The sequence below is a fragment of the Schistocerca americana genome, chromosome 4 (genome assembly GCF_021461395.2).
Source record: "Schistocerca americana isolate TAMUIC-IGC-003095 chromosome 4, iqSchAmer2.1, whole genome shotgun sequence".
Classification (NCBI taxonomy): domain Eukaryota; kingdom Metazoa; phylum Arthropoda; class Insecta; order Orthoptera; family Acrididae; genus Schistocerca; species Schistocerca americana.
In genome coordinates, this window is record NC_060122.1 from 816587802 (window position 1) to 816860653 (window position 272852).

Sequence of the window (272852 nt, forward strand, 5' to 3'; positions counted from 1 at the left end):
GACAGTTTAAAATTATTTTCACATGTCCAATTTTTTATGTCGACTGGCATAACTTAGGGTTGAACAAATGTTTTGAGAGCCACATTTTTTAGTTGTTTGTATCAGGTGTAGACGAAAGTAGGAAACGTCCGAAAGCTACACTCAGTTTGGCTAGTCTCATGGCTACACTAACAGCCTAGGACGAAATGGAGACCGCCTTCGTCTGCCCAGTTTGAAAACGCGCAGAAATGCCAGCTGAAACGCAGGAAGTCTGAACTTTTATCACAGCAGGTTCCGCTGTGTTGCAACACCAAGGAGATCGGGAAGGTGCCAACACGTGTAACACATATTTACGGCACCAAAGTTTACGCTTTCTTCTAGGCTAGAGCAGGAAATGATGATGTCTCTGTTCGCCTGATGATTTTTTTGACCACACAGGAAGTGTCTACAGTACAGCGTGGTCTCATCCTTCACAGTCTACTATAATCTCTGCCATGTAAAACTGAAGGTAATCTGGCCAAGCCGTGTGGTCTGTCCACGGACAAAATGTAAACTAGTTTGAAGCCATTTTGCCTAGTTTTCGACCGTGACACTCTCAAGAAATATGTAATTTTTTTTTTTTAATTTGCCGCTACCAGTCACAAATTTGTGAACTATTGTATTATTTATTTAGCGACATGTTTCGATGGTTAAACCTCATATTCAGGCTAAATGGCAGTACAAAAACAACTTTACAATAAGGTCATACTGATATTACATAGTCTTTTCCACAGGATGACCACAGCATTTACGAAAAGACTATGTAATATCAGTATGACCTTATTGTAAAGTTGTTTTTGTAATGCCATTTAGCCTGAAGATGAGGTTTAACCATCGAAACATGTCGCTAAATAAATAAGTAATACAATAGTTCACAAATTTGTGACTGGTAGCGGTAAATTAAAAAAAAAACTTTACATATAAAATGTAAACTGCTGTTGCGAGTTATCGTACAATACTGACACGTGTATGTTGGAATGTCGAGAGATGAGGGGATGTATAGGGTACCTTGTGGCGTATTCCACGCAGCAGTCTGCTAGATTGGTCGATTTCTGCAGCTCGACGAGAGCTGTATTAGAAAGCGGCAGTCGAAAGATTACGGAGTATTTCAGCTATGGTTTTCCTGCCTTGACTAAAAATCGCCCACCGCACCATGGAAACGGCACAGTGGCCTGCGCGCAGCGTGACCAACCAAGCAGACCTCACTTCACCTCCCAAATATCTGCACCTGGCAGCATTTCTGCCCATGATATAATATTCATGACACACTACCTAGAACGTCCCAGAAAGAAGCCACAACTGGCTATGTACCGGCATTTATCTGATCTTGCAACTGAGGCGCAAGAAATAGTTGGGGGGACGACATTTGCTCCCTTCTCCGACAGAAACAAAAAACTTCATCGATTTACCAACAAACTTACTTAACTATATGAAAAATATGCTCACCTAAAGACCGGAAAAGTAAAATGGAAACCTGCACCTTGGCTAACTGATGAACTAAAAAAGCTCATCAATCTCAGAAACGGCTGTACATAGGGGGAGCACAAACTACGCCAATAACTGAAAATCACATTGCGGCAGCGGAAGAGTGACCGTCAAGCTGTGAGAAATTCTGAATTCAGGCATGCTCGTGCATGAATTGACAACAGGTATAGACCAGCTGTCCTGCGGAAAACCTGAGTGTTCTAGGTATAGGCAAAGTAAAGGCTGCGCCTGACCCCACTGCCCCAGTCGATGAACTGAACCGGTACTTTACATTACCTACAACCACAGTTGAACCGCAAACGAACCACAGACGCGTTGAGTACTTCATGAAGATAAACGACAGTAGCCACAAAAAAATCTATCCGAAACCCGAAACATGTTACTTGCGACACCATCAAAAAAGCCACAATACATACCAGAACAACAACTACTGGACACGAGGGCACCACAGTCCAAATGACGGACATTATTATTGACTCACTACTGCCCACTGTAACATATTTTCAAACACTCCTCAAGCACAACTGTTTTCCCTGAGGCCTGGAAACGTGGGCTAGCTAAGCAACCATCTAGAAAGAACGTTGGTACAGCATCCTTTGATTATCAACTTATCTGCATTCTTTCTGCACTGTCCAAGGCCGTAGAACACACAGTGCACAACGACCTAACAAATTACTTAACTACAAACAACCTACCAGACCAAATTGTTTTTGAACGTCGGATTTTATTATTTTTGCATTATCACCTAAGCTACGGTATTGTTAATATCAGGATCCACGCCATTCGAGATGACAGAACTATGAGGTAATGGTCTTCCAAGTTACGCACTGATCGTTAATACTAGTTTAAATATAGGTGGTAATCTTGGTCACAAAAATATAAAAATGACAGTAATGAAAATGAATAAAAATGATTCTAGTACGGAAAGAAGAGACATATATATAAGGGAACTCCGGAAGGCACTGTTCAGTGTGTCCCAATTTAAATAAGCTATCAACACCATTCCGCCCTCCCCCTTTCCCAATTACATTCGCTGACAAAATCTACTGAACAGTTCTTAATCCAACGACAAACGAAGAGCTAAGAAGAAAGCAGAAGGCAGGGAAAACAAAGTCTATACAATGCTTGGTTCAAAAATGGTTCAAATGGCTCTGAGCACTATGCGACTTAACTGCTGAGGTCATCAGTCCCCTAGAACTTAGAACTACTTAAACCTAACTAACCTAAGGACATCACACACATCCATGCCCGAGGCAGGATTCGAACCTGCGACCGTAGCGGTCGCTCGGCTCCAGACTGTAGCGCCTAGAACCGCACGGCCACTCCGGCCGGCACAACGGTTGGTAAAATAAATGAACTGTAATGATTAAAATTGCAAGATCACTGGTTAATGTAAGCGCGAGAAAAGTTATTGCAAGTACTAAACGCTAGTACATTGGCAATGGACGTAACCGCTAGGTTGTGGAATGAAAGCATGCAGAACGTGAATGTGTTGCGTTGTACAGGTGCCGGATGTCAGTTTGTGGGACGGAGTTCCACGCCTGTTGCACTTGGTCAGCCAACACACGGACAGTTAATGCTGTTTATGGATGACGCTGGAGCTGTCACCCGATGATGTGCCATATGTGCCCGACTGGAGACAGATACGGTTATCGAGTAGGCCACGGCAGCATGTAGACGCTATGTAGAGCACGTTAGATTACAACAGCGGTATGTGGGGGAGAGTTATGCTGTTGGGAAACACCCCTCTGAATGCTGTTCACAACAAGCAGAGGCACCAGACTGGCGTACAAATTTGCAGTCGGGGTGCATGGGATGACAAGGAAAGTGCTCCTGCTGCCACACGAAATTGCACCCCAGGTCACAGCTCCAGGTGTAGGTTCAGTGTGTCTGGCACGCAGACAGGTTGGGTGGAGGGCCTCAAATGGCCTCTTCCTAACCAACACACGGCCGTCACTGGCACCGAGACAGAACCAGCGTTCACCAGAAAAACAACAGACCTCCACCCTTCCCTCCGATGAGCTCTCGGTTGACACCACCGACGTTGCAAATGGGGGTGGTGTGAGGTCAGTGGAATGGCGTCTGGCTCGGAGCTGTCCTTGAAGTAATCTATTTGTAACAGATCGTTGTGGGACTGTGGTGCCAACTGCTGCTCAAATTGCTGCTACAGATGCCGAACGTTTGCACCAGAGCAATCGCCTAACACGATGGTCTTCTCTCTCGGTAGAGGCATGTGGCCATCCGAAACCCGGTCTTCTTGCGACCGTACATTCTCGTGACCACCGCTGCCAGCAATCATTACAGTGTCCACATCTCTGCCAAGTCTTTCTGCAGTATCGCAGCAGGAACATCCAGCTTCTCGCAGCCCTGTTACACGACCTCATTCAAACTCAGCGGGGCGTTGATAATGGCATCTTTGTCGCCTTGAAGGCACTCTTGACTAACATCAACTCACCGCGCTCAGTTTCGAAGGTAACTAACGCTCATGACCGTTACTGTGTTTATTTAAAGCAAACCCGATTTGCATCCTCATAGTGGCGCAAAAGATGTTCCGTTTTTTTTTCTTTTTTTTTTACGCCAGCGTATTTCTACTAGGAACAAAATCAGAGCACTGAAGTTCGTCGTAGGGGAACCGTTGTAAGGTGTTAAAAACTACTTCGTAAGATCCATCTTTTTGATTTACAGCTCCTTGTATTGGCCGTGTTTGCAGTTAAAAATTTTTGGATGTGAGGGCCGCCAGTTATGCAAAACACTGTTTTTCTCAGTACCCAAACATGTTCCGGCACCACTGTGCCATCATCGGTGGGTTTTCGTTTTTACTTATTCTGCAATGTGAACATTTTTGTTAAATGATTATAAAATTGTGTGCATTTTTAGTTCAAACAACAGATCATTTCTTTTTTAAATACCTTTACATTTGTTGTGCATGACTTTTCTGGATCACTTTTGTGTTAATTACTACCGGTAGCTTGTCATCTGCAACCAAACGATGTTGACGAGAAAGTTTTTTGCCGGGAGTTAACCTATCTTCTAGAATGTAATTCAGTTTTTCGCGATGTTTTCGCGGCTATTTTCGTATTTACTTACGTTTTCGTGTGGCAAGCAGTTCTGTTCTCCACATCATGCTGAGATGTTGTGATGCATACGTAACTACAGCAAGTATTTTCCACAGATAACGTAGTAAAACAATTTTTCACTACACCAGGACACAGTGTAAGGCATACAAAGGACGGGAAATATCGCCTTTGCAGAAGGCGGTATTTTGAAAAACCCGAATCTAATTCGCAAATACAGCAAAGTGGCATCAGAGGTTTGCAGGCGCGGCAGGATGATTTCGGGGACCACATTCGCGGCCTCCGTCCGCCGGAGCTCTCCGGAGTGAGTGTCGCGCGCGGCGTTTCGCAAGGGGCGCGGCGAAGCTGCAGGTGGCGGCGGGCGTGGTGCGCCGAATACAAAGCAGCGAGCCGCCGAGAGCCGGGCGGGCTCTATAGGCAGGCAGGCCTTCTTCCTCACGGGCTCCACTCTGCGGCCGGCGGCTCACGCTCTGGCTGACTCACGCACGCCACAGACGCGACGCGAGCGCCGATCAGACCCGAGAGAGAGCCGCGCCGACAGCCCGCTGATAACGTCGACAGTAGTACCGCGATTTGCGCGAGCTGTGTTCAGATGCCAATAGACCACCTTCGAATGAATAGTTAAAGGGAAACAGAAAACTCTGGTTTCACCAACTGCGACATGGTTGCGTATACAAACAGTGATCCAATACTGTCAAATGTTTCTTAATCCAGTCTTTGATCACAATATGAATTATTTAGACGATGACCGGTTTCAGTCCGTAATGACCATCCTCAGATCTATAATATACAAATATATACACCTAGCGAGCAGTGTGTCTTTCAATATAATACAGCAATACGTATCACAATATACTATCATACAACCAGGGAAATTTACAGAAAATACGGTAAAACGTACCTTTTTTCACCATGTCCTAAAGTGATAATAGCATCGTCAAAACATATAAATATAATCATCGCAGCATCGTCACAGAGATCTAAAATAAGGTGCAGAATAGGCCACATCGTCCACACACTCATTATTGCAACTGGCTACTGAAGTACAGCAGCTACCAGAAATCTGTTTGCCTACATCCTCCCTAGATGTCGCTACTGTCTGCTTAGATGTAGTCATCATTTACGCAAAAAACATGATCTGATAAAAAACGAATTATGTAAAATACATATAGCAGACTTTTAAAATTGATAACAATTGTGATACATTAAAAGACGAATACAGTTACCCACATAAAATTATTAAAAGGAAATACATGAATAGAATAGGACCGATTGTTTTTATGGTGAATTTACGTTCAACAATTAAGACACGTAGTCTATAGCCTGTAGCAACCTATAAATTGTCTATGAAAGATAAAACTTCTATATGACAGCTGAAAAAAGGACAGATCAATGATCAGCGCCCTCTGTTGGGTCGGCCGCCAGGATGTTATTTACGCGCGCACCGATCGTAAGAACTTAACCACTAGATGGCTTTACATACAACGTGATATGTCTCCCACAGAAAACTTTTAAACAATATATTAACAGTCAACAAATAAAATTATATAGTCTGGTTATACATTCAATGAATAGGTAGGACATAATCAGTTACAGGATTAGTGCGATTAATGTATGGAAGTAAGGCAAATGCCTAATGTTCTCGACATAAATCGTCAAGTAAGGCTAGCTATAAATATGGTTATCGTAATACGTCATCAAACAAAGCAAAGTAGGCGCTGGGCACCAAATCGCTTTGTCCATTGAGCACCCTAGTGGTCTCATGCTTTTTCGCTTTGTAAATCTCCAACTCCAAGATCTTTGGTACCTACTGTACTTCAGTAGCCAGTTGCAATAATGACTGTGTGGACGATGCGGCCTATTCTACACCTTATTTTAGATCTATATGACGATGCTATGCTGATTATATTTATATGTTTTGACGATGCTATTATCACTTTAGGACATGGTGAAAAAAAGGTACGTTTTACCGTATTTTCTGTACATTTCCCTGGTTGTATGATAGTATATTGTGATACGTATTGCTGCATTATGTTGAAAGACTGCTCACTAGGTGTATATATTTGTATATTATAGATCTGAGGATGGTCATTACGAACTGAAACCGGTCATCGTCTAAAGAATTCATATTGTGATCAAAGACTGGAATAAACAACATCAGAAAACTCTGGGACAAATCGCCATTTTCCTTTTTCTCTGTCCGGTTCTTCAACATTACAATTTCTTTTGTATTAACAATGCTTAATATCACTCCTACTTTGTTTCCGCAGTGTCGACATCAGTAAAAAGCATAACTGCATCCGCCGTACCTGCCAGAACACGTCATCATTTCCGCAGTGTCGACATCAGTAAAAAGCATAACTGCATCCGCCGTACCTGCCAGAACATGTCATCAGTTTTCTTTTCTCTCTACTGGCACTTGGGGCGGCAACCGGGCCTCACTCTTGGGTCCTACAAACTGTCATTACAGTTTGTAACTTGTTATCGGCGCTTCCATGCGAGGACGAAGACCGTTTCCTTCTGTTTATCTGGCCAGCACACCTTGATGTCGTACGACTGGCAGGAAAAAAAGCTCTGCGATCCACCGAGGATGGATCAATTTCAACACCATCGTTTTCTTCTCCATTTACACCAGCATCTAGAAAACTTTGAACGTTGGTAAAAGACTCACTGTTTTTAAAGAAACGGCATTAAAAGCTGCATTTAATCTTCCAGTCTCCGTTTCTTTACCTACTTTGCAGCCCGGCCAGAAGTGGTTCTCCGTGTAGTACGAGCTCTAATATAATACGATCTCAGTAGAGCCCATTTGGTTCAGCGTTCATCACTTACAAGTAACCAAAGTTACAGCTGAGTGTGAAAAATGTTGTCACTGTTACCTTCAGCAAGTACAATAAAACTTAACACGAAGAGGGAAACAAAACGTATACTTACTGCATTTGTTAAACTTCTTACCGATGTCCCTCCACGTATTTTCTTTGACAAGAGTATTGTCGTAATTATGCGACAAATCGCAGAGTTCTTGACGCTGAAGAACAAGAATTACAAGCTCCGCGTCCGTGTTTACGAAAAACAGGCAGAGTCTAGTGACGTCAGACAGGACACGTGCGTACCAGGGAAATTCGTAGCAGTTCGGGCAAAGCCGGAAAGAGCCGAACACCGAGCGACCGCCAACAGGCGACGTACCGGCGCCTTGATGTACTTTCCACAGGGAAGTACTGTGTTTGCGCTGTGTAGCGGTCGTGGACTCGCTAGCCAGACAGCCAGCCTACAGCCCTACAGGCGCAACGCACGGACACAGCAGCGACGCTGGACACGTGAAAACGAGGTGTGTGACGCCTGTGCAAAGGGAACCGGACGCGTACAGTCGCGATCCGCTGCGTCATGACACAGTCGCAGCACAGTCAGAACACGGACTCCCATCATGTGGAAACCGGCCCCTATGACTCAGTTACGCGGCGCAGACGCTTTCAGTGTGCTCCAACAGGTCTGAATCACGAGCAAAGGACTGGCAGACTAACCGCACTTCTCTGTGAACAACAGGGAGTTGCGAGAGAAGAGCTCCGCATTTTTCAACATCCTACACGACATTCTGAACATGACAGAGCCACCACCTGCTGTGTTTCGCGATTTCCATATTAAGAACCTACCAACCGATGCAGCAGCTGAAATATTACACCCGTGTCAGACCAATCCAGGCAACCACCTTAGCCGCTTATCGCACTTATTTTTTATTTTATATTTATTTTACACGTCTAGTTCCGTAGGAATAAATTGAGGAGAAAATCTGGAAGGTCATGGAACGTGAAATTACAACACAAAATAGTAACAGATAAAACAAAATGTTTATGAACAAAAAAAAAGGCAAGCCATAAGTTTAAGTAAACGCAATCAACAATGTAACATAGGAATCAGCTTACTTTTCTCCAAAGAACTTCTCGAAAGAATAGAAGAGTGACCCATGAGGCAACTCTTCAATTTCGATTTGAAAGCGCGTGGTTTACAGCTAAGATTTTTGAATTCTTGTGGTAGCTTATTGAAAATGGATGCAGCAGAATACTGCACACCTTTCTGCACAGGAGTCAAGGAAGTACGATCCAAATGCAGATTGGATTTCTGCTAGTACGAGAGTTGAACTTTAATAGTGGCAAGTACTTACTTACAGCTCGTAGAAAATAGATACGTGTTTCAATGTTTTACTGACCTTCAAAATTGTCACCAGCATTGCGCATAACCAGTTGCCTGCGATGTGGAAGTCGTAGGACACTCTTAGCAGTGCCAGTTGTGGTGACAGTTCGACCGGCGCGATCTATTGCCCGACGAATTTGTAGCAGTTCTGAAGCGAATGCTGCAAAGTGTTTCCTTCAGTTTAGAAATCGAGTTGAACTCACAAGAGCTTAAGTCAGGGGAGTGCAGTAGGTGGTATAGCACTTAGCAGGTCAATCAGTCAAACAAATCAGTAACAACTTGCACTGTACGTGCTTGAGCATTGTCCTGCATAATGATGGTCAGGTCCTAGCATAACGTGTCGTCACTTTTGTGTCTAAGCTGGTCGTAGGTTGTGTTCCTTCCCTTTTGTGCGCCTTGACTCTCATAACTGCCATCTGCTTTCTGTACAAATTGTAAATAGCCTTTCGCTCCCTGTATTTTACACCTCCCACCTTCAGAATTTGAAAGAGAGTATTCCAGACAACATTGTCAAAAGCTTTCTCTAAGTCTACAAATGCTAGAAATGTAGGTTTGCCTTTCCTTAATCTTTCTTCTAAGATAAGTCGTAGGGTCAGTATTGCCTCACGTGTTCCAACATTTCTACGGAATCCAAACTAATCTTCCCCGAGGTCGGCTTCTACCAGTTTTTCCATTCGTCTGAAAAGAAGTCGCATTAGTATTTTGCAGCCGTAACTTATTAAAATGATAGTTCGGTAATTTTCACATCTGTCAACACCTACTTCCTTTGGGATTGGAATTACTATATTCTTCTTGACGTCTGAGGCTATTTCGCCTGTCTCATATCTTGCTCGCCAGATGGTAGAGTTTTGTCAGGGCTGGTTCTCCCAAGGCTGTCAGTAGTTCTAATGGAATGTTGACTGCTACCGGGGCCGGTATATATTGAGATAGGACAAGTTATTCTTAGCCAAGTAAGAGCAATTAAATATGTTAGAAGTACAACGCAATGAAGAAATTAGGTGCCATCAGGAGGTGAAAACGCGCATTCCTGTTCGGAAGGATGCATTCATTAGGAAAAGGGTATTATTATGCGGCAAACTACATAAAGCTCTGAGGAAAAGACATGGCAAGATTTTTGTCTGGAATGCGGGACTCTATCGGGCAGAAACAATGGACAATGAGACGAAAGCTGAGAAAAGGCTAGAGGCATTTGAGATGTGGATGTGGAGGAAAATAGAGAGGATAAGCTGGATGCAAAGAGTAAAGAAAGGGTATTGGAAGGGATTGGTGAGAGGGGAGGATTGCTGCACGTTGTAAGAGAAAGGAAGAACAGGATGGGACACGAGATTGCTTGCTAACAGACACTGTGGAAGGTCTAGCTCGTAGGAGGAGACACAAGATGATAGACGACGTAAATAGAGGCGGAAGTTATGCAGACCTGAAGAGAATGGCGAAAGACAGGACACGCAGAGTTAGCACGTGGAAACCTACCTATAGTAGAGATGAGGCATATTTAACCTAAGTATTAAAATAACGCTCTTACTGAGTCGTATGTATTAAGCAAATAACGCATTCCGCGCTGGGTCATATTAAAATTTTAGCAGGGTAGGATGCAACAACAATTAAGCGAGTTTACCTGATTCATCTTTATTTTGGACAGCAAGGAGAGGTGTTTTTATTACGATGATGTTTCTTTTGCTGTTAAAATTTCAGTAATTTTAAACAGGTCAACACCATTCGTGTGGTGGGCAGCCTCAGAGTCGCGGCGCAGATTGCTCTGTTGTGGTCACGTTGTCACTCGCGCGCCTGCACCGGATGCCCCACTGCGGTCTGCGGCGGATCCCTGCGGCAGCTTCCATTCACCGGTGGCTCCATTCGCATGCGGGCAGGCCGCGGCAGGCTGCGGCTCGCGGCGGGGACGTATCCGTTCCTCCGGTAGCGGCCGTGACAGGGGCAGACTTTCGACAGCAGAGCAGTCTGTCCCCCTGCGCGAGCTGCGCCGACGCTCCACAAAGCGGACGCCGCGACGCGTTTACAGCTACACACCTACATAACCCGCAGAACACCAAAGTCCATGGCACGGGCTACTTAGCACTGTACATTTGTTAGTCTCTCTCCCCATTTCCGTAGCGTTTCGAGACCGATAAGAAAGAATGCTTGGATACCTAAATGCACGCTGTCCCTACAGCAGCAGCACCTACGTGCTGAAGAATAACTCGTATTCTTCACTTGATTCTTAATACACCAAACCGAGTAGGCTTTCGTGATGTGATTGGCATCTATATTCGAGCACCTGCAAATTCGTATTTTTCAGTATTTCCGTTACGTTCCCCTTCAAGTCGTACAAGCCTGTGTACATTCGCGCTGCCCTCTCTTAATATTAATTCGCTATGGGTCTAACACACTTCAGCAATATTCTAGGTTGGGTCGCAAGGGAATTTGATAAGCACTGTGCTCTGTAAATTGACTGCATTTTCCCAGTTTCTCCCCAATGAACCTAAGTCTGCAACATGCTTTACCAACGATTGGCCCTGTGTGACATTTTCATTTCATATCCCAGTAAACTGTTACATTTGTATAAGTTGACTAATTCCAACTGTGATCCATCGATAGTCTTTCTAGTCACGGGTTACTTGGTTTCTTTCATTTTGTGAAGATTACAATTATAGATTTCTGAACATTTAAAGCATGACATTAGCTTTCCACCACTTTGAGACCTTATGCTCTGACTAGATATACACGCAGTTTCTTGAGATAGTACTCCATTATAATTACACGCATAAGCTAAAGAAAGTCACAGGCTACTGATCAAGTTTTTCTCTGCGTGGCTGATTAATGGTGTTCTTCCGGAAGCACACCACTAGTCAGAGGTTATTTTATGAAGATGGTGCCACAAAGCTCGCAAATATTTGAACAACGTCATGAAATTTTGCCAAGAGCTACTGATAAAATTTCTTTATGCTACAATTATTTTCGGTCAACAGACCACCAGGTTCATTTTATTATTTGGCGCCGTCGATTTTATTACCTAGTATCATGAAAAAATGTTTAGGAACCTGGTGGCGGTCTGTGTACCGGAAGTGGTTGTTCACTCATGAAACGTTATCAGCAGCTCTTGGCGGTAAATCACGAGTCCTTCATTCAGACGTTGCTATTAATACTGTATCTCATGTCATTAACATACAACAGGAAGAGCAAGAGTCCACACACGTCCCTGGAGCATGCTTAAATTTACTTCTACGTCTGTCAATTACTAACATGCTGCGTTCTCCCTGTCAATAACTCCTCAGTCCGATCAAATTTTTTGTTTAATATCTGGAATAATCGTAATTTTTTGTCAATAAACAAGTCACGTGCATTCTTGGCAACAGCCCTGTAGCCCCAGATTATGCCAATTTCATGAACTACAGGAAACCAAAGTGTATTAGCTTACATTCAGTTTTGTGTGTAATTCTGTGGGGGTCGTCAAAAATGAATATAAGAGAGAAAACTAATCCATTGAGACCATTTTTTTCTGTAAGAGACGAAGCTAGCAGGTGCACAATGCGATAGTAGTGATCAACCATTATGGTTCAAAACATGTGTAACATCTGTTGTGAAAGGTGTTGCCACAACAGAACTTTTATTATTTTTTATGCGTACACGTATCTTTGAGCCTCATTTAGCTTTCTCATGCACTTATTCTCTCACTTCGTATTTTACAAGCTTCGGCGTGTTTCACAGTCTACGTGAAACTTCTCAATTAGTAGGATTCTGGAACCTATTATTTGCTTGGAACCGGGACGTTGTCAGTTAATACTAGTATTTAATACTTCAGACCATCCCTAAAGAATCGTTGACTTTGTATGCTAAGGATTACGCTTCGTTGACTTGTACTATTTGAGGTATTGGAGGAGAGAAGACACTTAACACAAAGCTAAGTTACGCTACAAAAAAGGTAAATTTGTCAACATACACTAGGCTGGTTGGAACACAACAGTGTAGTACTAGGCACGGCCTCACCGGCGGTGGAACGCCTTTGCCTTCCTCTGGCCTTTAAACTGACTCGCCCAGGCGGTTGTCTAGAAGGACGAACAGCTTAACGTGGACTCCGAACCACCGTGCAACTCGGCATTGTTGACATTGCTGTAGGTGTGGCAGGGGAATGTTATGGGACGATTGCTTTTCACAATATATACATAAATGACCAAGTAGATAGTGTCGGAAGTTCCATGCGGCTTTTCGCGGATGATGCTGTAATATACAGACAAGTTGCAGCATTAGAAAATTGCAGCGAAATTCAGGAAGATCTGCAGCGGATAGGCACTTCGTGCAGGGAGTGGCAACTGACCCTTAACATAGAGACAGTGTAATGTATTGCGAATACATAGAAAGAAGGATCCTTTATTGTATGATTATATGATAGCGGAACAAACACTGGCAGCAGTTTATTCTGTAAAATATCTGGGAGTATGCGTGCGGAACGATTTGAAGTGGACTGATCGTATAAAATTAATTGTTGGTAAGGCGGGTGCCAGGTTGACATTCATTGGGAGATTCATTAGAAAATGTAGTCCATCAACGAAGGAGGTGACTTACAAAACACTCGTTCGACCTATACTTGAGTATTGCTCATCAGTGTGGGATCCGTACCAGGTCGGGTTGACAGAGGAGATAGAATAGATCCAAAGAAGAGCGGCGCGTTTCGTCACAGGGTTATTTGGTAAGCGTGATAGCGTTACGGAGATGTTTAGCAAACTCAAGTGGCAGACTCTGCAAGAGAGGCGCTCTGCATCGCGGTGTAGCTTGCTGTCCAGGTTTCGAGAGGGTGCGTTTCTGGACGAGGTATCGAATATATTGCTTCCCCTAGTTATACCTCCCGAGGAGATCACGAATGTAAAATTAGAGAGATTCGGGTGCGCACGGAGGCTTTCCGGCAGTCGTTCTTTCCACGAACCATACGCGACTGGAACAGGAAAGGGAGGTAATGACAGTGGCACGTAAAGTGCTCTCCGCCACACACCGTTGGGTGGCTTGCAGAGTATAAATGTAGATGTAGATGAAAGAAATAATAAGGGGCAGATAAAAATACTTGAGTTAACCCGAGACCTCTGATGACTCACTTATCATTCCTTTACCTCTGGCAACGTTTGAGAATGTGAGAAATACCGAATTGCACTGTGCTTCTGTGTCCACTTTAAATTGTAGTTCCCCTGAAACTGGCTGTGTCAAGTCTGTTCAAAGGTTGTAGGAAGGCCAAAGCATAACACCTCCAGTAGCAACTCGTCCCGTAAAGCAGTGGGTGATGTGTACAAACTTTTGGATTGACGATAGCTTTACCTGAAGCTCAGGTGCCACGTGCAAAATCCAATGACGGGGGACATTTCTCTGATCTAGTGACGTAAGGCAGATTGTGGTGAAGAGCTACTAATTCACTCGTCAGTTCTGTACGGCCCTCGGCAGGGACACGCTGGGGCATCGGTATCACTGCTCCGTGAGCCTCCGGCCGGAGCCAATGTGGGAAGTGCCTGGTGACGGGTTACGGCCAGTTGGCGGCAGAGCGCAGCAGCAGCCACACAAAGAGCGCCAGCTGGGCTGCCCTTGGCTCGGCTCGGCCCGCGACCCTGGCCGCCGCCACTTTCACTCGCTCCTCCAACCAGTTCGCGAGCGCGCCCAACCTGTCGCCGCCTTCAGAGCGCTTGCTGCCGCGGTGCACATCGCAGCCCATCTGGTTCCACAGTGGAGGGCGATCGATCTCCGGCAATTCCTCCGGTTCGCGGCACAAGTAGCGCGTCACGCATCTACAGCTACTCTGCAATTCACACTTAAGTGCCTGGCAGAGGATTCATCGAACCATTGTCATACTACTTCCCTACCATTTCACTCTCGGATGGCGCGTGGGAAAAAAGAACACCTAAATCTTTTTGTTCGAGCTCTGCATCTACGTGATTACTCTGCTATTCACAATAAAGTGCCTGGCAGAGAGTTCAATGAACCACCTTCAAGCTGTCTCTGCCATTCCACTCTCAAATGGCACGCGGGAAAAGCGAGCACATAATTTTTTTCCGTGCGAGCCCTGATTTCTCTCATTTTATCGTTATGTGGGTGCCAACACAATGTTTTCACAATCGGAGGAGAGAATTCGCGATTCAAACTTAATGAGACGATCCCGTCGCAACGAAAAACGCCCTTGTTTTAGCGATTGCCGCTCCAATTCACGTATCATGTCTGTGACACTATCTCCCCTATTTCGCGATCATACAAAACGAGCTGCCCTTCTTTGTACGCCGGCCGAAGTGGCCGTGCGGTTAAAGGCGCTGCAGTCTGGAACCGCAAGACCGCTACGGTCGCAGGTTCGAATCCTTCCTCGGGCATGGATGTTTGTGATGTTCTTAGGTTAGTTAGGTTTAACTAGTTCTAAGTTTTAGGGGACTAATAACCTCAGCAGTTGAGTCCCATAGTGCTCAGAGCCATTTGAACCTTCTTTGTACTTTTTCGATGTCATCCGTCAGTCCCACCTGATGCGGATCAGGAGAACGTACCTCGTAACCCATGCATTCTTAATCCTGGTCTCAAGCGGAAGGAGAGTGTCACCATTAATCTGTTAAGAGCACGCCAACGTCGCAACAGACGGAACTAACCACCTGTTCAAGTCCTCTCCGAATTCCGATTTCTGTTATACACTACCGTTTTTGGAAACTGCAACACCAAGAAGGAAACGCCTGAATTCAATTAATCTAATACCAAAGGTCAGGTACATGACAAGTAACAAATGATTACCTTTTCAAAACTGTACATGTCCTTTAAGCACTACTATTCAGCATGTCGCGTGGCCACCATGCGCTGCAATTAGAGCTGCTATACGCCGTGGCATTGAATCAGTTTGGTTCTGAATACATTCCTGAGGGATTTCCCTCCACGCTGTTTGTATCCGAGCCCACAAATTCGTGACACCAGTTACTGGAGGACCGCGACGCACTAGGCGCCGACCAACCATATCCCAGACATGTTCAATGGGCGACATGTCTGGGTACCGGTCGACCTTCGAAGACGGCCTGTACATTCCTCGCAATATGTGGCCGGGCACTGTCCTGTTGAAATGTGGCCTGTGGAGATGCCTGAAGCAGGGGGAGTACCTCAGGCTCCACAACCCTCGTTAGGTACCTGTTGCTGTCCAAAGTGACCACAATACGTACGAGGAGAGACTGGTTGTTGTAACCAATGGCGCCCCAAACCATCACACCTCGTTGTCCGCTATGCCGCTCCACAATGCAGCCCTCCAGGTTGCGCTCACCACGGTACCGCCGGACACGTATGCCGCCATCACTGTAGAGCGTGTTGAAGCGGGACTCATCCGAAAAGATTACATGTTGCCACTCAGCACCTCAGCGACGGTGTTCACGTGCCCATTGCAGTCGAAGGAGCTTGTGGTTTCTAGACAACGGAAGCCGACGTAATGGCCTGAGTGCAACCAGTCCAACCTGCAGCAGAGGGCGACGAACCGTCGATGCAGACGAGTTCACAGCTGTTGTGTTCCAGCGACGAGCCAACACTGTGGATGACGCTGTACGGTCCGTAATGGCCATGCAGACAAGATGACGGTCATCCCGTGCTGTGGTCATGTGTTCCGTGGTCCAGTTCCCGCTCGTCAGCGCGTACGGCCTTCCTCTATCCACTGCTTCCACACACGCATCACTGTCGTAGCAGCATGCCCTGTGCGAGCCGAAATGTCACGTATGACAACCCCGTTTCCCGGAGACCGATCATTCTGCCCTCTTGGAACTCCCTCACACGCCGATATGGCTCCCTTTGACGTCGACGAGGCATACTGGCAGTCATTGTATTGTTTCCACCGTGTGTGACAGCTCTGCAGCGAGTACACTAAGCGCTACACCTACCCTGTCGGACCGACACGAGAGGGCTCTGCAAGACGTATCACGTATTGCTTACACACCCGTCGCCACTTCCACCAAGTGTGGCGCTATTCGGATAATTCCTTTTCGGCGTTGCACTTATCACAAACGGCAGTGTACAACTGAAGAAGATATTGTGCATTTTTTGGTCGAGCGTGCAAAATATAACGACGGGCGAAAACACAACACGAAGAACCAAAACTGAAGACGAGTTTTGACTCTGATAAGTTCTAAGTTCTTGGACTGATCAAGTCTGTAAATGTATTTCGAAGGGATCCCTAAAGGAATCTTTTACTTGTTACCTGCTTGGTTCTTCTATTTAATTAGTTAATGATAAAAGTTTGAGTGGTCAGCGTTGAATGTCCTACATTCATGATACAATTTACAGATATTAATTTTAAAATTTCAATATGTTTGTATCTCATATATGAAAAAATATCAATTTTATCGAGTCCCCACATTTTGTCATTTTTCTATTTAGTTGTATGGCACATGGTCGGAAGCTATTTACAATAAAATTAATACTATGACAGTTCCTTACTAGCCGACAGAGAAACTTGAACAACAATACCTGCGTGACAGACGAACTATAAAGATACAGCAGTCATTCGTGGTTATCCGTGTCGCTTTGGAAAAGATTCCAGCTTAACGTCATGCTGACGACGACGTCACTTGGGATGGATCACAAGCACAGTTTAGGAAAGAACAGCGAAGGAATTTGGTCGTGTGCTCTTCGAAGGAACAATTCGGTATTTGTCTGAAGCAATGTAGGGAAAACCACGGGAGCACCTAAATCTAGTGCAGGATAATCACTATGCCAACTCGAATGGGGAACACTATCACGCCACCAGGGCCCTTACATGTTCATCCCCCGAAAGTGAGACGTCACGCACTTGTCCGGCAGCGACTCTCGTACAGCGGGTTCGTGCTGATTCATCTCACGTCATCTGCCTGCCTGCCTTGCGCGCACGGCTTTGTTCGCCTACTAAGCGCAGCTCCCGATGACGAATAGAGTTGGTTTCTTACAGCACAAGATACACAAGTGGAAAGTAACTTATGAGCCCTTCTTTATTAGTAAGACGCTGTCCCACGTCTTTTTATTACACTGAATATTTTACGTATCTCCACTGCAGGATGTGATTTTAGTGTATTTTACTTCTGATGAAGGTATATTTAGATATACCGAAACCGTGGTCAATAAATCTTTATCCTGCAACTGTTTGGCTGTTATTTACCGTGAAGCTTTGTCACTACCCTATTTCCGTGCCAATGATATACTGCTTTGATTTCTGTAATCTGTTATCTCGGACTTTATGCACCCGGCAGTAGCCAGTAATACACCAATCACCGTAACAGATATTCCACTGAAAAACATTGCAACCAACTCTTATCTTTAGGTTCGCCAATCCACTGGGTTGCTTTAGCAGCTATCACACAGGTTATTTCAAAAGTGCTATTGATGGTTTATTTACTGTCCACATTTTTTATATCAGACTAATCAGCTTTGTTGCTACAGCCTTTCCCAAGAATTTCTGAATATCCATCAACAGACTCTACCGACGAAACGGCGCTGATATTTGAACGTAACTCGTGTAGGTGTTAAACGACACTCAGATGCCGCCATATCTAGAACCAATAAACCATCTTGAGCACTAACATCTCTTATCAGTCCACACTGTCCAGTCAAATTAATGTGACCACCACCTATGTTCGACATCAGTGTGAAATAAACACTCGGCAAGTGGCAGCACTAGCAGTGGAGGGTATATGAAGTTTGTCAGAGGGACGAGGATAAACAGTGCATTCAGTGAAACTTCCGGGCAGATTAACACTGTTTGCCGGACCGAAAATCGAACTCGGGACCTTTGCCTTTCGTGGGCTAGTGCCCTACCAACTGAGCTACCTAAGCACGACTGACGCTCCCTCCTCACAGCTTTACTTCTGCCAGTACCTCGTCTCCTACCTTCCAAACTTTACAGAAGCTCTCCTGCGAACCTTGCAGAACTAGCACTCCTGAAAGAAAGGATATTGCGGAGACATGGCTTAGCCACAGCCTGGTGGATATTTCCAGGATGAGATTTTCACTCTGCAGCAAGGTCCCGAGTTAGAGTCTCGGTCCGGCACACAGTTTTAATCTGACAGGAAGTTTCAAATCAGCGCACACTCCGCTGCAGGGTGAAAATCTCATTCTAGTACATTCGTTGTCGAAACGCGCAAACGGAGCGACTTGTCTGACGTCCAAAGAACATTTGCTTTCGGGCCAACAGTGGGAGCTTTCCGAAAGAGTTAACATTGTAAACTGTTCCGGTACCGAGCACCGCTGAAGCACACCGAGCACCGCTGAAGCACACCGAGCACCGCTGAAGCACACCGAGCACCGCTGAAGCACACCGAGCACCGCTGAAGCACACCGAGCACCGCTGAAGCACACCGAGCACCGCTGAAGCACACCGAGCACCGCTGAAGCACACCGAGCACCGCTGAAGCACACCGAGCATGGTAAAATGGCGCTAGTGAAAACTGGCGTCGAGGCAGCTCTAGTCCACCACAGGTCATAGAACCACGAGGCCACCGTTGTCTCCTCAACGAAGGTTCAGCGAACGTCGCTGCATTTGGGACTTCACGGCAGGCGCCTGGTTCACGCAACCGCGCTGACTGCCGTTTATCGGCGACGAAGGTTGGGATCTGCAAGCGACTACCGCAACTGGACGTCCTCTGGGTGGCGGCAGGTGGCCTTTTCAGATGAATCACGTTTTGCGCTCCACCGGACAGATCGCCGTGTGTGTGTAGGGCTCTGCAACAATAGTGGGAAGGTTCCAGACCGGAGGAGGGACCGTTACGATCTGGGGGTCCGTTTTCGTGGTATTTCCTGGATGATCTAGTCATTCTGGAAGGCACAATGGATAAACAAAACTATGTTTCTATCCTCGAGAACAACGTCCGTTCCTATGCGCGGTCTGTTATTCCTCGGCACGAAGGCAACTACCGGCCGTCTGTAAGTGGTTGACGTGAACAGAGGCGGTGGGCTCAGTCGCGTGACTGTGCCGTGTAGACAGTTACAGATCAGGGGAACCACGTGGAGGCTGGTGCGACCCTCTTTGGCTCAGACAGTTAAGCTTTATAAAAGCCCACCAGAGCTGTACATTAAGCCGTCGGCACACGGACCGTGCTGTCGAACATTAACGTTGAGCGTGCCGAGTTCAACGTGCTGCTGAACGCTCAGGAACGATGCGGCTTGTGCATACGGTACGTGGGCCCCAACGTGGTATACACGATCGCAACGCACTCCAGCGGCAGTTGAGGGATGTTTCTAGTTCGTAAATCAGACTGTTTACTCAACGGGCGCGCGTAAAATTCCCACGTTAGCTCTATTAAAACGCAAATTTCCTTCATCGTCCACGAAAAGGAAAGTATCACGTCTAATCAATAAGCAGTAACCCCCCAAAAAAGTTGAACTTCTATTTACATAACATCAAATATTATAGTATATGCTTATATTAAACTAATAATAAAGTATCAGAACCTAATAAAAACGCCAATGTTACGAAAAAAAATTTGAAAGTGTTAACGACGCGAACTACTGCCCCCATCAAAATCTCGTTACTGGACAGAGACGCTACTCACTACGCTTCCCCCCCCCCCCCCCCCCCCAGGAAGTTTCAAATAAAATATAAAATGTAAGTTGAATAACAGGGAAACAATAGATTCCTACTTCACGTAATTAGTTATGAAGAACAACATAGCTCGCGAGATATTCACTTCTAAACGCATACTACGTCTCCACTGCAGAAGCCACGGAAAGCTCACAAGTGCACAAGTCGGCACTACGAAATATTCTCCCACGACCAAGCGCAAACTGCTCAACACTCTCCAAGTGTTTCCTGCGACCGTCCGTCCCGCCATCCTGTCCAGCAGTCCCCAGTGTCCTGTGCGACCGTCCGACGCGCCGTCTTGTTCCGTACTGTCCCTCCATTGACTTCGGTAGTCGCCTATCGTAGTAACGAGCGCTGTGACTGGCTAGAGCGCTCCCGCCTAGTCTCCAAGCCAACGCACACTCACAAACATTTTGAAACATATACGAAATACTGGATTTACATTTAAATAACTTGAAATTAAATAAATATTCCTGCAGCTGGACCATACACACGCTCCAACACACATTACTAAATACACAAACAAATCAAATATACATATATCAAAGGAGTAGAAACAAAAGTAGGCCAGTAGCCTAATGTCTCTGCGCTTTCTAAAACGCAGTAAATATTTGACCAATTTCTTCGTGAGTAGTATATACCGGATATAAACAAAGACATAGAGCAATAAATATATTTATAACCATGCTGGTACCGCTTTTTCGTGTAACTGTGGAGTAGTTATGGCCTGACGCGATCAATAGTATTCTGCCACTTTGACCTCCAAAAACTCACGTACTATTCAAGTCACATGCCTGTAATTCATACCAATTGAGGTTCAAATGGCTCTGAGCACTATGGGACTCAACTGCTGAGGTCATTAGTCCCCTAGAACTTACAACTAGTTAAACCTAACTAACCCAAGGAAATCACAAACATCCATGCCCGAGGCAGGATTCGAACCTGCGACCGTAGCGGTCCTGCGGTTCCAGACTGCAGCGCCTTTAACCGCACGGCCACTTCGGCCGGCTACCAATTGAGGTTTACACTAATAGTTTTCTAAAGACATGTCGATCGACAAAATCGGATGAACCGTTTAGATTTTGGAAATTCGTCGCTAGGTGTTACTTGCATAATTTACACTCAGATACTAAACTTTAAAGTAATAAAGATATTGAAAATCTGATTACACCATCAAAATCGTCATGCAAATAATGGTAATCTACATTTTTTTTTTGAGGTATCATGATTCCTCCGGCTGTTATTAACTTCTACATGACTGTGAAATTAATGATATTTCCGGCCGCGGTGGCCGAGCGGTTCCAGGCGCATCAGTCTGGGACCGCGCGACCGCTACGGTCGCAGGTTCGAACCCTGCCTCGTGATGACTGGGTGTTGTGTGATGTCCTTAGGTTCGTTAGGTTTAAGTAGTTCTAAGTTCTAGGGGACTGACGACCTCAGATGTTAAGTCCCATAGTGCTCAGAACCATCTGAACCATTTGCCTGACATTACGGTTTCACGAAGTCCGCCATCTTTGGCACTCCCGGCATACAAGTCTCCTTCATCGACACAAAGCACAGTCCTCGACACAGCGTCAACACGGAATTGACAGCCACGCGGTCGGCCTGGGCCACGCCCCTCTTGCTACGGCTAATGCTCGGCACCACGCGGTTGCGACGAGCCCCGGCTCGCGGCCGCGCCAACTCCAAACCTGGAATATTTCCAGGGCGCCGCAGCCCGCCCCTCACCTCACAACCCCCACTCGCGCCGAAGCCCCGGCGGCGCGCCCCGACACGCTTCCACGCGCCAGCACTGCCGTCACCTCGTCATTCCTAAGAATTCCCTCGGCGGCAGCTTTTGTACGGTGATTCTGCGTGTCACCACCTATGTCCTTTCTCCATTGTCAACAACCTGAGCGCAAAACAGCAGTAGAAGCCCTTATACACAATAATCAATTGCGAAGAATCATTTTGAGGTCGAAGACCTCGTGTCCATGTTTGCTTACAAACAGAATTGTTTTCGAGGAGGTGAGTCTTGAACAAAACACCATTTCATCTTTTATTTCTCAGACATGTTTCGCTGCAGTTTCAGCATCATCACTGGGCTTTTATCATCTCTCTTTTAAACAGAAAAAAATGCTCTTTACTACTTGTAAACATACAAATTTGACATTTTAAGACAGTATTTACAAATCTGAAGATGGTTTTCTACATATACCTTGTTACTGAATGCTGGTGTTTTCCTGGATTTTTATGGTCTTTTTTTTACATTTGTTTTCTTTCACCGTTTGTCATCTGCAACCACATAGAATTCAATGTCGAACAGTTATTTACTTCGAAATTTTTACGGCTGAGAATGTTATGGTTTGCTAACATGAACTAATTGTATGTGAAAGGAGTGTGTGTGTGTGTGTGTGTGTGTGTGTGTGTGTGTGTGTGTGTGTGTGTGTGTGTGGAGGGGAGGGGGAGAGTTTTCGTTCAAATGCGGTTTTTTGCATGGGGACACACAACAAACAGCTCGTCACCAACTTACAAATACACACACACACACACACACACACACACACACACACACACACACAAAGAAAAAAAAATACAAACACACACACAAGCGCGCACACACAGAGGCACATATGAACAACAAACACCAGTAACAACGAGCACAGACACACTGAATAAACACGAACAACAAACAACCACAACAAGCAAATGGTACACACAACAAAGCAACATACTAAATAGGCAATGGCAACAAACAAATAGCCTAGACGACAGACCACTCAGTACAAAGAAAGATAAGGGCAACCAATACAAGCACGGACTAACACAACACATTTGGTAGCCAACTAACAAACCGCCAACGTCCTTGCCGCAGACGTAGCACCGGTTCCCGTCAGATCACCCAAGTCGAGCACTGTCGTGCTGGGTTAGCACTTGGATGGGTGACCACCAGGTCTGCCGAGCGCTGTTGGCAGAGGGTGTGCACTCAGAAATTGCGAGGCAAACTGAGGAGCTACTTGATTGAGAAGTAGCGGCTTCGGTCTCGCAAACTGACATACGGCCGGGAGAGTGATGTGCTGACCACATGCCCCTTCACATCCGCATCCAGTGACGCCTGTGGGTTGAGGATAACACGGCGGCCGGTAGGTACCGTTGGGCCTTCATGGTCTGTTCGGACGGAGTTTAAGTTTCTAACTGACATGCGAGGACTGCAAATCAATTTATACAGGGCAGACGAAAAGAAACCTTAATACCAGATACACAGAACGTAGAAGAGCGTTAGAAAGTAACACCCCTCATTCCACCATTGCTGAACACCTTATGTACATGAAACGCAGCCCAGCAAACGTCAACACTGACTTGAAAATTCTCAAATGCAGCAACAGCCCCCACAAAAACAAATAACTGAAGAAACTATCAAGCACAAAAAGCTATAGCTGAAGGAAAAACAAATAATAAATGAATACACAGTTCTCTGTCCTCACACACACACACACACACACACACACACACACACACACACACACACAGAGAGAGAGAGAGAGAGAGAGAGAGAGAGAGAGAGAGAGAGAGAGAGAGAGAGAGAGGGGAGGAGGGGGGCGGGCGGGAGAAAACTGAAAAAAAAAAAAAAAAATTTCCAGGAAGAGCCCAGTACGTGGCAACAAGGTATAACAGTTTTTCAGATTTATAAATACTGGTGTGGTCTAGGGGTAGCGTCTTTGATTCATAATCAAAAAGTCTTCGCTCCCGGGTTCGATCCCAGCCACTGCCTAAATTTTGATAAATAATCAGCATTGGCGGCCGAAGACTTCCGGCATAAGAAGTCAGTCTCATTCTGCCAACGGCCTTGTCAAAGAGGGCGGAGGAGCGGATAGAGGTTCAGGGCACTCTCTTGTCCTAGGGGTGGGAAATTGTCCCTAAAGGCGGAAGAATCAGCAATGATCAACGACATGAGGATGCAGAAGGCAATGGAAACCAGTGCATTAAAGACACGTAACGTGTATCCACAGGACATGTGGCCTGTATTTGAAGAAGTGTCATGATGATCTCTCCATTGGTAAAAGATTCCGGAATAGACCACCATTCGGATGTCCGGGAGGGGACTGCCAAGGGGGAGGTTACCATGAGAAAAAGATTGAATAATCAACGAAAGGATAACGTTCTACAAGTCGGGGCGTGGAATGTAGGGAAGCTTGAACGTGGTAGGGAAACTAGAAAATCTGAAAAGGGAAATGCAAAGGCTCAATCTAGACACAGTAGGGGTCAGTGAAGTGAAGTGGAAGGAAGACAAGGATTTCTGGTCAGATGAGTATCGGGTAATATCAACAGCAGCAGAAAATGGTATAACAGGTGTAGGATTCGTTATGAATAGGAAGGTAGGGCAGAGGGTGTGTTACTGTGAACAGTTCAGTGACTGGGTTGTCCTAATCAGAATCGACACAGCAGACCAACACCGACAACGATAGTTCAGGTATACATGCCGACGTCGCAAGCTGAAGATGAACAGATAGAGAAAGTGTATGAGGATATTGAAAGGGTAATGCAGTATGTAAAGGGGGACGAAAATCTAATAGTCATGGGCGACTGGAATGCAGTTGTAGGGGAAGGAGTAGAAGAAAAGATTACAGGAGAATATGCGCTTGGGACGAGGAATGAAAGAGGAGAAAGACTAATTGAGTTCTGTAAAAAGTTTCAGCTAGTAACAGCGAATACCCTGTTCAAGAATCACAAGAGGAGGAGGTATACTTGGAAAAGGCCGGGAGATACGGGAAGATTTCAATTAGAGTACATCATGGTCAGACAGAGATTCCGAAATCAGATACTGGATTGTAAGGCGTACCCAGGAGCAGATATAGACTCAGATCACAATATAGTAGTGATGAAGAGTAGGCTGAAGTTCAAGACATTAGTCAGGAAGAATCAATACGCAAAGAAGTGGGATACGGAGGTACAAAGGAATGACGAGATACGTTTGAAGTTCTCTTACGCTATAGATACAGCAATATGGAATAGCGCAGTAGACAGTACAGTTGAAGAGGAATAGACATCTCTAAAAAGGGCCATCACAGAAGTTGGAAAGGAAAACATAGGTACAAAGAAGGTAGCTGCGAAGAAACCATGGGTAGCAGAAGAAATACTTCAGTTGATTGATGAAAGGAGGAAGTACAAACATGTTCCGGGAAAATCAGGAATACAGAAATACAAGTCGCTGAGGAATGAAATAAATAGGAAGTGCAGGGTAGCTAAGACGAAATGGCTGCAGGAAAAATGTGAAGACATCGAAAAAGATATGATTGTCGGAAGGACAGACTCAGCATACAGGAAAGTCAAAACAACCTTTGGTGACATTAAAAGCAACGGTGGTAACATTAAGAGTACAACGGGAATTCCACTGTTAAATGCAGAGGAGAGAGCAGATAGGTGGAAAGAATACCTTGAAAGCCTCTATGAGGGTGAAGATTTGTCTGATGTGATAGAAGAAGAAACAGGAGTCGATTTAGAAGAGATAGAGGATCCAGTATTAGAATCGGAATTTAAAAGAGCTTTGGAGGACTTACGGTCAAATAAGGCAGAAGGGATAGATAACATTCCATCAGAATTTCTAAAATCATTGGGGGAAGTGGCAACAAAACGACTATTCGCGTTGGTGTGTAGAATATATGAGTCTGGCGACATACCATCTGACTTTCGGAAAAGCATCATCCACACAATTCCGAAGACGGCAAGAGCTGACAAGTGCGAGAATTATCGCACAATCAGCTTAACAGCTCATGCATCGAAGCTGCTTACAAGAATAATATACAGAAGAATGGAAAAGAAAATTGAGAATGCGCTAGGTGACGATCAGTTTGGCTTTAGGAAAAGTAAAGGGACGAGAGAGGCAATTCTGACGTTACGGCTAATAATGGAAGCAGGGCTAAAGAAAAATAAAGACACTTTCATAGGATTTGTCGACCTGGAAAAAGCGTTCGACAATATAAAATGGTGCAAGCTGTTCAAGATTCTGAAAAAAGTAGGGGTAAGCTATAGGGAGAGACGGGTCATATACAATATGTACAACAACCAAGAGGGAATAATAAGAGTAGACGATCAGGAACGAAGTGCTCGTATTAAGAAGGGTGTAAGACAAGGCTGTAGCCTTTCGCCCCTACTTTTCGATTTGTACATCGAGGAAGCAATGATGGAAATAAAAGAAAGGTTCAGGAGTGGAATTAAAATACAAGGTGAAAGAATATCAATGATACGATTCACTGATGACATTGCTATCCTGAGTGAAAGTGAAGAAGAATTAAATGATCTGCTGAACGGAATGAACAGTCTAATGAGTACACAGTATGGTTTGAGAGTAAATCGGAGAAAGACGAAAGTAATGAGAAGTAGTAGAAATGAGAACAGCAAGAAACTTAACACCAGTATTGATAGTCACGAAGTCAATGAAGTTAAGGAATTCTGCTACCTAGGCAGGAAAAAAACCAATGACGGACGGAGCAAGGAGGACATCAAAAGCAGACTCGCTATGGCAAAAAAGGCATTTCTGGCCAAGAGAAGTCTACTAATATCAAATACCGGCCTTAATTTGAGGAAGAAATTTCTGAGAATGTACGTCTGGAGTACAGCATTGTATGGTAGTGAAACATGGACTGTGGGAAAACCGGAACAGAAGAGAATCGAAGCATTTGAGATGTGGTGCTATAGACGAATGTTGAAAATTAGGTGGACTAATAAGGTAAGGAATGAGGAGGTTCTACGCAGAATCGGAGAGGAAAGGAATATGTGGAAAACACTGATAAGGAAAAGGGACAGGATGATAGGACACCTGCTAAGACATGAGGGAATGACTTCCATGGTACTAGAGGGAGCTGTATAGGGCAAAAACTGCAGAGGGCAAAAACTGTAGAGGAAGACAGAGATTGGAATACGTCAAGCAAATAATTGAGGACGTAGGTTGCAAGTGCTAATCTGAGATGAAGCGGTTAGCACAGGAAAGGAATTCGTGGCGGGCCGCATCAAAACAGTCAGTAGACTGATGACAAAAAAAAAAATACTGTCTTTAAATGTCAAATTTATATGTTTGCAAGTAGTGAGAGCATTTTTCCTGTTCGACAGGTTCAAATGGCTCTGAGCACTATGGGACTTAACATCTATGGTCATCAGTCCCTTAGAACTTAGAACTACTTAAACCTAACTAACCTAAGGACATCACACAACACCCAGCCATCACGAGGCAGAGAAAATCCCTGACCCCGCCGGGAATCGAACCCGGGCGTGGGAAGCGAGCCTGTTCGACAGGAAGATAATAAAAGCCCACTGATGATGCTGGAACTTCAGTGACACATTTCTGGGAAATAAAAGAAAAGATAAAATTGTGTTTCGCTCAGCTACAGGCGGACCAGTTCCAGAAACAAATCTAATTGTGAACGACTTCATTCCGAGGTTACGCGAGTTAGCAGTGAAGATGTACCTAGAGAAAAACAGGCGTTCGCACTAACCGACCACCCTGTTCACGTAAGAAAAACCCGCAATTTATTAAGAATAATTCCTTATAGACGGCTTAATGTATTTACGTGTATTACAACGTTCTGATCAATATCATCAGCTCAAAACTTAGAACACCTAAAAAAACCTTCTATGGCAGTTGTACCTGTACCTCAGCGGCACAACAGCAGCTTGTCAGCTGACGCCTCATGTTAATGCCGATCATGATTTTAAAAAATGCTATAAACAGCCTGTATTATATGTAATATACAAATAGAAATAAGATATCAGATCACCTGAAGTTTGTTCTTGTAGTAATTAATTTATTTTATTTTGTGCTCTCATGTTATCGCCAGTCTGATTAAAATGTTTGCCCTTATATCGACTTTAACACGTATAAAGAAGAACAAATTACATCTCTGAGCAAAGTAGGCCTATGCCATATCTCTCTGTGAAGATCTTTGTTACAAGCAGCAGTTGTAAAGCGCATGCTGGATGCTGGAAAAGTCTCGCTGTCAGAGTGTAAATTAATATAGTTTGTGTGGAAGTGTGTGTAGTGATGTAACAACTGGACATCAAAACGGAGGCAGACAGATGGACACTAACCGAAAAAATCCACCTATACTGTCGCAGGAAGTAAAAACTAAATTTACATCCAAATCGTCAGATAAGCTATTATCATGGCGATACATTAAAATGTATTCCATCTTTTTGTCACAGAGCCAGCACCATGCATTATGCTAGCAATAATGATGTAACTTCCTGAAACCATCTGAAGATCTGCCTGAAAAGGTTCGAAAACCGGTTCATGGAATAAAACATAATTATTCAAAAAAGGGACTGGTTGCAGTTTTGTATAACTTATTTACATTCAATATACAGTCACGGTTCTAAAATATCTAAATGGACAAGCATAATTTTTTCGGAAGATTTCACCTTAAGAAAGTAAATCCACTTGTCTTCTACGGAATGTTTAGACTTCCATTCTTCCGGGTCACACTTAGTTTCTTCAGTTACATATATTCCTGAAAACAATTGTCGCATGATACTTTCACACCATTTTTAGTCAGGTATATAATACTGTTTTCAATCATCATCCAATCTGGGGTTTCAGAAAGGGTCATCCAATCAAATACTTGATATTTATTAAAAAAATCGCCCATTTCTCTACATGATCAAATGCTATGGTATAGAAAACCATGGGTCAACGGAAGCGTCCGATTCCACCCGTCGGCTTTGACCCGTGACGTAAGGCTGTTGTGGTGTGTGACGTCCCGACGGCGCGGATTTTAGTTTGTGAGACTGGTGAGTTTGTAGGTGTCGTTTTGATGTGATCGGTGGTGCTCTCTGGTAGTGCGTTTGTGTGTTGTGTGTTCTCTTCCTCAAATTTCGAAATCAGGTTAGGGTTAGGGTTCTCATTCTTTAATTTGCTCAAATTCATCTTGGTTTGCATGCCAATAAAACTGGCAGTCTTCCTTTCAGTCAGGCATCAGTTATCGAGACTTTATTCTTCTCCATGCTTTTTATATTTTTTTTCAAACAGAGTCAAGTTTCACTGCAGAAACAAGACACAAATTTCACTGATCTGAGTACAGAAAAACTCTGAAATTATTTTAGGTGGCCTGTCTTCGGCGTCAAAATTTGCTTTAATCAAATCCAAAGCTTAAGTACGCTCGGAACTGCGGGAATTAAAGGCAGCCATCTTGTTTTTGAGTGAGGTAGAAGAGTCTTGATGACTGACATCAACGTAGGACTACAACTCTCTCAGCTTCTTTGTTCTTACTGTGTATATCGAAAAATAAATATTTTCATGACGATTATTTCAATGTCGACAGTTAAGACTTCGGCAGCACTTGATCTGGTATTGTGGAGAATATGAGCAGGGCATCCAATTCACTCTGCATTTTTTCGTAGTTCTTTAATTTGGTGAAACGCATCCCGTTAGTCGCGTCGATGAAACCTCCTAAGTTGGTATTGGTACCGACTCCACAAAAAGCGATTAATTTATCGAATGGAATTGCCTATGCCGTAAAATGAAACATCTTGCAATTGTTTTAGGCATTCGTTCATGTTACATGGTGCGAGAATATTTTTAACAATCGCTGTGTCTTTGGTCCTGACTAGACATTGCTTTGTGGTGACTTTGGGGTCAGGATACATTGCGGCATTCAGTTTCACGGTACAGTCAGGACAACTGAAGGACTGATAATGCCTGATAACTTTATAAGCTGCTGTTAGTTCTGCAGCAGCGACGACCAATTCTTCCTGGGTATCGTCTTTAATTATTAATGTAAAAGTAGACTTAGATGTCGATGCTACCGCGAATCTATTCCGTATGATTCTTTGTAGAAATCTGATGCCTCACATCTGCCTTACCGCCGTGAGTTACTAAACAGCTAAAAATCTCTCACAACGCTTCCCAACCTACTAAGGAGACTGCCTACACTACGCTTGTCCGTCCTCTTTTAGAATACTGCTGCGCGGTGTGCGATCCTTACCAGATAGGATTGACGGAGTAATCGAAAAACAGCACGTTTTGTATTACCGCGAAATATGGGAGAGAGTGTCACAGAAATGATACAGGATTTGGGCTGGAAATCGTTAAAAGAAAGGCGTTTTTCGTTGCGACGGAATCTTCTCACGAAATTCCAATCACCAGCTTTCTCCTCCAAATGCGAAAATATTTAGTTGACACCGACCTACATAAGGGAGGAACGACCACGACGATAAAATATGGGAAATCAGAGCTCGTACGGAAAGATATAGGTGTTCATTCTTTCCGCGCGCTATACGAGACTGGAATAGAGAATTGTGAAGGTGGTTCGATGAACCCTCTGCCACGCACTTAAAAGTGATTTGCAGAGTATCCATGTAGATGTAGAATCCGTACGTCCTTTCTTGACAGAACACCACTCTTTTGTGTTATCATCCGAAAAGTGACACTTCCTCTGTCCATCCTTAGGCGTTTTCGCAAGATATAAGGGGCGTTCAAAAAGAAACGAGCCGGAATCTGGAATGCGCAAACCGCTGACAGGAGGGTATGTCGTGGCGTGTGTAAAGAGCTGTGGTTCCGACCAGAGCGTGGAAGTTCACAGCCCTTCGCTAGAGGGCACGCGTGCACGTCACGCGACTACTCAGAACTAGCAGCAATTATCGAAGGCTGCCAGTGGCATTGCAAACAGTGACACGGAGGCGTCAAAAGAAGAGCAAAGAGGTGGTGTTCGTTTTCTGACAGCGGAAGGAGTACGAGGAACGGACATTCATCGACGAATGTCACAAGTATACGGCGTACACTGCATGTCCCTTGCAAGGGTCAAGGAGTGGCATAAGCGCTTCAGGGAAGGACGGGTGTCGTTAGCAGATGATGCACGGTCTGGAGCACCACACTGCATTACCGATGACATCGGCCAGCTGGTGGATTCACTCATTACCTAGGACCACCGAGTGACGGTGAAAGCCACAGACGCCGAGGTCGAATTGATCGTCGGAAGTGTTCACACCATCATGAAGGAACGACTGCACATGCGCAAAATGGGTGCCCAATGGGTGCCCCACAGCCTTCATCCACACCAGGAAGCATGTCGAATGGCCCACTGCCTTGCTCATCTGTAGCGCTATGCTCGGGAAGGGAATGCGTTACTGGCACGAATGGTGTCATCGCGTCATCGCTTCGAACAAGAATCAAAACGACATAGTCTCCACTGGAAGCACAAGGCAAAAAAAAAAAAAGCCAAGGCCATCCACACGAGTGCAAGAAAGGTTTTGCTGAAGTGCTTCTTTGACCAAGATGGCCCCCTTCTGAATCACTTCCTGCAACACAAGACAACAGTGAACGCCCAGCGTTACTCGCAAACTTTGACCACCCTTCGCAAAGCGATCAAATCAAAACGACCAGGCAATCGCGCCCATGGGGTCGTTCTGCTCCACGACAATGCAAAGCCTCATACGGCCAACACAGTTGCGGCACTTCTTCGGAAATTCAAATGGGGAGTTCTCTGCCACCCTCCATACAGTCCGGACCTCTTTCCCTGTGATTACGCTATTTTTGGTCCCCTAAAAAGACTCTGAGGGGCAAATGATTCACCTCGGATGACGACGTCCAGCTTACGTGCGGAACTGGTTAACATCGCAGCCCTGGGAATTTTATGAGACAGCCATTCACCACTTCATGTCACAGTGGGACAAGTGTCTCAACAGCCAGGGTCAATACTTCTAACATACAGGTACTGGTTTCTGTAATTATGCCTCCCGCTCGTTTCTTTTTGAACGCCTCTTATAAAGATAAGTTTATTAGACGGTAAACAGTCGACAGTAACACTATAGTCATGTAAGTACACTTTACTATACACTTCACGCTCTATATACCTGAAATGTATCTCCAGACATCACTAACTTGGACTCGTTTCTATTATGTTCAGAAAGAATCGTTTTCTCAGACCGCTATTGAAATGGGAACTGTGCTTCTTTCGCGAGGGCGCTGCTTAAATAGTTCCAGCCCCATACTGCTGGTGGAAATCTGAACTTGTTGACATAAATAAAACAAACTGAGGCTGCATTTACATGTTGCGCTAACAGATGGCGTTACTTCAGTACCTGAGCCAAGCTCGTAACAGTATTTTGCAAAATCGGGACAAAATTGGATCTTGTCGGGATATCAGGACAAGAAAGTCCACAATGGTGATAGGGAGGGGGGGGGGGGGGGGACCAAACTGTTAGGTCATCGGTCCCTCACTCTGATTAAAATAATTCCATAGGTATGGAAGTAAAACAAACGAGACACACAAAACAAAGCTGGAAGAATGGAAAACCAAAAGAACGACAATAGGGCAACAAACACTAAAACAGACAAAAGTGGACAAGAAACCCAAAGAGAGACGCAAGACACACGTAGAAGGGATAAAAACAAACTTGGCTGGCCGACCACGAGAATAAAAAGGATAAGCCAGCCACTCTGCGACACATTAAAACATCCAGCCTAAAAGCACTAGGGTGGAGAACACAAATGGGCAAAGGACATGCGCTAAGACTTCGATCGAATGATAACACCCACCATCACGTATAAAACGTAAGACTAAATTAGCCGACGAGGCGTTGTCAGTTAAAATTAATGGTAACGAGTCCAGTAACTGAAGAGTCCATCGCAGGACTGCCAAAGGAGGACAGCTCAACAACATTTGTGCCACTGTCAGCCGGTGGCCGCACCAACACTATGGTGGGTTATCATGGCACAGGAGGTAGCCGTGCGTCATCCGAGCATGGCCAATGAGGAGCCGAGAACCACGGAGTCCCTGCCAGAGGCCCCGTCACGGCACGAACGGATATACTGAAGTACACGAGACATGGCCTGCAGCTCTGCAGTGAATACACTGCAGCCATTGGGCAAGGAATGTTATTCAATATGGCCTCTGTGGACAAAGGCGAAGCCAACATTACCATCAGCCATCGAGCCGTTAGTGTAAACCACTTCAGAGCTCCGGAACACTGTAAGAATGGAGAGGAAGTAACAGTGGAGAGCTGCCGGGTTAACAGAGTTCTTAGGGCCATGCGAAAGGTCCAGGTGAAGCTTTGGCCTACAGCTACACCATGAAAGTGTACGTGAATGGACCTCGACGAGAGGTGATGAAGAGAATGACTCCAGTTCAGACAGAAGCGATCGCACGCGAACCGCAGTCGTTAGCCCCGACGTGGACCACCTAGGCAGGAGGTAAACTGCCACTCTACAACACCGCTACTGGAGGAGTAGTACGAAATGCAGAAGTTCTGCATGCAGAGAAGGACCAGGCCCCACTCATACAATTTGGCAAGGATATGATGTCGCCAGGTAGTAAGCTTTGAGTAAGTCAAAAAAGATGGCAGCAAGGTGGTGTTGGTGAGGATGATGGGCCAATAGCTATCCACATCGAGCGGTTTTTTTCTGGGTTTGAACACTGGTATGATGGTGCTCTCCCTCCATTGCAATGGAAAGACGCTATCGCACGAGATCTGGTTGAAGATGATGAGGAGATGTAGCTTGTAGTCAGATGAGAGATGTTTAAGCATCTGAATGTGGATCTGATCTGGCCCAGGAGCTGTGTCGGGACAATGCGGAAGGACACTGAGGACCTCTCACTCTGTAAATAGGGAGTTATAGGGTTCACTGTGGCGTTTAGTGAACGAGAGGACTTGTCCTGCGATCTGTCATTTGAGAGTGCGAAAGGCTGGGCGGAATTCTTCAAAACAGAGGCTCGAGCATATTGTTCAGCAAAGAGCTCGGCAATCGCATTGGCGTCAGTAGGTAACACGCCATCGATGGTAACGCCAGGGACACCTGTTGGGGTCTGGTACCCAAAAACACGTCTGATCTTCATCCAAACTTAGAAAGGTGGCCTATGGCACTCAATGGTCGAGACATACCTCTCCCAACACTCCTGTTTCTGTCTTTTAATAAGCTGGCGAACGCGGGCACGGAGCTGTTTAAAGGCTATTACATGCTCTAGGGAAAGGGTGCCCCTTATGTCGCTGTACAGCCCGCCGACGCTCTTTTAATTGCCTCAGCGACTTCCAGCGACCACCAAGGTACTGACTTTCGCCAGGGGCACCCGAAAGAACGAGGGATCGCGTTTTCCGCCGCAGAAACAATCGTTGTAATGACCTGTTCAACCACAACATCGATGGCACCATGTGAGGGATATTCAGCGGTGACAGCAGAGGTGTAGGTTTCCCAGTCAGCCTTGTTGAAAGCCCATCTGGGTAGGCATCCATGGGCTTGACGCCGAGGCAGTGACAGGAAGATGGGGTAGTGGTCACAACCACAAAAGTCGTCACGTGCTCTCCAATGGATAGATGGGAGAAGACCCAGACTGCAAGTCGAGTGATCAACTGCCGAATATATGCCATGTGCCCCACTGAAAAGTGTGGGGGCACCTGTATTTAAGAGGCTCAGATCGAGTTGTGACAGTAGAGTTTCGACATCTCTGTTTCGGGCAGTAAGCACAGTGCCAGGCCACAAGGGGTTATGGGCGTTAAAATCTCCCGAAAGTAGGAAAGGTTTAGGGAGTTGATCAATCAGTGCAGACAATACGTTCAGGGGTATTGCACGATCTGCAGGGAGATATACGTTGCAGACCGTTATTTCCTGTGTTGCCCATATCCTGACAGCTACAGCTTCAAGGTTAACTTGAAGGGGGCACGTGTTCACTAGATACCTAGTTCAGGACAGACGCAAACTCCACATGACACTATTATAGTCACTACAGTTCCTGTAATATCCCTTAGATGCACAGATGGCAGGGGTCCGCATTGCCGGGAACCAGGTTTCCTGGAGGGCAATGTAGAAAGCAGGTCTAAAGCTTGACAGTTGCTGTAGCTCCGCCAGGCGGTGGAAAAAACTGCCGCAATTCCACTGGAGAATGATGTGATCATGAGGCTGCGTCACCTGCTGCTACCGACTTATTGCCTGAGCAGTCTTGTCTTGTGTCTTAGGGTCCGGCGAGATCTAGGTCCTCAGTGGACGCCAGAATCGCCACCTCATCCTCAGACGCAGATTGTAGGTAGCGGTGGTGTGGGTGCCACCACAATTCCCTTGGTTTTGGGGGTCTTTCTCTCGCTGCTCCTTGGGTTTCTCTGGCTGCGTGGGCTTCACTGATTCAGTCTCCAGGACTGAGGATGAGTGTGAAGCCCTACGACCAGCTGCTTTTGGGCACTTTAGCCGCTGGTGGGTGTCATCTTGCCCACTAGTAGAAACCTGGGAAGGGTGTGACCTAATGGACCCCTTCCTAGCGAGGGAAACTGAAGAAGACTTACACTGAGATGTGGGAACTGTTATCCCCGGTGGTTTGGGGGTGCTGCCCCTGAAGTAGGTGGTGCGGAGCAATTGGGTGGGGGGTGGGGGTGGGGGGGGGAATGCCACATAACATCAACGGGGCCGGTGTAGTCTTACTGTTCTGAGAGACGACCAGAATTGGTGCAACGGATGTGGCTGGAAGAGTAGTTACAGCGGCAGCGTAAGTTGTTATGTGCATGGGATGGAGCCTTTCAAATTTCCTCTTAGCCTCGGTGTAGATCACTCGGACCACAGTCTTGTATTCCATTATTTCCCTTTCCTTCTGTAGAATCCTACAGTCCGGTGAGCAAGGGGAATGGGGGCCTCCACAGTTGACACTGATGGGAGGTGGGCACATGGAGTATTGGGATGTAATGGACGTCCACAATCTCGACATGTGACGCTGAAAGTACAATGGGAAGACATATGCCTGAACTTCCAGCACTTAAAGCACCACATCGGGGGAGGGATATATGGCTTGCCATCACAGCAGTAGACCATCACCTTGACCTCACCCTCGAAGGCCAAGATGAAAACACCAGTGGCAACCTGATTATCCCTCGGATCCCGATGGGAACGCTGGATGAAATGGACATCTTGTTTCTCTAAGTTGGCATGCAGCTTGTCAACGGATTGTAAAAGAAGGTCCCTGTGGAAAATAATACCCTGGACTGTATTTAAGCTCTTATGGGGTGTGATGGTGACAAACATCCCCCAGCTTGTCACAAGCGAGTAGTGCCTGTGACTGGGCAGAGGATGCTGTTGTTATCAAGATTGACCCTGACCACATTTTGGACTAGCCCTCCACCTCCCCAAACTTATCCTCTAAATGCTCCACAAAAAACTGAGGCTTCACTGACAGGAAAGATTCCCCATCAACTCTCGAACATACGAGGTACTGGGGTGAACAAGCTTTGCTGCCATCCTTAGCTGCCGTTCCTCCCATGGTGTGGCCAGAGGGGGGGGGGGGGGGGGGACGATTTGAGATCGTATTTCTTAGCACTGAAGTTAGACCTTGATCGCTTAGAGACTGCTAGTGTTTGACCACCAGCAAGAGATGATGCACTACATTTCATGGCGTGTCATGCCACCCACTCTGACCAGGGGCCCTCCCTACAGGCGCCACCCAGCCGCAGCAAAGGCTATCTGGCAGGATGGCCATTACCGGGAGTCCCGATGGCCCAGGGTGATGGCCATCTTCTCTTTGGCACATGTGGGAAGTTAACGGCACAGGCATCAGCAGAGCGATCCCTGTGTGGTCAGGGGGCTACAACCAACAGGGTACATGGCAGCCCCACCACAACGGGCTGGCTACCGTGCTGGATATCGGGTGTAAACGAGCTAAGAAGTCCATTATCGTCGTCAGCGTAGAAAGCGATACTGCACAGTGGATGAAGGAAAACGCACCCAGGAGGGTGACCTCGCCCAGTAGCTGAAGAATGAATGGAAGTGCAGATCCACATTGACGATGCGAGAGGTCTCAGTGCATGATGGACATGACGCACCATGTAAGGAACCGTTCCCCAACTGGCTCACTCTTTGGAAAAATTTAGAAGAATGGAGGTCAACCCCTACAGGGGACCATCACATAAAGGCCGAAATGTGTGAGACTCCTAGTCGCCTCTTATGACAGGCAGGAATACCTCAGGCCTATTCCAACCCCTGGACCCGCAGAGGGACAAAGGCGACGGTCCCGATGTATCGGGATGGATGGCAACCGTACCCCCAATGGAAAATAAGCATTAATGGTTTGTTCTTGCCACACCTTCTTGGAAGTACTAACTAACCTAAAAACATACTACTCCTAATAGCTATAATTATTAGTTTGCAAATGAAATAAATACTAATGTAATATTCTGAAGTACACCAGCCACCAATAAAAATATCTGCACTTATATCCCTAACACACTGCGTAATGGTAAGATAGAGTTCGAAACCAGATTTTAAATTGTAAACCATTCATAGGAGCATACGTGGACTTTGACCGTAATTTATTGGCTGTGGATTCTTCATTTGTGTGTCCTCATAGTGTCCTTAGCTGCTTTCCAATTATTAAAAGTACTTGAAATTCGTCTTTGCATCTATTAAAAATGCGTTTTATCTTACTATACGTGTTTTTTTATTAATTTAAAGCATGGTCAGTGGTAGCGTTTTCGTCTGAACAGTTCAAATACTTTTGACGGAGTTCATGGGCAATATGAGCTTGGGGGCGGGGGAGATACAGGGCGAATACACGAAAATTGTTGAAAGTGTCTTACGAATATTGTTGAAAGTGGCCTCCATTATGCGAATGACATAACTGAATGCGGCGTTGGATATTTTTCAACATATCTTGCAACGTTGGTTGCAAATTTGTAGTAACACATCGTTCAATTTCTTTCTGCAGTTCGATACAAGCGTGAGGATGAGTCTTGTAAGCAGCGAAGTTAAGGCATCCCAACAAGAAAAGGAGACGGGGGTCACTGAATTCTTGGAAATTATTTATCCATGCGAACACAGATGTAAGAAAGTCATGGCGGGTTATGTGAGGCGTGGTACACACCTGCAGGATCTCCGTCAACTCTAACTGGTGATCAGGAATAGGTGTTTGTAAGTAGTTGAAACGCTTGTACGAGGCAGTCACTGCTCACTGTGCCTTGAAAGAACTATAGGGTGACTCGCCTACGTGGTACTGCACACCGAACATCGGTTAGTTCTGCGTGCAGAAGCGGATGTAGTGATGGGAATTTTTCGTAGCCCAACAAAACGTGAGAATTCTATGCACTCACATACCCAGCAAGGTGGAACCACGCATCGTCGCACCGTTTCTCCCGTCTGGCGTTACGGTGGACAAGCCATGCTGGCAGAAAGCTACACTACCGGCCATTACAATTGCTACACCACGAAGATGACGTGCTACAGGTGCGAAATTTAACCGACAGGAAGACGGTGCTGTGATATTTACATGACTAGCTTTTCAGAGCACTCACAGAAGGTTGGCGCCGGTGGAGACACCTACAACGTGCTGACATGAGGAAAGTTTCCAACCGATTTCTCGTACACAAACAGCAGTTCACCGGCGTTGCCTGGTGAAACGTTGTTGTGATGCCTCGTGTAAGGAGGAGAAATGCACACCACCACGTTTCCGACTTTGATAAAGGTTGGATTGTAGCCTATCGCGATTGCGGTTTATCGTATCGCGACATTGCTGCTCGCGTTGGTCGAAATCCAATGACTGTTAGCAGAATATGGAATCGGTGGGTTCAGGAGGGTAATACGGAACGCCGTGCTGGATCGCAATGGCGTCGTATCACTAGCAGTCGAGATGACAGCCATCTTATCCGCATGGCTTTAATGGATCGTGCAGCCACGTCTCGATCCCTGAGTCAACAAATGGGGACGTTTTCAAGACAACAACGATCTGTACGAACAGTTCGACGACGTTTGCAGCAGCATGGACTATCAGCTCGGAGACCGTGGCTGCGGTTACCCTTGACGCTGCATCACAGACAGGAGCGCCTGCTATGGTGTACTCGACGACGAACCCGGGTGCACGAATGGCAAAACGACATTTTTTCGGATGACTCCAGGTTGTGTTTACAGCATCATGATGGTCGCATCCGTGTTTGGCGACATCGCGGTGAACGCACGATGGAAGCGTGTATTCGTCATCACCATACTGGCGTATCACCGGGCGTGATGGTATGGGGTGCCATTGGTTACACGTATCGGTCACCTCTTGTTTGCACTGACGGCACTTTGAACAGTGGACGTTACATTTCAGATGTGTTACGGCCCGTGGCTCTACCCTTCATTCGATCCCTGCGAAACCGTACATTTCAGCAGGATAACGCACGACCGCATGTTGCAGTCCTGTACGGGTCTTTCTGGATAAAGAAAATGTTCGACTGCTGCCCTGGCCAGCAGATTCTCCAGATCTCTCACCAATTGAAAACGTCTGGTCAATGGTGGCCGAGCAACTGGCTCGTCACAATACGCCAGTCACTACTCTTGATGAACTGTGGTATCGTGTTGAAGCTGCATGGGCAGCTGTACCTGTACACGCCATCCAAGCTCTGTTTGACTCAATGCCCAGGCCTATCAAGGCCGTTATTACGGCCAGAGGTGGTTGTTCTGGGTACTGATTTCTCCGGATCTATGCACCAAAATTGCGTGAAAATGTAATCACATGTGAGTTCTAGTATAATATATTTGTCCAATGAATACTCGTTTATCATCTGCAGTTCTTCTTGGTGTAGCAATTTTAATGGCCAGTAGCGTATATGGTTTCACTGTCTTCGGGCGACAGCACGAATTCTGTACGGGTTCTTCTGTAAACATTTGCGCGGATCAGACTGGGCACTACCTGACAGGCTACGAGGTCTCCGCGGGATGTTTGGTAAGGGTAACTCGGGTGTTATTTATCAGCTGAGCGCCGTACTCTGCTGCACAGGTCAGAACGGCTCCAGCGCTGCGTCAGCGCGGCACAGAGAGGCCGGCCCATTTCGCGGCGCGGAAGGATCCAACGGAGGCGGGCAGCACCAGCCGGCCGAGCCGGTCTGTCAGCCGGCAAATGTCACAGGCGTGGGCGGCGGTCACGTGAGGCGGGCACGCGACCGCCGCCACCACAACAGGTGAAGGGGCAGCGGAGCGTTACCAGCACTCGCTCCGTTTCATCGCCGTCAACAGAGTTCTTAAACAAGGTAAAAAGACGAGGGCTAATAGAAATCCTTCGGTAACAGAAGAAATATTGAATTTAATTGATGAAAGGAGAAAATATAAGAATGCAGTAAGTGAAGCAGGCAAAAAGGAATACAAACGTCTCAAAAATGAGATCGACAGGAAGTGCAAAATGGCTAAGCAGGGATGGCTAGAGGACAAATGTAAGGATGTAGAGGCCTATCTCACTAGGGGTAAGATAGATACCGCCTACAGGAAAATTAAAGAGACCTTTGGAGATAAGAGAACCACTTGTATGAATATCAAGAGCTCAGATGGAAACCCAGTTCTAAGCAAAGAAGGGAAAGCAGAAAGGTGGAAGGAGTATATAGAGGGTCTATACAAGGGCGACGTACTTGAGGACAATATTCTGGAAATGGAAGAGGATTTAGATGAAGATGAAATGGGAGATAAGATACTGCGTGAAGAGTTTGACAGAGCACTGAAAGACCTGAGTCGAAACAAGGCCCTGGGAGTAGACAACATTCCATTAGAACTACTGATGGCCTTGGGAGAGCCAGTCATGACAAAACTCTACCATCTGGTGAGCAAGATGTATGAGACAGGCGAAATACCCTCAGACTTCAAGAAGAATATAATAATTCCAATCCCAAAGAAAGCAGGTGTTGACAGATGTGAAAATTACCGAACTATCAGTTTAATAAGTCACAGCTGCAAAATACTAACGCGAATTCTTTACAAACGAATGGAAAAACTGGTAGAAGCGGACCTCGGGGAAGATCAGTTTGGATTCCGTACAAATGTTGGAACTCGTGAGGCAATACTAACCTTACGACTTATCTTAGAAGAAAGATTAAGAAAAGACAAACCTACGTTTCTAGCATTTGTAGACTTGGAGAAAGCTTTTGACAACGTTGACTGGAATACTCTTTTTCAAATTCTGAAGGTGGCAGGGGTAAAATACAGGGAGCGAAAGGCTATTTACAATTTGTACAGAAACCAGATGGGAGTTATTAGAGTCGAGGGGCATGAAAGGGAAGCAGTGGTTGGGAAGGGAGTGAGACAGGGTTGTAGCCTATCCCTGATGTTATTCAATCTGTATATTGAGCAAGCAGTAAAGGAAACAAAAGAAAAATTCGGAGTAGGTATTAAAATTAATGGAGAAGAAGTAAAAACTTTGAGGTTCGCCGATGACATTGTAATTCTGTCAGAGACAGCAAAGGACTTGGAAGAGCAGTTGAACGGAATGGACAGTGTCTTGAAAGAAGGATATAAGATGAACATCAACAAAAGCAAAACGAGGATAATGGAATGTAGTCAAATTAAATCGGGTGATGCTGAGGGGATTAGATTAGGAAATGAGACACTTAAAGTAGTAAAGGAGTTTCGCTATTTAGGGAGCAAAATAACTGAGGATGGTCGAAGTAGAGAGGATATAAAATGTAGACTGGCAATGGCAAGGAAATCGTTTCTGAAGAAGAGAAATTTGTTAACATCGAGTATAGATTTAAGTGTCAGGAAGTCGTTTCTGAAAGTATTTGTATGGAGTGTAGCCATGTATGGAAGTGAAACATGGACGATAACCAGTTTGGACAAGAAGAGAATAGAAGCTTTCGAAATGTGGTGCTACAGAAGAATGCTGAAGATAAGGTGGGTAGATCACGTAACTAATGAGGAGGTATTGAATAGGATTGGGGAGAAGAGAAGTTTGTGGCACAACTTGATTAGAAGAAGGGATCGGTTGGTAGGACATGTTTTGAGGCATCAAGGGATCACAAATTTAGCATTGGAGGGCAGCGTGGAGGGTAAAAATCGTAGAGGGAGACCAAGAGATCAATACACTAAGCAGATTCAGAAGGATGTAGGTTGCAGTAGGTACTGTGAGATGAAGAAGCTTGCACAGGATAGAGTAGCATGGAGAGCTGCATCAAACCAGTCTCAGGACTGAAGACAACAACAACAATAAGAAATCATTTTGTAATCTTAACTCGCGACGTTTCGTCAACCCAAAATCTGACAGAACTTTTGAACGAAATTGCAAATAAATAAATAAATATCTTTTGAAAAGACAGACTACATGACCTGCAACAAACAAGCATCAGAATTCATGGTGACGATAGATGACTGAATCAAGACTTTCCACGGGTTAAACATCTCGGAGAAACCATTTAGGAAAACTGAATGTCAACAAAAGCAAACGAAATTAAATCTCAGAAGATGGAAACTGCATGCCGATTTACCAAAAACATCCACAACAGGAAGTGTACTTCCATGCACGCAGACCCGAGACATTACAACAGAGCTTCAAACCGGAATGCGTCTATGCGCCAGAAACAATTATTTTGAACGCAAAAGAAAAGCTTCTGAGAAAAAGGAACGCAAAATCTTAAAAAAAATTATAGGCCCTGAAAGTCGTCTCAGTGGCAAACAAGAAATTAAACAATACACATACGTCCATGGTGAGAGAAAACACAGGTTACGATTATATATAAACATTAAAAGAATTAAGCCAGACATGCTCACAAAAAATAGTCGAATTCTTCGACAAGAGGAGTAAAGCCAAAACGGACACGATGGAATTGATTGGCGAGATCAAAACTGACCTAAAATTGGCCGTAACTACATCAACCGATGTCCAAAACCGTAAAAAATCTTCGTGTCCAAAATTAGCAAATGGTATTTTGAACAAGAGGAAAAACCGTAGAAGAAGACTGCAACAACATGGTCAGAAGAGAGAAAGGAAGCGCACAGGGAGGGAATGAAATAGGGGTAGAAAGGAAAGCAAATTCTCACGTCTAAGAGCTCTGCCTAGGCCTAGTCCTAATGGGCTTTTCCGCAAATAATAATAACAAGATCGATGCCAACAGAAAAACCGCGGCGCTGTTTAAACGAATCGACAGTTCTCACACATCTGATGACTAAGAATCAAAGATGTCCAATGGTTATCGGTATTTACAAAATATCGATGTTGGAAATATTAACAACCGTATTTCAGTATCGATACTGAAACCTTAGAACCATCGATATTAAAGACAAAATATCGACCTACGAGGTTGGCCAGAGATGGAAGGCACTTAGTTACTACAGTCAATTTTTTTCGCCATTTAAACAAATCTCATTGTGAACATGTCTCGTAACGACAACATTGCAACCCAATTGCTACTTGTCACAAGAGCCCGTGGGGTGATGGAGGAGGAACACTGGCTTCTATTGTAGTAGCTAAATGTGAACTAACGCCTTTCATTGTTCATCCACTTCATGCTTTCGCGGTGACAGTGTGGCAACAAGTTGATATGTTAGGGACACACAGACAAACAAAATTTAATTTATAGACCGATCATTATAAAATATAACTTATTTTGTGTTCTGCCTTACGGCAGGTCTTGTCATGGGGAAAGCCTCGTCAGAGAGGTCCACCGCATGAGCGTCTAGGGAAGTGATTCCAGTGGTGGTTTACCGTTGCCTTCCACTGATGATGATGACGAAATGATGATTAGGATAACACAACACCCAGTCCCTGAGCGGAGAAAAATCTCCGACCCAGCCGGGAATCGAACCCGGGCCCCTTGCGTGACAGACCGCCGCGCTGACCACTCAACTATTGAGGCGGACAAAATACAACAAAAGACTAATTTGCAAACTCGAACAGAAACGGCTCCAATATCGACGCTCAGTTATTATCTGAAAAACGGCATTTTATACCTTAAATAAGAACCATTACAAACATGGAATCACATCAGTACTATCCAAAGCTACAAAAAGCTGAACTGAAGTATTTCAGCTGTACAGTCACATGGCCAGCTGCTGAAACATTGTTCCTAAAAAGCAGCATGTGCAACTACGAAACAGATTAAGCGGATACTTCTCTCTGAAACGTTTTCGCAGTCTGTAGACAAAAAGTTGTGTGATACGTAATATAAACTGTTGCTGTATCTATGGATTAATAAATGTGATGATATACGTATTTGTATGAGGCATTCTATACATCCATCATATAACATCGATTTTTTGGGGTAGATTATCGTCAGCCACCAGTGCTTAGACGTCGATAATGAAATCTAAACCAGCAGCCACATAAGATTTGTCAACATCGCTGGTAAGTGTCCCTGTTTTCGACCTACTACGTAACGTGTAACGTCTCGTCGATGGTAGATGAGAACATTTTGTTACGAATGCGCAAACTTCCACAACTTAACTTGAATCTCGCCAGCTTGCCGCCACCGCTGTGCTGCCATACGGTCACTAAATACACCGGTCGGCAAAACTCGAGGACCAATGTAACTTACGCACGATGTGTAACTGACTACCTGGTAACAATTCGATGAAACTTCTGCCATACATAGACAAAACTGCTACAGTACAGTACAGAAAGGTAACTGAAAGAAATAGCTACGCAATGAGACTAACAGGAATAAAAGCACTCAGTCTTCAGGCCACGAGTGGCCTACCGGGACCATCCGACCGCCGTGTCATCCTCGTGGAGGATGCGGATAGGAGGGGCGTGGGGTCAGCACTCCGCTGTCCCGGTCGTTATGATGGTATTCTTGACCAAAGCCGCTACTAATCGGTCGAGTAGCTCCTCCATTGGCATCACGAGGCTGAGTGCACCCCGAAAAATGGCAACAGCGCATGGCGGCCTGGATGGTCACCCATCCGAGGGCCGACCACGCCCGACAGCGCTTAATTTCGGTGATCTCACCGGAACCGGTGTAGCCACTGCGGCACGGCCGTTGCCAGGAGACTAACAGGAATAACATTTTTATTTAAAAACAGTAAGTAAAGCTGTGAGGACGGGGCGTGAGTCGTGCTTGGATAGCTCAGTTGGTAGAGCACTTGCCCGCGAAAGGGAAAGGTCCCGAGTTCGAGTCTCGGTCGGGCACACAGTTTTAATCTGCCAGGAAGTTTCATATCAGCGCACACTCCGCTGCAGAGTGAAAATCTCATTCTGGAAATATCCCCCAGGCTGTGGCTAAGCCATGTCTCCGCAATACCCTTCCTTTCAGAAGAGCTAGTTCTGCAAGTTTCGCGGGAGAGCTTCTGCAAAGTTTGGAAGGTAGGAGACGGGGCACTGGCAGAAATAAAGCTGTGAGGACGGGGCGTGAGTCGTGCTTGAGTAGCTCAGATGGTAGAGCACTTGCCTGCGAAAGGCAAAGGTCCCGAGTTCGAGTCTCGGTCGGGCACACAGTTTTAATCTGCCAGGAAGTTTCATATCAGCGCACACTCCGCTGCAGAGTGAAAATCTCATTCTGGAAACATCCCCCAGGCTGTGGCTAAGCCATGTCTCCGCAATATCCTTTCTTTCAGGAGTGCTAGTTCTGCAAGGTTCGCAGGAGAGCTTCTGTAAAGTTTGGAAGGTAGGAGACGAGGTACTGGCAGAAATAAAGCTGTGAGGACGGGGCGTGAGTCGTGCTTGAGTAGCTCAGATGGTAGAGCACTTACCCGCGAAAGGCAAAGGTCCCGAGTTCGAGTCTCGGCCCGGCACACAGTTTTAATCTGCCAGGAAGTTTCAATAAGGACACTGATGTCGCAGCGATTTTTGATGGTCCCTTGGATATTACAAACGGTGGGACATGATCTGCAATGTCCTGCCATGCTAGCCACAAAGCTGGTAACGAGTTCCTGCGGTAAGGCGTTCCATTCCTCCACCAGCGCGGTCTTTGGTACTCGTCGATATGCTGCATTACGTCCCTCCAACGATCTCACACGTGGTCGATGGGGAAGTGGAGAGAACGGGCAAGCCGGTCCATTCGCCAGAGGTCTAAGAGCGCCTCTACCCGAGCAGTTCGATGCGGTCGCGCACTGTCATCCATGAAAGGATGTCAGGTAGGGGTGCACCCCTGAAAAGACGCTCATGGAGAAGTAGTAAAGTCTCACAATAACAGTGATCAGCGAGTGTAACGTGTTTAAAGACCAGAGGGTCAGTACGCCCACGTAACATTATGCCTCCCCACACCATAACTATCATGTTCAACAATGTTCCTGGGGGTGCGTTATGTGCTGCCAACCCTCGCCGTATGAGTGTACGTCCAGAATCACTATTCAGACTGAGTCTCCACTTCCTGGTTATCCAGTCGCTATGCTCTTGGCACTATCACGAACGCTGCCGCCGATGTCTGTGTGTCAGTGGAATACAACGTACCGAAATCGTCGGGCAGAGAGACCACCCGCATGCAGTCGTCGTACCAATGCGGAGCGTAAGATTGCGTGCCTTCTGGTTGCAACTGGACCCGCTGTCCAAATAGGTCCCTTCTAGCCTGTTGCATAATGCAGCTGTAGTTGACCGTGGTCGACGACTTCCTCTTCTCCTGTCAGCAGTGCCTGTGATTCGGAACGCTCCTCGCGCACGTGAAACAATGCTGCGAGCAATATCAAACTCCAGGACTACACTCGTCACGCTCAGTCCTCCTTCCACTCTCCAGATGATTCTTCCCCGTGTGAAGTCACTCAGATCTTGTCTACGGGCCACGCTATAACGAAGACCACCACCACTTTGCAGTGCACCGTCACTGCTCCCCGACCCACAGACACTGTCTTTTCCTTTTCCTTCAACTGCCTCGTTTTGCGGGGCCAGCCCCATATGCCGCTATAGAAGCAACACAATTCCACACAGTCATTCATTTCCACCGAGTAGTTAACATATCTGAAGGTCGCAAGGACGCCACTGTAAATTATATCTCTGGATTTTGTACAGTTTTCTCTACTAGCATTGCTTTCTGTACTTCATCTATCTTGTCTTTAAGTTTTGACGAGTAGACAAATTCCCTCTGCATAAAATTATGCTGTCTGAGGTTGCGGCCAGCTCGTGACATTTGAAGCTCCTCATCAGAGTCAAAGCGGTAGTAGCCAGTATAGTTTATCCTGTGCAAGACGATGTTGTCAGACAGCTGAGATAGACGAAACGCCAGCTTTCACGATCTTCTCGTCGCTGACTAGAGACGGGCGGTCGTTTCCGTCATTCCAGTGACCGTTCGGTCTTCGCACTCTTCAGTGACGCCACTGTCGCACGACACCTTCAGCGCTCTCATGCGGTCCGTAAAGGGCACAAATTTCGCGACGAATGTCGGTAGCTTTAAGACTTTTTTACGCCTATAAACGGTATTGCAGATTCGATTTCACATTCGGCATCATTTTAAATTGTAACGCTCGTTTAGGAACAGCTACTGTACGGGAAGGTTTCAGGTCGTGTAATGGTAAGACAGATTTCGAAACCGGATTTTAAACTGCAAAAGATTTGTGGATCTACATTTGCACTCCTCACGCAATCTGATGGTGCGTGGCGCAGGGTACTTCTGGTACCACCACCTTCCCTCTCCCCCTCTTCTCTGTTCCATTCGCGAGTGGTGCGTCAGAGGAATGATGGTCGGTAAAAATTCGTAATGAGCTCTGATTTCCCTCACTGGTACATATATGACATGAGAGGTTGTAACGTTTGTGATGTCGACCTATGACCAATGCAATGATGGAACATGAAGCCTTTCTATCTGTAATGTTAAATTATTTGATATTACAATATGTGACATGCAATATCACACATCTGCCTGAAAACGACTTACAGTCGAAATTTGCTAATTGCACGTTTTAAATAAACATCGTTTGCACCACAGCCTACTGCGAACCATGTTTTCTTTTACTAAAAACTAATTAGGTTCAAAGAGAGTCTTATTGCGAGCCAGATTAAGTTACATCGAACAAATCTGCACTATTCCTTGCAGCTTATTTTTTCTGCCACTCAATCATCATCCTAAACGACCATCATTTCTTGCTATCCTGCGTCAGACTACATTTCTGTGCATGCGATAAATCGCCATCCCTCCCTCTCACTTACAGGAACTATTCAGAAAAAATATGTCCCTCGAATATTTTAGCACTGTTTTTGCGCCTTACACTGGCTTAATATATAAACTTTTTGCAGTCGTTTATTTCGGATAACTCCATTTCTCTTAAGTTTGTCCAGTTTTCTCTTAGTTCTCTACAACGGAAGACAGTCTTTACGGAGACCTGCGGATTCTGTAGCGTCGTTGGATGACGTTTCCGCACACGGCTTTCTATTCTCAGTGTTTTCCTCTAGAAACCCTCCATGTTTGTCGCAATATTTCTGGGTCACACTTTAGATCAAGGAATACGTGTCCTCCATTGTGACGACTCATTAGAGTTATGGCCAAAGCTGCAACAAAATGTAATTTTTGCATAAAAGGAGGTAGCCGAATACCGCTAGTGGAATAAATTTTCGCCTCTATCTTGCAGCAGGAAAGGAAACTTGTGTTTGTCGTCAATCTGTAGGGCAGTGGCGTTAATGTCGATTGTTGTGAGGCGGAATCGGGTTTTATACGCCTACTCTCCTGTGACTTCATTCCATATTCCAGTTTAAAAAAAAAAATTGTCGTCTGCTTTCACTAGACATAGAACTGACGAGTTTTCTTTACGAGCAAACAACTTCCTCTGGAGGACACAGAAAAAGTTCCAAATCACGAACACCGAAGGTCAGCTTGCTTTATTCGTCCAAGAATCACTGGAGGCTTTACATCGGTGTCAAAAGTTGAAACAGCGGTCAGTTACTTTCGGAATACCCGGTCGGCTATTGGAGGCAGACTGAGGATTTAGCGACCAACAGAAGCATAAGCGTAATTATGTATGAACTCATTCGCTCAATGGCTAAATAACATACCCGGGAGCTTTAACGCAAGTGTTGCCAGATTTTTTAACCTTCAAGAGACAAATGTTCAGCTGGGCAACATAAAAAGGCGTTTCATTCTTTTACTCGTGAAAAATGAAAAGTACATTTTTTCTGTGATTTATTGGTCTTCACTATATTTTAATGACGAATTTGTAAGGCTTAAAATGCTTTCGTTTGATTTTACATATCAAAACAATCAATGCATCATTTCCTTCAATTTCTCAATCGTACCCTTTTTTGTCATCAAAAGACTCTTAATTATTTAAAAGTCTTCGTATAAGGAGTCCATCTTCAGTTGCTCAATCCTTGCGTTAGTGCTTAATTCACCCATTATTTCTCTTGTATTACTTTTATTCTTTGCTCAATCGTTTTGCGAATCCCGTGCATTTCAGCAACTGATAGAGAATGTGATCCAATCTTCTTCCTTTTCGTTTCTACCTATAACATACCGTTAGGCAGAAACGACAAAGACGCCAAAGTTTTTTCTCTCCTCCTCCTCCTTCTTATTCTTCTTCTTCTTCTTCTTAACGACATGTGATTACCTTTCTTGACAGACGAGAACATTCATCGTGGAATTCCAGAAAAAATGGGATTTTCGTGCAGGCCAAATTGTTAATATCATTTTGACAGCGGGACCAAGAGATAAAAATCTCGTGGCATCTTCTTTTATTATTTCTTCCCATTGCATCTCATTCGTTCCAAACTGGAGTTGCAAGTCCGCTCTTAAGTTTCGCAGATCTACTGAAAAGACTCCATATTTTTGGTATCAAGCTTTCTACATCCTCTTCCAGTGTATCATTACTGTATTTTGCAGCACTGTTGAGAATATGGACGCGGCAATCGGCCTTTGACAATATATCTTTTTCAGCCAAAGGAAGTGTATAAATGGAATGGTTTCGGCTGAAATTTACATTTGTGTTGTCGGCGGCGAATGCCGAAACTTTACAGGACAATCTGTTCTTCTTCAATGTATCTTCGAAACTTGATAAGCACATTCATCGATACATTCTGCATATTCCAGTAGACGGTTTACAACCCCAGTATCATTATCAAACAATAATAAGCAAATTGGGGAAACATTTTTCTATTTTTTTATTAGTGGCGTCTGTCGCTACAGAAAAGTATAGAGTTTTTTGGATGGTCTTTAAAATATTCTTCGACCATTACTTCGTATACAATAGCTTCCGCTTTTTTCTTGCGCACCTAACATTTTGAGCGATTTCTGAATCACTGCAGATATATGGTAATAATTCGTGTGAACAAACTATACTGTTGTAGCTACGAGAATGCTTTACCGTGTGATAAGACGAGAGTTGTCCAGCAGTAATCTTGCATGACTCCGAGGCATATGGTTCAGGCTTCGAGAAATATTTGGATAGGGTACTTGACGCTCAGTCTTTAACAAGTCACGTGAGATTTAGTAAAGGTGCGTTGCTTTACATCAGCAACGTCCCATAAGCTCAAGAGAAATATTTATTGCATAACCATTTTTCTAGTTCGGATTGTATTTAGTAAGCCTTTTGGCTTTCTTAGAAGGTATTCCACCACTTCTAGACGAAGTATCTATGTCACTGTCACTTACAACACTAATTTTGTCTAAACGTTTAGAAATAATTCACAAGCGTAACACGTATTACACTCAACAGTTTTGCAAAACAATGAACAAAGTTTTAAACTAGAATGACAATCAAGAATGGAATTAAAAAATCGTTCCATTACTGTTAATACGCCTTGACATAGCTTTTAAACGAGTCAGCAAACGAACGAAAACGCTAAACACAAAATCGTAGAAAGAAAGCTAATTGCATAATAAACAACGAGAAGATGGTAAAACAGACGGCCACGCGCGAGGGCGGGAATCGGAAATTACGGCCGCGCGACGGCACTCTCATAGTGTACACTTCTGAAATTGTCCCATGAACTGTATTCCAGGGTCGCATGACCCTCAGTTATTTGCTGGAGAAATTGCCTGAATATAGGACATTGTGTAATGAAATTGGACTCTCATATACTGAACGCGTTTTATTTCACCTCTGTCGTGTACTGCCTCATCAGTATTAATACCGCCAAAATTCGAGACTACGTAAAAACTTAAATGGAAGCTTTCCAGTGAGGCATCTTTTAAGATCTACATCCACATGGATACTCTGCAATTCACTTTTAAGTGCCTAGCAGAGGGTTCACCCAATCACCTTCACAATATCTCTCTATTGTGCCAATCACGTACAGCGCGCGGAAAAAACGAACACCTATATCTTCCCATGAGAACTCTGATTGCCCTTATTTTATTATGATGATAGTTTCTCCGTATGTACGTCGGTGTCAACAAAATATTTTCGCATTCGAAGGAGAAAATTGGTGATTGAAATTTCGTGAGAAGATTCTGCCGTAACGAAAAACGCCTTTGTTTTAACGATGTCCACCCCAAATCCTGTGTCACTGCAGTGACACACTTTCCTCCATTTCACAATTATACAAAACGTGCTGCCCTCCTTTGAACTTTCTCGATGTACTCCGTCAATCCTATCTGGTAAGGATCCCACACCGTGTAGCAACACTCCAAAAGAGGACGGACAAGCGCAGTGTCTATTAGCTCTGTTACCTTTTCTAAGTGTCCTTCCAATAAAATGCAGTCTTTGATTAACCTTCCCCAAATGGGTTCCTTTTAGCACTCATGTGGATGACCTCACTTGTCGTTATTTAAGGTCAGTTGCCAATTTTTGCACCATACAATCTTTTCGAAAAATCTTTTTGCAGTTTGTTTTGATCTTCTGACGACTTTATAAGTCGATAAACGACAGCATCATCTGCAAACAACCAAAGACGGCTGCTCAGACTGTGTCTTAAATCGTTTGTATATAAAGGAATAGGCCCTATAACACTACCTTGGGGAACGCCAGAAATCACATCCGTTTGTGCAATCCCCATGACGTTATTGTGAAAATTTACGAAACTAGTGCGACATAAAAACAACCGTAATAACGAAAATATTGCTAAAAGTCATAAGACGATGTGTTGTGATTATTGCAGTGAAATATTGTAAAATATAGAAAATGAACAATGAAAATTACTATTAATACGAAAACTATGTATTTCAAGGATAATCTGTGAACTAAGATAAAAACGAATAAACAGTCCTCTAACGAGGAAGAAAGAGAAAAAACTAACTATTCTTCGTTTTGTTCTTGATTGTAGAAGGACGCCGTTGACCATCCGTGATGAGAATGGTATGTGTTTGTTACTAATACTGTAAGAAAAAGCATTCTTATGATAATAATTAATTCTATAAATGTGTAAAATTGTGTTTTTCATTCAACAGTATACGGAAAGGGATCCCATAATTATTACTGAATAGTTTGCAGTTTCCATATACTGAGCTGATTTTGTTTCAAAGACGCTATTACGGGCGGGAACATACAACTGTATGTAGCCTATCCTTTCGCAAAAATTTCGGCTGAACTTGTCTCCGGCTTTGGCCAGTTCTCAGCGTATATAACGATTTGAGCATCAGTGCTTTCTATTAGCGCTTGGAGCTCTTGTACTTTCCCAACACAGCTACGACATTTTGCAACTGTTATACCGATGGTTCCTGTATCTACGTTGTTCTTGTGTTCGGCCTGCACCCTTTGTGTTTTACCGAGACCCTCTGACCAAAAAAATTGCCCATTTCACGCCACATAGCACCTGCTACCCGTGTAGCCGCATCCTGCGTGTAGTGGGCTCCTGACCTATTTCAGCAGAACCCGAAACCCAACCAGCCTACCGTGCAAGTCGCAGAACCGTCTGAGCCTCTGATTTAGACCCTCCACTTGGCTCTGTACCAGAGGTCCGCAATCGGTCATGTCGACTATGATGCAAATGGTGAGCTCTGCTTTTGTCTCGCAAGCGAGACTGGTAGCCTTTACCACTTCCGTTAGCTGCTCGAAACCAGAGGGCATCTCTTCCGATCCAAAATGACAAAATCTTGGTACCGACATGAGCCACCACCTGCAGTTGGCTGCACCCTGTGTTCTTCATGGCATCCGGAAGGATCCATTCCACGTCTAGAATGACTCCACCCGGTATGCACACAGAGTGCACATTTGCTTTCTTCCCCTTCCTGGCAGACATGTGCTTAAGGGGCACCATAACGCGCCCAACATTGGAGTTCGCAACTACCAACAATCCCACCCTCTGCGATTGCCCGGATCTTGCAGGCTGAGAGGTTTCCTCTGAAACATGACAGGTTACTGCATCTGGCTGAGCGACAGTGTCAGCCGGACAGCACCTGGAATCTGTTTGTCAGACTAACTGGGGAGGCCTTCCCCGGGGAAGTCTTTCGCCTCCAACCACGCCACGAGGCGACCTCCCACTCGATCATGGGTGAGGGGTCGTCAACCTCAGTGTGAGCAGTAACCGTGACGGCCACCGGCGAGGAACGACTGGAGGACTTGGATGTGATGGACGTCCGTTGGATCCCCACGGCCGGCCCACAACAGTGATGCCCATCCAATGCAGCTTCCAGTTGTGTAACCGAAGCCATCACAACCTAGAGCTCGACTCGCATCCACACACAACAATCACAGTTCCTACCCGTGCTAGAGACCGTGGGAAACTTCACTACTCAGAAAAATGGACTATAGACACTTGCTGCGGAGCTATCCTGCAGACCCTGACAAAAACGCAAGAACTGTATCTAATAAATTAGATTAATACGCGAAGATTCAAAAACCGACTACCGAAGAACTCTGGTGAGACTAAATAATTCGCTCCTGATTTGGAACTTCTAATACGTCAGAAATTCGGTTTACTTTCCGACGCAAACGGAAACGCGGGAACTGTGTATTAGTTATTAAATTAACACTCAGAAACCCCCGAAACTAAACTGTCAAAGCACACAGATGAATTTATTCAATTTACTCCTGGTTCTAAAAACAATTTGCAGTTTAACCGTCAAACGGAGTTGTGTGATCCTTTTCCATACCAGTGAAACTGTATATCGCTGCATTTCCTCTTTTGGTCATTCTATGGTTGGCGATCCCACATACTTTGCCAATGTTGACAATTTAGTTGTTTTCCAACTGGATCTAGTTTTTTTTGGAAAGGCCATCTGTTTGTAAAATTTAAGATCTGGTTTCTAGTGGGAAATTAAGTCTTTTTAAAATATTATCTAGTTGAATTCTAGTGTTTTTAATATTACATTCTCCGAAAAGTTTATTTTGTTCATTCTAGTTCATTTCAGTATGCTCAACAGGTTACAGAAGAAATTACTTTCTTGCAACTGCTTATACTATAAAATCTGTTAAGAAATATAAAACGTTTGTTCGAAAGGCTGCTTTCTGGCTAGAGCGCATGCGCAGAGCGGAAGTCGCGTTCGAAGCGAGTCTGGTCCCTATCTGGCTACTTGAAGTGGGGCGCCAGCTGTTTGAAGAGCGACTAGCAAGTGGCAACAAGTAGGCAGATTTTACCTACGGAAAATTTTCTGGTGCTGTAAAGTTGCCCGTTTCGCGCATGCGCACAGTTAAGTGGCTTGTAGTGAGGGAACGTGGCCGCGTTTTTCGATTGTCTTTCAATAGCCGATCGCATTAGTTCAATGTTTGTGGATCTCCGATGATTGTAAGGTAAGCACTTTATTTGTTCTTATTTTTATGTATTCTTATAAAATCACCTATAGAAGTTCAGCTGTTCGCCGCTCGGTGACAGTCGATCAGTAAAATTCGTTCGAAGAGCCCAGACACCATGCACGGGCTCTTGACAACGTTGACGCATACGCGCAGTAGCGCCTGTTTGCTGGTTCTTCAAGTAGCTCCTTGGCAGCTCTTCGAACGAACCTAAGCTTAATTGCTACTGGTACTCAACAACGTAAATAACGAGTGCAAGAAGTACGGAACTCTCTTACTTTGTAAAATTATTTTAAATGTATGAAAAACTGAAATGGTAATTTAACTAACTACAATAATGCATGATACGGTATAATACACATTCCCATTGTCGAGGACCGTGCAGCTTAACGCAACGCAAACTGCTTGTTTTTATTCAGTTATTGCGGAGTTCGTGTCAGAGGTGCCTGTGCTTAGTGCTTGTTGTTCTCGTCATAGTGATTGATTAAAGTTCTGTTAAAATGGATAAAGTTTAAGGAAGAATGGTTAAAAAATCTGAAATTTGTCCACTGGTTATCATAAGCTGTAGGAGATAACACAAAGGCATTCTGTAAAGTGTGTCACTGTACTGTAAAAGCTCGGTTAGCGGGATGTAGAAAATCACGCAGAAAGAAAAAAAAAAAAAAAAAAAACACAAATCTGCAGTTTCTTCCTCTTCCTCCCAAAGACAGGCAAAAATTAATCTTAAAGCAGTTCAGGATTCCATACGACGTTACGAAGCTGAAGGGTCACTCGCTCTGTGTCCGCACATTGTGCTGTAATGTCGTGTGGTCACTTAGGAGAAATACGAGGTTTATCCGGAAAATACGTATAAAAGTTGAATCATATCTTTATTTTACAATTATTCAGGTATTACAATATGGTCTCCTTCAACGTACTCGCCCTGAGACGCGATACACTTCTGCCAACGCCGTTTCCACTGCTGAAAGTCTTCAGTTGTGATGTTGTTCAGTTGCTGTGTCGTTTTCGCTTTGATGGCTTCCATATCTCCCAAGTACCGCCCCCGAAGCACCATTTTGCATTTCGGCAACATGAAGAAGTCACACGGGGCTAAATCGGGTTAATAAGGCGGGTGGTCTGTCACGGTGATTGAGCTTCGGGCCAAAAACTCGCGTACAACGAGCGACGTGTGAGCGGGCGCATTGTCGTGATGAAGGATCCACTTGCCCCCTTTTGCCAACTCCGGTCGAACTCGGGCCACACGAGCTCTGAGACGTGACAGAACTTCAACGTAAAAATTTCCGTTCACTCTCTGGCTGGGAGGGACAAATTCCTTGTGAACAATGGCCCTAGAATCAAAGAAAACAATCAACATCGTCTTCACATTAGACCTTGATTTTTGCGACTTTTTTGTTCTCGGTTGTGCTGCTAGTTTCCATTCCTTGCTTTGGGATTTGAGCTCCACATCGAATTCGTAAAACCAGGACTCGTCTCCAGTGATGACTCGGTTGAGGAAGTCCCCTCGTTCCTCTGCTTCCAACCAATCCTCACAGCACTCAATTCTCTTTGCTTTCTGTTCTGGCGTCAAGAGCTTCGGTACGATTTTCGCACACAATTTCTTCATTTCAAGTTTTTATGTCAGGATTTCGTGAACGATTGTTTTGGGGATTGACAGCTCGTCAGCAATCATTCTGACTGTCAATCTAGGGTCTTTAAGAACACAAGCCCGAATTCGTTCAACATTTGCATCGGAACTCGATGTCGACGGGCGTCCTGGGCGAGGGTCATCGTTCACTTCTTCTCGGCCATCCCGGAACCTTTTTAACCACTTGTTCACGGTTGGTTCCTTCAGAGAATTGTCTCCGTAAACCTGTTTCAAACACTCAAAAATCTCACGGCCATTCTTGCCTAGCTTTGCAAGAAACTTGATGTTGACGCGCTGTTCCTCAATCAGAGAGAGCTCCATGCCGACGGCAGGTGAAAAAGGGTAACTGTCAACAAGCTGCCGCACACTCCCACCTTCACGCAGAGTGCTCTGACTCGAACTGAGCGTTGATGGGATTGATTACAGCAGTAGTCCCACCTGGCGGTGACTGCAACTTGTAACATAAAGACATTATTCAACTTTTATACGTATTTTCCGGACAAATCTCGTATGTAAAAACAGGTTCAAAGACAGTCTTATTGCGAGCCAGATTAAGTTACATCGTACAAAGTGTAGTGCTATTATCAACAATGCTCTTGGGCCCTATTTTGCGAACGATCTGAAAAGTGATGATGGTATGTGCAGTATTTTAGTTGGCGAATCAACTGATAGTTGTCATTGAACTTCTAGCAATTGCTGTAAGTTATCATAGTAAAACATCCCACAAGATTGTTTCGACACTTCTTACACTAGTCGAACGTGAATAATGCAGTGCTGAGTCTATTGTATCAGCTATTAAAGAGGCGTTGAAAGAATTTAATTTAGATTTAAATAAATTGCAGGGAATAGGAACAGATAATGATGGTCGGTATTAATAACGGAGTGTATGAAATACTTAAAAGGGAGAGTACGGATTTGGTATTTATAAGGTGTGTCTGTCATTCCATTCAGTTGGCAGCAACTGCAGAGTGTCTTCCAAGAAATTTGGACTTTTTGATTACGAAAACTTACAACTGGTTTTCTCGATCTCCTTCACGACAGCTCTTTTACCGCCAGATTTTCTCAGTCCTAAATGACGAGGAGGAGCCACTGAAAATATGTAGAATAATTGAGCAATGGCTCGAGTTAAAAACTAATTTTGAAATTTTTAGGCAAATCGAAAAATGCTACACAGTTGGACTGCTCTATTCGATGTTCAGTGACAAACTTAATTTACTATACTTGCTATTTTCGAAACCTATCCTCTCAAGTCTTCAGAGAGTCAATAAGGAATTCGAGTCAAATGGTGTAGACCCATGCAAGTTATTAGATGACCTGGTAATTCTTATTCCCACTCTTCTTAAGCAAGTAGTCATTCCCACCACCTGTCCAGTTCAGAGAAAATATCTTGACAATGATTTCGAAAAACACCTACATCCAAAGCCGTATCTTGGATACTTGTTTGAAAAAAATATCAGAAAATAGTAACAAAATAGCCGAAGGTGAAGAAAAATATAGAAAGATGTGTAAATTTTGTTTCTTAATTTGTCAAACAATTACAGCAAAGATTGCCTGATAATATTGAAGTACTGAGGAAAATATCTTTTCTTGCAGTTTCAAAGGCGGAAAGAACCCTTAATTCTCCTGTTAGAAAGCTCTCACTTGGATAATGATTCAATGACAATAACTGAATTACAGTGGCAAAAAATGACCGTCGTCCAATGGGATAACGTTAACAATTCTGTCGATTTCTGGTGTGAGGTTTACAGATACCATGACGCCAGCGGTGAAAATCCTTTTAAAGAACTTGCAGAATTTGCATTATCTAGGCTTGTGGCTCGTAATTCTCTGGTCCAACGGCGAGGTAAAAAAAATATTCAGCCAGTTAAATCTCGTCAAAAAGAAGATAAAGAATCGAATGGTACAGATATGGTAAACGCCATATTAGGAATTCGTGCAGGCCTTCGCAGAAAGAATTGGTGCTACCATAATTACATATTTCCTGCGTCAGTTCTCAGAACAAGTGGGACAACTGAAGCATATAAATCGGGACCAACTTCTACTGCAGCTTCTCTTTCCCATGGGGACGGTGGCGATAATGAAGACGACATTCTTATCCAGTTTTAGATAAGTTTAGTAAAAAATGTGTTATTTATGTAGCCTATCTCTCGAGTGAGTGGCGTTTCATTGTCATTTCTATATTTCTGAATAAAAATTTAGAATCTAGTTCTTTTAAAGCAGTTTTGGTCTTTTTTACTCTCAGTCTAGTTGGAAGAAGTTATATACTGTTGGCAACACTGTAACTTGCCACCAGCTGATAACTAACCGGGAGAGAAACTAGCAGCATTGTCAATACGTTTGCTTTCTCACAAGGGAACCCCCCCATCGCACCCCCCTCAGATTTAGTTATAAGTTGGCATAGTGGATAGGCCTTGAAAAACGGAACACAGATCAATCGAGAAAACAGGAAGAAGTTGTGGAACTATGAAAAAAATAAGCAAAACATACAAACTGAGTAGTCCATGCGCAACATAGCCAACATCAAGGAGGGTGTGAGCCAAGGAGTGCCGTGGTTAGCGTGAGCGGCTGCGGAACGAGAGGTCCTTGGTTCAAGTCCTCCCTCGAGTGAAAAGTTTACTTCTTTTATCTTCGCAAAGTAATGATCTGTCCGTTCGTTAACTGAAGTCTCTATTCACTGTAATAAGTTTAGTGTCTGTGTTTTGCGACCGCACAGCAAAACCGTGCGATTAGTAGACGAAAGGACGTGCCTCTCCAATGGGAACTGAAAACATTTGATAGCAAGGTCATAGGTCAACCGATTCCTCCACAGGAAAACACGTCTGATATATTCTATACGACACTGGTGACGGCATGTGCATCACATGATAGGAATATGTTGTTGACCCACCTAACTTGTACACTTGGCGAATGGGTAAAAAGATTCTTCTACCTTGCCCGATTTAGGTTTTCTTGTGGATGTGATAATCACTCTCAAAAAAGTGATGAGAACATAACGGACGGACAGATAATAATTGTCTGAAAATAAAAAATTAAACTTTTCACTCGAGGGAAGACTTGAACCAAGGACCTCTCGTTCCGCAGCCGCTCACGCTAACCACGGCGCTCCTTAGCTCACAGAGACTGATGTTTCCTATCCTGTCCATGGACTACTCAGTTTGTATATTTTGCTTATTTTTTCATAGTTCCACACAACTTCTTCCTGTTTTCTCGATTGATCTGTGTTCCATTTTTCAAGGCCTATCCACTGTGCCAACTTATAACTAAATCTGAGGGGGGTGCGATGGGGAGGTTCCCTTGTCAGTGTTTAGCTGTAAAGTTCGGGTGGTGTCGTCATTGATGCTACGACACCGTAAGTGTTCGTTTTCCATGTGGTCAAAATATACTTAACTAAAAAATTTATTTTAACTCTTATTTGATGTTTTCATTTCATTGTTACTATGGCCTCGTGCTCTCATTCGCCTGAATTCCAGCAATCTAAGATCGGTGAAGAAAGTTCAACACTGTGTGGCTTTTCAAATCACAGAACATTGATTTCTTATGTCCTTAAAAAAGGTAAACCTGTAACTTCGATCTTAAGTACACGTCATTCAAATAACAGAGGTTCGGAAAAAGGAACATCAGGATTAATTTACTATCACAATAACATGTAACTTGAGTAGACCATCTTGAGCAGAAGTGTGCTACCTAAAGCACAAGCACACGAACATGCGGACAGCCTCTTGCTATTTTTTTCCAATTCTGGTTTAAACGGGGTTAACTCAAGTACACACCTATTTTCCGAGTTGACTTCTTCGCAATACATACGCAGATATGAAATTTATGAATAAATAACTCTGATGAAAGCAAAATAAATTACTTTTATGGCTAAAACCAAGTAATACACTTTTGGACCCCAGAACACCATTTATGGTATAAAGATGTCACGGTTACGTGTGAGGGTTAAATTAGATAAGGCTGCTAATGTTCATTTAATAAAATACACATATTAGACGAATATTTTGATGTGTTCACACTCATTCATTCATTACTACCACGGAATCTGGATTATCATGATGTAGGCAACTCTTCTGTTAGGGACAGCTGTGTTCCAACAATGACCATACTTTCTTCATTGCTGTCAAATTCAGCAGATAGATCAGTTTCCACACTGCCCATAAATGTTGCAGGAGCATCAGCTTAAGAATGACTATCATCACGAAAGTCACTTTCACGATTCAGTTGTTCTAACACTGTTTCCCGTGTAACATCTTCTGATAGTGAAATGCCATTCCAACGTGCCATTTTCATTTACACTCGGCGACAGAATAGTTATTACGCTGTGTACTCCAGCGCACAGTGACCCTTTGTAAAATGCTTCTGTCAAATTAATCAGATAAAAATGTCTCACAAATTCGATCGCCCGTCCTTTTACTAGGTCTCACTCAATGCTGAATTTACATTGGTGGCAGCGGACTGTGTATGTGCAGTAACAAACTCCAGGGTCAGGATGACACCGATTTACACTTCTAGGGTTAAATCGAGTACAGGAAAGCACCTTCCTTCAGTGGTAGGATCATGGAAAGGTGAAATTAAGTTAAGATGGCAACTTCAAAATTTTTCGTACATGATCAGTTCCAGTGAGGTTCAAGAAAGTAGTTTTGCCTGATGGCACTCAAAATCTGTTCGATTAGACTATCGTTCCAGTCAGCATTACAGATTCAGTTGTTAAACCGTTGTGGAATCTCTATAAGAAAGGTATTAAGTATAACGAAAAAAGGTCTGAAACAGGTATCACTGATGAAGAGGACTGGAAAAAATTTAAGTTCATACTGAAATGTCCAAGCAGCCGTATTGTCCACCCACCATAAACAAAATAGGAACGATAATATTGGGACACTATATACGATCCATCACACGCAGATGTCAGATGCATATGTACATAAGGGCTCGTAGAGCTCTTACCCCCAATAAATCAATATTTTTCTTAGTTACGTATGTAAGAAAATGGGCCTTGACATTAAGGGAAAAAATTCAACTGCTATTAATTACGACACGCAAGAACGCAGCAGTATATATTTCTGCCATCAACATAAGTAAAGGCAGCGAAATATGAAATTTGTCCGCGCAATATTCAGTAACGCGCGCACCATCAGCTGGGTTACTTCAAGTATTCACAATGCTGCAACAGCCGACGGTGCAAAACAGCATTATAGATGCAGTTTTCACCAGAAGTCTTACGTTGTTGGTTATTTTAGACTGTTCTGAAATTTCGTTCTATGAGGGTAACAAAAGACTATTAAGAACGAATTAAATTGTTTTCTAATGGTAAAATTAAAGCAGAATAGACTGCGCGCACATTTCGACAGCAACAAAACTATTAGGTTGTAAGTTGCATATTTTTTGCACAAAAATCTCAATCTTTAGCTACCTCCGTGTTAGCAAAGCGGCAACGCGTTGTTTCATGTTGCACAGAAAGTGGTACTCTATGGCTGTACAGCAAATGAATCACTGAGCAGGGAGGGAAACCGCTGGATCAGAACGCCGTGGACGTGAACAATTGAAAGTAGTAGAGCGGGAACTCTTGATTTCCAAATACAATAGTGCATGGCAAAACCAAATTAGCTTAACCACAATATTCAGAGAACTGTTACGTATTGGTATTTGACAACGAGCGTAATTCTTCAAAGCTATTTTCTAATCAAATCACCTACACGGAATAACCTAATGCTATCAAGATGTGAGAACCAAATTGCTCGTGGCACTGGTTGGACTTATTAATTAATTCAGACCTTCATAAGTTGATACTTAGCTAGAGAAACGTGACAATGAACAAAATATGTGTGTAATTTTTACATGTTACTTCAGCTTTTTCGGCATTAAGTTATTTACTGAATGTTGACAAGCCGCTTCTACTGTCGGATGTTTTACATTTATATAAAAGGCCTAGTTTCTGTGAATTTAACACTGTCCTGTCTCAGTTTGAGCTATAGTTCATCATTTAGACATAGACCGTGAATTACGGTGAAGAGAATACATTACTCTTGTCGGTTTATATCAACAGTGGTTTCCAATAGCTCTCTCCGGTACCTTTCACAATGATTTTCTTGGGGTTGTTCCCGAGTACTATTGACAGGTAGCTGAGAACTGCAATAATTCTTAGTGTTTACATACTGGCAACCGGCGCGGTACGTTAAAACTGCTTTTTCGATAGCCACATTACTTTCACAACATTTTAATGACGTGTGATGAACACAGCTTCCACAATGTTTACGTTGCTTCAGCAAATACGTACTGATAACGGATTCAGACCCGGCGTTAGTTGTGTACATGAGCTGTCAGTTCCATTGTTTTGATCACATACAAGGTTAACAGAGCAGAAATGAAAGTGAAACATAGTACTCACGTCATCTTCCTTTGGGTGTACGTGACTGCACTGACGACGAATAAACATTCCATTGACAGAAAACATCCACACTAAAACGAACAGTGAGAATACTCTAAACACACATCCTCCACCTGCCATATTCACGAACCGACTGACGCTCTCTGCCTGAAACAACCGCATGAGGCCGCTAGCAGCTGCTCTCGCGCCGTTCTCTGCTAAAGATGGCAGCGTAATCGGCGCGGCAGCGCGGGAATTACAAACTTGTGGAACACCTGGTTACTCGTTGCGCAGGGTGCGGTGTACCGTCACCGTCTGTTCGTACGGTCGTTCATCTATCTATGATATATAATGCGGCATTAAATAAATGATTTGCAGATAATTGGGATGGTTATCCATAATTATGTACTATGTGGAAAAAGCGGGTCTAGTGTAGCAGGGGATACAACCCGTCGGCTTTGGACAATGACGTCACAAGTCGCCAGAGAGCAGTTTACCATTTTCGCTTTTGCTGTTATGTTTCAGTTTCGTTTTTTTACTGATTGCTTAATAAAGTGGATCTGTTTATTCTATCTCGTGAGATTATTTTTTTTTTAAAGCCAAAAAACACTTATCAGCTACTGAAGGGAGCTACAACACTAAGAAGAATCGCTTCTCGTTTGGCGACTTGTGACGTCATTGTCCAAAGCCGACGGGTTGTATCCCCTGCTACACTAGTCCCGAAAACGCAGCACGAATACCCAGTAAAAATCTGGACGATTTCAAAGTCATGCAAAGATTAGCAACTTGCTTCAAATATAAAATTGTGCGCCTAAAGAAATGCAGAAAGGTGGTGTGCCTGACTGCAATATCAACTGCATTTGAAATGTGCAACGCTGGACTCGAAATAAGTGTGAGGGAAGAACTGCAAAGTGACTTAAGTAAAGCTAGACAATATGCAGAAATGCTGAAAAGTTTGATCGACTATATGGACCTTCCCACAGATACGCAAACAGGCAAACGAGAGTGTGTATATACTAGGCCTAAGAAAATCTCTCGACCTGTCTTAAATACCAATGTTTTTCGTGTTCCACTAATGAATAAATACGATGTTCTAAGTGCAGACAGCTCAGAATCACGGACAAAAAATCTCAGTGTAACAGGTAACTGCTCGGAAAGATCTGTTGAACAAAAAAGTGCCAGCAGAAACACGTTACCATCAAATACTATTAAACGACAAAATCGTGTGAGAGCAACTTGTAATAAAACTGAACACGAGACAAAAAAGGAAACAGAGAAGAAGAAGGAAGAAATATACATATTATCGACGAGTCATGGCAAGGGACTGGCTACAATCATGTCTGATATGCAGTCCGAATATAAAGTGATTGGAATTTCGAAACCTGGTGCTCCTCTACGAGAAGTGCTGAAAAACTGTGAAAGTTCCGTGAAAAGCGACGTCAACTGTGTCATAATCGGAGGGGGAAACGATGTCTATAAAAATGAAAGCAGCCTTGCTGTAAGAACACTGAAAGAATCGCTAGGAAAAATTTCACAGGCGAAGGTATTTGTTGTAAACATTCCCTACAGACACGACTTAACGGAAGACTCGTGTGTAAACAAAGAAATCATCGCGACAAATCGGAAATTCAGGAAGATTTGTAGCGGTTTTGTGCACACAACTTTCATTGAAGCAACGAGTTCAGTAAGAGAGCATTTTACTAGACATGGACTGCACAGAAACAACCTAGGCAAGAAAGTGCTGGCGAAAGAAATTCTCCAGGTGATAAAGACAGCAGGAGTGGGTGCCTATGTAAAAATAGCACTACCTGCAACAGGTTTTTCTGCCAATGACAACAGAAAAGAAAAGTGCACCAACAGCATATGAGGAAGAAACATCTGCAGATACACCCTATGATGAAAAAATTACAACTGTGCAAACATGTAAAGCGTCACAGTCACCAGTGGCATTATCAGTAGCAGCAGTGGAAAAGGAAGTAACAGTAGCATCAACAGCAGAAGTTTCACCAGCAACAGTAACTATAGTGCCTCTAAAAGGAGAAATGAGAATTGCAGCAGGAGAAGCAGCATCAAGTGTTACGTGTAGACGGAAAACAGCACCTCCTGTCCATCTAAATGATTTTTTAGTGGAAGGCAGCAGGATGAAGCAGCCCAGGAGATAAGTAGTGTAACAAATTTCACAACACCTCACCAAAACGTTCAATCTAAAATAAACAACAATTATGATCTTAAAATTTGCTATCTGAATGTTCAAGGACTAATAGATAAAGAATTTATTGTAAGCAGTTTTGGACTAGATAACAAATTTGATATTTTCTGTCTGAGTGAACATTGGGTTACTGAGAGTGTACTTACAGTTGTCAAACTTGATAACTATAATGTAGCAAATAGTTACTGTAGAAAACTGCATATAAGAGGTGGTGTGGCAATATATATTAATCAGTCATTCAGCTGCTCCATTGTTAAGTTGGACCTAGATTATTTATGTGAGGAACAGAACTTTGAAGCCACTGGTATAGTTATGGACAGTCTTAAGTTAGTAATAGTATCCCTTTACAGGTCACCTAAGGGTATCATCAATGTATTTCTAGAAAAATTGGACATGCTGTTAGATGTACTAAGAGGGACCAGATGGTTGCATTATGACATAGTAATTGGTGGAGATCTGAATGCAGATTTTGATATAACAACACATAAACATACTGTGACTGAGTTGAAAAACCTTTTAAGACAGTGCAATTTGCACTCAATCAATAACAGGCCCATAAGAGATAAAGCATGTCTTGACAATATTTTTGTCAACTTTAAAACTACAGAAGAATCATGTGCTGTTACAGTGTTTCCATTTTCAGATCATGACTCTGTATCTTTAAACTATACAAGTAGGTTCTGTATTGATAATAGTAATATTCCTAAGCCTGTCCCAAAAGTTATAATCACCAGGCCTGTCACAGATGACAAAATTGTTCAGCTCTGTAAGTCCCTTGCTGAGAGAGACTGGTTCAACCAATGTCATGGTGACACAAGTTATAGTCTTAGTGCTGATTTGTCAGGGAAACTATTATTTGAGAGATTTTTTAAAACATTTCCGACACAATTTAATGACAATATCCCCATAAAGAAATGCAAATTAACTGACAAAGGCTTTACAAACAGGGCTACAAACAGACAAAATTCATGGTTCACTAAACAATTATCAAGTATGAAAAACCAAGTTACGGTGTTGCACAATATATGTAGCAATCAGAAAACAGAACATGCCAGATTAGCCTATAAAAAATGCAGGAATGAGTATAAAAAAGCCATCGTGGAAGCCAAAAAAGCACATAATTTCAATACCATTGATAAGTCTACAAATAAGTGCAAAGCTGCATGGAAATTAATAAATGGTGTTGCTAAAGATGTAAGAAGCAAAAAAATTAATATAAGTCCCCAAAAATTAAATGATTTCTTTATTAAATCTGTTGAAAATGTAGGAAATACTATAATCAAACCTGATATCAATTCATCAGAGTTACTTTCTAAAAATGTTTGCAGAACACCAACAGACACAGGTACGTTTATGTTCTCCGAGGTCTCACCTAGTCATGTCCTAAGCATTGTAAAACGGATGAAATCTTCAGACAGTGTAGATATATACGACATATCCTGTAATTTACTAAAGAAAGTAATAGACTATATTGTGTACCCCTTAACATTCTGTATAAATAAATGCATATCTGAAGGATATTTTCCCGAAGAACTCAAAGTGGCTAGGGTAATTCCAATATATAAAAAGGGAGATATGGACTCACCTTGCAGTTACAGACCAATCTCCATAGTCCCAGCTTTTTCTAAAATACTGGAATGTGTAATTTACCAACAGCTATCTGTCTATTTTGAAAAATTAGGAATAATTAGTGAATCTCAGTATGGTTTTAGGAAAAAGTTGTCTACTGTGGATGCTACAGACTTTGCAGTCAAATACTTACATCAAGTGTTTGAGGATAAGGGCTATGCTCAACTCACATTTTGTGATCTAAGCAAAGCTTTTGACTGTGTAAAGCATAAGCCACTCATAGAAAAACTGGAATTCTATGGCATTAGACATAACAGCCTTAAATTAATAAAATCATATCTTCAGAATCGTAAGCAAGTTGTTTGTGTAGGGAGAGAAATGTCGAGTATAGGGCAAGTCAAGGTAGGTGTTCCGCAGGGATCTGTGCTGGGCCCCTTTTTGTTCCTGATAATGATAAATGATCTGCCGTCATTTATCAAGTCCACCACTGTGTTGTATGCAGATGATACAACATTTCTTCAGGCTAGTGAAGATTTCAATAGCCTTAAAACTTGTGCAGCAAAGACAATTGACCAAGCATCCTACTGGTTCAAGGCAAATGGATTCCTGCTGAATGAAAACAAAACACAGCAGATGGTCTGTAGTCTTAGAGACAAGCTTCTGTCAGATGATCCAAGTTATGTCAAATTTTTGGGGGTATACATTGATGATAAATTGTCTTGGGGTCAACATGTACAATATATTAGTGGTAAATTGTCTAGAGTTATTTACCTGTTAAGGCGACTTATGGATTGTGTTCCTGAAAAATATGTTAGAACATCCTATTTTTCATTCTTTCAGAGTATAATAACATATGGAATTATTTTGTGGGGGAACTCTAGCTGTGTACATGACATATTAATACTGCAAAAAAAAGCTATTAGGATAATTACTGGTTCTGTATATAAGGCACACTGTAAACCATTGTTCTGTGAACAGAAAATCATGACTGTTCTAAACTTGTACATATACTATGTTCTAATTTATACGAAGAAGAAATTACCAGAAACAAAAACCAGAGAAAATGTACACAGCCACAATACAAGAAGGAATAGGTGCTTCTATATTCCTTACCACAGGTTGTCAAAGTCACTCAACAGCTACGAAATCATGGGGTACAAACTATTTAATAAACTTCCTCAATCTGTTCAAGAATTACCTGAACAATTATTCAAACAAACAATTCATGACTGGCTAGTCCTCCACCCATTCTATGACATAAGAGAATTTATCAACTGTAATATAATACTATAATGTTAACAAGAAACCTGTTGTTTCTTTCAAACTATTAATTGTATTTTAGTATGTATATGATGTTGTCTATTGCTGTAATGGCCGAATGACAATAAAATTATTATTATTATTATTATTAACGAGACCCAGCTGGAATCAGTCAACACATACAAATACCTGTGTTACAGTTTGTATGGAAACGAAATGGATTTCTCACGTAGGCTGAGTCTTAGGTAAGGCAGTGACAGACTTCATTTACTTGGCAGGTTACTGGGAAAATACAGTCTACTATGGAGACTGCTTACAAAATACTTCTGCATCCCATCTTGCTCAAATGTGTGGGGCCCATATCAAAGAAGAGTAACAGGGAGTGCTGTACATGTACATGTTCAAAGGACAGTATGATTGGCCATTGGTTTGTTTGACTCACGAGAGAGGGTACAGAAAGGGTGAAAAACACTAAATGGCAGACGTTTGAATATGACACATCTACTCTGTCTCAATTAAATTACAGCAGCCTATAATATTATGAGGAAGCTGTCCAGTGCCACTCAGATTAGATTAGATTAATACTAGTTCCAGGGATCATGAATACGATATTTCGTAATGATGTGGAACGAGTCAAATTTTCCAATAACATGACTTAATTAAGTTAATTTGACAACATAATTAAGTTAATATAACAACTTTTTTATTGTTTTTGTTTTTTTTTTTTAATTTTTTTGTTTGTTTTTTTCCTTAATTTATATCTAAAAATTCCTCTATGGAGTAGGAGTTGTCATTCAGAAATTCTTTTAATTTCTTCTTAACTACTTGTTGGTTGTCTGTCAGACTTTTGATACTATTTGGTAAGTGACCAAAGACTTTAGTTGCAGTATAATTCACCCCTTTCTGTGTCAAAGTTAGATTTAATCTTGAATAGTGAAGATCATCCTATCTCCTAGTATTGTAGTTATGCACACTGCTATTACTTTTGAATTGGGTTTGGTTGTTAATAACAAATTTCATAAGAGAGTATATATACTGAGAAGCTACTGTGAATATTCCTAGATCTTTAAATAAATGTCTGCAGGATGATCTTGGGTGGACTCCAGCTATTATTCTGATTACACACTTTTGTGCAATAAATACTTTATTCCTCAGTGATGAATTACCCCAAAATATGATGCCATGTGCAAGCAATGAGTGAAAATAGGCGTAATAAGCTAATTTACTAAGATGTTTATCACCAAAATTGCATAAGTAGCTGAACTCAAACGTTTCAGCAGATCATCAATGTGTTTCTTCCAATTTAATCTCTCATCAATGGACACACCTAAAAATTTTGAATATTCTACCTTAGCTACAAGCTTCTGATTAAGGTCTATATTTATTAATGGCGTCATACCATTTACTGTACGGAACTGTATGTACTGTGTCTCATCAAAATTAAGTGAGAGTCCGTTTACAAGGAACCACTTAGTAATTTTCTGAAAGACATTATTGACAATTTCATCAGTTAATTCTTGTTTGTCAGGTGTGATTACTATACTTGTATCATCAGCAAAGAGAACTAACTTTGCCTCTTCATGAATATAGAATGGCAAGTCATTAATATACACTCCTGGAAATTGAAATAAGAACACCGTGAATTCATTGTCCCAGGAAGGGGAAACTTTATTGACACATTCCTGGGGTCAGATACATCACATGATCACACTGACAGAACCACAGGCACATAGACACAGGCAACAGAGCATGCACAATGTCGGCGCTAGTACAGTGTATATCCACCTTTCGCAGCAATGCAGGCTGCTATTCTCCCATGGAGACGATCGTAGAGATGCTGGATGTAGTCCTGTGGAACGGCTTGCCATGCCATTTCCATCTGGCGCCTCAGTTGGACCAGCGTTCGTGCTGGATGTGCAGACCGCGTGAGACGACGCTTCATCCAGTCCCAAACATGCTCAATGGGGGACAGATCCGGAGATCTTGCTGGCCAGGGTAGTTGACTTACACCTTCTAGAGCACGTTGGGTGGCACGGGATACATGCGGACGTGCATTGTCCTGTTGGAACAGCAAGTTCCCTTGCCGGTCTAGGAATGGTAGAACGATGGGTTCGATGACGGTTTGGATGTACCGTGCACTATTCAGTGTCCCCTCGACGATCACCAGTGGTGTACGGCCAGTGTAGGAGATCGCTCCCCACACCATGATGCCGGGTGTTGGCCCTGTGTGCCTCGGTCGTATGCAGTCCTGATTGTGGCGCTCACCTGCACGGCGCCAAACAGGCATACGACCATCATTGGTACCAAGGCAGAAGCGACTCTCATCGCTGAAGACGACACGTCTCCATTCGTCCCTCCATTCACGCCTGTCGCGACACCACTGGAGGCGGGCTGCACGATGTTGGGGCGTGAGCGGAAGACGGCCTAACGGTGTGCGGGACCGTAGCCCAGCTTCATGGAGACGGTTGCGAATGGTCCTCGCCGATACCCCAGGAGCAACAGTGTCCCTAATTTGCTGGGAAGTGGCGGTGCGGTCCCCTATGGCACTGCGTAGGATCCTACGGTCTTGGCGTGCATCCGTGCGTCGCTGCGGTCCGGTCCCAGGTCGACGGGCACGTGCACCTTCCGCCGACCACTGGCAACAACATCGATGTACTGTGGAGACCTCACGCCCCACGTGTTGAGCAATTCGGCGGTACGTCCACCCGGCCTCCCGCATGCCCACTATACGCCCTCGCTCAAAGTCCGTCAACTGCACATACGGTTCACGTCCACGCTGTCGCGGCATGCTACCAGTGTTAAAGACTGCGATGGAGCTCCGTATGCCACGGCAAACTGGCTGACACTGACGGCGGCGGTGCACAAATGCTGCGCAGCTAGCGCCATTCGACGGCCAACACCGCGGTTCCTGGTGTGTCCGCTGTACCGTGCGTGTGATCATTGCTTGTACAGCCCTCTCGCAGTGTCCGGAGCAAGTATGGTGGGTCTGACACACCGGTGTCAATGTGTTCTTTTTTCCATTTCCAGGAGTGTATATTAAGAACAACAACGGACCCAAGACCGACCCTTGTGGAACCCCATTCTTGATAGTTCTCCAGTTTGAGGAATGTGCTGATCTTTGCATATTATGAGAACTGCTTATTTCAACTTTCTGCACTCTTCCAGTTAGGTACGAATTAAACTGTCCCTCTCATGCCGCAATACTTGAGCTTGTCTAGCAGAATTTCATGATTTACACAATCAAAAGCCTTTGAGAGATCACAAAAAATCCCAATGGGTGGTGTTCGGTTATTCAGATCATGCAGAATGCAGAAGAGAGTCATTAGAATAGTGAACTGAACTGAAGTAAAACAACAGAATCATGCAAATGTGCTTTCACAGCGTTTAATATACTCCTTCTAGTACAACGCAGGGGGGTACAGTTCACATAGGTTTCAAGCTTTTTAACAAACTCCTTGATGATATAAAAACACACTAGAGACATGAAGCTCTTTGAAAAATTCTGAGTCATATTTACAGTGCCACTGCTATTGCTCAGTGACTGAGTATAATGGATTTGTAAAGTACTGAATTGTAGGCCATTTGTTACCAATGTATCATGGGGGTAAAATTACAGTGCAGCTACCCAGAGAAGTCCAATGATATGGCAGTGAAATTTTGTAGATATGCTCATATGAAACCAAATTACACTGGAAAAAATTAGTTCCAATGTTAACCACCAGGCGAAAATTTGGCACTTTACAGCATATCTTTGACATATTCAGTACTCATATTCAACAGATAGTGTAATCAGCAGTTAACAATAAAAATCAACATTATGCCTTTATCACTTGTGTTACCTTTTCCGTACATATCCTGTCCCTAATCCATAACGTATGAAATCAGATCTCTATGCCTTTCCTGAATTCACAGTGCCAGATTTGTATATGGTGGCCAAAACTGGAACTAATTTTTTTTCCAGTGTAAATCAGTTCCTCATTAGTGCATTAGAATATCTACCAAGTTTCACTGCCATACAATAGCTACAGCCCGCATTGCAGCTCTAAGTAGCTGCACTTTAATTATAAGCACCCAGTACATTTCATTTAAATATGTGTGCTAAGTGCTAATATTGGATTTAGAATTGTACTAGATGTTTAATTCATGTAGAAATTTAAAGTATTACCTATGAAAAGTTGTGTACAATTTCAATGCATTAGACATGTCCAATGTCCATAGCACTCAGTGCTGTTACAGATAACTAGTAAAATAAATCAGTATCATGCAAAAACCTTCTTCAAAGTTTCAGGAACTACTATTAAGTGAAGAATTTAGAACTGTACTTGAGCCGCAATAACAAGATTAGACTAGTCACAGTATGCACAAAGGCATTTTAACATTCCACACGTAACTGGAACAGGAATAAATCCTAACATGTGGTACAATTTTAAGAACCCTCTGTCTTGCACTTCACAGAGGTCTGAAGAGTATGTGTGTTGACGTAGACTGTAAAAATAAATAAATAAATAAATATATAAGGAAACATATAGCAAGAAAGACTTGCAGTAGTATTTTGAAATTACATAATGGGACATTTTAAAAATGTTGCTATACTCACAGAAAAAAATCAAGAGGAGAGATGGAAATGGTCAAAAATTAAATCTGTATAAATCACATGCAAACAAATCACAATCTGACTAACAAATACTGTGCTTAGAACTGAGATTCATGCTTCCAAAACCAGAGACTTATTCTGAAAAACTGAAAAAGAAAAACTAAAATTATACTGACTACAATGACAAGATACTCACAAAATATTGGACAGATGGATGACAAGACTGACTTCTTTTTTTTTCAGTCATCAGATTCTGTGTATTCCATCACAAAGGACAATCTTATGGATGTGAAATGGTCAAGGTATACATTAACAAGACAATTGCATAATAGAAACTTCACCTGTATATTTATACTAACGACAAAATACCACAATACTGTTTAGTGCTATTCATGTTTATGCCAGCTAAATTTAATTCTGTAAATTAGAAAGAAAGCCAATATTTTGCAAGGGAAAAAAGCTGTCTCTTCAATTATAGCTGTTGTTTATCTCCTAATGACCACTTAATATTTACTTGATTACACTGACATCTATCAGAGATATTTACTCACATCTGGCAATACAGAGTTCTGCTTACAGTATATTAATATGTCATTCAGCTTAACAATGAACACTGCTACTTGCCACACAGTTAACAGAACTTTTCAATCTTTGAATAAAGATACACAGATAATTTGCAGAAAGAATGACTAATGAAGTAGGTTTTCAGTTTTCTTTTAAATTAGTAGTGACCCCACGCAGGCCTCGGTAACACACCATCCACCACCACTGCACTCCCGGTGACAAAAGCTTTCTGCTCTGCTCACATGGACCTCCATCTGCTGCTACTGCACCAATATGTGTTACCCGGCTGGTTTCCTAAGCTGCCTGCTTTGCAAAAAGATAACCCAAAGACTTGGTTCGTGTTAGTGGATCACCTACTGGATATCCACGGTATTTTGGACAATGACGCATGTTTTGTCTGCCTGGTTAGTCATCTCCGTGCTCATCTGGACCTCATCAGCGATCTGCTTCTCTCACCGCCTGTCTCGCACAAGTATTCAACGGCAAAATCACTGCTCATCGAGCATCTTTCTCGCCCCCCCCCGGCGGAGGCTACCCACCACATCATTCATGACGAGCACCTCAACAACCGCACACCTTCACAGCTATGGCGGCGCCTCCGGGTATTAATTGATGATCGAGCATTACCTGATATTGCACTTTGGACATTGTGGATGGTCAAAATGCCTTCAGATCCTCAACTTCACCTGCTGTCTTACATCGCCGACCCACTCGAGGTTTGCTTACACGTGGCTGATCGAGCTTACACTATCATTTGTCACCAACACTGTCTGTCACGGATGATGCCTCCATCACCATCAGTTGGCATGCCTGCACCTTTGGTTCCGCACCCTGTCGACAGAGGTCAGTGTGCTTGCCTCAGCATCTCAGCTGCCAGCCCGAGCTGCTACCAGCAACGACGCAGCCAGGTGCAGCCCCCTCCCTCTCCACACCGCCTCACCTCTCAGCCTACCCACTGTGCTGGTACCATGCTACTTACGGGGATGTCGCACCCACCTGTCGCGCGCCTTGCACTTACCCAAACAATTCCAGCAGGCACGTTTAGGCACCACATTTCTTCACGGTACCTTCCTTTGATGCAGCTCCACTCGCTTCAGCAGTGCGATGCCTCTACACCACTGACTTGTCTTCGGGCATTCGCTTTCTCATCGACACTGGCGCCGACGTCAGTGTTATTCCAGCCAAGCACGCAGGCAACATAATTTCACCTGTTAACCTCGCCTTGATCGCTGCAAATCATTCTCCTATTGCGGTCCTTGGCTCCATCAAGATGTTGCTTCGCCTATCACCAGTCCACACCTTCCCTCGATCTTTCCATGTCGCCGACATGGATGAACCTGTGATCGGGTTGGACTTTCTACACCATTAGGAACTTTCACCGGACCTGCAGGCCGCCACGTGTCTAGTTCTACTGTTCCGTGCTCAAACGAGTTCAGCATGACTTCACTCCCCACCTCCTTAGCTATGCTTTCCAAGTGTGCATCTCTGCTCGAGCGTATTACTGCACAGCTCTCTGATTTGTCTGACGTGCACACACATATCAACGAACTCCGCACCCAGGACAGTGCGTTATGTGCCTACATTGCCTCTGCCTGTGATGAACTGTCACATGCACAGTGTACGATGCGTCGCCTATCTTGAGGACTGCAACGAAGTGACCCATCACAAGCCTCTACTGCATGTTCTTTGCATTCTACCATCTGCTGCCATTTTTGCATCGCTGTGGACGAATCTCCAGGATGCACCTGTTTGCGCTACTTCTGATTCCTTGCACTGCGTGGCTGCTGCACCATGCCTTCCTTTGTCGACTACAGCCGACCCCTGCCTACGCTTGCCCCAATCCAGCAAGGTCAGTGAACTGACGTTGCTTCCGGACCCTCTCTCGAACCCTCTTGCTGGCCTCCCTTCGCGAGTGTCGGTCATCAGTAATGGCACTTGTCATAGGATTCGCACCACAGACAGCCCACATGTATGACATAAGGCCATGTGCCTTAACACTTCTAAACTTCTGCACGCAAAAGAAATTATTCAGGATTTGTTGACTTTGGGGATGCTCTGCCCTTCCAATAGCAACTGGTTTTCACCTATGCACCTTGTTCCTATAAAGGACGGCTCCTTACCCATGTGTGGAGACTACAGGTCTCTTAAGGCTCATACAGTTATTGATAACTACCCCATTCCTCATATTCAGAATTTCACGCAATTGCTACATGGTTCTAATTTTTTCTCTGTTTTACATTGTTTGAAGGTGTAGCATCAAATTCCTATGCATCCTCCGGATATTCCAAAGACAGCTGTCATCACACCCTTTGGCCTATTTGAATACTGTTTCATGCCCTACAGATAGCAAAATGCTGCGCAGACATGGCAGCAGTTCATTGATTCCATTTTGATATCTTTGCCATTTGCTTACACTTACTTAGATGATATACTGATCTTTTCCTCCTCTGCTGAGGATCATCAAGTTCACCTCAATGCAGTCCGCTCAGCATTCGCTGCCAAACTGCGTAGTGATCAACCATGATAAATCTCAACTCTGTTCCACATCTGTTACGTTCCTAGGCCATACTGTCTCTGCCAACGGCCTCCAACCGACGAGTTCTCATGTTGAAACCATACTGTATCTCCTTCTTCCTGAAGATTATGCTCAGCTCCATCGTTTTCTGGATGTGGCAAACTTTCACCGCCGCCATATTCCTCAGGCTGCCTCCGTCCAATTGGCCCTCACCGGTGCCCTCTCCAGCAAATGCAACACAGGGAAATGGAAGCTGGACTGGACCAAACCAATGCTCGGCGCATTTGGTAACCTTAAAACTGCCCTCGTCAAAGCCGTTACACTCGCCCACTCTTACCCTGAGGCCTGTGTTTCGATCACAACTGATTCCAATGACTCCTATATGGACGCTGTCTTACAACAGCACACCGCCAACTCAACTCAACTGCTCCACTTCTTTTCCAAGAAACTGACTAAGAGCCAGTGTAAGTGGTCGGCTTTCGATCGTGAGTTTCTCACTGTGTAGGAAGCGATTAAACACTTCTGTAGTGACCTCGAGGGGTGACCTTTCACGATCTGCTCAGATCACAAGCCTCTCGTGGACGCTATTCTTAATCCAGCTAAGGACCTACCGCCGAGGTGTTTCCATCATACGGATTACATCTGTCAGTACTCTTCTGACACATGCTATATCCATGGCACGGACAATGTTGTGGCAGACTACCTATCCCACATCTGTGTGCTAACCACACTGTTGAACTTGGAAGAGCTCGTCCGACTTCAGGCTGAAGACAGTGATGTAGACCAATTAATTTCAGACAATGAGTCATCGCTCTCTGCCTAACCCATCCTACACAGGTCGCTGACCCCGGTCCTTCGCGATATCTCTACGGGCACTCCCTGTCCCCTGGTCCCTACTGCTCTTCAACATGGGATCTTTACTGTTTTGCACGGCTTGGCCCATGTGGGAATGCGGGCCACAATGAGGTTGACCTGGTGTGAAGCACGACTGCTGCACTTGACCTGCGCACGTGTACCTCGCCAGCATAGCAAGGTCGGCAGGCACGCTCAACCTCCATCAGGCAACTTTGACATTCCAAGAGGATGCCTTTGGCATGTCCACATTGACATCGTTGGCCCCCTGCCCCCTTCCCAGGAGTACAGATACATCTTATCAATCGTCGACCGCGTAACCTACTGGGTCAAGGTGGTCCCTCTTGTTGACATCACGACCAAGACCATTGCGCATTCCTTCATATCTGCACGGGTCGCACGATTCGGTTGTCCTCTTTCCCTGACAACTAAGTCTGCGGTGTCGCTAAATTCCACACCGTGGCCTACCACCCACAGGTAAACGGCCTGGTCGAATGGTGGTACCGCACTCTCAGGTCTGCACTTACGTGCCTCGGCGGCTTACGGCCCGAGGCCCTCCCTCGGGTGCTGCTGGGCATCCGCTCGGCACGTAAACAAGACTTGAATGCATCGCTTGCTGAGATTCTATACGGTGAGCCCCTCCTCCTTCCAGTAGAGTTTGTGGAGGACTCACTGTCGGCCGATACTACGGACTTTCTGACTCTGGTTGAACGGGTTCGTGTGCACATCACATGCCTCTGCACCTCCATGCCTTGGCCTCATTCCACACCGTTGTGTTCATCCACAAGGACCTTACATCTTGTGAATTTACGATGCTGTGTAACGACTCCGTGCAAGCGGCCTCGCGACCACATTATACAGGGCCTCACCGAGTGTTATGTCGAGGTGTAAACACATTTGTAATTCGTCAACACGGACGACCACAGACCGTGTCTGTTAATCGCCTGAAACCGGTGTGGTCACTCTCCGACCTGCCTTCCGATGCTTCCGATCTGCCTTACATTGCTGCAGCCCCACCTCCCGATGCCGCCGACCTGTCCTCGACCGATGCCTCTCCGCATACAAAGCAGCTGGCTGCACAGGACTCTTGCAGCACAGTTTCTGATGTGCCTACTTCCCGCACCAGCCACCACCTACAACCGCCACACTTGCACGAGGGTTACGATTTTGAGTGATGAAGCTTCCCTCTGCTGTGCTCCGCACTGCTGGGGGGTAGGGGGGCTCCGTGGTGTCTCTGGCGTGGAGTGCCCTATCTTTGACCCTGACTTCTTTGAACTGCTTTGTTCTATGTCTATTTTGGCACGCAACTTGTGTATTGCTGTGCTTCGTTCTTCTTGTTTCATATGTAATAAATGCACTTACGATCTTGAAAGTGTGTTCTTACTGACCGGCATTACGTGATAACCACAACTCCATCAAACTGAACGCGCAATGACTTCCCTACCTAGAAATCCTAAATCCATTCACAGTCTCTCCTGATACACAAATATGATCGTACATTCTATAATAAGCATCTGTGAGGTATTGAGTCAAATGTTTTTTTGGGAGTCAGGAAATACTGCATCTATCTGTCTGCCTTGATATATGGCTTTCAGGATGTCATGTGAGAGAAATTCAAGGTGGGTTTTTCATGACTGATGTTGTCAGAATGAATGCTGATTGGCATGAAGGGCTTATTCTGTTCAAGTTACTTCATTACATTTGAGCTCAGAATATGTTCTAGCATTCTACAACTAATAAATGTTAAGGATATTGATTGGTAGTTTTGCAAGTCACTTTGGCTGTGTTCCTTGTAGATGGGTGTGACTTTTCTTCCAACCATTACAAATAGTTTTTTGTTCAAGAGATCTACATTATATTACTGTTAAAAAAGGGTCAAGCTCAGCTGCAAACTTATATAGAATCTGATAGAGATTGGGGTTCAATCAATCCATGAAGCTTTTTTCAATTTGAACGATTTCAGTTGTTTCTCAACACCACTGTCACTAACATCTATTTTGGTCATCTTTGTCTTGGAACAATAATTAACTTGGGGCAATACTCCTGAATTTTTCATTGTGAAGGAACACTCATATCTCCTTCTTGTTTTGATACCCTAATTTCAGTTCCTGTCTCATCCATGATTGTCAGAACATTAACTTTGGTGCCACTAACACAAACACAACAAAAATAATCAATTTTTGAAAATACAGTATAATTGCTCCCCCTCCCCCTCCCCTCTCCCATGTACCATGGACCTTGCCATTGGTGGTGAGGCTTGCATGCCTCAGTGATACTGAGAGCCGTAATGTACGTGCAACCACAGTAGAGGGGTATCTGTTGAGAGGCAGACAAATGTGTGGTTCCTGAAGAGGGGCAGAGCCTTTTCAGTAGCTGCAGGGGCAACAGTCTGGATGATTGACCTTGCTTTGTAACATCAACCAAAGCTGCCTTGCTGTGCTGGCACTGCTACAACTGAAAGCAAAAGAAACTACAGCCATAATTTTTCCAGAGGGCATGCAGCTCCACTGCATCCTCTTGGGTAAAATATTTCAGAGTAAAATAGTCCCCCATTCGGATCTCCAGGCGGGGACTAAGCAAGAAGATGTCATTATCAGGAGAACAAAGCGGGCATTCTATGGATCAGAGAGTGAAACTTTAGATCCCTTAATTGGACAGGTAGGTCAGAAAATTTAAAAAAAAATGGATAGGTTAAAAATTAGATATAGTGCAAATTAGTGAAGTTTGGAGGCATAGTGAACACATTATTGTAGTCAAGATGTACATGAAACCCGCACCCACCACAATACTGCAAGTTTATATGCCAAACTGCTCCATGAATGATGAATAGGTTGAAAAAATGTGTGATAAGATAAAAGAAATTATTCAGATATTTAAAGGAGATGAAAAATTAATAGTCATGTGGACTGTAAACCAATAGTAGGAAAAGGAAGAGAAGGAAAAATTGCAAATGAATATGGACTGGTGGAAAGGAATCAAAGAGGAAGCCACCTGGTAGAATTTTGCACAGAGCATAATTAAATAATCACTAACACTAGGTTTAAGAATCATGAAAGAAGGTTGTACATGTGGCAGAGACCTGTAGACACCAGAAAGTTTCAGATTGATTATATAACTGTAAGACAGATTTTGGAACCAGATTTTAAACTGTAAGAAATTCCTAGGGGCAGATGTGGATTCTGACCATAATTTACTGGTTATGAACTGTAGATTAAAACTGAAGAAATTGCAAAAAGTCAGGAAATTAGTGAATAGGACCTGGATAGGTTGAAAGAATCACAGGTCACTGAGTGTTCAAAGGGAGCATTAGGCAATGACTGAGTAGAACAGGAGAAAGGAATACGGTAGAAGATGAATGGGTTGCTTTGAGAGATGAAACAGTGAAAGCAGCAGAGGATCAGACAGGTAAAAAACAAAGGCCTGATAGAAAACCTTGGGTAACACAGGAGATATTGAATTTAATTGATGAACGGAGAAAAACATATAAATCCAGTAAATGAAGCAAGTAAAAAGGAATATAAATGCCTAAAAAATGAGACTGACAGGAAGTTCAAAATGGCTAAGCAGGAAAGGCTACATGTTAAATGTAAGGGTTTAGAAGCATCTATCACTACGGGAAAGGTAGATACCAACTACAGGAAAATTAAAGGGGCTTTTTGAAAAAAGAGGAGCAGTTGTATGAATATCAATAGCTCAAATGGAAAATCAGTCCTAAGCAAAGAATGGAAATCCGAAAAGTGGAAGGAATATACAGAGGCTCTATACAAGGGAGCTGAACCTGAGGGCAATATTACAGAAATGGAAGAGGACGTAGATGAAGATGAGATGGGAGATGTGATACTGTGAGAAGAATTTGACAGAATTCTGAAAGACGTAAGTCGAAACAAGGCACTTGGAGTAGATGATATTCACTCACCACACTAATATCCTCAGGAGAGCCAGCCAAGACAAAACTCTTCCATCTGCTGTGCAAGATGTATGAAACAGGCAAAATACCTCAGACTTCAAGAAGAATATAATAATTCCTATTCCAGAGAAAGCAGATGCTGACAGGTGTGAATATTACTGAACTATCAGTTTAATAAGCCATGCTTGTAAAATACTAACACGTATTCTTCACAGAAAAATTGAAAAAACTGGTAAAGCTGACCTCGGGAAAGATCAGTTTGGATTTCAGAGAAATGTAGTAACACTTGAGACAATACTGACCCTATGACTTATATTAGAAGATAGATTAACAAAAGGCACACCTATATTTATAGCTTTTGTAGATTTGCAGAAAGCTTTTGACAATGATGAATCGAATACACTCTTTGAAATTCTGCAGATAGCAGGGGTAAAACACAGGCAGCAGAAGGCTATACACAACTTGTACAGAAACCAGAGTTATAAAGAGTTGAGGGGTGTGAAAGGGAAGTGGTGATTGAGAAGGGAGTGAGATGGGATTGTAGCCTATCCCCGATGTTATTCAGTCTGTACACTGAGCAAGCCATAAAGGAAACCAACGAAAAAATTTGAGTTGGAACTGAAGCTGAGGGAGACGAAATAAAAACTGAATTTTGTCAGTGACATTGTAATTACGTCAGAGGCAGTAAAGGACTAGGAGGAGCTGCTGAATGGAATGGACAGCATCTTGAAAGGAGGATATAAGGTGAACATCAAAAAATGCAAAACAAGGATAAAGATGTACTCGAATTAAATAAGGTGACACTGAGGGAATCAGATTGGGAAATGAGACACTAACGTAGTAGATGAGTTTTGCTATTTGGGCAGAAAAATAACTGATGAAACTTCCTGGCAGATTAAAACTGTGAGCTGGAGCAAGAATCGAACTCGGGACCTTTGCCTTTCGCAGGCAAGTGCTCTACCATCTGAGCTACCCAAGCAGGACTCATGCCCCGTCCTCACAGCTTTACTTCTGCCAGTACCCCATCTCCTACATTCCAAACTTTACAGAAGCCCTCCTGCGAAACTTGCAGAACTAGCACTTCTGAAAGAAAGGATATTGCGGAGACATGGCTTAGCCACAGCCTGGGGGATGTTTCCAGAATGAGATTTTCACTCTGCAGCGGTTCGCAGGAGAGCTTCTGTTAAGTTTGGAAGGTAGGAGATGAGGTACTGGCGGAATTAAAGCTGAGGACGGGGCGTGAGTCGTGCTTGGGTAGCTCAGATGGTAGAGCACTTGCCTGCGAAAGGCAAAGGTCCCAAGTTATAGTCTTGGTCCGGCACACAGTTTTAATGTGCAAGGAAGTTTAATATCAGTGCACACTCTGCTGCAGAGTAAAAATCTCATTCTGAAAATAACTGATGATGGCCAAAGTAGAGAGGATATAAAATGTGGACTGGCAATTGCAAAGAAAGTGCTTCTGAAGAAGAGGAATTTGTTATCATAGAGTATATATTTACGTGTTAGGAATTCTTTTCTGAAAGTATCTGTATGGTGTATAATGAAGTATGGGAGGGAAATATGGACAATACAGTTTAGGCAAGAAGATAATAGAGACTTCTGAAATATGGTACTTCAGAAGAATGCTGAAGATTAGATGGGTACAGCACATAGCTAGTGAGGAGGTACTGAACAGAATTGGGATGAAAAAAATCTGTGACTCAATCTGACCAGGAGAAGGTATCACCAATTTAGTACAGGAGGGAAGTGTGGGGGATAAAAATCACAAAGGGTGACCAAGAGATGAATACAGTAAGCAATTTCAAAAGGTTGTAGGTTGCAAGAGATGAAAGGGCTTGCACAGGACAGAGCAGCATGGAGAGCTGCATCAAACCAGTCTTCAGACTGAAGATCACCACAAAGACGGCAACAATGAAATTGGATAGACAAAAAATCTACTCATCAAGTGGCGGTGGGAGAAAACATAGTAAATGTGCAAGCTTTCAGAGCCAGTGACTACTCCTTCTGGAAGAAGGGTTGAAGGGGAAGGGAGAGGCATGAAGGAAAAGCACTGGCAAGATTTAGGAAATTGTGAGAGTCAGAGTGAAGTTGCTCAGAACCATGGATCAGGAGAAATTTCCGAATTGGATGAGAAAGGAAGACTGCCTGTTGGGGACTGCACCAGATGAGAATGGAAAATCTGAGAACTTAAATGTGGAAAACAAGCAGAGATTAATGGCAAACCATCATGCAAAACTTCACAAGAACAGAAACCTAAGTGTGTTGTACTGGCAGAGGTGGAGCACAGGAAAAAATAGAAAGCTCAGAAAATAAAAGGTATAGGTGAATAAAAAGGAGTGAAGAAAGACATAGTTTCTGGGAAGAAATGCTGAGGCCACAGAAATTAGAGAAAATAATTAACACAAATTAATGCCAGGTAGTTGGAGAGAACCAAGGACATGTTGTAATGACAGTTGCTGCCAGTGGAGTTCGCAGAAACTGGTCTGAGGGCAAGAATCCAGGAGGCACATGTGGTGACAAAGGCACTGATGTCATGATCGTCACATTATAGAGCGTGCTCTGCAACAGGATATTGTGTGTTACCAGTATACATCCTCTGTCTAAGTCCAATGATCCTAACTGATGCATGATGATTGTCATACCAATGTCAAAGGCCAAATAGTGTTTACATAACAACTGGTAAATGGCATGTGAGATTCTATTATATTATATTAATTATTCATTCCACAGACCCACAAAAGAGGGGATCCTCCTGGGTGTGGAACATGTCAGATAAACACATTACAAAAACGTAGTTAGAAAAACTTGAGTTTTATTAATTTTAAAGATCCTCAGTCAATAAACAGTAACATTGTGTACATGAATTAAAATTACACTTCTAATATTTACAGGTTTAATACTTACATCTGCTTTCATTAAATCCATCATTCACACAGTAGATAGTTACTTCGCTGTTACAATCAAGTATTGTCAAAAATTAAAGTATAATAAATTTTCATTAAAATGGTCTACTGTACTTGTTGAGAAATTCATGGCTGGAATAGAAGGAGTTGGCCTCCAAAAATTCTTTTAAATTATGTTTAAATTGTGCCTTGCCTGAAACTAAACTCTGAATGGTTGCTGGTAACTTATTGAAAATATGCATAGCTGAATACTGGATTCCTTTCTGGGCAAGAGTAAGTGATTTTAAATCTTTATGTATATTGTTCTTATTCCTAGTATTGATATGTGTACTAAGCAGTTAGTTGGAAAAAGAGATGTATTATTTACAACAAACTTCATTAAGGAGTAAATATGCTGAGAAGCTGTGGTTAGTATGCTCAATCCTTTGAATAGGTTTCGACATGATGTTCTCGGATTTACACTACACATTACTCTTATTATGTGCCTCTGGATTCTAAAAAATTTTTCTCGGTTTGTGGAGTTACCCCAAAATATGATACCATAAGGCATAATGGAGTGAAAATAAGCAAAATATGCCAGTTTTTTAATATTTATATGTCCTATGTCTGACATCATTCGCATTACAAACATAGACTTGTTTAGGCACTTTAGCAGTTTGTTAGTATGTCGCTCCCAACTGAATTTATTATCAAGTTGTAATCCAAAGAATTTTATACTCACAACTTCTCCTATTTCCATGTCATCATACATTATGCACACACTAAAAGGAAATCTCTTGGAAGTTCTGAACTGTATATAGTGGGTTTTTTCAAAGTTTAATGACAGTGAATTGGCTATGAACCACTTATTAACGTCAGTAAAAATTTGATTAGCTGCCCTTTCTAAATTTATATTTGTTTTACTATTTATTTTAATGTTTGTATCATCTGCAAATAAGACAAACTTGGCATCTGATAATATAACAGATGACAGGTCATTAATATACACAAGAAAAGGTAGTGGACCTAGTATGGAACCTTGGGGAATGCCACATGTAATTTCTTTTCAGTCACATGATGTCTGATTACCTACTGCTGAAGTGTTACGTAATGACACCCTTTGTTTTCTATTATTAAGATATGACTGAAAACACTTTGCAGCACTACCAGTGATGCCATAACATTATAATTTACTTAAAAGAATGCTGTGATTCACACAGTCAAAAGCCTTTGACAGGTCACAGAATGTGTCAGTTGCCTCTAATTTTTTGTCTAATGAATTAAGGACATTTTCACTGTATGTGTAAATAGCCTACTCAATATCAGAACCCTTAAGAAATCTAAACTGTGACTTTGACAGTATGTCGTTTCACAAGTAGCTCTCACTTTGATAATACTAATACACACACACACACACACACACACACACACACACACACACACACCATGAAGGAATATTCCGAACCTGGTAGAAGTGATGTATGTGTACAAACAAACAAATGATTACAAATTCAGAAACATTGGATGATTTATTTGGCAGAAAGAGCTTCACAAATCGAGCAAGTTGCTAACACATTGGTCCGCCTCAGGCCCTTATGCAAGCAGTTGTTTAGCTCGGTATTGATTGATAAGAGTTGTTGGATGTCCTCCTAAGGAATACCATGTCAAATTCTGCCAAACTGCTGCGTTAGATCTTTAAACTCCTGAGCTGGTTGGAGGGCTGTGCTCATAATGCTCCTAACACTCTCAGTTGCAGAGAGATCCAGCAACCTTGCTGGTCAAGGTTTAGTTTGGCAAACACAAAGAAAAACTGTGGAAACAACCATGTGTGCGTGGGTGCTGAAATGTAGGCCCAGGATAGTTTGTCATGAAGGGCAACAAAACAGGGCATAGAATGTGGTCGATGCACATCTTTGCTGTAAGGGTACCACAGATGACAATCAGAGGGTCCTGCTATGAAAATAAATGGTGCCAGAGATCATCACTGCTGGTTGTGGGGCCATATGGTGAGTGACAGTCAGACTGAGGTCAGACCATTGTCTGGGGCATTTCCATACACATCTTAAGCCTCAAATCTCATAGAATTTAGTAGAATTATGTTCAGTGATGAGTCTCACTTCAAACTGTGCCCCGATGACCAATGATGATGTGTCTGGAGATGCTAGGGGCAGCGGTTGGATGCCAACCTGACTGTCGCTCACCATATGGCCAGACAACCAGGAATAATGGTCTGTTGTAACATTTATTTTCATAGCAGGACTCTTTTGACTGTCATCTGCAGCACCCTTACAACAAAGTGGGTTGTCGGCAGTATTCTATGCCCTGTTTCATTGCTCTTCATAGTAAGCCATCTTGGGCTTGTCTACTGCTTGTCTACGTGCCTCCAAACCCTAACTAGGCCAGCAAGGGCACCAGATCCCTTCACAACTGAGAATGTTTGGAGCATTATGAGTAGGGTCCTCCAACCATCGTGGGAATTTAACAATCTAACACACTAGTTGGACAGAATTTTGCATGGTATTCCTTAGGAAGAAACCCACTAACTCTATCAATACCAAGCCAAAAAGCCAAATAACTGTTTGCATTAGGGACAGAAGTGCACCAACTCTTCATTGACTTGCTCAATTTGTGAAGTACTTTCTCCCAAATAACAGCTCTTCCAATTTTTCTGAAACAGTAATCATTTTTTGTCTGTACATGTACATCATATCAGATGTGATTTCTGTCCGCTTCCCATAGTTCCTTCATGGGGCATAGTTTTTTTGTCTTAGAATGTATATGCACAGGTGGTTGTAGGAGTGTGCATAGAGCAAATCTTACCCCAGGGACGCTCACAGGGTAGGGAAACAGGAGCAGAAGGAGCATGGGGTCTTCTGATGAGGATATTGCACAGATTGGGGAGGGCGGGGTGCTGAGAAGCTATTCTATGCATGGTTGGCAAATTGTCGGACATAATGAACCTCATTTCCTGGCATGGTTTTACAAACATATGAATCAACTATTTCAACATGGCTATGAGTATTAATCAGCTAGAATGAAACTTTCCGCTTTGCATCAGAGCGTGAGTTGGTATGAAACTTCCTGGTAGATCAAAACTGTGTGCCGGACCGAGACTCGAACTCGGGACCTTTGCCTTTTGTGGACAAGTTGCCTTTTGTGGACAAGTGCTCTACCATCTGAGCTAGCCAAGCACAACTCACGACCCGTCCTCACAGGAGAGCTTCTGTGAAGTTTGGAAGGCAGGAGATGAGGTACTGGAGGAAGTGAGGACAGTCATGAATCGTACTTGGGTAGCTCAGATGGTTAAAGGCACAGGTTCCGAGGTTGAGTATCAGTCTGGCACACAGTTTTGACCTGCCAGGAAGTATTAATCAGCTACTTCAACATGGCTATGACTTCCACAAATCATACTCTGAAATCAGGTACACCCTATGCTCCTTCTGAACCCATTTCCCTATCCTGTGTCTCCTACTCTGTGACCGTCCCTGTTGTAACACTTGTCCTATGCACCCTCCTACCAACTCCTACAGCGACCCTGTAACTGGCAAAACATATTACTATCAAAGGGAAAACCACCTGTGAAACAACACAGGCTGTGTATCAGCTGTTATGTAAACACTATTCGGCCTTTTTACATCGGCATGACTATCATCGAGTCCTCAGTGAGGATGAATAGTTATAGGCAGAGGGTGTATACTGGCAACACACAATATCCTGTTGCAGAGCATGCTCTACAATATAACAGTTGTGACCAGGGTCCTGTTTCACCACACGTGCCATCTGAATTTTTCCCCCAGACATCAGTTTCTCAGAACTCCACAAGTGGGAACTGATGTTACAACACGTTCCCAGTTCTCGTCGCCCACCTGACCTTAATTTATGTTAATATCTTTTGCTTTCTGAACTGTCTGTTTTTACTCCGCCCTCCACCTCTACCAAATTTAACGCATTTAGCTTTCTGCTACACAATATTTTGTCAGTAATCTCTGTCTTGCTTATTACTCTATCTTCCACATTTAAGCTCTCAACTTGTCAAATCTCATCTTGTACAGTTCCCAAAAATTAGTCTGCATCTGCATCTCATTGTATCTGTAAGTCCCTGACCTGGGTTCAGAGCGACTTTTTCTAAACTCTTCCCATTTCCTAAACCTTGCTGTACTTTTCCTTCATTTCTCTTCCTTCCCCTTCGATCCTTTTGCCATCTTCAAAGAGTTCATGTCATTTGTTGTTATTAGATACAATTTATTCCCGTATTGATTGGGAGCCTGAGTTAACTGTTCTATGTAGTTTTCAGAGAAGCTGTTTAACGCCTTTTTGCAGGATCACTAGTCATGCCCTCCACTTACACTCTGGAGCACCAAAGAAACTGGTATTGGCATGTGTATTCAAATACAGAGATATGTAAACAGGAAGAATAAGGCACTGCAGTCGGCAAAGCCTATATAAGACAACAAGTGTCTGCCGCACTTGTTAGATCAGTTAATGTTGCAACAATTGCAGGCTATCAAGATTTAAGTGAATTTGAACATAGTGTTATGGTCTGTGCACAAGCAATGGGACACAGCATCTCCGAGGTAGTGATAAAATGGGGATTTTCCTGTACGATCATTTCACGGGTGTACCATGAATATCAGGAATCCAGTGAAACATCAAATTTCTGACATCGCTACGGGTGGAAAAAATCCTGCACAAATGGGACCAACGACAACTGAAGAGAATCCTTCAACGTGACAGAAGTGCAATCCTTCTGCAGATTGCTGCATATTTCAATGTGGACCATCAACAAGTGTCAGTGTGCAAACCATTCAACGAAACATCATCAATATGGGCTTTCGGAGCTGAAGGCCCACTTGTGTACCCTTGATGACTGCATGCTCGTGAGGGCTCTGCATGATATTAGGCAGGTGTACCAGTTTCTTCGGCTCTTCAGTGTAAAACTGTTATTATGTCAGTTGGTTGTTGGATGAATAGTTTCTGCTAGTGACACAATGTACTATTGAACTGAGGTTTTCTCTCAAACTTGCAGTTACATCTGTTGGTTGCTAGAAGGATTCAGCAAGTTTGTGCCCACCACTGTTACTGAGTATTGCCGAATAATCTTGCACGTAATTTCAATTTCAATTTTGGTGGATTTGAATTTCTTGTTGACTGTGACAAATATATCATCTCCATTTCCCTTTAGCCTATGTTTTCAATACACACTTAAAATTTCCCCAGAAAATCATCTGTGCTTTCAATTTTGGGTTTTAACCAGCTTTCTGTACCTATTATTATGTGAGCTCCACTGCTTTTTAAGAGCATTTTGGCATTTTGTTGCGAATGCTTTGGCAGTTAACCATTAGGAATTTAAAACTCCCACATGTATGGGATATTTCTTTGTATTTTACCCCTGCATTTTACAACATTTTTTTCCTTCCCGGCACACCAAAGTACATTTCCAACTTTCGTAAGAGCCCTACATGTGATTTTTTTCCTAGATGCAAAAAGCTAACATGTATAGTACATACATTTCTTATTATGGAATGATTACAAATTACAAATATATTATATAAGATTCTTGAATAGGAACATAAGCATAAGGCATGCCATTAATGAAACTTATTACTCTTAAGCAGGAACTTAAAAATTCAACATTAAAATATGCTGTGCCTTATCTTTCCAGTCTCCCACCACTTCCAAAAGTCCCACTGTCCAGCCACAGAGGAGCAATCCTCTTGTAACTCACAAAGGAACCTCCCCATCGCACCCCCCCCTCAGATTTAGTTATAAGTTGGCACAGTGGATAGACCTTGAAAAACTGAACACAGATCAATCAAGAAAACAGGAAGAAGTTGTGTGGAACTATGAAAAAAATAATCAAAATATACAAACTGCATAATCCATGCGCAAGATAGGCAACATCAAGGACAATGTGAGCTCAGGAGCACTATGGTCCCGTGGTTAGCGTGAGAAGCTGCGGATCGAGAGGTCCTTGGTTCAAGTCTTCCCTCGAATGAAAAGTTTACTTTCTTTATTTTCACAAAGTTATGATCTGTCCGTTCATTCATTGATGACTCTGTTCACTGTAATAAGTTTAGTATCTGTGTTTTGCAACCGCACCGCAAAACCGTGCGATTAGTAGACGAAAGGACATGCCTCTCCAATAGGAGCCGAAAACATTTGATCGCAAGGTCATAGGTCAACTGATTCCTCCACAGCAAAACACGTCTGATATATTCTATACGACACTGGTGACGACACGTGCATCACATGACAGGAATATGTTGTCGACCCACTTAACTTGTACACATGGTGAATGGGTAAAAAATTTCTTCTACCTTGCCCGATTTAGGTTTTCTTGTGGATGTGATAATCACTCCCAAAAAAGTGATGAAAACATAAGAGTTTGTCACATAAACTGAAAATAAAAAATTAAACTTTTCACTCGAGGGAAGACTTGAACCAAGGACCTCTCGATCCGCAGCTGCTCACACTAACCACGGGACCACGGCCCTCCTGAGCTCACATTACCCTAGATGTTGCCTATATTGCGCTAGGCTACTCAGTTTGTATATTTTGCTTATTTCTTTCATAGTTCCACACAACTTCTTCCTGTTTTCTTGATTGATCTGTGTTCAGTTTTTCAAGGCCTATCCACTGTGCCAACTTATAATTAATTCTGAGGGGGGTGCGATGGGGAGGTTCCCTTGTCAGTACCACCCAGGACTGAGAAACTTAATTACATTCTCCACCAGGGTTTTGACTATTTCTTGTTGTGCCCTGAAATGATAAATGTCCTGCCCACTATCCTTCCAATCCCTCCAACAGAGGTATTCCACCGTTCACTGCTCCTACACAATATACTCATCCATCCCTACACAACCCCTGCTCCCAATCCCCATCCCTGTAATAGATATAGATGCAAGACCTGTCCCATACATTGTCCCATGACCACCAACTCCAGTCCGGTCACAAACATCACCCATCCATCAAAGGCAGGGCTACCTGCGAAACCAGTCTTGTGATCTACAAGTTAAGCTGCAATCACTGTGTTGCATTCCATGTGGGCATGACAACCAACAAGCTGTCTATCCACATGAATGGTCACCAAGAAACTGTGGTCAAGAAACAAGTGGACCACCCAGTTGCTGAGCATGCTGCTACCAAACATGACTGCTTCACAGCCTGTGCCATACGATTCTTTCCCACCAACACCAGCTATTCTGAATTGCGCAGGTGGGAACTTTCCCTGCTACATGTCCTACGTTTCCATAACCCTCCTGGTCCCAACCTTCGATAGTCATTGTCCTCACCCATCCAGACTCCCTGTTCCCATTCCAGCACTATACAGCCCTCATTCCACCATCATACCCAGTCTTTTTACTTCTCTCCTTTTCCACTACCCCCTCCTCTCCCTCACCCCTGCCCATCGTCTAACCTCCCGAGTGTACTTAGCTGCCCTACCCACTCTCCACCTAGTCCCTGCATGCTCCCCAGCAGCACTGCACTGTCTGTCACCCCTACCCTACTATACCTCCCCCTCCCCACCTCAGCCTCCTTCTTACCTCCACCCAGTTGCCACTCCCATCATGCAATGGTGCTGGGCTTGCAGTGTGGCAAGAGTTCCCTGAAATTGCAGTCATATGTGTGTGAGTTGCATTTGTGTGTGTGTGTGTGTGTGTGTGTGTGTGTGTGTGTGTGTGTGTGTGTGGTCTGTTTTTGACGAAGGCCTTATGGGCTGAAAGCTTTATTTGTGATGGTCTTTTTGTTGTGCTATCTGCGATTCAGCATATTCGCTATATGGTGAGTGGTAACTTTCATTTTTATAATCTTGTTACAGTCCATGCTGGATTTTCCATTATTTGATTAAACATTAACATCTGAAATATAAGAAGACATAAAACTTAATAACTAGAGAGAGATTTGTTCCTTACAATTTTTGTAAAGTAGATCCTATACGTGGACGAAGTCTTGACACATGCACACTCATCTTGCTATCCACATCAAGCATGTGAGACCTGGAGTCACATTTTATATTCTTCGATGTAGAGAATCCAGATTCACAGAAGTAGGATGTTGAGAAGGGAAGTAAAAGAGATTTTGGTTTATTCGTGTTATCCAGATATTCACCATTGGGAGCATTTTCTTTAAATTTCAGTTTCAGGGCTATATTTAATGATATTTCAGTAAGTTACTCTTTTGTTTAATTCTGCTTTGGATATGTTTTCCTCCTCATGTGCTATCAACCACTCCAAGCCAGTAGTCAACATCGAGGGAAAGTATTTGGATATACCTTTCTGCAATTCAGATGGGTGCCCTTTTATGTGTTCCTTTATCTGATTTTTTTCCACCTGTATTCAGCTCAATTGAGGTGGTAGCTGTAGCCCTAATAGTGATTGGTTCTCTCCCATGGCTGAGACACAAATAGTGTTTTATTTTTTTTCCCCTTTCAAAAATGCCTTGCTTTTATCATTTAATGACATGATCTGTAGTGCTCTACTATGGATGGGACATGGAATGTACAATACTACCACCTCTTCTGAATAAGCACACACCTCATTATAACAAACATGGTACAACAGATATAACAGAGCTATATCTGCACTTACTGCAGTTATTAGCCAAACAGCGCCAGAGATTGCTCGTGTGTGGTCCGAGTCAAGACCGCCAGTGATGTTGTTTATTGTCACAGATCACAAAGTTCCAAAAGAGAAAGACTACCCCCCCCCCTCCCCCACTAGTTAAGAGAACTGTGAGGGGAGGTATGTATAGTGCAGAAGGCAGTGGGACACTGTGGTGGTGGAGAAGTCGTCAGGGTGCCGGGTGAGGCGCGTGTGTCATCTCGGCTGGAGTCAGCATGAGGATGTGGTGTACATCACATGGCATACAGGTGATAGTTGTAAAGATGTGCGAGTGCACGGCCAGGGTGGCTGAAGTGTGATTACGTGGTGTCGTAAGAGATAGGAGGGGTGGTGGAGAGGTCACTGGTGCTGGAAGGTGCCAGTGAGGGTTTGAAGAGGGCAGGTGGGGAGCCAAGATGGTGAGGAGACCATCGACAGGGAAGCAGGAGATTAGGCAGAAATAGCGACATTGTGTGTTATCTTAAAATTTCTCTCGAAGTGATGGGCAATAGAGCTGTCTGTGGTCAGAATGCTGTCCCTAAATGAGGAGGTTGTTGTCAGTCAAACAGACGTTAAAGTCTTCAGGAATAAAATCATGATCATCAAGGCGCAACTCGAAAGCTGGATGTGGGTCATGGGATGAAGTAATGGAGGGCGATTGGAAGGGGATCATCGTCTGGTAAAGGTTCTTGCAGAATACACGCTGGCTTAAGGCATTAGGCAGTCAGTTTCTTAAGTTTCCCATGTAACAGTATATCAAACTGTAAGGCTGGTTGGATGGTGTCATTGCGTGACATCACACTCACCACCTTTTAGAGCCTTGTGGAAGAATACCTTAGGCACAGAATGAGGAAAGAAGAGAAGGTACACGGGACTGAGGAAATCAGGAGGAGCAGAACGAAGTTAGTGGGCAAGGAGAGCACTCTGTTGTACAAAATTTCAATAAGAGAAGCTCCGAGATCATGTTTTTAGACTGTATGCACTCTCATGAGTACCCACAGGAGGGTCTCTGTCCAGCGTCCATAATAGCATATGAGAATCACCTTTAAGGTGTGATCCCACTGCCTGATGAACCTGTTGCTCTGTGAACAATATACTGCAGCTCTAAACCAGCAGGTGCTGCCCATGTTGCACAATTCGAGGAAAAGGGTCGATTCAAACTGCCGAACTTGGTCAGTAGTTATGGACATGAGACAAACGAAGTGTGAAATCCACGTCGATAAAGGCTTTGGTAGTGGAGTCAGCCATAACATCCTTAAGCGGTACCGCTCTTACCCATTGAGCAAAGCAGTCGATCACCAACAGGATGTATCAATGAGCGTCAGACATGGGTAGTGGGCCCCTGAGATCTATGTGAACATGTTGAAAACAGGGGTGGTTGAGCATGATGTGATACCTTGCTCTTTTGGCACAGAATGCACACACAAGTCAAAAGCTTACAATCCTATCTCACATTAGGCCCACACAAAGTGGTCCATCATCAGGCGGATATCCAGACATACACTGAGGTGTGAATGTAAGTGGTCAACGCTGACACTGCGAAATGTTTGAGGAACAAGGCACCAAGACTGTTTTTATAAGATGTCACAGAGGATCAAACAGATCACTCCAAGAATAGCCCAAAGTTTGATTTAGAGATTCGTGAAGGTGTTGCAAAGAAAAGCCTGTCACTACTGGCCCCAACTGTTGCACTTCTGTGAACTGGTCATAGTGGACTGACACAGCGTATATGCGTGACAGATCACCTGTCAAGATGTTTTCCACACTTTTCATATGACAAATGGTGGTGGTGAAGTGCGCTATGTACTCTAAGTACTGAATCTGTTGGGGGGGGGGGGGGGGGGGGTAGGGGTGCCCCTCAATGTCTTGCCACAAGTAACATGCTACTTTGTAACTGTGCAAAGGTGAGAGCTTGCATGAGAAAAAATGGAGTGGCTATTGAACATGCTTCATCTCTCATTGCAAGATAGTGCCAATAGCTGAGTCGCTCGCATCCACCGTTTCGATGAACTGTGTGTCAGGAAGGAGGTGCGCAAAAGTAATGGTTTGGACAAGACAGTCTTTAATATGTTCAAAAGTAGAGTGCAGTCCATGTGAATTTATGTCTGCTGGTAGTGTTTTTGCCGTTGAGGGCTTGAGTGAGTGCTGCCTGAAGAGAAGCTGTCTATGGAAGGTGCCCGGGTAAAAATTAACCATGCTTATAACCGGCATAGTTCATGGTAGTCCTGCAGTAGCGTCAGTTGTTGAAGATCTCTAAGTGCTGTGACATAGGGCGGATGCTGTAGGCATTTACTGTGTGGCCAAGGAAAACGACTTCCTTTTTTGGAGCCACTTTTGTTCGTGGATTACAAGTTCACTGTCAGAGAGCTCATTGAAAACTTGTTTGAGATGCACATTATGAGGGTCTTCATCTGCTGAGAATATAACAGTATTGTTGATATAAGTGCAACAGAATGGGAATCTGAATAGCACACCTTCGATAAGGCACTGCTAGGTTTGAGTGGTGTTCTTGAGTCCATATGGCATAAACAAGCCAGAAGGTGTACTAGTAGCCATTATGTGAATATTGTCTGGGCACATAGGGGTTTGCATGTATGCTTCCTAGCAATCAATAATACAGACGCATCTGCCAGATAATGAGTGAAGTCTCAGATGTTGGAATCTGGTGGATACAGTCAACGAAGATGGTCCAGATGGCAGCATGCCACGTGGAGTTCCTCCTCAACTTCGTGTTGCAGTTGGATATTTATCCTGTGTGAGTCAAAATACAGCTGCTGTAGTTTGTGAATGCGATCAATGATGAGAAGGTAGTACTGTAGGTAATGATGACCATTGAGCCATCAGGTAAGCAGTGGACACTATTGCGTAAAGTAGGCAACTCTGTTGTGCCAGGCTGCCAAAGGGACGTGGTCCCTGACACCTGTGACAGAGTGACCAGTAGCAGTGTGAGTCAAAATGCTGCCATGCAGATAGAGAACCAAGTGGAAGTACTGAAGGAAGTCTGTGCTGAGTACTGGCTCATTAATATCTGCAACAATGAATGTCCAGATGAAGAGAACCTCAAAATCCATGTCCAGTGCACGGGTCTGATATCTTCAGACTGAGTTTGCTGCACAAAGTGGGATGGCTGAGTATTAGGCATTGGGGTGGAGAAGAGGATGGTAAAGTACTGATTTCTGTGACAGAGTCGACAAGAAAGTGTTGGTTTCTGATGTGGCTGAGAATGAAAAGCCTGCCGTCACAATGAGAGAGAGGCAGGAGAAAGCTGACATCATTGTTCTGAGAGTCTAGGTGGGTTAAATATCCTGCAGGGTTCAGTGGGCGTCCTGGGAACCATGCATCAAGTTTGGGTAGTTGCACAGCGGACAACAGTTGTGAGCAGAACCACTGAATCATTTTTGGTACCAGCAAAAGCGGTTCTGCGCAGGCACTGATGTGGAATGTGGGTAGGTGGAGGGTTTGTTGCGACAGTGCATATGTTGATTCTCACGCCAATGGCAGTGACGTCACAGTCTGCAGAGGTTGGGTGAGATTTGCTTGGCTTGTAGTAGGTAAGACATTGGTTGTGCTCCTGGTACGGATGTAAGTAACATTCAATGCCACTGTTGTCTGCATTATTAATACAGCATCAATGTTGAATGATGGAAAGTATGGCAACCATGGCCGGTTGAATTAGTGGTGGAAGCTTGATGACCATAATGTCTATAATGTGCGGTCAGGATTGAGGCGTAAATCCGAGTGTGTAACCCACATCATAGTTGCAACTGAGTCCCGTCCTTGAAATATTCATCAGATAACATGGTATAATTGTTCTTCCGGGGCATGGAAAAGGTGGCAGAGGTGTGGTGTTATAGTAGGCTCTTATTTATTGGTTATGGGTGAGAGGATTACCATATCACTAATCGGTTCTATGTGTTCACCTATTCACCCTACTGACTAAGCAGAATTACTAATTGTGTGCTGTCACTACTGATGTCACTCAAAGCAATAGTGCTCTCCATGATGGTTGCTAAGAATAAATATTAGTATGTAACTGTTTATTTTTAGTTAGTTTGGGTGTAAAAGAAATAAAAATCATAAGAAAAATACATAATTATGTGCAGTTTTTTGGAACTTTATGGGAAATATTTTTCTTGATGGACTATAAAGGTAACACATATTATACAATGGAAACTCCAGACTGGAATATCAACCACGCAGGAAAAGATAGACTGGTACTTGCCATAAAGATGACATATTAAGTTGCAGACAGGCGCAATTAAAAGGCAGTCACACATAAACTTTTGGCCACAGCCTTCTTCAGAAAAAGAAAGAGAAACACACACCATTCATTCATGTAAGCAAGGACACCTCACACACACGTGACAGCCAACTCTGGCAACTCGGACCAGCATGCATTTTCACTGTAAGTAGCCATATATATTTTCCTATATTGTTAATTCAAATTATAGTCTGACTTATTATGCAGTTTCTTTTATTTATTGGTTTATTGCAACAAAATATTAAGAGTAATACAAAATTATGAAACACAAGTACCATATAAAATGATGTGCTAATTATCATATTCTGTGAAGCAATTTCTTCTGGTGGTGAAGCAGTGATGGGCATAGCCCATAGTACATATGTTACGCATACTATTTTCTTTATGGCATTTAGCACAATCTGCACATTTCTTCCACTATTTGCATCCTGTTCTGTGCTGGTAAATTGTGTTTTGTACCAGTATGCCCCCCCCCCCCCCTCCCCCAGTAGTGACTACAGTGAGCCTTGGCCACTGTCAAAATGCATAATTATTAGACCTTGTGCTTTGTGTTGACAATACTTAAGGCTGCTCAGAAGCAGTCTTTTCACGCATTGCGCTTCATGCAACTTCACGTACATATGAGGTTTTAGCGCTATGCTTTACAGTCAGCCTCATAGCATGCTTTGTGCTGATCCATGAGGTTGATGCCGCCCATATGTTTACTTTAGCACATGACAACTTCTGGACAAGTAGCATTTATTTTTTCACCAGTTCTTGCCTGCCTTCTGTTGACTGTGCCAGTCAGTACTGGAGAATTAAAACTAGTCAACTTATGAACCGATTCTGTGTCCATCCATTTTACAACTGATATGCCATTTGAATTTTCTGCATGAATGTTACTCCTTGCATATTTTTGTCCAGTGGCAAGGATTTGGGTGCATTTTTCCTATTAGTGCAAACAGTACTAATACCACAGGCTTTGGTATTTTGTTTTCGTAGTTTGTGTGTAAAGCTGGAGAACTGAAAAGGTTATCAAATATACACTTCGCACCCAAGGCTTTTCTGTCAGACTTAGTACAACAGACTCACCTAACCAAACTTCAGTGTTCATTCTCTTGCCAGTGTACAAATCAAACTAAAACAGGTGGCCTATGGAAGACTCAGTCCTGCACCACAGGTTTATTCTTGATGTACTGCTTCATATTATTGTGACCTTTGAACTTGATCATGTTTTCCTCTACGGACTGCATCTTTGAAAATAGAAATTGAAGTGTTGCATGAGTATTCTAATTTTATATGTTCTATCATTCACTTGTGTGACTACAGTACCACTATTAGCACAAAAATGTAAATTTTGATCTATTTGCTCAAGTCTTGTTCTTTGCATTACATTAACAGTGACAGGGACATCCATATCTTCATCAGTCAACCAGTAACTTCTAATTGTTAGAAAAACATGGTAACTCATTACAAGATTAATGCCCCATAATACCTTCACTTGCTTTGAGTCTGTTTTGTTCGGTGTATCTAATACTTTCTTTTACTACTATGCCAGTCACTATCTTATCTAGCTGTTTCACTCTCATAGAAATATGTATTGGTGTCAACATACCTTGTCAGTCAGAGGCAATTTACACAGCCAGATTCATACTCACTTTCATGAAATACAGAAAGTGCAGAAGAGTTCTTTTTGTATTGAAAATTAGGGACAACTTCAGAATTCTCACAGGAAATGGTACCTGGAGTAACACTTTTATGAGTTACCTGAACAGAATCTTCTATTTTAACTACAGCTGTCCCATTTTAAACATCTCCAACAATGAACTGCTGATCTTCTTCATCCAACTGAAGTGCATCTAGTCCATCACTATCGTCTGCCATGAGTAACTGCAGTATATCATCATGTTATATGTGGAATTCCCTGTGCCCTGTTCTAGCCATTTCTGTGAATAAAACAAAAAAATGTAAGTAAATACAATAATTATTAAGATCAAAAACAGAATATTAATAGTTTATGAAAATTTCACTTATGAACCAAAGGAAATTTTTATCTCACAGAATTATTTGTTATCATCAGGCATTTGTTTTTGTTTATTCAAATATACTTTATTATTGGATGAAAAATATACATATTGAGTAACAGAAAAGTGAGGAAACAGTCATATATTTTTACACAACACACTAAACTGAAATAACAACAGAGTATAGCCAGCATATGTTATATTGTTGGTGCCTACTTATTTGATAGGTTTTCTTTTTCCTGTTCATGTAATTGCACTTGGCATATGTTCTGTTTTGAGATTCTGTTTAAAAAATGTGGATAAGGTTATAATAAAATACGACAGTCATCCATTTTAAAATGGGGAAAAATATTTCCTTTGGTCATTATAATGGTTGGGGAGAGAGATAATGTGAATTGTTCGGAGCTGAAATAATTATGCTAATGCGTGTTTAGCCACACCAGAAACTGTATGCCCAGAAATGCACATTGGTATGGATGGGTGCAGGTTAAGGAACGTTGCTTGAAGATCAGTTCCTTTGAGTTCTGGTGTGTGGCTTGAAATTTACCTTGTCTCCCCAACTACATACAACAATGCCAGCATCGCTGGAGCAGCTTCTCTCTCTTTGTGTCCACTTCTTCTCCAAAAATGTCCATTTAAAAATGCAAGTCCTGGTTGCATTGGGAGGTGGAGGTTAGGATGTAGCTCGGTAGGATGATGACAACTTGTGGCTTCCGCATATTTTAACTTTTAATTAACACAATACTGGGGGAACGCAGTTAGATAGATCTTTATTGCTCCCAGCTCAAAATGCTGACAGATACCAAGATTTGTGAAGAAAAATAGGTACATAAAACAGTTGATAGTTTAACTTTCAATCTTCTGTCATCTTGGATATGATTATACCTCCCTACAACATCTTTTCTGCTCAGGGATGGCGCGAATATATATTTTATGTGCAGGCCATTTAAAGAACCTACGCAACTGACCTCCCCCCCCCCCCCCCCCCCCCCCACATACTGCAGTGATCCGTATCACTGTACATCAGTACATACGCTGGTGGCGCATTACGTTATCTGCATCTTTCTTGTACTTTAAACTCTTGGCCTGTCAGGGTACTGAGATCTTTATTCGTGGTCAAGTTTACCTTGTTTGCTCCTGAACATGTCATTACATAACATGTTTATCTAATTTTGTTTAATGTACACTTAAAAAAATATTGCTCCTACTATTTACAAAAATTTTTAAGGTTGTATCAACAGACACATTTGAATTGAGAGTCTGTAGTTTGATTGTCAGAATCTAACTGCTGCTATTGCGGTCTTGTCAGCACATGCACCTCATGACATATACTGTGTGTGCACTTGATTTTGTTAACATTGCATTTAAGTTGAGCTTCCATGAGTGTGCTACAATTTCCTTTATTTACTCAAAGTCAATAAAAGTGTTCATCCTAACGTGGTGTGCTGAGGCTTGTGTGTAGTGGAACCATTGATGCTGTGGTGAGGAGGTTCATGATTTATGGCCCAGGCATTTGTTCCTGTTGTAATCCACACGTTTCAGTGGTTGAACCAGGCTCAAGCTATCAACATCCCAATGACACTTGAATGGGTTCAAGGTAAGGCTCCAATGTCTTTATTTGTTTCCATATCCTATCTGTGGTAGAATGTCTTGTCAATAACAGAGTCCATCAAGGATCTATCTGTGGTAGAATGTCTTGCCAATAACAGAGTCCATCAAGGATATATATGTTCGTTATTGCCCAGCACTGGCACACTTTACTTTTTTTTCAACAGGAACAGAGAGAATTAAAAACATATTCAGCTTTACACTGCATCATACTTTTTACATTTCATCATTGTTACAATCACCTAAGTGTTTACATTTTAAAATGTATTGACACACAAGGTTTGCGTATTTCTTGCAACATACATACACCTTTTCATGTAGCATTTACATTTATTTACATAAATATTGTACGAAAATTTACATAAACTCTGCACAGAAATTATACATACTACTCAGTTAATATTAGTACATTTCTTGTGATTTTATGTCATGTAACGTCTTTCAGTTTTTATGTTGTCATTCTCATTACATTTTGCTCTTGGGTATTGCCCTTCTGAATGTTCATTCATGAAAAATCTGTATTCATAGTCTCATCTCACTTTAATACTACACAGGTTTTCATTTGGTAGCATGAGACCTAAGTTCAACCTTTTTATACATTTGGTGCACTGTAGCTTTTTACACACACATTTACACCATCACACTCACATATTTTTGTACATATAATTATTTATTTTCGGTGCGGCGCTTATGCTTTGGTACCAAATGCCTAACTATTGTCTTCCCTATACTACCCAGGACGTGACTCTGCATCATTCGCTGTAAGGACACTTAAAAACTAACTTAAAACTAAGTACGCAATTGCTCACTGGCTACTAATTCATCACACTTTCATTATTCATATTTTCAATTTCTATCAGTGTGTAGTTCAGAAAACATGTTCGTACTGTGGTTGTCATTTTGATTTGCCTTTTTGCACCTGGAAAGAAAGGTGGTGTCGTAGGCAGGGCACAATCCCATCTCTCGTAGTATGTTCAAGACTTAGTTTATATTCCTTCATTCCTCATGTAGATATTTCCTTTCATGTAGTGTGCAAATAGCCACTTGTGTAAATGTGAACAGTTTGTACATAGTATCATAGTGCGTAGCTAGTTTTCTGCAGATAGTGTTTACTTCATCCTCTGTGTATATATTCCTTAGCTTCGTTCTTCCTAATTTCTTAATCTTAGTTTAGTTCTGTAGTGCAGACATTTTATTTCCCTGGTAGTCAGCTCATATTAAAAAGTTTTGTCTAAGTGTAGATTGTCTGGCATTTCTTTGCTAAGCTACAATCATTGTCTGGCACAATTTGCGGCTTACACTGTGTTGGATGCAGTTCTGTCCCACTCCACTTCACCATTTACACATGCTGTGTCTCAATTGCATGCCTACTGTGTTTTTAAACAATAGTGTCAAATTAAATAATTTCTCACACTCAGTGAGGGTAATGTTTTCTGAGCTTTCTGGCTTGTAAGCATACTATGAAAATCTTACATAAATAAAACTTGCATCTTAATAAGGCAACACACATGAAATAGGCCAAATGAAATATTTCCTTACTACTAAACATCAATGGTAATAAGTCTATTCAAGTGGACAGTATGTCATCTCTTATATACATTGCTCCAAGCTGTCAGTATCAAATTCTGTTTAGTGCACAAATTCACATATATCTTTGTTCGGTAGAGCCATTTTCCCTTACCGCTATTTAAGTAGAGTTTTTGATATAACAAATGGCTCTATGTAGAGCAGTTGCCACTTGCGATTTAACTTACCATACTTTGTTGATTTTGGATGAGTCCTCTGGAGAACTTGTTGTCCTACATGGTACTCTGCAGTGCCTCTTAATTTCTTATCATGCAGTTGTTTTCTGTATTTTGCCGTTTCTTCATTGCTAACCAGTGCCCAATATATTTTCTTCTCATGCAATATTTCCTTCCAAGGGACCCTGGGTGGAGGTTCTTCCCGATTGTCTTTTGTCAAACAACAGTTCTGAAGGTGTAAAGCCAGTTAAGCTATGTGGGAGATTGTTAATAACTTGCTGAAATGGGGTAACATATCCCCATTCACCTTGTGTGTTTGTGAGGGGTCAGATAAATCTGTTAAAATCCTTAAATATCCTCTCTATGGGACTTGCTTCATTCATGAACTCTTTCCAATGCTTGCCTGTAAAATATGACATTTTGTCCATCATCAGTATTTCTGACTTGCCTATTCTGGGTAGATAATCCGTTGTAACCCTTCTGATGATGGTGCTCGCAGTCACTGACTGCACTGCATACAATTTGACATACTTGGAGAAAACATCATATAGAGCAACAACGTATCTTTCACCTCCTTTACCTTGTGGATATTGTCTAGCTGTGTCCAAGGAAACTATTTCCAAGGGTCTTTTACAAAATATAGGAGGTAGTTCAATTAATAGTTTTGACTTATTTGAATGCTTAGCCTTCTGACAGACAACACATTTCCGTATAACCTGCAGAACTTATATCTTAAATTTGGATAGTAACAATAAGTGCTTACCTTACTAAGGCATTTGGAGATGCTGTAGGCTCCCCAATATTGTGTGTGTGTGTAACAAAGTCATTAACGTGATCCTCTGGTAAACAAACACAGCACTGGCTCTGCTCTGGGTGAAACAATACACCTTGGTAAATAATGAAAAAATTTGTTCAACCCGTAATCTATGTTCTACAACTGTTTTAGCCTCACCTTTTGCCACATGGGATCCTTCTGTTGTAGCTGCTCCTCCTTGCTTTTTACACATCTTAACGTAGTATGGCTGTTGTGTTGTTATCTTTCATCTACAGAAGCCTGGTTTCTGAACTGTTCTCCACGAATTCCAAGAATTCATCTAGACCTTGTGGAACCCTCGGTAAGGCATTGGCAATTAAGTTTGATAAACGCAATTTCAAAATTAAACAATGGAAAATCCAGGATGGAATGTAACAATATTATGAAAAGGAAAGTTGCTACTCACCATATAGGGGAGATGCTCAGTCTCAGATAGGCACAACAAAAAGACTGTCACAAATAAATAAAGCTTTCGGCCAGTAAGGCCTTCATCGAAGCTTTTGGCCAGTAAGACCTTCATCAAAAATAAAAATACACACACACACACACACACACACACGACTGCAGTCTCTGGCAACTGAAGCCACTCTATGAGCAGCAGCACCAGTGCATGATGCGAGTGGCAACTGTGTGCGAGTAAGAAGGCTAGGGTGGAGAGGGGAGGGATAGTAGGGTAGGTGTGTGGGGGACAGTGAAGTGCTGCTGGAGAGCATGGGGACGAGGTGGAGAGATTGTAGAGTGTGGGTAGCCAGGAGGTTAGACGAAGGGCGGGGGAGAGGTGTGGGGGCAAGGTGGGGGGTGGGTGGAGGGGGTAGTGGAAAAGGAGGGAAGTAAAATGACTGGGTGCTATGGTGGAATGAGGGCTGTGTAGTGCTGGAATGGGAACAGGGAATAGGGAAGAGGCTGGATGGGTGAGGACAATGACTAATGAAGGTTGAGGTCAGGAGGTTTCCTGGAACATAGCATATATTGCAGTGAAATTTCCCACCTGTGCAATGCAGAAAAGCTGGTGTTGGTGGGACGGATCCATATGGCACAGGCTGTAAAGCAGTCATTGAAATGAAGGAAGTCGTCTTGGGCAGCGTGCTCAGCTACAGGCTTGTCCACTTGTTTCTTGGCCACAGTTTGTCAGTGGACATCCATCCAGACAGAAAGCTCGTTGATTGTCATGCCCATATAAAGTGCAGCAGAGTGGTTGCAGACCATCAGTACATTTCAAGAGGGACCACACTGAGGCCTTCACAGACTAATTATCCTCCCAACTTTGTACAAAAACAAAGCTCCCATGCCTTATCTTTTCAGTCTCCCACTACCTCCCAAAGTCTCACCGTCTGGCCACAGAGGAGCAATCAGTACCACCCAGCACTGGAGCAACTGAATTAAATTCTCTTCCAGGGTTTCGACTACCTCTCGCCACACCCTGAAATAAGAAATGTCCTGCCCACTATCCTTCCCACCCCTCCCACAGTGGTATTCCACCGTCCAACAAACCTACACAATATACTCGTCCATTCCAACACAACCCCTGCTCCCAAACTCCTTACCTCAAGGCTCATATTCCTGTAATAGGCATAGATACAAGACCTGTCCCATACATCCTCCCACCACCACCTGCTCCAGTCTGGTCGCAACATCACTTATCCCATCAAAGGGGGGGGGGGGGGGGCTACCTGTGAAACCAGTCATGTGATCTACAAGCCAAGCTACAACCATTCTGCTGTATTCTATGTGGGCATGACAACCAACAAGCTGTCTGTCTGCATGAATCTCCACTGTCAAACTGTGGCCAAGAAACGAGGGGACTACCTTGTTGCTGAGCATGCTGCCCAACATGGCATCCTTCATTTCAATGACTGCTTCACAGCCTGTGCCATATGGATCCTTCCCACCAATACCAGCTTTTCTGCATTGCACAGGTGGGAACTTTCCCCACAATATATCCTACATTCTTGTCCTCATCCATCCAGTCCCTTCTGTTCCCATTCCATCACCACACAGCCCTCATTCCACCCAGTCTTTTCACTTTCTCCTTTTACGCTACCCCCCTGCCCCCCACCTCTCCCCTGCCCACCCTCTAACCTCCAGACTGCACATAGCTACCATACCCTCATGCCACCTTGTCCCCCAGCAGCACTTTACTGTCCCCCATCCCTACTCTACTATTCCTTCCCCTCCCTGCCCCAGCCCCCTCCTTATCCCCACCCAGTTGCCTCCCATCATGCACTGGTGCTGCTACTTGCAGTGTGGCTTCAGTTGCCAGAGACTGCAGTCGTGTGTGTGAGTTGCACATGTGCATGCTTGTGTGTGTCTGTCTCTATTTTTGACGAAGGCCTTGCTGGCCAAAAGCTTATTTGTGACAGTCTTTATGTTTTCCCTATCTGCAACTCAGCATCTTCACTATATGGTGAGTAACAACTTTCTATTTCATAATATCGTTGCAATTTCAAAATTAAATTCCTGTAAATACAAACTACACCTAGTAATCCTTCCGTGTGAGTTTACAAATTAGAAGGAAGGAAAAAGACATGGTTGCAATACATCTTGGTGTGGTTTCCCCACAGGCAATATTCGAACTTTTTGAACACTCATATTAATGCGAGAGCTTCCAATTCAGTCACAGAATATGCTTGTTCAGCTTCAGATAGGGTTCTACTAGTGAAATTAATTACCTTGGTGGTAACTCCCTATTTGTGTCAGTGATTTGGAATAAAGAAGCGCCAAATCTCAGGACGATGCGTCTGTACACAGACAAAAATCCTGGTCATGTCGGGATAATGTAAGATGCTGGCATTCAAAGGAGCTTCTTTAATGTCAAAATCAGTTTGGCATGCAGGGATGGTTCTTCTGTAAAGGATTCAATAGAGCATCACTGTTTAAAAGCTGCTGTGGTATAAATTTTCTCAAGAAAGATACTAATCCCAGATGTCCCTTCACCTGTTTCTCATTTTAAGATACAGGGCAGTGTCTGACATCATCGAGCTTCTTAGGGTCTGGAAGTATGCCTTGAGGTGATATTATGTGTCCAAGGAATTTAAACCTTTCCTTGCCAAAATGTGACCTCATTAGGTTGGCTGCGACTCCATATTATGAAAACCTATACAAGACTTCAGCTAAGCGCCTTAAGTGTTCTGACCACATAGGAGGCGCAATCAGTAAATCAAGTTTAGCTATCTATTTATCGCTTTCCTCACAGCCTACTTCTTGGCCCATGGAATGGGATAAGACGAAAAGCAGATGGTTTCATGTGGGGTACATCTCCATTTTGTATCTGTAACATTTGATTATGGCAGGGTGTAGGATGCATGCAGTCTTCAGGTGGCAAACAAGGGGCAGCCACGTCAGATGAAGGCCCAAGTAATGGACTGAGCTACACATCTAGGTGCTGGTTGCCTAAATAAAGTTCTGGATTGGGGTGTACTATAGGTTTACAGCAATAAACGCATAACTCGCATTTTGGAGGGAGAAAACTGGAAGCCATGGGAAAGGACCCACGCTGAGACCCATCGGATGGTGCCTTGGAGCTGGCATTCATCAGATGCTACTGAGTGGGAGCTGCACCAGATGCAAAAATCGTTGACATGCAATGCTGGGGTAACCAGAGGCCCAAAAGAAGGTACACAAGCCCATTGATGGTAATGAGGAAGAGTGTGACACTTAACACAGAAACCTGTGGGATGCCTTTTCCTTGGACTTATATATCTTCTTCTTCTTCTTCTCCTCCTCCTCCTCCTCCTACTGGACAGCAAGCTTCTGCCAGGTCCAGGACAGAAAGAGAGCGAGCAACTTTGGGGTGCACAGATGTGCCTTGTGACCGAGTTGTGGTAGCAGGCTTCCAGCCAGAGAGACATCGTGGGGAGGGGGGGGGGGGTTGTCAATGAGGAAAGGGGGGGGGCAGGAGCCCCATCACCAGTGGGTGCCGAAGAAGGGTGGGGCACTTCTTCGGTTCGGGAGGGTGAGCGATAGCTGGAGGGACGGGTGTGGGAACCACAAGGGGGGGTGGGGGGGGGGGGCGATGGGGGCTGGGGTATGGTAGAGGGAGGAGGGGGAAAGGATGTAACAGAGGCAAAAGTTGAAGTAATCGACTCTGGGTCATATTTTTAGCGAGCCTCAGCATAAGATAGGCGATCCAGGTATATGTACTCTGTATTTTTTTTTTCTCTCTCATAAGCTGGGCAATCTGGTGAGCGTGGAGAGTGGCGGTCATGACAATTTATACATGCAGGTGGTGGAACACAGGGGCTTCCCTCAGGGAGTGGGTGTCCACAGTCACCACACAGAAGGTCCACCTGCGGGAAGACATGAGCCCAAAAAGCAAGCACCAAAAGTACCTCATCGGTGGCAGGACATACAGCTTCAAGTCACATCAGTAACACATGGCCTTTACCTACTCTGGGAGGAATTCACCCTCAAAAGCCGAATAAAGTTGCCAGTATCGGTGCAGTTGTCTTTATGACTCTTCCTGCACACGTAGAACAAAGTGAATGTTGCATTACTTCAGATTAGCCTGGAGTTCATCAGTTTGAAGGATGAGGTTCTGATGAAAAATCACTAAATCCCTGGACCATATTCAGTGACTGGTGTGGCATAATAAACACCAGGATGTCGCCAAGACGATTACGAGCACGAGAAGGGCTATGGACTAGGCAGAAGAAGCAGCTTTGATCAGCAGGGAGCCCAAAAGCATGTTACTGAGGGACTCCATTTCACCAAACTTGTCCTTGATATTCTCCACAAAAAACAACGGCTTTGTGGCAGTGGATGTGTTCCCATCCATCCTAGTAGAGACCAAGTAGCAGGGAAAGTGTTTCATCCATCCCAAGATGGCAAGCCTGCCATTCCTCCCATGGTGCACCCAGGGAAGGATAGGCTGTTGGCCGGCCGTTGTGGCCGTGCGGTTCTAGGCGCTTCAGTCTGGAACTGCGCGACCGCTACGGTCGTAGGTTCGAATCCTGCCTCGGGCATGGATGTGTGTGATGTCCTTAGGTTAGTTAGGTTTAATTAGTTCTAAGTTCTAGGCGACTGATGACCTCAGAAGTTAAGTCGCATAGTGCTCAGAGGCATTTGAACCATTTGAAAGGCTGCAGGGTCATACGAAGCAGCGTTCAATGAACAATTATTACTCAGAGAGACGACCATTTGAGAATGGCCAGATTTTTGCAGCTTGACACGCTTCATGCGGCAAGCATCCACCTTGACACCACCCACTCGGATCAGGGGCTCTCCCAATGGGTGGTAGCCAGCCAAAGAAGGGGCTGCCTGGCATGGCACTGCCGTGAGTTCCGATGCTCCAATATGACAAGCAACCACTTCTTGGCATACATAGGAAGGCAACAGCTCACTTTTCAGTAGTGCGATCCCTGTGTTGCCAACGGGTTGTCAGATGGGTACATAACAGCCCCATCACACAGACTAGCTACAACTGCTGGTGACCGGTGACCTAATGGGGTGAAGAGGGACTGCAGCGGGGAATGAAGAGGGGCAGAAGAGGGCGGGGGGACAGAGGAGGAGGAATCCAGCCACAGATGCTACGATGGGGTCCTTCCCCACATGGCTCACACTAAAGAAAATTTAGAAGTGGAGGTCAAACCCTAAGGAGGACCAAATGCCAAAAACGATGAAAGAGAACAGGCAAGAGGAACAATATTGCAAGGAATACAGGGAACCATGTGGATAGCCAGGTCAACATAAATCAGAACACTGTGAGAGTGGAAGGAGGGAGCAGTGGGGAAGGAGCGTGCATGGGGGAGGGAAGGGCATGGTGAAGAAAATGCAGCCAGGGAAGGAAGAATGGCCTGCAATAGCTCGGGGCCCCGTGTGCGCCACGCACGAATTCATGAAAGAAATATGAACCTCCTGGGGGGAGGTTGGGGGGTATAAAAGTTCGTGAATGACAGAAACCAAAGGTTGAGTTGGTTAGTAATTTTCAGTTGCCTTTGAACTAATGAGATAATGACTAAATATGAGAATATTTCTGGGGGAGGTTATGTTTGTGTGTGTGTGTGTGTGTGTGTGTAATGCTTTATACAATTGGAAGGGAGCATTTTCCATAGACATTTTCATCGATAATTGGGTAACCAACTTTCTCCATCCTAGGAGCCAATAGTATATCTGACTTAAAGGTTGGTAATTGTAGGGGACCAAACAGAGTTTATAGCAATGAATATTAAGGTCTGTATAATCCTTGGTGTCACACTGCAGTGCCATTTGTACTACAGATTGAGGAATACACCAAGGGTCACCTCCATCTGTGCGGTAAGCAGACAAGTTATTGGGGGAAAAAGAACTCCCAATGAATGTCTCTTAGGCTAACCACTGTTATTCTCTCTGTTTTTAAATGACTTATAATAATACAGATGTTGGTAATTTGGAATTGCAACATGTAAATGGGGGAAGGTAACCTTCTCTGCAGCAAGACCTGAGGAGGATGGTGGGACATCTGGCAGCCTTAGCTGGGGGTATTCATCAATGCAGTTTGGGTGACGTTCAAAGGAGATACCCCTTCTCCCTCTCAAAAGGTTTGTTGATTTAGGAAGGGGTCCACAACTTTGAACAGAGGATGTGCTAGCTCTAACTTTCACAGAATTTGTTTTCATGCCAACTGGATGAAGCCAGCTTCTTTTTTCTTTTCTTTTTTTTTTTCAGTCTTCAAAGTATGACAGGTGATTGAAGGTCTTGTATGGCCAAACTTTCTATTGAAAAAGAAATAAAGAAGGGGGGGGGGGGGCAGTAAACTTGAAACTTGGGATGGTGATGGCTCTAGCAGTTTGTAGACAGTGGTGGTTATTCATATTAGTGATCACCCTGAAGATTTCTGCCACCATTTCAACACACAGTTCTGAACTACAGTAAGGCAATATGCGACCAAAACTGAAACACTGAAAGGACATCATGGGTGGTAGGAAGTAAAGCTTAACAACACAACTATGTACCATGATTTAATTTTGTTGAGAATACTTGTCCTTCAGATGTTGATTGAAGGTACCTGTTTTCCTTTGGCATTCTCTACATGCACTATACGAAATGACTGCTGCAGTGTTCCAGATTTGATTTGATTTTGGCAGGGAAGCTAACACAGTTTTGGTCGAACCCACCACTGCCCGCACCGAAACTGAATTTATTGTACGGTATCACTCCCTGTATATCTAGCAAAGCCAACCAATGACCTTAAATAGCGCAAGGAGACCCTTTACCAGTTTTTTTAGACACAATTTCTTCAGGTGTAGTTGTCCTGAAAATTCTGTCTCTCTTGCTCTACAATGCCATGCATTCGAAGATTAGGTGTGATGCAGTTTCTTCACTCTCATCACAGATCGTACATTTAGGGTCTTCTTCTGTTATACTCTTTGTATGTAGGTGTTTTTTGAAATTCCCATGGTCGGTCATCAGTCCAACCATGAGTGTAATCTCTTTCCTGTTCAAGCCCAGGATTACAGAGCTTCTTTTATAACATGGCTTTGGCATCATTACCTTACCACGTTTTTGTTTATAGACGTTGGTCCAGTATTCTATGTGTTGTCTTCTAAGCCCGTTCCATACTTCTAGTTTGATCATAGCTTTGGTGATTGTAAGGACAGGTTCCGGTCCGATGAATGGAGTTTTTGCCCCCATCCTGGCCAATCTATCAACTTGTTCATTGTCACCAATCCCTGAGTGGCCAGGGACCCGCACTAGGTTTACCCTATTGTTTCCCCCTAGCTCTATCAGAGCCCTGTGACATTCTGGAACAATCTTAGATCTTGTTGCAGGAGCTGCCAATGATTTCAGGGCTGCCTGAATAGATGTAAATGCTATGGTCCTTGTAGCGCCTATGCATATTCTCCTCCACACACATACCCTGGTTGCAATGATTTAGGCTTGGAATACCGAGGCCAGTTTTCCTAGAGAGATGATGCCCTCCAGTCTTGGCTGAACCCCGTACACCACAGCCCCCACACCTTGGACTGACCTATCAGTGAGCCAGACGATGTCCCCTGTACGGTGTCGAACTGTTTTTTCCCACTGCTCCCTGCTTCTAATTATTATACTGTAAGGCTTGTTGAAGCAGTTGGGAGTTATATAGTCGGCCGGCATTTCCCCAGCCCTTCCTATATTTATCTCACTCACTATTTTAGTGTGTGAATCTGGATATCCCAATGAGATCCCATTTTTACCACTTTTGAGTCTGTATGCACCAGTTGCTGCCTTCATCTTGACCCAAAGGTGTAGTGGAGGCATGTCCAGCATGGCTTCCATCCCAGAGGGTGGTGTGCTGCTAATTCTGCCTGTTATGGCTAAGCAGGCCAGTCTCTGCACCTTAGCAAGCTCCTTAGCTGCAACCTGCTGTTCTACCTTCTTCCACCACACTACAGACCCGTAGGAGATACTAGGTCTAACCACTGTGTTGTATATCCAGTGCATACCTCTGGGGCTTAGGCTCCAGTTTCTGCCACAAGCCCCTCTGGTACTCACTAGAGTACCTTTCACTTTGGAGCAGATGCTCTTAATGTGAGGGGACCATGTTAGTTTCTAATCTAAGGTTACCCCCTAGATATTTCACTATCCCCTTCACAAGTAAAGTTTCATCAAAGAGCTTTAGATTCCAACTTGAGTGTTGGATAAGCTTCTTCATGAATGGTACCACAACAGTCTTTTAGGGATTAACCCTTAGATCCTGTTCAATGCACCAGTCTTGCACAGTGTCCAATGCACCTTGTGCCATATTCCTAACATGTCAGTAAATTTGCCAAATATTACTATGAAAAGGTCATCTGCGTATCTTTGGCAAACGCACTGTCTGGAATTTAGTTGCTCAATGAGTTCATTCACCACTAGATTCCACAATAAAGGGGCAAAACTCCCCTTGTGGACAACCTGTAGTGGTGTTAATTACCATCTTTTCATTCATCATGGTAGCCTCTGCCATCCTTCCACTAAACATGGCCCTAGTCCACCTAAATATAGTGGTCCCTAGGTCATGCACCTCTACTGCCCTAACCAGGGAATCAAAGGTTGTGTTGCTAAAGGCCCCCTTGATGTCCAGGAAGATGCAGAGTGCTATTTCTTGAAAGTGGACTGCTTTCTCCACTTTCCCAACGAGTTGATAAGGAGCTGTCTCACATGATATACATGGTTGATATGCATGTTGGTTTGAATGTAGAGGAGCCCTAATTAGCCTCCTTTCCCCAACATGTACATTAACCAGTTTTTCCAATGTTTTAAGAATGAAGGAGGACAGACTGATTGGTCTCATATCCTTGGCCTTCGTATGATGTTCTAGTTTTCCTCTGAGGTCTTTGTCAAATTGGAGCATTATACGTTGTCACAGATAATGCCATGGATCATATTAAGGCTTTGTATTGAATGTGTGTGTGCTTTTTTTTTTTTTTAATCATCTGGTGTAAATTTAATTCTTTTCATTTACAAAGTGTCTACCATCATGCCACCTACTCCAGTCAAGTGCTCTACCACGAGCATCACATCAAGGTCCAATCAACTAAGCAAGGTCTGCAGTTTTGACAGTGTATGATGACCCCATCACCTCAGATTAGCTACCACACAGTTGACAGGAGCAGTTATTCATGCACTGAGTTTGTGTAGGTGGCCACTGTATGCCATAGATGGGAGAGGGGGCCTCATCTGAAATGTCATTCTCCAAAGGTGCTAAACACTGATAAAAATTTGGAAAAAATAAAAGTGAGTCAAACCCAAAAGTGGGAACAAATCTTGAATACGCCTAAAGATGATAAAAGAAAGCAACTTGAGCAATCACATTCAGCACCTAAGAGTTGGAGGAGGGTGGGAAATGGATTGCAGCACAAGAACTGAGAAGAAAAATGTTGCTTTACCTTGTGGACACATGCTCGTTATGCATATACTCATGAAAGAGTCATAGCCTGCAGGGAAAGGAAAAGATTTCCAAATGAACTTCCCAAATTTTTGACATCTATAGAGTTTCAAGTGGCCTATCTAATGATCTAATGATGAATGTCAGATTTTGAAACAGTAAGACACTATGGGAGGAAGCACCACCAATGGACTTAACCTGCAACTTTGCGACTTCCAGTCACATTTGCAATGTAATTCTACAGCTATCCAAAGACTAATTTACATACACAGGCACAAAACAATGATAAATTCAATGCTCGCATCTTCTTTTTACCTACACAAATTTCAGAATGAAAATATCTATCTTCAGGGTTTAAAAGTTTAATTCTAGATTTTTAATTGTGCCCTGGTGAAGCACCCACCCTTGTAGGAGGTTGTAATGCTAAAAGTTGCTTCACCATTAATGGGTGATGAAGTTACACTATTTTATTTGAATTTTATCTCGCATGACACACTGATGTGCGAGTGCACTGGTCACATAGGCTGCTTACTTTCAAAGCATTCACTTAAAGTATTCGATTTTATAAATATACTACATTGGGGAAATAGGACTGCTGTTAAGTAAAATAAGAAAATGAGGCAATCAAGATTTCTTATGCACGTACTTTCAAAAATTAGTGCCAAATTGTTTTTATATAATGAATGGAAGCAGATAAGAAATCCATACCACAGCACACTGTAATGGGTACGATTCTTCAAGCCCAAGTCTCTTTAAAGTAGTACGAACTGTGGTATATTCAGTGAATGTCTTTTTGTTAAGCACCTACAAACATTAGTTATTTTAAGAGGTAGCTAGTACATTATAGACTAAGCTATATTTTCCTGTTACTGCCAGAGTATGTGAAGTATGAACTGTCATTTCATATTGCAATTTTGTATTAGGTCTGACTCCTGTTACATGTATCCACTGTTTAATAATGTTTATTTCTTTTCTCTGAACCTGCTAGAGACAACTGTTCAGCTTGTGTCTCAAGGATCTAAAAGGAGTAAATTTGTGTGATGCACAAAATTCTGGTAGTAACTAATTCCATACACACCGATAAGAAATGCTATCTACTTTATAAATTGTTTTGTCTCACTTTATTTATGTTGTTCTTTTTGAATTTAAGCGATTAAATAACATGCAGTATCTCAAAATAGGGTTTTCTGGGTTAGCACTTCCTCCTGTTGATCTCTTCAATTTCTTCTTCATACATCATTGTTCTTGAGATTCTCAGCAGGTGCAAGATATTTTACACAGTTCCTTCAGTCTTTTACATAAAATAAAAACACTAAATCCAATACAGTTGCATTGCTTCATATCTATCTTTCAATAGTGAGGAGTTGATTTGTGAATGATATGTCTATAACATAATACAATATATTTTTGAGGATGAAAGTAATTTGTATTCCTCTTAAACCACATTACTACTTTGCCAATGAGAAAGTGCAGCTCTCCTTTATTAATTCCATTCTGTCCCATGGCTGTCACAAACTTAATTAAAATACTTACAAAATGGTGGTTATTTGATATAATTTTAAAGCCACAATAACAGTGTCATTTTCTCTTCCAAATACACACCAAATTGTTGCTGGTTACAGCTACCATACAGTTTCCAGCATAATTAATGGCAACTTTGTTTATTACAGTAGTGTCATATGAATCTAAATTACATTTATGTCTTTTTATCACATTGTTATCTACAACATCAGGCCACTGAAGAACACACACTGGGTTAACTTCTGAGTGGTTCGTTATTTCACTATTATCAAATAAGTTTTTTGTGTCATACAACCACAGTCTTCCTTCGTCATCTCCACATGCTAGCACACCTGATCCTATGACAAAAAACAAGAGAAAAATACAAATTAACACAAATGTTCATGAACTAGAGAATCAGCCACTAAATACAACTTAAATGCAGAGAGGCAAAGTCCATGTTCAGAACACAAACTTACTACACTAGCACTTTTTATGGAGTGAGGAGACAAAAGAAAGAGAATAAATTGTTTTTAACATTTGACCAGCTGTATTGTGTTCTACCAACCATGTTTGATTTCAAATTACAAGAAGCTTCATCCTTAGATGTTTTGATATCAATACAAAATAAATTACAGACATTACCATACACTGATGAGCTAAAACATTATGACTACCTGCTTTAGAGTGTGTTGGTCTACCTTTGGAGTGCAATACAGCAGTGATTCTGAATGACATGGATCTATCAAGCCCTCAGGAGTTTTCCAGTAGTATGTGGCACCAATGTATATGTACAGGTCACACCATTTTTATGAATTACGGTCCAGCGGTTTATCGCCACGGATATGTCACCTGACAGTGTCCCATTTGTGCTGCATTGGGTTCAGATCGAGAGAATTTGCTAGCCAAGACACGAGTTCCCTATCATGCTCCTCAAATCACTGCGATTCTGACCTTGTAACACAGCCACCCACCTTCCTCAATTGCTGTTGGGGAAGACTTTGAGCATGAGGAGCAGCAAGTGGTCCACAATGTTTGTGCAGTTGCCAGCTGTCATGGTGCCCATGGAAGCCCAGATAATGTCACCCACAGTACAAAATTGCCCCCAGCAGCTGGCATCTGTGGGGCAATTTTGTTTTGAGCAGCTGTTTGTCTTGATGTAGGTGTATCCAGATATGACTATCAATGTGATGTAACCAAAAGAAATTGATTCATCTGATAAGGCGACATTTCCATTGTCCCACGTTCCAATCTCTATGATCTCATGTCTACCACAATCTTGATGATGCTGCTGTTGGGTCAATATGGGAATGTGTAGGGATCATTTGCTGTGGACTCTTATGTTCAACAATTTGTGTTGAACAGTATCAGGGTGTATACATGGACTAGGATTTACCAGTTGAAAATACACTTTCTCCTGGGAGAAAATACAGTTTTTCCGTGTTAAATGACAATACACTTTTCCTTGGCAGTGTAAAACTTATCAGTCCTTTGAATGTTTATGGTTTTCTACACGGAAACAGAATTTCCCGACACTTTAGAAAATGAAACTCGGAGGGGGAGAGTGGGGGGGGCTGCATATTTTTGTGTTATGAACATATAAATTCGAATACCACCAAACACCGCATGTTACTTTCCAAAGCATTGAAATCGAGATTGCGACGCGCTTTTGTAAGCCAGTCGTAGCTCATGTAACGTGATCTCGCCAGCTGATGAAAGCATAGAGCACATGATGTAGTCAGCCAATAGCAAGATCACTCTTAAGTAGCACGAACACACAAATAAGATAAGTTAACTGTTTGAATTAATATACATAGTGAAACTTCCTGGCAGATTAAATCTGTGTGCCGGACCGAGACTCAAACTAGGTACCTTTGCCTTTCACAGGCAAGTGCTCTACCCATTGAGCTACCCAAGCGCGACTCACACCCCGTCCTCACAGCTTCAGTTGTGCCAGTACCTTGCCTCCTACCTTCCAAACTTCACAGAAGCTCTTCTGCAAACCTTGCAGAACTAGCACTCCTGGAAGAAAGGATATTGCGGAAACATGGTTTAGCCACAGCCCGGGGCATGTTTCCAGAATGAGATTTTCACTCTGCGTGTGCGCTGATATGAAACTTCCTGGCAGATTAAAACTGTGTGCTGGACCGAGACTCGAACTCGGGACCTTTGCCTTTCGCAGGAAAGTGCTCTACCAAGTTTGGAAGGTAGGGGGCGAGGTACTGGCAGAACTGAAGCTGTGAGGACAGGGTGTGAGTTGTGCTTGGGTAGCTCAGTTGGTAGAGCAGTACCCTACGAAAGGCAAAGGTCCCGAGTTCGAGTCTCAGTCTGGCACGCAGTTTTAATCTGCCAGGAAGTTTAATAACAGCGCACACTCTGCTGCAGCATGAAAATCTCATTCTGAATATACATAGTGTTGCTACAAGAAACGAAAAGCTTTCACATATAAGATTGGTCTAGAAGATTAATAAGCTGCAAGAGAAGCTAAGCTTCCACATATAATGCTGATCTTTCTTGAGAGTGTTACACTTTAAGATTCATCACATAAACATGCCAGTAAAATTTTTAATAACGACATAAATGTCTGATCTTCTTGGCGTGAAATTCTTCTAGATGGTCGTCCTCAAAGAGGTGATTTTTAAATGAGGGTCAAATATTCTATGATTTAAGAAATTCATCTTACATTTTCGCACATAGTTCATCTTGCGTGAAAGGAAATTTACTTTGAAAGTAACGCTTTTCAAACCACCATTCGCAATATTTTCCCATGACCTTAGAAATTGGTTCGTTTCAGCATTACCAGAGAGCGCCAGATAACAGCCGTCACTGCGCTTGCACAGCTATGATGACGCAGGAAGCCCGCATGTTCATACGTGTTAAAAATTAAAAGACTTTGCATTATGCCATAAAAGAAAAGAGACATCAGAGTATACTTCAAGAACATCGGAATTTCGTGAACCATTCTGAAATGCATAATTCGGCTTAAAGTGCATATTCGTTTGTCCAGATTCGGATGTAAATTTTCTTGGATTATGTTTGGTTCTTTATTATGGCATACGAGGTAGAAGATGGAAAACGTGCACTTGAAATTCCGTGAACTGTTGAAACTAGCCAACACTGTGAAATTCAACACTTCGTTTCAAATAAATTGACTGCTTCAGCGAAAAAGATTAATAAAAGCCAAATGTCTTTAGCAAACCGACAAAAATAACTTCATTGTTTTGCAAGGCGATTAACGCTTGACTGTCAGAAAGGTTGAAATAAAACTTGAAACTAATAACATATTTCAGCCTTCCGTAGTTATGCGGAGTTGGAGTGTTGGAGGAAAGAGACCAAACAGCGAGGCCATCGGTCTCGTTGGATTTGGGAAGGACGGGGAAGGAAGTCTGCCGTGCCCTTTCAAAGGAACCATCTCGACATTTGCCTGGAGCAATTTAGGGCGTAATTATGTGAACATATTTTAATTCATTTGATAGCTCCCGGCCACAGAAACCCGTTTTCTTTTCATTTAATGTGAGAGCAATAAATGAAGAGGAAACAGCAAAATCACTAAACGCAAACACAGGTCACGTGGAGATGTCCCACCTCCCCACTATAACTAAGACTGCTCTGTGCATCAGCCCCGAACCTATGATATTTTCGAACTGCGGCAATAGTAGATAGTGGCGCCCAGCCACACACATCCGTAGCCAGAAGCGGGAGAAGGTACTACTCATACGAGACTCAACTGTACATGCACAAGAGCCCACCCACAACTGCTCAAAAGAATCTAATGTAAAGAGCTGTCACGTCACGCTCATCGGAGGCAATTTGTTGTTAGGAAGCATTGCATAGTCTTCCTAAATCCTTTGACATACTTTGCTGTTGGCAGATGCTTGTATGAGCACTGTGTTTTTTCGTTGTATTGGGCGCATTTCCTTTGCGACTTAAGTTTTATTTTCTTTTTTTTCTCTCATTCATGTTTTGTTGCTGCAGTATTATTCTCCAGATGCAGAATACAGTAATATCCTTTGTTGGAGTACTGGTTCTTACCACTCAAAATCACTAAAATTTAACTGAAAACTAAAACAATGAAAAATTCCCGGAATTCTAAAAAATTCCCGGGTTTTTCCCGGAAATTCACGGTTTTTTCCCGGCTCTCCTGGTTGTCCCGAGTCGTATACACCCTGAGTATGCTTTGAAACACTTATGCCTGCACCAGCAGTGTGGAATTCAACACTGTCACCAACATTTAACCACTTTCCACCAATCTCATGACAATAGCGAATGAACAGACAACCAGCTTTGCAGTTTCAGAGATGCTTGTTCTGAGGTGCTGGTACATAATGACCTACCTTTGTCAAAGTGCTTACACCAATGGAGTTTCCCATGTGCAGCCCATATTGTCATTAGAGAGATTTACCATTTGTCTCTGCTCCACTTGTACACTTCTCTTACAGCTTTGCTTGCTCGCACCATCAACAGGTGGCATACAGCTGGGTTATGGGCTTTGGTCATAATATGCCTGGGAGTGAGCATTGATGGCAAAACTTGTCAGCTGTTGTGGAGATACCGAATTTTTGTGGAATTAAATCTGGGATTTCCCCCTTAAGAGTCAGATGTACAATTTTCAGTACTCTCACTGTCTATAAATGAATATATGTAATTTAATTTTATGTTGAAAGTTATGATTTCAAATATTGCCCAGATGTGCATTTTTATACATATGATATTATGTGGTAGTGCAAATATTTATTTTGGATTGTATTATTTGTTTGAGGTCTCCTTGGGTGGCATTCAGTGGTTGGGTGTCACCAGCAGACGCCTTTGTATCGCCAGCAAATATGACTGACTTTCCAATTCTGCATGGGTAAAAAATATCTTCAGTTTGTTTCAATGTTAATGAGGTCTCCACTACATATTTATTTGATAAATGTTCATGGCTATATAAATCTGCAGAAACTAATCGAAAAATATAGAAGAATAAGTAATACACTAAAATCAAGAATGTTTTAGGATTTTGCCACCATGAACCCTCCATTTGATGACCCTAGAATGTAAAACGAATCTGTAAGAAACGAGTTTTAATTGAAAATTGAAGAAGATGAAACTTACTAAGAAGAATCCTACCACATTTAAAAAAAGAAAGGACATGAGTTACTGAAGAATACATTAATTATGACTTGGTTACTCAAGATCCAAGAATAGTTTGCTACTTTCAACAGGACAGTGACACAGAATTTACAAATGCGGACAATTTCATTATGTTTGTGAGCACCGTTGTGCGAGAAAAGACAAAATAAAAGAAATTAAAGACTTTATGATTACTTCAGGTGAAAAATAAAATTAAATATTGTACTTCATGTTCGACTGAAAGTGAATTAACACATTATCTGAAACTAATATTGAATAACTCTGATTATGTGGTGTAATTTACATGTAGATAAGATGTACATCGTAGAAGAAGCAATGTGAACTGGAAGTGACATAAATGTTTACTTATCGAGAAGTTATTAAGAGCTGCATGTTGGAACTGAAAACCTTTTTAAAACAGTTATCGTCATTTGCAAAGAAGAAATAGTAGTGAATTTTTCTTTGACAACATTAATAAACAACAGGTTGGGGTGCTCAATTGCAAAGATGAGAAATACATCATTAAACATTATACCACTTTAAGTAACAAATATTTACTATCAAGTGCATTTTCCGTAAATAGAAGAAAATTTAAATTGTTCTAAAATGAAAGTTAATCAAAAGTTGCATATGACAAGCAAATATAGAAGATTCACGTGCACTGTAACATTATTGGATGTCAGCTTAGTCTGCTGGAAGGCTAATTCAAGAAAGCAGCAACAGAGTGTGCAGCAGACTTGCTCCACCAACAGCGATTAGCAGCCTGCAGTTCAATCAACAGTTCCTATACAACAGAGCCAGGCAGCACAGTTGGCAAGCAACACAGAGCATCTACGAGCTACAAATCGAAGAAGTGGGCAATCACTAACCCTGAATCGGGACGCATGACAACAGCAGATGGTGAGATGCATACAATGTCTCATATATGGTCATTTAGCAAAGTACACAATCATAATCTCGTAGGTTCTATTTCTTTAATATATATTTTGTTGTAGAGTGATCTCTTAATTCCAAATCCTACAGTTGTTTTGACAGTTAACAGAGCAAATATGTTAGTTAAGTACCAAGATATACACTGATCATCCAAAACATTATGACCACTTCCCACCACAATATTGGATGGCACCTGGTGGCATTGTGGGTATGTGACGCGGTAACAAAAGTATGTAAGCGGAGCATGGACAGCAGATCACTCTAACGAAGCTATAAGCTGCAGGTGGGGAAATGCTTTGAGATTAGTGACTTTGACAAAGGGCTGATTATTATTGCTCTGTAAAGCAGGATAGAGGGTGATCTGCGACATCTCTGCCAAAAGAGAGAAACACTCGTGCATGCACAAGTGTTTAGGAGCACACTGTTCATTGTACATTGTTGAACACAGCTCCGGAGCGACCACTCCTGTGTGTTCACATGTTGACCCAATGACAATGTCAATTAGAGTTGCACCTATGCAAATCAGCAGCTCGTTACTTATGTGAATTACTCAACCAGTGTGTAGACATCTAATGCTACATACTTTCATGTACCTACCAACAAACTGTAGGATCCCTGATATGCAGAATCAGTTGTGTATTACGATCCACAGACAGACAAATAAGCTATTAAGCAGGTGGTCATAGTGTTTAGGCTCATCAGTATACGGCTGAAGTGTCAAGCAATATTCAATTGTAACAGAAAGTTTGTTCAGAGAATTTAGTTAATTATTAAATGATACCGATAAAGGGAAAAATATACCAGTTATTATTAGTAGTACATTGATCAGTTTGCATAGCAATTTTGAAACTATTTACGTTAATATTTGTTCAGAGGTTGACAAAATGACTTTCACATAGGGAAGGTAACTCTAGAAACAATTATGCAGTCAACAAAAACAGAAAAAAAAGAAAGAGTACACCAATAAAGGACATGTTTGCTCAAATGAACAAAGAATTTTATCAAATAGGTAAAGGATTATCTAATTTCAGAGATAAACTTTTGGATTTTGGTTCTCACTTCAATACAGATAGGCAGTGAAGAAGAAACAATATATTTACGAAAAAACAAGGTAGAAGATTTCGATGATCATTTAGATACAGGGGAGAAAAGACTGACCATGTTAAACATGCAGAAATTTGTCATGGTGAAACTGATCATAATGACAGCAATTTTTTTCTCTTAAAACCAATAAGTTAAAACTTCAGATACTACGGAGAAATTCCAACTTTCTGTTACAACAGAAAAGTTGCTGTCTTAATACTGAGAATTTATCATCTTCTGCTACTATTTACAAATTACTACTTTTATTAACCTTCAAGCAGTAACATGAGCAGGCGCGCTGTGCACTTTGTACACAAGTAGTCAAAAACTGTCATTGTGCTACCAAGGGAAACATGTATGAGCTAAATCACAGTTCAGTTTTATATTTAAACAACAATACAAGAAACTCATATTACATTGCTAATTTACTATTTGATTAAACAAATAAGTAAACTTTCATATCATTATATTGCCGCAGCTGACATATCAATCTATTCCAACATTTTTTTAAGCACATCCTGAACAAAAACACTCATTGAGATATAAAAGGACAAAGGCTTTTTATATTGAAGAAAAATTAGTTATCACAAAGTTCCTTCCATCTACACAGTTAATTGTCTTGCACATTTTCGGGAAATGCTTTACTTTTCTCAAATGTATGCAGTGTTTTTACATGTCCTTTGCAAACAACGCGATGGCACGAGTTACACCTTACGATAATAGATGCGTTTCTTGCTCATCCACATGTCACACACCGACCGACCTTTCTAGGTAGTAGCTCCTCAGTTCTTTCAACACGTTGATCTTAGTATTTCATGAAGAAAGTTGCAATGTTGGCAGGAAGTGAAAGAATATTAGCTCGTCCACTAGTTGAGGCTTCATAAGAGACGGAGGTAAATCTTCCAAGAAAATTCTTATCTTCTTTTTTGGATTTGCCTCATTTGCATGAAAAATTATTTGAGCATTGATTCTTGCTATTACCATCACAGCATAGAACACAACCAATGGCTATCTTCTTGTCACCTGTGCGACGGTATACGAACCTTCCAGTCGATCAACTATGTCGACTCCTTGCTTTGTTATATTGTAATCCAAAACCATCTCTGGTCTACCTGTAACTTTGTCAATGGTTCCAAAAGTGTGCGTAGCTGAAAGTAATATAACTGCCATGTTTTGTTTCACCACATACGAAACTAGCATCATATCATTCTGAAAACCAAATAAAGAGGAGTGGATAGCCCAACACTTTCCAGGTAAAAGTTCTTGTGGGATCTTGCGTTTGTTTTTTCTCAATGTGCTGATGCACATTAGTCACTTTTCCAAAAGGGAGTTGGCTAAGGAATAGTTAGTGTACCAATTATTCATAGTAATGTTTCTTCCTGAGCCTTTAGTGTAACTAGCCTTCCTACAATATCATAGGGAGAATTAGAAACATCGTGTGGTATTCTAGGTTGTTTTCCACAAAATACTTCAATATTACTAGTGAAGAATAGTTCAGCATCTGCTAAAACAAAAATCTTTATCCCGTTATTCGCTGGTTTGTTCGGGATGTACTGAACAAAAGAACAGCAACCCCAAAAAGCTTGAAACTTTTCATCTACTGTCACAAATTGTCTTGAACTATAAGCATTCTTGCAGTTCACCACAAAGGCATCCAATATTTGCCTTATTGCAGCAAGTTTATCAGTCACTCTTGTCACCAAAAAGGATACATTGTAAAAGGAAAAGAAATCTGTAGCTCATCACAGCTCACGTAATCTCCAACCAGCACCATCTGTTGTCCACAGTTCAATGACATTTGTGTGGTTTGCTTTCTTAGACCCGATGAGGTACAGCAATTCCAACAATGCCATTATTTCATGTCTTGTAGTTTCCTTAGCGTCCCTTTCTCTGGAATATTGTACACATTCTTTCTTGGATTGAATGTATATGTTCGTTTATTTTACAATTTCATCAATCACTTCCAGGCTAAGTATTGTTCATAAAGCCTCTGTTTCTTTTTGTTTTCGAAGTCACAATAGGACATATTTTATTCCATTTACACGTTTGGCCCTCCCAATAAAAATACCACCAATGGAGACTGGCTTTTCACAGTCATCATCTGAATCATGGACTTTGATCAGAATCTGAATTGTGGTCACTTCGTGTGATAAATTCCTCTTCTTCTTCAGAGTCGTCATCGTTTTCATTGTCTGGTACAGAGTTGAACTCTGGATCCTCGATTAGTAACCAATCAAGTTTGTTGTCTGTCAGCTTTGATCTCGCCCTGCATAGTGATATACCCGCTTGTTATATGTTATCTTTTGATTTGATTAAAAAGGAACGAAATAAAAGTGAAGGAAAAATTACTTACATGATCGGGCATGTGGCGTACTTTGTACATTAAGATGACACTCTCGCAGTTTATTTTAAATTACTATAGCTCAAGTGAACTTACGACAACACTTCTCACTGTACTAGCTGAAACAATGCAGGATTAGGTAGGGGCTTGCTATTGTAAAACAACAATGGAACTGTGCACGACAATGTTATTTGTGGGTGGGGTATAATGGGAAAATGCAGACTTAGGTTAGTATTGAGAAGTCCTACTGAAAATTTACTACCTGCTGCTATTAATAATAAGTTACTGGTGTACAAGTTAAGAACAACAGATCTACTGTAAATAAACGACATATTAGTAATTACTTGTACTTTGAATTTGTTAAATATGACTTAAATGAACAATTACATGATTTATATTTTGGTCCAAAGAAGTGTGTACGATAGAAGAACCATTATTACTTTAAAGTTATGTTTAACGTTACAAAGACAGTGAGAATACAGAAAGTGAGAGATACTGCAGATGTGCATAATATTTCATATTTAATAATACCAGAGACACTTTGAGATTTTGTGTCTGGGAATCAAGTTGGTCCACTCCCTCATGGTCAGGGAGAAAAATTGCACACTCCCATTAGTATTGTACTATGTGTAGCTGACACACAGTGACATGAAACAATACCAAATATGACACAGAGATAATAAGAATTCATATTATAGAATGTCACAGCTATCAAGAAAGGTTGACCAAGTAGCCAATGTGCGCATGGCAGAATTTTTCATATTGAAGTATCTCCAGGATCTTCAAACTTTGGTTGATCATTAAAGGGAAATAAACATTTAGCAATGCAACAATTAAAGAAAATATTTTTGAGAATCTTTCATAGACAATCATATCCATATATTTTTTAATAACTGTAGTTTTTTTTTTTTTGGGGAACACGAAGAGGTGATTTGATAATGATAGCGTGAAGAGTGCAAATGCAAACTAGCAGTAAATGAAATGGAAGCAATACTTATATGGAATTATATATAATGTGTAGTGGTCCGAGAACCTTTAGTGCTCTAGCTAGGGGGGAGGGGGAACATCTACTAGAAAGTCTTAATAGATTTTAAAATGGGCAGATTCATGATAAGTTGTAGCATTAATCAGTATGTCGGTCTAAAACAATTTTAGGTTTAATTTATTTAATAATGAAATCTGGTGGGAGTTGCACAGTTTTCTACTAGCTGGTTATGATAAATAGCATAGGTTTGTATACAAAGGAAATTTGTACTATTCTGAAGTCACTGAATGATTAAATGATTGAACTTTAATAATTTTCTGAAGATGGTTAAAGGTTGTGGTTAGGAACTTATGCGAAGACAGTTACCTTATATAATATAAATAGTTGTTGAGTTTATTATTATTTTGGTATACATAAAAAATTTAAGCCAGCAGTTATGTAAACAGTTATCTGCCTTTTACACTGGCGTGACTATGACCTGGTTATTAGTCATGATGAATGGGCATAGGCAGAGAGTGTATACAAGCAACACTCACTATCCTGTTGCACAGTATGCTGTACAATGTGACAGTCATGACCTAGGTGCCTGTTTCACAAAACGTGCCATCGGGATTCTTCCCCCAGCTCCAGTATCTCAGAACTCCATAGGTGGGAACTAGCACTACAACATGTCCTTGGTTATATTAAGAATATACAGCCTACAGTTACTGGTTAACTTTATCGTTTACCTAGGTTTCAACATTATTAATAACGCCTTCTTCAGAACCTGCAACAAGTTAATATTATAATGCGCCAGCAAATTATATTAGATATGGTCATCCTACAGGATGCAACATATAGTACTTACATAAATTATTATTTAAATGTGTGCCTAAAACAGGCCATGTCCTAAGTCAACTTCATAAAACTTGATGCATAACCATAAGGTTTTGTCACTTCTATTAAACCAACTGTAGAAATTCACTTTAAGCCCGTTGTATGGGCCTCGTCGTGTGAGTAGAGACTGCAGACCGCGAGGGCTTCGAGGTCTGTCTCACAGAGGGCGGCGCGCATGCGCGAGACGTAGAGAGTCAAACTTATTACGCACGCGTCAGATAACCTTTTTGCTATGAATTAATTTTATATTTTACTATTGTAAGTTAATTGCAGTATCCAGCATGACTATGTTTTACATTCCATTACAAAGCTTTCTAAACTGACCAACAAATCTCGTATGAACATCTGTAGGAAAGGATCTATTATTACAGAAACTGTGAGGTAAGATGCATTATGAATTATTGTAAACCTAGTATAGGTTGGAAGCCTTCAAAGTATGCCCTATTTTTTAGATACAGTTGATCGTTTAGTAAATTGCTTCTATCTGTAATTAGGTGCGCATAAATTAGTAGTTCCTCAAGTGTGTCAAGTCTATATCCCTTAACTTCATGATGTAGTAGCTCTATGTCACGTAAAGGTTTAGGTGTATGAGCCATTTGCACCAGATGTTCCACAAAGGCTGACCCCCATGTTCCTACACCCTTTATTGGAAGATGTTCTTTAAACCTTACTGCTATAGCTCTGCCTGTTTGACCTATGTAATAACATAGGCAATCATCACACATAATCTTATATACGCCTAATTTCGCTGACTTGTCACCGTCTTTCTCAAGGGAATGAACCAACTTTTGCTTTAAACTATTACTCGTTGAGTAGATTATGTGTGATGATTGCCCATGTTATTACAAAGGTCAAACAGGCAGAGCTATAGCAGTAAGGTTTAAAGAACATCTTCCAATAAAGGGTGGAGGAACACGGGGGTCAGCCTTTGTGGAACATCTGGTGCAAATGGCTCATACACCTAAACCTTTACGTGACATAGAGCTACTACATCATGAAGTTAAGGGCTATAGACTCGACACACTTGAGGAACTACAAATTTATGCACACCTAATTACAGATAGAGGCAATTTACTGAAAGATCAACTGTATCTAAAAAAATAGGGCATATTTCGAAGGCTTCCAACCTATACTAGGTTCACAATAATTCATAATGCATCTGACCTCACAGTTTCTGTAATAATAGATCCTTTCCTACAGATGTTCATACGAGATTTGTTGGTCAGTTTAGAAAGCTTTGTAATAGAATGTAAAACGTAGTCATGCTGGATAATGTAATTAACTTACAATAGTAAAATATAAAATTAATTCATAGCAAAAAGATTATCTGACGCGTGCATAATAAGTTTGAATCTACACATCTTGCGCATGCGCGCCGCCCTCTGTGAGGCAGACCGCGAAGCCCTCACGGTCCGCAGTCTCTACTCACACGACGAGGCCCATACAACGGGCTTAAAGTGAATTTCTACAGTTGGTTTAATAGAAGTGACAAAACCTTATGGTTATGCATCAAGTTTTATGAAGTTGACTTAGGACATGGCCTGTTTTAGGCACACATTTAAATAATAATTTATGTAAGTACTATACGTTGCATCCAGTAGGATGACCATATCTAATATAATTTGCTGGCGCATTATAATATTAACTTGTTGCAGGTTCTGAAGAAGACGTTATTAATAACGTTGAAACCTAGGTAAATGATAAAGTTAACCTGCAACTGTAGGCTGTATATTCTTATACAAACAATATCAGTTGCTGTCACTGCAAAAAAAAAAAAAAAAAAGTGTTAAAAATTATGTCCTTCGTTCTCGCCACCCACCTGACCTTCATTTACATTAATTCCTTCTGTCTCAGCATTTCTTCACAGTACCTACTCCTTTCTTCACTCCATTTCAGTTTTCTACGTCTTTCATTTCCTGATTTGTATACGTTTTGCCGTCTCCTCTCCCACCTCTGTTATGTACAATGCGCTTGGTTTTTCACTCTTATTAACTCATGCACAAAGATTTAGTAGTAATCGCTGTCTTGCATATTACCCTGTATTCCATCTTTAAACTATATGGTTTCCAAATTTCATCCAGTGCAGTGCCCAACGACCAGTTTTTCCTTCTCACCCCGTCTGGTAAGTCTTCCCTGACCCATGGTTCTGGGTGACTTTTCTGAACTGTACCCCTTTCCCTAAACTTCTCCAGTCCTTTTCCTTCACTCCCCTTCCTTCATATTTCTGAATTTTATTTTGAAACGAATAATTAACTGAATTAACTGAATGATATCCGTAAGAGAGACGACATATACACTACAGTGAAATGTCAACAGTCTATCTTGTTACAGTAAGTGAAAGATTGTAAGACAACAGATGTGCAGGTCCCTCAAAGTAAGACCTAGTTGCACTGATATTAAGCTTCAATGATGCAACAAGGATGGAGATATATATCTGTGTGTGTGCCTGCATCAGCTTTTCAAACCAGAGCCGCTGCCTCCTGGCAGCAAGGTTGGAGGGGAAGGAAGAGGGATGTAGGAAAAAGATTGGCGAGGTTTAGGAAATGGGGAGAGTTCGAAAATGTCAGCCAGAACTCTGGTTCAGGGGAGACTTACTGGATGAGTGAAAAGCAAACTGATTGTCATGCATGTACTGGATGAGATGTAAAAACCTGACAGCTTAAAGTTCCAAGACAGAATAATGTGAGACTCAGAGATTACTGCAAAACCTCATGTAAGAGCAGGAAGTTAATCGTCTGAAACCTGTTCCCCCTGCCAGTCCCATTCCCACCACACACCTTACTTGTCACCACAGATGCCTCCTCCCTCTATACCAACATTCCCCACGTACACAGCCTGTTTGCTGCAGATCTATGCCTCAATAAGCACCCACTCAATTCCAAACTTGTGACCTCCTTCCTGCTCATCTCAATCCGCATTATACTTATGTGCAATGATTTTACCTTGGACAGCCATACATACAGACAGATCAGGGGCACAGCCATGAGAACCAGGATGGCTCTTTCCTACATCAGCCTTTTCATGGGTCACTTGTTTTGGCCTGTCATCGATACAGGGTGGCAACCAAATCTATTTTAAAATTCAAGTTTTTTTTTCCAGATTTATCAGGTTAAAATAATATTTTTTCAGGTTGTCACATATTTTTAAAATGTGTCATATGAACTGAACCATAACATGTTATGATGTACAACATTTAGCCTACAGTGCAATCGACTAAGTCTAGTTTGAACAGTTGCAGGATGCTGCTCATTTTAATGTCAGACGATTGTATTCAAATTGCATTCATTCAGACAACACTGTTCATTTAGCTAGACTTATGATGATCATCTGATGGTTTAAAAAGTCAAAATGTGAAAGAAGCAATAAAGGGCGGACACTCAAAAATACAGATTCTTCCTCATGAACTAATGGCTGTAGAGTGTTGCATTTCATCCTGAAAGAATACCTGAAGTTTCAACTACAACTTCCTCCTTGAAGTTTTTTTAGGCAGCAGCAACCTACAACTGGTTTCTTTAACAAAAAGTGTCATTGTATGACTCCATAATCAATACAAATCTTATGTTACACATACTGTTTTTCTCAGTTTGTCTACATGCCTGCAGTATCAGTATGAAGTGACAAATCAGCGCAAGAGCTATTTTTGAGGAAAAATTGTGGCAAGCCATCAATTATTATGTGTGATATAGCAGTTTGAGTATTCAAAAAAAAAAAAAAAATCTCACCCCTTCAAATCTGTCAAGATAAGTAATCAAGTGATGTCTGATGCATACACTGCACTTTTGACTCTGACCAGCCCTACAGTAACATACAAAGGTAAAACACACACACACACACACACACACACACACACACACACACACACACACACACACACACACAGAGAGAGAGAGAGAGAGAGAGAGAGAGAGAGAGAGAGAGAGTGTGTGTGTGTGTGTGTGTGTGTGTGTGTGTGTGTGTGTGTGTAGGATATTCGGCCTCACAGACAGCCCGGCAGTAACACATGCGTTACTAGTACAAGTGCTCAATAGGGCATTTTAAATGGAAACATTATTTTGTTTTAATTAACATGCTCCATTTTTTTTGTTCTTAGAATTCTGAAACGACACTGAAATATACACAGATGATCTGCAAATCACATAATTGCAAGTTTGCTATATTTGTATAACTTTAATTGCATTGTTTTCTTTTTATGAATTTTAATGGCATTTTATGAAATCACTTAGCATATACAGGGTAATTCACAAAGATAGGCAAATATATAAATATGTTATTCTACAAGTAAAACTAAAGAAAACGTTCATATAAAGATAAGTCTGCAAATGTTTAGTAATGGAGTTACTGCTAATAAAAGATTTAGCAACTTTGCTAATATGAAGACATCGCAAAACTGTACGAGGTTAAAGTAAAGCACAATTTCCAGTTATTTTGTTGTTATTGGTTTGGTGAATCTAATAAAACATATCCCAGAAGGGTCCAAACATGAAAGCACGTACGAGTTTATGTTTTAGTGGCGATCTTTCAAGTAGCTTTTGTATTATAGCAATAATACAAGAACATATTTCTTCTTTCTACATCTACATGGATACTCTGAAAATCACATTTAAGTGCCTGGCAGAGGGTTCATGAACCACCTTCACAATTTTTAATTATTCCAATCTCGTATAGCACGCGGAAAGAATGAACACCTATATCTTTCCGTACGAGCTCTGATTTCCCTTATTTTATCGTGGTGATCGTTCCTCCCAATGTAGGTTGGTGTCAACAAAATATTTTCGTATTCGGAGGAGAAAGTTGGTGATTGGAATTTCGTGATAAGGTTCCGTTGCAATGAAAAACGCCTTTCTTTTAATGATTTCCAGCCCAAATCCTGTATCATTTCAGTGCCTCCCTCCCCATTTTTAGCAATAATACAAAACATGCTGCCTTTCTTTGAACTTTTTTGATGTACTCCGTCAGTCCTATCTCGTAAGGATCCCACACCGCACAGCAGTATTCTAAAAGAGGACGGACAAGCGTGATGGAGGCAGTCTCCTTAGCACGTCATTACATTTTCTAAGTGTGATGCCGATAAAAACGCAGTCTTTGGTTAGCCTTCCCCACAACATTTTCTACGTGTTCCTTCCAATTTAAGTTGTTTGTAATTGTAATACCTAGGTATTTAGTTGAATTTACGGCTTTCAGATTAGACTGATTTATCGTGTGACCGAAGTTTAACGAGTCCCTTTTAGCACTCATGTGGATGACCTCACACTTTTTGTTATTTAGGGTCAACTGCCACTTTTCGCGCCATTCGGATATTTCTTCTAAATCGTTTTGCAGTTTGTTTTGATCTTCTGGTGACTTTATTAGTCGATAAAAGACAGTCATCTGCAAACAACCGAAGACGGCTGCTCAAATTGTCTCCCGAATCGTTTGTATAGATAAGGAACGGCAAAGGGCCTATAACACTACCTTGGGGAATGCCAGAAATCACTTCTGTTTCTCGATGACTTTCCGTCAATTACTACTAACTGTGACCTCTCTGACAGGAAATCACAAATCCAGTCACATAACTGAGATGATATTCCATAAGCACGCAATTTCACTAAAGCCGCTCGAGTGGTACTATGTCAGAAGCCTTCCGGAAATCTGGAAATACGGAATCGATCTGAAATCCTTTGTCAATAGCACTCTACACCTCATGTGAATAAAGAACTAGTTGTGTTTCACAGGAACGGTGTTTTCTAAACCCATGTTGACTGTGTCAATAGACCGTTTTCTTCGAGGTAATTCATAATGTTCAAACACAACATCTGTTCTAAAATCCTGCTGCATATTGACATTAATGATATGGGCCTGTAATTTAATGGATTACTCCTACTACCTTTCTTGAATATTGGTGTGACCTGTGCAACTTTCCAGTCTTTGGGTACGGGTCTTTTGCCGAGCGAGCGGTTTATTTATTTGGTCCTGTTGATTAAATATTATACAGCCAGTGTACAAGTAATATAGGAAAAGTCAATTGATGCAATTACAGTAATACATAAATATTTATACATCACATTGCACAGACATTTGTTTATTTAACAAGAACAATTACTTGTATGCAGTATTAAAGCCTGCATTATGTCAAAAACAGTTTAAGTGACTGTTTAAAATAGTAGAATAAGTGACAGTGCATATTTTTATGCTACTGACATATATAAGCAAGTAAATTTTCTTCATGGTCATGGTTTGAATTGAATATAAATTTTAACTGCATTCCTTAAGAAGAGGTTTAAGTAAATGCTGAAGAGAGCATTTTCTCTTAATGAAACAGATAAATTTAAATTTTATCACCACAATTTCAGTTAAACTACAAATAACAGCATCACACTTTATCTTTAAGGGAGTGCTTTTCTTGGGCAGTTTCTCCCACTCTTATACCTTATAACTAAGTATTCATTCATTTTATAGAAGGTTTGTTCGATAAGGAATAATTTTAGTTTCCTTTTTAAAACCTGTACATTATTTACTTCCTTTTTTATATTGATGGGGAGCTTATTGAAGACCTTTATACCTGACTCAGTAACTCCCCTATGTACTTTAGTGAGAGTTGCAGAGCCTTGGTGAACATTTTTCCACCTGTCTTGTGTCATGGTTGCGGATGTCACAATTTTTCTGAAACAGTTCCCTGTTGTTGGCTACAAATAACATCAGTGAGTATATATACTGACCTGTGATGGTAAGTATCCTGAGAGATGTATATGATTGTTAAGTATGGAGCTAATGCATACTCCGAAAGGAACCTAATTGCTATACAGTCTTGACCAGAAGACTTTATTTATTTATATCCCATAAATCCAATACTGTGAGGTATTCACATGGATGTAGGACATGTCGGAATTATTACAAATAATACAAAAGGAATACATAAAAGTACCTCTTGCAAGAGGATATCTGGTATAAGACAAAATACACATTAATAGGCATAGAAAAAATTACATTAAAAATATGGTAGATCTTAATAGCTAAATGAAAGAGACAGTAATGTTAAGAGTGATTGTGAGTATCGTAATGCACAATAGCACATCAAATTAGTAAATGAAAAAATCAATTACATTTAACTCTACTGAAATATTCTTTTACCGAATAGAAGGAATTATCTAATAAATACTATTTGAGCTGTTGTTTAAATTTGGGAAGCTCGTGGATAAGTAATTTCAGTGATGGTGGGAGAGCATTGAACACCTTGCAGCTCATGTAATGGACTCCTTTTTGTACAATAGTAAGGTTTTTTGATTCATGATGGAGGTCCATCTTCCTCCTGGTATTATGGGTATGGTATGAATCATCGGTTTTGTATGATTGTCCATTTTTACCAATGAAACGTAACAGAGAGTAGATACATTGGCATGCAGTTGTCAGTATCCCTAATTTTCTGAAAAGGTTCCTACAAGAATGTCTAGGCTGGACTCCGCTCATTATCCTAATAACTCTCTTTTGAGCAATGAAAATCTTTTTGGATAGTGGCTGATTACCCCAGAAAACTATACCATAGAGCAATAATGCATGGAAATAACTAAAATAAGCAGTTTTTGTGGTGTCTCGGTCACATAAAGTGGAAATAATATGAACAGCGAATGTTGTCGAGCTGAATTTTTTGTGGAGGTGCAAAATATGTTCAGACCATTTTAGACTGTTGTCAATGTGTACACCCAGAAACTTGGTTGACTCAACGTGTAGTAACTCACTACCATTCAATGTAATACTTAATTGATCCTCAACTTTTTTTCCTTACTTGGAAATGCACAAACTGGGTCTTATTAACATTTAGTGATAACACACTATTTACAAACCAATTACATACTTCACTAAAGACAATATTGGCCGATTCCTCAAGATTGAGGTTGGGAGTTTTGTTGATGAGGATAGAAGTGTCATCACCAAAAAGTGTAAAGTGAGTTTTGAAGCTAGTATGCAAGGGAAGGTCATTGATAAAGATGAGGAAGAGGAGGCGGCCAAGTACAGAGCCCTGAGGAACACCACAGCCAGTAGAGCCCAGCTAGATAACACAGAATACCCCTCAGAGTCGTTCAACATGACCTGCTTTCTTCCAGCTAGGTAGGATTTAATCCATGAGCCAACTGAGCCGCTTTTACCATAATATTCAGCCTTTGCTAAGAGGATTTCATGATTAACACTATCAAAGACCTTAGAAAGGTCACAGAAGATACCAACAGATGCGAACTGGCTACTGTTTAATACCTTATAATGCATGAGGTGTTCAATAAGTCTTCTGAACCAATTTCTAAAGAATTTTAGAAAAGGTTGTTAAAAGGGAGATAGGCTGATAGTTGGTAACGTCGGCTTTATCGCCTTTTTTAAAGAGAGGTTTGACAATAGCGTAGTTTAGTCCCTCAGGAACAATCCTGTGCTGGATGGATTCATTGAATATATGGCACAGTATTTTGCTTATTGGCTTATAGCACTCCTTCAGTAATCTTGAAGAGATACCATCTATGCCAACAGAATTCTTGCTCTTCATCTCTTTAATTATATTCTCAATTACATGTACTGTGACAGGAGACACTTTAATCTGCTTGGTTTTTTTATTAATAGCTTTTTGAAGGGATAACATGGCTTGCTTTTATTAAGTGATTCAAGTTGCTTCACTACTCCGAGAATATTTACTTCTATGTTACTCATGTTGGCAGCTGTTCTCGATTTGAATTCTGGAATATTTACCTCGTCTTCTTTTGTGAAGGCATTTTGGAAGGCTGTGTTTAGTAACTCTGCTTTGGCAGCACTGTCTTCGATAGTATCGCCATTGCTATCACGCAGAGAAGACATTGATTGTTTCTTGCCGTTAACATACTTAACATACAATCAGAATCTCTTTGGATCTTCTGCCAGGTTTCGAGACAAAGTTTTGTTGTGGAAACTGCTATAGGTATCTCGCATTGAAGTCCGCACTAAATTTTGAGCTTCTGTAAAAGATCGCCGATCTTGGGAATTTTGCGTCTGTTTAAATTTGGCACGTTTGTTTCATTGTTTCAGCAACAGTGTTCTAACTCGTTTTGTGTACCAAGGAGGATCAGCTCTGTCGTTTGTTAATTTATTTGGTATAAATCTCTCAATTGCTGACGATACTATTTCTTTGAATTTAAGCCACATCTTGTCTACAATTATATTAATAATTTGGAATGAGTGGAGATTGTCTCTCAGGAAGGCGTCAAGTGAATTTTTATCTGCTTAGGTATATTTTTCGCTTATTTTTTGAGGATTTGGGGATTACAATATTCAATCTCGCTACGACAACCCTGTGTTCACTAATCCCTGAATCGGTTTTGATGCTCGTTATAAAGTCAGGATTATTTGTTGCCAAGAGGTCTAGTGTGTTTTCATAACCATTTACTATTTGCTTGGGCTCATGAACTAACTGCTCGAAATAATTTTCAGAGAATGTGTTTAGCACAATTACGGATGATATTTTATGTGTACCTCTGGAATTAAACATGTGTTTTCGCCAACATATCGAGGGTAAATTAAAGTCACCCCCGACTATTATCGTATGAGTCAGGTACGTGTTTGAAATCAAACTCAAGTTTTCTCTGAACCTTTTGGCAACTGCATCATCTGAATTGGGAGGTCGGTAAAAGGATCCAATTATTATTTTATTCCAATTGCCAACAATGACCTCTGCCCATACTAACTCACAGGAAGTATCATCTTCAATTTCGCGACAAACACGCCATCGCCAACCGTGTTTAGCCTATCCGTTCGGAACACCATTAGGTTCTTCGCAAAAATTTTGGCTGAGCTTATATTCAGCTTTAGCCAGCTTTCAGTGCCTATAACGATTTGGGCATCAGTGCTTTCTATTAGCGCTTGGAGCTCTGGTACTTTCCCAACGCAGCTACGATAGTTTACAACTGTTATACCAATGGTTCCTGTATCTACGTTCTTCCTGTGTTCAGCCTGCTCACTTTGTGACTGAAGCACTTCTTGTGTTTTCCCGTGACCCTCTAACCTAAAAAACTGCCCAATCCACGCCACACAGCCCCTGCTACCCGTGTAGCTGCCTCCTGCATATAGTGGACACCTGACCTATTCAGCGGAACCCGAAATCCAACCACCCTTTGGCTCAAGTCGAGAAATCTGCAGCCTACAACGGTCGCAGAACTGTCTGAGCCTCTGATTCAGACCCTCCACTCGGCTCTGTACCAGAGGTCCACAATCTGTCCTGTCGACTATGCTGCAGTTTGTCAGCTCTGCTTTCATCTTGCAAGCAAGAATGGCAGTCATTACCACTTCTGTTAGCCACTCGAAACCAGAGAGAATCTCTTCTGATTCAAAGTGACACACATCATTCGTACTGACGCGAGCAACCACCTGGAGCTAGCTGCAGCCTGTGCTCTTCATGGCATCCATGAGGACTCTTTCCAAATCTGGAATGACTCCACCTGGTATGCACATGGAGTGCACATTGGTTTTCTTACCCTTCTTGTCGGCCAAGTCCCTAAGGGGCCCCATAACGTGCCCAATGTTGGAGCTTCCAACTACCAATAATCCCACCCTCTGCGATTGTCCGGATCTTGCAGGCTGAGTGGTTTTCCTCTAGAACAGGACAGGCGACAGCATCTGGCTCAGCAACATTGTCAGCCACAGACAGCACTTGGAACTTGTTTGTCAGACAAACCGGGGAGGCCTCACATGCGGCCGCCTGGGAAGTCTTTCGCCGCCTGCTTTGCTCCGGGGTGTCCACCCACTCGACCACAGGTGAGGGGTCAGCCTCAGTGCGAGCAGTAACTGGACTGGCCACCGGTAAGGACTGATCAGAGCTCAGATGAGATGGATGTCTGTTGGATCCCTACGGCCAGGCCACAACGGCGGTGACCATCCACTGCAGCCTCAGCCTCAAGCTGTGTAACCGAAGCCATCACAGCCTGAAGCTGAGAGTGAAGTGTCACCAACTCAGCTCGCATCTGCACACAACAGTGGCAGTCTCTGTCCATACTACAGACCCTGTAAAACTAAACTAAGCAGATAAACGGACTATCGGCATGTGCTGCGCAACTCTACTGTAGACCCCGACGAAAACACACGAACTGTGTCTAGTAATACACAGACATTCAAAAACATAACTACCAAAGCACTCAGGTGAAACTAAATAAACTGTTAGGAACATGTAATATGTCACAAAATCGGTTTACTTTCTGACGCAAACAAAAATGCGACAACTGTGGCCAGTAGATATTAAATTTACACGCAGAAACTCAAGAAACTAAACTATTAAAGTACACAGATGATACAATAAAATTCGCTCCTGGTTAGGAACTCGTAAATGTCACAAAAGCAGTTACTTCCCTGTTGCTGCATCTGTCTCGGCCAGCTAATATTGCCTGACTCATGTGAGTCAGACTCTTAACTAAATTTTGAGCATTTTGTGTACTAAAATCCAAAGCAAAGCATTGCGCAGTGAAGACATTCTTCTTATCCTTCACGTCGATCTTCATGAGGGATTTATGATTTGCCAGAATGTCTCATCTGACGAATCGCTGCATTAAAGAGGTGGTAAGAACGAACAATTCATTGTACAAAAAAAGGAGCCATAGGTACATCACTTTGGAAATCACATAAAAAACTTCGAATGCACGTGCAGTTGCAGCAAAAAAAGCAAATTTTGGACCTAATAATTTGTCTTCAACTGCTTCAGATACGGTTTAAAAACTTGCTGAATTAAGAGTTTTATTTTGAGCCAACTGAGAAACACAATTTCTTAGATGTGGAAGAATTTTTTGAGCTCTTTCTCAGCCATATTTGGATTTTTGATCCATCTTGTGCCACAGAATTGCAAAGAAAAATCAGAGGAGACTGTATATTGACTTCCTTTGTGTGGGTGGATCATAGAACAAATAATATAAGGCTCCTAAACACTGTGCACTTTCCCAATTTGTTTGTGACACGCCAATTTAGAAAGCTCCATGAGTTACATGCAGGCTGCAACTACATAGCTGTAAGAATTCCATGTTCTCAGAAATTTCTTTTAGCCCATTATTCAAGTCCTTCCAAATTTTAAAATCATGTTTGGTCCATCCATCGACAACTGCAAAATTTTTGGAAGATTCTGTAAACCAAAAGATCCTTTCAAAGGATCTAGTAAGTCACTTGCCCTTGTGCACTGAATAAAGAATCAAAATAACGGGTTGAAACCTGAGACTTATTTTGATTCCAAAATCTAACATGAATGTCCATTTGTGTTTTTCGAGAAACAGTGTTTACACTCTTGTCATATTTAAGAACAACATTGTCACATTATCTAATCATGTCTATAAGTTTGCCATGAAGATACAGAGCAATACCCTAAACAATACTGTAAGCAATTCTTGTTATTTGCTATTGCATTTTTGCCACAGGAAACATTTCCAGAAACAATGATAAACAAGCAGCAGAACTTTGGATTGACAAATGATTATAAATTGCATGTAAGCACCATAAGATTTCAGCTTTTGTGACATTTTCTGATAATAAAAATGGCTGCACTGAAGATTGTTTAGATTGCCAGTTTTTTGAAGTTGAAGGTGTCAGACCTGCTTCTGTAGTACCAGTTACCTTGGCAGAATTGCTAGATGCTGAAATTCCTGTAAAACTGAAGTAGTGTTTAACTTATACTATTTGCTCTGAGCACTATGGGACTTAACTTCTGAGGTCATCAGTCCCCTAGAACTTAGAACTGCTTAAACCTAATTAACCTAAGGACATCACACACATCCATGCCCGAAGCAGGATTCGAACCTGCGACCCTAGTGGTAGCGCGGTTCCAGTCTGTAGCGCCTAACTTATACTATTCTTGGATTTCTTTGTTAAATTATGCTCTTTGGCTCGCTGTGAGTCGATGTAGGGCAGAAAAATCTTGGAAAGAATTCCTCCATTATTCTAAAAATCTGAACTGCACATCATAACAAGTCATACATCGAGGCTATTTGACATGCATTCCTGCCAATTATTTTTCTGTAAAAACTTTGAAATACAGCAGAAACCATCATGGCAGACTGAACGCAATGATTTCCAACATCAACACAGGCAGTTCAAAGATCAAAACAAAGAACAGATTAACTTAGATTAAAAAAAGGACTCCAAATATAATTTGCATGGTTGCAAAGAATATAAAAATGAAATAAATCATAGCACTCTAAGGAAAATTTGTTTTTTTGTAATGGCTGATATTTAAGAAAGTTGACGCAATTGGGCATAAAAGAGTGTACCATTTTTAGTGCAAAGATAATTCTTATCGACTCAGAGTATCAAGGAACACAGTTCAACAAACACACCTACATTTTGATTGTTTATCTAAGATGACAACATCATAGCAACATCCAAGTGTTAAAAAAAAAAAAAAAATCTTACCTTGTTTGGTGATGTGGAACTCAATTTTCATTGCGTCAGGTTCTTGGCGTTGCTTAAAAACATTCATTGTATGAGATTTCCGTTTGTTTGAGGACAGTTTATGTTTTTGGCTGTTAGCATGGCTGCCAAACCACTTTTCCCCATTGTCAAAATATTTATCATTGCGCTGCACCAAGAGCATAATGCATTCATTAGTAATTTGGTGTCACGCATAACCCATGAGTAAACTGACTCGTATGTACTTTGGTATCAAGTTATACTGTGTTTAGGCTTTACTGAAAAACACTGCACTCTGAAAAGGTTATGAAATTGTCAAAGTGTCTCCATTGTGTTCTTGCATGTCAGAACGATGTAGATGGTGCTAGTCTCAGAAGAGTTGTAACAATGGGTTTGTTTAGGGAGTTGCTTGACTGCTACTTTTAAGCACCAAAAAGCCGGCATTAGTGCGTATGCACAGCTATGACGATGTAGAAACCTGTGTTTGGTCTGCCTGCTTGAATGTTTCTTGTCCAATGTCTTATTATATTCTACATCTACATCTACATCCATACTTCGCAAGCCACCTGACGGTATGTGGCAGAGGGTACTTTGAGTACCTGTATCGGTTCTCCCTTCTATTCCAGTCTCATATTGTTCGTGGAAAGAAAGATTGTCGGTATGCCTCTGTGTGGGCTCTAATCTCTCTGATTTTATCCTCATGGTCTCTTCACGAGATATACGTAGGAGGGAGCAATATACTGCTTGACTCCTCGGTGAAGGTATGTTCTCGAAACTTCAACAAAAGCCCGTACCAAGCTACTGAACATCTCTCCTGCAGAGTCTTCCACTGGAGTTTATCTGTCATCTCCGTAATGCTTTCACGATTACTAAATGATCCTGTAATGAAGTGTGCTGCTCTTCGTTGGATCTTCTGCATCTCTTCTATTAACCCTATCTGGTACGGACCCCACACTGGTGAGCAATATTCAAGCAGTGGACGAACAAGTGTACTGTAACCTATTTCCTTTCTTTTCGAATTGCCAGACTGAGATTCATTGGAAGAATCCTAAGGAAATGCATCTGCTTTACCGATGATCAACTTTATATGATCATTCCATTTTAAATCACTCCTAATGCTTACTCCCAGATAATTTATGGAATTAACTGCTTCCAGTTGCTATATTGTAGCTAAATGATAAAGGATCTTTCTTTCTATGTATTCGCAGCACATTACACTTGTCTACATTGAGATTCAATTGCCATTTCCTGCATGATGCGTCAGTTCATTGCAGATCCTCCTGGATTTCAGTACAATTTTCCATTGTTACAACCTCTCGATATACCACAGCATCATCCACAAAAAGCCTCCGTGAACTTCCAATGTTATCCACAAGGTCATTTATGTATATTGTGAATAGCAACGGTCCTAAGACACTCCCCTGTGGCACACCTGAAATCACTCTTACTTCGGAAGACTTCTCTCCATTGAGAATGACATGCTGCATTCTGTTACCTATGAACTCTTCAATCCAGTCACACAACTGGTCTGATAGTCCATACACTCTTACTTTGTTCATTAAACGACTGTGAGGAACTGTAGCGAACGCCTTGCGGAAGTCAAGAAACACAGCATCTACCTGGGAACCCGTGTCTATGGCCTTCCGAGTCTCTTGGACGAATAGTGCGAGCTGGGTTTCACACGATCGTCTTTTTCAAAACCCATGCTGATTCCTAAAAAGTAGATTTCTAGTCTCCAGAAAAGTCATTATACTCTAACAGAATACCTGTTCCAAAATTCTACAACTGATCGGTGTTAGAGATATAGGTCCCTTCTTGAATATGTGGAAGACCTGTGCCCTTTCCCAATCATTTGGAACGCTATGCTCTTCTAGAGACTTACGGTATACCGCTGCAAGAAGGGGGGCAAGTTCCTTCGCGTACTCTGCGTAAAATCAAACTGGTATCCCATCAGGTCCAGCGGCCTTTCCTCTTTTGAGTGATTTTAATTGTTTCTCTATCCCTCTGTCATCTATTTCAATATCTACCATTTTGTCATCTGTGCAACAATCTAGAGAAGGACCTACAGTGCAGTCTTCCTCTGTGAAACAGCCTTGGAAAAAGACATTTAGTATTTTGGCCTTAAGTCTGTCAGTCTCTCTTTCAGTACCATTTTGGTCACAGAGTGCCTGGACATTTTGTTTTGATCCACCTACCGCTTTGACATAAGACCAAAATTTCTTAGGATTTTCTGCCAAGTCAGTACATAGAACTTTACCTCCAAATTCATTGAATGCCTCTTGCATAGCCCTCCTCACACTACATTTCGCTTCGCGTAATTTTTGTTTGTCTACAAGGCTTTGGCTATGTTTATGTTTGCTGTGAAGTTCCCTTTGCTTCCGCAGCAATTTTCTAACTCTGTTGTTGTACCACAGTGGTTCTTTTACAACTCTTATGATCTTGCTTGGCACATACTCATCTAATGCATATTGTACGATGGTTTTGAACTTTGTCCACTGATCCTCAACACTATCTGTACTTTAGACAACTTTTGTGTTGAGCCGTCAAGTACTCTGGAATCTGCTTTTTATCACCTTTGCTAAACAGAAAAATCTTACTACCTTTTTCAATATTTCTATTTACGGGTGAAATCATCGATGCAGTAACCGCTTTATGATCGCTGATTCCCTGTTCTGCATTAACTGTTTCAAATAGTTTGGGTCTGTTCGCCACCAGAAGGTTTAATATGTGATCGCCACGAGTTGGTTCTCTGTTTAACTGCTCAAGGTAGTTTTCAGATAATGCACTTAAAAAAAAAATATCTCACTGGATTCTTTGTCCCTGCCACCCGTTATGAACGTTTGAGTCTCCCAGTCTATATTCGGCAAATTAAAATCTTCACCCAGAACTATAACACGGTCGGGAAATCTGCTCTAAATATTTTCCAAATTTTCCTTCAGGTGCTCTGCCACAACAGCTGCTGAGCCAGGGGGCCTAGAGAAACATCCAATTACCATGTTTGAGCCTGCTTTAACCATGACCTTCACCCAAATTATTTCACATTTCAGATCTCCATCAATTTCCTTCGATACTATTGCACTTTTTATCACTATAAACACGCCTCTCCCTTCACTGTCCAGCCTGTCTCTGCGGTATACATACCAATCTGAGTTTAGAATCTCATTACTGTTTATATCTGGTTTCAGCTAACTTTCTGTCCCTAGTACTATGTGGGCATTGTGGCCATTTATTAATTAGAGCAGTTTTGGCACCTTTCTATAGACGTTCCTGCAGTTTACTATTACCACATTAATATTGTATTCCCTGTTGCGTTTTGCCTACTACTACCACCTTGTCGGGTCTCACGAGGCGTCTTGTCGGGCCTGTGCATAGCGGTGAATAAACATCTGATATGCTTATCCTACTATTAACAATGAAGTGTTAAACTGTCCAATATCAATTGTACAATTTGTGCTATATGATAAAACTGGACCAATAAAAAATCAAATCAAATCAAATATGAAATAGCCAAATGCAGGAACTGCAATAGCTTCGAAACCATTGAAAAATGTGCAACAAACAAAACATGACTCACGTGAAGTTTCACCTTGCTCTAACTCAGAGCTATGCGCACGCACGATTCTGGCAGTGCCAGAAAAAAATTTCGAGTGGATGTTGGCTGGCTAGTTCTCACTGGTCATATACCAAACAGCCATACTCTCAGTAGCCAGAAGCAGGAGAAGGCGCTGCTTATACGAGATTTCAGCTCCACGCATTCATGACATGCTGTCCGACAGCTGTTAAAGGAACTATTCAGAGCTGAACAAAACTCACCTTCCCGCTGAATTCGTATATTTTCAAGGTTATGCTCACATCGTTTATGGCTGATTATCAGCATGTTAAAAAATCACTACCAAGACAACACGAAATTGCATTTACAATTAACACTGCCAATGTGAAGTCATCCACAGAAACTATTGATCGTTATTACTAACAAAACATCAATACCAACTCGTATGAAGTTTTAAGTTTGAATTGTCAAAATGCTCGCAAGCGTGTTTCCTGGAATAGATTTTCCTACACAGAATGAAGTAAAAGAAAACTTACTTCAGAAGAACAGATCTCATATTGGGGCGATATTTAATATAGATCTGTGTGGGTCATTTATTGAAATTTGAGAATTTAGTGCAGATAAATAAAGCCTTTCATTCAAGTTGCGATTTTGCACAAATGGACACTCCAATAACTAGTGTCTCTCTAACAGAGAACCATGGTGGATAAAAGCCAGACCAATCGTCTAGACTGTTCTCCCTGCAACTACTGAAAAAAGGCTGCTGCCCTTCTTCAGGAACCACATGTTTGTCTGTCCTCTCAACAGATACCCTTCCGTTGTGGTTGCACGTTTACCCGTATCGCTGAGGCATGCAAACCTCCCTGCCAATAGGTGTGTGTGTGTGTGTGTGTGTGTGTGTGTGTGTGTGTGTGTGTGTCTAAATAAATACCGGTACTCATAATTAAATTAATAAAATAATTAATTTCTAAGTACATGCTCATAATCAAATTTCACACGGTCCTATTCTGAATCCTATGTCACTTTCCTTCATGTTGACCTCATTCTTACCAAGGGTCAGCCACACTTCTATTCAGGACTAATGAAGGACAGTACTTACATTCTGACAGTTGTATCTTTTCCATGTCACAAGTTCTCTCCCATAGTCTTGGCATTAAACGCAAACGTATTTGTTCAGATGCAACTCTTTACAGCAATACCCCCCCCCCCTTTCTCACCTTGACATAATTACCCCATCACCCTACTTCAAAAGGAGATTTTCCGGGATATCACATCCAGTCCTGGTACTGCTGACCCCTTTGATGAAAAACTTACACCTCTAGTCACTCAGTACTATTCTATTCTTTGAATGCACTATCAGCTACTTTGACAGAGCTATGACTTCCTGACTTCATACTCTGAAATGAGGTCCATTCTGTCAGACATTTTGCCCATCACAACTGAAGCAACGTTTTGGCTCCCCCCCCCCCCCCCCCCATCTATGCTATATCCTAGCCAGATCATATGGTCCTTCTGCACCTACTTCCCCACCCTACGGCTCTTACCCCAGTGACTATCCCCATTGTAAGATTTGCCATATCCACCCCCCAACCTCCACCTACACGAGCCCTGTAACTGTTATCATGTACACTATCAAAGGGAGAGCCACCTGCGAAATGAAGCACTTCGTGTAGCAGATGTTATGTTTACACTGTTCGGCCTTCTGCATTGGTATGGCTACCGTTGAAGTTATCACTTAGGATGAATGGGTATAGAAAGAGTGTGTGTGTGTGTGTGTGTGTGTGTGTGTGTGTGGGGACACAGACACAGACACACACACACACACACAGACACACACACACACACAGACACACACACACACACACACACACACACACACACACACACACACACACACACACACACTATCTGAATTCTTCCCCCTGGCACCAGTTCCTGAGAACTTCACAGATGGGAAATGGCGTTACACCATGTTGTTGGTTCCTGCAATCCTCCTGCCCTTAATTTATGTTAATTGTTTTCTCTAATTTCTGTAGCCTCAGCATTTCTTCACAGCAACTATGCCTTTCTTCACTCCTTTTAGTTTTTGACTTTTTTATTTTCTGAACTGTCTATTTTTCACCACCCTCCATTTCTGCCAACACAAAACACTTAGCTTTCTGCTCTTATGAACCTCTGCATGATGTTTTGTCAGTACTCTCCGTCTTGCATGTCACCCTATCTTCCAGATTTAAGCTCTTGGTCTTCAATTTTTGTCTGGCGCAGTCTCCACATCCATTCTTTCCTTCGCATCCCGTCTGGTAAGTATCTCCGTCCCGTCTGATAAGTATCTCCTGACGCAGGGTTCTTGGCAACTTTTCCCAGCTCTCCTCATTTCATAAACCTCGGCAGTCCTTTTCCTTCACACCTCTTCCACCACTTACAAACCTTCTGTGAGAACAAGCCACTGGATGCAAAAGCTTGAACATTTTTTAACTTTTGTACACGTTTTCACTTTCTGAGGCTTGGTGAGTAGATTTTTCGCATACAGTATTAAAAGATATGACCCCAATATATAGAAATATTACGTCACAGACAGAATTGATTCAATTATTTCACAGGGATGTTTCTTATTAAAGTCCATATGGTTAGCCGACAATGAAAGAAACATAAAAAATGAAAACAATGAATAATAATAATAATAATAATAATAATACAAAAATGTATATACCTACCAGAGGCAAAACATAATGTTACAAATGTTTTAAACAGAGGAATAAGGAATTAATGAAAACCACAAATATGAGTTATGTTTACATGTCTATTGCACGTGAATGAAAAATGCGTCTTCTTAAAATATTCAAAACTCAGATTACTTAGAAAATAGTAACATGTTTACTCAGATATGAGTACATGGACATCATGTCGTGACGTGTGACTACCAAATTTTTGTCAAATTAAATCTGGGATTTTTCCCTTAAGAATCAGATGTGTGAAGTATTGTATAACCTCATTGTCTATAAATGAGAAATATGTTGTTATTAATTTTATGTTAGAAGTTACATCTTGTAAAAATTGTACTTAATTACTCATACTGGCCACACAAACTGCAGCCGGTCCTTGGCCTCACTCAGTCCAGTCTTCCACACTTTCCTGTCATCTGCATCTTCCTCTCCCAGACCCAGTATTTGCATTTCTTCCGTGGTATTATCCTTCTACCTCATTCTCGGCTGTCTCAGTGGTCTCTTTCCTTCAGCTTCTCCATCCATTACAGCCTTTATTACCCTGTTCTCCCCTCTCCTCCTCTCATGGCCGTACCATCTTAGTCTCCTTAATTTTCGCAACCGCTATGGTGTCAGGCAGTGTGTATAATTGTCTGAGTTCTCTGTTTTTCATTATTCTCCACTGTTTATTTTCTTTCACTGGTCCATATGTTTTTCTCACTACTTTATTTTCAAAAGTGATGAGTTTTTCCTCCGTTTTCTTTGTCAGGGTCCATGTCGCATTTGCATAGCACACTATTGGTTTGATGATGGTCTGATATGTTCTTATTTTGCCTGCCTGGATAGTAACTTCAATCTTATGATGTTGTGCATAGCTCCTAGATATCTTCTCCCAGCTTGAATTCTTGTTACTGTCTCTTGTTCTATAAGGTTTTGTTGGCTGATGTTGACACCGAGATACGTGAATGTGTCTGTCTTCTGTATTGTTAGATTTCCGATTTTTAGATGGTTTGGTCCTAAATGAGGTATTCTTCGTACTACCATGAACTTTTTTTTTACTTTCATTTATATTTCCGACCTAATTTCTTAGCTTCTTCCATTAGCACAGTCCCCATTTTCTCCAGGTGTTCCACGTTCTTTCCTATCAGCACAATATCATCCGCAAAAGCCAGGACATTTATCTTTTTTCCTATGGTGACTTGCAATTTCACATGTTACTCTCTTCAGGGTGTTGTTAAGGGCCAAAGTGAACAGGGTTGGTGATATCTCCCTGTCTCAGTCCTGTTTTTACTCCAAATGTTTCTGAGAACTCCCCCTATACTTTCACTCTACACTTTGATTCCATCACACTCATTTTAGCTAGCTTTATCAGCTTTTCAGGTATCCCATACACTGCCATTATCCTCCACATTTCCTTTCTTACTATGCTGTCATATGCTTTGTTGAAATCTATAACAGGCAAAAGGTATCATGATTGTGCTCCCAATTCTTATCTAATATTTGTCTTAGTGTGAATATTTGGTCGATTGTTGAATTAACTTTTCTGAACCCTGCTTGTGCTGTGTCTAATATTTTGTCATGTATGGCTTGTGCCTGTTCAGTATAATTCTTGATATTACTTTATAGCATGTGCATAGGAGAGATATCTCTCTGTAGTTCTGTGTCAGTACTTTGTCTCCTTTCTTGTATAAAGGACACACAGCAGCAGTTTTCCATTCCTCTGGCATTACTACTTTTCTCTAAACCTCTTATCAGTTCGAATAACCATTCACGTATCTTCTCTGCCCCCTCTTTGAGGAGCACTGCTGATATCTAGTCTATGCCAGGGGCCTTCCCATCTTTTAGTCTTTTTATTGCCTCCTTCACCTCCATCACAGTTGGTTCTTCGACTAATGGTTATACGTTCTGATTGTTTTCTGCCTTGTTTTCATTATAAAAATATGCTCCTGTGTACTTTTTTTACATGTATGATAGTATGTGGTGGTACAAATATTCGTTTTGAGCTATATTATTTGTTTCAGGTTCTCCTTTGGGAGCATGTTGCAGTTGGAGTTCACCAGCAGGTGCCTACACATTACACAAGCTTCCAATACTGCATGGACTGCTTAAGGGGAAACTCAGTGTAGGCGATGTAAGATTCGTCTGCGAAAAACAAAGACATGAATGCACATATCACAACTCTCCATCTACATCTCTACTTCGCAAACCACAGTGAGCTTCACGGCAGAGGGTATGTCCCATTGTACCAGTTGTTATGGTTTCTTCCCACTTCATTCATGTATGGAGTGCCAGAAGAATGATTGAATGCAGTAATTATTCTGATCTTATCCTTATGAGAGTTATACATAAGGAATTGTTGTACATTCCTAGTCATCATTTAAAGCCAGTTATTCAAACTTTGTAAATAGACTTTCTCAGGATAATTTACGTCTACCTTCAAGAGTCTTCCAATTCAGTTCCTTCAGTATCTTTGTGTTACACTCCCATAGATGAAGTAAACCTGTGATCATCCGTGCTGCCCTTCTCTGTATACACTCAATATCCCCCGTTAGTCCTATTTGGTACAGGTTCCACACACTTGAGCAATATCCTGGAACCAGCCTCTTGGGTGATCTGTAAGCAATCTCCTTTGTAGACTGATTGCAGTTCCCCAGTATTCTACCAACAAACCGAAGTCTACCACCAGCTTTACCCATGACTGAGCTTATGTGATCATTCCCTTTTATATTCCTACGAAGTCAGTTGGCTGATTTTAACAGCGACTCATTGATATTGTAGTCATAGGATAGTATGCTTTATTGTTTTGTAAAGGGCACAATTTTACATTTCTGAACATTTGAAGAATGTTGACAATCTCTGCACCACTTTGAAATCTCATCAATATCTGACTGACACCTGTAAAAAGAGCCTTTATTATTGTAGCGTTAACTATATCTCCGTTCAATGGAAGTCTGAACGTGGTTACAAATTGAATGTTCATAGTTATATAAACAAGTTGAAAATTAATTTAAGTATATGGAAGAATAAATAATATGCTGAAATTAAACCTACATTGAGTCTGTTTAAGAATTTTGTCACGTAGAATGTGACACAGACCACATCATATTGTAGTGAGCATCTACTGAAAGTGGTTGAAGGATGGTGAAAATACGAGTATGAGACTAGCTGTTGGATATCCAGAAGGTCAGAAGCCTGCCAATTCAGTATAACAGTGTTGCACATATGGATAATGCAACACCTGAAAGGCGAAGAGCAGAAGCCAGAATGAATGATTTTTGCACAGAGTACAAAGAAAACGCCTCCAGAAAGGGGCTGTCTTAGGCATGGCTAGATGCCACTGTAGAGCTCATACGGAATCATGTGAACAAGCTGCTAGGCTAGATGCGGCACTTGGTGGCGTAGTGTGCTGATCATATACATTCACACTAGCCTTGGAGAGCGGCTGATGGAAAATCCAATGCGGAAGAGGGTATATTGCCTGCTGCACAATATAAACGCAGAGTTGATTGTGCCTGCTGGAGCAGTTACAAGTTTACCATTCTGAAGCCCGGATTTAGAGAGTTCGCTCTGTCTCTGTCGTTTTCAATAGCTGCATGACCTCCTTCAATATTTGTGCTATTTAGCATCTAGACTTCTCGCTCGACATGACACTGGTAAATATTTTATGGTGCCCGGTGTGGGGCTGGTCATGGATTAGTGTACCACTGTTGCCATAGTATACAGGGTGTTACAAAAAGGTACGGCCAAACTTTCAGGAAATATTTCTCACACACAAATAAAGGAAAGATGTTATGTGGACATGTGTCCGGAAACGCTTAATTTCCACGTTAGAGCTCATTTTAGTTTCGTCAGTATGTACTGTACTTCCTTGATTCACCGCCAGTTGGCCCAATTGAAGGAAGGTAATGTTGACTTCGGTGCTTGTGTTGACATGCGACTCATTGCTCTATAGTACTAGCATCAAGCACATCAGTACGTAGCATCAACAGGTTAGTGTTCATCACAAACGTGGTTTTGCAGTCAGTGCAATGTTTACAAATGCGGAGTTGGCAGATGCCCATTTGATGTATGGATTAGCACGGGGCAATAGCCGTGGCGCGGTACGTTTGTATCGAGACAGATTTCCGGCACGAAGGTGTCCCAACAGGAAGACATTCAAAGCAATTGATCGGCGTCTTAGGGAGCACGGAACATTTCAGCCTATGACTCGTGACTGGGGAAGACCTAGAACGACGAGGACACCTGCAATGGACGAGGCAATTCTTCGTGCAGTTGCCAATAACCCTAACGTCAGCGTCAGAGAAGTTGCTGCTGTACAGGGTAACGTTGACCAAGTCACTGTATGGAGAGTGCTACGGGAGAACCAGTTGTTTCCGTACCATGTACAGCGTGTGCAGGCACTATCAGCAGCTGATTGGCCTCCACAGGTACACTTCTGCGAATGGTTCATCCAACAATGTGTCAATCCTCATTTCAGTGCAAATGTTCTCCTTACGGGTGAGGCTTCATTCCAACGTGATCAAATTGTAAATTTTCACAATCAACATGTGTGGGCTGACGAGAATCCGCACGCAAGTGTGCAATCACATCATCAACACAGATTTTCTGTGAACGTTTGGACAGGCATTGTTGGTGATGTCTTGATTGGGCCCCATGTTCTTTCACCTACGCTCAATGGAGCACGTTATCATGATTTCATACGGGATACTCTACCTGTGCTGCTAGAACATGTGCCTTTACAAGTACGACACAACATGTGGTTCATGCACGATGGAGCTCCTGCACATTTCAGTCGAAGTGTTTGTACGCTTCTCAACAACAGATTCGGTGACCGATGGATTGGTAGAGGCGCACCAATTCCATGGCCTCCACGCTCTCCTGACCTCAACCCTCTTGACTTTCATTTATGGGGGCATTTGAAAGCTCTTGTCTACGCAACCCTGGTACCAAATGTAGAGACTCTTCGTGCTCGTATTGTGGACGGCTGTGATACAATACGCCATTCTCCAGGGCTGCATCAGGGATTCCATGCGACAGAGGGTGGATGCATGTATCCTCGCTAACGGAGGACATTTTGAACATTTCCTGTAACAAAGTGTTTGAAGTCACGCTGGTACATTCTGTTGCTGTGTGTTTCCATTCCATGATTAATGTGATTTGAAGAGAAGTAAAAAAAATGAGCTCTAACACGGAAAGTAAGCGTTTCCGGACACATGTCCACATAACAAATTTTCTTTCTTTGTGTGTGAGGAATGTTTCCTGAAAGTTTGGCCGTACCTTTTTGTAACACCCTGTAGATTATTGGAACCACAGTACAATTTATTGGAACAGGTCACCCTTCTCTGGAATATCAAACCTACTCAGCCCAACACCAAGTAAAATGAGAGAACAGCTTTGAGAACTCTTTCTGTTACCTGAACAACCAATACACAGGCCAGTGGCAGAGCCTGGAGAGCAAGTGGCCCTCCTGCTGAGAGAGGAAGAGCAACGGGCGATACCAGGAGTAGAAATAAGAGGAAACTGGGACTAGCCCAGCAGACAAATGGCACACGGGAATAGAGCAGGCGTCACAAAAGATGTCCTGAGACTGTGTCACCTCAGCAGTGGTGGATAGACAGCACTCTGGGTCGACGCAATCACCTCAGAAAGGCAGCCAAATATGGCGCAAGAATCACAGACAATGCACAGAGACAGTAAAGCAGCATCAACGGCGGCAGATGGTGGCGCGAGAGCAGCCAGCAGCAGCAGCAGAAGAAGAAGATTGCAGTGCAGGTCGCAGTAGCGCACAAAGGCGGTTCATCAGTAGTGGCTGATGGCAGTGCAAGGGCAACAGAGGATGCTCCACAGTAGAAGGCAAGAGTCAGCAGCAACAAGAAGTAATATGGTGAATAGAACAGCTTAGCCCATAGCGGAGATAGTGTTTCAACAGCCAGCACTGATGTGCAAGAGCCCCCAGTAGTCAAGTTATTAGTTCATCAGAAGTAATCAAATTAATACCGCAGCAATACAATGGCAGTAAGAATACTCTACGTGAGATCCTCAACAACTGTGATATTGCATTTGAACTCATAAAACCAGAGCAACATGACACTGTGCTAAAATTTGTATAAACTAAAAAAGTAGGTTTAGCAGGTAGCAAATTGCTGTCTGAGACCTAAGCGTTACTCACTGAAATGTGCCTGCCATACTAGTACAAATTATACCAGCAAAAAGACACTATCACTGTGTGTGTCAGATATTTGTGAGTCCACAAGAAAGAGGGAAAGCATAGCACAGTGGGTCTTGTGGTTGGATGCAATGCGGCATCACTTCACAGAAGCTGTCAGAGGTACCTTGAGAGGACTGATGGCAGAAGACAGCCTTGCACTCATCTGGCAGTTCATCCAAGAGATTTGCGATAATAGTATACAGACCACAGTGCATGTGTGTGTTAGCAGAGCACAATAGCCTTGGTCTGAGTGAAGATGAGCACTAAGCCGTATGACAACTGCGTGAAACGAAAAGAAAGCAACAAAGTGCTTTGCCTGTGGGAAGCCAGATCACATGGTGCGACATTATCACACAGTTGAAAGAGTGAGGAAGGAATCGGGAATGTAGGGAAACTGACAGAATACAGCCGATAAGATGATAACAGTGAAACAAGTCACTATGCAAGAGACTCCACAGAATGTGCATAGGGAAAGTAAAGGGCATGGAAACTAAGAAAGAGCATAATAAAGCATTGTCTTACGCCTCACTCAGAAAGATACTGACAGTCAATCATGAAATACAAATGAGTTTGTAGAACCGAAGTGGCAGGAAGACACAGAGAATCGCATGAGATTTCTTGTAGATAGTAGGGTGCAGATAATCCTAGAGCGAAGAAGCCGTTTGAGGGACAGCAGAAGGTCAAAAGTATTAGCGTTTGGTGAATCATTAGTATGGCTGCAAAGACAGAGGGAACTATAACCCTCGGATAAAAGAAGAGAAGTGGAAAGCAAGTGAGGCATTGCTTCCTTGTAATTGGGGAAGAAGTGGATCTTCCATTTGATGGGCCGGTGGGCTGATCAATTACACCTCTGGAAGCCTGTGGATCCCCAGTTGATTGAAATAAAGACAGCAAGAGTGTGAGCTCAACAATACAGTCAGGTATTAGAATTCAGGGAATTACTAACATGGTTGCAGAGGTACAGGAAAGAGAAGGCTCTTTCTGAATAGCCCCAAATGTGGAGCAAAAGGTGCATAGAGAAAATGAAGAAGGAGCCACAAGGTGAGCTCCACAGAGTTCATTTACAGGAAAAAGAAAGCACTTTTCAAAGAGACTTGAGCATGAAGCAAGAAACACAAAGAAATGCGAGAGAAGTAGGGACAAAGGAAACCGTCTACCTACAACAGAGGCAGGCAACACCGATTTCCATAGACACAAGCAAGGCTAATACTAGGCTCTCAAGGTGTGGTAGATTAGAATAGAGGTGAACAGAATTGGAGAAGCTATCATTCCAAGCCAGGAGATTGCGAAGAGCATGTATCTACCTGAGACATTAATGAAAGTGCATTTGGGTGACACTACGGTATATTGATAAGTTGAGAGGCACAAAAGGTGAAGATGGCATTTGGGTGAATGCGTAACAGGTGTACAAACACTATAAATGAGAATGAGTCACTAGAATCCCAGGACTGCTAGCTGAAGCAGCATTAGAGTGGGAATCATTCAGAGTGAGTCATACTAGTGAAGACAAGCCACAGTTGAAAGCTTGAATAAGTAAACTAGAAGAGAATATCCATATGAGTTGTTAGAATGTGGAAGGGCAGGCAACAATTTTAAAGCTACATGCCACATATAGAAATATTTTTCATTTACCAGGAGACAAGACGTCTTACACAGATAGCATCAGGCACAAAAGCAAGCTGCTACTCAAAGTAGATTGACTGACTAATTGACTGAGGATGGTTATGGGACTAAACAGTGAGGTCATCAGTCCACCAATACAAAAGCTATGCGAGTAAAATGAGGTGTCTGCAAAAAGTTGGCAGATCCAGCTAAAGGGGTCAAACTATAAGGCGAGGAAGATAACACACACACAGAACAAGGCATAAAAGAGTAGGTCAAATCTAAAAACTGGAAAAAAGAGGGGTAAAAGAGCAGTCTTTGCACAGGGGAATAGTCATGAATCCCAGACACAGAAAACACAAAAAAAGGCCCCAACCACCCAAAGCAAAACCTTATAGCTGAAAATAAAAACAATTTTCACAAAGGAAAGTGAAGACCAGGTCAAGCAACTGCGAATCGTCTGCCAACATTAAAGACAAGGAATTTAGTACAAAGGGCAAAAAGAAGCGGACACTGTACAAATATGTGGGATACAGTCAGTCTGGCTCCACAACCATAATATGGGGTGGCTTGTTACTCAAGAGGAAACAATGGGCGAGCCTAGTATGACCGACTCTTTGATTGTTTAGGACCGTGGACTCCTTCCGAGAGGAGAGGAAGGAAAAGCTCCACACTGCAATAGTCTCCTTGATTATGCGGAGTTTGTTACTAAGGGCAGTAGTGCACCAGATGCCATTCCACTTGTTTTCAAAGAGGATGGGGTAAACGGGATGGTCAGAGAATTGTAGAATGGTGATTGCATAAGAAACCAGGAGTTGGCTCTGTCATATTTGTAGAGGAGGAATCCCCAACTCTGGGAGCAGGCTGTTCACGGGACTATTGTGAAAAGCAAAAATAGCCAGATGCACCCTATAATGATGAAAAGGGTCAAGTAGTTTCAGAGTGGAAGGAGCTGCTGAGCCATAAACTTGACAACCATAATCTAGTCTGGACAAAAGCAGAGCATGGTAAAGATAGAGAAGAATAGCACATTCTGCACCCCAAGATGTGTAGACCAGGAGGCGGAGAGCATTAAGCTTCCGCATGTGTCTAGTCTTCAGGTGGCAAATATAGGGCAGTCACATCAGCTTTTTATCAAAAAGAAGGCCCAAGAAATGGAACTGCACTACAACATCAGGTGCTGGTCACCTAAATAAAGTTCTGTATTGGGATGTACTGTATGTCTATGGCAAAACTGCATAACATGCATTTTGGAGGGAGAAAACTGGAAACCATGGGAAAGGGCTCACACAAGGGCACCTTGGAGCTGGTGTTCAGCATATGCTACCGAGTGGGAGCTGCACCAGATGCAAAAATCGTCGTTATACAATGCTGGGGTCTAACAGAAGGTACAAGCTCATTGATAGCGATCAAGAGTGTGACACTTAACACAGAATCACGGGGGATACTGTTCCCCGGGTTCCAAGGCATGTTGAGTGAGGTGCCAGTCTAAATCTGGAAGAGGCGGTGGAATAAAAACTCGCAGATAAAAATCTGAAGGTGGTTGCAGAAGCCCATCATGGAGGGTAACTAAAATGTGACGGCACCAAACTGTGTCATATGTTTATGTAGATCAAAAAAGACCGCAACAAGACAGTGACAAGGTATCAGCGGTTAGTAAAAGGCTGTTTCCAGTCCGAGTAGATGGTCAGTTGTCGATCATCCCGCCTGGAAGCCACTCTTATATAGTGATACAAGGCCCTGAGATTCGACTACCCAACATAATCTGAAGTTAACCATCCTCTTGAGTAGCTGACTAAGTGCATTAGTAAGGCTAATCTGTCAGTGGCTGTCGAGACACGTGTTCTTCACGGGATTAAGGACAAGCTTAACTATGCTGTCTTGCCATTGCAAAAGGAAGGCACCCTAAAGTGAAATGTGGTTCAAGACCGTGAGTAGATGTTGCCTCTGGGTAACGTCCATGTGTTGGATCAACTTTTTGGGTGGAATCCAGGCCTGGGGCCGTGTAATGTGAAGAGGTAAGAGCCTGTATGAATTCCCATTCAGTGAAGGGTTCATTACAGGTTTCAGCTTGGTGGGGGGTTGAAACAGAGGAAGGTTTTTACAACTTGTTTCTGCTGGAAAAATGTATCACATAGGAAGAAGACGCCAATGCTGTCGCAAAGTGTGTCACAAGGTGTACTGCAAGGACCGATGGATCAGTACACAAAGCATCCTGTAGGATAAGACCCTGGACAGCTGCTTGTCACTGGTGGCCCGGAAGGCAATGGAGCTCGGACCAAACATGCAATGAAGAGGAATACATTCCCAGGGAGGAAACATAGCACTCCCAGTGTTCCTTTTTACTCTGCTTAATAAGGTAGCGGGCCTTAGCACGAGGATGCTTTAAAGTGATAAGGTTGATTTGTGAAGGGTGCCGTTTAAATCATTGCAGCACCCATCAGCAGTCCTGAATAGTGACTGCTACATCCTTGGTCCACCAGGGTACTGGTCAGTGACACACGGGGGATCTGTTGATAGTACTAGTAGCGGCTTGAAGGATAGAGTCAGAGACATTGTCACTGTCCCAAAGATCATCATGGAGTAACCAATGTAGTGAAGCCATAAGAGTAGGGGAGGAGATCGTGAGAGCGATAGCAGAAAGGGTGCCATGAGTGGCACTGTTGTGGGTAATGGAACCTTCATTGCATAGACACAATTCAAAGTCTGTAAGAAGTTTGTCAATTAGATGACCCCCTACTCATTGAATTGGCTCTCCTCCATAGGAGGACTGAAGTCCCCGAGGAGGAGATATGGGGGCGGGAGTTGCTGTATTAAGGTAGGCAGTTCAACATAAGGAAGTGTCCTACATGGAGGGATGTAGACATTGCAAATGGTGGTGGTGGTGGTCAGTGTTTAACGTCCCGTCGACAACGAGGTCATTAGAGACGGAGCGCAAGCTCGGGTTAGGGAAGGATTGGGAAGGAAATCGGCCGTGCCCTTTCAAAGGAACCATCCCGGCATTTGCCTGAAACGATTTAGGGAAATCACGGAAAACCTAAATCAGGATGGCCGGAGACGGGATTGAACCGTCGTCCTCCCATTGCAAATGGTGATTTCTGGGATCGTTTGCACTTGTACCGCTATTGCTTCCAGGTTGGAATAAAGGGGGATCCAGTCATTAATCACATCAATGAGAACCAAAGTGCAGACCCCTCCAGAAGCTATCCAAAGGCCAACATCTTCCTGACAGAACACCCGATAACCACGAAACATTGGAAAGTGGTCACCATGGAAGCGCATTTCTTGAAGAGCAAGACTGAACGCAGGATAAGAGGAAACAAGGCATATTTTCGGTAGATGACGATAATATTCACTGCAATTCCACTGGGTTAGCGTGTGGAGAGTGTTAGAGTACAGGATGGACATAAAGAACCCGAGAGGAGGTCATGTCACTCTGTCAGTCATTGTCACCGACAAGGGTGGGGTGACATCCATAAATAAGACGTCAGAGTCTGGTTGCTAGGGGAGAGATGACACTTCTGAGAGCACCAGGAGGGGGGGGGAGGGGGGGGGGGAGCTTGTCCTGGGACTTACATTTCTTCTTCTTCTTCTCCTCCTCTTCCATAAGATGAGGTGGGCAGGGCAAGAGGGAGAGCAGGCTTGTACAAGATACGGGACAGAAAGAGAGCAAGTGACCTTGGGGCTCACAGATGGTGTGTCTTGTGGCTGAGTTATTGTAGCAAGCTTCCAGCCTGAGACATGCAAGCGGGAGGGGTCCTGTGGGGAGGGGATGGGAGACTATCACCAGTGTGTGCCAAAGGAGGGGGGGGGGGGGGGGGGCACTTCTTTGGCTGGGGAGGAGGAGTGGCATCCTTAGGTGAGGGTGTGGGAATGCAGGGGAGGGGCAGGGGAGAGGGTGACAGGGTGAGGTAAGGAAGGGGGAGGAGGGAGAAAGGATCTAACACAGCAAAAGTTGAAGAAATGAACAATGGATGGAGTCTCATATTTTTGGCGAGCCTCAGCATAAGATAGGCAAGCTCATGACTTAATACTCTTAGATCTTCTTTTCTTCTTGTATGCTGGGCAATCTGTCAAGCATGGAGTGTGGCAGTCACGAAAATTTACACAAACAGGTGGTGGGAGACAGGGGCTTCTCTCATGGAGTGGGTGGCCACATTCACCGTGCAGAGGCCTGCCATACAGTGAGGTGACACATACCCAAAATGCAAGCACCGAAAGCACCTCACGAGGAATTGGACGTAAGGCTTCACGTCAGATTGGTAACATATGATCTTTAACTTCTCTGGGAGAGTATCTCCCTCAAAAACCAGAATGAAAGTGCCGATATCATGCACTTGTCTTTATGACCCTTCTGCATATGTCGAACAAAGGGAATGCCGTATCACTGAGGTCATCTGTTTGAAGGATGAGGTCCTGATGAAAACTCACTCCCTGGACCATATTCAGTGACTGGTGAGGGGTAATAAACACCAGGATGTCACAAAGATGATCACAAGCCCGACGAACTGCACACTGGGCGGCAGAAGCAGCTTTGATCAACAGGGAGCCAGATTGCATCTTACTTAGGGCCTCCACTTCGACAAACTTGTCCTTGATATTCTCCACAAAAAACAATGGCTTTGTGGCAGTGAATGTGGTCCCATCCGTCCTACTACAGACCAAGTAGCAGGGAAAGAGTTTCCTCCCACAATGGCGGACCTGGCACTCCTCGGACCTGGCACTCCTCCTAGCATGCAGCATGGAAGGAAAGGCTGCAGGGTCATACGAAGCAGCACTCAACAAACATTTACCATTTGGAGAGATGGCCGTTTGAGAAAGGCCAGATTTTTGCAGCTTGATACACTTCACGTGCCAAGCATCCACCCTGATACCACCCACTCCGATCAGGCACTCTCCTCATGGGTGCCACCCAGCTACAACAAGGGCTGCCCGGCACAGCAGCCATTGCCAGGAGTTCCAATGCTCCACAATGACAAGCAACCAGTCCTTGGAATACATGGGGAGGCAACAGCTCAGGTATCAGCAGTCTGATTGCTGTGTTGTCAGTGGGTTCAGCCAGATGGGTATGTAACAGCCCCACGACACGGACTGTTTACATGTGCTGCTGGTGACAGAGGGGCTATGGTGGGGAGGGAAGAGGGGGAGAGGATCCATGCTGTGGACACTAGGGAAGGAGTTCTTCGCTAAATGGCTCACACTAAAGGCAGAAAATTTAGAAGTGGATGTCAAACCCCAAGTGGAGACCAAAACACCGAATAGGATGAAAGAGAACAGGCAAGAGGAACAAAATTCTAAGTAATACATGAAACTACGTGGATTGCCAGGTTGACATTAATCGTCGAAAGGGGAAAGAGGGGGGCAGCAATTGAGGACTGAGGACGGAGGGAGGGGGGGCAGTGAAGGAAACACAGCCAGGGAAGGACAAATGGGCTGCAATAGCTCGGGGCCCCGTGCACGCCACACAGCAACTCATGAAAGAACTGAGCCCCCTGCGGGAGGGAGGGGGGGGGGGGGGGGGGGGGGGTAGTGAAAGTGGAAAGCAGGATAATTTGTTCATGAGCGCCTACAGAATACCACAAACCCAAGAAGAGATGTTCAGCAAGAGATTGAGAAGATGTCAGAGGATAATATAGTACCCAGCGAATGTGGTTGGAATTTTTAATTGATAATGATTTTGAAGGAGGTGGATGCCAGTGAAAAGCAAAAATGACATAGCCTCTGAACTGTAGGTGACAGTGTAATCTCCCTAAATTCTGTTTATCCAATGCTGAGGATAGATGAAACTTTTTCTTTTTGTTCTTGTTTTGTGCTCAATGGCAAAAAAAACAATCTAGGAAAGGCAAATTATCTTGCAAAACTTGATTTAATGAAAGATTGTTACCAAGTCTTATTAGAAAAAGAGGCTAGGGGAAGGACAGCTTTCAGTACGCCATACAGCCACTACAAATACAAGTGGATGCCCACGGGCCAGCAAGTGACAAGTGTGAATTTTCATGAAATACATGTGCTATTTGGACCATACCTTATCAGGTGCAGGCTTGAGTCAGACCCAAATAAGGTTGAGGTTATAAAGGAGTATCCACAACCTAAAACAAAGAAACAACTCGGGGATTATCTAGGTCTTTTGAGTCACTGTAGACATTTTATAAGGAAATTGTGAGGCCACAACATGAATTATTAAAGAAGGAAGTTCCTTCCACCTGGGATGTTGAGTACGAAAACGATTTCCAGCATGTGAAAGAGAAGCTGATCAGTCCACCAATGCTGCAGTATACAGATCTGAAAAGGGCTTTGTAATCATCAGGGACTGAAGTTGGACATCTATTGGGGCCATTTGAAGTCAGGGAAAAATCTGAAGCAACTTACCTGTTGCTTTGCCTTGAGGATGTTGAATAAAGTGTAAAGAGCATGCAATACTACTGAGATGGAGAGGTTTGCCATTTCATAGGCAATCAAATACTTTAGACTGTACATATTTGGCAGGAAGTTCCTGATAGGTACTGACCATAAACCTGCGACATGAGCAGGTAGAATATCAAATCTGTCATTCAGATTAATGAAGTTTAGGCTAAAGCTGGAGGAATATGATTATCAGATAATGTGTAAGGGTGGCAAACGAAATCATACTACCGATGTAATTGATTGTTTTTGTGTGTGTGTGTGTGTGTGTGTGTGTGTGTGTGTGTGTGTGTGTGTGAGTGAGTGAGTGAGTGAGTGAGAGAGAGAGAGAGAGAGAGAAAATAAGTATATCATTACATTTCAGGATGCACTGACCACGTTTATAGTAGCTGAATCTATAGAATGGCATGATGCCAACACGATAGCAAGATGTATGTTAAAAAAATGAAACTGAGGTATGAAATACCGTACCTACTGGCGACTGATATAGAAAGTAATGTCAGAGAGGTGGCATTGAACATTAACTGAGATGCTACGACATTACATTAACAGACCGCAAACACATTGCGACAGTTTATTTCCATATGCTTTTTTTTTTTTAATGACATTGCACAGCGTGACAGGATACACACCACATGAATTTTTGTTGTGAAGAACAAGGAACATTCCAGAGATACTACAGAAAGCTCCAGCTGGACTGAGGTATAATTTTGATTATGTAGCACAGTTAAAAGACTGTTAGCAAGAAATGCATTGACATGAGAGAGAACAGAATGAACAGCGTAAAATAGGGAACAAGGAATATTGTGATAAAACCCAAAACCCAAAACAATTCCATTTTGGTAACAGGTTTTGTATGATGAGAGTAAGCAACGAAATCTACAATTGTGACTTAGATACACAATGGTGAGGCATGTACACAGTAGGGTGAATGATGGGACCTAACATTGTAATCTGCCTGAAAAGAGAAATATCTTATGGTACATGCCACTAGACTGAAAGAGTTTCTTATTCCGTATGTCAGCGTTGTACCGCATTGTCAGCGTAACTCTCCTCCTAATTGGAGGTGAGCATGTGGGAAAAGAACTGTCCATGCAGATAACAAAATTCTAGTCGTCACACAAACTCCATTATGACAACATGGGAAAAGTGAAAATTTTCAGTGCAACTTTAAGAATTGTGAGTCATTTAATTTGATACAGCAGAAGGAGACATTTGAACACAATGAAGTTTTCGCAAGGCAAGCGAATGGATATTGTAAAGATAGGCTGACTTTATTGAGTATCAGGAATGTAAAAGTGTGGAAGTTGTGTTACATTGGCACGTAGGAAAAACTGAAAAAGCACAGGGTTTAATTGGACCTTTGGTATGAGATGAATCCCTTATAAGGAAGCAAGGGACATTAAACAATGTGGGTGAAGTCAGTAAAATCCTGTTTGGTATGTTAGACAGAGAGGACACTGTATTTCAAAGTAAAGATAGATGTGTTGCAAGGGGGACACAAACAGATACTCACACTTTCAAAGAAGCTAGTGACTATAGAAAAGCAACTTCAACTAGTTTTAATCAAACTGTAAGCCCCATAACAAAAAATGGAAGGTATCATGCAGGGAATGAAGCAATTGAGCCTACACACAGTAGAATATGATAGCAGCACAGACAGATGGTTGCAGACAATGGTAACTTCGATCATCATTAATGAACAGCTAATATAGCTTATATATAAAAACAAAGATGAGGTGACTTACCGAACAAAAGCGCTGGCAGGTCGATAGACACACAAACAAACACAAACATACACACAAAATTCAAGCTTTCGCAACAAACTGTTGCCTCATCAGGAAAGAGGGAAGGAGAGGGGAAGACGAAAGGAAGTGGGTTTTAAGGGAGAGGGTAAGGAGTCATTCCAATCCCGGGATTGGAATGACTCCTTACCCTCTCCCTTAAAACCCACTTCCTTTCGTCTTCCCCTCTCCTTCCCTCTTTCCTGATGAGGCAACAGTTTGTTGCGAAAGCTTGAATTTTGTGTGTATGTTTGTGTTTGTTTGTGTGTCTATCGACCTGCCAGCGCTTTTGTTCGGTAAGTCACCTCATCTTTGTTTTTATATATAATTTTTCCCACGTGGAATGTTTCCTTCCATTATATTAATATAGCTTATAGGCATTTTCAGTCAGAGCTAGAATGCAGTATGTTGATATTAGCGATTATCAACACTCAGAAATGTTTCCTGGAGTCGCATCTGATCAATCCAGATTGTGAAGTATCTTCAACTGATAAAATATAACATCAAGGACAAGCAGCTCCCTGTTGCCCTTACAGCAGACAGTGTTTGCAAATTGATTAGATTATTGATCTGGATTTTTTCAATGCTAAGACAACCTAAGCTATGTGTTAAATATTCTGCTAGCAGAGAGGAGCTACTGCTAATTGATGGCACAAAATGGTAGTATGAGCAGCTATGTAGTGAAGAGATACATTGTAAAACAGTACATCAGAGCCTAAGAATATCAAACAAGTATTTATACTATTATTCACACACAACATGAGAGGCGTGAGCTAAGATGCTGCAACGAGCCCTAAAATTTCCAAAGGATTACATGTAGAGGCTAATAGTGTTGAAAAAAAGTGTGTGGATGCTACTGAGTAAAAATGAATGGCTATTTGCTGTTCTGATGGATGAAGGCACTGCTGTCATCTGTCATGAACGAAGACCCGCCAATGTTGTGCGTTGGAGCATATACAAATTAAAATTTACACGTAAATACCATGAATATACCGCTCAATTAGCAATTCAGTCTGAGAAGGTAATATTAACAAATGTCATCAGTAGTCTAACAGAAAGAGGGAGGTTCTGTTAGTAGGCAGTTCACACGGTAGCGGTGTGGGCCAGCTGTTGAAGGAAGTGTTGGGGAGTGAGTAACAGGTCACCAGCATTTCACAAGCCTAGTGCAGGGTTGGCTCAGGTGACTGACTGCATAGGGGAGATATGTAAGAATTTTACAAAAGAGGATCTGGTAGTGACTGTGGGTGGGGCAGGGAGTAGTCTTGGTAGGGATGCGGAATATTATGGAGATGGTGACCTGGTAAAGATAGCTGCTCAAACTGGTGGCACTAATGGGCACTTGCGCAGTTGTTTCAGCGTCATGACTGGCCTCATCTTAATGCAGCTGTTAGGTGTGTTAACATGGGGCTGGAGAAGGTACTGATGGCAGAGGGCATGGATCACATCTCAGTGACGCCAGCTAAGTATATCAATAGATCGGGTTTCACTAGGCATGGTCTGCACCTCAATAGGTATGGGAAGGGGAGGCTGGAGAAGCTTATAGGCAATGGTGTAGTGGGTGGTGGTGGGATCACTCATAGAAAAATTCCTCTAGCAGTTGTAGTTAGACCTGCACATTTTTTAGATGAAGTCAGCTGATAGGTATACCAGCTTAAAGTAAGTCCCTCAAACTAAGGAATCACCTTCAGAGGTGGTGAGGTATCCAATTAAAGAAGAAATTAGCATATTTCATCCAAATATAAGAGGTATTAGAGATAAACTCAGTGAACTGCTTATATGTGTTGACTCTGAAATTACTGGTATATCGGAGCACCACTTAAATAATTTGGCAATTCAGAGGCTTCTTTTACCAGGATACAGATTAGCTGGCTGTTTTTCAAGGAGTTCCTTGCAGGGTAGGGGAGTAGCCATGAACGTAAAAAAACAGTATTCCATTAGAGTCCATCAACGTATCATGGCACTGCACTGAACAGGTATTTGAATGTTGTGCAGGGGTAGTTGAATTTAATGAAACTAAACTTCTAATTGTTGTTCTTTATAGGTCCCCTAACTCTGACTTCAGAGCATTTTTGCTCAAGCTAGAGAGGGTTCTTGGTTCACTTGATAGAAAGAACCAGAAATTTTTTATTTGTGGTGACTTCAATATAAATTTTGTATATGACTGTGCAAGAAAAAGGACATTGGTAGATCTCCTAAACTCTTATGATCAGATGCAGACTGTGTTTTTTTCCAACTAGGGTGCAGGGGAACAGTAGCATGGCCGTAGACAATATTTTTATTCATTCTTCATTACTAGACTGGCTTTCTGTTAGTAGAAGAGTGAATGACCTGATGCACAAATTTTACCACTAAAAGGTTTCTGTACTCAAACAAATGTCACATATAATTACAAACTATGTAGCAAAGCTAACCCAACAGCAATGTAGAGTCTTTTAAACCTCGATAAGGAACAAGAGTGGCAGGATGTTTATAGTGGCAATAACATAGGTGACAAACATGATGCTTTCCATAACACATTTCTCATGCTGTTTAAAGTTGCTTTCCATTAGAATATTCTAAATGATGTATCAGCAGTAAAAGGTAGCCTGGGTGGCTGACTAGTGGGATAATGATATCATGTAGAACAAAATGGGAATTATATCAAAATGTTAGAAGTAGTCAATCAAGCTACAGCAGCCCATAACAAACAGTATGTGGTAAGCGAAAAGAACAGCTAATTCCCAGGATAAAATTGAAACCTTAAGGTCAGTTGTGAAGGAAGTGTCTGGTCAGCAGCAAAAGGTCGACGATATGAAGTCAGTTGATAGTTAAAACCTTTCTACCACTGATAAGTCAGATATATGTACAGTATTTACCAATATTTTCTGAGCATTGCTGGCAAATTAAATAAAACCTTAGTTTCTACAGGAAATCATATAACTCTTTTGGAAAATGCCTTTCCGAGACTGATGTCTGAAATACTCCTTTGCGATACTGACAAGGGGGAGACCGAGTCAATAATTATATCACTGAAGACTGAGGACTCTTATGGATATGGTGGAGTGCCTAGCTGAATATTAAGGTACTGTGCTGCACATGTTAGCCCTGTATTTAGCCATATTTGTAATTTTTCCTTTAAAAATGGCCAGTTTCCTGAACAATTAATGTACTCAATTGTAAAGCCGCTTTATAAAAAGTGAGAAACGTATAATGTAGACAATTTTAGACCTATTTCTATGCTATCAGTGTTCACTAAAGTTATTGAAAAGGCTGTGTGTAAGGATAATTGATCATTTTGTATCACATAATTTGCTATCAAATGTACAGTTCGGCTTTAGACTGAAAACACTATATTCTCTTTTCTCTGTGAGGTACTGGATGGATTAAACAAAAGGTTTCAAATGATAGGCTATTTTTTGATTTAACTAAGGCATTTGATTGTGCTGATCACAGAATGTTGCTCCAGAAGTTGGACCATTATGGAATATGGGTAGAAGCTCACAATTTGTTAACCTCTTACTTTAACAACAAACAACAAAAGATCATTATTCACAGTGTTGAGAATGGCTGTGATATGGAATTTAAATGAGGTACAGTCAAATGGGGGATGTCCCAGGGTTCAGTGTTGAGGCCACTCTTGTTCCTTATTTATATAAATGATATGCCCTCTAGTATTACGGGTAACTCTGAAATATTTCTGTTTGCTGGTGACACTAGCTGGGTAGTAAGGGATGTTGTGTGCAGCATTGGCTCAGTTTCAAATATTGCAGTTCATGACCTAAGATCATGGCTTGTAGAAAATAAACTAACACTAAATCACAGTGAGACTCCGTTTTTCAGTTTCTAACATACAGTTCAACAAAATCTGACATTACAATTTTACAGAATGGGCATACGATTAGTGAAACTGAACAGTTCAAATTTCTATGTGTTCAGATAGAACTGTCATGGAAAGCACACATTCAAGATCTTGTTTGAAGACTTAATGCTGCCATTTTTACGATTTGAATGGTATTTGAAGTGAGTGAATGTTTGACACGAAAATTAGTCTACCTTGCTTATTTTCATTCCCTTATGTCCTATTATATTTTGGGGTAACTCTCCCCATTCTAAATTTTTGGCTCAGAAATGGGGTGTTCAGGCAATAAGTGGTGTAAGTTCACGAACCTTTTGCCAACCCCTATTCACTATTCTGGGTATTTTGACACTACCCTTTCAGAAGACGCGACCCACCAAACGACAGCGCCGGCAGGCCGATAGACACACAAACAAACACAAACATACACACAAAATTCTAGCCCCCGCAACCAACGGCCGCCCCACCAGGAAAGAGGGAAGGAGAGGGAAAGACGAAAGGATGCGGGCCTCAAGGGAGAGGGCAAGGAGCCACCCCAATCCCGGGAGAGGAAAGACCCACCCTAGGGGGAAAAAAGGACAGGCGCGCGCCCACACACACACACACACACACACACACACACACACACACACACACACACACACACACACAGACATTTCTGTGCGAGTGTGTGCCTGTCCTTTTTACCCCCTACGGTTGGGTCTTTCCGCTCCCGGGATTGGGGTGGCTCCTTGCCCTCTCCCTTGAGGTCCGCTTCCTTTCGTCTTTCCCTCTCCTTCCCTCTATCCTGGTGGGGCGGCCGTTGGTTGCGGGGGCTAGAATTTTGTGTGTATGTTTGTGTTTGTTTGTGTGTCTATCGGTCTGCTGGCGCTTTTGTTTGGTGGGTCGCGTTTTCTTTGTTTTTAGATGTATTTTTCCCACGTGGAATGTTTCCCTCTGTTATATATATGTATATATAAAAACAAAGATGATGTGACTTACCAAACGAAAGTGCTGGCAGGTCGATAGACACACAAACAAACACAAACATACACACAAAATTCAAGCTTTCGCAACCAACGGTTGCTTCATCAGGAAAGAGGGAAGGAGAGGGAAAGACGAAAGGATATGGGTTTTAAGGGAGAGGGTAAGGAGTCATTCCAATCCCGGGAGTGGAAAGACTTACCTTAGGCCTGCCGGCGCGCGCACACACACACACACACACACACACACACACACATACATACACACACATATCCATCCGCACATACACCATATATATATATTATTATTATTGGTGTTTTGCCCTTAAAGAGCGCATTTGGACTAAACTACATGGCCAGTTCCTTTTGCTGCCTTCCTTGCTGCCCAAACTTCCCTCATTCGCTCGCTGTGTTTCTGTTTCCGGTCCTCTTTCCATGCTTCTTGTCGGCTTTGTGTCTTCGGCTTCATCTTGATTGCCTTTTTGGTTGCCCATATTTCTTTCATCTTCTGGCTGTGATCTTGCTTGCGTTCTTCGGTCCATTTTATGCCTGTTCGTTTGTCGCATTGTATCTCATGTAGTTTACTTTTCTTAATGATGGTTCTGAACTTTATTCTGTCGTTTATTGTGTCTGCTGTTATGTTGAGCTGGTTCAGGTCGTTTTCTACCTCTGCCACCCATTTGTTGTTTCTAGTGGTTACCCAGTCAAAGATCTGTTTGGTCAGCCTGTGTGATGGCATTCTGTATAGGTGTCCATAGAATTGTAGTCTGCGTTTTCTAATCTTTTCTGTAATTGTCTCCGTATGTTTGTACAGTTCCTCTGTAGGTTTCTTGATCCATATTCCATTGTTGTTAGTTGCGCCACATATTTTCCTAAGTATTTTCCGTTCTTCTTTTTCTAATTGTCTGATACGTGTATGCCCTAGGATTAGTGTGGACTCTGCTGCATACAGTGCCTCGGGGAGCACCAGCGTGTCTGACTACTCTGCTACACATGCATTTTTAGACAAACTTGAAACCTTGCTGTATAGATTGCATGTAGAAAAGTTATGTAAAAAGGTCATAATTTGTGTTGACTTCATCATAAATGTAAGAGCTGATGACAGGTTTGCCATTTCTCTAAAGGACATGTTATCTGCAAACTACTTAACATTAAACTTTAGTGAGTACACTGGAATAACAGCATCTTCTGCAACACATATAGATAACACAGTGAGCAGCATCAACTATGGTGCTCCAGAAAAGTTCATCTTAGAATTAGGTATATCTGACCATTCAGCCCTTTTTATCTCATTTCCAAATTTAGATAAAACAGTAACAGTGAAATGAGTCAGGAACTTCAGCCAACACAATGTGAATACATTTGTCTCAAGACTAAATGAAACATTCTGGTCCTTCACCAAGTGGTACTCAGTAAACAGAAACTACAATGCTTTCGTATCAGAATTCATGATTGTTTTCAATGAATGCTTCCCCTTCATAACAGCACATGACAAAAACTGTAAAAAGAACTCATGGAAAACTGAAGGCATCAGGATCTCTAGTATTAGAAAGAGGAAACTGGACATGCAAGCGAAGAGCGACCATGATGCAGAGTTTGTCAGCTACGTAAACAAATACAAAAGAATATTTGGTAGAGAAGTTAAACAGGCAAAACAAATGTCAAACAGTAAATACATATCAGATGCCTCAAATAAATCAAAAGCTGTATGGCTAATCGTCAGGAGTGAAAAAGGTGCAGAAAAAACAAAAAGTTTTAATCATAAATTAGAAACAGATGGGGAAATGATTACAAACTCCAGACATATTTGGGAAGAATTCAGCAGATATTTCATAAATTCTAACAAAATTGACAAACTCCCTCCTCCATAAGTAAGTCCCAATATAATGCAGCACAGATCAATAGAATCCAAATTCACTCACGTATAAAATCTCAAATCTGTGGGCTGGGATAAAGTCCCAACAAAAATAATAAAGGCAAGATGTAATAATATTGCACCCCAACCCCGTCACATAATAAATCAATCGTTTGATGAGGACTGCTTTCCAGATAGGCAGAAGTATGTGTAAGTTCGACCTATCCACAAAAAGGGCAGACAAGAGGAGACAGGAAATTTTTGTCCAGTATCAATACTACCAATTATTTCTAAAATATTTGAGCAAGTAGAGTGTAACCAACTAGAAAAATATAACAAAAAAACACTTAACACCATGGATTTAGGAAGGGCCGAAGCACTGTGCATACTATTAATGAACTAATCACTAAAATAAGCAAATGCCTTTATCACAAGGAGAGCGTATCCGGTATCATCTGTGACCTCAGTAAGGCATTTGATATGGTAAACCATACGCAGCTGCTCCTCAAATTAGCTTCTTATGGCTTCCTGAAAAATCTTTAAATTGGTTCAAGTCGTATCTCAAAAAGCAGGAAAGAGAGGATAGTTATACAACATAAGGGCGAGAAAGCTTGCTCTAGTTGGAAGTGGAAGGAAATACAAGCAGGTGTACCATAGGGGTCCGTACTAGGCCCATCATTATTTCTATATTATATAAAGGACATGCCAGGTAAGATAACTTCAGATACGATTCTGTATGCAGATGACTCAACAGCAGTAGTCTGCTGTAAAAACAGCAAAGAATTAGCATAGAAAACAAAACAGACTCTTCAAGAACTAGAAAACTGGATAAAAAAATAATGCTATGAAACTAAACAATGCAGGCAGAGAACTAATAACTGCACATTTTGTCAAATTTCTGGGAGTGACCATAGACAAAAACTTGTCATGGACTGATCATGTGGATTGCTTACTGAAGCAGTTAAATAGTTTTGTTTACGCAACGAGAGTTCTGAGTAAAGTAACTGACTTAGCTGTTAGGAAAATCGTGTATCGTGCATATTTTATATCAGTTGTAAGATATGGCATAATTTTTTGGGGAGCTGAAAAAGGAAGCCTTCTCAGAGTGTTCAAGCTACAGAAAAAAATTATCAGAGCTATGACTGGAACAAACAATAGACAATTATGCAAACCTTTATTTGCAAGCCTTGACTTAATGACAATTCCTTCTATGTTTATAAGTCAAACACTTCTCTACGAGTTAAAAATCCCACATCTTCTGGAGGAAAATTCATTTACACATACTTATGAAGCAAGGCACAAACAAGATTACATGTTACCTTGCCACAGACTAACATTATTTGAAAATACTCCATATTACATGGCTTTGAAGCTTAGCAATAAAATCCGTTCAAAGTTGAAGGACTGCAAGCTAGAATCCACCTGTGCAAACATTGAAAAATATTTAAAAAGCAAATGCTACTACAGTGTGGTTGATTCTATAAACGAGGAAGACAAGGAGATATTACATTTGTTCCGTTTTCCTGTTTTTTCTACATTACGTATGTTCCGTTTTAATGGAGGTATATGTTCTTTTCATGTTTTTCCATACTTATAAACTATGTAGCATGTGAACTATGTATCTAAATATCTAGATGTAAAATACATACTACTTTTATGGAAGTATGTGGTCTTTGAAGTATGCCCATATTTATAAACTAATGAAATAAAAATACTTTAAAAGAATGATTTCAAACCACTGTGAAAATTTTAAGAAAAAGGAAGATATCTAACATGTAATTATCTTTTTATGTTGTAATGTGCTTCTGGGAGCATCCATATGCATTATTTTAGTGTATCTTGTTTTAGGTATACTTAGGTAGGCACAGAATTATTCATTGACAAGTCACCAATGTTTCAATCAAATGATTGTATGTAACATGTCATGTGACAATAAAGATTCTATTCTATTCTACAACAAGAATTTAACAATCTTAGCAGTAATCCACAAACTTTCAAATCGAAACTGAAGAGTTTCCTCATGGGTCACTCTTTCTGTTCTGTTGAGAAGTTCCTTGAAAAATTAAGCTGATTCTTATGTTATATTGCTGACTGCATTTACTTAAACTTATTGCTTGACTTTTTTTGGGTTCATAAACATTTTATTTTATATGTTATTACTTTTATGTTGTAATTTCATGTACTGACACGTTCCATGGCCTTGGAGATTTGCTCCTCTCCATGGCCTTGGAGATTTGCTCCTCAATTTGGTCTAGGCGTGTAAATAAATAAATAAATAAATAAATTCAGCAATTTCTGGATAAGTCATTTTTCTTTCTGGAGACACACGTGCTGTGGCTTAGTAATTATTATATGCTGTTCACATGAATACGGCAAGTGTTCAGAGACTGCTTTAAATCGGTGTTCAGAACAATTGGTGAAGATTGCTGTGAAAGAATGTATGTTAGAATAGTTAGGTGCCATCCTACTTTAAGGATATCGGGAAAGTCATTATACTGGAACATAATACGTGTTCCAAAATTCTACAACTGATCGACGTTAGAGATATAGGTCTATAGTTCTGCACATCTGTTTGACATCCCTTCTCGAAAACGGGGATGACCTGTGCCCTTTACCAATCCTTTGAAACGCTGTGTTCTTCTAGAGACCTACGGTACACCGTTGCAAGAATGGGGCAAGTTCCTTCGCGTACTCTGTGTAAAATCAAACTGGTATCCCATCAGGTCCAGCAGCCTTTCCTCTTTTGAGCGATTTTTGTTGTTTCTCTATCCCTCTGTCATCTATTTCGATATCTACCATTTTGTCATCTGTGCAACAATCTAGAGAAGGAACTACAGTGCAGTCTTCCTCTGTGAAACAGCCTTGGAAAAAGACATTTAGTATTTTGGCCTTTAGTCTGTCATCCTCTGTTTCAGTACCATTTTGGTCACAGAATGTCTGGACATTTTGTTTTGATCCACCTACCGCTTTGACATAAGACTAAAATTTCTTAGGATTTTCTGCCAAGTCAGTACATAGAACTTTACTTTCGAATTCATTGAACGCCTCTTGCATAGCCCTCCTTACGCTACATTTCGCTTGCGTAATTTTTGTTTGTCTGCAGGCTTACGCTATATTTATGTTTGCTGTGAAGTTGCCTTTGTTTCCGCTGCAGTTTTCTAACTCGGTTGTTGTACCACAGTGGCTCTTTTCCATTCCTTACGATCCTGCTTGGCACATACTCATCTAATGCATATTGTACGATGGTTTTGAACTTTGTCCACTGATCCTCAACACTATCTGTACTCCACACAAAACTTTGGTGTTGAGCCATCAAGTACTCTGAAATCTGCTTTTGGCACTTTTGCTAAACAGAAAAATCTTCCTACTTTTTTTAATATTTCTATTTACGGCTGAAATCATCGATGCAGTAACCGTTTTATGATCGCCGATTCCCTGTTCTGCGTTAACTGTTTCAAATAGTTTGGGTCTGTTTGTCACCCGAAGGTGTAATACGTTATTGCCACGAGTCAGTTCTCTATTTATCTGGTCAAGGTAGTTTTCAGATCTTAAAAAAATTTCACTGGATTCTTTGTCCCGGCCACCCATTATAAACGTTTGAGTCTCCCAGTCTATATCCGGCAAATTAAAATCTTCACCCAGAACTATAACATGGTCGGGAAATCTACTCGAAATATTTTCCAAATTTTCCGTCAGGTGCTCTACCACAACAACTGCTGAGCCTGGGGGCCTAGAGAGACATCCAATTACCATGTTTGAGCCTGCTTTAACTGTGACCTTCAATCAAATTACTTCACATTTCGGATCTCTGTCAATTTCCTTCAATACTACTGCACTTCTTATCGCTATGAACATGCCTCCCCCTTCACTGTCCAGCCTGTCTCTGCGGTATACATTCCAATCTGAGTTTAGGATTTCATTACTATTTACGTCTGGTTTCAGCCAACTTTCTGTCACTAGTACTATATGGGCATTTATTAATGAGAGCAGTTCTTGGACCTTTCTATAGAAGCTCCTGCAGTTTACTATTACCACATTAATATTGTTATTCCCTGTTGTGTTTTGCCTACTGCTACCTTATCGCGTCACAGGAGGCGTCTTGTCGGGCCTAGGGAGGGAATTCTCTAACCTAAAAGACCCACATGTGCACTCCACACGTACTCCGCTACCCTTGTAGCCACTTCCTGCGTGTAGTGCACGCCTGACCTTTTCAGGGGGACCCTACATTTCTCCACCCGATAGTGGAGTTCAAGAAATTTGCACCCCAGATCTCCGCAGAATCGTCTGAGCCTCTGGTTTAAGCCTTCCACTCGGCTCCAAACCAGATGACCACGATCCGTTCTGGGAACGACACTACAAATAGTTAGCTCAGATTCCACCCCACGAGCGAGGCTTTCCACCTTCACCAACTCCGCCATCCGCCTGTATGAACTGAGGATGACCTCTGAACCCAAACAGCAGGAGTCATTGGTGCCGACATGAACAACAATTTGCAGTCGGGTGCACCCAGTGCTCTCTATCGCCACCGGCAGGGCCTCCTTCACATCTCAGATGAGACCCCCCGGCAAGGAGACACAGTGAACACTGGCCTTCTTCCCCGACCTTTCCCTATTGGGCTCCATCACTCACCTAATGTTGGAGCTCCCAATCACTAATAAACCCCTCCCCCTGTGCCTGCTCGGACCTTGCTGAAGGAGCAGCCACATGTCCACTCAAAGGCAGAGCGGGCGATGCCACACGGTCAGCCTCCACATTGACCTTCCATCTCGTGCGACGCGAACACCGTTGAACCCGCGACTCCCCTTGGGGAAAGGGTGGCCCAACCGCACCCGGTACCCGCGAAGATGTTTCGACAGCAGGGACCTTGGGTGAAGCATGTAACACCTGGGGTGTACCATGCGACGCACCAGACTCCCCACTGCCGCTACACTCCGAGGCAGCAGCCTGAAGACAGCTGACCGTGGCCATCAACGCGTTCAGCTGTTCACGAACAGTGGCCAGCTCCTCCTGCGTCTGTACACAGCAGTCACACATCCTATCCATCCTAAGAAATCAATTTACTGTAGAGAGTTAAGTAATCGACTTTTAACTAGACTGCTAATTCACTAAAGGCATCTGATAGCTGACTAATCTGTGGTTACTAGACACTTCTTGTTGAAAACAATGAAAATAAGCACTACCTGTCTCTGGATTGTATTCAAAACAGAAACTAGCACTACTGGCACTACAGCTGACTAAAGGGACTCTCTGACTGTATTCAAAACAAACACGAAATATATGGAATACTATTACTAGTACTCGAAAATTAAAGCTTCCTAAAGGCAAAAACACATGGAAAAAGAAGGACAAGTAAGAAAAATACAGTTAATACTTAAATTAACGTAGCTCACTGCACAGCAGATGTGAAACAAACGGCAGTTACGATGACACTGCCACTAGATAGATGTTAGATACTTGAGAAATGAAGGCAAAATACCATACTTAAGTGTTGTAAGACTGGACAAATGCTTAAAGCAAATTGTAGCCATAATAAGAAGTGTGTAATAAATGTGTCTTTTTTTCAGGTATTAAAATTTTTCTTATTTATTAAGAAGTGAAATCATTGTTAAGTCAACTGTACATAAAGAGCATACCCCTCCTCTCCAGAAAACAAGTTGTTATAATCACAAAAAGTGTCCATTTATTGTAAAGTAAATGTGGATTTCTTCCAGCAGACTTAATTGCAAACCAATAACGTAATTCTTTTGTAAAGCAAATATGTTCTACTTTCAAATAACTGTAAACGTTCTTCATTTGTGTGGCCATATTGTCCATAATTGCTTTACAATTCCTTAGGGTATTTTCGTTCTGTCATTGCAGCTACAAAAAATGCAGATGCATTTTGCTTTATTGAGGTAAAACATCATCAGTTGTCTGTAATTAAGTTATTTACATTTTGATTTGCTTTAAGATCAAAAAACAGTTTGGTAACAATATGTTGGATTTTACTTACACTGATTTCCGCTTGATTTCTCACCTAAATCAGGATACACTGTCTGCTAGCACATCACTGATGCTTTTCTTCTTTCGACACTGATAGTTTTAGTTTAATTTTTAGTTGCTCTACAGAACTATGCATTTTTTTGTTTTACACAGCACACTTTTTCACACACCACTGGTTTCTGTTTGTTCATACTTCTACATATGTATTGTGGTTTGTTTTGTAGTGTTGCCAATGCAATAGTTTGCCTTTGATCTACACTCTTTTTAGTTTATTGTATGTGTTTAATTCTATTTAATTATGTTGCTCTGTATTTATATACCTTGTAAGGATAGTAAAGAAATAGTGATGGAGGTTTTTTTGTGGTGGAGGGAGAAGCCATGATGGGTGGACAAAAGTGTATAGTAGTGAGATGGAGTGTAAGTTGGATGAGAAGGTGAGGAGCACGAAGTGAACCTAAAAACAGAATACAGCAACTACACAAAGACATAAAATACTGTACACAAAAACAAAGTTCACAACAGAAGAAGACCAAGAAACTCACTCAACTTTCTAGACATACCCATAAGAAAAGACAATAACAAACACATATTTAACATATACAGAAAACCCACAAAACAAGTGACACTATCTTAAATGCAACCTCAAACCACCCACAGAATCACGAAAAGACTTTGATCACATACATGTTAATCAGACTGAACACGATTCCCCTAAACACTTCTGATTACCAGAAAGATCTAGCCATTACAACACAAATGGCATTGAACATGGACACAAAGAAACAATAATAGACAAACTAAAAAGAAAAATAAAGACACAAATAATGAAAAAACTAACCAAACCACACCAACACATAAAACATGCACTACTATAAAAAATGGCATACACTGACCTAACACAACAAATTCACACATAAAATAAGTAACATATTTTTTAAAAAAAGGCATAAACATTGCTTACAAAACAAGCAACTCAATACAAAATCATGTCCCAAAACTGAAATCAAAACCAGACAGGTACCAACGATCTGGTATCTATCAGCTCCAGAGATTGTGAAAAGATATAGACTGGAATGACTTTGAGAACATTTGACACAAGTTATAAAGAATACATCAGCACATTTAAATACAGTAGAAATCATTCAACATCTGCTGATCATCTAAAACAAGATCATCGTGGATGAAGCAATATTGAAAAGCTATGAACATCATCATAAGAATCAGTCAAGACAGACACTATCTCCCTTTCTGAGAACATTTCCATATACACAAAGCATTAATGTAAAATAAACAGTAATGACCAAATAAATATTGGAAACCCAGCTGATGAAATTACATGAAAAAGAAAAGATCCTTTTCCATCCTTCACCGTCTCCCACTCAACCCCCACCCCTCCCAATTTCATTTCACTTCTTGCTCCTCACCTTCTCACCCAAGTCACGCTCCATCACACTTTTGTCCACTCATCATTGCTTCTCCCTCCCCCACACAAAAACCCTCCTTCGCTGCTCTTACACAGTATATGAACACACAGCAACATAATGAAACTGAATTACACACATACAGTAAACTAGAAATAGAATAGGTAAAAGACAAACTAGTGGTAATGTCATGTTGGCAACACTGCAAAACACAAATCACAATACATATTTAGAAGTATAAAAACAAACAGAAAACAGTGATGTGTGAAACAGTGTGCTGTGTGAAACACGAGAAAAGTCCAGTTCTGTAGAGCAACTAAAAATTAGACTACAACTATCAGTGTCTAAAGAAGGAAAACACGAATGATCTGCTAGCAGACTGCATTTCCTGTTGTTGGCGAGAAATCAGGAGGAAATCACCACAAGGAAAAACCAACATACTGTTAAGGAACTGTTTTTCGACCTTAATGCAAATCAAAATGTAAATAACTTAATGACAGATGCTTTACTTCAATAAAGTGAAACACACATGGTAAAAAGAACACACTTTTTTTGTAGTTGCAACAACAGAACGAAAATACCCTCAAGAAATGAATACAACAACAGAACGAAAATACCCTCAAGAACTGAATAAAACTAAAAATTTGTAGTTGCTCAGGATAGCAGTTACAAGTTTTTTTAGTCGTAGAGTGGTGGTAGGGTGTGGTGGTATCGCATATTAGGATAATACAAAGCCTGGAAGGCAAAGAGCAAAACCCAAAAATGAATCATTTTGGTGGAGAGAGCACAAAGAAAATGCCACCAGGAAGATGTTCGCTTAGGCATATCCAGATACCAATGTGGAGCTCATGTGAAGCCACTAAGTGCAGCAAGACATTGGAAGTGTAGAAAGCTGACCGTATATGGTCACAGGAGGTCTTGCAGGGCAATAGCCAGAAAAGCTGACATGGAAGGGGTGATGTAGCCTGCCTCACAGTATAAAGGAAGAAGAGACGGCCCCTGACATGGCAGTTACAAGTTCACATTTGTCCTAGAGGGACCTCCCTACAGGTCAGGCTCGGGGCCTCAACTTGGAGAATTTGCTCTGGCTCTACCATGTTCAGTAGTTAAATGCATACCTTCCTTCAGTGGAACTTTACTGTCTGTACAGAAGGAAATACTTTGTGCTCAGACGAGCATTAAAGGTGGTTTTTGTTCAAGCATTTTGTCTTTGTTCATATATTTTTTGACTAAGTTCCGTAACTCCTTCAAAACAGTTAGCCATCACCAGTTAGCTGACCGAATGGACATTCCTCAGTATGGATGTCATTTAGCATCTAGACTGCTCATTGGATGCACAGCAGGACAGGTGACGACCTGTGGCAATGTGATGACAGAGTAAAATGCAGATGCAGCAACAAGTGCTTCAAACCATTCCATTCTGTGTACACCATGTAACATAAGGCTCCCAGCAGATGACTCCTAAGTGCTCCCAAGTTGACTGAACATCACCATCAGTTACACCATCTCGAGATTAGAATGTGGATCAATGGAGACATGTTACATGGTTGCATGAATCTCATTTTTTGTTACACCAAGTTGATGCTCATGTCTAGATACGCTATCATCCAAATGAATAGCTGCTCGAAACAAGCTTCGCATGAAAGACACAGGTTGGTGACGACAGTATTGTGCCATGGAGGACATTGACATCTGTGAGATTTGTAGCACCAATCTAAGGCAGCACCACCACAGCTGCACAGACTACATGAATATTACTGCAGAACAATTGCTGCCTTTCATGCTCGATGTCTTCCCCAACAACGATGTGGGCATCTTCCAGAAGAATAACTGTCCATGTCACAAGACCAAAATTCTGCTACAGTGGTTTGAGGAGCGTGATAGTGAACTCGCAATGTCTTGGCCACTATATTTGCCAATCTGAACATGTTGGAACCTGGAATGCTACTGGGCACCAGCTCCGCACTGACACATCACTGGCCCTTAATTCGAGGGAACTTAGTGACTTGTGTACAGACATCTGGTGCCATATACTTCTGGAAACCTACCAAGGACATGTCGAATCCATCCCACATAGAATGGCTGCTGTGCTTGCATTCAAAAGGTGGACCAACAAGCTAATAAGCAGATAGCTGCAACTTAATGGATAAATAAATGGTGAAGCTTAACTTGAGGCTATCTTGTTGATTCCATAAAATAATTGTTTTTTGAACTTATAGCGACTAAGCCTCCATGTGCACCTGCATGAATAATAAATTGTAAATTTGAAAGTCAGTATCTACAGGGTCTCCGAATAAGTGGCTGGATCTGTAAGTGTTGGCTATGCCTAGGGGCCAACCAATGCTCTAAAACCAAAAATCCAGTCACAAACTTCAAATAAATGCAGGTAGGAGTTAGCAGTGAAAATAATGTTCAGTATTCAACGCATTTTAATTTGTAACAAAACTGAGTTTATTGGATCACTGTAATTTATCACAAGCTAATAATGAAACAATGGAAACTCCATGTAGGAATGTCAACAACTTAGGAAAAGATAAATTGCTACTACAGTAAAGAAGATACGCTAAGTTGCAGACAGGCACAATTAAAAGACACTAACACAAAGCTTTCAGCCACTGCCTTCATCATCGAAAGAGAAAAACACACACTATTTATACTTGCAAGCAAGCAAATCACTCACTCACTCACTCACTCACTCACACACACACACAGACACACACACACACACACACACACACACACACACACACAAAAAAAAAAAACCACCAAATCTGGTGCTCTGAGCTGGGAGGGTAGCACCATATTTAATAATGTTTCCAATTCATAATTGACAAGAATATATGAAATATTTGACTATGGTTCTCCTCAGATACTGAAGAATACATTCTCTTGTTCTTCAGTTTGCAATGTAATTTCTATGAGCATCATTGACTTTTTTTTCTCTTCATTCGTTCTCTCTCTCTCTCTCTCTCTCTCTGTCTGTCTTTTACTCATAGAACTTCTCTATTCTTTGCCTTTAATTCTAGAAATTTTAGCTTACTTTCTTTGTGATATAGTTGGGTCTACCTGCACTGTTATTTCATTACCTTCAGTCATAGGTTCTAGCTTCACAGCATTATTCAAAATGTTTACACGTTCAGCTTGTCTTCTACTCTGTTCTGATTGTCTACCACCACTTCATTTTAAATTGATTTTAAACTATTTCCTCCTGTTTTCTGGTCTCTTACACTTTGACTTTTGGTACCAACTTTCTTTCCCCATTTCCTTGTTGGGTTCAGACCTACTACTGAGCCTTCTCATGCCTCTGCTGTAACAGGTAACTTGTTCCCAGATCAACAAAATCACTGTCTTCTGAATTACATACATTTAAATTATGAGATACTGATGGTTCATTTGCGAGTAAGAATTTTGCTGGTGGTACAATTTAAATTTTTGAGCAGGCAATGTCAGATAATTGTTGGGCAGCTTCAATATTTTACTTCCTCTTGTTATGCAGTTATTTGCTTGTATTTGCATTTCCTGCAATATTAATAGAAACCTCCAGAAAATTTGCTGCTTGGATGTAAAATTTATACACTATGTGCCACTCTGTATAATTATTATAGGTCTATAGCATTGTGGGAGTCACCAGAAGAACATCTGTGAATGCACAATGAAACACATTATTCTGTGGCGACGAGTGCACAGACAATCTGCTTTACTCTTTGATTTTTATAAGTATTCTTTGTACTGACTAACGTTTTTCAGTTGATTGGTGTTTGAGCTTTAGTAAATAAAAAAGTTATTGCTTGACTACTACATTGTATCTCTTCAGCAGACGGGGAGAAGCTGTAGTTGACCAAAGCATATTACCATCTATGTCCACAGATTTGGCACATTAACATATAATAAGACAGGAGAAAGAATCGCAGTACAAAGCTAAGCTAGCCTTATTTGTATTGGTGAATTCTGTTTTAATATTGGTCTACACCTGCTTATTTTCGTACTGAAAACAGGATGCTTTATTGTTTGTGGACCCCACCATTTTTACATAGTTCATTTAATCTTCTACACACATTAGTTAATCACTTGAACAATTAACTACTTATTATATTATCACTACACTAGCAAACCAGTTTTATAGTTTAATGATAATTTTGTTAAATTTCAAAAATAATGTTATAAATATTGACAACAAACAAAATAATTATTACACTGGCACAACAATGAAGAAAGTGTGGTAAATTTCGAAACAGAAACATTCTTCTGAGGTATGGGGTTTCATGCCTTAAGATCTGACTGTTATAAGATACGAGTTTTCAATCCTTTGCTGCAGAATGAGCAAAACATACCTGTATTGCAATATAGGGTTTTTATGCACGACACATTTCTTAACATGTAGAAACACACAACTCCACATTAATAATCTGAGTTATGAGGCTTTGTTACCTTGACATTATGCTAATCATATCTTAAATATCTTGACATATAAAAGCTATGCCCTAGGTCTGATCTGGGAATTTAAAGTTGAAGCACAACTTACACATCACGGTTATTACTGTATTACTCAGCCACAAATGTATCTGGTTATCATAAGGCAGTTGTAAAATAAACAAGTTGTTGTTGTTGTTGTTGTTGTGGTCTTCAGTCCTGAGACTGGTTTGATGCAGCTCTCCATGCTAGTCTATCCTGTGCAAGCTTCTTCATCTCCCAGTACCCACTGCAACCTACATCCTTCTGAATCTGCTTAGTGTATTGATCTCTTGGTCTCCCTCTACGATTTTTACCCTCCACGCTGCCCTCCAATGCTAAATTTGTGATCCCTTGATGCCTCAAAACATGTCCTACCAACCGATCCCTTCTTCTAGTCAAGTTGTGCCACAAACTTCTCTTCTCCCCAATCCTATTCAATACCTCCTCATTAGTTACGTGATCTACCCACCTTATCTTCAGCATTCTTCTGTAGCACCACATTTCGAAAGCTTCTATTCTCTTCTTGTCCAAACTGGTTATCGTCCATGTTTCACTTCCATACATGGCTACACTCCATACAAATACTTTCAGAAACGACTTCCTGGCACTTAAATCTATACTCGATGTTAACAAATTTCTCTTCTTCAGAAACGATTTCTTTGCCATTGCCAGTCTACATTTTATATCCTCTCTACTTCGACCATCATCAGTTATTTTGCTCCCTAAATAGCAAAACTCCTTTACTACTTTAAGTGTCTCATTTCCTAATCTAATCCCCTCAGCATCACCCGATTTAATTTGACTACATTCCATTATCCTCGTTTTGCTTTTGTTGATGTTCATCTTATATCCTCCTTTCAAGACACTGTCCATTCCGTTCAACTGGTCTCCCAAGTCCTTTGCTGTCTCTGACAGAATTACAATGTCATTGGCGAACCTCAAAGTTTTTACTTCTTCTCCATGAATTTTAATACCTACTCCGAATTTTTCTTTTGTTTCCTTTACTGCTTGCTCAATATACAGATTGAATAACATCGGGGAGAGGCTACAACCCTGTCTCACTCCTTTCCCAACCACTGCTTCCTTTTCATGCCCCTCGACTCTTGTAACTGCCATCTGGTTTCTGTACAAATTGTAAATAGCCTTTCGCTCCCTGTATTTTACCCCTGCCACCTTCAGAATTTGAAAGAGAGTATTCCAGTTAACGTTGTCAAAAGCTTTCTCTAAGTCTACAAATGCTAGAAACGTAAATAAACAAGTATCAAGTCAAAACCCTGAAGACAACATTGGATGAACTCAATAGCGACTTCTTGTATGCATTACAACTTGTTACCACTGACAGTAATTTTAAGCACTGAAGGTGATGGCAGCGATAACTGTCAAAAGCTCAAAGATTTTAACTCAAATGATATTTGAAAACAGAAGATTTTAGTGACTAAAAGTCCAGATTTTCCACTTTATTTTTATTATTAGACATTTCATAAGCTGCAATAGAAATACAAGTAGATATAGATAGAACCTAGCATAAATGTCCAAACATGGCACAACTAAGGTGCGGCAGGTCCCCCTAAAGATTAGCCGTTCATGACTGTATTGCCTCAATTACTTCATTAGAGCCCTTACCTGAACTGTTGTTGCTTTTTAACAGGAGTTTATACTTCCCTTACAATCCAGTTAAGCAACGAAATATCCTCACTTGTTTCAATGCATAATGTTCCCTAGTCACAACCATTAGTGGATGCTGAAGCAGATATTCAGTTGACGTTAAATGATAACAGCCAAACAGTTGCAGGATAAAGATTTATTGAAATCCTTGACCATGGTTTTGGTATATCTAAATACACCTACATAATTATGCTGTACAGATGGAGGTGATATTTTAATTTTAACTACTGACAATGCCTTTGTCATGATTGTTTTATGTATCTCCATTGCAGGATGTGATTTTAGTGTATTTTTGCTTCTGATGAAGGTATATTTAGATATACTGAAACCGTGGTCAAGGATTTCAATAGATCTTTATCCTGCAATTGTTTCGCTGTTATCATTTACTGTGAAGATTTTCAACAGTTACTGCTTCAGCCATGTTTAAAACTTTTGAGATATTCACTTCCTACTGACTGCACCCACAGAGGGGTTTATAGATCTAGTTCAAGCGGTGAAAAGGCATTGTAGGGAAAATGATATAAGAAACAATACAATGAACAATAAGTTAGATCTGCCATGCATTAATAAATTCACAACAATTTATGATTGTGGAAGGAAAACAATATTTACCTTTGCTAAATCCCATGTTCATGAAGTAATTATCTGTGTTGCTCCATTTTAATGTATACGCTGGAAGTATTTTCACAATGCGTCTACTTTTACAACTTTTTAAAGTTTCTGCTAAGCTCCATATATAAATGGCGCCATGCAATGCACATTTTGCAGCAATTCTTCCACAGCCTAGAACTTCAATTGAATCAACCAGCTGTGGACTATTGACATTAATACTGCCAGGCATTGGTGGCATTTTCAGTTCTTTCTCCTGGAGACTAAGAGAGATTATATATATAATATCACTTATATTTTAGACTTACATATCTGTCATCATTAATCAGCACAAAAGTACCTAGTATCTCTGACATCTCCGGACCATACACAAATACCATCTGCACATGATACCAGGAGAGATTTAGTTTCTAAACAGTACGCAAGTTGAAATACTTCATGTTTTGATGATAACTGATGGAGTGTAGTAAATTTCACTGCATACTTTGGAGGTACTGGGTATCCAATGTCCCACACTAGGATAGTGCCATCGCTCTTTGCTCCTGTAATGAAGACTACCTCAAAACACATGAAGTAACATTATATTTATTAAAATGTAAGAAATATTTCAACTGAAAAACTTATTACTCATTCATATTTGTTAGACACTAAACAAAAATCATTAGATGACTGGAACACTCACTGAAACTATAAATCCTACATAAATATACACCAATTGTTTCAAAATCCATCTATGAATGAGATTCCTCTGTTTATTTATCTTAATAAACGACACCATGAACTGTTTCACAAGAAACAAGATGTTTCTTGTGGAAACTGGAGTAAATACAACACAAGCAAAATTATAAAACCTTCCAAAATCTGTTGATTTAACTTTTAATAGTTATTCTGCTAACATGAATTAACCTTCTTGATAAATTTACTAATTATCTTGAGTTCTCACTCGTACAGACTTTTCAATTAAACTGCTGTCTTTGCCAGCAAGGTGATGCAAGGTAAATATTTTTTATAAAACATATTTAATTCATTTTACCCAAATGAAACTACCAGAGATCTTTTGAAGTCTCAAATCTCTCTCTCGAACCACTGTGCCAGGGTGGTGTAGTGATTAGCACATCTGCCTAGTGAGCTGGAGACCTGGGTTCGAACACCGCCCTTGGTACAAATTTTCATTTGTCACTTCAATCTGAATATATACATCATAGACATTCGAGATATGAAAAAGTCTCTGGTACCATGTAGTTTCTCTTGATTAAAGCACCTATACCTAGATTTCAGGCAGACTCCTGTTTCGTTCAATGCTGAGGTTCTATTTCAATACATTTGGAGAGGTGCTGCAATGCTGTTCAAGTCTAGAGGGAAGACCAATGTGGGATCAATTCCAGTTAACACTGTAGCAACATGACCAATAACTAATCAAGAACTGATATCCTAAGTTGCCATGCAAATTGCCACAGTATCTGGATATTACTCATAAACATTTGCAGAAAGAACGTGAAAGCAAAGAGATAATACACTTATATACCTCTATGTATCTACAGGAAAAATATGTTTACACTAAGCAAGCACATGATCACATAACAGCTAGGCATATCGAAGAATGCTGAAACAACTTAACTGGACCTGTGCGAAGAGAACACCTTGGCCTACCATGGTCGCACTGGGCTAAAATCAATCTGAGCAAAATATTTAGAAAATAACATTATGTTAAGCATATGACTTTTGTAATGCCCAGATTTAAGAAACACTTCCAAAACAATCAACCCCACATCTACTATAATACTCTTCTGCTTTCAACCCCCGAATAAGATTTGCTGAAATTCATCTCACAACTTTGAGAGTATCTACTACTGTCCATCCTACTTCTGTACTTATTAGGCTGTGTAACATCCTGTGACTTACGTCCTTACACATGATTCCTGCTGAAGGGAGTGACTCTACAGTAAGAACTGTTTTACGCAACTTAAATATCAAGTAGACATTGTTATCATTGGGCAGAAGTAGAGAACAATCTAAGAGCACAGATGCGACTGATAAAATTACTCACATTTTCTTGAGTTGGGAGGTGGTGTTGCACTTTCCTTACTGCTCATGTCATGTGTATCCCTGTGTGAACAAACACTTTAGAATTCCAGAGATTAAAACTAACAAACACAAACTTTGCTCTCAGTACCTTCTCAGTCTTCATTTAGATTAATTCCTTACTCTTTTCCTTCTTCACTCACTTCTAACAATTGTTCATTCTCTTTCTTAATTACAGACTGCTCTTTTAGCACTATTTTTCTATCTACTCTCTTTTATCTTCTGCCTAATCCATATTTCAAGTTACTGCCCAGCATTAATGTATCAAACCTTTTATTTTTCCTGTTTTCTATTTCCCTGTCTCCTGCCTCAAGTTCCAAATGATAAAAATCAAATGTCACATTCTGTGAATGAGAAGATAAAAAATCTACTCATCTAATGGCAGTAGGAGAATACACACACAAAAGGGTCTAACTTTTACAAATTTTCGGAGCCAGTAGCTCGTCCTCCTGGCAGAAGAATAGAAGGGGAAGGAAGAGGGTGAAGGAAAAGGACTGGTGAGGCTTAAGGAAAGTGGTACAGTTAAGAAAAGTCACCCAGAACATCACGCACGAGTTAATAAGATTGAAACACTAAGTTCATTGTACGTAACTGAAGTAGGAGGAGGGTGAAAAAGACAGGTCATAAAATGAAAGATGTAGATAACTGAAAGAGAGTGAAGAAAGGAGTAGATACTATGAAGATATGCTGAGGTAGAATGCACAGACGTAAATTAAGGCCAGGTGGGTGGTGAGAACCAAGGACATGTAGCGCTGGTTCCCACCTGCGGGGTTTTGAGAAACTGGTGTCTGGGGAAAGAATCCAGATGGCTTGTGGGGTGAAACAGGCACCACAGTCATGACGGTCATGCCTAGTTCTAAAGCAGATTTCCCAGGCCATCACACCCAATCCTGCAAAAAACAACACTTGTCACCCAATATTATCCTGGTCTTGAATGTATTAATCAACTACTTCAACAAGGCAATGACTTCTTAAAATCATGCCCTGAAATGAGATCTACTCTGCCTGAAATTTGGCCCACCACACCCAGAATAGATTTTCGTTGCCCTCCAAGTCTCCGCAGTATCCTTGTCAGGTTCTTTGCTCCTTCTGTGCCCGACTCTCCACCCTATGATTCCTACTCCTGTAACCATTTCCGCAGCAAGACTTGCCCTATGCACCCTCCTGCCACAATCTATTCCAGCCCTGTAACTGGAAAAACATATACTACCAAAGGGAGAGCCACATGTGAAACGACACGTCATATACCAGCTGTTATGTACACACTGTCTGCCCTTTCACATCAGCCTGACTATCTCCCAGTTATTAGTTAGGATGAATGGGCATAGGCAGAGGGTGTATACTGGCAGCACCCAATATTCTGTTCAAAAATGGTTCAAATGGCTCTGAGCACTATGGGACTTAACTTCTGAGGTCATCAGTCCCCTAGAACTTAGAACTACTTAAACCTAGCTAACCTAAGGACATCACACACATCCATGCCAGAGGCAGGATTCGAACCTGCAACTGTAGCGGTCACGCGGTTCCAGACTGTAGCGGCTAGAACTGCTCGGACACTCCGGCTGGCATATTCTGTTGAAGGGCATGCTCTACAGCATGACAGTCATGACCTCGGTACCTTCACCACATGTGCCATCAGGATTCTTCCCCCAGACACCAGATTCTCAGAACTCCGCAGGAGGCAACTAGTGCGACAACATGCCTTGGTTCCCACCACCCACCTGACCTTAATTTATGTTAATTCCTTCTGTCTCAGCATTTATTCACAGAACTACAACTTTCTTCACTCCATTTTGTTTTCTTCATCTTTCATTTTCTGTCTATTTTTCGTCACCCCTCTCACCTCTGTTACATACAATGCACTTAGCTTTTCACTCTTATTAACTCATGCATGGTGTTGCGTATTACCCTGCTGCCCATCTTAAGTTTTCAGGTTTTCAAATCTCATCCGGTGCAGTGCCCAGCAACGTTTCCTTCTCATCCCTTCTGGTAAGTCTCCCCTGATATGAGGTTCTGGGTGACTTTCTGAACTGTACCCCTTTCCCTAAATCTCTCCAGTCCTTTTAATTCACACCTCTTCTTTCCCCTTCAACTCTTCTGCCAGAAGGAGGAGCTACTGGCTCCGACAATTTGTAAAAGTTAAACCCTATTGTGTGTGTATTCTCCTACTGCCACTAGGTGAGTAGATTTTTTATCTGTGCACTTACATTATATTGTCAATAATTAATTATTTTGTTGTTAAATGTCATATCCTGATTCATTTTTCTACCAGTTCTACTCTACTCCAGTCTCAAACAATGGTACATTCTGGATTTATATTTAATACACACCCTTTTCTGCAAATAGCACTTAACACATTATAGTGGAAGGATGTGGGAGAGGGGCTCCTATTGGAGGTGCAGACAATTAGACCAATCTGTTGCAAAAACTCTCTACTAACAATCATTCATGAATGCACAGCAGTGCATCTGCAGCAGGCAGACACAAGGCAGCAGCTGATGTTCCTCGGACCCAAGCAAGTCAGCCCAGACATCCCGAGAGCACGGGACAGGACGGCAGGCCAGAAGTGAGACAGGGAGTAGCTAGGGTTAGGCAGGCACATTCAGTGGGAATATAAAACTGAAGACCACAGAGTAGTGAAGTAGGGTGGAAATCACTGTGTGGCCCCAACCATGAAATGGTGGCACAGTGCTGGCTGCCTGGGTGCAGGCAGACAGACACTGGTCATCGGTTTGTTACCAGGGTATGATGGTCATAGCTGTGTCTTATGTACTGTGATGACTGGCCAAGCTGTACTCATGACAACAGACTGGACCTGGTGGTTTAAATACTGCTGCCCAGGGATGACTTTGTGGAAGAGATCGTGTTTCCATGTCGCTTGGAAACATCTGGAACAGAGGCCAATGACCGGAGTCTGGCTGTTGTCATGCAGTAGCTGGTCACTGTCTCAGACTGTCAGCAGTTTGCAGTAGTGGATGACATGGAAATGGTGGTTTCCGCTGAGGCTGCTATATAGGAAGGGGTGTAGACCAGATAGCAGATTTGTGGTTGCGGCCTGTTTATGGTTCTGGGCTGTTTTCTGTGCCACTGCAGAACGTTTATGATGGTAAGTATCCTGTTTAACTTTGCAACCTTGCCAAAACCTTTGGGTGGACCACAAAATTCTGCTTCAGAATGTTTGTGTGTGCAGGTTTAAAATCAAGCGCGAGAAGAAAGAAGACGTGGCAGTCTAACGGCACCAACAAGTACTTGTCAGGCAATCCGAACCAGGGAGTTTTTATGCAGCTCTGTGTCTATCGTATCAGTGACTATTGTTATGTGAAAGAACAATTGAAAAAGTAATCTTGAAAACTCTTAATCCAGCCTTGTTAGAGGCAAGACCTTTTCTATTATTCATGTGAAGTAGAGTCACGGTCATTAAGACAACTCTATTATAAATGTAATTAAATTTGTTTCTGACATTGGACACAGCGAGTGACTTACTGGAATTCGTACATATATGTGGAAAGTAAGAACTTATTTTGTATGGAGTTCAAATATTCTGTTGGTTGACGAAAAGTAAAGTTCGCCTAACTACTTATTTCGCAAGTAGAGAGAGAGGCTTAAATATTCCCGTACCTAGCATCATTCTATGGAGAAGAAGTCAAGAGTATTCTCCAGCAGCCAGCTAGCCAAGAAGATCAGCTTTGAATCTCAAGTAAGTAACCTTGTATAAAAGAAGTGGGAAGTTTGTACGTCTTTTTCCCGCTTTAAATCGGCATCAAAAATGTTAGAATGTGGTGACCTGTGTGAAAGACCCGAAATCAAAAACTAGAGAAGAAGTTGTTACGTGTTGTCCTAGCAACCAAACATAATACGACAAGGGATTTACTCTGAGACATTGGAATATGTTCAAGTATACAATGAAGCAAAATTTGAATGAAAAATGGTGAAGACTTGGAAAATTCACAACTATAAAACAGCAAAGAAGATTTCAATGCATCTGTCTAAGAAGAAATATGCGTAGTACACTTCGACCAAAAAGATCCAGTGCGGGGAGTATACAGCTCTCATACACATCATGGGGACGCAGACATGGAAACCAACCTATATCCGACGCTGCTAGCACCAGCTGCTTTTCACCAGCACTGTCCTGCCTCTACATCTGCCCACCTACACAACAAGACTTCTACGCCAGGTGAGCGTGAAACAAAACTTCATTACTTTAGTATGAAGTGGTACATACTATTGAGTGAACTTTTATTGTGTAATTATAGTATTTAAAGTTAGTTTTAATTGCTTACTAGGGCTAAGTCATATAAAAACATGGAAAATATACAACAAACTGAAGACACTCAAGAACCAGCTATGGCTATGAGAGTTAGCAAAGAAACAACTGACTGGGCTGACTTGGTAAATTTAATCAAAGCTCAGAGTGCGACTAAGTTTGGTAAATTCTCAATTAAATACCCAGATTTAACTTTTAATTGCTCAGAGTCTTAAGTTAAACTCATTAGATTCACAATTAAATACACAGAGTGAAGTTTTGAATGCTCAGTGGGAAATTCTAAATGCCCTGAGTGAAACTCTGAATAATCAAGCGACAAATCTACGTTTGCTAAATGCCAAAGTCGACTCGCAAAGCACAGAAGTTGGTAATCTACGAGAAAGCAGGCATGGGTGCTCTTAAGACTGAATTTGACGCCTTAAATAGTAGAGAATTTAAAAATAGATTTAAAGAATGAATTGACTAATTCCTTGACCATTTGTGTAAATCAAATGTTTACTGATCTTAGAAACTGAATGATAACTTCCAAGACTTATCAAGAAGTTTAAAATTTAACATTGAGGAGAGATGTAGTAATGTGGAATCCGAAATTAATGAAAAATTAGGATCTTTTGAAAATGTGTGCAATGTTAAGTTTAGTGCTGTAAAGCAGGGATTGAATACTTTGAAAGAGCGTGTATATAAGAATAAGGAATTAATACCGATTATTCAGTCACAAATTACAGGTGTCAGTACACAAGTAGATAATGCAGAAAGAAAGTTCAAAGAGAAAATAATGAACTCTGATATCATAAATGTAAGTAGTTTGGAGGGACAATTTGATGAAGTTATAGATATAAAAGTTACTGAGAGAATAACCTCCGGAAACGTATTGCTTATTCTGTCTCCTGAACTTAGTGATACCACGATGGGTATAGACGACTTGTGGAGAGAATTCAAGATTATCCAGGATGAAGTAGTAAAAAGGGTAACATCACCTAATGTGGTGTTAATTAGTGAAGCTGTAACTGATTTACAATGGGGGCTAATTCTGGGTTATCTAGACAGTTCCCTAAATTTAAGCGAGATAGAGATGTACATCCGACCCATTTTTAAAAAGGTTTAACCAAGCATTACCAAAAAATTGGGAAGATTCTAAGAAAATCAAATTTGCTGTGGGGTACAGTAAATATTGAGAATTTTTCATCTTTGGAAGACTTTCAAAATAAATTTAAACATAAATACTGATCTTCAGGGCTCAAGAAAAGTTAATATCAGATCCATGGGATCCGGGTGGAGTCATCTATCCCCCAGGGACGTTAACATTCCGAGTTAACGGGCACAGTGACGACTGTCAGAAAAATGGCTCTGTGCACTATGGGACTTAACATCTGAGGTCATCAGTCCCCTAGAACTTAAACCTCACTAACCTAAGGACATCACACACATCCATGCCCAAGGCAGGATTCGAACCTGCGACCGTTAACAGTCACGCGGTTCTGGACTGAAGCGCCTAGAACCGCTCGGCCACACCAGCCGGCTGACAACCATCAGATCCAGAGTTGTTTTCGGTGTTTTTCAAAATAGTTTCCTCCACCTAATACCTTTAAAATCTTAAACTATTCTGTCATCTATTCTTTAAAATCTAGAACTATCCTGGAGTCTTATTGCTTAGAAAACCGAACATGACTATAAAATAGAGAACAGAACAACTTAAAAGAATCATGGAAATAAAGTGATATCTAGATAAAATAAACTGACAGTAGTATTATCTATCTATATCCGAAGCCTGCTCCAGCTACTGCCAGGTCTGGGTGCTGACGAGTCCCCTCCATTTGGCTCGGTCCTCCCACCACTTTTCTTCCTCCACTTGCTGCCAGGTCACACCTCTCCTTTCCACAGATATTCTCACTCCCATTTTCCACCTTGTTCTTGGGCACCCTCTAGGTCTTTTCCCATCCATCTTTAGTTCTTCCATAATTTTGGGGAGTGTCTGCCATGCATCCTCTTAACATGCCCATACCATCTTCATCTCTTTTTTTCAATTTCTTCTCTCATACTTTCTTGTTTAAGGTCCTTTCTAATATCTACATTCCTTACTCTGCGTATTCTTGTTTTTCCCCGCTCTGGGAAATTTCATTTCCCCTGCTTGCAGTCTGCTCCAGTACCTTTCTGTCATTGTCCACGTTTCTCTGCTGTATGTGACAATAGGGAAGTACGAGGGCGGTTCAGAAAGTAACCTCCGATTGGTCACAGTGCGGGTTGTGCGGGGAGTAGCGACGCCATCTGTGTGTTCACGCACTCAACAGGTCAGTCGGCATCAAGCCGTGGTCGAGTGAACGTCGTACCTGCGCTAGTTTAGTTTTTGTGGCAGTTTGAAATGTGTGCTGCAATAGAAAACCCCGCCAAATGTGAAGTGCGTGCTGTCATAAGGTTTTTTACAGCCAAAGGATATTCTGCAGCAGCTATTCATCGTGAGCTTTGTGCCGTGTACGGACCAAGAGTTATGAGTGAAGGAGTTGTCCGTGAATGGGTACGTTTATTTAAAAGTGGACGAGAAAACGTTCATGATGAAGAGAGGAGTGGTAGACCATCATTGGTGACTGACGAACTCGTTCAGACAGTTGATGCAAAAGTTCGTGAAAATCGACGTTTCTCAATGTCGGAGTTGTCTACTGGTTTTCCACAGATTTCTAAGACTCTCTTGTACGAGATAGTGACAGCAAGATTGGGTTACCGTAAGTTCTGTGCACGATGGGTGCCCAAAATTGTTACCGGCCACCACAAAACTCAAAGAATGGCCTCTGCATTAGACTTTCTGTCACGTTATGAGGACGAAGGAGAACCATTGTAAAACAGAATCGTGACTGGTGACGAAACCTGGATTAAGTACGTGAACCCTGAGACAAAAGAACAATCAAAGATGTGGGCACATTCAAATTCGCCTACCAAACCAAGAAAAGCCTCGCAAGATTTTTCTGCCAGAAAACTGATGGCAACGGTGTTTTGGGATGCCAAAGGGGTGTTGTTGGTTGAATTCATGGAACGTGGTACGACCATTAATCAAGACGTGTACTGTGAAACAATAAAAAAGTTATGACGGGCTATACAGAACAAACGCCGTGGTATGCTGACTTCCGGTATCGTTTTTTGCACGATAACGCCCGTCCTCACTCTGCTCGCAGAACAACGGCCCTTCTTGAGTCCTTCAAGTGGGACGTTATCAACCATCCACCTTACAGCCCAGACCTGGCGCCAAGTGATTATCACCTCTTCATGCATTTGAAGAAATGGCTCGGGTCACAGCGGTTTGATGACGACGAAGAGCTCAAAGATGCGGTCACAGGCTGGCTCCAGGCACAAGCGGGTGATTTTTATGCAGAAGGAATTTCAAAGCTTGTGAAGAGATACGATAAGTGCCTCAATCGCTATGGAGACTATGTAGAAAAATAGTGCAAAGATGTAGTTGTAAGATGTATATATTAAAATATTTTTATTTAACTTGGTGTATTTTTTTAAATCAACCGGAGGTTACTTTCTGAACGGCCCTCATAATAACTCTTATACATAAGGAGTTTTGCTTTTTCTGAAACTTCCTTATTCCAGATCAGGTGTTTTATTGTTTGGTGGAAATTGCCTCCCTTCTGTGACCTCCTATCAATGTCGTTAGTTATTCTTCCATCCCTAGATATTTCACTCCCTAAATAAGTGAAACTTTTTACCACTTTGAGGGGTTCTCCATCCAAGGTACTATTTCTGTTGATCCCTTTCTCTCTTCCAAATCCCAATACTTCACTCTTATCTTTATTTATTTTTAATCCATACTTTTTCATTATTTCCTTCCACGCATCAAGTTATAACTGTACATCTATCTCTTTATCATCCCATTTTACCATAACATCTGCAAAAATCATTTCTTTTGTCTTTTTCTTTTACTATATCTTTAACTGCTCTATTCATTCCCTCCATCACAACATTAAAAAGTGCAGGAGATAGAATACTTCTTTGCTTAAGTCCTTGTCTTATTTTGAAGTATTCATAGTTCCCCAATGGGGTTCTAATTCTACAATTGTGTCCTCTGTACATTGTCTTTATTACATTAATGTATCCATCTTCTCTATCTATCTTCTTCATTTCTTCCCAGAGTCTTTTCCTGTTAACTGAGTCATACGCCTTATTGGTCTATAAAGACCATTATCACCATTTTGTTATACTCCCATCTTCTTTTCATCCTTTGATTGTGGCACTATACACAATCATTAACCAGACTCCAGGCAGGCAGAGTCCCCTTCCATATTCCTCCACTTGGGTAATTCCTGTCTGGCGCGCCCATGTCGCAGGGGTGGGCATCCTACTCTTCAGTAGGCCAGAGTGCTAGAATGGCTGAGTTCAGGCAGGGACCCAAACCCGTGGGGTATAACACGGAACCCATGCCCAGGGTTATGGGTAAGACCTTAATGGCAGTGACGGCATAGAAGGAAGATTTCGGAACAGCGTAGCTGGCAGATGAGGCAACCCTCCTTCTTTCTGGGGAGTAAATGAGAAGGGAACCTCTGCCTTGTGGTGGAGGGGAAACTCCAAAGACTTAAGGGAGACAATCCCATCAGAAAATCCTTTCTTGCGTTAGGCCTAGCAAGCTAGAGTATTATATTTGTGGAAAATGTAATATGGCGTGACTAACTGAACAGTTGTTATACCGAAATGTTTAGCTTTTCTATTTTGTATAGAGTATTTTATACCTTTTATAACACGTGATATAGATGGGAGGGTTTGTATAAATTTTGAAAGGAGTGGGTATCGTAGCCAAAAGCTTGATTTACACGAACAGATAAATCATGACCAACACAAAACACACATCACACCTTTCAAACACCCCTCACAAACAAGTGTGCCTGATTCTTCATCATTTGCCGTTTCCATAGGGTTGCTATGATTTCCTTCGGGTGACCTCGATGGTGAAGGTGGGACAAGTCCGTTCTGTAGGAGACGATTTAATAACCAACCTCCTCCAGCGTCTCACTCAAGTACCTGAGAGGTAGGGATCCTGGGGAAGGGGGTGGGCAGGGCTTCCTGTCTTTGGGGCTACCTTCTTTCTCGTCTTCGATCCTAGCAACCACATCTATTTTTTCCTTGTTACTTCTCATCTTGAGGACAAGTCTATTTTTTCCCTTTTTCCGCATTTGTAAACTTTTATCGCTGAAGTCCTTCCTTATTTCCATGGTTTCTAATAACCTACATCTTATCTTTAGATAAGAAGGTCGAAAAATCAGACTACACAAATGCACACACACATATACACAAGTATACACTTAGACATAAACATACAATTACAGACTATTAGACTGTCAAGATGTGAGAACCGCCAAGTGTTGTAGGAGAAAATGTGGGTACATCTAGAAATATGCACGCAACTATAAGATGCTCTCTGATGGTTCTACATCAAATATACATAAGAAAAGGTGTATATAAACTAAGAAAGAGGCATGAGCAAAGAGAGACAACGAAAGCAGGAGAGAACGTTAATCATGCTGATCAATAAGAAATGTCAGTATAATAAATACTCTAATGAATTGAAGGATAGTGGGACATGAATAGTATATGTTGACATAGTATCTATTGATAGTATAGAAGTTGATAAGTAGAGGAGGACTCTAGGGAGTGAATGCTATATTAAAGAATGAATGCGAAGTTTTAAGTTAGATTTATATCTTTACCAGAACATACTTAATTATGGTATACACCAAAATGTATATTAGGATAATGAACCATGAGGCCTACTCAGAAAGGATAAGGGGGGAGTACCTGGCAATCATTAAGTATAAAGGGCAGGCGTACCTATGTGAAGATAGGACGATCTGTGGCCTAAAAAATAGAGATGTTTTGTAAGGGGCGTACCTACCAGAATGGAAAGAGGAAGGTCAACCCACAAGCAATACGGTACTGATCATGGGAGAAGGGGACAGTATCTTGACAGAAGTCACAAATTTTATAAAAATTATTCTGGAAAGTGTAAATTCTATGAATGACTAGCACTATTATGTTTTGTAGAAATAAATGAGTGTCAAAAGAAAACTTTTAATTCGCCCCAAGTTCCTCCAAGCTACAACTAGTGAAAATAGTACATACTAAGGAAAAGGTAGTACAAAAGAAAAAACAGAAAATAGATTTACTCATGTGTCAAACACCTGAAGTTTTTGATTGAAAAAGAAAATAAAGACAAGAGAAAAAGTCCTCACAATTCCTAAATATTAGTAATGCTGACTAAAAACTCAAGCGAATGATTGTGTCTTAATGTCAAAGTAAAATAAGAATGAATAGCGAAACAAAAGAAAGAACAAAGAACTGTTACTGAAAGAAGAGATATGTATATAAACTTAAGTACGGAATGTATGCTGTTAAGATATGAAATGTTATTGTTAAGTGATATTACTTGCATAATGATTACGTATAAAATATCGCGTGTTCGATCTGAGGGAGAGGGGGAGGATATGTAGTGATTCGAGAATTTGTGTGTAAATTCTAGAAACGCTCAGCCTTCTACTGTCTCGAACAGACGATATTCTAGATACGAGTGTGAGATAGTAAAATCCTGTGTGTGTGTAGGTTTAAAATCAGTAGACACGGCAGTTGAACGGCAACGACAAGTACTTGTCGGGCAATCCATAGATAGAACTAGGGAGTTTTTATGTAGCTCTGTGTCTATTGCATCATTGACTAATGTGTGAAAGGAGAACAGTTAAAAAAGTAATCTTGAAAACTCTTAATCCAGCCTTGTTAGAGGCAAGACCTTTTTTATGATTCATGTGAAGCAGAGTCATGGTTATTAAGCCAACTATATTATAAATGTAATTAAATTTGTTTCTGACATTGGACGCAGCAAGTGACTTACTGGAAGTCGTATATGTATGTGGAAAATGAAAATTTATTCTGTATGGAGTTCAAATATACCGTTGGTTGATTTCACAAGTAGAGAGAGAGACTTAAATATTCCCGTACCTAGCATCATTCTACTGAGAAGAAGTCAGTCAGTCAGTCAGTCAGTCTGGCCTGACTGACTGACAGCCAGCCAAGAAGATCAGCTTTGAATCTCAAGTAAGTCACCTCGTATAAAAGAAGTGGGAAGTTTGTACATCTACTTCATGCTTTAAATTGGCATTAAAAATGTTAGAGCATGCAATAAAATCTACCTCAGCTATTGTGCATTCTTCCATTTTTGGTATGTGCTAGACATAGTAGCAGCATGTTTAGATATAAATTGCTTAGCAGAGTGATTTATTTAGGTGGCAATTAGTTAAAGCAACATTGCAGTGAGAAATGAATTGAAAAATTCAGCTGCAGAAGATTCCATTTGTGGCGTGTGCTTTGGTCCAGGCATCTCATGAAATGGATGGAGAAGTGGCTGTAGTGTTTCAGCTGCAATCACTGCAGTGTACTGCGTATTTCCCATTCTGTCTTCACATTCAATCAGTGTACCAACAAGATGATCACTGTCGCTTTCTGAACCACTACTACTTTCACTAAAATATTCTATCACTAATATCTTCCAATAACATACAAACTTAATTATTGAAAACTGTTACGAAAAGGAAAGTTGCTACTCACCATACAGCAGAGGTGCTGAATCGCAGATAGGCACAACTAAAAGACTGTCACAAATAACGAAGGTTGAGGACAGGATGGTTATGAGAATGCAGGATATATTGCAGGGAAAATTCCCACCTCTGCAATTCAAAAAAGCTGGTGTTGGTGGGAAGGAATCCTGTCCCTGCGCGCTCCCCGCCAACACGTAACTGTCCCCCACTCCTATCCTACCATCTCTCCTCCTCCCCGCCCCAGCCTCCTCCTTACTCCCACCCGAGTCACCACTCCCATCACGCCCTGGCGCTGCTGCAGGAACAGAGAGTCTGAACACAGGAGAAGGCCGTAGGAAGGGAATAACAGACTCCAGGGTAACAGAAGATCAGATAATAAGCGAAATGGACGGGGAAACTGAGGGCCATCCCGTTGGGGGCAAGTCAGTGAGTTGAGTAACTGGTATCGAAAATCAGGTTAATAACTATTGAAGGAGACACATTGGGAGGAGATACTCAGAGTGGTACAAACAAAATATTTGTAAGACACATCAGATAAATAGAATTCATTCTGACAAGAAATTTGGGGGGGGGGGTTAAGAATCTTAGGGTAGAACACAAGAAACAGTAATCAAATATGTATTGTGGAGCTGGAATTAGATTACATAAATTTTTATAAGCAATCAAAAAATGTTATGTGAGAGGTCATGCCAGGTAGCAACTGTGATGAATTTGGACTACATGGGCTAATGGGGAGGGTCGTGGAGAGGCAAATTTGCTGATTCTAATTTAAATACTGACAGGACTGATAACTATGCAGAGAGGCAGGAAGAAGTTTTGACATCAAACAGCAATGATGATTTAGATGTTTAATTTTAGTGTACGGAATGATGATTCTATCAATGAGGATGATTATGAAATTAGCAGAAATGGATAGTGAAGATGATACAAGTTGTGACAGCAACAACATTGGCAGTATAACTTGTTAAAGTCAGATCTTGTCGATAAATACTAGTGAAATAGAAGCAAAAATAATGATTTGTGGGCAGTATGGTTAATTACAAAGACCTTAATGAGAACAAGGGAATTAAGGCTAAAATATAAAAAACTTCATCCTGACTGGTGGTACGAATCAAACCACAGGCCAGGTGATGAGGGAAAATCTGTAGAAGTCAGTCAGCATGTTAATGGGAATTGTGTAAGTGAAGGGGGATCTGGTGTTACCCTCAGTAACTTACAAAGAGAAAAATTAATAAAGAAGGAGGAAGTAAAATAAATGGACTTAGAAGAGATTGTAGATGACTTGTATGAAGAAGATGAGGGAAAAGAATACGATTTATGTGGGAGTCCATACATTTACATAAAATCTAAAAATTGGAAAGATAATTCACAACGAAATTTTCTCTCTGTGGCAGAGTGCCCGCCCATCTGAAACTTGTGTGCTGCATCGAGACTCAGACTTGGGACATTTGCCTTTTGTGGGCGTGGGCTTGAGCTAACCAATCATGACTCGTCGTCCTAGCTTTACTTCCAGCAGTACCTCTCCTACCTTCCAAACTTCACAGAAGTTTTCCTACGAAACTTTCTGGAGTAGCATTTCTGGAGGAAAGAATATTGCAGACACACAGCTTACTAACAGCTAGGGGGGTGTTTCCAGAATGAACATTCTGGAAACATCTCCACAATACTCTTTCTTCCAGGAGTGCTAATCGAGCAAGTTCAAGTTTCACAGGAGAATTTCTGTGAAGTTTGCAAGGTAGGAGTTAGGGTACTGGTGGAAGTAAAGCTGTGAGGATGTGCTGTGAGCTATGCTTGGGTAGTGCGGTCAGTAAAGCACTTGCACATGAAAGACAAATGTCCAGAGTTCGTGTTTCAGTCCAACACACAGTTTTAATCTGCCAGAAAGTTTGGGAAGGCAATTATTGTTTACTCGAAACTGATAGTACAATCTAAGGGATTTCCAAAAATTAAGAGAAAAAACCAAACAGTTCCAATTTTGTTCAAATGCTTTTTGTTGGTGTAAAAATAAGGGGAGAAACTGGTGTGTGTATAGTAAGCAACATAGTGAAGAAATAGATACTTTTTACGTTCTCTTGGGTATATAAAGTTTACACAAGGCTGCCTTGTAATTCAAGATGTGAGTGAAAATACCATCTTGGTGATAGACTGAATCATGAGGCTAGAGGTAAGATCCTACTTATCTAATAAAAAATTAGTCTTTACTATGTAGCAGATTGGGGTTTAGTGACATAAGACAGTGTCAGTGACAGAGGGGAGCAAAGGTCATTATTTTGTCAGGGATGATGGGGCGAAAAGCGACACTTTGTGGGATGGCTCAGAGGGTGAGATGTGAGTGAAACATTGGTGGTTCCCCTAACAGTCATTTATTATTTATTAGATATACAACCCTTTAATCAAACAGAGTAATACAATGTGTTTCAATTTGATCAATTCCTCATGGAAGCAGAGCGGTGGAATCACAGCAAGCAGGTTCCGGTGGTCGCTGACGCGGCGGGCTCTTGTTGCAGTAGCGTTCTGGTGGCATAATCTTACATTCAGTACTGTACCCATGACCTGCAGCAGTGCGCCGGTGGCATGCTGTTCTTTTCAGTATTATACCCATGACCTGCAGTGGCGCGCAAGCGTGTTGTTCTGTTCAGTTCCATCCTGGTGACCCGCTGCGGTGGCGGCAAGGTCTTCTCCTTGTGAATTCACTCGTCGTGTTATTAACAAGTGGCTACGACATGGCGTGGAGTCCTCTGTCCCAGAATTGAACAAGTGACCCTCAGGTTCGGCTACTTCTGGCAGAGTTCATCAATCTCTAGGTTCCCAGGTGACCCACTGGGTGAGGCTGTAGTCCTTTCATCCTCACCAGCCACCTGGGAAAGTACCACATGAACTACTTTCTGTAACATCTGGGATGGCATCTTCTGTGTTGACATATTGGTGCAGTACCGACATCATCCTCTGTCGAGTAGCAAAGCAGCTAAGTTGTTGTAACGAAGTAAGACGTCCGCTGACTAACCATCAGTCTGTCTGTCTGTCTGTCTGTCTGTCTGTCTGTCTGTCTGTCTGTCTGTCCAGGTGGCGTTCCTTCATGTCTTCTTTCTCCCCCCGACGGACCTCCTCAAAGGACATCCTCATGCCCATTTGTCGGAGGTATTTATTCGGGGGTTTTGCCAATGTCATGAAGTTTCTAGGGCGGCGAGTGACACTTCAGTTGTTGATCTATGCTTCTCACATTGGGCAGAAATGTGACCAATGTTGACACACGTGCTGGCTTTCCACTGTTTTGCCTCTACACTGGCATGGTTGGGCATTGCCCTGTCATCCTCCTCCCTATTGTCAGATACGTCACACACTTTATTTCAGTATGCTGGCAGTTCCTGGAGCATTGACCGCTGGTGTTCGACCTGGCTCATCATCGTTCCTCTTGAAAGCATTGCCCGTCCGCTCGGTTGTTGATCTGCTGAAGGGCTGATTGCTGCTGCGCAAACTCTGCTTGTCATTGGCCTCCTCATGTTGGGCAGAAACGTGACCAATGTCGACATACATGTCAGCTTTCCTTGTTCAACTGCTATCGCTTCTGAATATTGTGGCTTAAGGTGTGAAAGCATCTGAAATGTTCACTTAACATATAATAAGTCTTAATATATTTTTCTACTTTGAACAACCGTAAATAACACAATTATTATACATGGGTCAATCCATACCAAGTGGTCCAAGAAAAAAATAATTGGTTGCTTGACCGTCTCAGGAAATTTTTATATTTTCTGGGTGAATTCCCCAATGTTTAGTAGTCACAAAAATATTTTTTAAAAAATTTATTGTTTAATATTTTGAAATTGCAGTCATATTTGTTCCAGGCCGCATGCGTTTTTTCGTATTTGCAAGTATCTACATTTTTTTGCAATTCTTCAGTAGTGGATTGTCCTAAGCCTTTCAGATAAAATGCATTTAATTCAACACACTCTGGGCTACAAATTAACATCATTATCACTTAGCTGAATGTATTCTTTAATATTTTTCAATAGTTTAAAGTTATCAGCTGCAAATTTTAAAAAATCTCAATTTTTGAACAGTAGTTTTCCAAAGAAAGATTAAATTCTCAGCTTTAATATTTTTCTGCTATTACATTGTATAGTATAATTACTAGACAATATGGGTTGGAATGAATGACTTCAATGTCCATTTCAGAGAGGCGTGCAGACCAACATGTCAAATGACTTGATGGGTTGTTTAGCCCAAGTAACTTGTTTAGGGCACCATGGTCCGTGATTATCTTGAATTTATTCCCACACAGATAGCACCTGAAATATTTGATACCATAGATGACACTCAATAACTCCTTTTCTGTTGTTGAGTAATTATTTTCTGCCATATTTAATTGTCTGGTTGTGAAGGCTACTGGATGTTCTGCACCATCAATATTTTGACTCAAACCTGATCCGACAGCATGTCCAGATGCATCACAGGACAGGATGACTTCTTTGTTGAAATCTCGATTGGATTAATACAGGACTGTGTGTTAATTTGTATTTCAATGTTTCAAATGCTATGTCGCATTCGGTTGTACAGGGAAATTTAGTACCTTTTTTTAATAACTGCATGAGAGGTCATGCTATTTCAGCATAGTCTTTTACAAATTTTCAATAATAATTTGAGAGGCCTAGAAATTGGTGTACTTCCTTGGTAGATTGCAGTGTTGGAAAATCTTTAACTGCGGTTATGAGCTATGAATCAGTTTTGATTCCGTGTTCGCTGACAACATGGCCTAAATATGTTATGTCATTTAGTGCGAAGTGACACTTTTCCAAATTCAATGATAATTTAGCATCTCCGACTCATTGAAAATTTCTCATAAGTGAATCACGTGCTCCTTGATGTCTTTTGAAAATACGATTATGTCATTGAGGTGCTCACGCATTGTCGAGGTTTTAACCCATGTAATGCACCATCTAGCAATCTTTGGAATGTTGCAGCGACATTCTTTAATCCAAAAGGCATCCCTAAGGATTGCCAATGGCCTTAAGAGGTGGAGAAAGCAGTTTTATGTCTGTACTCTGGTGCAACTTCTATTTAATGGTACCCACTCCCAACCTACTGTTACCAAGATGGTCAATGTTATCTACAATGTTTGGTAATGGATACTCGTTCGAAATTGTTTTGCTATTTAAAAGCCTGTAATCACAACAGAATATATAAGATTTTGCACCATCAGCAGATTTCTTTGGCACAATTATGACATTTGCACTGTATGGCGAATCCGAATACTCTATTATAGCATCCTTTAATTGCTGATCTATGAATTCATCAAGTCACAAGAACTCTGTATGGTCTCCTATAAACTGGCATATTATCTCTTGTTGGAATCCTGTGTTGTGTGATATTCATTGCTGGTAGCAATAACCGTGAAGTAAACATACCCTGAAAGTCATTCAACACTGCTTCTATCATATGCTGTACCTTTTAAGCGTGATATCTTCTGGCGCAATGCAGTTTTGTAGGTGGCTGGTTTGTCGCTGTTGTCTACATCTGACCAATCAAAATCATCTTCCTCTAAGGCACTTATGTTTGCTGCTAACATTCCTTTCATAATTCCTTGTCTTCTGTCCCAAAATTATCTACATGCACTGGTATCTTCTGTACTACATCAATTATTGCAGTATGAACTATACTCCAGTGCACAAAACAATATACTGTGTCTAATTCATAATTTTCCTCAAGCAGTTCCATTGTCTATATAGTGCGTTTGCGGGTAAAGCAGCAGTAAAGTCCACCCAAAGTAGCTTAGCTGTTCCCGGATGGTATTTTATCCTGCGAATCTACCTTCAAGCACATTCCTCACAGTTTAGTTGATTCATCTTTCCGGGGAGCATCCTTGGTAGCTGTGTCACCTAACTGAAACAATGTTCCACTAAGCACCACTGTTTGCTGCCCAAGATTACGGCGCATCCAACCACCCGCTGGCCACATTCCAGGAATTACTTACCTCCAACTTAGCCTCACCATCCTTCCTCATGTCTCTTCCTCAGAATACCAACCTTTCAGCAGAAGAAAGGCAGCCATACAGAAACTCAAAACTAATCCTGAAATCATCATACCTGCAGACAAACGTTCTCCCACAGTTGTTATAAATTGCAGTGATTACCTAGCAGAAAGCCTCTGCCAGTTATCTGTCCCCCTCCACCTATAAACTCTGCCACAGTGATCCCATCCCAGAAGTCCAACACAGTCACCAATTCCTGCTTAAAGCCTTAGACCCTTTCCAGAATCTTTCCCTTGAATCCACTTCTCTCCTCTCCCCTATGATACCACATGCACCCACCTTCTACAAGCTTCCCAAAATCCACAAACCCAACAATCCTAGTTGTCCCATTGTGGTTGGTTATTGTACCCACACTGAAAGACTTTCGACCTTCATTGACCAACATTTCCAACCAACTGCCCGTAATCTAGCCTCCCATGTCAAAGGTACCTACCACTTCACTGACTCTCCATCATCCTCACTCCTTTACCTCCTGGATCCCTCCTCATCACTGTTGGCATCATCTCCCTATACACCAACATCCCACATGCCTGTGGTCTTATCACTATTCAACACTACCTTTCCCAATGTCTTTAGTCCGAAACCACTACCTCATTCTTCACACACTTTACTAACTTTATCCTAACACATAATTACTTCTCCTTTGAAGGGAATTGTATACAAACAAATCTGTGGCACAGCCATTAGGCCCACATGGTGCCCTCCCATGCCAACCTGCTTATGGGCCATCTAGGGAAGACCTTCCTCGCCTCCCAAATTCCAAACTCATAGCCTGGTTCAGGTCCACTGATATCTCAATTATCTGGACTGACGGTCAAGATATCCTGCCTTCATTCCTTCACAACCTCAACACTTTTCCTCCCATCTGCTTCACTTGGTCCTCCTCAACCCAGCATGCCACCTTCCGAGATGTTGACCCCTCTCTCTGACGGCTCCATCCACACCTCTGTCCACATTAAACCAACCAACCACTAACAGTACCCGCATTTCGACATCTGTCATCCCTTTCACACCAAAAAATTCTTTCAATACAGCCTGGCCACCCGGTGATGGCATATCTGCGATTACAAGAACTCCCTTGCCCAGGATGCTGGGGGTTTCACTGAGACCTTGATGGAGAGACACTGTCCCCCCGACGTAGTCCACAAACAAATCTCCCATGCAATTCCCCTCAGATCCCCATTCCTCACACCACCCTCATGGACCAGCCACAAAGAACTGCCCCCTTTGTTACCCAATGTCAATCTAGACTGGAACAACTGAACCACATGCTTCACCAGGGCTTTGATTGCCTATCATGCCCCAAAAAGATGGACATCCTACCCGAAATCCCTCCCTCCCCTCCTGAAGTGGTGGTCCACTATCCACCCATCCTAGTTCATTCATATGTCACTTCCAATTCCATCCCCTTGCCACAAGGATCATGTCCCTGTGGAAGACTGGGCAAGACCTCTCAGTTCACCCATCCAGAAATTCCTATTCCAATCCTATAATAACTTTATCCTACTGCATCAGGGGCTGGGCCACCTGTGAAAGCAGCCTTGCTACAATCACTGCACAGCTTTTTATATTGGTATGACTGCTAACCAGCTGCCCACCAGGATGAACGTTCACCGCATAGCTGTGGGTAAGAGCAACATACAGCTAACACACTTTATTTCAATGGTTGCTTCACTACCCGAGCAATCTGGATCCTCTCCTCCATAACCAGCATTTCTGAACTGCACAAATGGGAGTTAGCCTTACAACACATTCTCCACTCCCATAATTATCCTGTCACAAACCATGGTAACAATGCTCCCACACCATCAACCCTACAGTTTCCTACCCCCCCCCCCCCCCCCAATCCTCAGTTTGCCACCCTCTGACAGCGCACCTGCCCATCTTTCCCCACTCCTCTTCTTTTTTGTTCCGTTTTCCCCACCTCCCTGCCCCTGCCCCACAACCTCCTGTCACTGTGCCTTCTGGCATTCTAGTCCCTGCACACACTACCAGACAGCACTCCTCCCCCCCCCCCCCACACACACACTTGTACACCGCTATCCCTTCCCCTTCCCTGCCCCCTCCAGACTGTCACTTCCATCCCACGTGATAGCTGCATTCTGGCCCAAGACGTCAAGAGTTGGTGGTCATGTATGCGTGAGATGTACTTGCTTGGTTGAACGAATGGCGAGAGTTTCTCTTTTTCTGACAAAGCTGTGACCGAATGAGTGTATTAAGTGTCTTTAAATTGTGCCTGTTTCTCAACACTACTGACACAAATATTTAGTTTCCTCATATTTTCAGTGGTACGACGATTAAATTGGGACAGTTTTCCTGTGTTTTTCTTTGTAATGGAACACCTGAAAACGGAGTTAGGTATTTCAGCTTTTGTTCTGCTACCCTCAATTTCAGTTCCTGTCTTACTCACTAGGGACTGGACACTTAACTTCAGTGCCACTAACAGTCTTCACACATAACCAGAATTTCTTTGGGTTTTGAGAAATATCATTTGACGATATTCTGCTATGGTAGTCATTAAAGGCTTCATGCACTGTTCTACTGGATACATATCTATCCAGTACATGGTCAATTATTCTTTTAAACTTGAGCCATATTTCCTCTACATGCTCCTGCCCTGTGCTGAAAGTTTCAAGTTCCTCACTGAGGTACGACACTACTGATTTTTTAGTTTCCTGAACATATGTATCTTTCTGCTTGTTTAGTTGTCCTCTGTTAGTCATTGTTGCCACAACCATGTCATGGTCACTGGTTCTAGTTTCGATGTGGACAGCCTCAAAGAAGTCAGGTCTATTTGTTGCCATCAGATCCAATGTATTTCCATCATGAGTGGGGTTCCAAACTAACTGTTTTAGGTAGTTCTCAAAGAAGGCATTTAGTGATGTTTCACATGATGTCTTCTCACTCCGAACCCCAACAAAAGTGTAATTTTCCCAATTGAGTATTGAATGATTAAAGTCTCCACCAATGATTATAGTATGACTGGGGAACTATGTACAAGTGAACTGAGGTTTTCTCTGACGTTTTCGATTACATCAGGAGACAAGTCTGGTGGGTGACAGAAGGATCCAATTATCATTTAATGCCCATCCCTGATACTGAGTGTTGCCCAAAAAATCTCATACACTGCTTGAATTCCTATCTCGGTGGATTTGAGTTTCTTGTCTACTGTGACAAATACACCACCTCCATTTTCTATTTGCCTATTCTTTTGATATACACGCACATTTTCCCCTGGTAATTTCAGGTTTCAACCAGCTTTCTGTACCCAGTATTACGTGAGTGTCACTGCTTTTCAGTAGCACTTCAAACTTCAGCACTTTGTTGCAAGGTCTTCGGCAATTAACCATTAGGATTTTAATATTCTCACCTGTGGGAGGCATTTCTTTTGATCTTACACTGATACTTCTTAATTTCCTACAGCTATTGTTATTTAGATTGGATGGAGAGTCACTGATTATAAAACAACCCTTGTGTGCAACCCACACACAGTCAGCTATCTGATTAGCGGCCTCTGATGTGTAGTACACACCTGGTCCATTTAGGGGACACTAGAGTTCTCAACCCCACTGCACAAGTACTGGAATTCGCAGCCTATCTTGTCACAGAACCTTCAAAGTCTTTGTTTCAGTTCTTCCACTCGATTCAGAACCGAAGGGCTGCAATCATTTCTGAGGACAAAGCTGCAAATTGTGAGCTTTGTTGAAACTCCACGCGTAAGGCTGATCTCAACCTTCTCTGCAAGTTGTTGGAATGACCCAAGTGTGACTTTAGAGCCTAGATGAAAATCATCATTTGGTTAAACGTGCACCACAGTCATCATTTGGTTGCACCCTATTCCCTCAACGGCTGCTGAAACAGCCTCTTCAGCGTGTTGAATGAGGCCTGTCCCTTGCTGTCACTTCCCTAAAGGGTATTATCATTCGCCATATGTTTGAACTGCCGATGATTAATAGACTCCTGCCCTTTTGCGTTTGCTTCCTCCTGACACTGTACAAAACAGGTTTCCCCAAAACAGATGAAATGAGTCCCACTGGTTCAGTTTCAGTCGAAGACAGAACCTCAAACTTGTTGGTTAGGGGGACCAATAGAACACAAAGTCCTTCTTTGTCCCTGTCCACCGTGTATATGATGCCTAGCTCTACCATTGAAATGCCTCTTGCAGTCAAGTGGATGAGTAATGACAAGTCCCTACTTTTTACTCAGGACACAGGATCGACAGGAATGGATAGTATTTGAGGAACCTCTGGTACCGATATCAGAGATACACGACTCTCGGGAGCTCTTTGAACATGATGACTTGGAGCAGCTGACAGTAGTTAGAATGACTTCCAGCTGCTTAAGAATGTCAACCAATTCGCCCCATTTTTGAGAACAACATTCACAGTGAGGCTGCATTTTAGGTTTTGCGATGTGTTACAGGGCAGTGATCAACTTATAAATTAAGCCCACCGATTATCTTTCAGTCTGTTAGGCTAAGAAATTGCTAGTGAATGCAGAAAACAAGATTTCTATTAAGGCAAATCCAAAAACCCTGCGGTAAAAATTACTACTTTCCTAAAACATCTCGAGTTTTATTACAGTTGTTAGAAAACTCAAAAACAGAGTTTATTTATGATAAATGTGACTATAGGCCTACTCCTCTTTAAGGGAAAACTACAATAAACACAGTATGTTGGTTAGAACAGCTGCTACAGTTGCTAAATCACAAACATCAATTTACTACAAATTAGATTTTGCACAGGACAATGATAGCTTCCAAAGCCTCTAAAAACTGCACATTTATTTGCGTTGATATACAATGAAATTCAAGAGTGATTTGCTACGAAATAAGCTTCATATCAAAAACACTTGTACCAGTAACTTACGAAAATATCGGTTTGTAAGCATCCGAAAATTCTCAAAAATAACCTACTTCTCATGTAATTATACAACGAAATTGGAGGATCCTTTTGAACGAGGATAGGCTAATTTTTCTCAAAAATTTTAAATGGGCACAAATAGATTTAAGCCTACAATTGACAATAACAGTACGAGTTTATTGCGGCACTCGTGAATGTTCAAAATTTCACAACATAACACAATACAAAATATGCTAATCTAGAATTTCAGATCTGCACAGATCTTGTACACTCTTTGACATAAAACTCGACCGGCTGCTGGCCGCTTCAGAAGCTAAGTCCGCGCCGATCGCGACATGGGACAAATAAACTGGCCAACTTGCTTATTCTCTAAGTCCGGTTATCTGCACAATCTGGCAACACTGTAGACTGCGGCACTTCCTGGAGGAAAACTTATCCCACGATAGAGAAACCATAGGCTGGTTACGCCTGTGGTCTAGCGGTACCGAGCGTTGTTTCTGTTCATCATGTCAGTGGATCGAGAGCAGTTGGCGCAAAATATTTTTATAGCCTCTTCTGTCCGAATGGTGAAGACATGAATGTAATGGTAGCGCAGACTCAATCTATTTCGCTTTCTGACACACTGATATCAAAATGTTATCCAGTAACTATTTTGCGGCAGATTTCCTGATGACTGTCCTCCTCTGGACCCGTCGTATGCTGCAAAGCTCCGGGATCCATTTGCTGGCTACTGGCAGCGGCCGTGGCGACAGCAGTGGCGCTGCGCTCCCCCGTTCTTCATCGAAAGCGCCTGCTACCGCTCATCGCTTTTGATGATTTAAAACGCTTTATTATTAAATGTTGCTCCACAGAAAATTTCTACAATTTCCATTCACACTCAAAAGCAATGGAGACAGACGCCGTGATTAGTACGCGGGTATTATATTACATTAACCGGCAAGAGTTGAGTATGGCCCGAAATTAATTTTATAGACTGCGATGAAATTAAACCACCTCACTACATTCGATGAATTTATAAATGCTTCATACCTCGTTTCTTTTCCTTTCAAAGTCAATTATTTGTGCAACTTTTGGTCAATGTTCGGATGTTTTCGTCAAGCCAGAGAGAGCGTCTGTGGTGTAAAGTGTATTACAGTTCTTGTTTCATTCCTTATGGTAAGTCTATGCGATAAACTGTGTGAATACCTTGCATGTATGCTCTGTAGCAGTTGTGGTGTCACAAGGCTTAGGCCTGTCCCACCCCTCATTAAATCAACCAAGACTTATACAAATAATTGTAAGAACACTTATTATTATTATGTTCTTTAAGTTTGTTTTTGGGTTTTCAGAAATACTGCGGGAAGAAAGTTTATTTATGTTGCAGATAATGCGGAAGAAGTTGACCAACGATCACCACGAAAGCTCAACGTAGCGGCAAGTGGGCAAGGAATAATACGATGCTGCAAACTACCGCGAGCCATGGAAGAGCCTGGGCCGCGAGGGCTTCGAGTTTCCTAGGTCGTTGTTGGACAACGTCAAAAGAAGAGATAGTCTGCTTTCTCTTTGTAAACAAATCGATGGAGTCTTCAAAGGTTCATGTAAAACGTATGGTGGGACCCGATGCGTGTAATACTTCCACAGTCACTAAAAAGTTGTTAAACAGCAAAATCAATAATTCCTCTTTTATATAGATAAAAAATAGGAAAGATACAGGAAAGGAAGAGTTGCAGTGTCAGATCGAAAAGTGATACATCGCTAACCAACGAAGAAGGACGTAAACAGCGGGCGTTACGTGGTGAAAACAAATCAACTGATAAAATAGTAAGTCTGTAATTAAGCATAAAGCCACGTAACACTGGTCAGTGCAAGAACACTGCACATTTGGAGTTCCATGTATGGGTTCATGAAGTATTTAATGTTGATCAGAAGTGATAGTTAAGGTCATCAGATTTAAAGCAGAAAAATTTATCGTTTTGGGGTTTCAGAGAACGGAAAGGAATTGCTAACGCCGGTGTCAGAAAACGTCTACAGTTAAATGCTATTGCAAAGATTTAGAAGAGAGGAACTATATTAATCAACATGTGCACTTCATAAACAACCTCCTGACATGTTAGACCTATATGACGAAGGAAGCTCAAATTTATATCGTTGACAGTCGGTTTGAATCTTTTCAGGATCTATTTTACAGTGAAGCACCTTGGCATTTGCAAAGCAGACATCCATGATATTAACATAATTTACTAAGTCGAAATCGGATGAAGATTGATGTTTAAAGGCATTCTTCAGATTTCGTATAAGGAATTTTTACTAGCAGTTTGCAACTTTATTAATTAAAATGGAAAATAAAAGGTTGTAGTCAGCGGCTTCCATCAAGATTGGAACTGCTATGTCGTATAGCAGTAGCATCGCAACGCACAAGGGAACCTCTGAGCTAACGACACACTGGCAGCAACACGCGGACTATAGTTACTGCGACGTTGCCTGAGCCTCAAAACGCAACCTTAAACACACAAACAGGTATTACTTATGTGAAGAATGCCGTTCTTGGCGTCCAGAAATTAAATATACTTCCTAAGTGTCTCATCTTACAGTGGATTATATCATATGAGTCTTCGATGTGGAAAACGAATGTCAAGTGAATGTAAGGAGGTAATGCCGGCCTACACCCGGAGGTAAATGCACTATCACAGTGTTGACAAATACTTGCTACGATGCTGTCAATTCTCGGCTCTCTTACGAGGCAGCTCTCTAGCGAAATGCTTGTGGTGACTGTCCGATACGGTTCTTCAGAGTGGAGACACGCGCTCACGTTTGGTTTTTATGCGGCGTTCTCCCCTGATAGTTTCTGACGTCGCCTTGTGGGCTGTGTATACATTTGAGACATTCAATTAGCACTAATCCAGAATGATACAAGTTTCAGCTTCCGGCGTGGAAGAAGGCTGTTGACGCCGACATTATATCATTTCAACGTAGGGAAAGCAAAACGGATGATTCAATGTTTCTCATTCAACATAAAGCGTGTGAGATAATTTTCCGTAACGTTCATAATCATCTAAAAATACAAACTAAGTAAAAGTACATCGGAAGCTTACTTGAATGGAATATAACTTAAGATACCATACGCTTTGCACCTCGATGTCGAATGTGTCCACGTGCAATCTTTTGCAGCATACATATAGAATGTCATGATTACCACGAGAATGAAGAAATATGTTGGTAAGGATGGAAGCAAGAAGAGACGCAGTCAACAAATATTCGATTCCTCATGGCATTCATTTCATCTGAGATGTAAGAGGAGGTAAAGCGGGATATTACTTTCGTTAACACGAAAGATATGCCGCACATATTGATAACGAGGAAGTCTGCGTCTTCATACGTTTCCTCCTTGAAATCTGTATGCTCTATTATATACTAAGTAGTCTGATCATTGTTTGAGTAATGTTACTCTCTTGTTTGACCCCGTAACGGTGAACAGATTCCAAATGCATGTCTCTGCATGAAAGTAGTTGTTCGAACCCTTCCTGCGTTGTTTTTTGTGTTTTATTGCTTGGAGTTCCTGAAGCAGACCCTTCTTTCATAGCTAGTCTTAATGTGCATCGATACTCAATATGGATGTGAAAACTCTTGAAAGTGAGAGAATGGCAATAATATTCGTAACAAGAACAAGCAAATAATGAATGAAGTTTATTGCAATGCACAATGAGAATGGCTGTGAATATAAACATCTATAAAAATAGGTTGATCTTTGAGTTGGCACAATGCAAATATATTCTTAGCATTTTGTTACTGAGTTTAGTTCTGGGAAGTGATAAGGCTAACTTCCTCGAGAGATTGTGATGATCGTTTATCTCCCACCATGTATTCTCTATATTTTCCCCACAGAGTTTCTGAATTCCTTGACCCAGGTGGTAACGACCTCGTAACCTCCGCCCACATATTTTCAATGGGGTTGAGGTCTGGTGATTTTGGCACGAAAGGAAGAAGTTTCATTCTCTGCTGACCTTGGAACCAGTTCTGGACTGCTCTGCTATTATGAATCAGGCTATGGTCCTGTAAAGAAATTATCAACCATTAACTTAGAAATTTCAATACTTCTGATACTATGAATACTTAATTTCCATACTGTGAAAAAATTCGACAACTGCAAAGGCTGTGTAGTCTAAGCTACAGGTTACAAATTATTCGGAGGATTCCACATTCCAAAATACTTTGCTGACAGCTGTTGACAAAAACCTACATTGACAAGGGGAGGGTACTGGGACGGAGCTCAGAATACAGAGTGAATGGTAATAGAGTTAAAGGCGCCAGTTGTAACACACAGGTGGGCCTTCTTTCGGAATATACCGCCTCCTATGCTTTGGTAATGATGAGGTAGGGTGTAAGTTGTTCAATACAGTGCGGCAGTCTGTTGAACTGTTAGACTCTGTTGCATGGTTGTGAAGCTAATCTGCTTCGCTTATTCAAAACGATTGCTAGCCTTCACTATGGAATTCTTTTTTCTATCTTTCCACTGACAAAGATATATAGAAGAAACAAATCTGTTTTATAGCGAGATATTCTTCTCTACGGACTTTACATGTGCTCGTTCACTCAATGTGTTGCATTTACTGAAGGAGACCGTGGCCACTGACGTCGCCTGCTCACACCTCGTGTCAATGCGGCCCCGCGCTCGGGGTAAACGCCTGCAGTTGAGATAAATAGCTGATTTCAGGAATTTTAATAAAATTAGTCTTACCTTCATATTAGTAAGAACTAGATACCACTACGTATACGTATCTTTATGTAATGCTCATTGGCAAGAACAATTCGTTTATGCAACACTGCTGTTTTGACTAAGATCATAAAATCTATAAATCGTAACCCAATTCATATATTTGCATGCACCTACGGGATATTAAAGATGGAAACACTGTTTCTTTGTCATATAATTTTTAATCAAGGCAATTCGGGCAGTTGCAGGCTGATATCAAAATTGAATGTAAAGGAGGAATAAAGGAAAAGATATACGAGAAACAAATCTCGAACCCATGAACAACTGTGTACGATCCTTGAAACTTGCTGATGCGGCTATCTGAAAATATCAGAGGATGAGGAAACCATCCTGCCCACTTTTCGAGGACGACATTTTCTGACAGAAAGCACACTAGGGTGAACGGCTTTAGGTTGAGACACCAGGAACCTCAAACTACGTCACCAGTACATTCACACTCTGATTCCTAGCCCCGTCACCACGCACTTCCCATGTCAAAGTGGCTGGCAGAAATGGGCGCGAACGATATGGGATTAGGTGATACAGTACTCACATCTCCTGTTTGACAGTTGTGTTATCATTCACCCATTCCACGAGGTGAGGAAATACACTTACGAAATACACTTAATTTTACATGTGGACATTACTGCACAATTATATTCTAAGTTACGAGAACTGACCTGGAGAAAAAGAGTGTATACCATGGGGGATATGTTATAGATCATGATTGTACTGTTAGTAAAGTACTGTAAAGTATATTTTATCTTATGCTTAACTTTAAAAGAAAAATCAGCCAAGGCAGTCAATAGTGAAAACTACAACATGCTTCCAACAAACATACGAATATCGTACAATTTTAATAAAAGGAAATATAGATCGGTTTATTGGGGCAGGCCTATTCGGGAACAAAGTAAGAACAACCAAATCAATTACAGATTTGTATGTTCTGCTAGTTAAAAGAGAAGAAATGAACCGATAAAGAAATAATTCCTTCATTTATTTAGGAATGGTTTGAAATGGAAGGTGTAATTTTACTATTATAAAAACTGGCCTGGATTGAGTTGATTAGTTCCAATTTTTGAATACATTACAGCCCAATAACCAATACAAATGAAATAAAATGGGAATATAACATCTGGAAATGAGTAAGCGAGGACGTCCTTTGTCTACATATCTGCTTCGAATATAGGGTATTAAAAACAAGTAGTCCATATTTTGCGAGCTGATAGGATGGACAGAAACAAGACAAACATATCCATTAAACAAGAGCAATGAGTCTGAAATGAATATCTAAAGAGCAATGAGCATTTCTTCACCTTTACCACTGTGAAACACATCTGTTGTTCTACTTAAAACACTTCTCTTGTACCGAAGAAGTGCGTGTAGCTCTTACGATATGCATTTTGTCTTGTTTTAGTCCATACTTCCGACTCGCAAAGTATGGAATACCACTTTCCTTAACACCGTGTGTATATGCATTACAGAAGCAATACAAACAATGGAACAGTTAACATTAACAGTTAAATTCAATTGTGAAAAGATACGCTGCATCGCGTTTGTTAACAATTTTGTAATAGTACCATATTTAGAAACAAAATGAACAACATTTTGCAAGTCTTATCCGAAAATTGAGAAAATAACAACACTGGAATGTAAGAACAACAACAAATGGTAATGGCAATGAGAAAAAGTAATAAACATATGAACACAGTAATAAAAACTGATGCCATTACAAGTATAGCACTTCAGCCACGTCAGGACCAGAATGAGAGAGAAATAGATGCTTAACAAAAGTAAAACGAAGAACAGCACTAGCAAACCATTTATGTTTACGAATAATGTTCTTTCAAGTAAACATACATGTCACAGAAATATAGAAACACACTGCAAAATGGATTATGTAGAGTACTCTTTTCTTTGTAAGTGAAAGATGGGATCTGAAAAAATGAAGTATGGTCCGCCTACAGGTAACAGGATACTGAATGTAGTGGAAAAAGACCAAAACAAGGTAGAAGGAGATAGAAACGAATCACAGAGTTGTATAAGAAGTAACTGTGGAGAGAAGCCTAAGAATAGAAAAGGTAAGTAGGAAAATGAAATTTATATATATAAGTTATTTATACACGGCGTCTTTCTTACACATACAATTAATGGAACGAGGCACTAAGGAAGAAACTAAGATGATGCCCGGGAAAGCTGTATTTCACGGCCATCAGTATCAAAGCAAGGTGGAGAAATCAAAATTATACAACTGACAGAGTAGACGCTTCAATAAGAAGTAGAGCTTATCAAAGTAATGAATAAACTGTAGGAAAACCCGGAAATACTCTTAATTGTTCCACACGTCCACTGTTCATACCTGCAGAAGATATATTTCACAGTCTGGGTACAGCATTTCAGCACTCGGCTTCATAAAGGAATTCAGTATGTTAATGTAGGCCTCTCCGTTGAGAATTCCCCGTTCTTCAGAGACAGCCTGCCTCATGAGCCGAAATATAGTTCCATACAGCTACAGAGAACCGTCCACATTTTTGTCTTTCGTTAAGATACATTGGCAGGAAGCGTTGTCCTAGTGGGCGGTATACCTAACGCAAAAAACATTTGCGTGTTAATGCAAATATTCACAAATTCAGGGGTCATATTTACTTATCAGATGGGGATGAACTACTAAAATCATGATATAGGGAACTGTTTATATTTATTATTTTGTGCCTACTACAAATGTAGTCACTAACAGCATAAACTAATAAATTTATGGAGAAAATTTAGTGTCTCTCCTGAACAGGGGCGTCGCTACAGAAAAAAATATTTTTTCATCCGAAAAGATTACTCTAGTCCAGTCAAAGTTGATATATTCTGCTGCAAAAGCCATGCGATCAATCTTCTGATAGTCGGTCAATGGCTGCTTCATAGCAGCTCTCCGACAATATGATCCGGCGTCTATCAGTCTCCTCGCAACAGTCTTTCCGCTGCCGGGAAACTGAGATATCTCTTTCAGGCCACAGCAACTGAGGAATGGATTAGCACACGTATTCTCCAAAACAAGTTGATCATCTGCTGCAGTAGACACACGGGGCCGGCCACTTCCTCTTTTCCACCCTATATAGCCCCTTTCCTGGTATTCTTTCCACCAGCGTCTACCTGTTCTTGCCGGTAACTTTTCTCCAGCTTCTGATGCCGAGTAGTTGCCATGCTCAATCAGTGCAACCACACGCACCCTACTCTCTCGATTCCACTGCGACTGTCGCCCTTGTGACATTACCACACGTTTTAAAAGAGAACCATTTACAGCTCAGTGGAGAAAAAAAAAAAGACTGACAAAATAAAATAATATCTTTTTTCAGTTATCTGACACACAAAAATATAAACTTCGTTTAAATGCTTTGTCAAGAATCACTGTTAAGAAAGAAACAATAATCATTAGGGAAGATATTAAACGATGCTGTTGTTCATTTAGGTCAGACCACAAATAGGCAATGAAAGGTAAATTAAGGTTTCTGTCCCATTCATGTAATCCATTTGACTTATTACATGAGTAACATGTTGAAAAGACCTGGCGTCCTCTTGACACTTCCACTCGCAGCATGTGACGTGGTGAGCAGTGTGCCAAGACAAGTGGTGTTTGTGTTGACGAAACAGGAACGCTGTGGCAGCCACTGTGATGTAGAAACAGCACTCGGTCTTGACCATGATCACATCACTCGACTACCCAAAAACTGATTCCCATTCTCAAATCCAACGGAACTAGTGAAATCTGCGTTACCCGACTTTTTATCATCACAAAAACACCCTTCCCATACACTACCAGACTCTAAAGCATTCATGAAATGAGTTTTTCGAAAAGTATATAAATCACTTCTGTATCTTGTGACGTAAAACATGGGTATTGTTACTGCTCACAGTGTTGTATTCCAGGACCTGCTGACAGCAGGCCCTTCTTCAGAAGTGGTCTTCTGTATTTTCGAATCGCTGCTCAAATGATTTGATGCTCTAAAGCAAGTCAGAGCTTTATGGGTGTCTAACTTATGGTGTGACTAACACTCGATATAACGTGTTAAGAAAACTCTGAGGCCGGAAACAATGAGAAAAGTTCGAAAACATTTCAGTGCGTCATCAAGGAATGGGCTGAAATTAAAATTAATGATGGCCGCAAGTGAAACGCTACCTAACGTGACCAGGTATTCTTTCAATTACACGTTGGAAGTAGTTCCCATATGAGTACATTGACGCTCTTGTATCAAGATCATATTTTGGTCTATCAGGAACTAAATTCGACGGACACTGGTCCAATGTCAAGGCAGTACATCAAACCCTCCCCACGCTCGCTATGGTCAACTTGCTCCCTTTCTTTCATTCGGTCTGGTGTGTGCTGCAAATTGAAAGGCTCGTTCAGAGGTTCTGAGTGCTTTTATAAGCACAATTTTCTGATTTAATCACGGTAAATGCTACATATAGGTGTTATTTCTCTTTCCTTGGTGTATAGCCTTTAATAAAAGGGTAATGAGCAGCAGTAAAATTAAGTAAGGGTATGCAGAGGGCATCAGGTCACTAAATGAGACAATGGTAGTCTTAGGCGTGGTTTCCAATGTGGGCAGCAAAATAACTGCTGCCGCAGAAGTAAGAAGGATATGAAATGTTGTCTGGAAATAGAAACAATAGCTTTATTGAACAAGAAAACCTGCTAAGTCCAAAAATGAATTCCAATATCAAGGTGTGAACTCCAAAAGTATTTCTCTCTGTTTCTGCTGTTATTTGATGATGTAGGTAAGCACGGACAGTGGTAATATATGGGCTTTAACCATGATACGAGTCACAGACGTGGGAATATTACTCAAAGGGTTAACAATTAGGTTTTCTGCTCCTTTTAGACATGTAGGCATTCCGCCATATCTGTCATTCGGACTGCATTGTATCCGCATCCGTTCGTGAAGAATTCCTGCTACGGAAACAGAATCTTCTTGCCACTAACATAGTCAAGGACTCACAACGTCGTACGCCTTTCTTGGCAACTGTGTTTGTATGAGAATGATTTGCGGTTGTGGGACTACATTGTATCTGCTACATCCATTTAATATTTTCTTGTCATCTCGATCAAATATTGTCAATAATTATCGCAGAAGGTGTGGTCTTGAGTTAGGAAACGTATTTCAGTTCAAAATGGTCGCTTCATGCAAAAGGTGGTCGTACTCTTCATGTTTCACATTGGGAGCTGTATACGTCAGCTACAATTATGGTAAGGGCAGTATTTACTACTGTGCGAACAAGGCACTGATGCAGTAAAGTGCTCAATTTATATAACTATATATAAAAACAAAGATGAGGTGACTTACCGAACAAAAGCGCTGGCAGGTCGATAGACACACAAACAAACACAAACATACACACAAACTATAGCTGTTTTTTTCATTAGTTGCAGTTGTTCTGCAGAAGCTTGATCTTATCAATTCCTTCCGCTAGCCCTCTTTTTTAAGTTCCAATGCCTAAAGTACCAAACTGCTAGTCATCAGGCCCTAGATGTAGAAACTACTTACACTAACTTAAAATAACTTATTCGAAGGACAACACACACATCCATGCCCGGGGGAGGACTCGAACCTCCGGCAGAAGCGGCCGTGAAATCTGACAAGTCGCAATAGACCGCGCGGCAACTACTATTCTAAAGGTCAAAACTGAGAGACTATTCTTAAGCCTCCGTATCATATGTGTTTCGAAAACCTCTCAGGATTTGCGACAGTAGTATTCTTCGCGAATGCCAATTTACAACAACAAAACAAGACTAAGTCCCTGAAGAGACTAGAATTATCTGTCTGGGACCCGAATTTGTGTTGTTTACATCATCTCGGTGTCAAACAAGACGGTAACAGTCACTGAAGCAATAAACGAGGTTATTATTGATGTATTAACTATGGCAGCTATATCCTAGTCATATATAACAAATTTCACTGAAGCTGATGAGTATAAGTACACAATTCATTGGTCAATTTCAGCAGTGTAATGTGCTATCGGATTGGCTTCTGGCAGCGCAGCTTCACTAGGGCTGACAGAAACAGGCTGTGGATAGCTGTGAGGCCTTTCTGATCTGTCCAATGCCTTACTCATATTGCTACTGTTTTTGATACTTGGTAGACGTATTGAAAGGATTTGGCACGCCTGTGGTCATTCACTCTCTTTCTTGCCTTGCCTTGGTAGCTACTTGGAGACCTGCTTGAGTCGTGTACTAAGGAAAGGGTAGTTGCGGGTTCACATTGTATTACACTAGCGAGAAGTACCGACTTTTCCTTTTTCTCTGCAAACATTCAGAACTAAACTCAGTAACAAAATGCTAAGAATATATTTGCATTGTGCCAACTCAAAGATCAACCTATTTTTATAGATGTTTATATTCACAGCCATTCTCATTGTGCATTGCAATAAACTTCATTCATTATTTGCTTGTTCTTGTTACGAATATTATTGCCATTCTCTCACTTTCAAGAATTTTCACATCCATATTGAGTATCGATGCACATTAAGACTAGCTATGAAAGAAGGGTCTGCTTCAGGAACTCCAAGCAATAAAACACAAAAAACAACGCAGGAAGGGTTCGAACAACTACTTTCATGCAGAGACATGCATTTGGAATCTGTTCACCGTTACGGGGTCAAACAAGAGAGTAACATTACTCAAACAATGATCAGACTACTTAGTATATAATAGAGCATACAGATTTCAAGGAGGAAACGTATGAAGACGCAGACTTCCTCGTTATCAATATGTGCGGCATATCTTTCGTGTTAACGAAAGTAATATCCCGCTTTACCTCCTCTTACATCTCAGATGAAATGAATGCCATGAGGAATCGAATATTTGTTGACTGCGTCTCTTCTTGCTTCCATCCTTACCAACATATTTCTTCATTCTCGTGGTAATCATGACATTCTATATGTATGCTGCAAAAGATTGCACGTGGACACATTCGACATCGAGGTGCAAAGCGTATGGTATCTTAAGTTATATTCCATTCAAGTAAGCCTCCGATGTATTTTTACTTAGTTTGTATTTTTAGATGATTATGAACGTTACGGAAAATTATCTCACATGCTTTATGTTGAATGAGAAACATTGAATCATCCGTTTTGCTTTCCCTACGTTGAAATGATATAATGTCGGCGTCAACAGCCTTCTTCCACGCCGGAAGCTGAAACTTGTATCATTCTGGATTAGTGCTAATTGAATGTCTCAAATGTATACACAGCCCACAAGGCGACGTCAGAAACTATCAGGGGAGAACGCCGCATAAAAACCAAACGTGAGCGCGTGTCTCCACTCTGAAGAACCGTATCGGACAGTCACCACAAGCATTTCACTAGAGAGCTGCCTCGTAAGAGAGCCGAGAATTGACAGCATCGTAGCAAGTATTTGTCAACACTGTGATAGTGCATTTACCTCCGGGTGTAGGCCGGCATTACCTCCTTACATTCACTTGATATTCGTTTTCCACATCGAAGACTCATACGATATAATCCACTGTAAGATGAGACACTTAGGAAGTATATTTAATTTCTGGACGCCAAGAACGGCATTCTTCACATAAGTAATACCTGTTTGTGTGTTTAAGGTTGTGTTTTGAGGCTCAGGCAACGTCGCAGTAACTATAGTCCGCGTGTTGCTGCCAGTGTGTCGTTAGCTCAGAGGTTCCCTTGTGCGTTGCGATGCTACTGCTATACGACATAGCAGTTCCAATCTTGATGGAAGCCGCTGACTACAACCTTTTATTTTCCATTTTAATTAATAAAGTTGCAAACTGCTAGTAAAAATTCCTTATACGAAATCTGAAGAATGCCTTTAAACATCAATCTTCATCCGATTTCGACTTAGTAAATTATGTTAATATCATGGATGTCTGCTTTGCAAATGCCAAGGTGCTTCACTGTAAAATAGATCCCGAAAAGATTCAAACCGACTGTCAACGATATAAATTTGAGCTTCCTTCGTCATATAGGTCTAACATGTCAGGAGGTTGTTTATGAAGTGCACATGTTGATTAATATAGTTCCTCTCTTCTAAATCTTTGCAATAGCATTTAACTGTAGACGTTTTCTGACACCGGCGTTAGCAATTCCTTTCCGTTCTCTGAAACCCCAAAACGATAAATTTTTCTGCTTTAAATCTGATGACCTTAACTATCACTTCTGATCAACATTAAATACTTCATGAACCCATACACGGAACTCCAAATGTGCAGTGTTCTTGCACTGACCAGTGTTACGTGGCTTTATGCTTAATTACAGACTTACTATTTTATCAGTTGATTTGTTTTCACCACGTAACGCCCGCTGTTTACGTCCTTCTTCGTTGGTTAGCGATGTATCACTTTTCGATCTGACACTGCAACTCTTCCTTTCCTGTATCTTCACTACTTTTTATCCATATAAATGAGGAATTATTGGTTTTGCCGTTTAACAACTTTTTAATGACTGTGGAAGTATTACACGCATCGAGTCCCACCATACGTTTTACATGAACCTTTGAAGACTCCATCGATTTGTTTACAAAGAGAAAGCAGACTATCTCTTCATTTGACGTTGTCCAACAACGACCTAGGAAACTCGAAGCCCTCGCGGCCCAGGCTCTTCCATGGCTCGCGGTAGTTTGCAGCATTCGTATTATTCCTTGCCCACTTGCCGCTACGTCGAGCTTTCATGGTGATCGTTGGTCAACTTCTTCCGCATTATCTGCAACATAAATAAACTTTCTTCCCGCAGTATTTCTGAAAACCCAAAAACAAACTTAAAGAACATAATAATAATAAGTGTTCTTACAATTATTTGTATAAGTCTTGGTTGATTTAATGAGGGGTGGGACAGGCCTAAGCCTTGTGACACCACAACTGCTACAGAGCATACATGCAAGGTATTCACACAGTTTATCGCATAGACTTACCATAAGGAATGAAACAAGAACTGTAATACACTTTACACCACAGACGCTCTCTCTGGCTTGACGAAAACATCCGAACATTGACCAAAAGTTGCACAAATAATTGACTTTGAAAGGAAAAGAAACGAGGTATGAAGCATTTATAAATTCATCGAATGTAGTGAGGTGGTTTAATTTCATCGCAGTCTATAAAATTAATTTCGGGCCATACTCAACTCTTGCCGGTTAATGTAATATAATACCCGCGTACTAATCACGGCGTCTGTCTCCATTGCTTTTGAGTGTGAATGGAAATTGTAGAAATTTTCTGTGGAACAACATTTAATAATAAAGCGTTTTAAATAATCAAAAGCGATGAGCGGTAGCAGGCACTTTCGATGAAGAACGGGGGAGCGCAGCGCCACTGCTGTCGCCACGGCCGCTGCCGGTAGCCAGCAAATGGATCCCGGAGCTTTTCAGCATACAACGGGTCCAGAGGACAGTCTGCAGGAAATCTGCCGCAAAATAGTTACTGGATAACATTTTGATATCAGTGTGTCAGAAAGCGAAATAGATTGAGTCTGCGCTACCATTACATTCATGTCTTCAGCATTCGGACAGAAGAGGCTATAAAAATATTTTGCGCCAACTGCTCTCGATCCACTGACATGATGAACAGAAACAACGCACGCTACCGCTAGACCACAGGCGTAACCAGCCTATGGTTTCTCTATCATGGGATAAGTTTTCCTCCAGGAAGTGCCGCAGTCTACAGTGTTGCCAGATTGTGCAGATAACCGGACTTAGAGAATAAGCGAGTTGGCCAGTTTATTTGTCCCATGTCGCGATCGGCGTGGACTTAGCCTCTGAAGCGGCCGGCCGCCGGTCGAGTTTTATGTCAAAGAGTGTACATGTGATCTCACAAAGGAAAATTTCAATGTCTGATTTTATATATAAATAAACATGCGAGTTGCACAGATTTTTCACTTATCTGTTTCTGTGCCAACATCTACACTAGCATGCTGAAGACCAACATTGCAGCCTGAGTTTATCTACATCAAAATTGCTAAAAAGTGCAGCATCAACAAAGCAACCCCTCCACCTCCCCTGGTCCCCTGTCTAAGCTTAAGCTCCCAACTGAACCTAGCTGCCCTACCCCCACCACCTCATCCCTGTATGCTCCCACAAGCAGCACTTTACAGTCCCCAACCCTAACCTGCTACCCCTTTCCCTGCCCCTCCTTTCCCTGCCCCTCCCCACCCCAGCCTCCTCTCACCCCTGCCACCCAGATAGCTTCCCCCATCATGCACACCTGCTCACAGTCTGGTCTCAGCAACCAGAGACAGTGGTCATGTGTGTGCGAGTTGTGTGTGTCCATGTCCAGAAGAAGGCCTGTTGGGCGAAAGCTTCCTTGCTTAGCTATCTTTTGGTTACTGCCTGTGACTCAACATCTACACCTGAAAAAGAAAGGCCCATAAACTTTACTCTGGGGTATATCACAAAAAGGGGACTCTTGTTGCAACTGGACCACATTGTGAGGATTTGCTGACCCCAAATGAGCACATTATGTGTGTCCACATTTCCATTTAGGTGAAATGTCAATCCATTACTTAAGGGAACATGATCCAGAAAATCTTCATCATCATGTAGCTATATTTCATTTTCAAAGTTTCTAATGGAAGAGACAGGAAATAGTGCATGCACATGTGCATAGGTATACAAACATAAACTGCTTGAGGTGCTCTTTCATTCGATGTATTATTTGTAACTGTACATTGAATGTAATAAATGTTACAAAACCTTAAAACCTTGATATTTATTTTGAAACATATGGTATAATAAATGTAAATGTTCCACATTTTAACCCTTTAACTGATCTGTTTGAATCCCTTGAATTCACAACGGTTTGGTGCCCAGTGTGGGGAAATTTCATTTGTGATGGGCATGTCAAATTTTGGAATTCACTGCTGAATAGACTAAATTTTCACATTACAAAGAATTTTGGAAAAATATAGAAAAACATAAAAAACTGGGTTAGTTTTCATAGATTTGAGTATCTGTTATTTAAAATATCACAAGAAATATATAAAGATAATCAATACATGTCAGAAAAAAATCGGTAATATACTTTCACACAAAATTAGGACAAGCAAAATCATGTTACAGAGCTGTCCCATGTCAGTAGTGCTATTCAAAGCAAATATTCATATTAGTCTCACAAATGTAGGGATTGTAGATGGCACATATTTGCACCATGTATTATTTGCTGATGACTAAGTCTTCAAGAAGAGAGGGATGTGGATTATACAGGGTTATTCTAAACGACGGACCCATTTTCAAAACTTCATATTTATTGAATAGTGTCATATGAGTGGAGGGGACAAAATAATAGTAAATGATTAATAATTGCTGCTTGAATAATTAAAAAGAAAATTGATTGGAAAGAATAACTGAAAGAAATCTGAAGATAATTTATAAATTGTACACATACCCTGGGTGAATTTTAATTGGTACTAATATTAACAGACCTTCAATGGCAATACATTTAAGATCAGTACTCAGATTTTCAGTTACATACTGTTTCACATTAGTTCCACTGTGCGTAGTGCTGATTACGACAATGCAGATACTGCACTGGGTTGCTGCAGAATCCTTGAACTTAATCTCAATTCGAATTCAATTTTTATTTTTTTTATTTTTTTAAGACATAGCTGCTTACATCCACGAATCAGGACAGTTTTAGAAAGCATTGCTCAAGCGAAACTCTGCTTGCCCTTTTCTCACATGATATACTGCGAGCTATGGATGAAGGGCAACAGGCAGATTCCGTATTTCTAGATTTCCATAATGCATTTGACATAGTGTCCCATCACAAGCTTTTAACAAAGGTATGAGCATGTGGAATAAGTTCATAGATATGTGTCTCAAAAAGTTCTTAAATAATAGAAGACAGTACGTTGCTTAACAGCATGCGTTCATCAGAGACAAGGGTATCATCAGCAGTGCCCCAGGTAAAAGTGATAGGACCACTGTTCTCTATATACATAAATGATTTATATCTAAAAACAAAGATGATGAGACTTACCAAACAAAAGCGCTGGCAGGTCAATAGACACACAAACAAACACAAACATACACACAAAATTCTAGCTTTCGCAACCAACGGTTGCTTCGTCAGGAAAGAGGGAAGGAGAGGGAAAGACGAAAGGCTGTGGGTTTTAAGGGAGAGGGTAAAGAGTCATTCCAATCCCGGGAGCGGAAAGACTTACCTCCGCTAATTGCAAGTTGCCGCCGCTCATACCTCACCTGTCTTTCAACAACATCTTTGCCTCTTTACTTCCGCCTGGACTGACATCTCTGCCCAAACTCTTTGCCTTTACAAATGTCTGCTTGTGTCTGTGTATGTGTGTGTGTGTGTGTGTGTGTGTGTGTGTGTGTGTGTGTGTGTGTGTGTGCGCGCGAGCGAGTGTATACCCGTCCTTTTCCCCCCCCCAAAGGTAAGTCTTTCCACTCCCGGGATTGGAATGACTCCTTACCCTCTCCCTTAAAACCCACATCCTTTCGTCTTTCCCTCTCCTTCCCTCTTTCCTGACGAAGCAACCGTTGGTTGCAAAAGCTAGAATTTTTTGTGTATGTTTGTGTTTGTTTGTGTGTCTATCGACCTCCCAGCGCTTTTGTTTGGTAAGTCCCATCATCTTTGTTTTTAGATATATTTTTCCCATGTGGAATGTTTCCCTATATTATATACATAAATGATTTGGCAGACAGGGTGGGCAGCAATCCACACTTGTTTGCTGATGATGCAGTGGTGACTGTAAGGTGTCGAAATTGAGTGACTGTAGGAAGATACAAAACAACTCGGACAAAATTTCCAGTTGGTGTGATGAATGGCAGCTAACCCTAAATGTGGAAAAATAAAGTTATCACTGATGAGAAGGAAAAAAAAATTATCTTAATATTTGGATAAAACATCAGAAGTGTACTGCTTGACACAGTCATGTCTTTTGAATATCTGGGTGTAATGGTCGTTTGAATATCTGGGTGTAACGTTGCAAAGCAATATGAAATTTAACGAGCACTTGAGGACTGTGCTAGTGGAGGCAAATTGTCAACTTCGGTTTATTGGGAGAATTTTGGAGAAGTGTGGTTTACCTGTAAAAGGGACCACATACAGGACACTAGTACACATACAACAGGATACTAGTACAACCTATTCTTCAGTATTGCTCAACTGTTTGTTATCCGTAAGAGGTTGGATTGAAGGAGGACATTGAAGCAATTCAGAGGTGGGCTGAGATTTTTTACTCGTAGGTTCAAACAACACAATCCCTGTAGGGAAGGCAATGTTCTTTTTGAGGAACACTATTTACAAAATTTAGAGAACCGGCATTTCAAGCTGTCTGCAGAACAATTCTGTAGTCTCCAACACATTGTATAAGGGCCACAAAGGTAAGATTTGAGAACTTAGGGCTCATACAGAGCCATATAGACAGTCTTTTTTATCTTGTTCTATTTGTGAGTGGACTGGGAAAGGAAATTACTAGCAGCAGTACCGGGTGCCCTCTGCAACACACCAGAAGGTAGATTGCGGTATTTGATTTGGAAGTAGATACTTTGAACAGTTATCAGAAAAATGATGAAGCAGCATCAATGAAAATTTCAGGGGTGATAAAGCTTTCCCAAAATAGGAAAAGGCAGCAGAAGAGCCTGTCACTAGCCTTCTCCACTCACACAAACGGAACTCTAGTAGCTTTTGTGTCAGTGAAGAAACAGTCAAGTATTAGTGTTTAAGCATGGGGATAGTAATTTCTTTCAGCATTGCTGTTGATCCTCGTGCACTGACAGTAGTGTGCTATCACCAGTCCCTAATATGTTCACATGTCAATGTTATTGCAAAAATTTTTAAAGGTTTGAGAAAGATAGAATGAGGAAGCTGGTACCCCACTTGTCAGTCAGAGTCTTTTAATAAAGAGGAGGACATCCACCTTTTTTGAGCTCTGAAACTAGCATTTTTCCACTGGTACACTGTTATTCCTTGCCAGTATTATGAACTTAAAAATGTGTCAACAAAAATCTCTTATCTAATACATAACAAATCCTCCATTGCACAATTTTAAGAAACTGAATGAAGGATGGTCAGACATATACAAACCGAAGTAAACAAAGTTATGAGTTAAGAATTATAAAAAGAAGTTACAGCTGGATTACAAAGTCTCATCTCTCTACTTGATACTTTCTCTATCAAAAAGGGGTTAACTTTATGTGGCCTCTGACGAAATATGAGAGACATCCAACTCTTTGAAAATGGAATTAACTACGTAACAGGCTAGAAGTAAAACATACATTATCCTTACCGAATAGGATCTCACAATGTTCTTTGTGGAAAAGCAAACTTGTTATGGCAACACTGGAAGGGCATTTGAGCCTGTGAGTGTAAAAAAGTGCACCATTTTCTGGATGTAGCAGATGAATGATACATCTAGTACCTCCTGCAGCCACAATGCTAATTTTCCCACTCCCTGAGCATTCAGGTGCAATCCAAGACCATGAGAGAGTATAAAAAATTTCCCTGTAATACAAACATTTTATTAAAACTAAAATTAAAATCATATATTCAACTGCAATACTATGACCTTTCTTAAACAAGTATCTACTATGATAAATTAACTAGTTATTAGAATGTATGCAGTTTTAGCTAACATTCTTTACCTATTAATTTGTGACCACACTCTATTAATATCATAAAATCAAATTCAAATTTTTAAATGCCAGTATTACTTCTAATTACTAATTTACAAGAGCTATTTGTAATTACACAGTTTGCTTTCGTGTTTGCCTTACTTCACTTAATTTAGTAACTGGGAAATCAACACTACTCTAGTCACAAAATCATGTAATTAGGTATATGTACAACACAACCAGTAGACTGAACACAACTTTACTCCACATAAGCATTAACAACTTGAACATAGTATTTAAGTAAAATCCAGCAGGAACCAATTGTGCACACAAAGAGAATTCAGGCCACTTTAAATAGACTTGAGCCCATGTCTCTCTCTCTCTCTCTCTCTCTCTCTCTCTCTCTCTCTCTCTCTCTCTCTCTCTCTCTCTCTCTCACACACACACACACACACGTATGTATGTCTGAGGCACCCTCTGCAGATGACATAGCACAGCCACATGCATGGCCTTTTTAAAGTATGTTCACGTGTCACTGCATTCCTCCTTTCTCATGGAGATCATGGAGTCTTCAGTTGTCCATGCTGTCCCCGTCTGCTGGACTCTGGCTAAGGTGGCATGCTAAAATGGAAGCATACAGTCTGAAATGCTTCAGGCACAGATGCATTCTGTAATCACTTTCCCGTGTCAAATCAATGAGCAACACCGGCAATGCAGAGGCTGTTTAACCTCAGGTATCGACTGGTGATGGTGCTCGTGGTGCTGATGATACTGGTATCAGGAGTTGCTCAGGAATGGGTGGCAGAACCCCTGATAATGGTCTCGGAAGCAATAGAGGAACTGCTGGTTCGGCCACTGAGGAAAGATGCCTTTGCCTGCGCAGGAGTGGAGAACCAGGAGCAGCAGGTAATGTGATACCGATGTAGACTGGCTTGGTGATGGTGTGACAACAGGAGGTGCCCAGCCGTCCATGCGAAGGCAAAGCTTAGATCATGGTGCCTCAAGCAGAGGCTGTCCTCTGTGTGAATATCACAGAGATACCGCCCCTGGCATCTGGTGCCGACAGCTGCAATCTATTTAGGACAACGTCTGAAACAGATAGCCACACCCGGCCAGAAGAAGCACAGCATCTGCATGAACTGACATCCAGATGGAGGACACAGGGGTGTAGCAGTGTCCTCAGCTGGTACCTGTGGGGTGGCTCTGCCAGCCTCTTCTTGCTGAAAGGCATGAAACAGTACGAGTAGAGAAACTGATCTAACACAACTTCGGATGAAGAGTTGGGAACACATTTTTTCATCTGAGTTTTGAATGTCTGCACTAGGCATTCCGTCTCACCGTTAGGTTGTCGACAGAATGGTGGGGCGAAGATTTGATGGATACCAGGAGAATCACAAAGTACCACAACTCTTGCAATGAAAATTGTGGAACATAATCTGACACTAATGTTGTGGGCAAGCCTTTGAGCGAAAAAAATTTGCACAAGGCTGTGATGGGTGGAGGGTGAAGCTTTGACAATGCCAGCCACTCGTGCTGGCGAAACGTCAGAAAAATCATTAGATGAACGTCGGCCGAAGAACCCGAGACAGAAGCCAATAGGCAGTTTGTCAACATACCATATGTTTAGCTCTTTCAGTTTTAGCACCAAGGGAATAATACTGAAGAGATTGTCAGCGTAGACTTTGTGGTTCTTTCCGTGAATGTCATGACACAGATGGAGCAAATAATCTCCTGCTGCCCCACGTTCAGATATATTACTGCATCCTCCTCCAGCGCCATGAAACAGTTCAGAGCAACACACATAACCAGACACACCTGCACTCACTCATTTTGTAGTCCCATTTCTTGGGCCTTTTGGGAAGGTACTGCTTCCATGGTGATCTCCCTTTTAACGGAATCAGGACCTCATCAACACTGGGAAATTCTTCAGCTTCAAGAGCCTTGTGATAGTTGTCATGCAAGGCTTCCAAAATTGGTCATAATCTGATAGCTTTGTCAGTATTGTATGGAGGAATTGTAGAAACATCTTTGAAACAGTGTGGTTCTTCATATCTTCTGCAAGACATGGCATCAGCAATCAAGTTCATGCACAAGCCAGTTTCCTCAGACCAATACTGACATACTCTTGGATATCTGAAGTACTTTTCTGTTCTCATGTGCATATAAGCTGGTCTGCTCAACTATTTCAGCAATGAGTTTCTCTGGAAATAGCTTCATAAAGAAATCAAGGGGACTTTCTCCAGTAATGCACACTTTTGTGGCACAATAACTAAATTGTCCAATTCACTGAACCAAATCGCATTCCTTTAGGACATTAAGTTGATATTCCTGGTTCTGAAGGATCTCTTCGAATTCCACTTTCAACCCCAGTATGATTTGTTGCACTTGTTTCATTGTTGGCAATATTTTCATTGTCAGTGTCACTTGTTTCGGAGGATATATTACAAGTATCAGTGATAAGGTCCACTTCAAATGATGGGTCGTCGTCAGAGTCATCACTCCAACCCAAATCATCATCTGAGACAGCTTCCAAAATTTGTAGAATTTCTGCATCACTGATAATCTGGCAAAAGTTCTTACTTCATTCTTTATTTGAAAGAATTCTATCGTCCTCTAATATCTTGACTGATGAATGTAGCCTGTCTGTCATCCTAAAGGAATAATATAGATTTACTCACTTTTTGGAAAGTAACTATAAAATCGTGTATGCATATAAAACTAATTTTCTGATGTTTGGCTACAGCCACTATCTACATCTGTATAATCAAAACTGACTACGTGACCGAGTGCTACATACAGTAAAATAGGTACTATAAAACAACAGAGGAGAAGAAAGTCAATATTCTGTATGTACTGAAGACAGTAGTGTAAGGTCATCTTGACTGATAAAGTTCTCAAACGAAGACACAAGTAATTTTTTATGACAAAACATTTATACAATTCAGGTATGTGCAAAAAGTGTCAATCTGTAATAATCATTAACAAACTTATAACACATACCTCTCCAGAGACAGCAGTACTTTCCTCACAGAACAATTTCAAACTTTCACAACACAGCTCTATGGCTATACCAAGAATGGGGTGACAAATCTAAGGTTCCCGCACGCCAAACACCTATACTGCCATCTGGGAGACATTCTTGCAACTATTATTAGTCCTCATATGAGGTACCAGTGCTTTTACGGTCACCCCAGATGTCAAAGATGACAGAAATGAGCTGAAATTTAAGTGCCCTCATTTGAGGATGTGACGCATGAAAGGGTTAACCTATCTTTTATGAAATAATGGTAATTAAGAATTTATATTTGCAGTGCAAAATGGATTTTTGTGCATTATATGCAATTAGGAATAAGATGATGAGAATTTTTCATAAAAATGACAATTAGAGGTGTGTTAATTAGCATACATTTGATTAATTGTATATTGGCCAGGAACTGACCCATGATCTGTACGTGGGCAGATGAGCATTCTACTACCCAACCACGATGCTTGTAAAAAAAAGAAGAAGAAGAAGAAGAGAAAGACTTTTTAAGAGTTGCATCAAATTGCTTTGGCTGATCTATATTTGAGTTCTGGACTTCACATATCATAAAGATAAAAAAATTACAAAAATCCAATTGCTGTGTAGTCTCCTGTGTAGTCTGATTCTCATAAAAAAAGAGTAAATAATTAAAAAAAGAATTAAATAAAGACAAAAACAATTTGCTGGTTACTTCCAAACACCTTTCACTTATCAAAAGAGTAAGAGCTAAAATAAATCTAACATTATCCGTGATAATACAGTAATCACTAAGCGCTTACAATATCAACTAATATACCTTCCAGCTATGTGCCCCACCAATATCCTCTAGAAAAATGTATACAGTAGTGCTTACCTTGGATCTTCAGCATAGTATTTACTTTTGACAAAACCGCTATTAACATCTATAAAACATATGCTATTTCCTCCACAAGTAGCAATCACATCTGTTGTCTGTTCAGGATGTCTTACATCTGATTCAAATGCACAATGCCACACCTAAAACAAAGAAAATAATCAATTCTTAGAGATAAGGACAGATCAGAGAAGAAGACTGACTTCTTTTTATGTCAACTGTGTCTTCGGTTTTCGCAGATGACTTTTTGCCAACAGCTATAGTTCAGCAATCAGAGAGAGAGAGAGAGAGAGAGAGAGAGAGAGAAAGAGAGAGAGAGAGAGAGAGAGAGAGAGAGAAGGAGGTCAACAGCAGAAAAGAGCTACCAAACTTCTATGTGAAAGTGAAATACAATCAGGGGTGCTGACTTATGAAAAGTATTGGGGAACCCGTACTGCAGGTCTTGCTCTGGGAAATTTTCTAAATTTTGGATGACAAGTTTTTTAAACATTTTAGAGTCATATGATCACATTAGAATGCTGAAAACTGGACTCGCAATAACTCGACACTTCAGGAAACTTGACAAGCCTGACATTTTTTGGCTTTGAAGTGTGTCGGACTGAGACTCGAACTCGGGACCTTTGCCTTTCGCGGGCAAGTGCTCTACCAACTGAGCTATCCAAGCACGACTCTCGACCCATCCTCACAGCTTCAGTTCTGCCAATACCTCGTATCCTACCTTCCAAACTTCACAGAAGCTCTTCTGCAAACCTTGCAGAACTAGCACTCCTGGAAGAAATGATATTGCGGAGACATGGCTTAGCCACAGACTGGGGGATGTTTCCAGAATGAGATTTTCACTCTGCAGTGGAGTTGCACTGATATGAAATTTCCTGGCAGATTAAAACTGTGTGCCAGACCGAGACCAGCTTGGGACCCGAGTTTTAATCTGCCAGAAAGTTTCATATCAGCGCACACTCCGTTGCAGAGTGAAAATTTCATTCTTAAAATATTGCTGTCGCATAGTAATAGCACTTTGATTAATAAGTGAAATAGCTTATTTGAGCTTACTCTGAATAAGGCTCAGGGTTCATTAAATAAAAACAATATCTCAAAGTTAATGCTTTAATATAGTTAATACAGTATGCCTAATATTTTCAGTCAAAAAGTATGTAAATAGTGGGTTTTAATTGAGTCTTACACCCTAAAATTATTTAAGTATTTGAAAATAACTAATACAGTACAAAACTAGTACTAATTTTTCGAAACAGAAAATTTAACATTATGTGCGTAGATTAATTCTCTATTATATAAAGATTTTTAATATTGCCCTAAATGCCATTATTAGGGCTAGAGTGTCTTTAGAAAGGTGCAAATGTCGATCTTCTGACTGTATTACTGAATACGAAGTCATCGATGACTGGTAGGATATCCAATTCATCCAAAACATCTTGCTCACTGTGTGACAAGCTCGCCCATATTTTATGTAAGTGGCCAGCCAATAACAATTTCCTGTGACATTCTTGTTGCTATGTTTCCCCTTTCCTTAGGTTTTACTTTCTTATGTAGCATTTTCCTTCTTTTCCTGCTTTCTTTGAGTGTGTGCTTTAGTTTTCTTAGGTCTGTCCACATTCGTTCCTTTTAATGTGTGTCAGGGCGCTGATGACCTCAATGTTGAGCGCCCATAAGCCCCAACACACCACCACCATCTCGGTGGACATGAAGAACAGCCAAGTTGTTCAATTGCTTCCCTCCCATTGTTGATCGGAGATACGACTTCAGATGTCTAAGGGCGCTAAATTGGAGAAGCTTAATGCACTTCACTATTTCACATAATCTCTCTCCAACTGCAAGCTCTTGTGTAATGTACTTTCTTACATCACACGTTTTTTAAGACAGTTGTTTTTATTAGTGATATCAGCTAACAGTCAAGTGTATGCAGTCTCTCAATGTCTAGGTCATTTTTGAAAAACTCAGTTGATTTTTCCAAATTTGTTTCACCTCTGTTTACTAAAAGCAAGCACTCTTATTCAACTGCAACGACCTGTGTGAGTCCAGTTGAAGCAAACCGCTCAGTAATGCAAGATTGCACTGTTTCAAAAACTTCAACATAAATAGCTTTGTAGTATTCCTTTGGGGTTATGAAAGTGTGCGGTGAGCTGGCTTTGTTGTTTTCATACTTCTTTGGTATACTCCAATTCCGAGGAAGCGAAGGATAATCAACTTGTGAAGGTTTTTCTTTTAAATACAATTCCCAAAAGTGTTCAAAATTATCATGCCTTCACTCAATATACAAATCAAGCTCTCCCATTTTTTTCCATATCAGCAACACTTAGATGAGGGCATTGAATTTTTACATTGACATCCTCTACTGGGTTCATTGCATGGCAATAAAGACGTAACAAGAAATAAGACTTAAATTGTAACATTGACTCAAGGTAGCATGCACATTTGTAACCTGCCTCTGTTTTGTCCTCTGCAGAAAATGTTTCAAGAAACTCTAGAAGTTCTTCAAAGTTTTTCAATATTCTCAAGATACCAGAAACTCGCATAGTCCACCGAGTCAGGCAAAGGGGTCGTTGGCACTCTCACAGGGTATGCTTCTGGAAAGTCTCATCTTTTTGTTGGATTTCCTTACAGTGTTTATTAAGTCCTTGGCTAAAGCCATAATATCCCTCGCAGATGTAAGATGGCGGAGACTGTCTACAACTGCCAAGTCTAAACTGGGAGCAGTGCAGTGCACATATCATGCTTTTGGTTGTATATACAAAACCAACTTTTTTAGTTCTTTGAACTTACCTCTCATATTCGAGGCACCACCATAGCACTGTCCTCTTAAGTTATCCACTGACAAATCAAGACTAGCAAAAACGTCTTAAAATACTAAACATAGTTTGTGATTCAGTGTTGGGGGCCTCATATAAGCCAATAAAGACTTTGTTGATGATTAAGGAATCATCAACAGTACGAATACAAAATGGCACTGTTTGTGAATCGAAGAATCGCATGTTTCATCAACCACAATAGACAAATGTTCAGTCTTCTTGATTGAAGCCAATAACTTTCCCAACAGACTTTCCTTGTAGATAAATGATCTCGTTTTGAATATCGTGGGACATCCATTTATACTTCTAATGCCCTAACCAATCATTAAACTCAAGTATGTCGTTCTTTCCGAGTTCCAACAAAATTTGAGTTTACATCTTCGTTCCCTCCAATTGCTAGTCCTTGTCGAGAGAGATAATTGTCTCAAGAGCTAAACGGCCTTTCTTCATATCACTGTTTAACTGTTTATTCAATTGGGAGGCCACACTTCGGTTAGTGATAGAATTTAGTTTCAGAACACCTTATTTATGCGTAAATGTGTTTTCATGAAGTTGGAATTATTCCAAAGTCTTTTTCCAGTTAGAAAACCCTATGGAAATAAATGCATCTTCGTTTTTTTAAGAAAATTGTAATAGATTTTTAGCATCTGCCTCTTTACAGGTTTTGCAAAAAACTTTTTTGGTAGATGCTTCATATTCTAGCCATTTATATCTGATCAACTAAGACTTCTGAAATGATCTTCCTTACCAGATTGTCCAGGTTTCGACTGAACGGTTCTCACCTGAAGACGACGAAGCAATTGACAACACAATAATTGTTGGAGGTCGACTTGCAGTATCATCAACTTCAAAGCACGCCTTTTTGGTGACAAATTTATCCATTGCAAACTTAATTCGTAATACACTAAGAGACTAAAGTAAACGAATAAAATATAGTCATATAAAATAGTCCACTAGACACTAAAGTCAGAACACTAAACATGTCTGCAGCAAGCACTGAACAAAACTATTCACACTGAGTGACAAACAGCAGGGTGGCTTTATATAGCCGCGACATTGTAATGTCTCGAAGCATCAAGGCGACACAAGGCAGAGGGTTCCAGGTGCTTCTGCTCCAGTCCTTTTGATGTTGCTGCGGCCACAGCGCTGGCCCGCCAGCGCCAGACTTTACCTGAAGATTCACGCAACAGGACAAACTCTAAGTGTGCCCACAGCACCGTAACACTATCATGATTCACACGACTCTTTTTCAGTTAACCTGCTTACTACCATAATTGTTATTTGTTTTAACTCATTACTAGATGTATTCTGAAAGGTAACTATCGTCAAATAAGGAAAATAAGAAATTCCAACGTAATTTGGTGATTTTACGAAGCATAATATAACTAATAATTTTCTTAAATTATAGGGGAGGGGGGGGGGAGTCCTCTACCCCCCCCCCCCCCCAAATGAATTTCTGAAGGGGCTCAAGCCCCCTCAGGCCCCATGGAGTCAGTGCCTGTGAAGACAACATGAACATCAGTGAGGGACAAAAACTGCCCATGAGAAGATTGGAAGAGTAAAAAAGTTTAATACCTCAGTGAAGTATTTCAACAGAATGGGCTAGAACAAGGATAGCGATGTAAATAACCAAATGAAAACAATCCATTTAGTTGGTTGCTGACTAACAATCAACCTATTTGGTTGTAGTTTTACATATTGGTTGGTTTATTTATTCATTTTCTTTATTAAATCCAGTGTGTGGAAACAAATGAATAAAAACTATCTATAGTTTTGTACATTGGCTGAATTATTCATTCTCTCTTTTTACATCAAAAAATTCTGCAGTTTTCATGTTGGTTAAACCACATACTCTTTTTTTCGGCTGAAACCACTCTCCTGAGTTTCAGATAACTGAGCTGTCCATTCATTCTTCTGAATGAAACTAACCTACAGGACTTTCATTGGGTGAACTAATGTGGATATATACTGGTGTACTGATACCCCCAGAGGGTACCCCACAATCCTGGTGGCGTGTGAAGACATCTCGGGTTGTAGGTTGTCACTGCGGTCTTCAATCTGAAGACTGGTTTGATCCAACTTTCCATGCAACTCTGTCCTGTACAAAACTCCATCTCTGAATAACTAATGCTAACAACCTACACCTGAACTTGTTTACTATATTCATCTCTTGGTCTCCCTTTTACAATTTTAACCCTCCCCCCCCCCCCCCCTTATGCTTCTCTACCCCAAAACACAAACTTTATTTCATTACCACAATGATGATTCTGATCCTTTGTTTCAGTCAAGTTATGCCACCAATTTATTTTCTCCCATAATCCACTAGCTGTGTGATCTACTCGCCTAATCTTTAGCAGTAATCTGTAGCATCACATTTCAAAAGCCTCTATTCTCTTGTCTGAAATGTTTGTCAGACATGTTTCAGTTCCACACACAGATGGCTACACCCCATACAAATACATTCATAAATGACTTCCTAACCCTTAAATCCATAATCAGAGTCAACAAACTTCTCTTCTTCACAAAATTCCAAAGAGAACAGGTGCTGACAAGTGTGACAACTACCAACTACCAGTGTAGTTGCAAAATACTAAAATTTTTTACAAAAGAACAGAAAAACTGGTAAAAACTTGCATCATGGAAGATCACTTTGGATTCTGGAGAAATGTAGGAACATGCGAGGCAATACTGCCCCAATGACTTATCTTAGAAGATAGATTAATAAAAGACATGCCTACTTTTATAGCTTTTGTAGATTTGGAGAAAGCTTTTGACAATGGCAACTGGACTACACTCTTTGAAATCCTGGAGGTAGCAGCGATGAAATACAGGGAGCAAAAGGTTATAAGCAAATGTACAGAAACCAGACAGAGTTTGGGGAAAAAAGGGAAGCAGTGATTAGAAAGGGAGTGAGACAGGGTTGTAGCCTATCTCAGATGTTGTTCAGTCTGTACACTGAGCAAGCAGTAAAGAAAACCAAAGAAAAATTTGGAATAGGAACTGAAGTTCAGGGAAAAGAAATAAAAACTGAGGTTTGCTGATGACATGGCAATTATGTCAGAGACAGTAAAGGACTTGAAGGAGCAGATTAATGGAATGGACAGTGTCTTGAGAGGATGATACAAGGTGAAGATCAACAAAAGCAAAATAAGGATAATAGAATGTAGTCACACCAGATCAGGGCATGCTGAGAGAATTAGATTAGGAAACAAGACACTAAAAGTAGTAGATGAATTTTGCTATTTGGGTAGCAAAGTAACTGACTGCAGGTGAAGTAGAGCATATCAAAAGCACGTGTTATGGCAAGAAAAGCGTTTCTGAAGAAGAGAAACATGTTAACATCGAATATACGTTTCAGTGATGGGAAGTCTTTTCTGAAAGTATTTGTATGAAGTGTAACCACATACAAAACTTCCTGGCAGATTAAAACTGTGTGCTGGACTGAGACTCGAACTTGGGACCTTTGCCTTTTGCGGGCAAGTGCTCTACGAAATGGGCTACCCAAGGAGGACTCATGACCTGTACCCACAGCTTCAATTCTGGCAGCAGAGCACTTGCCTGCGAAAGGCAGAGGTAACCAGCTCGAGTCTCGGTCCGGCACACAGTTTTAATCTGCCAGGAAGTTTCATATCAGCGCACACTCCGCTGCAGAGTGAAAATCTCATTCTGTAACCACATATGTTTGATTAGATTAGCTTAGATTCAGTTTTCGTTCCATAGACCCAAAAAAGTGAGATGATTCTCGTGGTTGTGGAACACGTCAGAAAATACATAAAAACATAAAACATTTGAATATAATACTTACTAACCAGATCATTTGTCAGAAGATTGACAAAATAGGTGATTACAATGCAGCAAAATAAAACAGCTAATATCTGCAGAATTAACATGCTGTCAAAATGAAACACTGTTATGCACTGTTAATAAATTTATCATAAACAAAACACCTAATCCTGACTAGTGTGACCAAGTATTATCAGAACTTAAGTATAACAGGCATTTTTACTTATGCTGGCTTAACAGTCTCTGTTAAGATACTGATCTATAGAGTAGAAGAAATTGGCTACCAATAACTATTTCACACACTGTTTAAACCGAGCTTTATCTGAAACCAAGTTTTTAATGGTTGCTGCCAATTTACTGAAAATGTGTGCTCCTGAATATTGGACGCCTTTCTGGACCAAGGCAAGTGATTTTTAGGTCTTTATGTAAATTGTTCTTATTTGTAGTATTTATACTATGTATTGAACTATTGGTTGGAAATAGAGATATATTACTTGCAACAAATTTCATTAAGGAATAAATATACTGAGAAGCAGTGGTTGGAATACAAAGTTCTTTGAACAGGTTTCTACATGATGTTCTTGAATTTACACCACAAATGATTCTTATCATATGCTTTTGCACCCTAAAAACTTTTGCTCTGTTCGACGAGTTGCCCCAGAATATGATCCCATATGACAACAGAATGGAAGTAACCAAGGTATGCAAGATTTTTTTACATTTACGTCTCCTACATCCGACATCACTGCAAATACAGACTTATTTATGTGATTAAGCAATTCCGTAGTTTGCCCCGCCCAACTGAATTTATTATCGAGTCATAATCCCAGAAATTTAACACTGTCAACCTCTTCCATCTGCATGCCTTCATATGTTATACACATGCTCGAAGGAAATCTCTTACAGGTTCTGAACTGCATATAGTGGGTCTTCTCAAAGTTTAATGGCAGTGAGTTAGCTTTAAACCATTAACGTCAGTGAAAATTTGATTAGCAGCTAATTCTAAATCTCTACTTGACTTGCTACTTATTGCAACTGTTGTATCATATGCAAACAAAACAAACTTAGCATCTGGCAACGTAACAGACGAGAGGTGGTGGTGATGTTTGGTTTGTGGGGCACTCAACTGCCTGGTCTTCAGCACCTGTACAAAGTCCCAATTTTGACACAGGGCAATTTTTACACAATCCAATCTAGATACAGTTACGAATGATAATGATGATGAAATGATGAGGACAACACGAACACCCAGTCCCCTGGCAGAGAAAATCTCCAACCCATCCGGGAATCGAACCCGGGACCCCGTGAAACCAGACGCAACAATGCTAGCAAATAGACCATGAGAGTACAGACAGATGAGAGGTCACTGATGTAAATAAGAAAAAGCAACAGCCCCAAGATGGAACCGTGAAGAACACCACATGTAATTAATTCCCAATCAGATGAAGACTGACTGCTTACTGCACAGCCATTATGCTGCAACACCCTTTGTTTCCTGTAAGATTGATAAGACTCAAACCATTCTGCAGCACTGCCGACGACACCGTAATATTCTAATTTACTTAAGAGAATGCTGTGGTTCACATAGTCAAAGGCTTTTGACAGCTCACAGAAAGTTCCAGTAGCCTCTAATTTATTATCTAATGAATTAAGAATATACTCAATGTAAGTGTAAATAGCTTTCTCTGTATCAGCACCCCTAAGAAATCCAAACTGTGACTTGGACAATATATTATTTTCAGTCAGACGCTTAAGGAGACACTTGAACACAACCTTTTCAAATACGTTTGAGAAAACCGGCAAAAATGAAATTGGTCGATAGTTTGATGGTGCCTCTTTATCCCCCTTCTTGCAAAGAGACTTGACTTCAGCATATTTTAGCCAGTCTGGAAATGTTCCACTGATAAGAGATTGATTACACAAATAAATTAAGATAGAACTAAACTCGCATGAGCACTCTGATTAACTCCATTGATATGTTATCATACCCACTGGAATGATTAGATTTTAAGGATTTTATGACGGATGCTACTTCTTTGGGAGACATGAGTGTCATTTCCATTTCACTGACATTTTTAAAGACTAGTCTCTGATATTCCATTGCACTGTTCATGGAACCTGATAACCCCAGGCTTTCAGTAACAGAAATGAAATACTTGTTTAAGAGGGTTGCAACACTACATGCATTTGTTACCAAAGTCTCATTTATTTTTAGAGCTATCTGTTCCTCTTCCTTTTTGGCCCTACATGTCTCTGTCTTCACTATATCCCATCAGTTTTTATTTTGTTGCCCAATGTAATTATTCTTTTCTCATAAGAAAGCCGCTCCAATCTCTGGATTACTTGCTTCAATATTTTGCAGTATTCTTTGTAATGCATTACAATTCCATCATCAGAGCTGTTCCTAGGTAGTAGATACAGTCTCCTTTTTGTCCCACATGATATCTTTATTCCCTGTGTAATCCATGGTTTACTCAAGGAATAAAGATATCATGTGGGACTAAAGAAGACTGTATTACTTTTTGACCACTGTGTGATTTGAGTTACCTTTAGGGGAAATCAATTTTCAAAAGAAATTCTTTAATGAATGTTTTGTATTTTCCATTTGGGTCAGAAGTATTGTAAACATCTATCCAGATCATGTCTTAGAGCAATTTCCTGAATTTCTCAATTTTTGTCTTATGTATTACTTTCCTGTACTAAGATTTATACATTATCATCCTGGCAAGTTTAACATTTAACAGAAGATGCTACATGTCATGATCAGATAGCCCATTTACTATTGGTTTTGTGATATAACTTTTTCCCTAGATTTGTCTACAAAGATATTATCAATAGCAGTCTCAGAGCATTTACACATCCTAGTTGCAAAGTTCACAATAGGAACTAAATTGAATGATAGTGTTACTGACTGCAATAATTGTTCACTGACAGAGCTTTTCAATAAATCCACATTAAAATCACCAGCAACCACTATTTCCTTTTACCATGGGATGGGACAACAGAGCTTCCATATTTTTTATGAAGAGGTTAAAATTTTCTGAAGGTGATTTGAATATACCTACTATTATAAAGGACTTATTATGAAATACTACCACTGTTGCACAAGCTTCTAAATGCTGCTCTGAGCAAAATTTATTAATATCAATATTCTTCAAATCAAAACAGTTTCTGACAAATGTAGCAGCTCCCCCTTAGTCATTCCATGTCAAATCAACACACATATTTTACCTCACCCTCTTAGATTCTGCTGAAAATTGGTATACTTATAGTGGGCACTGAGACTAACAAAAATACCAAATTTCAATTTTTTATCTCAAACTATTCCTGAAATATGGCTGCCTAAACTTTTCAAAAACCAGCCAAAAATGTGTGAACGGACTTTTTTTAAATTGTCCTAGGAGGTGCCCTAATTGAGCTAGAGAACTGGGAAAGGTGTCATTTTGCATGTTCTTTCCAGGGATATACAACAAAACATAGCTTCTAATTAATAACCTTTTTCAAAATACTAATTAATATTTTGATTTAATTTTAATTTTTTTAAAAAAGTACATAATTGAAAATTTTCAAAATATTTCTGTAACTACTTCATGCTATTGTAAATCACATGGCAAAATATAAATCTGGGATGATGATGGGTTCATTGTCAAAAAAAATTATTCCGGACTCTTGTTTTTCACCAACGGCCCCAGTTTGACCAAATTGACCTTTAACGAACAGGAATTTCTTTAAAATATACTGAAAGGTAAGTAAAAATAAGTATTAGAAATATCAAAACATCACCTTATTAAACCAAAACTAATCAGCATATTTTGTAACAGTATATTAACCGATATAACAAAAACAAGAAATTGAGCTTTTCTACAAACTGAAATAAAGTATGAATAAGTACAAGACAGAGATAAGTACAAGACAGAGATTTAGGAACCAGGTTTTAAATTGTAAGACATTTCCAGGGGCAGATGAGGACTCTGAACACAATCTATTGGTTATGAACTGTAGATTAAAACTGAAGAAACTGCAAAAAGGTGGGAACTTAAGGAGATGGGACCTGAATAAACTGAAAGAACCAGAGGTTGTACAGAGTTTCAGGGAGAGCATAAGGAAACAATTGACAGGACTGGGGGAAAGAAATACAGTAGAAGCAGAATGGGTAGCTCTGAGGGATGAAGTAGTGAAGGCAGCAGAGGATCAAGTAGGTAAAAAGACGAGGGCTAGTAGAAATCCTTGGGTAACAGAAGAAATATTGAATTTAATTGATGAAAGGAGAAAATATAAAAATGCAGTAAATGAAGCAGGCAAAAAGGAATACAAATGCCTCAAAAATGAGATCGACAGGAAGTGCAAAATGGCTAAGCAAGGATGGCTAGAGGACAAATGTAAAGATGTAGAGGCTTATCTCACTAGGGGTAAGATAAGATACTGCCTACAGGCAAATTAAAAGAGACCTTTGGTGATAAGAGAACCACTTGTATGAACATCAAGAGCTCAGATGGAAACCCAGTTCTAAGCAAAGAAGGGAAAGCAGAAAGGTGGAAGGAGTATATAGAGGGTCTATACAACGGCGATGTACTTGAGGACAATATTATGGAAATGGAAGAGGATGTAGATGAAAATGAAATGGGAGATACAATACTGCGTGAAGAGTTTGACAGAGCACTGAAAGACCTGAGTCGAAACAAGGCCCCCAGAGTAGACAACATTCCATTGCAACTACTGACGGCCTTGGGAGAGCCAATCATGACAAAACTCTACCATCTGGTGAGCAAATGTATGAAACAGGCGAAATACCCTCAGACTTCAAGAAGAATATAATAATTCCAATCCCAAAGAAAGTAGGTGTTGACAGATGTGAAAATTACCGAACAATCAGTTTAATAAGTCACAGCTGCAAAATACTAACACGAATTTGTTACAGACGAATGGAAAAACTGGTAGAAGCCGACCTCGGGGAAGATCAGTTTGGATTCCGTAGAAATAATGGAACACGTGAGGCAATACTGACTCTACGATTTATCTTAGAAGAACGATTAAGGAAAGGCAAACCTACGTTTCTAGCATTTGTAGACTTAGAGAAAGCTTTTGACAATGTTGACTGGAATACTCTCTTTCAAATTCTAAAGGTGGCAGGGGTAAAATACAGGGAGCGAAAGGCTATTTACAATTTGTACAGAAACCAGATGGTAGTTATAAGAGTCGAGGGACATGAAAGGGAAGCAGTTGTTGGGAAGGGAGTGAGACAAGTTTGTAGCCTATCCCCTATGTTATTCAATCTGTATATTGAGCAAGCAATACGAGAAACAAAAGGAAAGTTCGGAGTAGGTATTAAAATCCATGGAGAAGAAATAAAAACTTTGAGGTTCGCCGATGACATTATAATTCTGTCAGAGACAGCAAAGGACTTGGAAGAGCAGTTGAATGGAATGGGTAGTGTCTTAAAAGGAGGATATAAGATGAACATCAACAAAAGCAAAATGAGGATAATGGAATGTAGTCGAATTAAGTCGAGTGATGCTGAGGGAATTAGATTAGGAAATGAGACACTTAAAGTAGTAAAGGAGTTTTGCTATTTGGGGAGCAAAATAACTGATGATGGTCGAAGTAGAGAGGATATAAAATGTAGACTGGCAATGGCAAGGAAAGCGTTTCTGAAAAAGAGAAATTTGTTAACATCGAGTATAGATTTATGTGTCAGGAAGTCATTTCTGAAAGTATTTGTATGGAGTGTAGCCATGTATGAAAGTGAAACATGGACGATAAATAGTTTGGACAAGAAGAGAATAGAACCTTTCGAAATGTGGTGCTACAGAAGTATGCTGAAGATTAGATGGGTAGATCACATAACTAATGAGGAACTATTGAATAGGATTGGGGAGAAGAGAAGATTGTGGCACAGCTTGACCAGAAGAAGGGTATCGGTTGGTAGGACATGTTCTGAGGCATGAAGGGATCACCAATTCAGTATTGGAGGGCAGCGTGGAGGGTAAAAATCGTTGAGGGAGACCAAGAGATGAATACACTAAGCAGATTCAGAAGGATGTAGGTTGCAGTAGGTACTTGGAGATGAAGAAGCTTGCACAGGATAGATTAGCATGGAGAGCTGCATCAAACCATTCTCAGGACTGAAGACCACAACAACAACAAGTGCAAGTATTTACATAATAGTTCTGGTTCATGTTGTTTGAAATGGTACTATTAAACAAATTAAATACGTAATGCTTGTTTTTTAGTAACAGGTATCTGTACATAGCTAAATTTAACACAATAGGTACTAACAACAATTTTGAAACAACTTTCTATAAAATATACATTAACACTAACCTGACACAAAAATTAAGTTTTGAGTTGAAAGCAGTTTCCCAATAAATTGTCTTGGAACTTCAGATATTTCATTTTAACAAAGTTGACTGGGTTTGGTTTACATCACTTTCATTAAGAATGTATGTTCTCCTTGCCAGAGTAAATGGATTCACTTTTGTGAGAACATCCACAACTGACACCCACAGGACATCTGCATGTGCATGACATGGAGTTCTTTGTGCCCGTTGCTATTGTGCTGCACAATAGTAATCACTCAATTTCTTACCTTAACACTTTACATTTTCTCCAAAAATTGTGATCATTAAATTTCTTACCTTATAACGTTACATTTTCACTAACCTGTGTCCGTACATCTGCCAAACCAGCTTTTCTCCAAGAATGGCACCTAAAGAAAACGCTAGGTTCAAAACAAGGTCCTGTTAATAAATCAGCTCTCTCTCTAGAATCACCGTTGCAATCTAACACTTCACTTTCCAGCCCCCTGATCTGCGCTCTCTTCATGATTCCCGCGATGAAGATCAGTGAGCACAATACAAACTGCGTAAGATGAAATACATGGGTAAATCCAAAGAGGTTCAGTCAGGTTTCCATGGACATGAATCACAGTATCACATGCGACACATCATCTGAAAGACGAAAACCAAATTTCGGAAACCGTTTTTCGCTGTCGTGTTCACATGTTAAGGTCTGAAGTGAATTTGCTAGCTCAGTTACATATTACGTCAGGAAAATAGCTGTTCCAGATTCCGATTTAGTCAGCGCAATCGGAATTTCTCTTCATTTCAGTATTAGAGATATACCGTTTCACGCTCAGTCCAATACTTCAGGTTCTCCTTCGCCCCGCCCGTATTAGTCAAATATTTTAGCAACAAGACGTAACCAACCAAATCCAAGTACGTTTATACCTGGGAGCGAAAATCGAGTGTGGAAGTGGAAAACTGGCAGCTAGAAATGAATTTTCAAAATCGATTTTGGACCAACCAGAAACGGTACTGACTACTGTGAAATATGTTTACGAAATCTGGTTTTGGTAGCTCTATGTGAACAGTTGATTTCACATACTCACCAATTATGTCGCAACGTCTAGTGGCATCCTGCAGTAGCATGTGTGAACTATGAAGACCCGCCCACACGCAACGATCTGTCTGCGCAAATCACATCTGAGCAGACAGATCGTTGCGTGTGGAAAGAAGATTTGCACCAACCTGAGGTGTGTGCAAATCTGGAAGTTGGAGGTTTGAGCGAAACCTCTCAAATCTGTGGGTTCAAACCACATCTGCGCAGACAAGTTGGAGCGTGTGGACAGGAGATCGCCGCAAATCTGGCGTGAAACAGTGGTTTGCTCAGTCTAGTGTTTGTATTTGTGCGCACAGGGAATTAAAATGGCTGATACTCGTCAGTGTTCTCGAGAGTTTGTGAGTTCATTGAAATATATAGAAACCACCCATGTTTGTGGAAGATTAAAGCAAAGAATATAGTGACAGAGACAAAAAGACAGCAGCAGACAATGCTCTAATTGAAAAATTGCGGGTATTCTTTCACTCAACTCTTGTTTCGATATTGCAGTTGAAAATTCCAAATCCTTGTAGGTCCTTCCTGTTGCTAGGAATCTTAATGTTACCGCCAGCCGTTCATAAGAACTTGCCCTTCTCTATACAAGTATTTTGTCTCATAATATGAGGGGTTACAAGCTTTAAGAGATAATAAGTTTTGACATCCATCCGCAAATAATTTCACCAGTCGTTAGGCTCGCCCTGCAAATCGCGCAGTAAATTTACGTGAGAAAACTACTTTCGTTTTAGCAGCCACTGTCTACACCATTTTGACCGCTTTCTCTGTTTCCTGCGGTTGGTCTGGATGTTTTCTGTAGCACAAGTTGCGAACACAAACTACAACAGAACTTCCCCCATTTCTATATTTCAAAATAACTGAATTAAAATTTTGACGTTTACGGGGAGCGTAGTCGTTTGCCACTGATGTTTCTTTTCTACACCGACAGCTGGCGGGCGAGTAGTAGATTGGGGTTTGTGTCGTGTGAACACACCTCCTTTGCAGCGATCTTTTGCATGTACAGACATCTGCGCAGACAGATCGTTGCGTGTGGACCAGACGGAACTTTCGTCAAGCAACAAAACATTGAACTTTATTTTAGATTGTTGCGCCACTTTACTTCCACGACTGCTCCCTGGTGGCAGTATTTCGAAACAAGCATTCTGCCGCAGGTATCGTGAAGCAATTGCGGCTGTACTCCATTCGATTTCAATGTTTTAATTCTATTACTGCAAAAAGTGAACAGGGGTCGTATAAAGCCCGGTCCACACGCAACGATCTGTCTGCGCAGACATCGGCGCAGATGTCTGTACATGCAAAAGATCGCTGCAAATGTGGTGTGTTCACACGACACAAACCCCAATCTACTACTCGCCCGCCATCTGTCGGTGTAGAAAAGAAACATCAGCGACTACGCTCCCCGTAAACGTCAAAAATTTAATTCAGTTATTTTGAAATATAGAAATGGACGAAGTTCTGTTGTGGTCTGTGTTCGCAAATTGTGTTGCAAAAAAAGCATTCAGACCAACCGTAGGAAACAGAGAAAGCGGTCAAATTGGTGTAGACAGCGGCTGCTAAAGCGAAAGTAGTTTTCTCACGTAAATTTACTGCGAGAGTTGCAGAGCGAACCTAACGACTGGCGAAATTATTTGCGGATGGATGTCGAAACTTATAATTATCTCTTAAAGCTTGTAACCCCTCATATGAGAAAAAATACTTGTATGAGAAGTGCAATTTCTCCTCATGAACGGCTGGCGGTAACATTAAGGTTCCTAGCAACAGGAAGGAGCTACAAGGATTTGGAATTTTCATCTGCAATATCGAAACAAGCGTTGAGTGAAATAATACCCAACACATGTGAAGCTATTTACGCTGTCTTGAAGGATGAGTTCTTTTTATAACAGTAGTCAATTTTCTATTATGTTTTCACACAAATACATTCTTTTGAATAAACTTTTGATAAACGTATGTGAAATATATTGTTTTACATTACCTCGTGTTCCGTTTCCTCGCACATTGACACTCCAATTTCATCATCAATTGTACTCCTGCTTGGTCTTAGCGTTTCTTGATCACTAAGAAAGCCAAGCAGATCAAAATACCATAACGTTGGCTGGTATACTTGATCTACTCCTACACCAGATCTTCTAGATTTCTGAACTTTGGCTAACTCTTTTCGGTAAACAGTTCGCAACCAATTTCTTTTATTATTCTCTGTTTGCGGGGCGTCAACTGCCCGCAATTTTCAAGTATAGCATTGTATGCTGCTGTCTTTTTGCCTCTGTCACTATATTCTTTACTTTTAATCTTCCACAGACATGGGTGGTTTCTGTATATTTCAATGAATTCACTTACAAACTCTCGAGAACACTGACGAGTATCAGCCATTTTAAAGCCCTGTGCGCACAAATACAAACACTAGACTGAGCAAACAGCTGTTTCGCGCCAGATTTGCGGCGATCTCCTGTCCACACGCTCCAACTTGTCTGCGCAGATGTGGTTTGAACCCACATATTTGAGAGGTTTCGCTCAAACCTCCAACTCCAACTTCCAGGTTTGCACACACCTCAGGTTGGTGCAAATCGTCTGTCCACACGCAACGATCTGTCTGCGCAGGGTGATGTGCGCAGACATTTGCGCAGACAGATCGTTGCGTGTGGACGGGCCTGTAGGTACACTTTCGCAGCTTTTGGAACGACAAGAACAGCAACCTACATTTGATTTTATACAGAAGTTAGTTTGGAGGGGCAATATGTGGAATATGTCATTGGTTTGCACAATCTAAAGAATTTTTTTTGATGAATACATAAATAAACTGTAATTTCCAAGAAATGGTGCCAATTGAAGTTCGGGCATCACTCGGAGCGATATATATCGAACGCTCGACTCTCCAAGCGGGAAATATGGATATTGTTTACTATTTTCATTTTGACAACGGAACATCGGATGAGAATAGAAGTCGTGAGTGAATCTAATGCAGTGCCTATGTCCAGTTCTGTTACGTAGAAACAGTTGATTCCCCGTTTGAATGATACAGAAAACTCCCTACAATTCTGTTGGAATGGTGCCCATTACCTAAATTACACACGATATTGTGCACGAAAGTTAATACATGTAACCAAAAAGGCCAATTGTGTAAACTTCGTGATTTGTGCATCGTATACATTGTGGATTACATGCAGGAAATAGCTCCAGTGTGTCACGTGGCAGCTGTTAAACTATAAAAACTAGTTATTCGAAACGCCTATATCGACAAAAACAATAAAATCTTGGAGGAGTGATGTTCCTGCAGATGATATTTACATGTTACCTTTTGGTTCGTTTGCCATTTTCGTTTCCGAGTGTTATTTCTTTTATAAATGTGTTTGTGGCCCCCCTGATTTACCCCTGTGTGAATTCGAATTCAACAAAATTTTATCTATTTTTGGATCTATTTTCGGATCCAATATTTGGGTTTCGTCTTCCATGCCTTTGACTCGGAAATACGGAAGCGTCCGATCCCACCCATCTGCTTTGACCCATGACGTCACAAATATGGCGGAAACAAAAACAAACACACACACTTTCCACAAGAAGCCTAATGACACTAACGGGACAAGCGCGGGAAATGGGGTGTTTTGGGTGGGGGGCAAACTAAATATAAACAAATTTAGACGCCTTGCGTAGCTACAACGTGTAAGTGAAGACAGCCATGCATGAATACCCACCCACCTCCCCAGGGGTCGTAACCCCTGCAACCCATAGAAGATAAAGATGCTTCAGTAGCTGATTAATGTTTTTTGTCTTTTTTAAAAAAAAATCTCACGGGATAGAACGAACAGATCAGAAAAGCAAATAAAATAAAATAATACAGAACTAGAGACAGCACACTCAAACCAAACTCCGCGCCGTCATGACGTCACACACGACAACACCCTTACGTCACGGGTCAAAGCCGACGCGTTGGATCGACCCTTTGACTCTTATTACAGCTCCAATGTCATAACCTGCTCTATAACATCCATACCCAATCGTATAATTTCAGTTGACACCATTGGGGGCGAAATCCAAAATAGTACTCTAGCTCAGACATGTGTTCTTTCCAGTCTGTGTTACCGATAGGCTTAAATTTTGATCGTTGTTGCCCTGTAAAGAAACAATTATACGCCAATCATATCTTCCTATATGTAGTATCACAAAATCCAGTTTATTTTTATGTGATTTTTTGATAAAAAAAGAGCCGAATGAGGGATTATTAATAGATCTAAGCGATACTGAAACTGGGATCTCAAAATTGCATGACTGTTATCAATGCAAGACACTCATTATCAGAGTGTATCAGGTACAGTTGAATGTGCAACAAAACATTTGAAATAAATCACAAAGTTTTAGGTTAGTTTCAACTAATATTTTTTAATGTGGTGGGCAGTCACAACTTTCTTCCGTATTTTAATAAGCAACCAAAACTGTGTGAGGGTACCCTTGTACTACTTACAAATCATTTCCTTTCCTGTTCCACTCGCAAACAGAGTGAGGGAAGAGATGCTATCTATATGCCTCCATTGTTGTTTTGTTGTTGTGGTCTTCAGTCCTGAGACTGGTTTGATGCAGCAGTAAAGCTGCATGCCCTCGGGAAAAATTACGGCTGTAGTTTCCCCTAGCTTTCAGCCGTTCGCAGTACCAGCACAGCAAGGCCGTTTTGGTTATTGTTACAAGGCCAGATCAGTCAATCATCCAGACTGTTGCCCTTGCAACTACTGAAAAGGCTGCTGCCCCTCTTCAGGAACCACACGTTTGTCTGGCCTCTCAACTGATACCCCTCCGTTGTGGTTGCACCTACGGTACGGCTATCTGTATCGCTGAGGCACGCAAGCCTCCCCACCAACGGCAAGGTCCATGGTTCATGGGGGGATGCCTCCATACGAACCCTGATTTCGTGTATCTTCCAATTTGTCTCAATAGTCTTCAACAAAAAGAACATTATCTTCCCTCCGGAGATTCTCATAAGAGTTTGCCAATCATCTTCATGTTGTTGTTGTTGTCTTCAGTCCTGAGACTGGTTTGATGCAGCTCTCCATGCTATTCTATCCTGTGCAAGCTTCATCTCCCAGTGCTTACTTCAACCTACATCCTTCTGAATCTGCTTAATGTATTCATCTCTCGGTATCTCTCTACGATTTTTGCCCTCCACGCTGCCCTCCAATACTAAATTGGTGATCCCTTGATGCCTCAGAACATGTCCTACCAACCGATCCCTTCTTCTGGTCAAGTTGTGCCACAAACTTCTCTTCTCCCCAATCCTATTCAATAAATACTTCCTCATTAGTTATGTGATCTACCCACCTAATCTTCAGCATTCTTCTGTAGCACCACATTTCGAAAGCTCCTATTCTCTTCTTGTCCAAACTATTTATCGTCCATGTTTCACTTCCATACATGGCTACACTCCATACAAATACTTTCAGAAATGACTTCCTGACACTTAAATCTATACTCGATGTTAACAAATTTCTCTTCTTCAGAAACGCTTTCCTTGCCATTGCCAGTCTACATTTTATATCCTCTCTACTTCGACCATCATCAGTTATTTTGCTCCCCAAATAGCAAAACTCCTTTACTACTTTAAGTGTCTCATTTCCTAATCTAATTCCCTCAGCATCACTCGACTTAATTCGACTACATTCCATTATCCTTGTTTTGCTTTTGTTGATGTTCATCTTATATCCTCCTTTCAAGACACTGTCCATTCCATTCAACTGCTCTTCCAAGTCCTTTGCTGTCTCTGACAGAATTACAATGTCATCGGCGAACCTCAAAGTTTTTATTTCTTCTCCATGGATTTTAATACCTACTCCGAATTTTTCTTTTGTTTCCTTTGCTGCTTGCTCAATATACAGATTGAACAACATCGGGGAGAGGCTACAACCCTGTCTCACTTCCTTTCCAACCACTGCTTCCCTTTCATGTCCCTCGACTCTTATAACTACCATCTGGTTTCTGTACAAATTGTAAATAGCCTTTTGCTCGCTGTATTTTACTCCTGCCACCTACAGAATCTGAAAGAGAATGTTCCAGTCAACATTGTCAAAAGCGTTCTCTAAATCTATGAATGCTAGAAATGTAAGTTTGCCTTTCCTTAATCTATCTTCTAAGATAAGTCGTAGGGTCAGTGTTGCCTCAGGTGTTCCAACATTTCTACAGAATCCAAACTGATCTTCCCCGAGGTTGGCTTCTACCAGTTCTTCTATTCGTCTGTAAAGAATTCGTGTTAGTATTTTGCAGGCGTGACTTACTAAACTGATTTTCACATCTGGTAATTTTCACATCTGTCAACACTTGCTTTCTTTGGGATTGGAATTTTTATATTCTTCTTGAAGTCTGAGGGCATTTCGCCTGTTTCATACATCTTGCTCACCAGATGGTGATAATACTCACATATTGTTTGAGCCTACTGGTAACCTATATAGCAGCTCACCCCTGAGTTGATGCAATGTGTTGGTTTAATCAGACTTGGTGCAGATTTCAAACACTTGAGCAGTCATCATGAATGGATCACATTGGTGTTGTACAGGTGGTGTAAGTGATCTTCCCTCATTCCCAATCTTCCAAATAATATCCATCTTCCCAGAGGACGGAAAAAATGTTCCTGAAAGCTAGAAATAGTGTTTTATTCAAGTTTTGTTTTTCTCTCATATTTCATGCAATGCATTTCATAATTTTACAGACAGTACTGTCAGCTTAGATTAGATTAGATTTACTTTCATTCCGATTGATCCGTAGTGAGGAGGTTCTCCAGGATGTGGAACATGTCAGAAAAACAACAGTACATGACAAATATTTACAACTAAAACAAATAAGCTAATGTACCATTCCACAGGTCCCAAGTGGAATCATCGTCATTTTTTAATGAACACTATATCAAAGAGTCATTTTACAAATACTAATGCACTGAATTTAAAATAAAGAAGTTTTTTATTTATTTATAAAGTAATAAACATGTAATACAACTTCTATAATACTTATTTACAATGAACACATTACTACACTGAAATGGTGCAGAAGTTAGATTGTACAGGGCTATTACAAATGACTGAAGCGATTTCATAAATTCACTGTAGCTCCATTCATTGACATATGGTCACGACACACTACAGATACGTAGAAAAACTCATAAAGTTTTGTTCGGCTGAAGCCGCACTTCAGGTTTCTGCCGCCAGAGCGTTCGAGAGCGCAGTGAGACAAAATGGCGACAGGAGCCGAGAAAGCATATGTCGTGCTTGAAATGCACTCACATCAGTCAGTCATAACAGTGCAATGACACTTCAGGATGAAGTTCAACAAAGATCCACCAACTGCTAAGTCCATTCAGTGATGGTATGCGCAGTTTAAAGCTTCTGGATGCCTCTGTAAGGGGAAATCAACGGGTCGGCCTGCAGTGAGCGAAGAAACAGTGGAACGCGTGCGGGCAAGTTTCACGCGTAGCCCACGGAAGTCGACGAATAAAGCAAGCAGGGAGTTAAACGTACCACAGCCGACGGTTTGGAAAATCTTACAGAAAAGGCTAAAGCAGAAGCCTTACCGTTTACAATTGCTACAAGCCCTACACCCGACGACAAAGTCAAACGCTTTGAATTTTCGGCGTGGTTGCAACAGCTCATGGAAGAGGATGCGTTCAGTGCGAAACTTGTTTTCAGTGATGAAGCAACATTTTTCTTAATGGTGAAGTGAACAGACACAATGTGCGTATCTGGGCGGTAGAGAATCCTCACGCACTCGTGCAGCAAATTCGCAATTCACCAAAAGTTAACATGTTTTGTGCAATCTCACGGTTTAAAGTTTATGGCCCCTTTTTCTTCTGTGAAAAAAACGTTACAGACATGTGTATCTGGACATGCTGGAAAATTGGCTCATGCCACAACTGGAGACCGACAGCGCCGACTTCATCTTTCAACAGGATGGTGCTCTACCGCACTTCCATCATGATGTTCGGCATTTCTTAAACAGGAGATTGGAAAACCGATGGATCGGTTGTGGTGGAGATCATGATCAGCAATTCATGTCATGGCCTCCATGCTCTCCCGACTTAACCCCATGTGATTTCTTTCTGTGGGATTATGTGAAAGATTCAGTGTTTAAACCCCCTCTACCAAGAAACGTGCCAGAACTGCGGGCTCGCATCAACGATGCTTTCGAACTCATTGATGGGGACATGCTGCGCCGAGTGTGGGAGGAACTTGAGTATCGGCTTGATGTCTGCCGAATCACTAAAGGGGCACATATCGAACATTTGTGAATGCGTAAAAAAACTTTTTGAGTTTTTGTATGTGTGTGCAAAGCATTGTGAAAATATCTAAAATAATAAAGTTATTGTAGAGCTGTGAAAATCGCTTCACTCCACATCGCTTTACTCCACATAAGCATTAACAACTTGAACATGGTATTTAAGTAAAATCCAGCAGGAACCAATTGTGTACACAGAGAGAATTCAGGCCACCTTAAATAGACTTGAGCCCATGGCTCTCCCTCTCTCTCTCTCTCTCTCTCTCTCTCTCTCTCTCTCTCTCTCTCTCTCACACACACACACACACACACACACATGCACACACACACACACACACACACATTTTCAATGAACACATTACTGCACTGGAACTGTGCAGAAGTTATATTGTACTTATATACAAATCAGTTTGTTTTACTGAGAAATTCATCAATGAAGAAGAAGGAGTTGGTCACCAATAAATCCTTTAGGCTTCTCTTAAACTGAATTTCATTGGCTGTTAAACTTTTTATTGCTGCTGGCAAGTTATTGAAAATGTGTGTTCCTGAATAATGCACACCTTTTTGTACAAGACTAAGTGACTTTAAATCCTTGTGAAGATTATTCTTATTTCTAGTATTGATTCCATGAATTGAGCTGTTGGTTTGAAAAAGTGATATATTTTTAATTACAAATTTCATTAAGGAATAAATATATTGGGAAGCAGTAGTTAGTATCCCTAGTTCCCTAAACAGGCTTCTGCAGGATGTTCTTGAGTTCACAGCACATATAACTCTTACTGCACGTTTTTGTGCCCGGAAAACTGTAGCTTGGCTTGATGAATTACCCCAAAAAATAATCCCATATGACATTATGGAATGAAAGCAAGCATAGTATGCCAGTTTTTTCATTTTTATATCCCCTATGTCTGACAAAATTCGCATTGCAAACAGAGATATGTTAAGACGCTTCAGCAGTTCTGTGGTGTGCTCCACCCAGTTGAATTTATTATCAAGCTGTAATCCCAAGAATTTAACACTGTCCACTTCTTCTATCTTCTTGTCATCGTACGTTAGACATATACTCGTGGGACACCCCTTACAAGTTCTGAACTGCATGTAGTGTGTTTTTTCAAAGTTTAGTGACAAAGAATTGGCTAGGAACCAGTGATTAATGTCCACAAATATTTTATTGGCTGATCTTTCTAAGACTACACTTGATTTGCTATTTATTGCAATGTTTGTATCATCGGCAAACAAAACGAACTTGGCATCTGGTAATGTTACTGATGAAAGGTCATTGATATCCACAAGAAAAAGTAAGGGCCTCAAAATGGAACCTTGTGGAACCCCACATGTAATTAGTTCCCAGTTGGGTGATGCCTGATAGCTTGATACATGTCTCTTTCCTAATAGCACCCTTTGTTTCCTGCCAGAGATATAAGATTTGAACCATTTTGCAGCATTTCCTGTTACACTATCATATTCTAATTTACTTAAAAGTATATTGTGATTTACACAGTCAAATGTCTTTGACAGATCACAAAATATACCAGTTGCCTGCAATTTTTTGTCTAATGAATTAAGCACATTTTCACTGTAAGTGTAGATAGCCTTCTCAATATCAGAACCTTTTAGAAATCCAAACTGTGACTTTGACAGTATGTTATTTGAGATAAGATGGTTATAAAGCCGACTGTACATTACTTTTTCGAAAATTTTTGAGAATGCTGGCAACAGTTAAATTGGACGGAAATTTGATGCTATTTCTTTATCTCCCTTCTTAAACAGTGGCTTAACTTCAGCATATTTCAGCCATTCAGGAAATATTCCATTGATAAATGACTAGTTACACAGATAGCTTAATATGTTACTTAGCTCAGAATCACATTCTTTAATTAACTTTGTTGATATTTCATTATAACCGCTGGATCTTTTTGATTTTAAACATTTTGTGATGGACATTATTTCTGTTGGGGTAGTGAGAGTCAAATTCATATTATGGAAGTTACTTGAAATGTCTGGTCTGAGGTATTCCATAGCAGCATCTACCGAACCTGACAACCCCATCTTTTCAGTAACAGTTATAAAATGTTTGTTAAAAAGTTCTGCAACACTATACACATCTGTCACCAATGTATCATTTACTCTTAATGCTATTTGTTCCTCTTCATGTCTGATTCTACCGGTCTCCTCCTTCACTATATACTATATTGTCTTTATTTTGTTATCTGATATGACTATCTTTTCCTTGTAATATATTTGCTTTGACATCCGTATTACAGTCTTTAATATTTTGCAGTATTTCTTATAATGTGCTATAGCATCAACATTGGAAATGTTTCGGAGTGACAGATACAGTTTTCTTTTTGTTTTACAAGATACCCCTATTCCTCGAGTAATCCATGGCTTCGTTGTAGACTTTGCTCTAACCTTGGTAAGTAAATCTAATCTAATCTAATCTAAGTTTTGGGGGAAAGCAGTGTTCGAATAAGGTAAGCACTTTATTAGCAAAAGTGTTATATTTTTCGTTCATGCCATGAGCACTGTAAACATCAGTCCAGTGAATGTGTCTGAGAAGTGTCCTAAAATAATCAATTTTTGGCTTACTGATTACCCTCTTGAGCTCAGATTTAACAGATTTTATATCCTGTTCAGTATCAACATTTAACAGAAGGAACTGCATGTCATGGTCTGAGAGGCCATTGACTATTGGTTTTGTAATATAATTTTGTTCATTGGCCTTTTCTATAAAGATACTAGGGCCGTTCAGAAAGTAACCTCCGGTTGATTTAAAAAAATACTCCAAGTTAAATAAAAATATTTTAATATATATATCTTACAACTACATCTTTGCACTATTTTTCTACATAGTCTCCATAGCAATTGAGGCACTTATCGTATCTCTTCACAAGCTTTGAAATTCCTTCTGCATAAAAATCACCCGCTTGTGCCTGGAGCCAGCCTGTGACCGCATCTTTGAGCTCTTCGTCGTCATCAAACCGCTGTGACCCGAGCCATTTCTTCAAATGCATGAAGAGGTGATAATCACTTGGCGCCAGGTCTGGGCTGTAAGGTGGATGGTTGATAACGTCCCACTTGAAGGACTCAAGAAGGGCCGTTGTTCTGCGAGCAGAGTGAGGACGGGCGTTATCGTGCAAAAAAATGATACCGGAAGTCAGCATACCACGGCGTTTGTTCTGTATAGCCCGTCGTAACTTTTTTATTGTTTCACAGTACACGTCTTGATTACTGGTCGTACCACGTTCCATTAATTCAACCAACAACACCCCTTTGACATCCCAAAACACCGTTGCCATCAGTTTTCTGGCAGAAAAATCTTGCGAGGCTTTTCTTGGTTTGGTTGGCGAATTTGAATGTGCCCACATCTTTGATTGTTCTTTTGTCTCAGGGTTCACGTACTTAATCCAGGTTTCGTCACCGGTCACGATTCTGTTTAACAATGGTTCTCCTTCGTCCTCATAACGTGACAGAAAGTCTAATGCAGAGGCCATTCTTTGAGTTTTGTGGTGGTCGGTAAGAATTTTGGGCACCCATCGTGCACAGAACTTACGGTAACCCAATCTTGCTGTCACTATCTCGTACAAGAGAGTCTTAGAAATCTGTGGAAAACCAGTAGACAACTCCGACATTGAGAAACGTCGATTTTCACGAACTTTTGCATCAACTGTCTGAACGAGTTCGTCAGTTACCAATGATGGTCTACCACTCCTCTCTTCATCATGAACGTTTTCTCGTCCACTTTTAAATAAACGTACCCATTCACGGACAACTCCTTCACTCATAACTCTTGGTCCGTACACGGCACAAAGCTCACGATGAATAGCTGCTGCAGAATATCCTTTGGCTGTAAAAAACCTTATGACAGCACGCACTTCACATTTGGCGGGGTTTTCTATTGCAGCACACATTTCAAACTGCCACAAAAACTAAACCAGCGCAGGTACGACGTTCACTCGACCACAGCTTGATGCCGACTGACCTGTTGAGTGCGTGAACGCACAGATGGCATCGCTACTCCCCCCACAACCCGCACTGTGACCAATCGGAGGTTACTTTCTGAACCGCCCTCGTATTATCAATGGGTGTTTGTGAGCAAGTGGCTATCCTAGTGGGGAACTTTACAGTGGGAATTAAATTGAATGATAGTGTTACTAACTCAAATAAGTTCTTATTGGGAGAGTCTTTAAGGATATCTACATTGAAATCACCAGCAACCACTATTTCTTTGTTTTTGGTTGTTAAATGGGCCAGTACAGCTTCAAGGTGGTTTACAAACAGATTAAAGTTACCTGCAGGTGCTCGATATAGACTTAATATTATGAAGGATTTTTTGTGAAATTCTAATTCTGTTGCACATGCTTCCACATGCTGTTCTAGGCAAAGTTTATGAATGTCTATGTTCTTAAATATATGACAGTTCCTCATGAATGTGGCAACTCCTCTTTTCTCCATTTCTGATGTACAAAAGTGAAATGCTAACCTAAACCCTGTAAAACTTAAAAGTTCTGTACCAGTGGTCACATGATGTTCAGAGAGGCAGATTATGTCAGCTGGGTTTGAAGACTGTAATTCATCTAAGCAGATAGTTAATTCATTAATTTTATTTCTCAGTCCTCGAATATTTTGATGCAACAAAGATAGCTGACATTTCACATTGACTGAGTTAAAATTGGGTAGAGTTAAAACATCTGCTGACTGTTGAAAATTCTTAAACAATGGCTGTTTATGCTGATGTAATAAGCTGGAGTTATGTTTTTTGATTTCTTTCTCAAACTGAAGGTTTGTCTCAGTTCTAACCTCTCTTAAAGTTTGCTTTCTTTCTGTCCTCCCTACCCTAAAAAAGGGTCTTTTCTGAACCCTATAACCACTGGTATTTAGCACTCATGACAGTGCCTCCCCCCTTTAACTTTCCTGCTATTTCCCCAGCCAATTTACCCTTCCCTTTCCTGTTGAGGTGAAGGCCATACCTAGTATAATCCCACCTACTGAGAGAATCAACAGGAACCACACCAATGTGTGACCCCGCACCCGACACGAGCAGCCGTTCCAGCTCCAAATTAACTCTCTTGACAGAAGAGTTCAAATGAGGTCAGTCATGGTGCCCAAGAACAGATACAAACTCAACACTAGTATGCTTCGATGCCGATGAAATCTTCACCAGGTCACACTCTATACTGTACCCAGGATCCCTCTGTCAATACTGTTACCTGCCCCTATCCACTATAACCATGGTGCCTTCCTTAGTGAAATCTTTGCAAAGTGATCCTAAATCCTCTGTCACCTGCTCCAGACCAGCACTAGGTTTAAAAAAATTGGTGACCTGGTATTCTGATCCTAGTTCATCCTGCAAAAGTTGGCCAACACCTCTTCCATGGGAACTACCTAACAACAACTCTTTCTTTCTCTTTACTGATTTCCCTACATTCTTACTTCTCAATTTCCTGCTGAAAGTTTGTTGTGACCTGCCTACACCTGCAACTGCTTACATATGACAGTAATATTAAAATTCTGTTTAATACAAACCTTAGTGTCAGCTAGCAGATGAATCCTTGAGTCGAAACATTATGCTTAACTCTTAATTAATTATAGAAATAGAGACAAATAAAATAATTTTTTATTTTGTAATTTTTTTAAATGTCTTGTGATTTCCAGTTTTCTACTTGATGTCTAGCAGCAACCTGTTAAAGACTTTTGTATCAGAATGTAAATTTCCAGCCGGCCGGGGTGGCCGAGCGGTTCTAGGCGCTACAGTCTGGAGCCGCGCGACCGCTACGGTCGCAGGTTCGAATCCTGCCTCGGGCATGGATGTATATGATGTCCTTAGGTTAGTTAGGTTTAAGTAGTTCTAAGTTCTAGGGGACTGATGACCTCAGTAGTTAAGTCCCATAGTGCTCAGAGCCTTTTGAACCATTTTTTGTAAATTTCCATTCTAAATTATAGGCAGGGATTCATAGTCTACATGGACATTATTTTTACTTCTAGTATTTTAGAAGTTCCTTCCACTGGGCATAGTAAAATTACACCTGTTATTAACAACAAATACTATTACGGAGTAAATATATTGACATGCAAGTGTAAGACTTCCATGGACCCTGAAGAGATTTCTGTAAGATGCTGAGCTATCAGTTTTACACAATAATTTTTCTTGCGTGGATAAAAAATTATGTTAACTTGCCACATCAAATTTGTATAAAATCCCAAGCTTTTCACACCATCCCCCATCACCATCAGTAGGGACTAAGTCTGGCTTAAAACTGGTGAGGTTTGTACTTTTATGCCCAGTTGATGGCACCTGATTGGCTAAATTACATCATGATGACATTGTGGAGATGGCATATGCTAAGGTGACATTCTCTGCATTCATAGGCTACATTTGTGTTGCTATCCAGCATAGCTTGCAGCACCATCACTCATACCGGATGATGAATATCATACAGAATAGGTACCCAGATATATGAGTGACTGAAGACTTCTTAAGTAATAGAACCCAGTACATTGTCCATGATGGCGAGCATTCATCAGACACAAGGGTATCATCAGGAGTGCCCCACAGATGTGTGATAGGACTGCTATTATTCTCTGTATATGTAAATGATCTAGCAGGCAGGGTGAGCAGCAATCTGCAGCTGTTTGTTGACGATGCTGTGCAGCATGGGAAGGTGTCTTTGTTGAGTGAACTTAGGAGGATACAATACGACTTAGACAAACTTGCTAGTTGGTGTGATGAGTGGCAGCTAGATCTAATGTAGAAAAATGTATGTAATGCAGATGAGTAGGGAAAACAGTTGTGCATTATTCAAAATACAGCATAACAGTTATGTTGTTTAAATTTCTAGGCATATGAAGCAAAGCAATGTGAAATGGAACAGACATGTAAGAATTGGATTAGATTGTTCCATAGATCATGAATACGACACTTCATAATGATGTGGAACATGTCAGGTTAATAAAATGTGTCTATACAAGATATTACATTACAGAAAATATTACATGACGCTTAATATTATTAATTTTTTTTTTTTGGGGGGGGAGGGGATGGGGGGTTAGGGAAATGACCCACTTACTATATCCAGCTTAACACGTCCGTCCACATCAAACCCACCAACAAGCAACAGTACCTCCATTATGACAGCTGCAGCCCATTCCACATCAAACGGTCCCTTCCCTACAGCCTAGGTCTTCGTGGCAAACGAATCTGCTCCAGTCCGGAATCCCTGAACCATTCCACCAAAAACCTGACCACAGCTTTCGCATCCCGCAACTACCCTCCCGACCTGGTACAGAAGCAAATAACCAGAGCCACTTCCTCATCCCCTCAAACCCAGAATCCTCCACAGAAGAACCACAAAAGTGCCCCACTTGTGACAGAATACTTCCCGGGACTGGACCAGACTCTGAATGTGGCTCTCCAGCAGGGATACGACTTCCTCAAATCCTGCCCTGAAATGAGATCCATCCTTCATGAAATCCTCCCCACTCCACCAAGAGTGTCTTTCCGCCGTCCACCTAACCTTCATAACCTGTTAGTTCATCCCTATGAAATCCCCAAACCACCTTCCCTACCCTCTGGCTCCTATCCTTGTAACCGCCCCCGGTGTAAAACCTGTCCCATGCACCCTCCCACCACCACCTACTCCAGTCCTGTAACCCGGAAGGTGTACACGATCAAAGGCAGAGCCACATGTGTGACCTGCCTACACTGTGATGCATTCTATGTGGGAATGACCAGCAACAAACTGTCCATTCGCATGAATGGACACAGGCAGACAGTGTTTGTTGGTAATGAGGATCACCTTGTGGCTAAACATGCCTTGGTGCACGGCCAGCACATCTTGGCACAGTGTTACACCGTCCGGGTTATCTGGATACTTCCCACCAACACCAACCTATCCGAACTCCGGAGATGGGAACTTGCTCTTCAATATATCCTCTCTTCCCGTTACCCACCAGGCCTCAATCTCCGCTAATTTCAAGTTGCTGCCACTCATACCTCACCTGTAATTCAACATCATCTTTGCCTCTGCACTTCCGCCTCGACTGACATCTCTGCCCAAACTCTTTGTCTTTAAATATGTCTGCTTGTGTCTGTATATGTGTGGATGGATATGTGTGTGTGTGCGAGTGTATACCCGTCCTTCTTTCCCCCCTACGGTCAGTCTTTTCGCTCCCGGGATTGGAATGACTCCTTACCCTCTCCCTTAAAACCCACATCCTTTCGTCCTTCCCTCTCCTTCCCTCTTTCCTGATGAGGCAACAGTTTGTTGCGAAAGCTTGAATTTTGTGTGTATGTATGTGTCTGTTTGTGTTTCTATCGACCTGCCAGCGCTTTCGTATGGTAAGTCACATCATCTTTGTTTTTAAATATATTTTTCCCGCATGGAATGTTTCCCTCTAGTATATATATCGACACACAAACATACACACAAAATTCAAGCTTTCGCAACAAACTGTTGCCTCATCAGGAAAGAGGGAGGGAGAGGGAAGGACGAAAGGCTGTGGGTCTTTCCGCTCCTGGGACTGGAATGACTCCTTACCCTCTCCCTTAAAACCCACATCCTTTCGTCCTTCCCTCTCCTTCCCTCTTTCCTGATGAGGCAACAGTTTGTTGCGAAAGCTTGAATTTTGTGTGTATGTTTGTTTGTGTGTCTATTGACCTGCCAGCACTTTTGTTTGGTAAGTCTCATTTTTTTTATATATATATATATATAAAAAAACAAAGATGAGGTGACTTACCGAACAAAAGCGCTGGCAGGTCGATAGACACACAAACAAACACAAACACACACACAAAATTCAAGCTTTTGCAACAAACTGTTGCCTCATCAGGAAAGAGGGAAGGAGAGGGGAAGACGAAAGGAAGTGGGTTTTAAGGGAGAGGGTAAGGAGTCATTCCAATCCCGGGAGCGGAAAGACTTACCTTAGGGGGAAAAAAGGACAGGTATACACTCGCACACACGCACGTATCCATCCACACATACAGACACAAGCAGACATATTTAAAGACCCTAATAGCATAAGTGGCTGAACTCAAACGTTTCAGCAGATCTTCAGTGTGTGTTTTCCAGTTCAACCCCTCATCAATGCATACACCTAGAAATTTTGAATATTCTACCTTAGCTACCGATTTCTGATCGAATCCTATATTTATTAATGGTGTCATTCCATTTACTGTGTGGAACTGTATGTACTGTGTTTTGTCAAATTTGAATGAGAGCCCATTTGCAGAGAACCACTTAATGATTTTCTGAAAAACATCGTTTAAAATTTCACCAGTTAATTCTTGACTGTTGGGTGTGATAGCTACACTTGTATAATCGGCAAAAAGTACCAGCTTTGCATCTTCGTGAATATAGAATGGCAAGTCATTAATATATATTAAGAACAGCAGAGGACCCGAGACCGAACCTTGCGGCACCCCATTCTTGATTGTTCCCCAGTTTGAGAAATCACCAGTTTTTTGCATATTATGTGAACTGCTTATTTCAACTTTCTGCACTCTTTCAGTTATGTGTGGTTTAAACCATTTGAGCACTGTCCCATTCATACCACACAGTACTTGAGCTTATTTAGAAGTATTCCATGATTTACACAATCAAAAGCTGTTAAAAAAAAAAAAAAAAAAAAAAAAAAAACACCCAACGGGTGACTTCTGGTTACTCAGAGCATTTAATATTTCATTAGTGGAAGTATATATAGCATTTTCCATTGAAAAACTCTTCTGGAAACCAAACTGACATTTTGTTAAAACTTTATTTTTACAAAGGTGTGAAGCTACTCTACAATACATTACTTTTTCAAGAATTTTGGATAAGGTAGTCAGGAGAGAGATTGGGGGGTAGTTGTTGACATCAGACATATCCCCTTTTTTATGCAATGGTTTAACAATGGCATACTTCAGTCTATCTGGAAAATACCCTGCTTGAGAGAGAGCTGTTGCATATGTGGCTAAGAATCCGACTTATCTCTTGGGAACAAGATTTTATTATCCTGCTGGGAATGCCATCAATGCCATGTGAGCTTTTATTCTTGAGAGAGTGTATTATCTTCCTAATTTCAGAAGGAGAGGTGGGTGGAATTTCAGTTGTATCAAATGGTGTGGGTAAGGCCTCTTCCATTAACTGCCTTGCATCTTCTAATGAACATTTAGATCCTATTTTCTCTACAACATTTAAAAAATGATTATTCAAAATGTTTTCGACTTCCAGCTTGTTGTTTCTCAAGTTTCCATTCGCTTTGATGGTAATGCCATCATCCTGTACTCTTGATTGCCCTGTCTCCCTTGTAATAATATTCCAAATTGTTTTGATTTTGTTATCAGAGGTATTAATCTCAGACATTATGTACATGCTTTTGGACTTTTTAATAACCTTTCTTGATGTAGCACAGTAGTTTTTATAATATTTGGCTGTTTCTGGGTCATTACTCTTTCTTATTGTTAGATACCATTCCCTTTTGTGGTTACAAGATATTTTTATTCCTTTAGTAAGCCAAGATTTTTTTCTGTGATCCCAACACCACTGAGGTGCAAATTTGTGGGGAGGAGAGATTGCGTTAAACCTGTTAATGTTTCAAAACAAACATGCCTGAAAACAGAGACTGAATTAGGGCTTTCAAATAAATTGCAAACATTTTCTTGTTTTGCACATTCACTGCAGCTGATACTTAAAAGCTGGGTTAGTGGCTCGCGTTGACATTTATATGTCTTAGGCCGCAGTGAACATGTCAAAAATTTTAAAGTAACAAAATAGTTGTTGACATTCTGATACTAATGGATAACAGTAGGAACTACAGCAATGAAATAATGTAAATTAATTAAAACAGGAATTAAACAAATGTACATAGCTTTGAACACTGTCATTACACACACTTCTTAGTCGCTGCATATTTGTGTGCTATAACTAATATAGTAAAATTTTGTTTTCTCGTCTTTGATCTGGGACACATGTTACATCTGTTTTGCTAGATCAACTTTAGGTTTATAAGGTCCACATTTCAGAATTCTGGTAATTGGTAGTCCTACCTCCAGCAGAAAATGTGGGTTGATAACTGTCTCTGCAGATATGGTCTCATCAACTGCCATTTTAGGAACTTGAAGCAAAATTGTGATTCTTCAATTTCCTGTCAGTGATGGATATATCACTAATGTATTTACCACAGAAATATTCATGATGGTATAGGACAGTGTGAGGCTATCTTCTAGAACACCTGCTGAGTAGAGTAAATTGGGCACTTCACATCCAGTGCATCAGTTTCTTCTTAGGTAGTATCACAGTACTCTACTATCTCAGGCTTGTTTGTTGTGGTGCCTTGAAGACACTAAACTAACAGCCTTCTTAAGTTTTTAGATGAAAGATATAAGTAGGTAAATCTCGAAAAAACAAATAAGTTTTACATTTAGCTGTCAGGAACTCCTTTAGGATCCTTCTTTTTATTGTTACTTTTTACATGTGTGGCCTCTTTGTGAGTTCTTAACCAGTTTGACAGGTACATCTGCTTTATGGCTTCAAACAAAGAAAAGATAAAAATCTGGTGACAATACAACCTGCAAACTTAGTTAATACAAAGGTTGGAGTTAAATCTGCAGATATGATTCACCAATCCAAATACAGTTTCAAAATTATCCACCAAAATATTACAAGTCTAGGAAACAAGCATAATGATTTGGACATCATAGCATGTGTTAATAAACCAGATGTTTCAGTTATTACTGAGCACTGGTATACCAAAGAAGAATCTTATTATGGACCCAGTAACAAAGCGTCTCTGCTCATCTCTCAGTAGGAAGATCAAGCTTTATGGTGATGTTTCAATGTATGCAAAAAGTGGTAATAATTAGTGCCCCAAATATGAAAGTTCTTTAAGTGCTGAAGGTGTCACTGAACTTTTGTGACAAACTATAGATGGGAAAGGAAACACACAGTTTTGGATATAAAGAGACCTCCATCTGCAAGTATAGATATTTTTTAGCTAACCTCTATCAGTTGCTTGCAGAGAGAGATAATAAATACTCTGGGAAAATGGCTGGGTAATTATGCTGATAATTGTTCACAGTCTAATTAAATCGTATGTAACAAAAATAAATTTTCACTGTTAAGAATGGTGAGTGCCACACACAGATCTAACATTACTTATACGTAATACAGGGTACCCAGGGCTTTGTACAGGGGTGCCTTCTTTTATTGATTTATTTAAATGACAAAATACTGCTCCCAAATCCAAAGATAGTTCTGTATGCTGATGCTGCATCCATTGCGTACAAGCAAAAAGATTATGAGCCATTACAAATACTGTGAAACTATATTAAAAATGAAATAATTCAGTATTTCAATGGAAGTCCTCTCACTGTTGGCGCAAAATAACAGCAGTGATCGATTTTAATCCCACAAGACATTTTGAAATTCAGTTGTGCTCTGGAACTGGTATTGCCATCAAAGAATACTACATAAAAATCCTGGGAATAACAATGTTAGGATACATATGTTTATTCTGTGGCTTAAAATATATGTGAAATAAATATGCAGAGAAAATGTTGAAACACTACCCATGTACTGCGGTCTGCTTATCACATGTCAGTGTATTCTAATATAAAGTATGGAATAGAAGTATAGGATGCCACAACACAAGCAAATCTTCATAAGCTTTTAAAGTTACAAAAGAAGGCTATAAGAATAATTTGTGGTGCAAAACGAAGAGACTCATGCTGTGTTCTATTCCCTAAAGTTGGGATATTAACTGTTATAAATATGTAAACTGATCAGCCAGAACATCCTGACTTCCTACCTAACACCCGGTATGTTCATCTTTGGCACGGATAGCAGCAGTGATGCAGCATTGCACGGAAGCAGTGAGGCATCGGTAGGTCGCACAAGGGAGTTGGCATCACATATGCACACACAGGACTGTTCCCTAGAGCATGATGGAACTGCCGCCAGCTGGTCTACGTCCCGCAGAACAGGTATCGAGGAGATGTTCCTCTGGAGGACGACAGACTCGCACCCTCCCATCAGCACGATGAAGAAGGTGTCGAAATTCATCAGACCGTGCAACGTTCTGCCAGTACACCAATGTCCAGAGCTGATGGTCACATGCCGATTTCAGTTGCAGTTGCCAATGTCGTATTGTCAACATTGGCATAAGCACGGGTCGTCGGCTGTGGAGGCCTATCATTAGGAGCATTCGGTGCACTCTGTGTCCAGACACACTCGCGCTCTGTCCGGCATTAAAGTCCGATGTTCGTTCCGCCACAGTTTGCCACCTGTCCTGTTTTACCACTCTGCCCAGCCCAGTGTCCGACATTGGTACTGAGGGGTGGCTACATTGGTACTGAGGGGTGGCTGCCCGACCCCATGATGTCTGAACTGGTTTCACCATGTGTTGAAGACAGTCACCACAGCACTCCTCAAACACCCAACAAGTCGTGCAGTTTCTGAAATGCTTATGTTGAGCCTCCTGGCCATCAAAATCTGTCTTTGGTCAGACTCAAACAGATCATGTGCCTTCCTCATTCTGCACACAGACAGCACGCTCACTGATACTACAATGCACTGTGCACGTGTCTGACTAGCAGTCATTCCTCACGAGGTGATGGCGCTGTTGCCTCAATATGTTTATATTGGTAGTTGGTTGTTGATCATAATGTTCTGGCTGATCATTACATATTTTTAAACCAATAATGTTGCCCGAAGCACTTAATCTAAAGGTAAACTCTGACCTGTACAAACGCAATACCAAAAACATAGATCAGTTTCATCTCGTAGGCCATAGAGAAACCTACTATTTGCAGCACTGAGACTTGTCAATTCATTACAGAGTTCAGTCAGATCACTCCTCACTGCAAAATTTAAAGCCAAACTGGGAAAAATATTGATCCTCAACCCACATTAAGCACTAGATGAGTATCTCTGTTTTGCACAGAATAAAAGCAATTTTGTATAGGCTTAATTGCGTACGTTTAGCATCATTTAATATAAATGCTTCATCATCCAGTTTTACTTTTAAGTTATTTCTTAAATAACTAATCTAAAATAGATCTTAGTTGAAATAAAACAACGGAAACTCCAGGTTGGAATATCAACAATATAAGGAAAAGACAGATTGCTGCTCACCGTAAAGATGACAAGTTGAGTTGCAGACAGGCATAATGCCTAGAAATCTATCCTTAGCTTCTTGGTCCTCATAAATTCATGTAACAACTCAAATTTACACGTCTGTTCACTTACTTTCATTTCATTATGAGAATGTAACACAACTTCAAATCTCTTAAGCAGTAGGATGGTTTCGGTCTCACCCTAAGTAAAACAAACATTGGTGTAGTCACAAACATCCGTGCTACAAACATGACCAACCTATTTGACAATTCAGAGCAGATGGACTGAAAGGTACTGAGATTGCAGTGTTAAAACATTCAAACTAAACAGAAAACTTAATTTCCGGTAGTCCACAAGACCCCATCATACTAGTTGCAGGTTAAATGTCTAATGGCTTGGTAGGCATTTGTGATAACAATAAAATGCAAGGAAGTTAAAAGGGGCAGTGAAATAAAAGAACCAAATGAAAGTAAAGAGTTAGTATAACTGAAGTAAAGATGCAATTGAAAACCAAAGACAGGAGATAAATTCTGTTTAATAATATGAATACATTTTCAAATCTCATGTATACTAGAAACCACTGAACTTTCAGGTCAAGTCAATAATATATTTGCCTAAATAAACACTGGCATAATAATGTACATACATTTTTAATATGACAGAGTCTTATAAAGGTCCTTGCACCTCACCAAATACAGTGATAATTTGCAAAGTGAGAGTTTAAATGATTGTTTTGAGAGTTCTCTGTCAAGTGATTTTAACCACATTCATTCCATAGAATTTCTGGGAGTGCTGTGACTAAACTCTACTTAGTATTTCAATGGCTTGTATGAATCATCTGCTATGTATTTTTAAATACACTAAAGATAGCAAAAAATTGTAAAACAATTTAATTAAAAAAAGTAAAAACTGAAACAATGGCAGGACCATGAAACAGAACAAATAACGGTGGGTTCCAACAATGAGGTACCATTATTTCTGAGTTGGGAGTATTTTTAATTATGTCTTTTTCTTTTTTTAACAAACGCACAAGGAAATGGGTGTGGAATGTACAATTTTATCAGATGAATCACCATCACTGGTGTATGTACTTGACCAAATGTTAAACAAGCAGTAACAGGTAAATGGCAGCTAAATATTGTAACTGGAACACAACAAATGTTTTGAGATGCAAGATATTTGATTATACTGATAAGCTACTGCAGTGTCTAGGTCCTGTTTGGCTAAATTTTCAAACTGGTGTCACGCAAGAGACCCCAACAATTATACATGTAACTGAGCATGTTCCTATCAACACTTTTAAGTCACTAATAACAAGAGTACAGTTGTTATTAAAATTTTCTTATTAATGCATTTTAGGCATTGCCCATCTTCATAATATCTGTCAAAAAACATCATAGTTGCCATACAAGCACAAATTATGTATTAAGAACAAACATAGGGATTCATCAACAAACAAGTTTACATATCACAAACAAACCTCATTTCAGAATATCAAGTCAAGTATTATAGATTGTAACACTGGTGCTCAATTGACAGTGCTGTGCCATTACAAAATTAGCTATCATAGCTTTCCACTAGGTAGTATGATTGTAGGGGTGCTGGGATCTTGTATCAAATTTTGATGGACAGTTGTCAACAAAATCAATTATAAAACCATAAAATAACTGTAAACAATGGGGTTTTTTCCTTTATGAAAACTAAGAATTGTAAAAGTGTGAAAGATCACATTCAAAGAAAAGTTCATCATTAATAAATGTGGTGTCAGCAAGGGATGATGGGATGGTAAGGGAAGAAGAGGAGGACAAGAGGGACACAGTGGGAGCAGTTCTAAATAATCTCAGCTTATATAAAAGAAAGCCAGCAATATGTAGCATTGGAAAACTTAAAATATGGAAGGGAGACCTACTGTAAGCCTATTAGATGTTGGAAAAACACATAAAAAGGCGAAAGTGAAATTTCTTCATAGTGCATAAACATATTATTAAATTATCACAGCTGTATATATGTGAGCAGGTAATGTATTCCGTATAATATTATCTACAATCGATGAATGAAATGAAATGAAATGTCGTGTGGCTAAGGCCTCCCGTCGGGTAGACCGTTTGCCTGGTGCAGGTCTTTCGATTTGACGCCACTTCGGCGACCTGCACGTCGATGGGGGTGAAATGATGATGATTAAGACAACACAACAACCAGTCCCTGAGCGGATAAAATCTCTGACCCAGCCGGGAATCGAACCCGGGACCTTAAGATTGACATTCCGTCACGTTGACCACTCAACTGCTGGGGCCGGACCACAATCGATGAATAAGTCAGGATAGGAAGAAGCATGAGTGAATATGCACTGGAATGGGTAGGAAGATTGTAGAGGAGCATAGGGCACTCGGAAAATTTATCTTTATTGTCTTATAATGCCACTTCACCAACAAAGTCACAGTACAATAAAACATCTTAATATTTACAAAAATGCAATGAAGTGCAGCAATAGTGTTCACCAGGCCTTTGATGAGATCACGTACTCCAATATTATACATAGGAAAATGGCATGCCTTTGAATACACTATGAACAGCATTAAAATTACAGTATTGTTTTTCATATCTAATACAAAATCAACCATTCTATCAGTTGAACAAAAATCACTCAACATTGTTAAAGAACAACATCAGTTTATTTTTGCAATGATTACTTGTTGGATGCACAAGTAAGGAGAGAGGACCAACAAAAAAAGGTGGAGCTGACTGTGCATGATTAAATGGAAAGTGACCATGCACGATCAAAGGAAGACATAAACAGAAAATAGACTAAAGCTGTGAGAGGAAGGGGGGGGGGGCAGAGGGGGGTTGGGGCAGGGAGGCAAATGAAACAAGGGCAGAAGGGAATGGCGCCTTCATTTGATTGTGGAACCACAGGCCAGAGAGACACAATTTTACTGTTCCTGGTACTGGTGACTGCGAATGACAACACTAACAGGTAAATGTAGATGTCATCTTATAATGACTGGTATTGGCTGTCATTAGGTGCTGGGTGCAGTAATATGGTCTTTGTGAAACTGGTCTGCCCTGTGGGTTTGCAGTCAGGTGAAGGCTTTCTTTCTTCTCCCTGTGCTTGGGTATTGTTTCCTGTTTTGTATAATTAATGACTTTTTTATTTTTTTCATGGAGTATCAATGAAGTGTTGTATGTGTTCGCATATTCAGCCAAGCATGAGATTGCTTATAATGTTTGCATTCTTTGAGATATTATTTAGTCTATGTATTGGCTATCTAACAAATTACTAGATGAAGGTTGGGTTGCTATTATTTCATATAGTACACTGCTACAAAAATTGCAGTTATACATTTGGATGTGTGATCCACAGTCTTATTTTATGTTGTGATATAATCTCCTATGATTTTGAATACCTCATCACTCCAAGCCCTCACCCTTACTCCTTTATTTCCTATTTAGTTTAGTTCTTCCCTTGCCCATGCCTGCTTACTTTCCCATTACTCAAGCAAAATCTTAACCACCTCCACACCCACCCAAGACATATTCTGCATATGTAATTAGGTCAAATTTGTCAAGGAAACCAAGATACGATTCCAAGTTTATCTCATCTATGCACTGCATCTTTCCCTTAACTTTAGTGTGCTTTACAATAAAATTTGTATGGAAAGTTTTCTGAGTAAATTACCTATTCTATACCTACAGCTAGTACTTGTGTAACCAAGTGTGCCATTCAGATGGGTTTACTTGTGTCAATACAATTGTCAGGTTTGGTTCTAGAGTGTTTCTTGAAATCTATTCCTACATCAATTTTCAAGTATCTATTCTCAGTTGCAAAACACATTTCAATTCAATGCAAACATTTTAAATCATGCAGGGGAATATACCGATAACACAGTTCCAGCATACGTCACAAACTAAATTTTAGTTGCTTCAACCAAAGAGAAGTAGGGACCAAGTCTTGCGCTGCCCTGTTTTGTGTATTAACCCGTTGGCTGTCACAAAGGTGCTGGTGGTCACAGTAGATAGTTCTGCTGTGGCCAGCAATGGTCTCATGGTAACAACTAGAAAGGAGCATTTTTACACTTTAATCTTACAGAGCAAAAATATTTACTTATATCTGATATTCCTTACCATTTCCAGATGACTTCCGGGTCTGTAGTATTTTTATTTCAGTGTCTTGCAAGACAAAACAAATAAATGACTAGAAAGTTGCTCATGAATTCAGTTTTAGATACACATTTAACATAAGATATTTAACTCTGTAAAGGATAATCATTCAAACAGTAATTAGCATTCTAGCTGTATCTTTTTAGCCAAGACTATTATAGCTGGATACACTTCATGCTCAAGGTTCCTAAGTGCCTGCTTAACACAGTGACTATCATGCTGCTGCCACCAGCAACAGCAGAGCAGCACACTTAATGCTGTATGCCTGACCTGGGGGTGAAGCATCTGTCACCAACCTTGTCAGTTAACTTCTTAAATATAGTCTAAACTACAGCCAAGAAAGGCACCAAGATAAAATCTCTGGGAATACTATCATCTAAAAAAATAAAATTATAACTAAAAAGGCAATTTCCAATTATGTCTACCAAGCAAATTATGTGATTTCTTTTGCCACAACTGACTAATAAACATGCATACCGAAGGACTGGTGAATATTCATACTTTACCTGTGAAAAGCAGCAAAGCCATTAGAGACAGCTATGGACATAGTCCAATTTATGTTAAAATTATCAACTCGGTATTTCAATTAAATTTTGTCAACTATAGGCAATATGATAAAGGTGTCTTGTGGGCACTTCCCCATACCTTCCATATTTGGCTCTATATGCACACTCCAGGAAGAGTGTATGATACAAAGTTTTTGTAATTGAAATGCTTTATTGCACACAAACACAAAATCCGCCATTATACAAACACCCCCAAGGCATCAGCAAAGAATGGTTTGGTTCAAAGAATATCCACAGTTGGAAAACTATGAGCGATATTGGCTAGCATGAGAGACAACGTCATGTCATCACGATTCCTCGAGGCCCGTGACCCACTTCCGGGTCTGGACAACTCCACGAAGTTACATCACCACATAGCCCCCCCCCCCCCCCATAGTGCAGAGCATACTGTATGCCACTGCCTCCATTGTAACCAAAAGATGTGATGGGGACATGTTCAGTGTGGTATGCATGGGTGTGCTGCTAATTCTGCCTGTTATGGCTAGACAGGCCAATCTCTGCACCTTCTTGAGCTCCTTAGCTGTCACCTTCTGTTCTACTTTATTCCATCATAATGTAGCCCAGTAAGATGTTGTAGGTTTTATTACATAAGTGTATATCCAGACCGTGCTCCTGACACTTAGACCCCAGTTTTTTCCTCAGTCCCTTCCAGTGCACATGAGAACACCCTTTGCCTCAGAACTCATCGAAGGGTCCACATTAGTTTTGCATGTAGGGTTATGCCTAGATAGTTCATTACCACCTCTGCTGGTAGAATTTCATCAAAGAGCTTAAGCTTCCAGTTCTTGTCCTCAATGTGCTTCCCTGTGAACATTACTGCAACAATTTTCTTGGTAATGAACCTTATGTACTGTTCTTACACAAGTTTTGCAGAATATTCAAAGCACATTGTTCTAACAGTCCCCACAAATTTGCCAAGTATTATTATGACTAAATCATCTGTGTATCCTTGACAAAAGTTACCTCTAGCATTTAACTCTTTAATGAGTTCATTAGACTACAGCAGGGACAAACCCATACCTTGTGGACCCCCTCTGATGGTGTTGATAATCATTTCCATATCCATCTTGCTAGCTTCTAACTTTCATTTATTTAGCTTGGTCTTAATCTGCCTACATATGTCTTGCACTTCTGCAGCTTTAACTATGGATTTGAAGGTAATGTTGCTGAAAGCCATCTCAATATCCAGGAAGATACAGAGTGCCATTTTCTGGAAGTGTAGTGGTTTTCCCACCTTGCAAAAAAGTTGGTGAAGGGTTGTTTCACATGATTTTCCTACTTGTTATGCATTTTGGTTTTTGTGTAGAGGAACCTGAGTTAACTCTCTTTCCCTAATGGGCATGCCAATCAATTTTTCTAATATCTTCAGTAGAAAGGAGGACAGACTGATTGGTCTCATGTCCTTAGCCTTGGTATGATCAGTTCTCCCTGGCTTCAGAATGAAAACAGCCTTCATGATCGTCCAAGCGTTATGGATAACTGCTGTAGCTAAACTGACTCTAAACAGTCTGCCTAGGAGTCTGATTAATCCCTGTCCTGCTTGTTGCAGCAAAGCTGGAGAGATACCATCTGGACCTGCTGACCTGAATGGTTCCAACATTTCTAGCACCCACTGGATTTTCTTGCACTCCAATATTCCTTGAGAGATTCACAGTTCTCCTATTAGTTATCTCTAAGTCAGTGCCTCACAGGGACTGAATCGTCCACCAGGGTGCATTGGGACAAATGAGTGTTCAGGTGTACTTTGAGTGTCTGTGCTGACCTGCTATATTCATCAACCTCTCTCCATGGTGTACGTCCTGGATTATTCTTGTGAAGGTTTTGTGAAGTCTGGTTCTGGCAGTTATACGTTGTACCTCCTCCCAGAACACTTTCCAGGATGACTGTTCTGGTTGGTTAACAGCAAGATTGTATCTGGCAAGGGCCTTTTGATATTTTGGCCATTGTCCTATTGTTCTCAGAGTTAGACAGTCCACTTACCTGCTTTCTTTCCAATTCTAGATTATTTTTCTGCCAAGGAACATTCTTGTTTGTGAACGTCCTAGTGATTGGACAGTTTTCTAAGTATGAGGTCATGATGGCAGATGTCACTTCATCTGCCATTTCCTCCAAATCTGCTAGATTTCATATTGAAGTTTTTCTTTGGATACGTTCACTCCTGTTTTACTCCATTTTTACATCCCAATCCATCATTTCTGCACTGCTTATCAATCTACTACATTAGACCTTCTACTCTTCCGGATGTTTCTCTTTTGATTTTTGCCGCCTCTTGGCCTCACAACAGGTGGACAAGGGTACCTCTCAATCTGGGGTCTGGGTAATTTGACCTTCCTTTCTAACTTTCCCCAACCTGTCCCTCTTTACTCCCTGTACAAGTATATAACAGTTTCAAAAGCTTGGATTGTAATTTTTTTATGTTTCGTGAAGATCCTCCCTTAAATTTCAATGTGTCAATATTAATTTTAAACAGCAGTCTTTCCAAATGCAAACCACTTCATATGAAATGTATATACAAAAAGTTTAAGAGAGGAACCTTCGCACATATTATTAATTATTTACTTAACTTGCAAATAGTGTCAGCATAGTAGTTTTAAAAACAACTCATTAGGTCCTGGGTTGTGCAACTGACACAGCTGAAGCGTAACAACTTGTTTCCAGATTTTGATGTTTTATTTCCAATCATTATTAATTAGCACAGAGACATAGACACTGTGAAGTTTCACATGTAATTACAAATTAGTTTCTGCAATGTAGCATGTCATGTTTTGATTGTTGCACTATAATATATTGTAGACTGCCTGTAACCAGGATAATTTTTCACTTTCCTCTATATAATGTTGTATTGCTATTTCTGAATATTTTTTGTATGATTTAGGTTTTACTGACTGTTGTTTGGGATAAGAAATTGTGGGAGTTCACTTTTTGGTCATTTCTGCAAGGTA

The 272852-nt window shown here is 41.3% G+C and overlaps 2 protein-coding genes across 3 annotated transcripts in view; both read right to left on the reverse strand.

Annotated features, from left to right (window-relative positions):
* LOC124613228 (leishmanolysin-like peptidase) overlaps positions 1 to 62594 on the reverse strand; it is a 555464-nt gene extending 492870 nt beyond the window's left edge. Inside the window, exon 1 of the mRNA XM_047141903.1 lies at positions 62482 to 62594. Within this exon, the coding sequence (XP_046997859.1) occupies positions 62482 to 62547 (66 nt within the window). The 5' untranslated portion in view covers positions 62548 to 62594. The remainder of the gene's footprint in view (positions 1 to 62481) is intronic.
* Positions 62595 to 112784: 50190 nt separating this feature from the next.
* On the reverse strand, positions 112785 to 242868 carry LOC124612876 (leucine-rich repeat and WD repeat-containing protein 1-like). Of its 2 annotated transcripts, XM_047141317.1 has the most exons (7): positions 242854 to 242868; positions 242127 to 242324; positions 228880 to 229022; positions 224680 to 224894; positions 181228 to 181429; positions 180891 to 181150; positions 112785 to 113522 (listed from the first exon to the last, which is right to left on the reverse strand). In XM_047141317.1, the coding sequence occupies exons 2-7, from the start codon at positions 242286 to 242288 to the stop codon at positions 113242 to 113244; spliced, it is 1263 nt and encodes a 420-aa protein (XP_046997273.1). In that variant the 5' UTR covers positions 242289 to 242324; positions 242854 to 242868; the 3' UTR covers positions 112785 to 113241. The 2 variants fall into 2 exon arrangements, with proteins under 2 accessions (XP_046997273.1, XP_046997272.1); XM_047141316.1 differs by lacking the exon at positions 242854 to 242868 and having other exon boundaries at positions 242127 to 242337.
* Positions 242869 to 272852: the final 29984 nt, after the last annotated feature.

Bases quoted from the DNA above. Each gene is read 5' to 3' on its own strand.
- LOC124612876 (XM_047141317.1), bottom strand. From the start codon at position 242,288: ATGAAGAGAGCGCAGATCAGGGGGCTGGAAAGTGAAGTGTTAGATTGC. The intron at 181,151-181,227 runs GTACTTTTGTGC...AATCTCTCTTAG, and splicing joins GGAGATGTCAGAGATACTAG to TCTCCAGGAGAAAGAACTGA. The intron at 113,523-180,890 runs GTAAATATTGTT...TTTTTGTCATAG, and splicing joins GAACATGGGATTTAGCAAAG to GATCAGGTGTGCTAGCATGT.